The sequence below is a fragment of the Parasteatoda tepidariorum genome, chromosome 8 (genome assembly GCF_982258835.1).
Source record: "Parasteatoda tepidariorum strain Cologne lab strain chromosome 8, Ptep-v5.0, whole genome shotgun sequence".
In the NCBI taxonomy this organism is placed as follows: Eukaryota; Metazoa; Arthropoda; class Arachnida; order Araneae; family Theridiidae; genus Parasteatoda; species Parasteatoda tepidariorum.
Window position 1 is genome coordinate 19806119 of NC_141762.1, and position 228921 is coordinate 20035039.

General features: G+C 29.2%; 1 protein-coding gene across 3 annotated transcripts; it reads left to right on the forward strand.

Annotated features, from left to right (window-relative positions):
• The first annotated feature begins 19621 nt into the window (after positions 1–19621).
• On the forward strand, positions 19622–211342 carry LOC107450310 (cell adhesion molecule 1). Of its 3 annotated transcripts, none has more exons than XM_016066071.4 (8): positions 19622–19880; positions 131936–132147; positions 144410–144545; positions 203571–203704; positions 205158–205389; positions 206875–206946; positions 208459–208515; positions 210034–211342. In XM_016066071.4, exons 1-8 carry the CDS (start codon positions 19838–19840, stop codon positions 210120–210122), a joined length of 975 nt encoding a protein of 324 aa, XP_015921557.2. In that variant the 5' UTR covers positions 19622–19837; the 3' UTR covers positions 210123–211342. The 3 variants fall into 3 exon arrangements, 2 of the variants coding, with proteins under 2 accessions (XP_015921557.2, XP_015921558.2); XR_015428656.1 differs by having other exon boundaries at positions 19725–19880; positions 206875–206992; XM_016066072.4 differs by lacking the exon at positions 206875–206946 and having other exon boundaries at positions 19725–19880.
• The last annotated feature ends 17579 nt before the right edge of the window (positions 211343–228921 follow it).

A 228921-nucleotide genomic window follows, 5' to 3' on the forward strand; every position in this document is an offset into this window, starting at 1 on the left:
CGAGAGGGTTGTGCAGCGTCTGAGACTTTGAACCGATATTCCGTTTCTACCCGGTGACGCCCACCTGCAGTATGCGATGTTTACAATGGAAAGTTTAAGTTTTAATTGTTCTTTTAATAACAACTTTTAAATGTTTTAAACGAATAACCTGTTAATTGGAGTTTGTGAGTTTCTTGATCGTTTGTTATCTTTTACTATGAAAGAGGATGTTTCATTGCCATATTGTTTCATTTGACGTCTTACATTCCCATCACCGAAACTTATACAGTGAACAATTGTTATTATTATTATTTTTAATATTTTTTTACATTGCCAATTTCATTTGAGACTTATTTCATGTGAAAGAAAATACTTCATGTTTTCTGAAACTACTCATGTATGTCTAGAAATATTTATAGAAAATTTAAAAATACGTAAATTAATTTAGATCAAAACAAGCTTAATTGTTGTTGTTTTTTTTTGGTATTAGGGAACACTTAGTGAAATATTTTTAAAAAATTTTCCACCCTTGATTAATTTTATGCACTTTTAATTTCATTCATGTGAAAGAATTGAGTTCAAAAATATACATCTAGAAAAGAAGTGAGTAGCGAAAGTTTTTTTTTTTTTTTTTAAATTATTTTTATCCTAATGAGGAAAACTTGAGTGTATTGATTTAGTGCTGATATTGCCATTTAAGAAGCATAAAAAGTGTACTTCCTGTGAATTTAATGATTTTTTAAATACTTTTTGCACTAGAGGGCTATAATTTAAAACTTGTTTAGTATGAAAATATGAGTCTCATATTCATCATATTCCCTTTCATTATTTCATTAAAAAATGTATTGATTTATATCAATAGTGATTTAAAAAAAAAAAAAAAGTCAATAATTTAAACTAATTAAAGAAAATGTTGATTAAAAAAATATAATTTAAACATCAAATATTTTTCTTCAATAAAATTAATAAATACATTCTTTAGGCGGCGATTTATTAAATCTGATTTTATTGTAATGAGGATTTTTAACTAAGAAATATCGAAAAGGATATGCATGTAAATTATTATGTTTCAAAATAGAGTAAATGTGAATAATAGTAATGAAGCTTTTAAATTGTAATTTTCCATTAAATGCATTTAAAATAATTTTCTGGCTAAGAACATATTTCAATTATACCAATTTAGATTTTTGCTAATTAAAGAGCAGTGGTTTTGTATCTTATTAAACATGAAGTTAGCATGTATCAAGTTGCATGTTAGCATGTATCATAATTGACCAAAAAAATGGAAGAGCACTTCTTATTATATCCACCCACTACACTTGCTACTGGCGATTATTATTGGCGAGACCACGATTTTATCAGGAAATCTTTTACTGCATGATTGATGTAGGAGGAATGGTCACAAGGATTGCAATACACCAACCCTTCTCAAAGGGGGGATAAGATGTTAGCAGCGCAGTCTCCACCAGGTTTTAGAAAACCATTAGTGAAATCAGCTATCTCCGCTGATGAAACTGGCTCCATGACAAGTGATTGAAGAATGGACTTCTCAATGGTAATGATTTATTGAGGAAGATATAAGACTTGTGAAATGGACATTTGAAATTATATTTGTGCATGTTTTTATTTTTTTTCCATCACTATTTAAAATAAATGTATAAAATTGACTAATTTAATTTTTATTTTCTCAAAGAGAGAGACATAAATAGTATGTAAATACTAAATAAATAGAACAAAAGTATGTTGTATGGTAAGACAGAATTTGCCGCACTATGTAAATCTTTGCAAGATCTAAGCGACCTCCCATCACTAAAATCAAAATAGCTTCTTTTTGAAGTTTTTGAATGAGCTTTGTTTTTCGATATCGATATAAAGGTTCACTGAAACTATTAATGTCTTAATGTGGTGAACGTAGTAAGCCAAAATAACGGCCAGTGTCGTGATTCACTCACTTCAAAAAATGTATTACCACTTCTAACTTGATATGTTTTTCTTAACATTTCAGAGGATTAGCAACTTTAACGCTCCAAGACTTCCACACAAGAAGAAAAAGAAGGAAACAAAAAACGTGTCTTTACATGAGGAACATACCCTGAAAATTTCAGCAAAATTAAAAATATTAAGTTACAAACATGTCTGACTCTAAAGGAATTGGTTTTTAAACACTAAGAATAATCATTACGAGACTAAGTCCCGGATTTCGGGATCGGCGTCGTACATTATAGTTGTAATCTTACTGGTGATGCCTTTGTATTCAGTACTCTAAACGATTAACAGGAGCGCCGCGAACTTATTCTTTTGGGAGGGGCGAAATTTCCGTTTTCCCGAATAAATTTTTTTAATTTGACTGAATCATTAATAAGTATGCAATTCATTCAGATCAATGGTTACTAGTTTGTCTGGAAAGTAGAAGCTGCCTTTTCGAAATGCTAAACAGTGTGAGGAAAGCATACCTGCCAACTCTTCCGGATTTTCCGGAAGATTTTATTTTCATATTTAAAGTGGTAGTAAATATATACTATTTTTTCTTTTATAAACTTAATTTTTAGATGATTTTGATCACCACTATTTTTACAAAAATGAAGCACATATATTAATATGCGTTACTATCATGGTTGTCAACTTAAGTTTTTTCAAACACAACGTATTTGTTTGCTTAAAATTGAAGTTTTAATTCGATTTTAATACCACTGGGAAAAATGATAATGGAAGGAATTAAAAGTTGGCAGGTATGGGAAAGGAGTTATCAACAACGTCAACCTTCATCTATGAAAGGGTACCCCAACATAGAATCGCGTTAACATGTCTTATTCATATACTAGTGCCGATTCATATACTAGTGAATCGGAATTGTACTTTTTTAGTGGTAGACACATTACAGTACTCCCCCACCAGTATTATATCTGTGATAGAATTCGATGAACAGATTCCACTAGTTGATTCACTGCTGTTTTGTGAGAAGCTGTATTAAGATCACCATACTTTTTGCTGATAGTGTGAGCTGTATTAAGTTCACGGTCGTAGTTGATACTGTGTTGCCATTAGCAGTCGAATATATATAGGCCGACGTTGTGTGTGATCGAGACTGAGTAGCAACAGTGAGGTGCATATTGTAACAGCCAAAAGTAGCAAGTCAACTGTTCAATGGGAAACATCCATGGAAGTAGGCGTGTTCAAATCAAAGTGGGAGTTTCTATCAAGGTTGGCGTGTTCAATCTATGGTCTCAATAGTTTTGCTAAGGAGAGCTGTCCAAAGTTTGGACTCCTTGATGTTAATTTTACTTTTTGCGTATTTCGTCACATTTCGAGAATTTTTTAAACGAATCAAAAAAAAATTTCACAAAATTATAAATTTTGTTGATCTGAAGACAATTCTATGCGAAAAATATTTCTTTAGAAAGTATTTATAATTTTATTAAACAATCGATGGAAAAATTTTGAATTGTAAAGTATACAATTTTTTCCATTATTTAAAGTATGAAATTTTAAATGACAAAATTCGAGGGAAGTTGTTTGAATAGCTGGTGAGAAATCTAATTTTAAATATACGACTTTTCAAAAATCGATTTCTCAGGAATTGTTCGTCTGATTTTGCTCAAATTTCGTATTTTGACATTTAAAATGGTGTAAAAATTTTTATACCTTGCAATTCAAAATATTTTCGACTATTATTAACCAAAATAATTATAAAAAAATATTTACTAAAAGTAAAATTTTGCATGGAATTATCTTTACATTTGTAATTGTGTGTAAAAAAGTTTAAATTCTCATAAAAAGTTCTCCTGATATTTAGAAGCACGCAAAAAGTGAAATTAACATTAAGGGGTCCAAAATTTGAACAGCTCTTCTGACCAAATTAATGTGACCATATTTCCCAGATCATGGCTATCCTCAATATTTTTGGGGGACAGGAATCCGTTGGGGGAAAAAAGAAGATATGTTTATTCAGAGAAAACACGTTTTTGTATCTGATTTCGTAACTTAAAATACCAACTGCACTAATTGATTAGTATATTTGAAGTCACCCTCTTGAACCATTAAGTGTGAGTCCTAGAACGTGAAGATCTGATCACTAGATCAAAAGTTATATAGGGTGGTCCGATTACTTTTATTTATTTATTTTTTGAGCACTGTGCATTGTATTAAGTATGTATATTGTTTCCAAACTTATGAAATTTGTTTTCCTGTTGGCGAGAGACTACTGAAAATTCACATAACAAGTGAGTCATCAGTCATAAGCTAGAAAAACGAAATCTGATATGCCTTTTAAATTTAAGCAAATATGTTTAGATTAGCCAAAATGATAAATTTAGATTAACCAAATATGTTTAGATTAGCTGATTTTTAGCACGTATTTCTAGTTAATTTTTCTTCAGAATAATTATTTAAGGAATCTATTAATTAAATTTCTGCTGCATTTTCAAACTCCCAAATTTACAATTGCATATGTAAATTTTAAAGATAGTTCACTTTTATGCTATTTATGTTTGAGCAACGTTTCTCAATTATTAAAAATTATAACCAAATTGCAATTGAAATTTTTGCTTTGAAGCTGTTTTATCATTATATTCATATCTTTTTCTTTTACTGTTACATATTTTACGAGAGAAATGTAGATACTATTCCTTTTCGGGGAGGGGAGAGTCACAAAATAGTATCGAACTATTATTGATGCCAGCGGTGTTTAAATAATTGCGGTACTAGACGCTGCTGGTATTGTGGTAATATTTAACAGGTACCTACCATACTAATAGCAGTACTCTATTTTTAGATTTTTTTACAGTCCGCCGAAACTTGTTATTTCCAAAATAAGTGAAATCGCAAGTTTGGCTGGATGCATACGTTTCATCATAACATTTTATTCATATATTTATCGAAGTTTATATTAAATAGAATATCACCATTTATACAAATATAGCCATAGCTGTAGTTTGTCTAAAGTAAGAACTCCCCTAGCCATTTATCTGGACCCGTAGCAGGAGACAATGGTAGCGAGGTATAACTATTTCAAGTAGGGTTGTGGGGTTATTGTTTAGGACAGGTTTTGGCTCTGGTCGGCGAAAAAAAGGGATTCTTTTTCTTCGGTCTACTGTGTTAGTCCTAGAGTAAAGTGAAGCTACCCTCCATGAAATGCGCTATTCTCGTTTCCATAGAAGCAGACCGCCTCAGACTATGTGGAGGGGGGAGTTCTTACCGTAGACAAACTATACATTAGTATTCAATGAATGAGGAAAGCTAACTCGGATTTAAGAAGGTAGTGGCGAGCAGCAGGGGAACTTCCTGGTTACGGAGCAATTTTTCCAATAGTCATATAAAGCAGTGTTCCCCAACCCCCGGTCCTCGGACCGGTACAGGTCCGTGGATCAAATGATACCGGGCCGCCCATTTCACTGAAACTGAATTTAAATCCCTAGGTTTATACCCCTAACTAAAAATATCTGTGTTCCATTAAAATTTTATTTATTAAAAAAAAATAGCCCCCCCCCCCGAAGGTAGTGACATAAATTTTTTAATGTTTGTAATGCATCATTTTTTTTTTTTATATTTCCAATGAGCTGCACAATCGGTCTTGCCGATGAGCAGACCTAGTGCGTTCTCCAGAGGTGGTATCCACTCTTTCAGGACCACCACAATGGGTGAGATACCGTTGGTCATGTTAATTTGGACGTCTAGTTTCTGCCACACTAGATGGCAGCACCGAGACTCTATTTGGATGCTAAAGTGCACTAGGAATTTAATTTTGCCGGAAATGCCAAGAGCCAATAAGGCACTCCATGGATCTTTTACATGCCGCATAATCATACGACATGGCCGCTGAGGATTTTCTGCATCCCGAAAATCCGGTGTCTGGGCCGGGGATCGAACCCGCAGACTTGGGCTCAGAAGGCCGACGACAAACCAACTGAGCCACCCAGCCACTGTAATGTATCATTGTCTCCGATTAACCCCAGATGGAACCGTCTCATTGCAAAGAAACAAGCTCAGGATTCTCATAGTTTTAACGTTCTAGTGAGTTAAAATGTTAAATCACTTTATATTTATTTTTTGGTGTAACTGTATTTTATTTTGAAGACATGTTTAAATACAATTAAATTAAAATTAATAAATCAAAATAATCTAAAATATAAACAATAAATGCCTCCTCCCCCCCAACGGGTCACGGTAAAATTATCAAACGTTGACAGGTCCGCGGTGATAAAATGGTTGCTGAACACTGATATAAAGGACTGTGGTGGCTCAGGGGATAGAGCGTTTGCCTTCCAATTAGGTGAACCGAGTTCGAATCCCAACTACGTCTGGTCGATAGGAATCCCGCAACAGGCTCTTACCGATTAAAGAGATATCCTTAGAAGAGATTAGAGTCCCCTTGCTGTCAGGCAAAATGTGGGAGGTTTTCGTGGTTATCCTCTTCATGTAACGCAAATGCGGGTTAGCTCCATCAAAAAGTCCTCCACGAAGACAAAATTTCTCCCAATACTTGATCCAGGAGTTCTCTTGTCTTCTGGATTGGGTTCAAAATTGCAATGCTACAGAGTTGAACATTAAATTTTTTATTGTAACATAAACTACACCGATTCGAAGCGAAAAATACTTTTACACTTCTGTGCAAAATTATGTTTTTAGCAACCAAGATAATTTTTTAAATTTTTATAAATTTATTTTTAATAACGCTCTAGTATTCGTAAACCAAAAATTGGGTCGACTGTTCAATGACGATTATAAAATAAAGTAAAATAGTCATATAAATAATATTTTATCAATCAAAAGTATAAGCATGCTAAAAATGAGTCAGCACAGTTAAAAAATTCAATGTTCAACAGGAAATATATTAGCTATATACAGCTGATAAAATTTATTAAATCAACCGAATGAAAACTGAAGAAGTTATCGAGTACACATAAAAAAGGCGTTACAGAAAATAAGCGTTCTAAATTTTTAAATGCTTAGTTTTTACTCGTTAACCTATTAAAGCAGGTGTTTAATTTTAAATATTACTAGAGTTGGAAACTACTGCTCTGTAAGTGTATCTCAACGCCAAAAATGGTGGCAACTACTTAACACTAAAGTGATTGCTCAGCGTATGCTTTTGTAAAATATTTTATAGAGCAGTAGACAATTAAAAACTAAAGCTCGCAGAATTTTCGGTAATTTTTCCAACATTTTAATAACCTCACCACGAGCCATGGTTGCTAGGGGGATAGAGCGTAATCTTTCCAATGAGGTGAACCGGTCGATACCGCACCCGGCTCGCACTGACCACAGTGCTGACTTAAAATATCCTCAGTGGTAGACGGATCATGGGTTAGAGTCCCCTTGCCATCAGGCTAACCACGAGATTTTTCACAGTATTCCTCTCTATGTATCGCAAATGCGGCTAGTTTCTCCAAAAAATATTCCGCGAAGGCAAAGTTCTCACAATACTAGATCCAGGAGTTCCCTTGTCTTCTGGATTGTGTTCAAAATTACAAGGCTGCGGAGTTAAACATTGATATTCCAAAAATTGCGTCGGGGGGTGTTCAACGACGGTTATAAAACAAAATAGCCTCACCAGGAAGGTACTGGTACAAAGTTGCATTTTATTCAAACTTTCATATCGTTTAAATATAGTGGTGTGGAAGATAAGTTTAAATTAAATTTATAAAACAAAGAATAATACATTAAAACATAAACTTAGCTATAACTAGAAGAAATTTTCCCATAAAGCGTAGAAAGTTGGCAGCGCTTTTTTTACTGATGAAACTAATTGGTTAATTAATTAATTAAGAAACGTTTTTTTTTCTTTTATCGTCTGATTTTTGATTCGAAGAAATATATAAAATTCCTATTCCCTCTCCTCTCAAAAATAGTTACAAAGTGTGAACTTAAATTTTATTACTACCTCAAACTATGTCAACGGAATCTTTCAACTTAAACGTTTAATGTAAGTTCTTTCCAATCGAATAAGTTCCTCAGAAGTTATTCCCGTAAACTTTATGGCTTCCGTGTCATGGCAGTTTATCAATTCTGGAACTAAGCTGGTGTTCTAAAGCATGATAGCACCAGTTCACTATTAGCAATATATTTCCAGACACTTCACATAAATATAAATCCTTCCTGCATTTCTGTCGGAGAACGAGGAATTGTAAAAATATTTAAAGCAGTATCATATAAAATAACATTTTTGGTAATGAACGTGTAAAAATTTAAGAGAAAATTTGTGCGTCCTTCTTGCCGTGATATTTGTGCGATAGTGAAATTTTAATAAAAGTTTTTTTCTTCAAATGTTTTAGCAATCTACACATTCAATCTTAAAAAGTATAATTTAAAACTTACACATATGTATGTTACATAAAAAGCTTTAAAAAATCTTTTTGTGTTATTTCTTTATCTAAATTCTTTTTCTTAATGTAAAAAGAAACGCGTTCTTATAATTATTATTCACACCTGGCATTTTAGCTCTGAATTAAAATTAAAGAATATTAGAATTATCATTTCCCCTAACCAAGCGTAAAAACCGGAGAAATCCCTCTACAAATTTTTTTTTGAACGAGTTATTAAACCACAAGGGGATGAGTTTGTGTAGGTGAACAATTATGTGAAACCGCGCAACTGCCAGTTTGTGTATGCGGACCAACTGAAAAGTTTCATTTCCATGTTTTAGATAACCGTCGGTGAACAGTCGACCCAATTTTTGAGTTTACGACTACTAATGCTCAGCACCGTAGTGTAGTAATTTTGAACACAATCCTGAAGACAAGGGAACTTCTGGATCAAGTGTTGAGAGAAATTTACCTTCGTGGAAGATTTTTTTTATGGAACTAACCGCATTAGCGTTACATGAAGAGGAAGACCACGGGATCCTCCCTCGGTTAGCCTGACGGCAAAGGGATTCAAACCCATGATCCGTCTACCACTGAGGATATTTCACGTTAGCTCGGTGGTCGTTGTAGGCCAGGTACGGAATCGTATCGACCTGCCATTGCTGGGATTCGAACCCGGTTTACCTCATTGAAAGGCGAACGCTCTATCTCCTGAGCAATCGCAGCTCTCGTTTCCATGTTTGTAGTAGTCCCAATTGACAGTAATATTAAATAGCGCCTTCCTTCCTATTTCTACCAAATCTTTTGCCACAGATAAGTACATTGCGGCTCTTGTGTAATTAAACCGCAAGGAGGTAAGCTCGTGTAAGTGGACTATTATGTGAACCGCTTAGCGACATGATTATCATTATAATCAATTGAGAGATTTCGCTTCGATGTTTGTAAATATTGGAGTAATTATAATATAATTAGCAAAATTGGTATTAATGCTAAATAACAAGTTCATAGCAAGATTGAAGTCTCAAATTAGAATCACATGTTCCTTATGAAATAAATAAAAACATTAAAAAAAAAGTTTCATTTCGATATTTTATTATTATCAAAATGCTTTGTAATAATCTGAATAATTAGGTATAACTAGCCTAATTGACAACAAAACTTAATAACACATTTTTATTAAGATAGAAGACAAAAATTTGAGCCATGTGTTCTTTATGATATAAATAAAGATTTATTTCGATAATTTGTAATTATCCGGATAATTATAGCATAATTGACAGTAATGTTAAATAACATGTTCCCGTGAATTATCATCATGTGTGTGTGCAGGTAAACAATGTGAAACAGCGAAGCTGTGAGCTCGTGTATTCGGATCAGTTGGTCGCCGTAGGCCACTAGTTAGTTATATATATAAAAGATAAAGTCATTGCACATTTTGTCTGAATCAATTAGTTCATAGAACACATTTTTAGGGAAGTTTTAAAAAATGCATCGTAAGTACAAAAATTTTTTTCGTACATAAATTATTTTGAAATGTTTATTTTTTAAAAAAAGTTATTTTATTAGTCGCCGTGAAATGAGGAGAATAAAACTTATTGACTAAAAATTATTGCTTTGTTAATAAGAATTAATAAAAATGATATCAAAAAATCATAACAATTATTCGTCTTTCTGTTCGCATTTAATGAAACTGATGAAAGAATAATATTGTTTCTTGCAGACGATTTTCTTCTACTGTGAAACAAAAGTTAAGAAAAAATTCTTTATCTCGCATTTGATTTGTTAAGAGCATGCAAACATAAGAAGCTCCATTTTTAGCGGTCCAATTAAACCCAATACTCTTGTAACGTCATATGGTTGTTTCTTGTTCAAGACCGAATGTTCTTATTTATAAACAAAAGTCACCAAATATAGGATTCCAGTAACACTACGAAACCATAACCCTTTATTAATAATTCTATGATTTATATCGTAAAAGATATCATGAATTAAATTTCTGCGAAACGAGTTTAACTTCTAAAAGCTTTTAGATTATTTTGAAAGCATGTTTAAATAATTTGATAACTAAATAAAACGAATATATACCGTCGCAGATGATTACTTAAACTATATACTGCGATGGTCTTTTCTTAACTTGCAACGGAGTAAAAGAGTAATTTTCTTTGAATCGAATTAAATTTTAAATTTATTTGCTATTTTGTGAGGTGGATTAAAAATAAAGCAAAAATATTATGGCCAGATTTTTAGTACTTTCTTAATTGATTTCAAAACAATAATAAAATTATTGACTGTTAAAATAAGTTATAACCATTTGGGTTATAACTTAAGCATAAGTTACCATTATATGTAACCGTTCTATTGTAACGATTATAAGTTACCATTAAGCTACAAGTTATTATCAGTTTAATGTGAAAATAAGTTATAACCATTAAGGCTGTTATAAAATTAGATATAACAACAGTTATAAATATAGAATAAATGCAAAAATAACATATTTTGCAGTTTATCTGAACTGAATCTTTGTAAAAAAAATTATTAAAATAAATAAATAAATATATATATATATATATATATATATATATATATATATATATATATATATATATATATATATATATATATATATATATATATATATATATATATATATAGTGTAAATATATAAATAAAAAAAATTAAAAATTTTGAATTATACTTGTTGTCTATGTACTCATTATATTAAGCACGAAAATAACGGGTTTTGATCTAAAACTGAAAAACGATGTTTTATGCACATTGCTCAAAAAATAAGTAAATTAAAAATTAAACGGACTACCCTGAATAACTTTTGATCACGTTTTGGGACTCAATCTTAATGATTTGAAGGGGTAATTTGAAATACGCTAATTAATTAGTGCAGACGATATTTCAAGTTAAAAAATCAGACACAAAAAGGACTTTTTCTGAATGAAAATACCTTTTTCAGACGGATTTGAATTTCCGACCCTCAAAATGTAGGGTAGTAGCCGCAATCAGGAAAATATTTTTCCTATTAGTTTGGTCAGGAGAGTAATCAGAAGTTTGGACCCCTTAATGTAAATTTTTTTAAATTTCGCATTTTCCCATATCTCGAGATATTTTTAAACGAATTGAAATTTTTTTACAGCGTCAGCAATGGTCTTTTAATAATAAAACATTTATTGCAATCCAGTTTGCTTTAAATTTTATTCTTATGTTTTTCTTCATTTTATTATTATTATTATTATTATTATTATTTTTTTTTTTTTTTTACTCTTCAATATAATATTTTTTAATATTACTGCCATGGATTTTGGGTAAATGCAAGGTATAAGCAACAATATTTTGATAAAACATCAAATTAGTATAATAATAATTATTCAGCATAAATTGTGAGCATATAATTTACAAGTATTTTTAGCTAGCTTTTATATAATAAATATAAAAATTGCTTAATATTCAAATTGGATAGTATTATGCTCTTAGAAAAAAAATTAAGTTAGAAATTAAAATTTCGAACTTAAATTTATCAAGTAGGATTGCAGAACCAAACAAATAAAAATTATGCAGGTTCAGTTTAAATGTATTATAATGTGATTTTAAAATGCATATAAATAGTATTGTAAAATTATTTTTGATTATTTGGACAAAATTTATCATATCTTAGAGGAAAATATTCTAAACCGTTATAATTCAGCCAAAAAAAGTATGGAACATTAATAATTTATAAAATTTATTTTAAAGCGATTAGCATATAACCAGTTTACAAGTTACAATAAGTATAACTCTTTGCAAGAAAATAAAAATAACGTATTGAAGTAGGAGAGTATTATTATCATTAATATTTTATAGATTTTCTATTTCCACTTCTCAACGCATTTCTGTCTTCAGTCAAAAAATCGAAATCAGATGTTTGAATGTTATGGAAGTTTAGCATTTAAAATAATAAATAAATATATGAAATGAAAGGATAGGTATGGATTTTAAGAGATAAAGCTTAGTTTAATTTCTATTGTTTCATAAAAATAGTTTTTGAAATAAATGAATATTTAACTGACACGAGGAAACATTTGAAATAAATTTTAAACTCTAAGATACGTTATTTATGCAGACTTTTTCGTTATTTATGTAGAATTCTACGATATAAGAAGGCACCACGTGCTGAATAAATCTGCTGAAAATTAACAAAACCGATTAAAAAAAAGTTATACAGACTCATTCTTTACATAAAGAAATGAATTTTTTTTATTTATTAATATTTAAATATAGAATTAACAGCTAATAACAATTTCATAACAAACGAAACAAAAACTTAAGAATTAAGCAAAGAGTTTATAAGGAATGGTAATATTAAATTATAACAAAGATTTATCAATTTTTGGAGCACATCATGCCTTTGAATTTCAAAATTAAATTTATTATACGTGACAGCTGGGGGGGGAGGGGGGACTAAGGCCTAGGCAACCTAGGCACGTGCCAAGGGCCTGTAATTTTTGGGGCCCGAAAATTAGGATCTTAATTTTTATTTTTATTTAACAGAAAAACGTGATATTCATAATTATAGCTGAAACGTATTCAAATTATGCCGAATCTTTGATAGATAAAGACGACAAGGGTCGACGAAAGATTTACAACTCACTATAGTGAATGAAATAAAGGAAGCCAAATTTTACTCTCTAATTATTGATTCAACACCTGATATATCTCACGTAGATCAGCTGAGCGTTATTATTCGCTATGTTCTTCCAAGTGATAAAAAAGAAAGATTTTTGGGATTTCTACCCATATTTTCTCATACTGGTAAAAACTTGGGAGAAAGTCATTTAAGAATTTTTAAATAATGTAGATTTAGACATCACTAGCTGTCTGGGACAGAGCGTTTAATATGTCAGGTAAATATAAGGGACTCCAATCTAGAATAAAAAGAACATATTTTTTCTGCCTATTTTATACCATGCGCAAATCATTCATTAAATTTAATTGGAAACGCTGCTGCCGAAAGTTGGAAGTATGGAAAATTGCATTCGCATCGTTGCATTACTTTTTTCAATATCGTGCAAGAATTGTACGTATTTTTTTCAAGTTCTACACATAGGGGGAATGCATTCCAAAAATTTTGTAGGAGCAAACACTTGAGTATTAAACCTATTTGTGACACCAGGTGGTCTGCTCGTTCCATGTTGTGAAATCCTTAAATGAAAATTATGAAGAAATTAAACATTGTTTACGTCATTTTTCCTCAAACAAAGATGAAAAACCATTTACAGGGTTCGAAGCTGCCGATTTACATAAAAAACTTGATACATTTGAGTATGTACTGTTACTTTCTATATGGGAAAAGATTTTAGAGAGAATAGATGCTTCAAACAAGATTCTTCAACAAAAAGACGAATCCTTAAATACAGCAGTTTTAATATATGATTCATTGATAGATTTCATTCAAAACTGTTAGAAATGATTTTGACAATTTAGAAAAAGAAGCAAAAAAAGTTAAAGATATTGCATATACTAATGATAAAAAATGGCAGAAATCATAATGAAATCATGATGAACTATTTCATGCTGAAATTGATTGAAATATGAAATATGATTCATGAACATGAAATATGATTCAGTGGCAAAGAACATTTTAAAGTTAATATTTTTTTGTTCTATGCGATTCTTTAATTAGCAACATTAAAAAAATCTGAGGGATATAGAACTATTAACAATAAATTCAAAACAAATTTTCATGATAGTGATATTTGTGACTCTTCAATAAAGGAATTAAAATTTTATGAACAAGATTTAAACCTAGCAAAACTGAAAAGTGAAGATTTACAATTTAAGACTTTTATAAGTAAATAAAATATTATTTCGCCTGTATCCATGTGGTCATTTATTCAGGAAAATAATATTATTGCAACATTCCCTAATTTAAACATAATTCTGGGAATTTATTTAACCCTTCCAATAAGCAATGCAAGCGATGAAAGATCATTCTCAGTAATGGTCAGAATAAAAAAAATTTTAAGATCCATATTAAGTCAACAAAAATTAAATAGTTTATAATTACTTTATCTGAAAAAAGAGTTATTAAATAACTGTATTAATTATGACAAATTAATTGACGAGTTTGCAGAATTAAAAGTGAGAAAAAAGGCAATATAACTAATCAATCTGGGTATATTTGTTTAAGTATTATTATTTGTTTTAATAAATCATGTTTATTTAATTTTTGTACATGTATATTATTTTTAACCTTTTTTTTCTTGGAATCCGATAATTAAGTAGAACTACACACTATATGCTTTAAAACCAAACTACCAAATGCAAAGTATGTGTCATGACTGAAAAATAGGCCCGGAATTATAATGTTGCCTAGGGCCCGCTTTAGCCTTAGTCCGCCACTGTGGGGTGGGGCAAAAGTTTCTAATTAAAAACCATGCAATATAGATCTTTGGATCTTTGTCCATAGGTTTCGAAGTTTTGGAATACCATTTCGTATTTGGCAGTTCCTCAAAATCCTTTACCCACTTGTTGCAATCTTCTAAATTTAAAACATTGCTTTTAGGGATAATAATGATAGATGAAATAATTTCTATTTCATTTTTAAATGAAGATGGCAGTTTCTCAGGTTAGAAAACTGACATTTCAAGCTTCAAAAAGAAAAGCTGTTGTACAGAAATATCTCTATGTTTAAAATAACAAGCATAGCAGAATGAAATAGCCATACGTCACGGAAGGCTTTACGGCGAAATCCAATCAGAGAGCTCAAAATCTCTCGTTACAAACTGAAAATGTAAAGGTAGTGTACATGCTCCCGGTATACATTTGTCCAGTGTACCCAACACTGATATTTTTTACGGTTGGGTGCCATTGTCTCGGGTATTCCCTGTACCGACCGGTAAGATGAAGGGTTGCTTTTGTGGTCCCAAATTCGAGCATTGCGATTAGACGATTTGTATATTAATTTCTTCAGTTTTATCAATTATTATTATAATAAATTTTTAATATGTTTTTTAAGTTATACTTTTAATTTCTAGGTAAAAGGTTTATAAGCATAAACTTTCTTTTCTTTCCGTTTTTTTAAATAAAATATTTGTCTATGCAGAACAAACATATTTCACACGGTTTCAAAGAGGCAGAAAACTTTCCAAGCCAACTGAACCATATTTAAATTTACGTAGAAATTGAGGAAAATTATTAAAATTATTTGGAGAACACCGCACTTGAAGTTATTTTACTAAATTGCAAGATCTTCTCAGTTTTGTAAAATCAGCAGCATTTTTAATTTGTCTGGAATTTTCTAAACATTTTTTATCAGGGATTCTAGGTTTCTCAAAAAAAAGCAGGAAATACAAAATGTTTGAATTTTTATTCAAATAAGTAGTATAACTCTAATACCTAATTATGAGTTACAGACATTTCATAAGCAACTTAAAAATTTCATGTATTTTTATCATACGTACTTTTAATTTCTAGTTTAAACTCTTTGTCTTTGTAGCGTAATGAATTAATAACATTTCTAGGGAAATTAATATGTAAGTGATTGATGGCATCAATAGTTTTGCAAAAGTAATTACCATGTCACGATTTTTTTTCTTTCAAATTGCTACGTCATAATTACTCTAGGGAGTCCAATAAATCACTCTAATGTCTCTGAGAGGCGAGGCAAGAAGTTGATTTTAACGAGAGAAAAAAATATTTACATTTTTTTCTTCTTATTTTCAATTAAGAAACATTAATCGTGGAATTTTGTAAAAAAAATTGTTCTCAAGCGAATGCAACTAGATAAATTCAAATTAAAATTCTGATTATATGATGATTCTGTTTGCTGCATATCATAATAAAGTATCAAACGTTTTTAAATACACTGAAATTTATAAATAATTTTCACTCTAATGTTAGACTACATTTTAAACAGAGAGATGTGCTTTTCCCCCTTTTTTGTGGAAAATGGCAACACTTTTTGTTCTAACGTATACAGCGCCCCTCCTGTGATAACGGCCTCAGGTGGAAGATAAATTTATCGTTTTCTTTATAATTTTAAATTTTTTTTAAATAATCTTCGTAATCGTTTTGTTATTTTAATTCTCTAAAATGCTTAGAGGTTTTCCGTGAGGAATGACGAGTGTTGATGAAGACAAATCAAATTTTTTTAGCTCTTAAATTAAACTACAATTTGATTTAAATATTTTAACTTCTCTCTATTTATCTTGTTCTGAATTTATTCTCACGTCGAATTATCTACATTCTATATAAAAATAGAATGTTTATATCTATGTATATATGTGCTATGCATGAGTGTATATGAATGTTCAGCATACAAATTCTTAAGCGATCGACATGGAATGTGAACGAAAAAGCGAGAGAACTGTCAACTTTAAAGCTCCTTCCAAAAACCAGTTCACCCACACTTTATTCTAAAGATAGAGTTTTTCATTAGATTTGATAAAAATTTTATAATGCGTGTACGTAGTGGCAGATATCGTCATATGAATGGCCGTTTTAACCACAGAATTCAATCGTGTGCTAGTCGCTCTTCGATTTCGCTTTGCTTTAGCAATATATTGATCTTTTGCGGAGGTCGTGACGTTTGGACGACGGGCTACAGGTGTTTGGAGAACTGTTTGACTGGTTTGGAATTGTTTTCATTATCGTAAAATGACGGAATGATGGAAACCGAAGAAAAGAGCAATTATGATAGACTGGCCTGCTTCAATGCGTGCGTTCAGAATCTTCCATTCGTCACCTGGGCGCCAGCGAAACAAGCTTAGCTTGAAAACAAAACTAAAAGAACATCTTTTATACTTTTGTTTCTGTTCTAAACACTTTTTGTTTCTGTTATAAACACCGTTAACCATTCGAAAACCGTCATAAACCCAGCTTCTTACATCACTGCTTGATTTACATAGATTTTTGACAGGATTTTGACGCGATTGTCTGCTATCTATTATTTGCATATCTTATTTTACCTCTGCAGCAAGTAACAGTTTCTTCATTACAGATTAGCTTCTAGAAATTAAAATTTTTCCCCCGGGTTTAACTTTTAGAAGTGAGTGTAGTATTCAAGATATTACCGTTAAATTTATTAGTAAAAGTTTTCTTGTGTTCATCATTACGTTTTGCTCTACACATTGTACAGTTTTTATTTATTTGCATATTCGTATTTTTTATTTCTCTTTATAACATCTGAATAAGATTTTTACATTTCTAGATATTAGTTGGTTCTACTTTATTTAAAAACGCGAATCAAATTAAAATAATTGTTTATGGAAAATGAATACATTTTTTAATTTTTCTTTAAGAGGGAATACTTGGATGTCAAAAAATAAAATCGAAGCTTTACAGATTTTATACAAAATGATTGATAAATTATTTAAAAAAATGGATTTTGTGTAACTTAAAATATTCAGAATGATCCACTTTCTGTAACTAATAAAGCATTTTAGTTGCGTTTCTAAAGCATTAAAGTTTCTAAAATATTTCAAAAAAATTTCACTTAAAAATATTGTATTGAAATATATTTGTCTGTGAACATTATTATGCGATACATAGATTAAACGTCAATGTAATACACAAATTAAAAATTACTCTTAAAAAGGGAATTATTAGTAAAAAGAAGATACAATTTTGTGAATTTTTTTCGCCAAGTTAGTCATTTCAAATTTTATTTTGAAATTTTTATATTTAATTTTAGACTTTAAAAATGGACAGTTGCCTCTTTGTTTATGCAACTAATATTCAACATAAACATTTCTTTTCGAATTGTCTTTACTATTTCTATTTTCAGACATTTCATAAAAAAACTATAATATTTGGTTCCAGAAAAATTTCAGGCTTTATCGAATACAGGCTTAAATCATAGAAACAGTTTTGAAACCATGCACAAATATCAGAAATTTTGTTACGTAAATGGACAATTGGACAATTCATGAATCATAACCTTTGCTTCATGTGAGTGAGGGTTAGTAATAATAAAATGATTTCAAATTGAAAAGAATTAAATTTATTTAACCAGTTATGCTATAAATACACCTTCTTGCTAATTCTGACCCTATTAACAATTAAACGCACAACGTTCGAATTCAACCACTTAAACTAAAGGGACACTGCTATGAAACGTTTGATATTTAATAAAAACCATTCTCTTTTCCTATTACTTTTTCATCATTTTCTACTAAGCGACTGAAACTAACGTAAAGTATTTTATTTCAGTAGCATTTCATTTATTAACACTCCAAGATTCACAGAGAGCTTTTTTAAAGCATGTGCAAATTACTTTATGTTTATGGCCAGTTGAACTATTTCTTTATCATAAATGTGACATTGTGTTAAGCAAAAGTGAAAGTTTATGAAATATTTACGAATCGATAATGGTTACTTTTGTTAAACGAATAATCTAATGCGTTAAATATACCTAAATGTTACTGTAACCACTATTTAATTACTAATGCGCAACATGCCGTTTTAACTACTTAATAAAATGAAACACAGAAGTGAATTGTTAATATTTTAACTAAATATTTTTTTCGAACATGTCATCGATGCGTCATCTACTAGTAAACGTCTGCCACTGAAACGAATTATTTGGTTCCAGAAACGTTTAGTTTTTTACCAATTTAAGATAACATTGCAGAAACAGTTTTCAAAGCATGCATTTATGTTCCGTTAATGGGTAATCGAAATATTTCAGAATCATAAATCTGACATTTTGTGTGTGAGTGAGTAAAGGATAATAAAATGCAGTCAATTTGATAAGGACTACTTTTGTTAAACGAGTAATGCGTAAAAGATGACTAACTGCTATTGTAACTACTATTTAATTACTAATGAGTAACATGCCGTTTTGACAACTTAACATAAAGAGACGCAGAAATGAGCTGTCAATATTTAACCTAAATAGTTTTTTTTTGGATCATCGTTGCGTCATCTACTACTAAAGCAAAATATTTGGTTCCAGAAACGTTTCATATATTACAAATTCAAGATTACATTACAGAAACAGTTTTCTAAGCATGCATATGGACAATCGAAATATTTCTGAATCATGAACATGACCTTTTGTGTTATGTGAGGAAAGAGTTAAGGATAATAAAAAGTGTTCCAATTGATAAGGATTACTTTTTTTAAACAAGTAATGCGTTAAATATGCCCTATAAAACAAAAGATAAATAGGAAGAAATAAAGTCACTTTGTTTTCGAACTGATTTAAACGCGGTGTGTTAAATTAGGTGATTCTGATATTAACACTTCTATTCGACAACAGCTATAATTTCAAAAGACCGCCACTTAAAAACATGGTTACAGCTGACGGGAAATCATTATTTAGTGTTCTATGAGGGCAGGATCATAAGACAATTACTTCTAAACATATTAAGAGAGCAGTCTCGTTGTAGATGATATTCAACCTACTGATAATAATGCGCATTTCCTGATTCGAGACGTGAAATTTCAAGGGCGGTCGAAAGATGGCGCTGTCGTCAGAAACAGGCGGAGCGAAATTTGTCGTGTGATGGAGGGAAGCGCAAACGATTATCCGTAGACGCATGCATGGGGAGTTATAAGATTGTACAGGGATGGCCCAGAATCTCTTAATTATCTTTTCTTTACTCATTGTCGGTAAGTTTTAACGTTCATTGTAATTATTTTTGAGTGACAATAGTTTTGGAAGATTCGTAATTCCGCGAAATATTTTAGGAAAGTTACTTCATGGGAAATGAACATTTTATTGCAGGAGTGGAAAACTTTTATAGTTGCAAAAGTTTGAATATATAGGAAATTGAATTAAATTCCATGTTCTTATTTTTGAAAATTTAGATTATAGATGGGTAATTACTAAAAACATTCAATTATACTTCTTCGTTGGTTCGATTACGTTATTAAAAACATATGCAGAGACAAAAACACGAAGTTCTTTCTCTGATTTCTGACAACTAAACAAAAAAGTTTTAAAATATTCGCATGTGTTTTTTAAAGTACAGTTTTTAAAGATTGTATAATTTATTCTGTCTGTATTAAAACAAAATATTTTTGTTTTTTGCCAAGTTTTTTTAACTTATTTATTAACAAACTGTTAACATTTGTCCTGAAGAGTATAAACTCTTTCACACTGAATTTTTATTAAACATATTTTTCTTACTTTTAATTTTATTATTTTGCATTAATTTGGGTAAAATAAGTGAAAAATAGCATTTTAATATTCTATGGCTATAAAATACACCATGAGACACCGGTGTCTTTTTGCGCGTTAAAGGTAAAATCTTCCAAACAAGGTTCACTTCAAAACAATAATTTTTCGAATTTGTACTTATTTACAGTTATTCAGAACTAAAAAAAAATAGTAATCCATCATTGAAATTTCTTCAATTTACAAAATCAATTATTGATAAATTTTTGAGTATGAATGGGAAAAAAATTCCTTATTCAAACTATTTTTTTTGGATTTTATATTTTACTTCAAATATAATTTCGGTAACTTAGCAGATTTTTTTTGTAACTATTAGACTGTTTTTCATAATTAAAAAATACCAAAATATATTTTTACTGATAGTTAGAGAGTCAGAGGGAAAAAAAAGAGACACCGGTGCCCACTTGCGTCAAAGGGTTAAAAAGTTATAGAAAATAAAAATAAGTTTATAAAAATAATATCACGCTCCCTTTTGTAAAATTATTATAATACGAAAAAAGTATTATGATCCGAAATAATGAATTATAAAATTATTATACTATGAAATAATGATATCCTATTATTCGTTGCGCAGTGAACTTTTAGAAAAAAGTTACAGAAGAAATGTACGCATGAAACAAATTTAGAAACAATATTAATTAAAATTTGTAAATTATATTTGAATGTCATAAAATAAATTGGTATATAATGTATGTCGTAAAAATTTATAAAATGCAGATCATGTAACAAAAGACATTTGCAGTATGAAAAGAATTATAAGAAAATTATTGAATAAATAATTTATTTATTTTCAACCGGAAAAAAGATTTAGTCATTTTATACTTCTATTAATAATTGCAAAAATAAATAAAAAGCGGAAGGAAGGAACATCAAAAATTAATAAAAAGCGGAAGGAAGTTATAAGATCGTTCTGAGCAGTGGGGTTTGAAAAACATTATACAAACCGATGCCAACTTTCAAAAAAAAAAAAAAAAAAAAATAATTTTTTTTTTTTTTTTTTTTTTTTTTTTTGCAAATTGCAAATTATTCTATCTTACTGACAGTTTCTAAATTACTGTTATTTGAATGAAAGCAATTTCGAAATGAATAGAGTAAATTTTTCAGTATTCTGGTGGCAGAAATATGTTTAATTTCTAATTCAATTCTTTTTTCATTTTAATCTCGCTACCAGGAGTCAAGGAAAATTTCGCGTGAGTTGTAGTTGTTGGTGAAAAAATTCGCTTGATTTCGATTCAATTCGTTAAAAGTTGGGTTCAGAAGTTTTAAAGGGGAAAAAAAGTTTCTGATTTTATGAGAATTATTATTACAATTACTTGTAATTATGAAAACAAAAGTATTACTAGAATGAATATATTATTTTAATGATTAATGAATAATAAATATATAAAAATATTATTAGAACGGACAGTTATTTAAATTGCTACTTACCGCAAAATTAATCTAATTCCAGCTTTTTTGAGCTTATGTTTAACTTAACTGTTGAAAAAGAACACAGAAAATTATTGAAAAGTTGACGTTATTAATAAGTTATTTTTTTATTGAGCTAAATTTATTTAGCTGAGTTACAATGTTAATTTAAAAAATGTGAATGATTTCAATATATTATATGTAATGGATTTTTAGTTCATGAATATTACCTAAACATTTTTTTTCTTTGTCATAAGACGTTTTTGAATGTGCCAGCATGTATATGAGATCATGATTTTCAGTTCTTTACTTTTAATAGTTTTGCCCAATGTCAATATTTTTAGCAACTATGTTTTTGTAAAACTCTTATGTTTTCTTTATTTCCCTCTTCATAGTTATACTTTTATTTATTTTCTAATCAATAACTTATAATAAAAATGCTATTATAAATTAAATGCCATTTTCTTTAACCGTACATAAAACAAAAAGAAATATGCAACTTGAAATTAAGATTTAGTTAATACTATAAATACTTTGTTGGATTTGTTAGAAATTTTAATCACGAAGGGAAAAAATTTGGTAAAATTATCATGCTATATGATTATGACATTTCTGGTCATAATTCTGGTATTAAAAACCAAAATACGCGGTATTTAAGGCATTCATTTGGTAATTTCTTCGTTTGTATGATAACAGCTTACCAGAAATTATGATTTTCAAAATTTTAGTTTTTATTACTGCACATTTGATTTAAAAAGAAAAAAAAAAAAAAAAAAAAAGCAAGTTTAATCGAATGAATGGTTTTTATTCCTTGTTGTAAGGCAGTGTTTCCCAAACTTCTGACTTTTGTGTACCCTTTCTGAATTTTTCGTAACGCTGTGTACCACTAATAAAAAAATGAATATATTTTTTACTGTAAAAAAATTGCACAAAAGTTAAAAATCACAACTGGCTGTTGACATCACTAATTATTAACTGTTAACTCTGCAAAAAATAGCCAATAGAAAAGTACGTAATCGTAAATTTTCATGGCCAGCTGTTTTTAAATAAATTGTTTTGAAATTTTCGTTTGTTGCAAGATATTTCGCTTAAAAACGTGTACCCCCAATAAACTGTTTCCGTACCCCTGGGGGTACGCGTACCACACTTTGGGAAACACTGTTGTAAGGTATCATGATGAAATTACCACATTTTCCAAAACTAAACCTATACTATAAAATGTCATTTTGCTGTTAGTTTTATCAAAATCATTACTGAGATTATTAGTGTTCCCATAGAACCATAGAAACACGGTAAATTTTGCCATATTCTGGTAGTTTTGATTATACTTCTTTTTACAGTGATTGAATTTAAGTCGGTGTTGATCATTTCGCACATTCGATTCATCGGTCGAACCGATTCAACAACCGATTCCACAACTCCGCTTTTTATGAAAATCAGCTTAATTTTGTTTTTATTAAAAATATGGTGTTTGATATTGCTTCTCCGATCTTCAAACCTTTCATCATTAATTTTCTATACAGACAATTGTATTATGCTTTGAAATATTTTTGTATTACTGTACTTTTTTCTAAATACATCTTCTCCGCGCTGTAAGTAACACTAGGCAACAGAATTTTTGTTGCATTTTTGCAAATACGTGATACTGTCTAATTTGGGTATCGGCATTTCAAATCTAGAATAAGTTTTGCTTCTAAAGTTATAGATTATTTTAAAATTACCACTTTGCTTTGACGAAAAGTCAATTTTTTTGTAATGTTTTGTCAGTTTTAAAATATCATTCTTTTTGTCAGAAGTACAAGTTTAGAAACGTCATATATAGCAGGGGATTGCATAAATGTTGAGCCTAACTTCTAAAGAGTTAGGGCACATCATCAGGATTAAAATTGCATGGAAAACCATGCCCGGAAATGTCGTTATGCGTGGCTAGGGGCGTTTCCCTTATTATGACCAGTTCAGAAGCACACGAAGAAACAGCTCATAATTGGGAAGCGCTGCTAGCGGCGTATGACGGCATTTGCGGGCATGGGTTTCAGCGCGATTTTAATCCGGATGATGTGCCCTAACTCCTCAGAAGTTAGGCTCAACATTTATGCAACCACCTGCTATATATAACGTTTTTAAATTGTCACATTTCGACAAAAATAGATTAAAATGCCTTTAACAAAAATAAAAATGGCGCTTGAAGAGAGAAACCGATTACAAATAAATCAACGATGGGAAAGTATATAAGATCGTACAACATGAAAAAAAAATTGTTCCCCAATATAATCTACTATTAACCTCATACATAGTAGACATTTTTGAAACAGTTTCTGGTCTATAATTTGGTCGAGAGGTAAAAATGGTATGAATGAATAATAGTTTTATGAGTCTTTACTGTTTTTATTCTTATTAGTAGAACAAATAAATGTGGTATAATGAATTGAAAAAACAATTAATAACAATAACAATCCCATATTTTATTCCTTTTAATCAATTTTTTCAGTAATTGTTATTAACAAAAACACAGAATGCTTTTTCTTACAAATAAATATAACTAAAATTGTTTAAGGTGAATTGTAAACAAAATCTTGCACTGTTTCATTTGGATACATGGAAATTTCTACGGGTGCGAAAGTATTTAAATTTTATTATAACGGAACTATTTTCATACGATTTCTTATGCTGTTTTTAATAATCATTCTTCTTTTTATTTATTCTAAACATTTACGCTTTGTGAAGTGTTTGAAAATTATTTTGTACTTCAATAATTTTGATTACTGTCAGAGGAGTTAACTTCACCAATTTAGGATTTGTTGTTTCCAATCACTATTCTTACAAATTCCTTATACCCTAACAGTCAAATCCAGTGAATTAAGGTAATACATACTGTGTTAATTATCAAATAAAATATTTATAAAGAAATAAATTTTAAAAAATCTTTCAAATGATATGAAATGAAGAAAAAGCTTCTTTTTGATGCTTATAGTTTTTAAAAAAGACTTCTATTCTTTTGTTCAATTTTAATATTTAATTTAAAGATACATGGAAAAATTTACTTAAAAGATGATTTAAGTTTTTGAAAATAGGTTAACACTTTTTTTTAGCCTAAGATAACCAACTTTAGATAAGGAATTAATCATTGTTTCCTTACTCTACTAGGAGAAAAAATTCTGGTAAAATTACCGATCCGTTTGGTACAAACATTTCTGGTTTAAAAACATTCTGGTTAATAAAATCAAAATATTCGGTATTTAAGTCATTAATTTAGTAAATTTTGTACTTGATATGGTAACGGTTTTCCGGAAATTCTGGTTTTCAAAATTGTAGTTTGTATTACCACACCTTTAGTTAATAAATTGTAGAGCCGCGATGGCTCAGGGGATAGAGCGTTCGTCTTCCAATCAGGTGAACGGGGTTCGAAACCCCAGCGATGGTTGGTCGAAACTAATCCGCATCAGGCTTGCACCAACCACAGTGCTGATGTGAAATATCTTTAGTAGTAGACGGATCATGGGTTAGAGTCCCTTTGCCGTCAGGCTAACCGTGGGAGGTTCTCGTGGTCTTCCTCTCCGTGTAACGCAAATGCAGGTTAGCCCCATCAAAAAGTCCTCCACGAAGGCAAATTTCTCCCAATACTTGATCCGGGAGTTCCCTTGTCTTCTGAATTGTGTTCAAAATTACAAGGCTACGGAGTTGAACATTAGTAGTCGTAAACCCAAAAAAATTGGATCGGCTGTTTAACGACGGTTATAATATAAAATAAAATTTAGTTAATACAGCGTAAATTAAACGAAATAAATGGCTCTTATGTTAATGTTCTATTCTCTAATGTATCATAATAAGATTATCAAATTTTAAATTTTACCACAGATTATAAAACGATATTTTATTAGTAATTTTAACAAAAGTTCGGTAAAAATTCAGGATTCTAACCCCGGATCTATCTACTTCTGATGATAACTTACGTCAGCACTGTGGTCGGTGCGAGCCGGGTGAGGAATTGGTATTGTCCAGCCATTGCTGGGATTCGAACCCGGTTCACCTCATTGGAAGGCGAACGATCTTTAAGCTACCACGGCTCTTAAAACAAATCATTAGAGAATTTCTAACCTGAAATTGCATACGTTTTTGTTATAAATATTTTTTGGTAACTAGTGTGGTTCTAAGTATATTTAACAAGCTAATCCTTGCTAGATTCTTTGCAAGCTTTCGTAGTTTCACTAGACAACTTCACAGATATGTGCAGAAATGTCTACTTGCTAAAATAAAAAATAAAAAAACGTTTAGTTCCTTTTTTCGTTATCAAAATTTCTCCCTTGCACAATTTGAAAGTGTAGTTACACTATTCAATTACTTTGATCCCTTAATTTACTGACCTCAGAAAGAAATAATTTATTTTTACTTCAGAGAGCTTTAGAATGTATTTGATTGTTCCAAATTAGATGGAATTCGAAACATGGTGGTTTGAAATTTGTCAAACAAACAAATTAATAAAATGTGAAACATCATTTGCATTATAGAGAATGCGTACCGGCAATATTATATGCATAAAATGACAACGGATTCTGCACGAATTCTACGGATTCTACGTTGCCAGAAAGTGCAACTGATAAAATTCAGAATTTCGTAGCTACTATAAAAAATATGGTTCGGTGATTCGATCACACTAATGAACACATTGAAAGGTTTAATCACTTTTTTCTTATTTATAATACTATCACGTTTATAAAGCTCATTAAATGTGTTTAAGTCTACTGTAACGCCATCTATCTGTGATTTTTATACTAAAGATTATTATTTAGCAAATGCCAAATCAATTTCCCGATCGAATTTGACCAATTCTGAACCAAAATTACCCAATTTTAGAGCCCTTTTTTAAAGTGGGAAAATTTTTTCTTGCTAACTCTGCATAATTGTATAATTACCATAAGTTAATCAATCACAATTTGAAAAACATTTATTAGACGAAATATATATGAGATATATATTAGATAAAAAAAGATATAGATTAGATAAAAAATATATATATTAGATACATATTAGATAAATATTAGATAATATACATTAGGCATATATATTAGATAAAAAATATAGTTTTATTTACAATTCTTAAATTACTGTTCCTCTTTATTCTACTCGATGTATTAAAGTCGACAAAATTTTAAAGAGAAGTGCAATTCCATCTTAACAAAAATTAAACTTGAAACGCGCCTCTTTAAAATTGTCATAACTCTGCATAATGACTTAACTTGAAGGTTAAGCTGTCATGAACACTTCATAAAGAATGATGTATCATTTAAAAGTCTTTAGTTGTAAAGGACGATTCCAGAAAGAGCTAAACGTCTAATTTCACAAAAGAGTTGTTAAGCCTCTTGGCTAGTTCGGTTTCTCGCCCTTCAGACCGCCTGACTCAAGCTTTCATTCACCGAATTTGTATTCATTGCAATTTAGTGACAAAAGTAGTAATACTTCGACAACTAAAAACAAACAAGAGTTATTTACATTTCATGTTTAGCAAGGCGTGTTTTGTTTTCACAGTGACAACCTACTTTTGCTGTGAACAAATAATGTTTCTAATAGCAAACTAAAATGATTTTTTTTTTTTTGTGAATTATTTTCTAACTTAATGAATAGTTACCGTGAATGGGGATAAGTTTTTTTTTCTGGTGGATGAAATTTAAAACTCTTTGCCAGGTTCTTAAAATATGAATTTCGGTATTCTTAAAAGATCTTGAATCAAATATCTTATTCTAACTATTGAGAACTTGTGAAAGCATTCAAAATAATTCATGAAGTTTTAAAAACCTAAAGAAGAAGTCATGGTTTACATAAAAATGATATAATATAATATAATATAATATAATATAATATAATATAATATAATATAATATAATATAATATAATGTAATGTAATGTAGTGTAGTGTAGTGTAGTGTAGTGTAGTGTAGTGTAGTGTAGTGTAGTGTAGTGTAGTGTAGTATAGTATAGTATAGTATAGTATAATATAATATAATATAATATAATATAATATTATATTATATAATATAATATATTATAATATAATATAATATAATATAATATAATATAATATAATATAATATAATATAATATAATATAATATAATATAATGCTTTGTCAGTTTAATTTAATGAATTTGACAAACAAATTGGAAAAAAAATTCATTTGCTATAATTAAAAATATTTTTTTACAGAGGCATTTTTATTCAGAATATATTTTGAACTACTATTTACTGAATGTATCTTTTAAAGTTAGTTAATTTTAAATGGTAGACCGTTTGAGGGTAATTGATAAATTAAAAAAAGCGAAATTAGTCAATAATAATAATAATGAAATACTTACAGAATGAAAAATTTTTTTATTATTATTCAGTATTTAGTAATATTCTTATTTTCATTCACTATTGCTATTTTAAACATAAAAAAAATAATCTACGAAAAAAAAAATATTTCTTTTTCGACATTTAAAAATATCTTTATAAATTTGAACAATCATGTTTGCATATGCATGTAATTAATCATTCTGTAAAATGTCTTAAATTCTATAAAAGCACAACTAATTTCGATCGCTTATGGATATCTTTAGTTTTGATCAAAACGATACGATTGAATTTAAAATCATTGTAAGTAGAAATTTCAGGAAAATTTCTGTCAACTTAACTTGATGGATTTGACAACCATTGTAATGAATGAGATTATTATCTTGAGTTATGTTCGGAAACATTCAGACTGCAAAGCTAAACTTATCTCTCTTCATTCTCTTCATTAATTTTGTTTTTAACAAATAGTTTTTTAAGTTATTTTTTAAATTATATAGTACATATATTATTTTATAAGAACTAGACACAACTGAAAGCCTTTTTTGTGATTAAAAACTAATAGAATGTTATGATTCATGATACTTTAAATTACATACTTATAAGATTCGAAACATTTAATGTCTGTTCAAGAAAATTTTGTAAATCAGGTCAAAATTTTTTTTTTTGTTTCATAAAATAATTTTTCAGATTTTTTTTATTACATTAGATACAATTGTAATTTCTTTTTTAAAATTTTATTCTTACACAGTCCCTGGCCAAATTATTAGACACACTATAAGATTCTATGTGAAATTTTAACTATCAGGTGATACTTTGAACCTTATTTTTTACGTGATTGCAACCAGTTTGCACTTGTTTACGTTCGTTTATCAACTGGTTAAATTAGACGATATATAATGTAAATTAGACGATTGGATAAATTAGACGATATATAATGTAAATTAGACGATTGGATAAATTAGACGATATATAATGTAAATTAGACGATTGGATAAATTAGACGATATATAATGTAAATTAGACGATTGGATAAATTAGACGATATATAATGTAAATTAGACGATTGGATAAATTAGACGATATATTATATAAATATAAAATATTTATTACATCAGGTATTATATTAGTATATTATAATAGTTATACCAAATTATTATAGGCACTGTAGCTTTTTAATAGTTACATGTTTTGCATGAGTTTATACGCAATACTTGTATATTTAAACAAGCATGTAATAAGTTTTTATTCAGGAGATTTTTATATATTTCGTATTAATTATTGCATTACAATGTTAATCAATTGATACACGAAGGTAAACAAGTGCAAACTGGGGTTCAACCGCGCAAAAACAATAAAGCTGTATAGTATAACCTGATAATTAAGATTTTACATAGAATCTTATAGAGCGTCTAATAATTTATGCATGGACTGTAGTATCAGATTTATTTGCATTTAATTTTAATAAATTTATGCTTTGAATAAAACTGATTTTTAATTTGAGTACCTTAAAAAATGCCATTCAATAAATAAAAATGTTAGTAAACTGTTAGAAATTTTGGAGCGTCCTAAACCGTAATGTGGTTCAAATTTGCTGTAACCTTAAAATGCTACATGGTGGTAAATTGAACCATAATATCCTATTTTCTAATCATGATTATGCGATACCATCTATCAATATGAACAGGAGCGTGGTTCATTTACCACTTTATTAAGACTGCTACAAATGTGCACCATATTATGTACAAAGTGCCAATATTATGGTTTAACGTTGAACCAATTTTTCTGCCAGTGTACGGTGATTTAAATGTGTAAAAAGTAAAGCATTTCCACTACAGCCTAATGTGAGCCACGGGTATCGTTTTGGTTAAGGCAGCACAATTTTGTGAACAATGGATTGATTGGAGCAATCCACTCAGAATTGCGCACAGATCCCCAATACATCCCAGACAAGTAGGTAGCCATCGATCTGATGTTTCAATAAGTTTCATGTCACCACCGGGGGTCGAACCCCAGGCCGTAGCAACGACAATTCCGTGTCTCAACAACTGTGCCCTCTCAGCACTTAAAAAAATGTAGTTATGCGTAAATAAGTTATTACAATTAAATGATATGGTGCCGTTGTGGCTCAGGGTATACGCCTCCCAATAAAGTGTACCGGGTTCGTATCCCATGAATGACTTAGTCTGATCGATACGAATTACGCACCTGGCTTGCACAGACCACAGTGCTGACGAGAAATATCCTCAGTGGTAGACGGATCATGGGTTAGAGTCCCCATGCCGTCAGACTAACCGTGGAAGATTTTCGTGGCTTTCCTCTCCATGTAACGCAAATACTGGTTAGTTCCATTAAGAAGTCCTCAGCGAAGGCAAATTTCTCCCAATACTTGAACCAGGAGTTCCCTTGTCTTCTAAACTAGGTTCAAAAATACAAGGTCAAGACGTTGAACAAAACTCAAAATTGGGTAGTCTGTTCAATGACGGTTATAAAATAAAATAAAATTAGGTAATATGACCAACATCTTCAAAAATGCCTTTTATACAATAATTATTATTGTATAAAAGACACTGAATGTTAGTAAAGAGAACTGAATTCTACAGAAATAAAAGAATTACATCTAATAAATAAGTTTTTTAAACGCTTGGTTAAAATACATCTTGACCACTAAAAATGATCGAGTTGAGTTGTTTCGTCAGTCCTGTGAAATTGTTTTATTTTAAAATCTGTATTTCGTATATCAATTGAAAGTTAAAAATACGGAACACGATGTTTTAACGCATGAATATCAAACTATAGGTTTTTGAATGAAATTTTGAGAAAATTAAATAATTTATTGTCAATGCCATTGGAAAATTTAGAGGTATTAAAATAAAATTCAATGCGCAGTATTTCTGAGCTTTCATCTAGTTGTCAGGGGAAAAAATATTATTATTATTTTGTTTAACTCATTGTGATTTTGTCATTTGTTTCCTGCTTTATACAGATCGTAAAATAAAGAATGCATTTTATTTCTTCGAACAAAAAAAAAAGATTTTCCTGTGATTTTCGATCTTTTTATTAAACATTCTACACTGAAAAAAAATATATGATCAAAATTACTAGAACACTGTAAAATTTACGGTCTTTCTGGCTGTATAGGATCAGCAAGAAGCTCTGTAATTTTTACCAAAGCGCTTTGGCAAATATTTCGGTAAAATTCACAATAAAATATTGTTTTACAATCTGTGATTAAATTCGGTAATTGTGGTAAAATTTGATAATTTTATCATGACGTTTTTGTACATGGCATAAAAACCATCTATTTGGTTAAATTTAAGTTTCAGTGTATTTTTTACTAATTATGTTAGAATAAGAACTATAATTTTGAAAGCTTTCCGGAGAACCGTTACCATATGAACGGAAAAATTACCAATTAAATAGGTTAAATACCGTATATTTTGCTTTTATTAACCAGAATTATGGGCTGTTTTTGCCAGAAATGTCAATGCCAAACATTAATTTTACCAGACTTTTTCCTCCGTGTATGTTAAACTATTAATGTTAAAATATACCTTAAAAAAGCGTTTTCATTTCTTCTTAAATTTTTTTTTTATCTAAAACTGTTTAATATATGTTTTATTTAATATTAGAATATTAGACTGTTTAATATATGTTTTATTTAATATTAGAATATTAGACTGTTTAATATATGTTTTATTTTAATATCGAAATATACATCCTCTAAGATTTAAAATGAATTAAAATTTTATAGTATAATACTTAAAATACATACGTAACGAATTGTCATAATCGAATGCAGCGCTAATGTTTCAGAAATGTTATTTTGGATACATGAAATTTTGTAACTAAAATTTTTTTTAAAAGGAATGTTCCATTTTTTATGTTAGTACAACCATTTTGAGGTCTGTTAATTAATGAAGCAAGATATCTTTTTTATAATAACTATTAAATAATTCTTTTACTGAGACTCACGTTGAGTACTTATTTAAAAAGTCCTGCCGAATCCCTGAAAAAGGGTAAAATATCTGCGCTAGAATCATTCGCAAAAATATACAGTTTAGGAAATTATGAGTTGGAATTTGAGTGGAATTAGGTTTTAATGGCGCATTTTATGTTTGTTTAGTTTTTCGTCTCTACACCGGAAAAAATACTAGTTGTTTTTTAGGAATTTCGCAGTATATTTAAAAGTTGCTCTGTTTTTCACCACAAATCGCAAAAAGAATAAAACCATTAATTGGAATTCTAATTTTTACCTCGCAGTTTTGCATTCCATAATATAACCTTATCCAATATAATCTATCTCCAAAAGAGAAACGCAATTTTCCGACTTTATAGCATTAAAAAAAATTAAAAAGGAATTTTCAATGTTTATGAGATTAACGTGAATAAAAGTCCTAAAAGAAGTTTTGGTATTTAACCGTAATATCTGCGTTCCACTGGAAAAATAAATTGTTTTTTGGACTTTTGTCAATTATTTGGAACGCAACTAAATGTTATAAATACTATAAGTATTTTCCTATTTTTGATCTGACCTGTTTTGTATTGAAAACGATAAGATTAGTTTCAATTCAATTAATTAATTCAACTAATAAATTAAATTCTATTAATTAGTAAAAAACCGCTGAGACTAGGACGTAAATATTACGGTTTTGCACAACCAACAGAAGCTGCCGGTTTATAACTCGAAGATTTACGGGATTTTTTTAATAGCGTAATAGGTACGTTTTCTATTAGTAATATATATAGTCTATCTCTAAAAGAGATACTCAATTTTTCGACATTATGGCATTTAAAAAATTTAAAAATGTATTTTCAATGTTTATGAGATTAGCGTGAATTTAAGTCCTAAATTTTTTTTAGTTTTGGTATTTAGCGGTAATATCTGCGTTTCACTGGAAATATAAATTGTTTTTTCGACTTTTGTCAAATGCTTGGATCACAACTAAATGTTATAAATACAATAATTTTTTTCTTCTTATTTTTGATCTGCACTGTTTTGTGTTAAAAATGATAAGATCAGTTTCAATTCAATTAGAGTTTATTTATAAACCCTAAATCTTTGAGCATCAATGTCAGAAGTTAAAAGATCAAACTTCCCACGCATAAAATATAATTCTAAAATCATTCTAATCTGTAATAGTGTTTTGAAAACATCTATTATATATAATTCTCTTACGTGGCTCCCAAATTTTGGCTGTATTTCTTTTCCGCCGGTGGCAACGTTTGCTTTGTTTTGAAAACACCAAAGCATTCTGCCTTTTAATGATGTGTTTCTGATCTAATATATATAATTCTCTTACGTGGCTCCCAAATTTTGGCTGAAGTACTTTGTACAACTAAATAAGATTCTTCTCACAACAGTTAAATATTTACTTTATTTTCTTCATTCATAGAGAAAACAGTCGGCAAAGAATTCTGTTAGGTTAAAAAACATTTCGCTAAAAAAATAACGAAATCTAAAAGAAATAAAAATGAACAACTTAAAAAATAAAAATGCTGTTGCCAGCCATAGAATTTTTTGAAAGTTAACTTAGCAACATAAATCAAAATGACATAGAAGCGCAACTAGATCAAAATTATGATACCTGAGCGCTTGACGTAACAAATCCTTCAATTCTATAAGTGTTGTATCACCAAATGCCCAAATTAACGATTGTGTTCTTAAAGAAATTCCATAAAAAGTTTTAAATAAACAACCTACTTCTACAACTGCTTTTTGAAGAACTTGGCTCATTGATTAAAAATATTGTTTTAATTTTATAGTACTAACTTTACTTCTACTTTCATTATTGCTATGACCCTCTTTCATTACATTTTACATCTTCATGCTAAATTTGAGGACTTTAAGTTGTTTTGTGGTTGAATACTGACATTTAGTAATGTGTACATAAAAAAAATAATATTTAGAGGTTAAGAGTTGCCTCAGAAAAATTTGAATTGCTAGCAATGACTTAAACAAAAAATTTTATTTTAACTGACAAATACTATATTATAATTTGAACTTTTTCTATGACTATACTCATTTTCTTACTCTTTTCTTTGTTTTTAATACATTTTATATTTTTGTGATAAAATAAAAAACTTACAGTTGTTCTGCTTCTGAACACTGATGAAAACACAAAATGATGGGCTTCATTAACCATCAAAAATATATACATTTATTTTACAGATTCCATATTATTAAGGTGCCGCCCTTCAGAGAATTAAAAATAAAAAATTATCTTCATCAAAGCCGATGCTTTACATCCAGCGGCAGACTACTATTTCATATTGTTTTACAACACATGTCTTTAGCCCTCTGGTGGGAAAGACTTTAAAACAAAACTTACAAAAGTTACTTTTCTCAACAACTGAAATTTAGAACAGTGTGATTAAGAAAAATATGTGAACTGTTTGCAATTTCAAATTAATATTGAAATGTACAGGTTTAGAATTTTCTACAGTGAAAAGTTTTTGGAACTTCAGTATTCAAAAAAGTATACAAAAACTAGAGACGTTAAGAACGTATCCAATGAGCGAGCAAAGCGAGCATTGGATTGCGAAGCAATCCGAAATGAACTGCGAAAGCAGTTCCGGGGGTTGGTGAGCGCCAGCGAGCAGGGGGCGAAGCCTCCTAGTTTATTATAATCCTTTATAGTTTTAATGTTTGTAAGTAAGGAGTTATCGGCAGCGATGTCTGCAAATAATTTATTTAGAAACTATACAAATATGTAAAGCGTATTCTATTTGCACAAACTTTTCAAAAATATGAAAATGAAAATTCAAAGCAAACAATGTCAAGTAGAGGAGTAAAGATTAAAATAAATGTCGAGTATTCTTGTTTAAGGGGCTTTAAATTATTTTAAAGTTTATACTCTCTTACTTATCATTATTATTCCAATTGAAATTTTGAAGTAGTTTACAGTTCTTAATAAGCACACTATAACAAAACAGCAAAAAGGCTGCCACCCTCAGTACAGCATAAATTTACTTTTACCGTAAAATTGCATACCGTAATTTTTGCTGTAGTATTTATTTGATTGCAGTAATTCAGTGATTTTATAGTAAATATTACTGTAAAAATTACAGAATATCATTTCTTTTTGTTCTGTTAAATTTTGCGGTAAAAATATCAATACCTTAAGTGCCGGTACTTTTTACCGTAATTTGACCCTGTATCTTTTACGGTGTATAATGAACTCAATTTTCTTTACCTCAAAATAATAGTGCGCTGGTAATGAGCACTAAAATCTTTAAATATTTATTGATAAAATTTCAAATCAATGTAAAACGATTTAATATTTTATGAATGCACAATCATTATTATCATTATTAAATATTTTAAAAAATAAACTCACTGTCAAGTTAAATGAAATTAAATAATTGGTGATGGGTACAGTCTAATGATATATTGTACATATACAAACACTACCCTACAATAATCGAAGAGACACTTTCAGTTTTTGACACTTTTTCAAATTTCTCAAAAACTTAAAGAATTATTTTGCTACTTTAAGGGTGTTACGTTCATACGATATTTCATACTTAGCAATAAGATTTACAGCATTCAGAGGTTTGGAAGATCTACAGTAACAAGTATTTTTGAACACCCTATGCTAGAAAATTAAGCAAAAAGCTTGTAACTTGTATCGATTACTTAAGTTCTTATTTTTAATAACTGCATAAAATTCCGTAAAGCTAAAATAAAAATTCATGGAAATGCGGATATTTTTACAAAAATTAAATTTTTTCACCTTACGTTTTTTTTGTTGCTATAACTTCATAAATGTTCAGAATTAAACAAAAATTTTGGAGAAATTTAAGATTAATTATAAAAGTTTTGATTTAAAATTTAAAAAAAAGTCGTTAAAAGCTGTGCTAGATAGGAGTATTTAAACTAATTCTTCATACTGTGTATGAGCAGAAAAAAAAAGTTTTTTCGTAATCTTCCAGGGAATCGTATTTGGCAACTAATGATAATAGTTTTATTTGAACATCTTAAAATTTTCAAGAAATTTTCGAAGCAGTTTTGTACTTTTTGAAAGAAAGCTCAAAACGACTTCATCTTGTACTATTAAACAGGATTTATTAAAAATGAGACTGAAAAGTAAAAAAACTATTTAGAGAATTGCATGAAATTTTTAAGATTTTTAAGATATTCAAATCAAATTTGTTTTATGAGTTGTCAACTACGATTTACTACAAAATTATGAAAGAACTTTTTAAAATTTTTTCATTGCATGCGCAGTATAAAAGAACTAGCTTAAACACTCATAACCTATGCAGTTTTTAACAATATTTTTTTTTTAAATTTTAAATTGACAATTTTAAAATAAATCTTAAATTACACCAAAAATCTTGCTTAATTCCATTTAATATCTATAAAATTATATTGAAAATACGTAAGGCGAAAAAACTAATGTTTTGTTTAAAAATATTCATTTCTCCATAAATATTTACTCAAACAAAATTGTATGCAGTTAAAAATAACAACTAAAGAAATCAATACAAGTTACAAGCTTATTGCTTGATTTTCTAGCGTAGGATTTTCGAAAATATTTATTTTCCTTTGTAATTTATTGTAGTTGTCTCAAACCTTTGAAATCTTTAAATTTTATTGCTAAGCATTAAAAATCACATTAACTAAACATCTCTAAAGTTGCAAAATAATTCCATTATTGTAGGATTGACATTTTTCATACATGAATTTACTTAGAGAACGTTTAATTATCGCTGCGAGTTTTGTGAACAGGCTTAGGATTAAAAGCAAAAGCATAAATGGTCTAATCTGTTTCTCAAATTACAAATATTTATGAGGAGTTGACAAATAAATTAGGAAAAACGCGCAAAAATAAACACGCAATATTATCTTTTTATGCTCTTCATTTAACTTTATTTTTCGCTCTAAGTATAGCTAGTACGTTTCTTTTAACCATTTCCACTGTAAAATTAAAGCATTACAATACAAATTGAAGATTTTTTTTTCATATGTAACTCAATATGCATTAAAAAATGTTTTCTTACCTTAAATATATATATATATATATATATATATATATATATATATATATATATATATATATATATATATATATATATATATATATCACAAAATTTCATAAACCTAGCTAATATATTCATGGGGATAAGGACATTATTATAAAATACTATTTTTTTCACGTCCTCTTACTATAACTGCAGAAATTTTAATAAAAGAAAAGAATATTTAACTTTTTAGAATTTAAAAAAATTAGCTATAATGGCGCTATAGATTAGTATTTAAAGTAATCCTTTCATATTGCGCATGTGCAGAACGCATTAAAAAAAAACTTTTTTTATCAACATTTTGTTTAAAATCGTATTTGGTAACTTATGAAGAAAGTCCGATTGGAACATGTTGATATGTAAAAAGTTTCTTGCAAATTTCAAGGTAGATTTTGTACTTTTTTATTGAACAAGTGACAGGGGGTTTTCTACAATTTTCATTTTGTATCTTTAAACAAAATTTCATAACAAATGATAATATTCTAAATTGATGATCCAGCCAACAAAATGTGATGGTATTAGGAAATAAAACATGTGTAATAAAATGTAATTTAATTGGGTGTGGCATTAAAAAATGCCGATGTAATTTTTAATCTTGTTTAATAGTTCAAATTTAAATATGTGGAAAACCCCTCATCAAAGAATTATATTGTAGAGCCCTATTTAGCCCTTTGTAGAGTTTCCAAAAACTTTTATATTTGGTTAAAAACAGACTAAAAATCAATCACTTTTATGAAGCTGTAAAATAATTTGTAGAAGTTGAAAAAAATTATTTAAAATTGCTTTAATATAAAAAAAGTGCTAATTCATTATAACTCATTTCTAAATCTTTGTTTAAAAATATTTTTAATAACAGGACTTATAACACTTAATGTTGAAATTAAAACATAAATCAAAAAGAAATATTGTTTTTCTCTGGAAACTAATCTACATTATACCGTAAGCATTTGTTAATCTTTATAAGAAGAGAAGTTTTGATAATGCCACATAATATTCCTTAAGTGACATTATTCTCAGCTTTGTTACTTTAGTGTGACAGCGAACTAATTAACTTGTCTCACCAAATGTTTTGCGAGCTCACGTTGATCACAAAATACGTTGTCGCGAATAATTTAATAAAGAAGTTAAAAAGTAAGTAAAAAGCTACAGCTCGTTTCTTTTTAAAGCAAAAAATGGTAAGTTTAAGAACATGCATGACCATACTTTTTTTTTTCCTAACGAAACAGTAAAACTTATACTTGTGTTTTGTTATATTTGAACTGTAGTACTTTTCGCATATTTTCGTTACTTTTTAGGTGAAAAGGTACAAATATTTATAACGAAAATATCGAAGAAAATTATTACATTTTTGAAAAAATTTTATGAAGATTTTTTCAAGAAATAATTTTTTTGAATAAAATAATTTTTTCGAAATACGAATGTTTTCTAATGCGTATTAGAAAAACTGCTAATTATGCTGAAAAATTATTGCATAAAAATGAATACAGATGTAACTAATTTTATGCATTTCATTAGTAAATCTTCAAATTTTTGTTCTCATTTTTTAATATACGTAAGTTTATGTTATTTTGAATTTTCAAATTTTTCTAGGAGTAATAAATCATTTTTTTTCTTGCTTTACTCAAATGCAATTTATTACTTTAGCTACTTTTCTTCCATTTTCTTTCTTTTTTTTGTTATTTGTCATTTTTGTTAAAATTACTCTTTTATTCATTGCAATTTTAGAAATAACTTTCCCATTTATATTTGAAATATTTTTTTTTCTAAAAAATAGAATTTTTCCGTATCGTGACTGAAGCTGTTTCTACACATGCATCGACATATCCCGATAACAACTTTTATTTCTAAAAACTCAATCAATGACTTCAATAAGAAATTAAAAAAATTTATGTGATATTAGAGCTATCGTATTTTATTTGTATATAAATAATTTTTATGACAATATTCTAATTTGCAACATTTCAATAAGACAATGTTCCAATATTCCAATTTGCAACATTCCAATAAGACAATATTCCAATATCCCAATTTGCAATATTCCAATTTCGTTCAAAGAGTCGTGGTGGCTCAGGGAATAAAACTCTCGCCTCACAATGTGGTGACCCGAGTTCGAATCCTAGCATTGATTGGTGGATACGAATTACGCACCCGGCTTGCACCAATGACAGTGCTGAAGTAAAATATCCTCGGTGGTCGACGGATCAAGGGTAAGAGTCCCCTTGCCGTCAGGCTAACAGTGGAAGGTTTTCATGGTTTTCCACTCCCTGTAACAATGTGGGTCAATTTCATCAAAAAAGTTCTCCACGAAGGCAAATTTCTTCCAATACTTGATCCTGGAGTTCTCTTGTCTTCTGGATTGTGTTCTGTTAGTTCTTTTAAAGTTGTTTTGTTCTGTCTGGATAATTTTTTTAAGCAATGAACTTTGAAAACGACGCTATAAAATGATGCAATTATATATTTTAGTCCAATTTATGAAGAAAATTGAGGCACGTATATAAATAACAATCAAAACATAGTAAAATTGCACAGTAATATGGTTCAAAGTACCAATATCGTGGTTCAACATTAAAGCGATCTTTCTGAGAGAATAATTGTGGTGTTGATTCGTTTTTTTGCAATCTTAAAATTTATTTACGTTTTTGCCAATTAATCTTACATTTGTTTTAAACAATGAATTTTGAAAACCATGCTATAAAATGCATCAACTATATATTTTAGTCAAATTTATGAAAATTGAGGCACGTATATAAATAACAATCAAAACAATGGTTGAAAAGTAGTAAAATTGCACAGTAATATGGTTCAAAGTACCAATATCGTGGTTCAACATTAAAGCGATCTTTCTGAGAGAATAATTGTGGTGTTAATTCGTTTTTCGCAATCTTAAAATTTATTGACGTTTTTGCCAATTAATCATACACTTGTTTTAAACAATGAACTTTGAAAATCATGCTATAAAATGCATCAACTATATATTTTAGTCAAATTTATGAAAATTGAGGCACGTATATAAATAACAATCAAAACAATGGTTGAAAAGTATTAAAAATTCACTGTAATATGGTTCAAATTACCAATATCGTCATTCAAAATCAAAGCGATCTTTCTCAGAGAATAATTGTAGTGTTAAATCGTATTTTTTTAGCTCTTAAAATTTATTGAAGTTTTTGCCAATTAATCATATAGTTGTTTTAAACAATGAACTTTGAAAACCACGCTATAAAGTTCAGCAACTATATATTTAAGTCAAATTTATAAAATTGAGGCACGTATATAAATAACAATCAAAACAATGGTAGGAAATTAAAACAATGGTTGGAAAGAAGTAAATTTGCACTGCAATATGGTTCAAAGTGCTAATATCATGGTTCAATATTGAAACGATTGTTCTAAGAGTGTTATTATGATGTTAAAACTTTTTGTTGTAATTTTAAAATTTATTGAAGCTTTTGACAATTAGTCATGCAGACGTTTCAAACAATTAGCTTTAAAATCTCCTCTATAAAATGCTGAAATTACATATTTTAGTCAAATTTATGAAAATTTCGGCACGCCTACAAATGACAATAAAAACAATGGTCGAAATTTTTAGAAGGAAACAGGTTTAAAGGATGTGTCGAAGAAATGTTAAATAATTCATTAAATTCAAAAATATGTCTTACATAGATAAATCTATAATTCTATGCTTAAAAATGACTCGGAAAAATATTGCAATATTTTATAAGTAGAGGGATGAAAAAGAGATTTATTTGTAAGCAAAAATTATTCTGAGTTTAAATGGTTTTAAACATGAATAACACAGGTATGAATAATTCATTACGATATAAATTCCTGAATTGAAAAGTATAGCACCTGCTTCATTCAACCCTTCGTGAAGTATTCTAAAAATGTTGAAAACGTGCCAAATGTAAGATTAAAATTATTTGCATGAATATATTTTATAAGTAAGAAAATTTTTCCGTAATTCTTTAGTTTATTTTTAAGGAAATTGAAATTTTTAAATATACAAGTGTCTATTTTGATTTCCTTATGGAATATAAAACATTAATTAAATTAATTAAAATTTAGTTTTAATTTTAAAAAAAAACAATTATAAGAAGAATTTGTGTGCCTTTGATCAAATATATGTTAATTTTGTAATATAATAATTAAAATGTTAATTTTGATCAAATAAAACTCTTTGTTTTGTCACATGTTTTTTTTAAGGCGAAATCAAAATATTTTTAATTTCTCTATTAACAGATGCACAAAATTATGTTTCATTAAACAATAAAAGGTTTTTTTACGTTTCGAACTTTTTGACATAGTTTTTTCCCACTAATTATCAACTGGACTAATGGATTTCATAGCGGTTTGGTATACAGGTATCTAGATTTGTCAAACGTAATTCCGAAGCTTTGTAGTATCTTAAAACTGCAGTAATAAAAGAGTTCTAATTAAAACTTATAACTTGCATCACATTACGGTACTTTTAATTTTAAGATGTTTTCCTTTCAGTTATTGCATTTTAAAGAGAAAAATTATAATAAATTTATCACGGGAACTAGAATCCATACAGAATGATTATTTTTCGTTCTTTTTTAGTCGATTTAATGCAAGTTTCTAACTATCAAAAATTTCACAAACGAGAAAAATCCCTTATAATCTGCATAATTTTTTTTAAAAGTATTTATCGATTCAATCGAATGAGTAGTATCAGAGTCTGAAGACATATATTAAATCAGACAAATATTTTCCTAATTTAATAAATAATCCTAAGAAACTCTAGTGGTAAGATATTATTTAAATTAAAACCGCCTCAAAAATATTACAAATTGGAAATAGCATTCGACATGTTTAAGGCGTTCAAAAATAGGAGCCCATTTTCAAGACTTACCGGGCGTGGTAAACCACAAAACAGAGCATTGCGATCTTGGTTACATCGGAAAAACTGAAAGCTCGTTAAAATTTAGACTTGAAGAACACGATAGATATATTCGTTATCAAGAATACGAGAAATCATAAATTGCTACTCATTGTTAGAATCTTATGCATAAATTCAATTTCGACAACGCCAAAATTTTTTTACACCTGTCACATCAACTGAACTTGATACCCTGGAATCTTGTTTTACTCATATGAATTCTGATTTTCTTGCTAATGACATTAGTTCCACACCACCTCTCCATTGCGTTTGGATATGCATTCTACACTGATTTTCCTCTCTCATTCTGCTTTTCTTGTTTTTTTTTTTTTTTTTTTTTTTTTTCTTGTCCTGTTTTCGTCTTTTTTCTCTCTCGGCTAATGTGGTTTTTTGAGCTTTGTTTTTCACCTTTATTTCTCTATTTTTCGCTAGAAACGTAACGTTTTCTTTTTTTCGTTTTGTTTTTTTCTTTTCTTAACGTTTTCTTACACTTTTGATTCTTCTCATTCATGTCTGGCAAATCTTGAAAATGGATGTCTATGTTTGAGCGCTTCAAGCATGTCGACTATTATTTCCAATTTTGGAAGCGAATCAATTGCTTGTAATGTTTTTGAAAAAAAATAGAGGCTCTTTTTCTTTTTAATCTTTGGTTTCAAACCAGCCTATAAATAATGTAATAAGTGTCTTCCATCCATTTTAAATTTAAAATTAATTTTTCATCAAACCATTCAAAATTTTAAATCTTAAATGTATTACTCATTTTAAATTTAATATTAAAGTATTAACTATAGCAAGTCTCTAAGTAAAAGAAAAATGCGCATTAACTTGAACATTCCAGGACAACTAACCACTTTTAAAAATAGTACAAAAGCGTTTTAAAATTGTAGTGTATACACTTTGAAACAAACATATACATGTTTATATTTCTTCTTTAGTATTTGGTGCTTTTAATTGAAGAAATACAATCAAATATTTCATTTACAACATTATTAAAATATTTTATTTTCAAAACTATTTACTACTTGACATTTCCAGCCAACAACTGATCTGCCTTTTTAGATTAGCAGAATTTCAAGTAGCATTCAAGTAGAATTTCGAGGTTTAAAATCGTACAGTCAAAAAGCAATTCAATATGTATGCATAAACTCATATTTCTAGAGTCAGAGTGGATTTAATTTCTGCTGTTTATATATTTGTACTTTCAGATGTTGGGTGTTGAGATAATGAGTGGAATGCATGCTAAAATTTTAAACAAGAAATATACAAATTAGTTCATTATCATGGAAACTTAAATAAATTAACAACTTAATAAAATAAAACTGCCATTATTATTTGCCATTATTATTTATATTTATTTTGCCATTATTATTATTATTATTTATATTTATTTTGCCATTATTATTATGCCATTATTATTATTATTATTTATATTTATTATAGCTATTTTGTCAATTTTATAAACATTTTTTGAACGATATAGTTTTGTCAGTTCTGTACTTAAAAATGTATTTAGTTTACCTTAACACCAAAAATGGTGGCAACTTATGGTGGATCCAAATTGCTGCACGCGTTTTCTAAAATATAAACTGATAGACTTTCGTTTATTATATGTTTAGAGATGTACAGTGCGACGAAACTGTAAGCGGACCATCCTGAATAACTTTTAATCTAATGATCGGATCTTCACATGCTAAAACTCAATTTTAATGATTCAAGGGGGTGACCTCAAGTATATAATTAATTATGTAAATTGTACAAAATCAGATACAAAAACGTACTTTCTCTGAATAAAGTTACCTTTTTTTAACAGATTCGGAATTCTAACCCCCAGATGATAGGTGTGACCGCAATCTGAAAAATATGGTCTACATAGTTTTGTCAAGAGAGCTATCCAAATTTTAGTCCTCATAATGTTAAATTTATTCCTCTGCGTATTTCGCCATATCTAGAGAACTTTCTAAGCGAATTAATTAAAAAAAATTTTAATACAATTACAAAATTCGTTTCTCCAAAGACAATAATGGATCTAGATCAGATCTAGAGCGTATAGATCAGATCATTAGATCAAGAGTTATTCAGTGTGTTCTTTTTTTTTTTATCACATTATACTATCTGCTAAATTTTTCGGATAATTTCAAAAATGAAACGATGTGTTTAAAAAGATGCTTCTGATTCTAAATTTCGTGGGTTAATTTTTTTTTCTTACACTTTAGAGTTTTATGTTTAGCTAAAAGCAATACATATTTGAATGATATACTGAACATGACGGACACACATCGATTACAAAAAAATGGCAATGTTCTTATAAAAAGTTTCATCAAAGAGAAAAGCAGACATTCAAATATTATTTAGATAATAACTATTTCCATTATTCTGAAATTATAACTTGAAAATGAAGTATTCTAGTCTTCAAACCTTTACGACTATGCTGACTTAGTTTACACACACTTTTTTCTACTCTGACAAAATTGTTTGTTATAAATAGGCATTACTTAAGCTAAGTTACTAAGTTTTTAAATAGGCATTACTTAATACCTTTGGGGATTTTGTCTTATTTAATTATGCATTTTTTATATTTAACTTCAGATAAACAGCCGGAAGAACTGAAAAAAAAATTGCCCCATGGTGTTCCTAATGAGTCTAGATGGAATTGTCATTAAATGATAATAAATATCATTTTTTACTGCATATGAAAACGATAATTACTTATTGAAGAAATTTTAATCGTTTTGAAAAAATTATTTAAAATAATAATAAATTTTTCAAGAACTATAGAACTATAGTATACATATAACTGATAATTAATTATTCATTTTAAGTAAGACCAAAATTATTTTTTAATTTTTAAAAAGCATAATTGCTTTATAGTATTTAAATAAAATATGTCTGAATAGATCAAATGTAAGCGGTTAATTCATTGAAAATAAAAATAAAATATCATTTAGTTTTAAGTACGTGAGATTATTTTTATAATAATTATTCCAAACTTTTAATATTCAGTAGTAATTGTTTGCTTAAAAAATCATTAATAATGCTTTGTAAAGTAAAATGAGCGAAAAAAGTTAGTTTTTAACAAAAAACTATATTTGAGCATTTATTATAATAAATGAAACATTTTTAAAACAAATTGACATTTTTTTTACACATACACAGTTTTGTTTTATTTCGATAAATTTTTAACTTAATTAGGCATGTTATATTCAACCTTTTTTTTAGTATTGCATAATTAATTTGAGGCAAATATAATAACTTCTAATATAGATTTGTAATTTTTATTTTGCGAATTTGGTGATAGTTGTATTGAATTTTAACATTAAACTTACTCTTCACTTACTTCTCATGGTAATTTGAGCAGCATGAGCGTGGTAGATAATGTTCTTACTTAAACAGAGATTATTTTTGATTACTTAAATATATTAAAAGGGTGTTAGCCTGTTATTATAATTTTAGAAATTAGCACCAAATTTGGCTTAAATAATGAAATCAACTATGTATGAATGCGACTATGTATGAATAATTATTTTGCAGTTCTTATAATAGAAGTTATTTGTATTATTTTAGCAATTTTGTTCATATAAATAATTGAGAATGCTAATGTTAAATAATTAATTAATTAGTAATCGAATAAAGAATTTAAATTGATATTTTTTATAAGCATTTACCACACTTAATGGTATTTTTATTTTTCTCTTAATTTATTATTATGATATTAATCATAGAATAATACTAATTTTTTTTAATTCATAATAATTTTTATATTACTTATTAATTATAAAGATTTACTTTTTTTTCATTCAATCTTTATAAATTATAATTTCAAGTATTTTTTTTATTTAATACATTCAATGTATTTGGCGCAATTTTATTTAATATTTTTTTTAAATTTAAATAATGTAACGAAAAATTTATTGTGGATATAATATTATAACAATTATTCTGAATTTTAAATATTTAATATCCAGGAGTAATTCTTTGCTTTGAAAAAATATTAATCATGATTTTGTCACGTAAAACGACTAAAAAAGTTAGTTTTTTAACTAAATATTATATTTGAACATTTATCATAGTAAATTAAATATTTTTAAAACAAATTAAAATTTTTCTTACATGCATAATTATATTCTATTTCTATAAATTTTTAACTCAAAAAGATATTACACCCAACATTTTTATATAACATTTCTAAACGCTTTTATAGCAAATATACAATAACTTCTCATTTAGATCTGTAATATATATATTTCACACATTTGGCGACATTTGTATTAAATTTTGGCATCAAAATTACTCTTGACTACTTCTCATGGTAATGTGAATAGCATGAGCGTGGTAGATAATGTGCTTATTTAAATGGAGATACACCTTATGTTGCAATTTGCCGTTGATTTCCAGTGCAAATTATATATGCTGCAGTGATCATGCTGGTTCCCCATACATATGTTTGATCCTTATGGTCATTAGTTTCAGAGTTAATCCTTTAATATTAAAAGCTTCAATTAATTCTGAAACTCTGATACACATTACTATGAGATTAAAAGTAACACGTGTTAAAGTTATTGAATTTCACTTAATGAAAATGTTGTGATTTTTTTAATGGAAAAAGGGGTAAAAATTTGAAATTTCTAATATTAATTTATTTTTAAAATGTTGCATGATAAATTCTTTCAAATTCTTAAAATTATAATTAGTACAAAATCTTTTAAAGCAATATTTTTTTAATCAATTTAAATTTTGTTGATATCTATGTCAATCAATCATCTATGATTTCAAAAATTTTGTGCGGAATTTCAAGTTGTGATAAATTTTAAACTTTTGAGATAGCAAGCACTGTAAAAATTCCGGTTATAACTACGGTAAAAAGAACTGGAACTCTGGGTGACGGTAATTTTTATCATAAAATTCATATTTACTAGAACATGTTACGGTGCTACATGTTACATGTTATGTTTAGAAATTTGATATACAATAATTTTTACAGTAATAAGTGCAGTAACATCACTGAATAACTTTAATTAAATGAATATTACTGTGAAAATTACAGTATAAAGTTTTGCATTAAAAATGGATTTTACGGTAAAATGAATTTTACTGATGCTGCACTCATAGTGCTGGCTTTTATTTACAGTAATTTTATTCAGAATTTTGTACAGTAAGGTTAGACATCTGAAAAAACAGCTGCTGAGGAAAATGAAAAAAAAAAGTTGAAAGAGACTCAAAATGATACTTGAAAATAAAAACTAAGTTTTCAAACAAGTTGTAGCTCAAGATATTATAACCTAACTTTATCTATTTATAATAATATTTAAAAAACTTGAAGTATTTATACATTACATTCCAAAATTGTGTTAAAATTTTATTTTTAAATTAAGATATCCGACTTGTTTCGACACAATTTCTTTTTTAAAAAGCTAGATTAAAGTTTAAATTTTAAGTTTGATAAGCGGGAGTGCTAAAATTATAAATTTAAAGTAAAGTTTAAAAATTAATGAAGTATTTTTTTTTTTAAATAAGGGAAATATAACATAAAAACTACGCATTTTTCATGTCACACTAACAACTCTACAACAAATTGTTATGCATAAATTCCAGAATAGTTTTTTTTATAAATAAATAATGAGAGTGCCTGTATTTTTAACTAAAATTTTAACTTCTATCTTTTAATCTTCTAATTAAAAATAAGGATAAAATAGAACCAAATATATTGTTTAATATTGATCTTTTTATCTTATGTTTTATTGATCTTATGAAAAATCTTAAACATTCTTATTTAAAACTTGTTAAATATACCAAATTAAGACAGAGACCTTAGCTTTTATTACAAAACATCGCTAACATGTTGTTATAATTTTACATGAAAAAATTCTAAAGAATTCTATAATAAACTTTTTTTGTAATGTGTATTAGCGTAAAGAAATTTTCTCAGAATCTGCGTTCCTCAGAAAATGAATTTTAAAGGCAAGAAAATTCCAAAATGCAAGAAATTTCCAAATTCAAAAATTGTTCGTAAATTGATTTTTGAAAAAGAATTTCATATTTCTTAAAAATATAATTTCATCAGATAAAAAAAAGATTAAAATACTCAAAACATAACAAAAAACATTTTACTTTCGTTACAAAAAACATTTCAGATACCTTCCTGTTTCGGTTTGATATGTCAGCAACCGAAAAAACAATTTGAACTTCATTTCTTAAAATTGGAGATAAAATTTTTAAAGGCTTTTGGGAAGCTAATGAATCAAAGTTCGTGGATAATAGAGCCGTAATGTCTCAAGGGATAGAGCGCTTGCCTCCCAATGAAGTTACTCGGGCTTGATACCCAGCGATGGCTGGTAGATATGAATTCCGCACCCAGCTTACACCGACCACAGTGCTGGCGTAATATATTCTCAGTAGTAAACGGATCATGGATCAGGGTCCTCTTCGTCTCTGGTTAACCATGGGTGGTTTCCGTGGTTTTCCTCTCCATGTAACAAGAATGCGGGTTAGTTTCATCAGAAAGTCCTAAACGAAGGCAAATTTCTATCAATACTTGATCCCTTGTCTTCTGGATTGGGTTCAAAATCGCAAGGCTACGGAGTTGAACATTGGGTTATCCTAATTTCAAAATTGAATCAGCTGTTCAACAATGGTTATGAAATAGAATAAACTATGGATAATTAAAGAAAAATCAAAACTGCCGATTTTGATTCAGTCGATTACCTTAATATGTATGTTAAGGGAAAAGAAAAGATCTGAAGATCTTATTTTAATGAGAATTTTTCTGAATCATACTTTTCATGCTTCATATCAAAAACAAGTGAATCCTACTTTTTCTTGAGAATTGTTTGAAATCATACTTTTCATATTTCATATAAAACAAGTGAATTCTACTTTTTCTTATTAATTTTAATCATAGTGTATTTTCGCACATAAGCAAGCATGAAATAAATGTTTCATTAAACGGAAGTATTATAAGTGTTTTATTAAACGCAATGGTTATATGAGTGTTAAAAATAGTTTATTCCTCATAAAAGATTAAACAAAAAAATATTACGACGATTTTATCATGTCATCTAATTTTGAATCTTAGTGCTGAGATTGAAATAATTTAAGACTCTAGCGCTTTACTTTTACTGATGAGCGTGCTTTAAACATTCTTTATTATATAATTAATAGCTAATTTTTAATTAATATTTATGAAAAAAAAGTATGGAAGGAAAATGACACGTCAGCTATTTTAAGAAATATGTTCTTTATTTTTAATTATCCTTTTTGTCTTTTCATAGATCAGTTATATCAATCTTTTTCAAAGTGCTTTTCAGTATAAATTACTGTTATTTTGTTTCCAATTGTTTTATTAAAATGTCAGAAGTAATTAAATTAATTTTATCAGTAAAATTAATTTAAGACTTGTGACGATAATTAGGAATGAAAAAATTAATTTTTTTTAAATTTTAAGCTAATTTAAATCTCATTTAAAATGTACGCATAAAAAAATCAGTGTATGAATTTGAACTTGAATCCTAATTATGTAGCAAATTATTTTGTTTCATACCTTACGTAATAATTATTATGTAGTAAATTTATAAAATATCCCGATATCAAACAAGAATAATTTTCTATTAATTTGTATCTTTAACTAATAACTTTCGTTGCTTCTGAAACTCTGTTTGGATTTGAAACAAGCTTTTTTTATTAAATTCTCACGAGACCCGAGCATTAAATAATAGCAGAAAAAGTGATTTTTGCCTAGAAATATTTAGCGTAGAATAAAGGAAATGTAAATTCCTCAATGCGATAAAATACTATTTTTTAAAGATTTCCAATTAATTAAACTCAATTAACTATTTCTTTGTCATTTTGAATTATTATATACTGATAAATATTAATAATCATAATTTCTTGTAGATTGTATAATATTTTTATTATATGTATTTTTTCACAGTTTGATCATGAACTCAAGTAACAATTTATTTATACGTCATAAAACTATCCAAAAGTTTATATTTGAATCTAAAATCTCACTTTCTAATAAGTTTTTATTCTATTTAAAAACTGAAAAAAACTGAAAAAATTTTACAACTACTTTACACAAAAATGTGAATGCACCATTTCACTGTGAAATGCCATACATAAATCTGGGATCCAGTGTCTTACTACACCATTGTTCTTTTAAACTAAAGTAGCTGCCATTATTTTTGTTATTCAATATTATTAAAATTTTTAATTACAGTTAGATAAGTAACTCATAAGAGTCAGTAAAGTTTATTTTTTCAGTACAATATACAGAAATAATGATGAATTTAGAATGCATTTGTACACTTATTCTCAAAATGAAATTAGTTGGTAAATTAAACATACACAAAGCAAACATAAGCGTAGCACAGAGACGATTTCGAACTAGGCTTAACATAACTGAGGCGGAGAGAAATTATACATTATAAAATAGATTAATACAGTTCTCAAAGATTTAAAAATCAAAATATAATAGTGCTTATTACCCAACTAAAACATGTATTGAAATTTAATGGCGAATTTTCGTCGCTGTTGATTGACAACAAACTCTCGCCAACTCATTCCAGATTGTCAACAAACTACTCATGATATTCTACTTGGCGTTTCTTAATATACAATGCCCGCCAACTTTGATGTTTTGGAAGTGAAAATAATTCTCGTATGGTGTAAAAGCGTGAGAGTTTGGAGTAATATTATACAATTTTAGGTGTTAAGATTTAAATTGCACCCTTTAAATCAGTAACCTTTTAATTTGGTTTTAACCTGGAATAAAATGTTACTTGACACAATTTTTATGGGTTGTTAAACATCATGTACGGAGAGATAGTACGACACAGTTTTCACAGAGTAGGGTTAATCAAGTTATGCTTTTACATAGACAATCACATTGTAAAGTCATAAAAACAGAAAAAAAATCTTAAAATTTTCTTTTTCAAGTGATAAAATTATGCTAAATGTAGTTCAGTACATTAAACGCTGGGTCTCAGGAGTTATAAACATATACTTATACAACCGAAATGAGTTCAGAGCCTATTTTTTCATAAAAAATAAATTATAAAAGAAAATTTTAAGAAAAATTTAAACATTTATTTCAATGCAGTTTTGTATAAAGTCAATCTAAATGTGTTTCTCTAAGGAAAATAAGTCCTGGAAATTTAAAATAGAAAATATGCTATTAATTTTTCATACTTTAAATATATTTTCAATGAGAATGTAATAAGTTTTATATCATATCGTATTTAAATGTAATATCATGAATATAATTATTATAAATATAATTATTATAAATATAATTATTAGAAATATAATTATTATAAATAATAAAATATTATCCAAAAATCTTTTTTCACTATTACAGTTTAATTCAAAAATGAGATTATATAAAAAAAATTTTAGGTTTAAATATTACTCCAAATGATATCAGTTTTAAGCTTTTTCATTTGAGCTAAAATAAAAATAACGTCCCTTAAAGGAATTTAAAGTTAGTTGTAGTTTTCTGATGTTTCTATTGTTTTAGTCGCAAAAAATGATATTAGACTATAAGAATAATGTTGTATAATGATAATAATAAATTAGTAATAAATGTAGACTAAAAGTATATTAATAATATTAGATTAATGTGTTAAAGAAACGTTTAATTGACCAAAAAAAAAGTCCATTAATTTTGCATTCTCAATCATAGTTATAAGCAGGGCATGCAATTTCAGTTTTATGCAGAATATTAGTTTTTGTAAAAAAAAAAGGGAAAAAAATGCCATCAGTTTTGATGTTGAGATATTTGCCTTCGCTGATAACATTTTGATTGAATTAACCTGCATTTGTGTTACATGGAAAGGAAAACCACTAAAAGCCCCAAGACTAGCGTAGCATCAAAGGGAATCTAACCCATAATCCACTAAGGATATTTTACATCAGCACTGTAGTAGGCGCGAGTCGGGTGTGGAATTCGTATCGACCAGCCGTTTCTGGGATTCGAACCTGGGCACTTCATTGGGGGGCGATCACTTAATCTTCTGAGCCGCAACGGCTCAGAAGCGATTTCTTTTTTTAAAAAAAATGGCGAATATATTACTAAAAATATGCCTGGTTAAGCGAAATGTTCTTGGCAATGAAGGCATAAATTATTTCTAAATCTCGTGAAAACATGTGATATCACTAAACAAAGAAACAATAAATAAATAAATAAGCAAAACTATAACATTGAAAAAGTAAAAAAAAAAGTGACTACATGCACTTTATAAAACTGTTATTCACCTCAAAAACGGGGGCAACTATGAATTAAAATTTTTTACAGTATGCTAACCAAACTAAAGTTTTTGATTGTCACTATTTTTATGAAATAACTAACAATTTTTAAGACGCTAACATAGTATAAAGAATCGAAAGTCGTATCGAAAGCAATAAAAGAATGTAAAAACAAAAATATTTAAACATATTTATTGCAAAGTAATAATAATATTAGCTTGAAGCAAGTCATCATGTCATTAAAAGTATTTGAAATAAGAGAAAATATGAGAAAATGTAAGTATCAGATATACCACGTGTCAATTACAGCCCTAATATCGAACTCTGTAAATCTCAGACTCATTTATTTTTGAGTCAGATTCTGCTACACTGGAGTCAAATTCTTTTACACTAGAGTCAGACTATGTTACTTACTTGCTAGTTTTAAATACGCGGTCACCAAAGGCGAAAAGGAAATTATACATCTTGTTTATGTGTATATAAACATAATACACATATTTTTTTTACTTTATTATTTTTAAGGAATGGCTCTTGGGATAGAGAGCTCGCCTCCCAGTGAGGTGCTCCCAGCGATGGCAGGTCGAAACGTATTTCGACCACAGTGCTGACGTAAAATATCCTTAGTGATAGAAGGATCATGGGTTAGTGTGTGCTTACCGTCAGGCTAACCATAGGAAGCTTTCGAGGTTTTCCTCGTCATGTAAAGAAAATGTGGGTTCAATTCTTCCAAAAAGTCCTCCAATAGGGCACATTTCTCCCAGTAGTTGAGCCGGGAGTTCTCTTGTCTTCTGGATTGCGTTCAAAATGGCAAGGCTACGGAGTTGAACATTAGTACTCGCAAGCTCAAAATCAAATAGGGTCGGCTGTTTAACAATGTGTATAAAAAATAATAATGTAATAAAAACATAAACATTTTAAAAATGGAAGAAAGCGCAATAAACTTAAAATATAACCAATTTCAGTAAGATATTAATAATGATCTATAATCCCCAGTGTACAAAACATACAACGCTCAATTTAAGAAAGAAAACATTTTTCTGCTCGGTTCATTTAATTCCAACTTTGTTTTATTCAATTGCCTTGAGTTACAATTAAAAACTTTCTTAATTTTCGTCTTCATTTAGATCATTAAAAGCAAACTAAATCTTTCATATTATATTATAAGAGCTATAAATTTGCTTCAGAGGCTCAAAGCTTTTTCTTATTTTTTAAACAGTATTTTTAGATTAAATTACATCAAAAATATCATGTGTGCAAATAAATAAATTTGAAAAATAAATTAAAGCTGCTCCTTTTAAATTTGCAGTTAACTTAATTCGTAGTGAGTAATTTACATCATTTTTTAATGTTTTTAAATAGAAGATTTTCTGATTTTTAACGCTTTGGTACTTTTAGAAATCTGATCTTTTCCTAATACTAATTTCCTTCGTTATTTTCCTTATTTTTTCCTGATTATGAAATGTTTTTTTGCGATTTGGTGACATTATATATACATTTATTCTTATAATAATTGCAAAAATTTAAAAGATGAAATTACTTAATTTGTTTAATAAAAAGTTGTTTTTAAAATACGTAATGTTAATAAATCATTAATAAAATTAAAATAAATAAAATTTTAAATGAAAAGGATTTTATTATAGAATTTAAATTTATCTATATGATTAAATTTCAAATTGTTCAGTTTTATTTAAAAATGAATGTTTGTTTCGAAAATTATTGTTCTTAAATGGCTGTTAATATATGTGTTATATGTTAATATATGTGTTATATGTAAATATATGTTATATGTTTTTGCTTAAAATCATTTAAAAAAACGGATTGGAACTTAAGTGCTACAGAATGGAGAAAAGTACATTTGTTTCCTAATTGAAAAAGTTTTTATTAAAGTAAAACTTCGAATAGAATATAATGTAGTTTGAAAAGAGATCATTTCCTTTTCCAATTACGTTATAGCGTCTGCTTCAAATTCGTGGATCAATGCAGCAACAAAAACAAAAGTATTGTTACAGATGGGACGAATTTCTTGGAGACAACTATACGCTTCTTAAAATGTCTTTCTTAGTAACGTTAAAGCAAAGATGATTAAGGTTTGCAAAAATACGTATACTTGCGAATAAGAAAACGAATCATTCGATATAGATGCTTAACTTGACGCAAAATAATGCCGTTTACTCTTATAACCATTTATAAATACTGTTGTACAAGATACATCATTTTATGTATAAAATATTTATACATAAAATATTTACATAACAATATCTGTTTCAGAAAGATTTAGGTACGCAATATTTGGCGAAAAACACTATACGCTTATTGCCAATTAGACGAGTTAGTCGTTTTATCATGTTTCATGTTCCATGGATACTACTATATTGGGTATGCGTTTTCTGTAACAAAAAGTGCAATAAATATTGTCTGAGATTATTTCATGTCTACAGTCACTTATTTAAAATTAATGTGTTTCCTCCAAAACCAAAAAGAAAAACAAATTATAGCTGAACTAAACAGTCTAGTTAATATTGTACTTATTTGTTCTTATACATTTTTTTTATTCAATTCACAAGGATAGTGTTATCTTTGCTTTTTATCTATGATCCTGATTCAATGATGTAATCAAGTTATTCGAGTTAGTTGAAGTGTCGTCTTAGCTTATTGGGGAATTAATTTGTGTTTATTTAAAATAATTTTCCAAAGTTCCTATTTCTCTCAGTACATTATTTATGTAATAATTTGAGATGGCTTTCCTATTAGAATTTTCATTCTAATATTACGGAAAAATAAACGATAGTAGTCTGTCCATCCAATTAATCGTTAAGTTAACGGTCAGAAAACTTTTTTACTTTAACAGTTTTCAAACCGTTTACAACTGGTATGGTCAAAAAGTCGTTAATACAAAAATATACGGTTCTATAACCATTTATGATTAGCATTGTTTCAAAACCGTAAAAAGAATATTTAACTGAACATTGGAGTAACGTTATGTCAGGCACTTCATTATTTAATGGACAATAGAGTCAAACTATGTTTGAGAAGTGTTTTGTCAAATGAAATGTAAAATATGACTTAATTAGCTTAGCTGGTGGCACCTTCTATCTGGTTATATGTAAAACACTAGAATTTTTCTGTTAAGCAGCTCTGTGGTGCTGCCATCTATATATGAAAGAAAGTTTCATATTCCAATAATTCAGGGTCACCAATCGAGAAGTGCTGGACACCGGAGGCTCCTTATTTGTTGAAGGAATCGAAGAGATATTGTTGTGTCACCGCTGGGATTCGAACTCCAGTACCGCCGCATATGAAATCGACAGATAAACTCCCCCGTAGAGTTTGCACACAGCTGCAATTGACTAAGTGACTTCATAAGGTGAGTCTAGTTGCCACTTATAAAATTCTGGTTGTTTAGCCGTATTAGGTGGAAACAGTCAATATACGATTTTCTCACAGTTAACAGTTTGAATACCGTCTTTTTTACGATAATTAGACTTGTTTTAGTTGAATGTGGTGAAATAAAAATGAAATAAATTGCGATTTAACCATATTTTTTGACAAATTTCTAACAGTATAGCAATAAATATTTTTTTTCTAGTTTAATCTAAAGATATATTTCTCTTGTGTGACACCAAAAACTCAATTATTTCTCGGTGCATAGTTATTATACATTGTGCTAGGTTGTCTTAAGTAATAATTTTAGTAATGTTAAAAATTAGTTGTTCGTTAAGTAATTATTCAGAATAATTTTGTTAGAATTTTGTTACATTATATTAAGTATTAATTTAAGTAGGGTTGAATAGTTAGTTTTACGTTAAGTACTTTCTTAGAATAATATTGCATTTTATAGAAATAAAAACATAGTTACGAAGTAATTAATTTTTGATATTTTTTTCTAAAGTGACTGTAAAAATTTTAAATACAAACGGTATTACATACTGTTGCACGAAATATTGGTGACGGAGCTTGCCTTTTTCGTGCAATAGCAAATAATTTATATACGATACTCGAGTTATGGTTCGAGCGGTGCGTGAGAAAGTAGTGCATCATGTTTTGTGTAATTTAATGGGTGCCGGACAGATTTCGAATTATTACTAGAATAAATATCTAAAGAACATTTACAATTTCACGGATATCTCTAGAAAATACTTTAATTTGATCTCAAAGTGCTTCCGCGCTTGCAAAGCTTTAGGCAACAATTAGATTGTGAAAAAAAGAAACAGTTGAAATATTGTTAAAAATAATTAGGGTGTTATTTTATTTTATAACCGTCTTTGAACAGCCGACCCAATTTTTGGGTTTATGACTACTAAGGTTCAGCTTCGCACCCTTGTAATTTTGAACCCAATCCAGAAGGCAAGGGAACTCCTGGATCAAGTATTGGGAGAAATTTGCCTTCGTGGTCGACTTTTTGATGGAAATAACCAGCATTTGCGTTACATGGAGAGGAAGATCAAGAGAACCTCCCACGGTTAGCCTGAAGGCAAGGGGACTCTTTCCCATGGTACGTCTATCACTGAGGATATTCACGTCAGCACTGTGGTCGGTGCAAGCCGGATGCAAAATTCGTATCGACCAGCCATCGCCGGGATCGAACCCCGGTTCACCTCATTGGAAGGCGAACGCTCTATCCCCTGAGCCATCGAGGCTCAAATTAGGGTGTTAGGATTTGAGGAAGGTTTGAAAAATTAATGCTTTCGGCTTGGTTACCATTTAAGTCTGACTGAGCTGGTCGGCAAAGACGGCTAGTATTAATATAAAACTCTGAAACAGTGAAGGAAAATCAAAAAGAATTATTTCTGCACCATCATTTAATCATATGTTTTTCCCAACACCCGCATCTTTTACTGAATGTAATTTCGTTGAATAACAACGGGCATTTACGCCCATTTCGCCTCTATTTCGCTACTCAATTAAAAATTTACCCGAAAACTATCGGTATCAACTGAAGTATGTAAACTCAACGTCTCTTCTTCGTTATGCCATCCTAAACGACGACGGTAAAGGAATTCAAATTACGGAATGTTTATCGAAATTTTCAAAAGGAAGTTCGCTGAGCTATGTAACCCTTTTGAAATCTAATACAAACTGAAGAGTTTAGAAAAGATATCTTATAGAAATAAAATTAGTATTAAAATAGGGAATGATTGTTTAAGAGTTCTGTTGGAAACTATGTAAATTACTAGAGTTCTATTTATCCATTTTCTTATTTTAAATTAAAATTAGATAGATAAGTGGAGAAATTTCTTATGTATATTATGTAAATAGTTAATTTTCCATATTTTGCTTGTGAAACAATGGAAGATAATTACTAAATGCAGTTTTTTTAATTGAAGTTATGATGGTCTGTATTAGAAATTTAAAACATGGAAGGCCGTGTGAGGTAATTTTGCCACCTCATTGTTAGAAAGCAAACATTTATTTACCATATTAAGTAAGACACAAAACTTAGCCTTTAATGCATTAAAACATTGCATTAAATGTGCAGGTAATGCATTAAAACATTGCAATAACTATGCAGGCAATGCATTGAAACGTTACAAAAGACGAAATAGAAAGGGCGATGGATTTTCAGCTATATGAAAAATTAGAAAATAGAAATAGCAATAAAAATAGAAATGGAAAATAGAAATAGGAAATAGAAAATAGATATAGAAAATAGAGAAAGAAATCGTATCGTTGACGTCAAATCTGCAACCGGTTTCTCTCTCTCTCTAAGTTATAGTGATTTCAAATTGACATTTCTAACCTTCTTTTTGTCGAAATGTCAAGTTTAAAAACATTATATATAACAGGGCGTTGCGTAAATGTAAAGATAACCTTCTAGGGAAGTTAGGACACATCATCAGGATTAAAATTACATAGGAACCCGTGCCTGGAAATATTATACGTCGCTAGGGGCGCTTCCCTATTATGAACTGCTCATGACAGAGAAGCGCCCCTAGTGATTACATGGGTTCCTATGTAATTTTAATCCTGATGATGTGCCCTAACTCCCCGAAGTTTGTCGCAGCCTTTACGCGACTCTATGTTATCTATAGAGATTTTGATTTCTACAAATTTGACTAGAAATGTCATTTTAAAAAAATCTGCAGTTTTAGAAGCAGAACTAAATTAAGAAATTCCCGCAGCCGAACTAGGCAAGATCAAGTATTTTCCTAAATGCGACAAAAATTATTTGTATTTAAAATTTAACACATTTTTTGAGATCTAAGCAATTTTAAAGCCTTTAAAATTATTAATACTGGAACTGTTTATAATTTTATTTATAATAATATATAACAATAATTTATGTTTTTAAAAATTTTTTAAACGTACCACACAGTGAGATTTTGCTTATTTTCCTATTCTTATCTTTATAAAATCAAGCATTTAACATCGTACATTATATTATTCTAAGAATTTTCTTGTTTGTTCCAGCTTTAAAGTTTATTTATAAATCACATATTTTATTAAAATTGATTTAAAAACAAGTGAAATTTTTTATCCTTCAAACAGTAATACGAAAAGTAAAATCATTCAAAACCACATCAATCGTGGCTGCTTTTATTTCATCAAATGTTTCCAAATCTTTTATTTTCTGATGTATCGTTACAATGGAATCTATCGTCCTTTCGTCTATCTCCCAAAGGAAGACAATCTTTCTAGTTGAATTCACAAGATACTCCACATTCAAGACAGCTAAAAAAGATGGTAAAAACCTCTTTTCATTTTTCAAAATGCCAAAGACAAGCTAAAAGCACCAAATCTCCAGCTTCGATACAAATTCACGCGTCATCAATTACATAAAGTCCCTATCTATCGATTTATGTCAAAAACTAAAATGTTCCAATTGCTATTCTACGTTTGTCACGAACTGTTTGTAAAAAATAAATCAAAACATGACTGTTTTAACAAAAACAAAAGCGCAATTTTTTTTTTTTTTTTTTTTTTTTTTTTTTTTGCATAAGAATTGTTGAGCATTTAAAATTTTGTAGTGGAATATCTCTTCGAATATGATGTTGAACAACCTAAAAATTGAGAGAAGAAACACTTCATTCTAGGTTAGCAGTGATATTCAAGTTTAAAGGTGTTGCCACTCAATGTCAAATTTTAGGATAAATTTGTCTTTGTATTTCTAATTTTATGAAGAAAAAAACAAAAGCGCCGCCTGCGATTAGGTTTTTATTTTGGCGTTACATTTTGTTTTACTTCGTAAAAACTACACAGTAAAACTGTAGTGGAATATCTCTCCGAATATGATGTTGGACAACCTAAACGTTGAGTGAAGGAACTCTTTATTCTAGGTTGGCAGCGATATTTAAGTTTAAAAGTGTTGCCACTCAATGTCAAATTTTAGGATAAATTTGTTTTTGTATTTTTATTTTAATGAGAAAAAAACATAAGCGCCGCCTCCGTTTTAGGTTTTTATTTTAGCGTTACATTTTGCTTTACTTCGTCTACTTTTATTTTACTTTTTAAATCTCTGGGAACTGTATTAAATGATTTTATAATGTATAATTTCTATCGGCTTCTGTTCCGTTAAGCCTATTACGAATCCGTCTTAATATCCTTTCTGTGCTACGCCTATGTTTGAATTACAAACTAAATTTAAGAACTAGTGTAGATAAGTATTCTAAATTAATGATTCTTATTTTATATCGCATTGTAAAAGTTGCTTAACTAACTCTAATGTGTATCTTATCTTACCGTAATTATAATTTTAGTGTTATTAAATAAGAAAAATGGTGAAAGAACGCTAAATTTTTTTACGGTGTTCATGACTTAGAAACTTGAAAGAACAATGTGAAGAAAAGTGTTCAAGGAGTACGATGGAGAACTGTCATATTCCGTAGTTATTTCGAGTAATATTAACTGTTAAATTTGTAGGAAAATACCATGGGGTTACTCTACAGACCACAGCAATGCAACTTCAGAGTTGATATTTGACTTACTGAACGGGCCATTTTTACGTATAAACTAAACACGAGTTTTTTTTTTTTCCCGAAATTTCGATTTGTTCGAAAATTTTGCAATTGTAAGTACTTTTTTGTGAATTTTTACTCATTTTTAAAATTTTTTTTAGTTGCTTTACTCTACATTTCATTTTGTTGCGTAAAGTTACCAGGATTAATAACTTTAAATTACGATAGGTTAAAAAAATGCACAATGGATTTAAAAAAATTTAAAATTTGAGAATTATGAACTGTTAAACTTATAACAAAAAAAAACATGTCCTCTGATTTATTCCCTACTAAAATGCAACGACAAAGTTAAAATTGAAAGATCCATTTTCAATCATACTCTGAAAGCGAGTTCATATCGAAATTCCAATTTGTTTGAAAGAAATCGCAGTTGTAGGATCTTTATTATTTTTTACTCTTTTTTTGCTTTAAATAATGATTATTTATCTATTGTAGAAAATTTTGTCTCCCTTGAGATATTATTTAATAAGCTCGCGCTTGACTTAATGTCGAAACAACGAAAATGAATAAATAAAATAAAAAATAAGAGAAAGAGATTAGATATTGCCAGACATAAAATATAATATTTATAATATCCAATTTTGTTTTAAAATATATATATATAAATGACTCAAGAGAGATTTAAACCATTTTCAATTTGAAATATTATACAGGAATATTGTTATAGCTTGCAACAAATAAAATTACTTCTCATTTACTACTTCTTATATTCTGTTAAACATATTATATTCCTAAGTTTAAGTTTTTTTTTTGAGATTTTTCAATAATCGTTCATTTTATTATATTAACATGTTTACAAAATGTTCTTACATGAAATTAAAGTGCTTATACATTTTAAAAGCAAAATACTATATATTTTTTAATAATTATTTCGACTTTTAAGTAAAAAACAAAGTTCAATGAGACTGAAGAGTCAGGTGCTGGGGTTGGTGAACGAAGAGAGCAAGGGGAGGAACTTCCTAATTCTACACTGAGAGAAAAAAAAGTATGGTCGAAATTACCCGAATATGGGAAAATGTACCGAATTTCTGGCTCAATTGGAATTATTTCATTGCTATCAAAACGATAACGCTCACATATATGGTTAATTTTATTTTATTTATAATAGAAAAAGCGAAGATAGAATTAAAAATTTTACTTTACTTTAAAAATGGTCTTTAATTTTTTTTAGCTTTTTCATATCTTTTCTTTTTAAGAAAATACTATCTTAACTGACTAAATACATTTCGTTAAGCTTTCCTTTTTTCTTTATGTCGCTTTGTTAGGACAATTTGTGTTGATTTTCGGTAGTTGGAGTAAGGGCGGTTCTGAATATATCAGAATAATAGAAAGTAAATGGAATACGCACGTATTCCAAAAAACAGAATTTAGGAAAGTATTACTTCCAGCAAGTCGATTTAAAAATAACAATTTCACAGCTCATTTTTATGCAGAAAATTTACTTTTTCATTAAATCGAGTGATATCTTAATTTTTACACCAAGGAAACTCAATGATAATGGACTTCTTCTTAAAATAAAAATCCCCACTAGTGGTCAGTTCTAATTTTCAGTTTCTTAATTTAAGTTAAGTAGATAGTGGTAAATAATTTCGAACAAAACATTAAATATCTAAACGTCTTTGCCTTGACCAATACAAAACAATTTTCATTATTTTAAAATGCATTACAGTGATATCAACAATCGTGTAAAGCATAGAATAAACATAGAAACATGGACGAAGAATAATATGAGTAAAAATAAGGCTGGTTTTTTGGCCTTGATTTGATCACACACACTAAAATTTGTAAATTTTGTATTAGTTATTAGCCTGGCGTTTCGACACATAGTACTCATACTTCACATAGTAAGTTTGAAGAGGAAGTGAAGAGTTTTTTTGTTTCTAATAATTTAAATTTAGTCGAGTGTTAAACACATTCATAACAATTTACGATTATAAAGCAATATATAATCATTAAAATAAGTTAAAAAGAGAATGTTAATTTTTTTTTCGTTACTGTACACTGTGAAAAATTCTGGATGATATTACGGTATAAAATACCGGCACTTTAAATGCATTATCCGCAAAATCCATTTTTACTTTAAGAATTATACCGTAATTTTTAGAGCAATATTTATTTATTTAGAGTAATTAAGTGACTTTTCTGTAATTATTACTGTAAAAATTACGGTGTATCATATTTTTTGTTTTGCAACATGTTCCGGTAATAATAGATCTTACGGCGAAAAGTACCGGCGCCTACAGTGCCGGTACTTTTTACTGCAATTTGATCCGGATTTTTGCTAGTGAGCTCAAGGGAATTCGTAGATTTTTTCATTGGCAATTCTCCTGACTTTTCTCCATGGATGGTTCTTAGTGTTGAACTTTTTTTACTGTTTCAAATGAAATTGATTTAAATTTAGTCAAGTGTCAAATTTATTGAAAACATTTACCATTATAAAACAATAAAAAAAAATTTTTTTTTCTTCTTTACTGTACACTGTAATAAATTCCGGATCAAATCACGGTATAAGTGCCGGCACTTTGGGTACATCGGCCGTAAACTAAATTTTTACCGTAATATATTGAACCTTAACTTTTGCAGTCATAGTTATTTTAATTAGAGTGATGTGATATTATTGTCATTATCACTAAGAAAATTACGGTGTATCTGATTTTTTGTTTCGCAGCATGTTCCGATAAAAATGGATTTTAGGGTAAAAAGTACCGGCACACAGAGGACCGGTACTTTTACGGAATACGGAATTTTCAGTTTTTGATATTGAACTTTTTACAGTGTAACTTTAACATCCAATGCCCATAAATCTAAACATAAAATTTCGCTCATTAATTCAGCAAAGCCTTTAGGCATAAGTGAATCCATTAAAGCTTTAATAATCGTTTATCCTCTACGAAAGCAGTGCATAAAAGTGAAGAGAAGAATCAATAGACTACTTTTAGCCTGAGATGTTTTAATTATTCTGAATGGAATTCTGAGGACGAGCTGCTTGATAGAGAGCAGCTGACCGTATCAAGCTGTCGTAATTGCCTCAGAGTCGATGGCTAATCAATATCAAGTAGTCTCAATATTTCTCTGAGGTCGCTTCATATTGGACACTTTCAGCACCGGTGGAAAGTGTTTCATGGCATCCATGAATCTTCAACCCTGTCGAAAACTGTTTTCTGACGAGAAACAGTTTTCGACACTTCGGGGGACCTTCTTTTTCAAATAGGTTTTAAATTTCAAGCTTCTTTATTTCGAAACCTTTATTTTTGAATTATTTGATTTACACTTTGACGCAGAAGAATTTTCATTAAATATTTTTTTCTCAATACTTTGTATTAATTTAGATCAACATAAATGTAATATATCATAACATTTTAATAATATTTATATTAAATATTCAGCATTTCAATACTTATATGTTTAGAATTTAATATTTATATAGTTGGCTTTTGGCGGGCGGGATAGCCTCGTTTTTAGGGCATTGGGACCATGTCCAAAAAGTTGTGAGTTCAATCCCTGCTGGCCAAAGACTCCCCCTGTAGTAGGTGACTGGTGAATCTTCAATCAGTCAGGTCACAAAATCCTCCATGTTCCCATAACAAATCAATACCTTTGGGGGTACTGAATTGGAGATTAATAGTTCTCTGATTGAGGTCAAAATTACGATCTGTGAATGAATGAATGGGTCCGTCCTTAGAAATAACTGTGACGTGTGTGTGTGTGACTGAAGTCGTATTCTTGAAAATAGATAATGCCACTGAAAAACGATAAACACACCCTCTGCCTTAAATTAGCATGGTTTCACCAAGCACGCTTGTTGATATTGGCAAGTGGCATTAGAAGCAACGACGTATTCAGCCTTTTATTAATTTATGGGCAAGAAATTTAGCAAGAAAAATTAGTTTCTTTTACTGCGTTAAAAATAAAATCTTCCAAACATGGCTTACTGCCAAACAAAAATTTTTTGAATTTGTATTTATTTGCAGTTATTTAGATCTAAGATACACAGTAATTCATCATTGAAATTTCTCTAACTTACAAAATAAATTATAAATAAATTTTTAAATATGAATGAGAAAAATTTCAAACTATCATTTTTAAATTTCATATTTGAACAAATAACTATATGAAGTAACTATTACACTAGTTTCTTATAAAAATTCCAAAGTATATTTTTACGTGTAATTAGAGCGCCGGAAAGAATTCTTCCAAAATATTTCTTTGGTGCAAATGAATACAATGACAAACCCCATTTTCAAATCATATAGGATACAATTTGATAAAATAGAAGTAAGCAAAAGAGAGGAGTATTTTTAAGAATTTTGGAAGATTTTTTGGAGAGTTTTTTAGAATATCAATAATATATTTCTGTGTGTAGATCTGTTATGAAGAAGAAATTTCGGAAACTTAAGTACCTCTTTCAAAACAATAACAAGAAAGAGTTTGAAATAAAAATGTCATGTAAGGGAGATTATATATCCTTTTCCATTATATTTCACTTATATTTCCTTTTCTTGTGCTTTATCACTATATAATATCTAAATTATTTATATCTAGATATTGGAGAATATTGTGATATAAACTTGAAAATAAGGATGTCTAGATTATTACTGAAAACTTGAAAAAGTTTAAACTAAACTTGATAAATTTATTTTTAAAAAAATTCATATTGAATAATTTATGCTAATTTTATAACAAGAAAAGAAATAATGTCTGTGGGCTTATGATGCAATTTTAAAGCTGCCGGCTAAAAAGGAATTGAATTGAAATGTGGTCGCCAGAAATATCGCAAAGTTAAAATAAAGATTATATTGAAATTAAAAGTCAGAAACGAAAATTTAATTAGCATATTTGCGCAAAATTCGTGTTTGAACTATAATGATGGTAATTTGTGGAGTAAATAAAAACTTAGTAACAATAGTAATTAAAATTACGAATACAGTAAAAATTGTAATCGAAATTTATTGTAGTTTAGGATTCAAGGAAATAATTTGCTAAAATTATAAATTTTTAATTCCAAAAAGTTCGAAACATACAGATACTAATCAGAAATTTAATTCGAAAATTTACTTAACGAAGAATAATTTTAAATATGGTGTACAAATTTGTTACACATAATGAAAATTCACAATATGCATTAAACTACCTAAAATAAATAAAACATACAATTTTCTAAATTTTATTATTCTTCCTATTAAAACGAAACGAATTTAAAATTGTATTGTTTGTATCGGTCATTTTATAATCCGATTAGCTAAGAGTCTCAATCAATTCAATAAATAAAAATAAATTTTATACACATAGGGCTTTAATCAATCCCAAAAAGAAAAAGAAAATAGATCCAGAAGGAATTTCAATTAATGCAATAAATAAATGAGAACAAAATCAAATCACAGAGGAATTTAATAAATCCAAAAAGTAGAAACAAAAAAGATCCAAACAAAGGGTTTGCATTCAACAACAAGAATTAAATCGATCAACGGAAAATTTGTATTAACTAAAATAATGATAATAAAATAAATCTATACATAATAATAAACGCGGCTGTGTGTGCGTCTGTAATCACAATATATCGCCCCAGAAGCCTCGCCCAAGCACGAAACTCGGCACATAATTGTGTTTTGACATAATGAAGAAGTATTTTTTTTCTTTCTCAAAAACTTGGATTAGTTTTTTAGTTATCAGTCATTTTGTAAGAAAATCTATGCTTTTTCGTCTTCAAAGAGCCATATTCAAAAAACTATTAAAAAATGCATTTACTTTTCTCCACTCCTATAAATGTATGCTAATGCGAACCTTACAATTGAAATATTAATTTTCGACAACTTAAACCAATAATATACGAAGGAATTAATAATTTAATTGTAAGGTTCGCATTAGTTTACATTTATCAAAGTGGATAAAAGTTTAACTTTTGTATTAAAAATGTGGCAACATATTCGATACGTAAATAGAACGCTTCGCTTTGATATATTTGTCGCTGTTCATCTGGATATGAAGACAAAATTGCAGGACAGGAACACTTTAATTGTCCACTAATCTTCAGATTTCCTGCTATGTTTTAAAAAACTTTATTTGTGAAAACCTTCAGCGTGGCGGACAGCTGGCCGCCTTAGGCGGCTAGTAGTAAATAAAAACAAAATGAATTAACCGAGGATTTTAAAAATATAAGGAATGCAATTTAAGAAGGGAGAGTAATCAATCAATTAAAAAAAAATTAAAATCGCTACATCGGAGATTTTATTCAATCCAAGTAATAATAACAAAATCGATCCATATAGGGTTTATATGCAGTTTGAAAAATTTTAAACATAATCGATCTATAAAGAGTTTTACTTGATTCGAAAAAAAAAGAAAGGAAGAAAATCGTTTCACAGAAGATTTTTGTCAACTTGAAATAAATAAGATAGATAAATAAAAACAAAATCGATCCACAACAAAAAACAAAATAATAAATATAATTTGATTCACAGAGGAATTAATCAATCTGAAAAATAAACGAAACTCTAACCAAAAAAGATTTTAATAAATCTAATAAACGAAAATCATTAACACAGGATTTTAATCAATCCAAAAGTTAGAGATTAAATTGATTGAAGAAGCATCATTATAATCAATAAAAAAGAAATGAAAATGAAATACATTCATTGAGGGTATTGATCCATCCGAAAAGCGAAATCCATCCATAGAGGGTTTTAATCAATCCGAAAAATAAAAACAAAATCCACCCTTAGAGGCTTTTAATCAATCCGAAAAATAAAAACAAAATCCACTCTTAGAGGCTTTTAATCAATCTGAAAAATAAAAACAAAATCCATCCTTAGAGGCTTCTAATCAATCCGAAAAATAAAAACAAAATCCATCCATAGAGGCTTCTAATCAATCCGAAAAGTAAAAACGAAATCCATCCATAGAGAGTTTCAATCAATCCGAAAAATAAAAACGAAATCCACCCTTAGAGGGTTTTAATCAATCCGAAAAATAAAAACAAAATCCATCCATAGAGGGTTTTAATCAATCCGAAAAATAAAAACAAAGTCCATCCTTAGAGGCTTCTAATCAATCCGAAAAGTAAAAACGAAATCCATCCATAGAGGGTTTCAATCAATCCGGAAAATAAAAACAAAATCCACCCTTAGAGGGTTTTAATCAATCCGAAAAATAAAAACAAAATCCACCCTTAGAGGCTTTTAATCAATCCGAAAAATAAAAACAAAATCCACCCTTAGAGGCTTTTAATCAATCTGAAAAATAAAAACAAAATCCATCCTTAGAGCCTTCTAATCAATCCGAAAAATAAAAACAAAATCCATCCATAGAGGCTTCTAATCAATCCGAAAAGTAAAAACGAAATCCATCCATAGAGAGTTTCAATCAATCCGAAAAATAAAAACGAAATCCACCCTTAGAGGCTTCTAATCAATCCGAAAAGTAAAAACGAAATCCATCCATAGAGGGTTTCAATCAATCCGAAAAATAAAAACGAAATCCACCCTTAGAGGGTTTCAATCAATCCGAAAAAATAAAGAAAAAAAATCATTCAAAGGGGGTTTAACCGATTTAAAAACAATCGATTTGCCAAAAGTTATATTTATAATGCTCTCTTTCTAAAATGAAGTTAAAATATTCCATTTACTTTCTATTGTTAAAAATATATGCTATCTCTAATAACGGTAAAAAATAGCTGCGACTTCAAGAAGTTACTAGTCTCTAAGGATCTTATATTTTATACTCCTTGTAACAGGCAAAGAGAAATGTTTTATGACGTGATAAAAATCTCAGGATAAACTTTTCAGATGCATATTTTTTTTAATAATTTGGGATAATGAACTAAAATTGCATTGATTTATTCTTTGTGTTTTCTTATAAAAATTAAAATAGAAATTGATATATTTAAATCTTTGAAATTAGATGCATATTTACCAAAACGTAAACATAGTATTAAGTATAAGTTAGGAACTTCACAAAGATATCTTCAAACATAAAAAGGAAAATCATTCTAAAATTCGTTTCCCCCCTGTTATACTAGCTCATCGTGATGCTCTGGAATTATTTTTTTTTACGACATGAGCTCTTTACCAATCCTCAATACCGCTTAGAAATGTAACATGCTCTCATTTGCCTCTCGATTATCGTGATTTTTCAAGTTTTGTTTATCGTTTTTATTTTATTTTCCGTACTTTCGTTGGCAAATTTTGCGTTTTTATTTTCATATATGTTTTATTTTCTCTACTCACGTCAGGTGAAACTTGAGAATGGGCTCTTATTTTTGAGCGCTTAAATATTCTCTACTTTACTTGCCTTTATAATTTGGAAAAAGCAAATTAAATTTAATTAAATTAAGCTAATAATCAAATTAAGCTTTAAGTTAAATTCATATTTCAAATACATGAAGAGCAAGAGTCAATACAATGCATCTAATTTAACTTTTTTGAAAATTGTTTATCAAATTTCCAACGCTTGCTTTTCTGGAATTATGACATGCTTTAACTATGTAAATATGCTACAATTAAAAGAGCATAACAGCAATTAAATTCAATCACAATGATATTACAAATCATCTAAATTTTGAAATTTGATCGACTTTAACAAACCCACTAATTGATTTGAACTGTCAAATGAACTCTTTGAAAAAAAATTAAGTGAATATTAATACTATAAGCCTTTAGAAGTTTCTCGGAAAAAATGCTTAAATAATAATTCATTTTACTTTTATTTTACTATATTCAAACAAAACAGTCAAATAACCATAAATAAAATGGTAATCAATCTGTTTACTGTGAGAAAAACCGTTTAGTAACTGCTTTCATCTAATACGGTTCACAACCAGAATTTTAACGAACTAACTTAACCCACCTAATGAAGCCGCTTAATTTCCTGCAACTGCGTACGCATTATAACGGAGAGGGCTAATTTGTCAGTCACAAGATCGGCAGAACTAGGGTTCGAGTTCCAGGATTGACAACACGTTATATCCTCCATTCCCTTCAACATATTGAAGAGTTACCTGAGTCCTGCACTCTCCAATGCCCGTTGTCTAACGAAAAGACTGATTTCCATGTCCAAACGTCTTTTTTACAGACTTGAAATCATGCTAATTCTAAATGGTTAAAGAAATCGTATAGTTTTGTATTCATGATTTTATAACCATACTAGTTGTAAATGGTTTGAAATTCACTGTAAAAAATGAACGAAAATTCACTGTAAAAATGTTTGATGTACAGTTTCCACGATTTTTGGTTTTGAGGTAAACTAAATACATTTTAAGTACTGAACTGCAGTCATTGTGCAATTGTATTGCATTTTTGAATTGTATTTGCGATATAAAGTTTGGGGAGCACCGATGTAGATGAAAGAGTATTTGCGGCGATAAAAAAAAAATTGGGGAGCACCGAGATGTTGATGGAGGAGTATTTGCGGCGTTAAAAAAATTGGGGAGCACCGAGATGTTGATGAAGGAGTATTTGCCACGATAAAAAAAAATTGGGGAGTACCGAGATGTTGATGAAGGAGTATTTTCGGAGATAAAAAAGTTGGGGAGCACCGATGTAGATGAAAGAGTATTCATTCCCCGTGAAGAGTTTCTCACACGGTATAGAAGAGAACCCTTAAGAAAGTTTTCAAAGTTTTTTTTATTATTTTCTATTGCTATATAAATATTCAAAATTGTGATTCGAAGCCAATTTGAAGCTATAAGCAATTTGATTGTTTCATTTCGTGCAAAGAATTTTACGTAGTCGCGAAATTCCTATTGTACTGTTTGATTTCAGAATTTATGTTATAATTGGGTACTTGCACTTCAAAAAGAAGAAGACCAAAACTACATGTGACCTGTGACGTTAGCTCCAGCTGATCGTTTATAAGCAAAACGGCGTGTTTAATTTGAGCAAAGTTTCTCCACATAAGTTAAAATACTAATTAACGTGAAGTTAATTAAAGATATCTCCGTATCACACATCGAATTTGTTTAGATATAATTCTTTCTCGTCTGCATCTTTTACTTAACTTAGATTTATTATTTTTTATGCATTTTATAGTAACCGTGATATAGTCTTATATTGTATACCTGGAAACTTCGATGCATAATTAGTTTATGTTCTACATGGCTTCGTGCCTGTCTTTGTGTTAAGAAATATATAGTAAAAGAATTGAAATCTAGAATGTTTCATTCAAGAGAATTGAATAGAATGTTTCATTTAAGAGAATTGATGCTTGATAGGCTTGGCTTACTCGAAATATAATGGAAAGAGCAATTGCTAACTTAAACAAATGCCACGTTTCAACAACCAATCAGGTTCGAGATATCCACACTATATCACTTGTAGGTATCCCATTGTAATCACCTATATAATTTGTAGCAAATTAAATATAAATATCTGAATATAATCTCTTGATTGAGTGTATTAATTAAACTCTGCTCTAGCGATTCTCAGATCGGAACAATTAAGAAAATATTCTCTCAGATACGCAATTTCTCTGTCTGAAAAAAGTATTTGTTTCCAAGGTGATGAAGAATGCAAATAAAAAGATTTTCTACACGCTGAACTTTCAAAATGTATTGCAGCGATTAAGTTCTAATCAATAATTTAGTAAAAAATTGAACCGATTGAAACGTGATCAGTATCTGAAATTAAATTTAATAAGTAGAAAAATCATTGAAATTTCAGTGAGAATTCTAAATAGAATTGAAAAACACTTGTTAAGCAATGAATATTTAAAACTTGATTCACTGCCTTTTTTTAGAAGAAGTTTTCATTTTTATTTATTTATTTAAATAACTCAACATCGCACTCATTGAAAATATTTTTTAAAAATGTAAAAAATTTAGCGTATTTATTCTTGTCAGATTTTCCCTAATTTAACTCTTAAAGTAACTGAATCTTAAAATGCTTTTGAAGAAAAGAATTAATTAATAAAGCGCAACACATCTATTCGTAATTCAGTTATCCGAAAGACTTTTAGAGTTTAAGGAAAGTCACGGTATTCGGAAGTTAGAATTTATATGATGAAAATAAATCGAATTACAAGGTGCCCACCTTGTAATTCGATTTATTTTCATCATATAAATTCATCATATAAATCAGTTTGAATTCATTCCAGTGTATTTTCAGCAAAACGAGCTGAAAATACACTGGAATGAATTCAAACTGTTTCTTCTGTAATGAATATACCAGTAAAAAGACGTTTTTTTCTTCATACTCTATTAGAAATATCTCGGGAAAATGGTTGAATAAGAATTTATTTATTTACTTTGCCTTATTCAAACAAGACAGTCAAATAACCAGATGGTAATCAAACTGTTAACCTAATACGAGTTAACAACCAGAATTTTATCGTGTGAACTAGGCCTACCTAATGAACCCAGTTACTTCCATGCAGCTAGGTACAAATTTTAGCCTAGAGAGGCTAATCCGTCAGTTTCATGACCGACAGAATGCTGCTTCGAATCCCAGCGTTTACACCACAATATTTCTTCCATTCTCTTTAACACATGAAGAGTTTCCAGTGTCTTGCGCTCCCTAATTTGTGACCTTGAACTATCGGAAGATGATACCCTCGTTCACGCATGGATGACAGCACCATATAGTTGCTTAATATAGAAAAAGTCTAAACTTCCCATCTCTTACAATAGACGAAATAACCAGTTAAACTAATTAAACCACGTTCCACGGTTAATTTTGGTGAAACACAACTCAACCGCAACCTAATTCCAATGCCCATCACTTATCGAGAAAACTAGCTTCCATGTCCAGTTACATTTCTTTTTTACGGCTTTGAAACCAAATAATTGTAAATTCTTCTCGGAACCAAATAATTGTAAATTCTTGTAAATTCTTCTCGGAACCAAATAATTGTAAATTCTTTTAAGACCGTATAGTTTAGTATTCATTACTTTTTAACCATACTAGTTGTAAACGGTTTCAAAACCGTAAAGGTAAAAAAAAATGTTCTTTACCTTAAACTTTACGGTTAATTGAATGGACAGATTGCTGCCTATTATTTTACCGTCATTTTAGGATGAAAACTCTAACAGTGTTAGAATTAATTCTTTTTCATAAGCGAATATTCATATATCCGGATATGCAACTATGTAGACAAATCTAATTTAGTTCAAATAATGGGAGTTCGATTGAAACGGCTAAAATGATTTGGTTCTTATTACGAAGCATATAATTAAAAAGAGAGAAATTACAGATTATGCAGATTACATATTATACATATAGATTGTATATTGACATAGGAACTAATTCTTTTTATAAAACGGATATTCATTTATCCGGATATGCTTGATAAATCTAGTTTAGTTAGTTCGAATAATGGGAGTTCTATTGTAATGACAAAAATTATTTGATCCTTATTACGAAACATACAATTGAGAAGCAAAATTAATATTGGTTCAAACGAAAGTATATTGTAAAAGATTTCGTAACGTAGAGTACTAAGAACATATATAAATTCAATTTCAACTAAACAAAAAGTAGATAGATTGTTAAGATTCAGATAAAATACAATCTGATAGTAAGAATTTTTACCCGTTAGCAGTCGCTGAAATTGAGCAAATAAAATTCTCAAGTTTTAGTTAATAAGATTATTTCTGTTACACCTAGGAGGATCAAATAACGTCAAAAGTATGTGAAAATTGCTCTAACATCAAGTTTAACACTTAAACTCTTATTCAGTTCCCAGAATTCATCTTCTTTCGTTAAAGTTATACGTGTGCTGGGGACAGAGGACGAAATTGAATTCTTTCTCCTCCCAAATCGGAGTTGCCAATATCTGAAAGTTGAAACGACAGGGGTGGCGGAGGGGTAGGGGTTTAAAAGACGAAGCAATTCAGGTGAAAAACATTTCCAATATAGCGCCGTAAAAACACTTCTAAATCTATTTGAAATTGATTCCGCCTTGCGAAAATGGCGCTATCGTGCGGAAGTAACGAAGTAGTCGAAAACGAGTGCTGGCGAAGACGGTTGAATAAATAAAAAGAAAAGTCCGCACACAATTCTGTAACTGTAACTGAATAAGCTCCATTCCATCTGCAATGCCAACAAGAACAAATAAATATATATACTAAATCCAAATGCATTCCTCCGGAACACCTGGCACCGAAGAGAGATGGAATTTTTCCATTCCACTGTAACCGCGAGTGAATGGCGGGAAATCGAGATTGCTTCCATTTTGACTGATACTTCGACAACCGGGTGTAAATAAGTTCTCCACAAATTTATATTCTATGCAATAATATGTATTCGGATAAGTATAAGAGCATAACGGCAACGTTGGAACCCTTCTTTGTAACTTATGCAGTAATTTCTATGCCACGAATGGCAACGGAATGATTTTTTCCACATGGGCTTTTGTAATCCTTGCAGCGAAAATAAAATAAACACAGAATATCCTATGCTTATTGAGTGTATCTTTTTCATTTAATTTCCTTTCATCAAAATACTTATCGGAGAAACTATTTTAATTAGAATATTTTTTTTCTTAGTGTCAAACGATATTGCTTACTGAAAATTGCTTCCATTGTATCACGATATTTAAGAATATCTTAAAGTCAACAAAATGCTTAGTTATTCAAAATGTAATTAACTTAGAGAGCAACATTTAATTTCTCACACGACGCAAATCAATTAGGTCATAGAATTCCTTTTCGCAAAAGCTTTTTTTTTTTTTTTTTTTTTTTTTTTTGCTATTGTAAGTAAATGCTTTCAGACGATACTTTTTTTTGCTTTCAACGCCATACACCAAATTTAAGTGAATGGCAATATTTAATAATTAGTACATAACTTGTTGAATTCTTCCTTCCATAAAGTTTATGTATAAACAGATATCAATAACGCAAATGGAAGACAAAAACATAATAAAGAATAAATGGAGACTACTCGGAACGTTTAGTAACGAGACGAGCATTAGTAGCAGAAAAATGAAATATGTAAATTAGTTTGCTATGTAGAAAAATGTACCTGCATTAATTATTTAATGGTATTCAATATAGTTACCAGGCAGTAGAATTTTTCAAATAAAAGATTAATGTATTTAGGACATTTTGCATTAGAATTCTGAGATCATAAGTCTATAAGAAATTTTAAAACTATTCTGTTATTTCCAAAAGTTAAATAAATATGTGAATTCATTAACAGGTCATTTATTTCATTTATTCATTCATTTATTCAAAGCGTGTGATCACATGATGCATTTAGAAAAAGAATAAAAGCGATGCTGATTCAAGATTTCACTTTTTTGAAATTGCAAAGCCTTTAACTTACTACATATAAGACTGATTACTACCAGGTAATTTAAAATTTTGGCCTACCATAGTTAAAAAATTAAATTTTCAAAAAAAAAATTTTATTGATTGTTTTCTAGATTTAAAGCATCTTAAAAGCACTTTTTTTTTAAAAGTAAAACCCAATTTTAAAAAATTTGTTTTAACCTGAGCTAACATAATGCTTTATAAAATCTTTAAAATTTATCAATTAATAAAAAGTCAATAGAGTATAAAAACCATTAAAAGAAAAAGTGCGTTTATAGAGATATAAAATGGCTTATAAATCCTCTGTATAGGAACTTTTATAGGAAATTAAGACTGATTTTTCTGCTTTTACATAAAAACTTAAGATAATGTGTTTCGTCGTAAAACCGAGTGTGAGTGACAGAAATTCTGTAAACATGTCCATTTTGAAATTAACTGTAAGTAATTAAATGATATTTAGATGTGTCAGGTGATATCTTACATGAACATAATTGATCGTCATAATCGCAATTAATCATCAGGATCACTTGATCATCATGATCATAATTCATCGTCATGATCATAATCGTTTGTTATCATGATCGTAATGTTTTGAAATCTTCCTAGTGCAACAAACATAGTTTCAAGAAATAATTAGTTAATTCAAGTTTCAAGAAATAATTAGTTTTAAACTTATTATATCTTTTCCTGTGATCGTGAAGTTTTATCCGCTTATCGAGTGAATAATGAATCAAGCAAGATAAATGCAGATTGTAATGATGAGGTAGTGAACGCAAATGGTCTGAGCTATCCCCTGTTTCGAGATCCTGTAGCTCATTAATAAGCAAACCGGTTAATTATCGGCTGCACATGGTCCGGCAGTGCGGTCAACCCCTTGAGCTTGATCCCTCATTTGGGAGAGAATAATTTTTTAAAAATTCGTTTTAGGTAATTGAATATGTTATCATTTATTATGTAATCAATTATTATATAAAAAATTATTATGAGTTTTTATATGGTCAACATAAAAGGATTTAACGATGTTGTGTTGGTCATATAATTATTTATTATGGTCTCATTTATTAGAAGATTATTCGTTATGATTTTTATTACGCCATTATACGTTGAAATTTTCTTAATGCAGCATACATACATTTAGAAATTACTAAAATAAAGAAAATTATTTAAACTCTTTGAATGAATCCATTCTAGATAATTAAGGAATTTTGTTATCTAATATAATATCTTATCGTGAATTTTTGTATAGACTTGTAGGCTCATTCATCATTGTTTATTTTTTCCATAACTGAATATTTGATCATTTATCTTTATTTTTTATTTAGGCATAATAAGTTGGAGCCTTCCTCAAGCAATAACAATAAATTCAGGAATCAATCAAATTAATTAAGAGTTTTAAATGAATTCTTTTTGCTAATTAAATGACTTTCTCATAATATTTAATCATTTCTCATTGACTTTTTATATCGACATAATTAGTTGAAATCTTTTTTCAAGAGCAAAAACAATAAATTTAGGAATCAATCAAATAAATAACAAATTTTAATCGTTTTAAAAGAATTCATTTTAGATAATTAAATGTCCTTCTCATGATTTGAAATTTGATCATTTATCTTGATTTTTTATGTAGACATAATTTCATTATGCAACAAACATAAATTCAGGAATCAATCAAATAAAGATAGAATTTTAAACGTTTTGAATAATTAAACTTTACATAATTAAATGATCTTCTTAGATTTTAATTTTTGATCCTTTATCTTTGTTTTTAATACAGACGTAATATGTTGAAACTTTCCTTAAGTATAAAACATAAATTCGGGAATCATTCAAATAACAAAAAAGTTTTAAACGTTTATGATTAATTCACTCTACATAATTAAATGACCTTCTTATAACTTAATATCTGATCATTTATCTTGATATATTATCATTTGATATCTGATCATTTATCTTGATATATATCTTAATATCTGATCATTTATCTGATTTTTATATTGACCTAAGGAATTGAAACCTTCCTAATGCAACAAGCAGAAATTGAATCGATTTCTGCCAGAATTGAATGATGAATTAAGGAATTTTTTCCAGATAATTAGATAATCTCTTGGTCATTAATTGATTTGTATAAGATCATGATTAATTGAAATTTCCTAACTGCAACAAACCTAAATTGAGAAATAAAGAATTAAAAAGGTATTGTTTATTTTTTAAATAAACTCATTTTAGATAAGTAATTGATATTTTGTTGGTCATATGACTCTTTAGCAAGTAATGTAATCATTTAACAAGACTTTTTATATGCTCATACTAGTTTGAAGTTTTGCTAAAGCAACAAACATAAATTCGGAGAGCAATAATTTAAAGTAAGGGGTTCAATTTTGTTGAATTGAACTTATTTTAGAATAATTTAATGATCTTTTGCTGCTAGTTCAGTGAATCTCTCTGTCAACTAATTGAATAGAAAGGGAATTTTAGAAGCTTTTAAATTGTATCGATTAGTTTGCTTTCTTAGCTCTTTTTTTTCAAACTTTGAAATCGTTTTTTATTCTCCGAAATAAAAGTCAAATGGCGGAAAAAATTTAGTTTGCAATTGCTTTGCTATTAATAAAAAGTGAAACAAATTCTTTTTTCTGGTATTAAATATTTTACGAAGAACTAGTTAGGATATTTAACTTAGCTTTGAAAACTCTTAAGTTGATAAAATTTAATTTCCCAACAATAATTCTTATGTTATTTTAAAATTAAATACGTTTTTTACAATATAATTTAAATTTAGATTTTATTTGATGAACTCATAATTATATTTTTCAAACATATTCAATTTTTGGAAAATTCAGTGTATTAATAAACAAAGAAATTTTTGCTTTCTGTAATTTCTTTTCTTTAAGCTTTTAATGATATTAATAATTTATTTCTTTTCTCTAAATTAAATAATAACAATGCTTTTAATATTTACTTATATAAGGATGCTATTTATATAAATAAACATGATTACTTTCTATTTAAATTTTATTCTTCAGAAAACTCTAAAAAATGTATTAATCATTTTTATTCAAATTAATTTATTTAATAATTTATGAAATATTTGAAGAAGTTACCCATACGTCAATATTTTCTTTATATTTTTTTCTTTATGTTCGTAAAGAGAATGTTTGACTTAGATAATATTTTTCGACAAGAAAAATATATCTAAGCATTAAATATGTTATCTAAACCATTTTAAGTGAATGGAAATCCAGAATTAAAAGAAAGTAGCTCAAAATATCTTTCGTATGTCAAATTTCGATCATTCAACATCCAAAAATATAGTATAAAAAATGAGTTCAACTTTAGCTATTTCCGAAAAGTATATTACATTATTTATTGCCTCTCGGTTGAAACGTCAAAACGTCATCCAAAAAATTGTTCTATTAAATTCAAACAGATCAAACCAGCAGGTAAAGCTTAGATCTTCCAAACGATTCTCAACAAACTAACCAAGCATCGCAAAATTTATTGATCTTCAAATATTTAGAATAAATTATGGTACTTTTTTTCTGTTATGGCTTAATTTGCCTCGGACCCCGAGAATTAATTTAATAAGAAAACGTAACTTGTCTCTGGACGCGAATGTCAACAAATGGAAGATAGATGGAAAGACACTAATGAAAAGAATAAGAACTCAACTTGGCGTCATATTTATTTCGCCAAAAAATGAAAAATTATGTCGCAAATTATTTTTTTATCTCCCGTTTCAATCATACTCATTGCTTGGCGTTTTCAGTTTGATTTATAATTGTAATTATATTAGTGATATAAATTAATTTTATCCCCTCTTGTATTGTCAGAAAATTGATTTGTTTTCGCTTTTTTGGACGGGTCTTAGAGGAAATAAAACTGAGAGCTAAATTTAAAATAAGTACATAACAGCCTACAAATTTAATTTAAACTAATATAATATATTACAGTTACGATGTTTTTATAGAGATATTAAAAAAAATCATTTTGTTGCAAGAAAATAATAAAAACAAATATATAACAGTACGAAAAAAATTATACCGCAAGGAACAAAAAGTCACTTCATTAATTATCTATCACTAATGTTAAACAAACGGATATACTGATATTAAGCAAACGGATTACTTTCAGTGTCATTTTATTTATATAAGCTACCAGAAAAGTAATTTAATTCTAGTAGTGTCTAAAAAATTCACATAGTTGATATAGTTGAAACATAGTTGACACGAGGCATTCTGACTATGTTATATCGTGAATATGAAAACAGTTTTCATACTCGTTATCTATTTTAAAATGTTAAGCATATAACTATGTGCAATGTGTTGGTTTTACAAAAGGTTATATAATCAAAGCTGAACTTCGGCAGATTTATTTTCTACTTATATTTAATATGCCACAACATCTCATACGTAATCCAGGAGGTCCTACTAGCCTGTAAAAACAATCTAATATGTTATACAGCATATTTTAATGTCGAAATTTAATATGTTTTATAAAAAAAAACATTCATGTTATATTTTTTTATTTCCAATGCCCACCTGTGTTAACATATCTCCAGTCAATTCAGGCATTTACAGAGCAGATTTGCAGGCCATTCTTTAAGGGGCCCCATATTAGGTGGGCCAGCGTTGCTCCCACAGTAACGACAAGTAGTACAGAGAATCTAACAACATCCATGACTTGGCCGGGATTCGAACCAGAGCCTTTCTGGTGTAAGGACCAGTTCCCTGACCCCTACACTGTCCGGTCGGCACATTTATGTTATATAACATATTAAATTTCGTCATAAAGAAAAGCTTTCTAGTTGCTTGGTAACAAACGAATAAGAGAGGATTATATTTAGGAATTTCACGTATTTGAAGGGCAGTGATAGCTCAGGGATTAGAACACCGGACTTAATCCGAAAGGGCCATGGTTCGATCCTCGAAACCTGCCAAGGCCAACCAAGTAGTACATGCAATATCAGTGTTCCAAAACTCTGTAATCAGTCGCTGACCCGTACCACGGGTACAGAGATTAGGTGAAAATGTTTGTTCTCTTCAAATCTAAGTCTAAATTGTGGAAGTGGTCTCTCGAAAGCGAGGTGCTGTCAGCTATCTGGAGGACGGGATTTGAGCTAAGTCGCATTTTCACCCTTAAGGTGCTTTCATGTCAAATAAAAAACGCCTATCCTTTTTGACTTACTTCGCAAGGTGAGCTTGGCTTGCCTAAGTGTCATTAGAAATAACACAGCACTTAATTGAAATTTTAATGTTATGAAGAGCGTTATTTTTACTAACCGTATGCTCAAGATGTTCAAGATCGTATGCGTTTTTGTGGTAGTAAGATCTGTAATTTGTTTTATACGTACTGGTATAGGTTAGACTACATTAACCCTTAATAAACCATTGCCACCATATAATCGCCATGGTACTTTTATTTCTTGGTTTAAATGTTGCGTATGTCGCGACAAAAATCAATCGGGACTCATTGACTATTTATTTGACTATAATTGTTTCCATGATTATAATAATTAATTGTTATAATTTCATTTGGTAAGTGAACTTATCTTACGGGCCTTTAAAGATTAAGAATATATATTAAGCATCATTAGCATCATTAATAGGACAAACTGGATTTTGATGTTGTAAAGAATCGTATTGTGCCTTTGAAATTAAGTTAGTTACTGGTAGTTTTTGACCACAGTTTTTTTTTCCTTATAGCAGAATCCCTGCTCTAAATAATTAGCAATTTTCACAAAAAAAAACTTCTTTTATGTAAAAATATTTGGTAAAATATTTTGTCTGCTAGCTACTCTGAAAAGACAAGATATTCGAATGAAAAAAAAATTCAAATTAAAAAATATTCGAATGAAATGTTTTGGCATTTAAAGCTAGCACAAATCTTAATAAAGCTGATAACTAAAAATCAATTTTATTTCGTATGTTTGTGCTTATTTATGAAAGCATACAAACTAAAAGCTGACAATGTTTTTAAAAATTACACTCAGGAACAGAGTTAGAGTTCTATTGACGTAAAAATAATCACGGGAAAATTTCATGATTTTGTTCTAAATTTAAATGTAACGTAAAGCGTAGAATTTCCCTTTAAAATTCTCGAAGATCTCTAGTTTTTCTCAACATTTAAATCAAGAGGTTATCTTCTGAGTTGATTTTTAAACGATTTCGATCACTGTAACCTGTAACCGAGTGTTTATCTATAGTTCTACAAAAAAAAATTATCTTCTTCATAAAAATAATTAATTTCCTTTTAAAATTGTAGTACAACTCCACCACTGCACTGCGAAATTAAATATCAAGAAACTTACTTCGCTTTTGACGAAACAATTATCCGGTATGCGCTCCGAGTGAATTTTTTGTCAAAGTAACGGAATACCTATCAGGACTTCTTCCAGGAAACAAATTTCGTCAAAATTTAAGGAATATTTCGTCCTCCTACTTCTTATAAAAAATATAAAAAAAAACTCGTAGTGTCAATAGCATCTAACTATCCTTAATCCTTTTATAGTCAACCTTCATATAGATTAATCAATGTGGCACTAGCAACACAAGAATGGCAGATAGAACAGAGAAATAAATTACCCCATGCCCGAAGCGAGATTCGGTCCATCCCGGTATCTTCCTGGCAAGAGGTCAACTCCTTGACCGCCATACACCAGTCGTCATTCGTTTTCGATCCTCTAGTCTTCATTATAGTTAACAATCTTCCGTAATGCACTACGATGCAATGAAATTTAGAGTTAAGGAAACATTTTCGTCATATATTTGAGAGATCGCATTGTCGTTACATGATTTAGTAACGACATTAATCCCAAAATTGACGAAATATAACTGAAATAGTGCTTAGTCGAAATAGTCTGGTTGGTAGGACGCTGAGCCCATGCCCAAGTGGTCGTGAATTTGATCCCCGCCTTCTGAAGACTCCTTGTGTTGCAAATGGTAACTGGTGCGTGTTAAATCTGTCGGATCACAAAGTCCTCCGTGTTCCCATCGCAAATCAATACCTCTAGTGGTATCGAATTTTAGATAGATCGTTCTCTGGTTCAGGTCAAAATTGCGATCTTTGGATGAATGATTCCGCCCTACAAACGGGTTGTGACGTGTGAAGCTGAAGGCGTATTTTTAGACATAGATGACGCCACTGAAAAACAAGAAATGCGCCATTTACCTAACTTTTGCTTGATTTCCCGAAGTAGGTTTACTGATTGGCAAGTGACATTAAAAACAACAACAACAGGATTGCTTAATTGTCAAACGTGAGACCTTTGAATCTGAGAGAGTGAAAACTAAACAAAACCTGTTTCAATAAACAGGACAAATTAACCTCTAGCTTTTGCAATAAATACTCTATCTTCAATAAAGTAATCTTTGTCACATCTTTTCCTTTCTGTAACTAATAGCTCGCAATATTGATTCTTCAGACCTTAGACAAACAGACGATCTATACTCAGATCTTTAATTCAACACTCAAGTATCGGACTGTTTTTAAACGAATTACTTGATGTAAGATAAATGAGAGACACTAAAAGTGATATTTTTACGTTAAATAACACTTTTCTATGAGCTAGTAAGTTTTCATAATCGGTTACCGATTCATAATCTATTTTTTTCCTTCCTCCTAGCTTATCTTTAGTGGAACAGGGATGGTTATCTAAAAGTTTTTGCCAAATTTTCTTTTCTTGTCTCCGACGTAACTTGATTATTCCTCCAACAAAGAATAATTAGTCTTGAAAATGTACTTTTGTTCCTGAAAAATAACAAATATCTGTAGAATTTTTGTTAAAACAATCACACAATGTTTAGTTCTCCATCAAAAATCTAATAAAAACTTTTTGTACCTGATTTTACGTATGCTTCGTGACTCTGAACTAATAATTCTTTTCATATGCTCAGCAAATTCTTTTCGGGTTGTACATTTTTATCTTATGGTTCAGAGGATATTTTATATGTTTGACTAGCTTTTAAGATGGGTGATGTTGCTAAAATTATTTGCAATTGTACTACCATTAAATCGGCATGGTTTATAAATTCCTTTTTGTCTGATAATTTGTTAATGAATCCAAAACAATGGCTCCTATAATTAACTTTTAAAAGAAAAATCTAATAATTCCTTCTACTAAAATATGTCTCTTAATTAATATAATAATATAATTTATTTAAATAACTTTTCTCTCAATTGTAAATTACTTAAGGTAACATTTTATTTATGGCACAATAACAGTGCCACGCTCATACGTATAATCGTAATCGTGAAATCGTATAATAGTAATAAACGTAACTGAAATGCTGCTGTAACATATTTAATAAAAATAAAGCAAATGAAGAATAAAAAGCTAACTTTCCTATTATACAATTATTCTAGAGAAAATATTTTGCTTCAATATAATTCTCAAAAGCAGTGTATTAAAAAAGTTATTTGCATAATTGATATTTTGAAGGGGAAAAAAATGCACTTTATCGGCATACATTAATAAATGCTACACTAAAGTATCCCGAGGGAAAAAACAGAAAATAGATAATCTTATTGTTTTTTCTAGTTAAGTATGTTCATTTGCAATTCAGATCGTTCATAACTGAAGCAAATTAATTTAATGAGTTGAACGAGGTAAACGTAAAAATTTCCTTATTCATTACCATATTACTAGAATCATGTCAAACTTGAAAATCCATAATTAACTTTAATTAATGGAAAAAATTTTCGTATTTTGTTTATGATCAAATAAAACTATTATTTTAAACTTTGTACAGAAAGAAAAAAGGTACAATTACCGTATTGTATGGTATTAAAAATAACTATCGTATATCTGTATTAAAAAGACACTTATCGTCTTACCATTTCGAGCAGTCTTATTGGACAGAAAAATCACATGCTATAAATCGTAAACAAATAACGATAATTCAGATTTACTTGGTTGTGTCAGCATAATATTTTAATGCCAGATACGAGGGTTGCTATTTATATTTCTGGCCTAATAATGAAAAAACAAATATGTAGGATCGAAATTGGTTTTATTGTTTTTCAAAATATTCTCCATGATGATCAATACACTTTTGCATGCGTTTGAACCAATTTTCAAAGCACTTTTTCCAGTCCGATTGAGGTAACTCCAAAACATGCGTTTTGAATGCATCAACCGCTTCTTCGGGGGTCGAAAATCGTTGTCCACGTAATTTATTTTTGATGTGTGGGAATAAGAAGAAGTCATTGGGTGCCAAATCAGGGCTGTACGGCGGATGACCCATCAGTTCGATCTTTCGCTCCGTCAGAAATGCCTTTGTTTGAGTCGATGTGTGAGAGCTTGCATTGTCATGATGAAGAATGATTCGCCTGTTCTTCTGCTTTTTTCGAATTTCTCCGATGACTTCTGGCAAACAAATGGTCAGAATTGACCGCCCTGCGTTGCTCTAACGCCACTGTTGCCACATGACCGTTAATGCCGAAGAAACAGGCAATCATTTGCTTCGATGTGCTTCTTCCTCGAACAACCTTTGTTGGTTTTGCCTCGTCTAGGAAGACCCATGCAGTTGATTGCTGTTTTGTTTCCGGTTCATATGCATTGATCCATGATTCGTCACCTGTGTAGATGTTATACACAGCCTTTGATGTACCTTGAAAGTATTTTTCCAACATTTCCTTGCACCAATCGACACGAGCCTTTTTTTGAGCGTTTGTCAGATTATGCGGGATCCAACGCGAACAAAATTTTTTTACGCTCAAATGCTCATGCAATATTTTATTGATGCTGGACATACTAATGTCCAAAGACGCCTCTATCTCACGGTATGTCACAGGACGATCTTGCTTTATCAGTTCACGCACAGCATCGATCTTTTCTGGCACAACAACGGATTTTGGACGACCTGCACGGGATTCGTCCTGGATCGAGCATCAACCACGATTAAATTCGTTATACCAATTTTTTACAGTGCTGTAGGATGGCGCTTTATCGCTGAATAAAGAATTAAGTTCATCGAAGCACTCTTGTCTTGACAATCCACATCGAAAGTTATGAAAAATAATGGCACGAAAATGTTCACGATTCAATTCCATTTTTTGAAAGAGAAGAGCTTTTCAATTTGCGGTCAACAACACAAATGAAGCTATAATGGTAAATCGTCTGCTGAATTTATGTTTAAAAATATCAAACTTTCGATTATAATCATCTGCGGTCGCCTAGCAACACTTACTGTTGCCAAGGCCAGAAGTATAAATAGCAACCCTCGTAGTTGTAAAGTTTTACCATTGGAAGCAGAAAAAAAAACAGGTTTCAAATATTTTTTCGCGTGCAAACAGGAAAAAAATTTTTAAAATGTCATTTAAGTGAGAAAAAAAATATATCGAATGTTGTCCAACATATTGAACGCTGGGATAAATGGTGAGAGATCTGACACACTTCAATAGACTTTCATGTACTAATACTGTTATTATAAAAATCTCTTAGATCCTCAATACTGAAGAACTATCTCGTCCCCTTGATTTTGGTAATAATTGTGAAAAAACGGCAAACAATAGGAATTTAACATATCTTAACCATATTCCATAAAACTTTGGATATTATACATTTCTTAGTGTCTCAGAAAAAGGAATATTTTCACTAACTTGTAAGAATTAATCTAATGTTAATTTAAGAACTGATGCTAGAGACAAAATTAAACTATTTTAAAATCCACCAGTAGATCAAATCTTTATGAACAATAATTACATTCAACTGCAAAACTACATCGCCCCAACTTAAAGTTTATTTGAATCAACTCCTTGATTAAATCGGTAATTAAAGAGCAATGAGTTTGGATATATTCTTCAAACATTAAACGGCAAGAGACCTAATCCACGTCAATAGCCTAATCAAAACTTTTATCATGTTAATATAGATAACTCTTTAGACGAGAGCGAGTCTGGGGAAATTTTCGCTCGCCAACAACGCCTCGGAGGGTCTTCCTAGAATTCTGAATAGAATGTCAATTTCTGAAGCCACTTATCGGTCCCGGTGAACGCTTTATACTTCATTCTAAAACGAATTGATTAGTTATTCGAAGTTAACCTAAGCAACGTAATATCCCTTTTCTCAGCCCTTGTGGGTCTTTTGGAGGATTACAAAAGAGCGGGTGGGGGGTTATGGATAACTTTAAACTGCGTGAATATCGAAGGAATACTTATTCGCGCTGGAGTGTTCTATTAGCCGGAATAGATTATTTTGACGACAATTATTTTGCCTTAAAGTACAATTTAATATGCATCAAACGTGAAATAATAGCGCGAATGCTTATGCTTCTGTGCGTCATGGCTCCGGCATATATTTAGTTGAGTTTAAGATAATATTATCTTTCTGGCTTAAAGTGTTTTTTACTCTTGAATGGAGCAGACGATTTAAGTGGAATTCATATCTTTATTGATTCAAACCGAATGTATTAAACTTCGGAGCTTTGTGTTTATTTGGCTTGCTATTATATTTCAAATAAACATTTGAAAGAGAAACAGAGGAGTTATTGGCAAGTTGAGTATTTAAAATGCGACTTTTAATTAATGCAATTTAACAGTTTTATCCATGATTGCTAGGAATCAAACGTTAAAATACATCAAATGAGAATCGTTAGTTATAATTGTTTAACTAGTTATTTAATTTTTAAGAATGGCGTTTGCAAACGAAATATTATAAAGTGAACAAATATTTCAGATAATATCTGTCGGCTAGTTTTAGTTTATTTAAACATAGCAGATGATAACTCAGTACTTTTCGGTTACCCAGGCTCAACAAAATTCAACTATTTTTATTTTTCATTTACTTCTTTTATTACATTTTTATGCGTTTGGAATACAAATAAAATAAATAAAACAAATCAAAAAAGGTTGCGGAGTTCTACGTTTTTGGTGACTTTTTGCTCGCGTCCAACTAACCTAAAAGTACTGTAAAGTTTCTAAGTTTTCGTGTATGCATATTGAGTTTTTTTCCTTTCTTTTTGTATTCATTGACTTAAGAAAGAACAATCAGAAAATGTGCCAAGGGACTTCAACAATTTATGAGCTCCAAAACGACAGTTCAACCAAAATTTAAAATTTTTTTTACTGAACTTTATTTCTATTCTGTTGTATTTATTCAAGTTTTATTACTATAATAATTTTTTTCTCAATCATGATTGGTTAAAATGCATGCTTTTTTTAGTAATATTACTACACTATAACTTTTTTTCCATGTACATTCACAGACCATAAGCGCATCATACTTTGAAACGCATTATAAAAATTAGAAGTTAACATTTTAGATAATAGTTGTCCGAAATGCGTTGTCTTTTTTTCCCCTGGCAATAACGATTTCCGTTTTAAGTTTTGGTGTTGGGTTTTCTAAAAAATAAAGTTAAGATTTATCTAACATTAATCAGAATTTTTTTTTCTTTGAATGCCACGAATTTTGATACATGAACTTAAAAAAAAAAACGTAGTAGAAACTTCACTATATAAACAGTCTGACAATTTCGTAATTATAATTAAGTTCTGAAATAGTTTCTAGCTCGATGCACTATTTCTCGTAAATGGTCAGTCTTGGCATGTGGTTTTAAAATGAATTTTGAATTAATGAGTATACAGTGCCTGGCCAAATTATTAGACGCACTATAAAATTCTGTGTAAAATCTTAATTATCAGGTGACTGAAACCGGTTTGCACTTATATACGTTCGTGTATCAATAGTATATTTAAACAAACATGCAGTGGATTTTAATTCAAGATATTTTTTATACGAGTATACTTCCTATTTGTATATATTTTTAACGTATAGTACCATCTTTTTCATACGACCTTATGGATTAGATTATGGTATCACCAGTTTCCATTCATAATTATGGATTAAAATATAATTTTGAACACAGTAACACTTTTTTTTCCTGTATCATCAGTTAAGACTCAGGACTTTAAATATGGTTTTGAACAAGATAACAAGGTTTATTTTTTTCCTCTCGTTTTTTTTTTTTTTTTTTTTTTTTTTTTTTTTTTTTTTTTGCGCATTATCAGTTTTGACTAAATGATATGAATGATAAACACTACTTATTATATGAATGATATATGAATTATTATATGATATATGAATGATAAACACTATGACACTCTTTTCAATATAGTGTCTCATATTAAAAGGGCAGGGAGAAAACAAATTCTGGTAAAATAACCGCATTGAAGGTGATGACATTTCTGGTAAAATAAACATAATTCTGGTTAATTAAACCGAACTATGTGGTATTTAATTCCTATTTGTTAACTTTTTCTTTCCTATAGTAACGGTTTATCGGAAATTTTAGTTTTAGAATTATCGTTTTTATTACCACGCATTCAGTAAAAAGAAAAACAAAACAGAACTGAAAAGTAAATTTAATCAAATAAATGCCATGCTCTAAGGTATAATGAAAAAAATCACCAAATTTTACCACATTTACAGCATTTTACCACAGATTATAAGGCAATATTTTATTTTTAATTTTACTAAAATCATTACCAAAGCACTTCGGTAAAAATTACCGAATGAATTTTTTGGTGTTCCCATGGAGCCACAAACACGGTAAATTTTACCATATTCCAGAAGTTTTTACCATACTTTTTCTCAGTGTGGACTTCACAATAGTTTAAACCACCCTAAAAGATAATTTATTTTGTATAAAGCTCACTGTACTGGCACTGAATGTTAATATTTACGAAAGTTTGTGTATAATTCATTTCGGAGTAAAGATTTAATTAATATATTTTTAATTAAACTTGAATCAGACAACGACATAGATCCAGTGAAAAGAATCTAAAAGGAATGCATTCAATCTCTCATATCTCAATTTTCCACTTAATATAAAAGCAATTTTGTAAATAAATAAAACAAATAAAAAGCGAAAATAGTTTATATGATTAAAACAGTTGATGGTTGAAGTTTAAACTTTAAAAATTTAATAAAACGATAAAATTCTTAAATCGAAAATAGATACTGAATATTTTTATTTTTAAATTGACTTAGTACATATCAAATTTTTACAGAACTACCAAAAGACATTGCTGTTTACATGTACATATCGTATTAAGAAAATACAATTACAGTGTCTTGTCAATCATTGTATACGGCATTAAAGAAAATAATGCTTTTAAGACAGACTTTACAAACATCTATTATTGAATTGCATTAAAAATACATAAGTACTATAAATGAAGAATATTACATATGACAATTACTGTTTTTATTTAGTCAAAAGGAAAATCGTTTCCTTTGAAAATTCGAATTATAAGCCATTGTAATGGAAACATACAAATTCTTTCATCCAATATATTGCCATCGATCTTATTGTTGCAGAACTTTTATTTAGAAGAAAGATATGATTATTGAAGTAAGATTAAGTGCGCATGAAAGTATTGAAGTAGATACATAACCCCTTCATCAAAACTTTTTGTTCGACGCACTTGAATCAACAGAAGGAAATTAATGTAAATCATTTCGATTAAATGAATTGTCACTGTTTCATTCATATCTTGAAGGGCAGAAAATTTAGTTAGTTTTATTTACTTTGAATTATTTCTGCGTATAATCCCAAACACTCATGGTAAAGTTTTATGTTTAGAAAATGATTAAATATTTGTTTCGAAGGAAAATAGAAAAGGAACTTTACACGCTGTTGTTATTATATTCGAAAATTACTGTAAAAATAGCTGCAGCAGTCTGTTCATTCATTAAAACGAAAATTAACGAAAATTTACGGTAAAGAAGCTACGAGTTAGAAACTGTTTACAACAAATATGGTTAAATAATTGTGAATATAAAGCTATACTGTTTTGGAATCATTGGCTACTATCATGGTTTTAGAACCGCAAGCACGCAATTTAACTGGACACTGGAGTCAGATAACGTTATGTTAGGCCATTTCGTTCGGTAATGGACATTGGAGATTGGTTGTGGTTAAGTTGAGTTCGGTCAAGCAAATCGTGAAAAAGGGTTTACTTAGTTTATCTAGTGGTGCCATCTATCGTGAGAGATAGAAAATATTAGACTTTTTGTGTTAAGCAGCGAATGAAAGTTTTGTATTCCAATAGCCCAAGATCATCAAGAGAAGTGTAGGAGATTGGAAACTCTTCATGTGATGAAGTAAATATTGTAGTGTCATCGCTGGGATTCGAACCCCCGTTCAGCCGGTCATTATGCTGATAGGTTAGTCCTCTCTACTAAATTATGAATTAAGCTGCCAGGAACTAAGTAGCTACATAACCGTATCGTTAATGCTTCATAAAGTGTTCACCACACACTTATTATTATTAGACATCCACTGTTGTATTAGGCATCTGTTCATGGAAAATGAGAATATGAATTCGTAATCCCTATCTTATGGCTTAGCTTCCAGTTTTCGCAGAACATATACTCGATTCTCATTGACTGTAAGACTAGTTGGTAGAATTTTAGAACTAAAATTTTAGTTAGTACTAAAATTACGTTAGTACTAAAATTCTAGATTGTCTAACAATATTAGAGGAAAGCAGCCAATAAATGATTTTTTTCACAGTTAACCACGTGTATTTCGTTTAATACATTATGTATTTTGTGAATTCACGTGCAAGGGTAGTCCTTATTAAGGGTTACCCTATTTTGTAGTAAACTAACAAAACTAAAATTTTGCATATTTTATTAAGAAATAAATGATTTGGGAAATAATGTATGCAATTATTAAAAATTCAATGTTTTTAAAAGAATGCGTTGCAATTTTGGAATTTCTTTCATAGTAAATGAAACATTATAATACCTAATTAAACTAACTCTTCATAAAAAAAAAAGAATTTTATTTTAATTATACATGTACCTCTTTTAGATAAGTTTTGTTTTATAAAAAACATTATAGGAAAACATAAAGTTTTATGATATTACAAAACAATAAAATACATCGCTGTTGAAAATACAAAAGCTATTCAGATTTTGTTTCTGTTGTTACTAGAGTTCATTTCGTTTTGAAGAATTTACCCTTTTCTGTTATGAGCATGAAGAACTAAAAACTGAAGTAAATCGCTATGATTGTTTTACTTATTTAAATGATGTTAATATCAATTGATAGAATAGCTTATAGCTTTGTCACTGATATATCTTGTTAATGAATTTTCAAAATTAATAATATATATCAAGTACTCAATCAAAGGCAAATTTTACTAGGTTTTAATACAATTTGATACATATGATGAAAGCTGTAGTCATTCAAATCATCAAGCTGTTTGATATAATAGGATAATAATTTGAATATGATCACGAATTCATGATGTAAATAAGGGAAGTCTATTCAATTCATTCTCTAATTATTTGCATTGTTATCAAAGCTATTAAAAAGACTCGTTAAAATTAATGGAATAAATAAACATTGTTTGGATTTTTTAAACTTGAAATTTGAATTTAATACATAAATTAAATAGCAAAATTTCTATCATGCATTTCGAATAACAAAATAATATAAATCAGCTTACATTGCAACTTTTTAAAATGTAGAATGTTTTTAATAAGCCTATATTTTAAGTAAACAACAACAAAAGTCTGAATAATATTTTAAGTAAAAATCCATTATTTACTTTGAAATTTACAGTAGTTTAGAGTTCAAATAAACTTAAATAACTTATGGGCAAAACATATTCCTTTTTCAAAAGCATGCAAAAAGGATTTTTTTTTCGTATTTTAGCACTTTTTATGTATTTTTATTTTGATATCATTTATTGTTATTTTATTTTTTTTAAAAAAATTGCATACAAGAACATGCTAAAAATGATCTTTTTCGATTTTAATTTGTTATGCTTTTTAGCTATCATATTTATTATTAATTACAACTTCGAATATGCTAAAAATAATTTTTCCTTGTATTTTGCATTTTTTTACTTATTTTAGGTTTGACATTATTTGTTATCATATCCTTTTTTTATAAATTACATACAAGAACATGCTGAAAAAGATATTTTAGTTATTATGTCATTTAATATTAATTACGATTTCGAATATGCTAAAAAGAATTTTTAGCGTATTTCACATTTTTTATGTATTTTAGTTTTGATATCATTTATTATTATATCATGTTTTATAAATTACATATAAAAACATGCTAAGAACGATATTTTTAGGTTTTACCTTTTCGCATTTATTATTAATTAAATATACGAATATGCTAAAAGGAATTTTTTTTGTATTTACATTTTTTATGTATTTTAGCTACATTATTTCTCGAAATTGGATAAAAAATGCGTCAAAATGGCTCCGGAACAATCATAGCCGTTTTTGAAAACCCCTTGTACTCATTATTGAGTGTAGTGACATGCTCGGAACAACATATACTCATTTTTGAGCTTTCGCATTGTCTCAAAAATGACGCATCATGTACTCATTTTGAATAATTTGTTGTTTAAATGAAAGTTGCCATAGTCTCAAAAATGAGTATATGATGTTTTGAGCTTGTCACTGTATTCAATAATGAGTACATGGGAGTTTCAAATTCACCTATATTTGTTTCGAAGCTATTTTGACATATTTTTGCTCAATTTTGAGAAATCCTTTTATTCAGTGTAGCAATATTTTAACATTTATTTATAAAACAAAATATTCAAAAAATTACTAATGCTTGATTTAGTAAAAATTTTGCAATACTTTTAACATTTATTTATGAAACAAAATATTGAAAAATTTACTAATACTTGATTTAGGATATTTTGTAATACTTTTCACATTTATTTATGAAACAAAATACTCAAAAATTTACTAATGTTTGATTTAGTAAATTTTGCGATACTTTTAACATTTATTTATAAAGCAAAATATTTTGCAATACTTTAAGCATTTATTTATAAAACAAAATATTCAAAAATTTACTAATGTTTGATTTAGTAAATTTTGACTGCATTAGAGCAAATTTACTAATGGAGTAATGTTAAATTTTTTCATGTAGTTGGTTAGCGCATACTTTAAAAATGAAACAATTCTTAAAAAATAAACTTTCTTAGAAAAATTTTATTAATAGTCATACTTACGCTAAAAAGTTCCCCATATAGTTTTATATGGTTCTTAAAAAATTCTTAAAAAGAGCCTAAAAAATTCTGCAAAAACTACCGTACCGTTTCTGGCAGAAAACAAAAAAAAAAGAAGAAAAAACATGATTTTGATCAATAAAACCCAATAAATGCTGTAATTAAACCATTCATTTTGGTAACTTTTCTTTTCTGAAGTCAAAGGTTTACTGGATATTCCGGTTTTCAAAACTATATTTCTTATTACCTCACATTTAGTAAACTATATACAAAAATGAAAAGTGAATTGACCGAATTTTTTATCCTATTTTCTTAGGTATCACGATAACATTACCAAATTTTACTACATTTACCGAATTTTGTCACAGATTATGAAAATATACTTTATTGTTAATTTTACTAAAATCATTAACAAAATACATGGATTAAAATTACCGACATTTTTGATGTTCCCGTGTTCCCAAAACACGATAAATTTTAACTTATTCTACTTGTTAAAGCTATATTTTTCTTTCTCGGTGAAGACAAAGTAATCATTTCTAATAATAAATGTGTATGCATGGAAGTTCCTCAAAGATTGATTCGATTTTAATAAATACCTTTTCATTAATCCTAATATTTAATCGATGCTTTAAAAGACAGGAGACAAATTATTAAACTTAAACTTTTTTTAGGCAAAATTTTTAGATCAATAAAACAATACTACGATAAAGCTTTACATAAAATTACTACGAAAAAGCTTATCATAATATTACTATAATAAGTTTAGACTAGTATACGATGAACTTTCATTTTAAAGATGAAACTTTGACACGCATATTGCATTTACAGTCTCTCGTCAAAATATTAGACGCACTATAATATTCTATGTTAAATCTAAATTATCAGGTTATACTATACAGCTTTATTATTCTTACGCGGCTCAAACCGGTTTGCACTAGTTTACGTCAGTGTATCAATTGATTAACATTGTAATGCAATGCATTAAAAATAAATACAAATAGAAAGTGTGTAAAAAAAATCTCCTGAATCAAAAGCCATTACATATATGTTTAAATATAAAAGTTTTGCATATTCGTACAAAACATGCAATTATTAAAACACTACAGTGCGTATAATAATTTGGTCTAATTGTTTTAATATACCAATGTAATACCTAGTATTATAAATATTCTGTATTTATTTAATATTACGTTTAATTTATTGAATTGTTGAATTTATATTATATATTGTCTAATTTAGCCAATTTATACACGAACGTAAGCAACTGAAACCGGTTTCAGTCGCATAAAAACAAAAAAGCTATATAATATCTCCTGATAATTAAAATTTTGCATAGAATCTTATAATGCGTCTAATAATTTGGCCAGGAACTGTAAATACATATAGCAATGACAATTAGTAGAACAACCGACCGATGATTAAACCTCTTTTTCCCAAACTTCAAAGATATTACAGCTAAATTTTACTATTAGGATTATATCCTATATGCTTATTAGTAGAAGGATTACAACTCACATTTTAGGCAACAAAAATTTACAACTAATATAAAAGCCAATTTTTTGACTTAATTTCCCATTTATATCATCTTAAAAGTTAAGCTCTAAATAATAATTAATAAAAAAAAACTTATTTGCAGTATTTTATCAATATCTTGATAGTTTACTAGCTAAAATACAGACAGTAAAATAAAACTAATTCCAAGGTAACTATCAGCTATAAAATATATCCGAAACTTATTTTCCTTCTTTAATTCTACGAGGGTTTTGGTCTAACGATGCTTGCAGGAGGAAATATTTTTATTATGATCTCAACTTATAATGAACGACTAAAAATATTGCGATAGGTGAACTATAAGTGCTATAGATAAAGCTTATAAGTACAATTCAATAAAAGAAGGCGGATCTTTATAGTGGAAATAATCCATTGGTATATTTGGGATAGTATAAAATATTACTTTTTGCTAGAAGTATTATGGAAAGAAATGGAGAGGCTTATTTAAGATATATTATTATATATTGATGAATCATAAGTTATTACTACTTATTACTTTGTTTCTTTTCTTATAATATAGTAACGCTATTATTTAAATGTCTAATAAAGATGATATAAAATTGATAAGTAATAATTTCGTTCTTAACCGCACCAACAACAAAAACTTGCGAATTAATATTAAGTTGAATTATAAATAATTTTCTAATATTTCTCCTAGTTCACTATTGATTTTTAAGAGAACTATTTAAGCTAAGTAGACATGTTTAAAATAATTTGAACTATTGAAGCTAATTGATACTTATTATTTTGTTTCTTATCTTATATAATGACATTTTTATTTAAATGTCTAATAAAAATAGATTTAAATTTATTGGTAATAGTTTCGGGTCTTTCCACACCAACAACAAAAACTTACGATTAAATATTAATTTGAATTATAAATAATTTCCGATATTTCTCTTAGGTCACTATTGATTTTAAAGAGAACTATTTAAACTAAATAGACTTGTTTAAAATAATTTGAACTATTTAAACTAATTAAATAAAAAGTATAATTATTATTTTTTTTTACTTTATCTCATTTCTTTACACTGTTAGAATTTTTATTTCGAAATTAGGGTAAAATAACCAGTAGCAGTTTGTTCGTCCTATTAACCATAAAGTTCATGGTTAGGAACATTTCTTTACCTTTACCGTTTTAAAACCATTTACAACTGGTACAGTTAAAAAACCGTGCATACAAAACTATACGGTTCCGTAACCATTTACAACTAGCATAGTTTCTGAACCATGGAATAAGGCTTAAAGAGGCATTGGATCTCTCTGGGTGCTGCACTATTTACGCGTGAATGATAGTTAAGTATTAAAATAGTCCAGGATCATTGATTCTGACTAAGACATTGAGACTAAGACATTTGACATTGAGACTAAGAATGCAAGTCACTAAAAATTCATGATGTGTTGAAGGAAATGAAAGAAATATCCGGTATCAATGTTGAGATTCGAACCCCTGTTCAATTGATCAAGTGATTGACACATTAGCCGACTCAGTCACAGTATGTACCCGACTGCACAGATCAAAATGGCGTCGTAAATTTCGCGTAATTAGCACCCATAGAATTATGGTTGCTAAACCGTATTAGATAAAAACAATCAACAAACGGTTTTTCTTACACTTTACAGTTTGAATATCATCTTTATTATGGTAACTCAACTGTTTTGGTTGAATGTGATAAAATAACAATTAAATAAATTGCTATTAAGTCATTTTTACCGAGAAATTTCTAACAGTGTAACCTTATATCATTTTAATTTAAAATTATTTTCTCAGATACCAATAAAATATTGAAGAAGTGAATATGATATATAGGAACGTCTTTTTATCAATCCATTATGTTCTTAGCGTAGTTTGAAAAGTATTAAAAACTTATATTCTACTATGTTTTTAAATATTAATGAAAACATAGAAAAATGGTATGAAAGCATAGAATCAAGTTTTGCGTGCATCGATTGATTTAGTTTTTTTCCTTGAAAATACTTTGGCGAAATATAATTCAAGTAGAAAGAAATACTTGGACTCAGTCCAATTTAAAATTAATGGGATCTGTATAAGCGACATAGATAACACATCACAAAATAACACAGCCATAGATAGGAATAAAATTCCTTTTTGCAACTTTTATTTCTTAAACTTTGTTATTTAAATGCATTTAAAGGTGGCAAAAAGTATCAAATTTGGAAATTTATAGATTAAAATAATTGGTGAAAGGATAATCTTTAAATTCAGCTATAATTTATTTTTTGAAGAAGACAAAAACTTAAAAATGATTTGTTATTTAAAAGAATTTGTTCTATGACTAGCGGACGCAGGCCCCTGCTCGTTTCGCTTATTTATCCCAAGCTTGCTTTGTTATCATTTTTATTTATAGAACAAAAACGGATTGTTTAACCGAAATTAAAAATTATTCAATAAAAAGATTCACACAAATTCACAAAGATTCTGTTTTAGAAATTCAGTTTTGGATATTTTATGATAAAATTTAAACTTTATACTTTTGCTCGGTTAGCCATGCACTGTCATCCACAAATCCGTTATTTACGTTAGTTTATAACGTTAAAAGTAGTTGCCAGGAACTACTACAACTGCTACAAACTACTGTCTCTTTTGTATCGCACTACTCACTACAATGCTTTTTTTAAAAATGTAGCACACTACAATACACATTACGACAAAAGCCATTATATTATTAACACTTTTAAACAGTTTCACTTTTACCCGACTTTAGAATTTGTGTCTAATACACATCTAAGTTTTTTTAAGAAAAAGGCAAACGCTTTTTCACGCTTTGACTCAATTTAAAGTCGTCATTAAAAATAAATATTGGAAACACAACCAAGAAATGTGAAAACAGAAAGTTCGATAAATATTCATCTTAAACATCATATGAATAGGTACGTTAAATACAACCTTACTAAACAGGATTAATCGTAATCCGATCATTGATCGATTCTAATTTACCACTAATGGTTGGTGAATGAGGCCATTCCTAAATTCGACGACGATAAAAATCCACCCAATGATTATTACTCTCGTCTGAAATAACATGAGTTCTTTTGGAATAACAATTGCCTCAGAGAAAAAATTTGGAAATCGTTTGAAAAAAAACGGATGATGGCAATAGAAATAAATACAGAGTACTCTACATGAGATAAATGACCGATGGATCGTTTGACTCAGCGTGCGTGTGAGCTGAAAGCTGGAAACTAAAAAAAAAGAAATGTCTGTCACGTTTTGTAACACGCTACTTTTAAAAAAAGAATAGTTTGCTATCTTTTACGGTGTTTATTTTTTATTTTATTATTTAAAAAAAAAACATGTTAAGGAATATAATAAAAAGAACGGTCTTTCTCTGCTTTCAATGACGGTGGTTCAAGGACATTGGCTATCCGTCAACATGTAATTAGTTATGATGACAAATGACAATCAAGGAAGGATGTGTGATGTCAAAAGTTTTATTCGAACAGGAATTCTTTTACAACTGTACATAAACTGATTAATTTTGATGAAGAAGATGATAAAGTTGATAATACCGTGCTGTTATTATTCCCTTGCTTTGATTTTGAAATCAAAAGATTAAATATTAAAAGGAAAACAAGTTATTTTAATATGATATTAAAATCTCTTTTATTAGTTTTGAAGGTCCCGCAGTGGACTGATCGTAAAGACACGGTCCCCAGTAAAACACCGAACTCAATTATCACTGACTGCGGTCAATAAGCGGGTGGGTGACCACTTTGATCACCCTGCGTAGGGATCGCATCGGTCCTTGATAAACTGTTCTACCGTAAAATGCTCGACTTTGAGCGCAGGTTGCCTGGCTACCAAAGCATATGAGCCATCCCCTCTGCAAAGAATCGAAACTGAGTTGGCATATCTTCGGATCATCCTCAGGGATGTTTCCCAGACCGTTGCCAATAGCCCAATCTGCAGCTCTAGTACGACGTAAATAAAGTACCTACTTACCATAATTTTTGAGAAAAGGATTTTTTTAAAAAGTAAAAGGAAATCGAGGAACTAAGTTTAATAAACAAGATAAACTTTTTAAAACTCTAAATCAATCAATTCCTATGCAGTTAAAAGCGGAAATTTTTTGGAAAAAGCTGAAACAATTTTAAAAGTTGGGATTCCCAATATGCCCAATACCCGAAAATTGCCTCCTTGCTTGCAATAAGCTTTAGAGCCCTTTCAGTATTATCAGTCATCTTGAATTTACTGAAAGGGTCAAAAGGGGGGAAGTATCTTAAACTTTACTACAGAGGCAAGTAGACAGATACAAGTACAGGACTGTTCCCTAAGTATTATTTCTCCACTGAATTTTTAAAAAAAAGAGAGATCAAACCAAATCAATGGGAATATGCGTTAAAGATAAATGAGCTATGTAGTAGATAGAGTGTTTAAATTATTTAAAAAAGGCATTTTTTAATGGTAACTATTAAAACCAAATCCATATTGTGCAGTTTTAATACAGATGCTAGAGAAGTTGGTTTTTAAGGCCACTCTAAAAGGATGTGAGTCGGTGAGAACTGCAAGATAGTAGTAAATTTTGACTCTCATGAATTGGCCGCGAGCAACAGCCTTATTGCGAAATGGCATCTAAATATAGTTTTTCTTTATTTTAAATAGCAAGAACTTTAGAAAAAAGATTTGCTTATTCTAATAATACGAAGCCATCTTATTGTCAAAAAAGAGTAATAATTAAAAGAAGGCATTATTTTTGTTTTATTAATTGTGTCGGTATTTAACTTACAATTCTGTGGAAGATTTCGTTCAGTATCAATTTATTATTTTCTTTTTACTCCAGTACGAAGAACAGCTATTCAGCTAGTTCGTAATATTTAATTAGGAAAGTAGCCCTTATTAACAGGTAATTAATGATATGGCTCTTTTCTTTCTTTGACATAATTTATATCAATTTTCTCTCAATTTAATCTTACAAAACAAACGATCAAGATGAACGATAGTTTCAGTCACTCTTGCCTTCTCGTAATGCTTATGACAGCTTAGTTGCTATTGGTTAATTTATAAATTCTTCGGCAGTACTAAATCTTTAGCTTACAGCAATATTTGTTTATTATGCATAAGGCCGTTTTTTCCTTGTCAGATTTAATACCAGTTTTGTCTAAAGAGTTAGAGTACGTACAAAACCAACAATAAATAATAAATAAATAAAGGATAGTGTGCATCAGTAAAGCTTTCGGTAATGCTAAGTATGCTATGTCATTGGTAAAATATGAATGCTAGGTTGATATCGCTAAGTTTTTTTTTTTAAAATCTAAATTTACTTACGGTAATGTATATCTTATTTAAATATTCAAGGATGGAGTTCTACATAGATTACTAAATAACTATCGAATAAATATCATAGATTACTTTTTCGTTTACCCTTATTTGTAACGACTTAAAAATCAGTTAGAATTGGAAATTAAATGAAGTTAAATCAATCTAACCGGTTTTAAAGGACTTTTAAAAAATTCGAAATAATGAAGCACTTAAAAAGAGAATTCCTATTATTTTTTATTAGGAGCTTAAATATCCTTAGAAAGAATCGAATACTTCATTATTTGGTTTTCTATGCAATTATTTCTGATTTGAAAGTTTTTCTGGAGATTTTTATTTCATAAGAACAATATGATGGATTAAGAATTCCATATAATCCATATATATACTGAAATTTGTCTTTTCGAAATGTTGAAAATTCTTTTCTTTGTTTTTGGACTCATAATAACTAGTAACAAAAGCTATCATGATTTTATGTAACTATATTTTTTAAATAAAAAATTCCCCAGTTTTGACAGCAAACTTTTTATTAAAAGTCGAATAACTAACATTTCATGTGAAACATTTTTTGAAAAAGTATTAAGATTTCAAATAATATTTTTGATTTATGTAGTGTTTTTGAAAAACTTTTTTTAAATGCACATAAAAAAATTAAAAATTATCAACACTTGAATAGCTTTTTTATACACTGTAAAAAAATTTCGTGTATTTAAACACAAAAAATTGTGGCAACTTCTTTTCACCAAAGTTGTGTTTCACTAAGCGTTACACTACATCAAAAATAAGAATAGTTCATTGTGTAGTGAAACACCTAGCTTGTTCTTTTATACTACTTGGTGTAAAGTAGCCACCACTATTTTTGTTATTAAGTAACACTAAAATTTATAGTTATAGTACGGTATGATACACATAATAATCAATAAAAAATCAAGAATCATAAATTTAGGATGCCCATGTAAAATATTTCTTAAAATAAATGTGGTTTGCTAATCAAACATACACACAGCGCAAACAGAATATTAATGAAAATTCGAATTAGGCTTAACAAAATAGAAGTGAATAGAGGTTAAATACAAAATTATTTAATACAGATTTATGAAAATCTTATGCGATTGCAATCATCTTTATTATGCATCAAAAAACATGAATACCTTTTATAACTGCTTAGATGAGTAGTTTACCAAATCAATTCAGCAAAAAAAGTTTAAATTACTTGGCAAATAAATGAATATGTCTTTATGATCTTACTCTCACGTAGGATAGTGAACTAAGCCTAGTTAGGTATTAGTTAAAGTTAAAAGAGTTCATATCTTCAGAAATAATATTACTAGTTAAGTAAACTCACTCATTATGTGTAGCTAGGGTCTTCTTTCATCAATTATATCACTTCAAACACAAATAAAATCTCAATTTACCTTTATTTTCCAAAATTTACGAAGCATTCGAAAACACAACAACACATCCTCTGGCCTGTCACCAACCATTAATGGCGTAAAAGCAGCTGAGTTTTGAGTAAGCTTTATCAATTATTGATGTTAAAATTTAGCTACACCTTTTAAAATATATCTGAACACACTATTCAGCATTAATTTGAAATAAAATAATCATTCACGCAGTTTTTAGAGTTTTTCAACACCAAATTCGGATAGGTATTGCACCACATTTTTACAGTGTGGAAACTTTGGAATGTGTTTATTACCATAATATTGTTCGAACTTGCAGTAACCACTATACGGATTCAATCATATTTCCATGCAAATTAAGCCTTCTTAAATTTGATTACAAGATGGTATAGTGGAACTTGAACCGGATCATGGTTCAATTTGACCATTTATAAGGCCTTGGGAAATATACTTCTTACCAACTTTATTATCTTTTAAGTGCCAATGTATCCTACCTACAGCCATCTGCCATCAACTTCAGAAAATAAAAAAAGAAAATTTAAAAATTAAGGGCTTTGTTTACATACTCGATGATGAAACATGCTTGATACTTTGTTTGCATACTCGATGATGAAGCATTTGTAGTATTAACAACACTTCACATTCTTGATACTTTGTTTACATACTCCATAAAAAAAGAAGTAAGAGCTTTGCTAATCTCGATGATGATCAAATAAATGAACGCACAAGAGAAAATAGTACCTAGTGTCTGCCTCTCTTCGTGACCCAACGCTAATCATAACTGTTACTTACGTAACACCATATGCTGTGCTACTTACGTAATCTTCTTTACTGTTACGTTCGTAACAGTAAAAATTAGCGTGGGGTCAAGAAGAGTAGAAGACTCTAGTGTGCTCTTTTCTCTTGTGCGTTCATTTATTTGATCATTATCGGGTTAATTTGTAAACACCGAATTTATACTTCGATTGCATATTAGTACAGAAGCTTACGTTTAATTCCAATTCTTTACAGTTGGAAACATTTTGAAAATCCCACCACCTACCTACCAAAAGAATTTTCTTAAATTATAGATAAAAGAATAAACGATTTTCTTTTTGTTGATCAATCTTAATCCCAAAATTATTTCATCATAAAATTTTTAGGGGAAAAAATGGCCTTATAAAGAGTTATCCTATCAAGTTTGTAACAGATTCGGAAGGTATATTATTTTGGTACGGATATTTTAGTTCAACATTTAACAAATTTTCTTGAGAGAGAATGCAAGGTTGTTCTCTACCATTGCTTGCACATGTGTTACATTGTTTTAAACCGAGATTGTACAGTGGTTAGATATATTGAACTCTCATTTTAAAGAAGTAGGGTTCTGTCATCTGTGGTGGCTTGAAGATCAACTATTTTTAAGTTTATAGGTGCGAAATAGTTTGGATAGTTGGTGTGCAATGCTGACTACCACCATCATGTAGTTCGTCTCGAAATTTTGGGGCGTCTACTTCCACAACCGCCTTCTCTGACAACAAGATCAGAAGCTGTTTACTTTAGTTTTTGTTACTTAGTTTTACTTTAAAATCATTAAAGGAAAGTTTCTTACTCTGCACGGCAAAAAATTATGATAAAATTACCGTACTTGTTGGTAATAACATTTCTGATTTTTAAAAAAAACAACAACATAATTCTGATAATAAACCAAATTAAAAAACAAATAATGTCTGTGTTTTTTGTTCCTATGGTAACGGTTTACAGTAAATTTAAAGTAAATTTATACGAATAAATAGTTTTTATGCCTTGCTCTAAAATAGCGTTCCCAAATAGTGTCCAGGGAATCGTGGAGTTACGTGGCAGATTTAAAGAAGTTCCATGAGTTAGTACTTTTCATAGGCTGGAATAGCCTGGTTGGTAGGACATTGGGCTCGCGTTTGTGAGAACGGGAGTTCGAATCCCTCCGGCCGAAAACTCCCCGTGTATTAAATGGTGACTGGGCATTCTAAATCAGTCAGGGTCGCTAAGTCCTCTAAGTTCCCAGAACAAATTGATACCTCTGGGAGTACTGAATTGGATATTGATCGTTCTTTGGTTCTGGTCAAAATTACGATGTGTGGATGAATGACTAAAGTATGATTGGGTCCTCCCTATAAAATGAGAGGCGATTTGCTTGTAGTTGTAGCATTTTTGGATAGATGGCGCCCCTGACGAAACAAGAAACTCACCCTCTGACTTAAAAATTCGCTTGATTCCAAGAAGGCTAGCTGAAATTGGCCTTTGGCGTAAGCAACAGCAACAACAGTACTTTTTATAACCAGTGAACTTTTTAAACCTCGGATTAATTTTAAATCCCACCTATAATTCATAATTTATTTAAGCTTTTGGTATCCTTTCTGAAATTGCTTCATATAAAATGCCAATGAAATAGAAATGGCATTATTAAAAAGAAAATATAATAATTCTAATAACAATATATTGAATAAATAATGAAAAGAACAAATCATTTATAAAATATTGCATTAGTATTTTCTTTCGCACTTTTCAAATTAAAATAAAATAACGAAATTATTTAACGAAGGAAAATATTCTCTAATAACTATTTTCAACGTTAATAGCAGTTCGTTTATGTTTTCATTTTGAAGTAAACCATAATTCATCTTATTTTATTCATTTTTAATTAATGCATATACATAAACAAATTCATAACTAGACTAGATATAGCGCAAGGACTGCAAATTTAACTGTCAAGCATAAAACCTAATTTAAAATTTATTAATGATGAAAAATATTTATTCCTCTAATTAAATATTTCAAAAGCAAAATTTTTTAAGTTATAACGCTTACAACTCCCTTAATAAAATTCATTTATAAAGTCGGGGTTCCGCCAAAAGAATGTTGATTATTTACGGTTCTGTGGCAGAACAAAATTGAGAACCGCTGTTCTTAGAAATTGTGATAAAATTACAAAATTTTGCAACTTTTACTAAATTTTATCACATATTATAACATGGTCGTACAGAATTTGGATGTTCTTTGAAAATCCATGGACATGAAAACGACAACAACATATTATAAAACTGCATTTCATAATTAATTTGATCTATCTTGTGGTGCGCAAGGTCAGTAAAATCACACGCATCATTAAGTTTCATTTTATATAAATGTAAACAGCGCATTGCTAGGACAACGTAACTTTAATTACAATCCGAAGTTCTATATACTTGAACATTAAAGAAATAATGGATGTAAATATTTTTTCTCATTATTAATGTATTTAATAAATGAAACCAATCATGCTTATAACTGCATATTAACTTGTAAATTACTGTAGATATTAAATATTATAGTGTCGCCAATTTAACTTAGGGTGGGTTCAAAGAGTAGCCCACCCCGTGGCGATTTCTATAAATCTCCCCAAACTAGGTTTCTGGAAGATATTTCTGGGAGATAATTTTAAACATCCGATCACACCACCAAAATTCTTAAACCTGATTAGTTATTTGATATGTATCGTTAACGAAGAGGTAAAAGGATTTATTTTTTCGCCATTTATGCTTCTGATCTCTTATCTCTTCTTATTTTTTATTCTAGTAAAAATATTTTAATAAATTTGTGATACTTTTTTTTCTTTTTTAATAATTAAAAAGCGACATTGACCCCAGTAATAATCGCCAAATTGGCGAGATTTCAAAAAGTCGCCAAGTGGTGGACTATTCTAGGATTTTACCATTTACTTCGCATTTATTCGTCCAAAATCGCAAACTGTAGGCAAATTAGGCACCTTCGGTAAAAATTACTGAGCCTTTTGATGTTCCCATCGAGTTGTCCCATGAAGATTTCTCATAAATACTATAAATTGAACCATATTCTGGCAGTTTTAACCATACCATTAACCATACTTTTTTTCTCAGTTTGAAAAGAAATTTTTTAATTCAAATAATCAATACTTTTCATAACTTATTTAAAAAAATTTTAATTACATGGAATCCACTTTTATTTATTAAAACTGTTGAAATGAAATAATAGAGATTTTATTGCAGAAACTAATAACTCGATTACTTCTTTTTTTGATTACCCCGGGCAAACAAAGCGGAAACTATCTGTTTGTTTAAGAGGCAGGGCATTTTGTTCAAACATTGATTAATTCTGGTATCGTATATAGATAACAACTTTTGAAGGTTCCTACTTCGACAAATGAACAATTCTTATAGACATGTCCATAAACATAGTACTCTCTTTTTTTTTTTTTTTTTCATCCTTAGAGAATTCAATCTACTTGATTATTACATTCACGACAATTTTTCTTCTAAAGCAGGGTGTGTCACGTCAAAAACCTCTACCCTTCTCTACAAAATTTATTTTTGACCTTTCAGCATTTTGATACTTCGTTTTTAGATTCTTTGAAATTTCGGCAGAGGAGTGATTGACGCATAGTAAGAAATGATAGTTTAAAAATAATCTCATTCTCAGGAAATCCTTTCGGGCACAGGACTACATTTACTTGAGAATCTTATTTTTAACCTCTTTTAACGAAATTGGTGAATACTAGATTATCAGCTGATTTAATTATTTTTGACTTTAATATTCAAATATATCGTAAGATATAGAAAATAAATGTAATAAAATAGTATTTTTGTACTATTTTAATACACACAAAAATATTATAAACATAAATATGAATATTTTTTACACGAATATAATTCCCTAAAATCATTGATAAATCATTTTATCCAACAAGCACAAAAAATTGCAAAGATGGGTCTCAAATTATAGAGTCGGTGGTAGTGATGATTTTTGACTTGACTCCAACTCTGACCCCGAACTTTTTTGAGAACTCCAACTCAAGCTGGTTCTCAATTAAAAATTCCCCCAAATACCGTTAAAGAATTCATATTATTATGAAGAAAATCTTAATTTCAAACCAATTTTATTTCTTTATGTACGATTAAAGTAAAAGGCATTAGATTTAAAACTAAATTTTGTATAACCTGGGTTACCTTTTTGGGAACCTCGCTCTCTGTTCCCTTAAGCCACTGCTGCTGAATTGTTGATGGTGAAAATTTCGGTTAAATATTATATCACTTTTACAATAAAATTGAACAGCAGCCTTACGATGTTCAAAACACTAAAAAGTAAGAACAATTATTGAAAATTATCATAAAATGATTGGAAAAAAAGTTAAGTTATATCACTGGGAGCAAAGCTGTATGGCAAAAACTGGAATTTCAACTGACGGTTTTAATCCGTTTGTGATAAAATGAAAGATTGAGAAAAATCATTTCGTCAACAAAACGGCTTTTAAACCGTTAAATATACGGTGAAATTTCGAAAAAACAACGGGTATTTTTTGCAGTGTAATTCATTTATTCATCTCATTTTTTTTTTACAGTTTGAATTATATTTTGTGTTCCTTTTCAAAAGTTCGGTTAAACACAAGCTCAAAAACGTGCAAATGTGATAAATTAAGTAAGTCATGTAAATATTTGTCATTTTTATTCGGTTAATATCCGCGATTGGTCATATTTTAGTCAGCAAGCATTTCTTGAGAAATATGAAAAAATGATTTATAATAGAAGTGTTTCCATTATTTTGTCCAACTCCTGTAACTAATCAATCTTAAATAGATCTGTTGTCACACTAGCACAATATAAAAACATTTTCCCCAAAATGGTAAATTATAGTAGTTTTATACCATTTTCAAATGTTTAACCATTCATTAAAATTTTTATCACTTTACAACTTTACAATTTAAGTATGTTGAATGTATATATTAATCCATTTAAATTCAAGCAAAACTTTTGCTTCACTATTTACTCATTTATAAAAGTGATCTGAGATATTTTGCTGAGGCAGTATTCCAACTTAATGAATAGAGCCTATTTGTAAATGATCTGAAACTAAACACATTTTACTGACTTTTAATTAATTTATACCCTTGCATGACTCTCGTACAGATCCTTAATATCATTCAAATGTATGGCAACTTTGCTGTGGTACCAAGTTGAACCGTTTAATGGTGTGAATTAAACCATCATATGCTTGATAAGACCATATTATTGTTCAAGGTACCGGTATCGTGGTTCAACATTAAAAGTGGAGAGTAATATTGAAGCTTCAATTTCATTAAGACTAATTTAGTATGATACAATAATAAATTCAATAAATTTAAAATTTACTTTCTAATGCAGTGAATCTCATATACATGATACAGTGCGCAAGAAGCGGACAACCCTGAATAACGTTTGATCTAATGTTCGGATTTTCACGTTCTAGGACCCATTCTTAATGGCTCGAGAGAGTGACGTCAAATATGCTAATTAATACGTGCATACGGTATCTTAAATTACTCAATCAGACATAATAGTTCGACGAATCTGTATTTTTGACCCCCAAATATAGGGGTAGACACAATCTGAGAAATATGGTCCCAATAGTTTGGTCAGGAGAACGCTCCAAATTTTGGATCCCTGAATATTAATTTTGCTTTTTGCATATTTTGATACATCCTGAGAGCTTTTTAAGCTAATTGAAAATTTTTTACACCCAATTATGAAAATCTTTTATCCAAAGATAATTCCATGTCAAAAATTACGTTTAGTAAATATTTATTATTTTTTATTATTTTATTTAACAATGATCGAAAAATGTTTGAATTGTAAGGTATATAAGTTTTTGGATCATTTTAAGGAATGTAATTTTACATGGCAAAATGCAAAATTTGTGCAAATTTGGTCGAATAGTTCCTATAATATTGAATAATTGAATTTTAACTATCTGACATTTTATCTTGGCATTTTATCCTGGTTTTTTTTTGGAGCCCCTTATATCATTAGCATTTTTCAAGTTAATTTAATGCAAACTAGCCTGTCTATTATAAATTACATAGATTTATGGATTCATAAAAGATTTATTATGGAAACAAATATAATACAATATCCTGTACAAGTATTCTGGGGAAAATATTTCTATAACAAACTTGAATTTTTACGTCGAGGGAAAATATCATTATCAAACAATAAACTAAAGAATAGCGGCTTTAGATTATTTTTACTTTGATGCTTTTCCAATATAAGTTTCTATACTTAGTCACTCATATATATTGGAAAAAAATACACCATCTTTTGATGTTTCGGTATTAAGTTTTATTACAATCCGATGCTGTGCTGTTTTGCTTGAAATATTGAGTAACAAATTCTACTGCAGAATATATTTTCAATGGATTTTATTATCTTTTAATATTTAAATCACTTTTCTGTTGTAAATAAATTTCTGGAGGAGGACATCAAATTGTTTTTTTTATTAAAAATCCAATCCCCTTACAGTGATTTCATTAAGTGAGTAAACTAATTCATCTAGAGGCTTTTCTCTATAAAGTCGAAAGAAAAATATCGATATAATAATGCCTAATAATCAAAAGTTATTATATTGTCATGAATTTGAACGATAAAATTCAGCATTGTAATATATTTTATTAATTAAAAAGGATTGTTTTGAAGCTTTTGTATCTGGAATAGATAATCGAATCTAATTTAAAAATAAGTGTATAATTACTCAAAGGAAATACATGCTACAATAATAATCAAATTGAGAATGCATCTTAGAAAGTATGGCGCAATATTTGTATGTTTGTTATAGCAACTAATGTTTTTAAAGAATATTTCAATTTGTAATTGCATTATTGCAAAATATTATCAAAATAAAAAGCTTTTCGTATCAAAATAAGAGATATGAAGCCTAGCCAAACTCTGTTAAAAAATTCTGACTCAAATTGCAATAGAAAGTACTGACGCCAGGAGGTCAACACCCGTAAAATCTTTTTTTTTGCCGTAAATTTGTATACTTTAATTTTTGCAGTAATATTTATTTACAGAGATTCAGCAATTTTACAGTAAATATTACTGTAACAATTACTGCATATCAGATATTTTCGCAAAATGTTACGGAAAAAATTGATTTTATGGTAAAAATTACTGACACCCAGAGTGCCTGTACTGTTTACCCTAATTTAATCCGAATTTTATACAATGCATATGTGACATCGGGAGTGCAATGTGACAGAGAGTCACCAAGTTGCAACTTGCAATTGGTACACTTTCCATAATTGCAAGCTGCATTTCCATAAATGCGAGTCACATTTATATTTTTTTATAAATCTGAAAAATGTTTCAAATATTTATAAAAATATGAATTGGTATTACGTTTATGATTCATTTAAGCTATTACGTTTTTGATTTATTTAAGCTAATGTAGGCTACTGGAAAAAATTTTTAAAAATGAATTTTACTTCATGAATATCCAACTTCAATTAATTTCCTAGTCCAAGACAAAGAAGAACACAAAACGACTGTTATCGTAGATGCAACATCTAATGCGTTCCAAGGTTCGACATCTAATGGTCCAAAGCGCAACACTATGCTATAACTTAGGGCTTAGACCAATTTTTCTTTCTTTGTTTGTTTATTCAATGCTGAAATATATGGCATTCACAAAGAGAATCATAATAATAGACAAACATACAATGTGTTTTTTTATGAAACTAAAATACTTGAACTAGTATTACATTCTCCAATAAATAAATAATTAATTCATCTATACTATGAAAAATTTCGGATGAAATTACTTTATTAAAGTACCAGCACTTTGAACGCGCCATGTGTAAAATTAATTTTACCTTAATATCCATTTTTACCGTAAAATATTATACCATAATTTTTACAATAATATTTATTAAATTAGAGGGATTCAGTGATTTTAAGGTAATTATTACTGTAAAAATTACGGTATATCAGATTTTTTGCCCTGTAATATGTTCTGGTAAAAATGGATTTTATGATCAAAAGTACCACCACTTTGAATGGTACTCTTTACCGTAATTTGATCCAGAATTTTTCACATCACTTTTCCCTAACTATTTCTATAATTGAAAATTGTTTTTGATACCTTATAACAGTGTTTAATCATGTATTCATTAAAGCAACATTAAAACCGCCACATAATTTAAAACTTTTAAAACAATTTGATCACCTATAATTTACTTCATGGATCCTAACTTTAATTGTTTTCGATCTCTTCCATGCGGGTGTATCCATTAGCATTATTGTCTGATAATTTTAAAGTGTCTGGAAGAGTGAAAACTTATCAATTTTGACAAAACTCCTTTACTTAAATTGTGTCAGCAAGTATACGGGCTAAGATGGATAGTTAAAGTTGGTACTTCAGTTACTTTAGAGTTAAAGTTGTTTAGTTTCTTGGGAAATAATGTAAAATAAAGTGAGAAAAAAAGTTTAGTTGAATGGCTTTTCCAGATATTTTTAATGGTAAAATAAATAAAACAATTATGTTTTATAGTATTTTCTAAAACTAATTACGTGTATTCCGCCGTTCTAAATACGAAGGTTGTAAACTTTTTCTTACCTAGGACAGCAATATTAGTCTATCATATAAGTTGCATTAAATAAATCATGTAACTAAACTCCATACTGTTTTTTTAAGACGGTAACTTTTATTTTATAATTTCGTCTTAAAGCTCATTTCAAATTTCAAGGATGAAAGTATTTTTATAATTTGATATTTAAAGCTCTAAAAAATACTTACAATCTTGAAAACTCTTGAAATTTGAAAAATTATTTCAATCGGGATCATTTCAATGAAAAAAAAATCGAGGCAAAAAATTTACAAAAACATTAATTACTTATTTATTATTTAATAAAGGAATCGCATTTACATAATTCACTATAGCTTAACTACGAGTAAGTAGAATCCCTTATCTACATGGAGGGGAATTTAAATATAGTACATTTTACAAGCAATAATAAAAGATAAATAACTATGTTAATGCTTATTCAGTATGTGTGCAAATAAACACAGAACATCTAAAAAGAAATATATATGCTATTAAATAGAGCATGTAAGACTCCTAACAATAAATGCATAAAAAACTTACTGAAACATTAATTATCAATAAAATTAAAATCGCCGAGAAGAAACGGTGCAAAATAATTATTAGGTTTAAAATTTTAACAAAACTAGACAGCTTATAAATGAAAAAGAAAGATCTTTTATTTAGGTTTCTTAGTAAAAGTTATTTTTTAGGGGTATACTGAATTTTAAAACAAGATAAACAACTATTTTAATGTTTATTCAGCATGTGTGTAAATAAACACAGATTATCTAATAAAAAATATATATTCTATTTAATAGCACATGTAAGGCTTTAAGCAATAAATGCATAAAAACTATAAAAATTTACTGAAACATTAATTATCAATAAAATTAAAATCACTGGAAAAATGGTGGAAAATAATTATTAGGTTTAAAATTTTAACAAAACTAGACAGCTTATAAATGAAAAAGAAAGACCTTTTAATCAGGTTTCTTTAGTAAAAGTTATTTTTTTAAGAGAATGTTTAAATTTTAACAAAACTTTGCATCAAAAAATGTAACAGTTATTTTTTTCAAATAACAATGAAACTTTTACGAAAAAAAAGCTTGAAAAAATTCTTGAACAAGTTAAAATTGCAGTTAATCAATGAAAACCAGCTGTTGCCATTCATAACAGCTGACAGAGTGTAAATTATTATATTCGAACTCGTTAAAATAAACTTTTTTTCTCACTATCTTCTTTTAATAGCTTGATATGAGAGAAAAAAAAATTTTTTTATAGTTATTGAATATGAAATATGTAAAAATGAGCAATTAGTATTTTATTAACTTTAAAGAAAAATGTTTCTTTGAATAGGGAGTTTTGAAGTTAACAAAAGTGATCAATCATTAGCTTTTCGAATTCTGATATACTTTTTTAATCTTTTGTAACAGAAAACGAAAAAATATTACGTATTGTATTTAATTTTTTTCTTATCATGAAGCATAAGGTGAAATTGAGATAGATATTTGAAAATTGTCAAATTGTTTTTAATAACGAGATTATAATATTTATTACAACTTGCACTACTAGCAAAACTTAAAAATGTATTAATTTCAAAATTATAACTATTCTAAATTATGCATAATATTATGTTGCATCAATAATATTTACAGATTGAAAACAAAAACTTTTTAATATATTAATAATTTATAATCGTTACATAATGTATAATTTTATATAGTAATTTATAAATGTTATTAAATGTTACACTATTACGCAAAAATAAAAAAAAACGGTTGCGGATAACTTAAAGTAACTTTTTATCTAATATTCAATTTTTACGAACTTGAACTCAAGCATATTAGTTCACAGTGGTGACCTCATAAATGTTAATGTGCTCCATCTTGGCTAGAAAAGTGGAACTCAGCGGTTTGTCCGCTGGTAAAGAGATTTTAGTTATCTATTTGAGGAGCTAGACTTCTCCTTTGTATATTCTTTGATCGTGGTATTCGGTCGCTAATTTACAATCCAGCGGCATTTAACAACTCGCTTTCTTTTTTAGAAGTTTTCTTTTGGTTGTAGTTTGTCATAGTTATAATGCAAGCTTTTATTTCTTTTAAAATTTGTTACCTAAATAAAAAAAGTCCTTTTTTGTGATAAGCAAGAGAGTGGGTCATTAAACGCAGATGAATTCGAAAATTCATACTGGTCCTGTCTACTACCCAGTCTTTTCTTTTTGAAGTTTTAATTCATATCATGTGTCAAATTTTTGAAAATATATACTTAGCGCGGTAGTTTGCCTTTTTTTTTCCTTTCAAAAACGTATTTTTTGCACAAATTAAGAAAATGCGCTATAAATTGTAGCATGCATTCAATGAAGGTGTGTTTAGAAACTCTAAGACCACTATATTATTTTTTCTTAAATATTAATATTTTAAAAACTGTTTATTTTTAGTATTACTGTAGTTAACATACGTTATGTTTTATGTCAGCCAACCGAAGTAGTCTATCGAAAAGAGTAGCAGCAGTAGAAGATATGAAAGTCTACCTGGGAATACTTTAAGCATGCATGTGAAAGGTAATTTTTGCATAAAGAGACTGACGCTCTGTACAAAGAAAGTTCCAGATGCAGGAACATGAATCTATCTCACTTCTTTTTTTGATGAGAGTAGTATGTGACAATAAATTTATGAGATGCGATAGTTTCCCTGAAAGTGTAAAAAAAGGAACTCACTTTTAATGCAAATTCTGACAATGGAAAGAGAAACAGGGTGAGAAAATACGAAAGGTAGCATTTCTACAGAAGAAACTTTCGAGCAATTTTTTCAAACATGACCGTCTGAGTTTTTTAATCAAAACTTATAAGCCAAAGAGGACATAAAACATTTTCAATTTTGGAGATTAATCATTACCTTATTTAAAAATAATTATACTCTATTAAGTCAATAAGATTTCTTAAATGAAAAATATTTTTTACCAATAAATTGAGTGCCGACTTTATTAAATACTGGCTTAATAATTTATTATCAATGCATTTGTCAGTTCATTTTAATTATTTAATCCTTTTATTTATCAATTGTTTATTATGTTCATTTGTTAATCATTTTATTTTATTAATTTTAATTATTAACGGGTAATCGTAGCTTTTAGATTGAAGAATTATAAATTTAAAAGCCTGAATTTTCAGTAAAGCTTTCCATATGAACGGAAAAATTACTAAATGAATGATTTAAATACCGTATTGGTTTTATTGCCAGAATCATGTTTATTTTTTCTTTTGTTTTTAATCATAAAAGTCACTGCCATGCAGTTCGGTGATTTTACTAGCATTCTTTTCTCTGTGCAGATTACGATTGAGTTTTTGTTTTTTGCTTGAATTTACCGCCCTAAACGAGCAAACATTTTTACTTCATTTTAACAAGAATTCTAAAATAACAAATTAAGAATGGTTCTACAGAACACTCTTTAGAGTGTTCTGTCGAACCATGTAGAAAATATTCATAACATATTCTGTAGAAACATATAACATATTACATATAACATAAACATATAACATAAGCATATAACATAAACATATAACATAAACATATAACATAAACATATAACATAAACATATAACATAAACATATAACATAAACATATAACATAAACATATAACATAAACATATAACATAAACATATAACATAAACATATAACATATAACATATAACATAAACATATAACATAAACATATAACATAAACATATAACATAAACATATAACATAAACATATAACATAAACATATAACATAAATTTATAACATAAACACATAACAGAAACATATAACATAAACATATAACATAAACATATAACATAAACATATAACATAAACATATAACATAAACATATAACATAAACATATAACATAAACATATAACATAAACATATAACATAAACATATAACATAAACATATAACATAAACATATAACATATAGCATGAAACATATAACATAACATATAATAATAACATATTCTGTAGAAATTATGTAGAATGAATAGAATTTAAAGATTCTATTCAATCTACACATTTTTTCGTAAAATAAAATTCTTTTAAATAACTATTTTAACACAATTTTATATTATTTTATTAATTGCAGAGAGTATCAAATTTATTTTCTTCTGTATGAAATTTAGCTGCACTTAATTATATTGTAATATATTTCGATTCCCGTTATTACATATCTGAGGAATCGATTCGAAATATTTTTTCTAATTTATCTATATTTCCCGTAACCTACTTACCGAATCCCCATAATACTTTTCCCCAGGAAAACTGAAAGAATTCAGAATCATATTTCATCATTAATAGATAAATCTATAGATTCGCTATTTTATTTGTTCTGATGTTTCATTTCTTATTTCTTCTTATCCAAAGGTTGTGTTATAAATACAATTACTGATTGATTTGACGAAACGTATAGGGATTCGGCAAATTACATACGCAAAGAAAGTATATTACATTTTTTGTTTCGTCGTAATCGTCGTTTCTGATGTCTCTTTCTTGCTATTGGTCGATTAATCCAATAAAAACATATTTTAGAGGCTTTTTCGACTCTTATTTGAAGTAAAAAATAATCTTCCTTTTGTCATATGTTGATACGAGTAGAATTGACTTGATTTTATTCTAAATTAGTTTGCATTTAAATAGATTTAACTTCATTGAAAAACAAGATACTTTTTTCTCTTAACATTCAGTTAAATTAAATTACGAATGAATGAAATTGACTTAGCATTGCAACTAATAAAGCACAAAGTGGATGAATCCTCTGACTTGTAGTTTTTGGTGCTCGCTCCAAATTGTTCTGACACAGTCGTTTGAAAACAGACAAAAGAAATTTAATCGATTTCAATCTTTAAAGAGTTGAGGCGATCCTTCCTTCTTTTTTTGTAATAAGCAAACGATATCTCATTGAATAAAAATGTTTTGAAAGCGAACTTTAAATTTAAATGCAAAATATTATCCAAAACTGCACCAACTTTATTTTTTTTATTGTAAATTTTTCATCAAAATAAAAATTCATAGGAAATATACATCTAAAAATTGAGAATTTGATAAGGGCATTTTAAAAGAACAATCAAACAAGATTCTGTTAGAATGTTTCCTAGACTTCTAAGATCCTAGGTTTATGTATTTTATTATTCTCATAAGATTTTTTCTTTGTAGTTTATTTCTCTAGTATAATTATTTAAAATGTTTATAAAATAATTATTATTAAATTTTAAAAAAAATAAGCACTTCACGTAAAAACAATGAGCTAGATCATCCAAAAAGTAAATCGTTAAAGGATAACTTTTCAAAAGTTGAAGGAATTTAGAGGATACGCCGAAAGCTCCGTGTAACGGAATTCACACAATATTTACATTTGAGTAAACTTTTCTATTATTTTTAAAATATATGATATACCTGTAAAATGTCTATGGTAACGTAATATAACGTACATTTAAATAATAAGTTGTTTTTTTTTAGATATTTAAGCTTCAAAAGCATTAATGCAAAAAAAAAGTGCGTTTGTCTTCATTTTGCACGTGTGTTACCGGTAAAGTAAGAACTCTTGCATTATTTACAATGGAATCCTAATCTAATATTATTAGTAATTCCCAAATAAGTAATAAATTCAAACTTACCGTTCCAAAAAATTTCAATTTCTGAATAAAGAAAATTTTATCGTTCTTTGGTCATAAACTCCGTAATAATTTTGTTTTATTTAAAGAAAGATAATAAAAAAATAATTAGCTGTTTTGCTACCCAATTACGTCTACCAAACTATACTTTGCCAACGGAGCAGTTGTCATTGTATACAATACTTACATGAATTGTATAACTTTTCCTCTACTTCATACTTCGCATAAAAACAAACGAATTGGTGCTATGTTTATGGAGAAGATATATTGACAGGACGGCTATGCCAAAACTAGTTTTCAAAATTTCAATTCTGCAATTTAATTGTTGAAGATGCACCACGTTCTGAAAGTCCAGTTAAGCTATTAACATGAGAATTATAATTCTCATGTTATTATATGCTCATAAAGATACAATATATGACACAAACTGGTGAATAACAACTTTCGATACCGCTGAGAGATTACATTTATCGAATTCAAAAAGGCAGAAAATAGTTAGATTATTCAGAATATTCAGCATAAAGAAATCAATTATCATCATGCATAGAGACTAATTTAATTTCGTGAAGAAAAAAAATAGTCAGAAAATGACTACGAGAAGAAAAATATATGGTAATATTATTATGTATGGTAATAGTGTATTTCTGGTAAAAAATATAGTTCTGGTTAAAAAAAAGCAAAAGATATGATATTTATAAACCATTCATTTGGTAATTTTTCCGTTCCCTTGGCAACGGTTAACCGGAATTTCTGATTTTCATAATTATGATGATTATTACTATACTTTCAGTTAAAAACACAACACTGAAAAATAAGTTTAAACGAATACCCCATGCTCTAAAAAATAATTACAAAATTACCAAATTTTACCACATTTACTAAGTTTTATCGCAGATTATAACACTGTATTTTACGGTTAATTTAAGCAAAACCATTACCAAAGCTCTTCAGTAAAAATTACTCAGCTTTTTGGAGTTCCCATAGAGTCAGAAACTTGTTAAATTTAACCATGTTGAGCTAATTTTCACCATACATTTTTTTCTGTGTGCATTCTGTTCAAGAAACAAAGCAGAAAGCAAAAAATAAATTAACGATTCTGAATTTATGAATTAAATCAATTATAATTTCATCAAATTTACTTAGTTTCTTAGGGATGTTTACTGCTGAATAATAATAACATATTATAACGAAATAATATGAAAAAATTATTCCATATGTGTATTGTCGAAATAATATGTTCGTAAGATTGCATGCTTGCACATACAGGAGGTAACTAAAATGTAACAAACGAGTAGTATTTTGTTGATAAAGCAAATACACTGTAAAAAAATTTCGTTTTAAAGTACCAGCTGTTAGGATACATCATCCATAAACTTCATTTTTACCATTAAGTAATATACCGTAGTTTTTAATGTAATGTTTATTTAATTAAAATGATTCAGTAATTTTACGGTAATTGTTACTGTAAAAATTATGGTATGTCAGATTTTTGCTTCATTTTATGTTCCAGCAAAAATAAATTTTACGGTTTTTACCGTAATTTGATTAAAAAAAATTTACTGCTAACTATCATTTAAAATACAGAATTCTGAATTTATAAAATAAATCTTTCTTTTCACATATAAAAATTCTGAAAGCGTCGCTACAAAATAGTTTTACGAGTAAACTACATCCATTTAAGTCCACTTCTCTCATTGCTATACTTACAGTGATTATTATAAGAAAAATATATATTTCTAAAAAAAAACAACCCAAATTACTTGTCATAATTTTATGGCAAGAATTTAAAGGAATAAATCAATGTGAAATTATAACGTCAAGGATTTGAAAATTCCTAGTCGTTATCGCCATTGTACCCGATGGATATTCTTTTTAAAAGGGAAATTCGTAATGTGAAAAAGCGAATTTCCTCTTTCCTATGCTGGATTCGGGATGATGATTTAATCGTCACAACTTATCTTGATTGTTATATCCTTGGGCACGCAGTCGCTTTTTTTAGACCCATTAATGTTATATGCTCTTTTAAATGCTAAAGCATTTTATTCAAGAATCAATATTACAGACTTGATAAAAGGTAGTAATGTATTGGATTAATTGATTGCTTAGTTTATTGTTCACATTCTAAAACATCGTCATCTCTGTACAGAAATAACTAATTAATTTTTTTTTAATTTTTTCATAAAATCACACAATTAGAAAAAGTTTTATTAAATCAATTAATTTTTTAAACGCAAAATAATGAATAAATGAAATTATTGATGCATAATAATCAACAAATTATGATTAATAGTTTTAATTATTAATCTAGCTCCTTATTCATTGAAAAAAAGCATTGAGTACACTGTAAAAAATTCCGCATCAAATTACGGTAAAAAGTACCAGAACTTTGGGTACATCATCAATAAAGTCCATTTAAACGTAAAATCCATTTTTTACTATAAAATGTATTTTGCCGTAATTTCTTACAGTGATATTTATTTAATTAGAGTGATTTAGTAATTTTATTGTAATTATTATTATAAAAATTATGGTAGGTATATCAGATTTTTTTGTTCCTTAACCTGTTCAGGTTAAAATGGATTTTACGGTAAAAAGTACCGGCACCCTGAATGCTGGTATTTTTTACCGTAATTTAAGCTAGAATATTTTACAGTGCGATCACTTTTTTAATTGTTCTTGCAAAACTCTTTCTCTTTTATTTGAATTTTTTGATTTTACTCATCTTTACAGTTGCAATGCTTAGATTTGAGTATTCATATGCCTTACGAATGACAACTTTGGCGCAATTTTTGACATCATATGAAAATAGTTATTTTTTTAATGATTGCTTTCTGGAACGGGCAGTATGTACAGTATGCAAAATAAAGAGTAGAACACCTTAATAGTTTTTGATTTAATAATCGAATTTTCATGCTCTAAAAATGGAATTTTAAAGATTTGCGGTAATCGCCTTACTTACATTAAAGCATTTATTTCAACAATATTTTAACAATCAGAAATTCACTTTCTCTGAATAAACATGCCTTTTTTTCAAAAATGAATTTTTATAATTACTTATTATTTTCATATTTTTTATTAAATGTCCAAAATATTTTTTAATAATTACGATTACTAATTTAGAGCATTAACTACAAACTTTTAAATGATTAAATTCAAAATTTGAACAGAATCGGTTGAATAGTTTTTGGAAAAAAAAGTGAAAATTTTGTGCGGCTACCTTATTTGAGTGTCAAGAATTCCAACCTATTGAAAAAAGTTATGTTTATTCAGGCAAAATGAAACAAAAATTTGTTTTTCATTTCATAACTCAAAAATATTGTTTGCACACATTAATTAGCATATTTAACTTTAGTCTTTTCCATCAATATTGGATATTAATGGTTCAACATGGCTGTAAGTGGAAATTCAGACACTTGATTAAAAATTATTCAAGCGTTTTATCTTCCTTTATTCATGTTTCATATTTCATGCGAGTCTGGAATTTGAAATATTTCATGCGAGTCTTTTTATATAAATTCATAGCTTAAAATAGATTTCGCTTATTAATTTGAAGACGTTTTTTCCTTATTTCTAATGGCAAGGCAGTACAGAGAAATATTTAAAACAACAAATTCAGAGTAGAACAGATGACATAAAAGAAATTGACCGAAGTCATTGCCTCATTAAAAGTTCTCTTGCACGCCAATACAGTGCCGTCTCAGAGTCACCATGAAGTGATGAGCAACGGTGGAGATGTTCTCCTAAACAGTCATGTCCGGTCAAAAGACGGAATTCTGCAACAGCTTCTCGAACGTGGAGAATCGGTAATGGCTATAAGATCACCAACTCACCACCGCTTTGACTGCAAACGGTCAAGTAGTTGAACTTTAAATTCTTTTTGTCACAATCTGTTTAATATACAGCTTTATAGAATGATATGATATTTTGAATATCTTGACTGAAGCAATCTCGAGCCCTTCTTCGCTAGGAAATCAGCCTGGTCGTTTCCATAAACTCCACAGTGGCCAGGAATCCACTGGAGTGCAACACGCTTTTTCTTTAAGACCAACCTTTGCAAGTAATCCCGACATTGAGAAATTTCGTTCGATGCAGGAGCGCTATTTGAACTTATGGCCAGAATTGCTGCTTGAGAATCAGAGAGTGGAACTACTCTTGAAATTTTATCTTCAAAGATCAGTAACTGCTTTAGTGCAATACGAATGGCCTCCACCTCTCCGTCAAAGACTGTTCTGTATTTCCCAACAGAAACGTAAAAGGAAAATAGACTCGAAAAAACTCCTGCCCCTGCAATGATATAATCATCAAAGAAGGAGCCATCTGTATATACATGTAGCCACTCAAGATCTGGGTATTTCATATGAATTGTCTCAAGGGCATAACATTTCAGTACATCTGTTGAAGTATTTTTCTTTCGCAAAAAGTCTCCAAGATATAGACTTGATTCGACTCTTATCATCTCCATAGGGTTTAATGGTTTTGTCTTATCCTGAAAATCATGAGACAACCCATATTTTTCCCGAATATTTTGAATAAATTGAATAGAATCCGTTTCGGGTTTTCAAGTTTCTGTGTGTGACACCATTTGGGTAATTCGTCCAATAAGGGTCACCCATTCTAATCAGTTTCTCATATAAGAGTAAGGCCTTTTCTTCGATGAGCTGTAATAGATTTATTGTTGGTCAAGAGTAACATAGAATCAATCGGTGTAGGTTTAACAGCCCCGATTACAAGCCTTAGTGACTGATTATGTAGGGTTCCCAACCTCTTCAAGACCTGACTGCCTGCCGCTATAAGTGGTTCGCAACAGTAAGTGATTATCAGTAGTATGAAGATTTTGTAAGTAATATTTAGTACCAATCGATTACCTCCCCACAAGGATCCTGCAAGACGCTTTAAAACAGTTATCCTATTTAAAAAACGGCTCGTAACTGCACCAACATGCATCTTCCAATTTAGTTTGTTGTCAAGAGTCACTTCCAGGTAATTGAACGTGTTGGTGGGGTTAAGCGTCTCCCCTCTATATTTAAGATCTGTTGTAAGTCCTTGATGAGTGAGTGAAAAAGATTCTACAGCAGTTTTTTCCAAATTTACAATTCCAATAATTAGAAGACGTAGAAATCGTTTTTTCACCAAGATCTTAAAAATTCAAGATTCCAATTAAAAGATTACTTTTTGAAGTTGTGCGTATTAATTCTTGGAAATCTCAAAAATTTCTTAAGAGTTTTTATGGCGTCATCTGTTGAAACGAATGGAAATGTTTAAATTTGCCCATTTGGATGGCGTTTGATGAAGTTAAAAAACCTTGCAGCCAATTTCCTTACAAAATTCCTAAATAAAATGCGGGATAACCCGATTTTGCGTGGCCTTTTCGTGTCTTCATGGCTATGATACCTACTCTGTGCTAGATCCTAACATTCCTGCTGTGAAAAGTGTGAAATGAACGTTGGGTCTTAGAAATTGATATTCGAGATGGAATATTTTATAGGTTTAAAACAAAATGGACAATGATTTAAGTACAAAATAATTGATGCTACTCTTCGCGTTGTTAACGATCTTTAAAATTATTTATAAAATACATTCTGTGAAGTTGAAATCGTTGACGAAAATCTTTTCTCAAGACCGTATTAAGAAATTTTCAAACTGGGTTATCTCCCAAGATGGCTAAAATTTAAGACGATATAAGCAAAAATTTTATAATGGAAGATTTTAAAACGCTTTGGATTTTTTATGCTATTGTTAGTATTCAGATTTTTATATTATTATAATTACAAGAATTATTATTATAATTACATCATATTAAATGAATTATTTCCTTTAATTATCACAGTATAAATTCATTTTAGTCGAAATTATACTTTCTAATATTACATATTTATGAGTTCAGTAAAATTTGCTTTTGCAACTGTATCCGCTTTTCAATCAAAATCTGAATTTGTTTCGCGGGATGAAATTTGAAAAAGCATCTTAAGCGATCTCCAAGTCGACAAAGCTTCAAGCATGCCATTGACATTTCTTAAGGATATTTTTCGTAACTTCTAAAAAAAATTTTATCCTAAATATTTTAAGAGCAGGTGCTCTATTGAAGTATTTCCTACCTGAAAAAGAATTACTTCTAAATATTTTTCGTTTAAAACAATATCACTTTATGGAAATATCTTATTTAAGGGAAAAAAATATCTATTAGGGTAATGAAAAAAATTTCGTATGCGTAAAGAGAATCGGTTAAGGAAAATTAAAACGAAGAACGTTGGCAGATTAGCAAAAACATTGTTCACGGCTGTTATTCCGTAGATCAGACTATTATTTTATACATTAGGCTACTGTTCTATACATCAGGCTGATGTCCTGAAAATTAGGTTGCTATTCAATAGATCAGGCTTTTTTTTCTATGTATCAAGCTGTTGTTCTATATATCAGGATGTTATTCTATAGATTAGGTTGTTATTCTAAATATGAAACTGTTGTTCAATGCATCAGTATGTTATTCTATAGATTAGGTTGTTATACTAATATGAAACTGTTGTACAATACATCAGGATGTCATTCTATAGATCAGACTGTTTTTCTATACATCAGACTGTTGATCTATACATCAGGATGTTATTCTATAGATTAGGTCGTTATTCTACGTATTAAGCTGTTGTTCTATACATCAGGATGTTATTCTATAGATCAGGCTGTTGTTCTATACATGAGGAGGTTATTCTATGGATCAGGCTGTTATTCTAAATATCAAGGCTAATGTTCTATAATATTATAATATTATTCTATAGAGCAGACTGATATTCTTTAGATCAAGCTGCTGTTCTATAAATCAGGTTGCTATTCTATAGATCAGTCTGTTATTCTATATATCAGGCTTCTTCCATACATCTGAGGATCTATGTAATTTGCATTGTGTATTTTCCACTAATATGAGTTTCAGCTTCTACTCTTAGGAACATATTGTCAAATGCTATATTATTTTCAAAATAAATACAAATAAAATCTAACATATTAGATATAATAATGTTTATTTTTCTTCTTAAAAAAATAAAAAAGTCTTCTTAAAAAAGTAGCATTTCTTTTTTTAAAATAAACAAATAATATTTTGGAGCAAAATTTATAGTTTTTGGATTAAAAAAAATCCGGAAACTTCTTTAATACGACACGGAAGTATTAAAATTTTAAACATATTATTGATTTTAGAAGGGTTTTCTATTTAGAAATAATTTTCCACGGATAAGATAAGTGAAAGAAATGTTAAAATTTAATTGCATATAGCCGTTAAACCTTTATGATCAGTCTTTGTTGCATTCAATAACATTTATATTTATTGATATTCGAAGACCGCAAAAAGTTAGTTATACTTTTAGTTTCACAAGAATTATATTATACAGATACATTTTTTTTAAAAACTAACGATATGTCCAGATAATATGAACAACTTATGAATGTTTACTTATATTTTTTAAAATGAATTTACTTTAAAAATTCAAATTTCTGATATGAAATCTCAAATGCTTCTTCTGAATATGGGATTATTTGAATTAAAAAAAATTGAATAAGAATGTGATATACAAGATGATAAAAATAAAACAATTAATGAAATAGAGTAACGGGAAAATAATAAGGTAAAAATATGATTATGAGGTAAAATAAAATTAATGAAATATATTTAAGGTAATATGGCAAAGTAAATAATAAGGCAAAGCAAAATTAAATACAAAAAAAATGTCTACTAAAATTCTAAAATATCTGCAATTTTCACTTAATTTATGAGTCAAATTTAAGATTTATTTAAAAAAAATTATCAATTAGACGAGACTACACTGAGAAAAAAGTATATTCAAAACTACCAGAATAAAAGTAAAATTTACCATGTTTCTGACTCTATGAGAATATTAAAAAGCTCGATAATGTTTTCCGACGATTCTTGGAAATAATATTAATTTGGTAATAATTTTGGAAAAATTTGCAATAAAATGTGGTCTTATAATGTGTGATAGTTTAAGTTAGTTTTGTAAATATGTTTTGATAATTTTGTCATAATACCTTAGAGAATGGCATAAAATCCATTTATTCGGTTAAATGCATTTTTTAGTCTTTTTTTCTTTTCTAAATGTGTAATAATAAGAACTGTAATTTTAAAAACCAGAATTTCCAGCAAACCGTTATTATATCAATGTAAAAATTACCAAATGACTGCTTTAAATACCTTATATTTCTTTTTATTAATCATTAATATGTTTTTTTTTTACCATGAATGTTACTATCATGGAGTAGGTTAGTTTTTCCGGAATATTTTTTTTGTGCAATGTCAAATTTTGTGGGGATTAAACTCAAATTAAGCGTAAAGGAATGCTACTTGTTTAAATACTTTCTTTTAAATTAAAATATTGTCACATTACGAATGATATTTTATGCTTAAAAGTCACATTCTAATTTATTATTCTCAACTTTGAGATTTCTCTATTTTCAACTCATTTGGTCTTTGAAAAACTTTGCACCATACGAAAAATCGAAATATCTTTTAAGTGATTCATATTTTTATTTGCTAGCAACTGGAACTCATTTTTGAACACAAAGAGAAAATCGATAATGTTCTAAATTTTTAATTTTCAATTATGCCTGCACTTACTTTTTCCTAAAGCGAACGTTGGAGAAAATAATTTCCTCTTCGAAATTCTTAGAAGTTTAGTTGTTGAAAAAATATATTGCTTCAAAATGAAATACTTTCTAAGTTGTTTTTTTTTTAAATTTTTTAGAGTTTTAAAAGGGAAAAATTTTTCTATTTGTAAAAATTTAAGAATCACACTTTTTAAAAGCAAGCAAAGTATTGAAGCATAATATTATTTCACCACTTGCTGCTTAAAAGCTATTTTAACTAATTGGAAACAATTCATTTGTCATTATTTTAACTTCGGTTCATGATACATAAATTCAAAAAATGCGTAGATGATATTTACTGTAAACTGAAACTGATAAATATTTCAAAATCAGCAAATAAAATTTTTACTGTGGCAACCGACATCATTTTATTTTGATGAAAATTTAAAACGGAAGAAAAACAAAATTTACTATTCCTTTATTAAAATTTGCAAAGAAACATCCAGGTTGCGACCGTCACAATTTACGAATCTTTTTGTTAAAACTTTCCTAAGTATCTTTTAAATAGAATTAATTTTAATTAGCAAAGAGAAACTAAGCAGCATTTAAAATTCAATTTACATTTTCAATCTTTTTTTCTTTTGAAAATACTGCGTCGAATGAGATTTATAAGATCTTGTTATTACTCTGCATTATTTTTTTAATTTCTTATTTTCCTTTCTAAAATAAACAAAGACATATATTTATGTATTTTAAAACACAGAAAGAAAAATAAGAAACATTTAAGCTCCTCCGGGCAGACATTGGATACACTTCTAGTAAATATTTGACATAGAGAACAGTTAATGTAAACACATTAAATGCGCAATGAGTTAATATATTGAAACTAAATATTTCGTTTTGTCAACACATCAAGTCACAGTGTAAATAGGACTTGTAAACATATAAACCAGAGTTAAGATTAAACGAAAAGCTCTTAAAGTTTAATTTCATAACGTTTATTTATCGTAGTACTACTACAAAAATAGCTGCAATTATTGCAATTTTGTTTAGACATTTTTGAAGGGAATTTTTAAAACTTAACCTGTCTCATGTTAGATACAGAATTATTAATTTATTAAAATTTGGTAATGATTCCATATTTAATTACATTTCACGAAAGGTTAAAATAGTCAATATTTGGAAAACTGCAGCTTCAAACCAAAAGGAATGGAAGTTATTGGCGTTATTTAGTAAATCTTATATTTGAATTTAAAAACCTGAACTTTTATATGTTAGACAGCGAAACTTGAGAATATTAAAGCTAAAATGTAAGAATTGATAACAAATTTTCATAAAAATGTAATTAAAAAAGAAACATATTAAATTTTATTTGAATATGAAATTTTAAGATTGAATATTAAGTCAAGTTTCTTCGACATTGAAAGTAATATTTTAGCATGTACAGTGCTCAAAAAAGATGGACTACCCTGATAGTCCGTTCCCTGAGTAACTTTTGATCTAATGATCCGATCTTCACGTTTTAGGACTCAATCCGAATGATTCGATGAGCGTGACCTCAAATACGCTAATTAATTAGTGCAGCAGTTATTTTAAGCTACGAAATCAGTCATAAAACCTACTTTCTTTGAATAAACATACTGTTTTTATGGATTCGGATTTCTGACCCCCAAAATATTGGGGGGTAGCCTCAATTCAAGAAATATGATCAGGAGAGTGATCCGAAGTTTGGACGCCCTCAATGTTAATGTTACTTTTTGCGTATTTCGCCATATCTCGAGATGTTTTTAAGTGAATTAAAAAGTTTTTGCTCACAGTTATAAATTTTGTTTTTCTAGAGATAATTTCATGCAAAAATACCTTTCAGTAAATATTTATGATTTTTTATTATTTTATTTAATAATGGTCAAAAAAATTGAATACTTTAGGCATATTAAGTAATTGAACTAAGGTATGCAATTTTTTACATAATTTTAAAGAATGTAATTTTACATGGCAAAATACAAAATTTGAGTGAAATTGGTTTCAATTCGCTTAAAAAGTTCTTGAGATATGGTAAAATACGCTAAAAGTAAAATTAGTATTAAAGGATCCAAACTTTGGGTCGCATTCATGATTAAACTATTGGGACCATATTTCCCAGATTGCAGCTATCCCCTCTATTTTGTGGGTCAAAAAATCGAATTCGTTGAAAACGAGGTATGCTTATTTAGAGAAAAATGTTTTTATGCCTTATTTTGTAACGTAAAATATTGTTTGGACCAACTAATTAGCATATTTGAAGACTCCCCCTCGGATCATTAAGATTGAGTCCTAAAATGCAAAGATCCAATTATTAGATCAAAATTTATCAAGGGAGGTCAGTTTATTTTCTGCGCACTATGCCGGGATATGAAAATTACATTGAAGTAATAACCTACAGTCAGAACAAAGAAAACCTTGCAGCATGACTAAAGTTACAACAACCTGCTTACAACATTTTTTTTCCTTTTCTTTTCACTAAATAACGCTTTTTTCGTTAAACTTAGCTACTTTTTAAAATGATTTATATTAAATATACGTAATTAGAATATATAATAACCTTAAATAATAATGATTTGTTTAATAAGTTAATAATAATATACAATAGTACGTTTTAGATACGCATTTACAGCAAAGCAAGACACAACGTAAATAAATCACAAATGAATGTGCATAAATTGACATACTTTAGTTTCAGTTTTATGGACAGGAACCTTCCTCTGGGTCTAAACGTCAAATGAAAGTAGAGAAGTAAGTTGACAAACCCGTGTAGAGTGGTTTAACCAATAGGGACAGAGGAACAAGTTTGGGTCAGGCAATAATAAGGAGGAGATAAGAAGCAGGTGTAAGTGGATTTGGCGGGAATGCTATGGTTCAACAGATTTGATTAAAATGGACTTCTAAATATTGGGAAATGGTGGGATTCTCCAAAGACCTTACCATTTCCCAATATTTGGAAATCTATTAACTAAATTGTTAGAATTTTTCACAATATTGAGTGACTACCAAAAATCAAGTTCCGAAGGTAAAGAGCAGTGTTGAATGATTTTAATAGAATAAAACTCAAGCCTGTCATTTGTATTCTAACTGTGTTTATAGAAGAATTCTATAGAAGAATTTTAATTTCCTGGTTTTGAACGTAAGTCGAAATTTAAGAGTAAGTCTAATTTTTCCGATCTACGTAAGACCACATTAACACGAATAGCTCAGCTGTTAATATCGCAATAGGGTCTTTATAAGTGGTGAAATTTAGTTTATAGTTATGCTACATATCACAAAGTATACCCTATTTCTAGTTGTTTTCAGACTAACACTGAATTCAATTATCATGAACTGTTGAATTCGATAATTTTTTCCTCGGCGATCTCATGAGTTGTTATTCTCCAGTTTGTATTAATTTTGCGTCTTTATCGGCTTAAATTGGTGTGGAACATCTTCGTACGTGTTAAGCAAAGTTTTGCAGTTAAGAAATTTTGGAAACTAATTTTGGTAGTAGCGTGTTGCCAATACATCTTCTAAAAACACATCAGATAATTATCGACTATTGTATAATTATCGCTTTATTGTGACCTAGTGAAAATGTAAAACATGCCGAACTTTGTTTGATGCTTTGAACTTTCCATATTTGGAATTACATTGAACAATCACTGCTTTGAATCAAACTACTTTTTTAGAAGCAAGCCTTGCTATATCTGCTGTCAAAATATATAATGATTATGTGGCTTAAGTGTGAAATTGGCTGTGATAAAATATAAGTCCTATAATTGGAAAAAGCGAAATTACTTTCCAGCCACCCCATTAATTGCTGATAATCATCAAATGATATATTTCGAAAAAAAAATTTAAAAATCTAATGTGTTGCTTATTTTTACTACTGCATGCTGTGAAACAAATCTGCTATATTTACAGAAAAAAAAACTCAGTTGTTGTGCCAGTATGAAACCGTTTATTTCACAGAAAAATACCGTTATTTAAAAATGGTCTCCTGTTTTTTAAGCAGATAATAACTGTTATTTTAACAAACAAACGCTGTTATTTTAAGAAAGAAAATAATTATGTCAGCATTGTGGTCAGTGCGAACCAAGAACAGAATTCTCATGATCAGTCAACACCGGGATTCGAACACGAGTCACCTAAACGGAAGATGAGCGCTCTCCTCCCTGAGTCATAACCCCCCTGAACCAAGGCAGCTCTAGTGCTCCTCTAGAAAGAAAAATCTTAATTTGTATTTTTTCCAAAGATGGCGTTCCAAAGAGGCGAACCGGGTTCAAATCCCAGTCGATACGAATTCCGCATCCACAGTGCTGACGTGAAATATGCTCAGTGATAGACGGATCATGGATTAGAGTCTTCTTGGCGTCAGGCTAACCTTGGGAGGTTCTCGTGGTCTTCCTCTCCATGTAACGCAAATGCGGGTTAGCTCCATAAAAAAGTACTCCACGGAGTCAAAATTTCTCCCAACACTCGATCCAGGAGTTCTCTTGTCTTCTGGATTGGGTTCAACATTACAAGGCTACGGAGTTGAACATTAGTAGTCGTAAACCCATAAAATTGAGTCGGCTGTTCAACGACGGTTATAAAAAAAAATCTTACTTATTGAAATTATGTTTTAGTGTAAAAACATTTAAAACTATATTGCCCCACCCTTATAAAAATGCCTGGCATTTTAATTTAATATTATCTAAAATTATATCTAAATTCAGATAATAATCAGGTAGAGTATTTATTCAACAATGAAGTTGAATCTTAATATTATTTATGCGATGTTCAAAATCATAAAATAATTGCTGAAAGGTAAGATCAAGTATAAAATATATTCTTAAAATAATTTAAAGAAGAGTAAAGCTGTCTTACGGTAAGCAAAACTGCTTGGACAACACTAGATTTTGAATTAACAGTTTTAATCCGTTTATGATTATAAAGTAAAACAGAGAAAGACTGTTTTGTGTGAAACATCTTTAAATTGACAAATATGGGAAAAAACCTGTTAGAAAAACGGGAAGTTTTCGCAATGCACAGGTATATCTGTACTTATCTGTAAAATCTGTATTTATCTTTAAATAGTTTCTTCTGTACAAAAAATTCTGTAGAATTTACTGTTATATTTTACAGGTTATAAAAAAAATTACGTCAATACTTGACAACAATCAAAATTTTGTAGTTCATTTAGGAACGAAACATTTTCTAAACACATAATCGAGCATGTGCTTCTTCTCTTTTTCATCACCTTTGATTAGTATCATCAATACAAAATTTCAGATTTAAATCATTCAAATATTAAGAGGACCGGAAACTAATGTCGTTTCGGCACAAAAATATTCGTTAGTCTTTAAAACCAATTCATTTTTCTTTTCATCCATTTCGATTTATTTTCGATCTTGCATTGACAGGTTGTTGCTAACGAGGATGAATGTATTATTGATTAAAAATAAAATCTTGATAGCAAATATCAAATGCACCGAAACGACGCTACTTTCCGGTCCCCCTAATGGAAAGAAAATTGAGAAATATCATTAAAACTTCAGCTTCCTAGACGAGGTTAAATTGATTGGTAGTAAAAATTTGCAACTTGAGTAAAACAGACAATTTTATTATCAATAAAATTAATCCAGCAATTTCAAATGGCTCAACTTATCACTCAAAGTAATTTTAAAAACTTGTCAAAACGTTAAGGAACGAGGTGAATACCTGTAAAGTTTCAACAGATTTCTCTTTTGTAAAACTAACAAATTTAAAGTTCTTAGAGGAATTACGCTTTGCATGAAGAAGCATCAAGTGTTGTAAAAGCGCTATTCAATCAAAATTTCTTAAAGAAGTGTCCTTCCAAAGTGGAGATTTAATAACTTTATAAAATGAACGCTTGTAATCGTTGTTTTGATACCACAGTGTTGAAAAGTTTCTCGAAGTAATTACAAGTTTTAATAAGATCTTTAGGATTGCAAGATTTTTAAAGGAGTAATATCTTCCCTTTTCTTGTCTTAAAACATGTCATTCACGGTATTAGTCGTCTGCAACTGCATAGATTTTTTTTGGGGGGGAGGGGAGGGGCATTCAATTTTTATTTTTAACGTGATTACGCTCTTGTCCAATTATTTTATTTTATTTCAATTTTAAATAATTTATAAGGTATTTAAAAAGACTTTTGTTGTAAGTCTCGTGAACTGATGTTCACAAGATTCTTGTTTTTTTTTTTTTTTTTTGCTTTTTTCTTAGATCAACCAATAAAAACAGAAAACGGAAAACTTTTTTGTATCTAGCATTGAACAAATTTTTCTATGTGGTGAACTATTTGACTCAAACGCGCTTAAATGGAAATTTAATTTGTATCAATTAATGATTCGTCAAGCTTTCATAGTATTTTTGTTTTTACCTCATCTTTCTACCTCAATGAGTAAAACTTTATCTTTTTTTAACAGAAATTCTAAACATATACGTTTAGGGTTCTTATTAAGGAGCATTTTATATAAGTCGGCAAGCTTTGGAGATTTATTGAAAGGAAAATAATGTTTTACAAATTGTGATTAAATGTAATTAGGTATTTGTGCTTCTAAAAAATTATTGAATTCTATTTTTTTCAATATGGAGAAAAAAATTCGGATAAAATTACTTTATTAAAGAATAATGACATTTCTGGTTTTAAAAAAAAGAAAAAAAACATAATTCTGGTAAATAAAGCAAAACGTATGGTATTTAAACCATTTATTTGATGGTAATTTTACCGTTCATAAGGTCAGCTTACTAGAAATTCCGGTTTTTCAAAATTATAGTCCTTATTATAGGTCCTTATAATAAATGCGAACTTGAAAGTATCTTCATCGAATAACGAGTGTACAAATTGCAAATTGTAACTCGGTGACCCGATGTCACAGTTATACTGGATGATGAATAGCTACACTATAGGAAAACAGTTTGTTGATGCTTCACGTAGAAAAAAATCTAGTTAAATTACCGTACTGTATAATAAAGACAATTAAAAAAATTTAAATAAAAATAATAGTTCTTCTGATATTAAAACTAAAATGTACGGTATTAAAACCATTCATGTGGTAATTTTTCCGTAGATCTGGCAACCTTTTATCTGAAATTATAATTTATATTACCAGACATTTAGTAAAAAATGCAAAACCTGAAAGTAAATTTAACTGAATAAATGGTTCTAATGCTATGCTAAGGTATTATGATAAAGTAACCACATTTTACCCACGTTACCATAATTTTGTAAAACCGTATTTCATTGTTAATCTTACCAAAAGTGCTTCATAAAAATTACCGAGCTTTTTCATAGAGCCAGAAACACGGTAAATTTTACCATGTTCTGGTAGTTTTGACCATCCTTTTCTTCTCAGTGCAAATACATGTGTATTACATTACATACCTTACACATGATGCGAGTTTGTTCAACCTACATAATCCCCGCTCCCCTAGCATGACGTAACTGTAAGAATTTTCTTAGAGCCAAAATAGTTTAAGCTGCTCAAATGTAAGTTAACTTTTGTTGTGGTATTCTACTTAAATTCCAGTCAAAAATTGTTCTTTTTTCCTTTTTCCTTGCAGTCGAAGTTTGCCGTTGCCTGCGTATGGTAATGCTGGACGTTCCCACTGCTGCCAACCAAGGAGAATCAATAGAGCTATCATGTATATATGAATTAGAAAATGACAGGCTGTATTCCATAAAGTGGTACAAGAACGACGTTGAGTTTTACAGATATGTGCCAAATGATTGGCCACCCGGTCAATTCCTGCCACTTCCTGGAGTCAAAGTTGACGTATGTTGAAATATTGCATCAATTATTTTCCTTCATTATTAGAATTCAATATTTAAAATTGAGATAAAAAGTATCAGGAATGTATTATGTACGACGTTGAGTTTTACAGATATGTGTCAAATGATTGGTCACCCGGTCAATTCCTGCCACTTCCTGGAGTCCCGCAGTGGACTGATCGTTAAGACACGGTTTCCAGCAGATCACCGAAGTCAAGCATCACTGGCTGCGGTCAGTGTGCGGGTGGGTGACCACTTGGATCAGTCTGCGTAGGGACCGAGGGTGTGCGGTATTGGTCCTCGTTAAACTGTGCTACCGTAGAATGCTCGACTTCGCGCGCAGGTCGTCGGGCTACCGAAGCGGACGTGCCATCCCCTCCGCAGAGGATCAAAATTGTGATGGCATGTCTTCGGATCATCCTCCGGGATGTTTCCCAGACCGTCGCCAATAGCCCATTGTGCAGCTCTAAGTGCGGCGTAAATTAACAACAACAACAACGACATTGAATTTTACAAATAGGTGCCAAATGATTGGCCATCCGCTCAATTCCTTCCACTTCCTGGAGTCAAAATTGACGTATGTTGAAATATTATATCAATTATTTTCCTTCATTACTAGAATTCAATATTTAAAATTGAAATAAAAAGTATGAAGAATGTATTATGTGTAAATATAATAGACCAGATATCAATTCCATCAATAAACCAGATTCTATAATTAATTTTAATTGGATAACAAAATAACTATCGATAGTAAATTGTTCATCTCAATGTTTGCAAATTTATTTCTCCCTGAGTTTTACAATACTTTGTTTTTATATGAAAGCTATTTTTAAATACGGTGATATGATCTTTCAGATCTCGGGGTTTCATTCATTACAAAACGCCTTTAACATAAAATATATTTAATAACAAGAAGGATGATGATGATGTTACAGTGTTATGGAGGAAAACTGTGTAGAAACTAACTGATTTTACATTGCTGCGCAGAGCGCCATCTATTGAGTATTAGAAATAATTAATATGGAGAAATAAATAATATTAACACTTCCCCCCGATGAACTCTTAGTTCATAACAATTTAGTCATTTCATATATTAATCAAAGTTATTTTTCTCAAATGTAAGGTACCAATATTTAAAATATAATATAATCTTACCTTTTACAATATGAGCCCTTCTTAATTATATAAAGATTATAATGCAATAATATTAATTGAATTCTTAAAATAATATGTTTCATGAGCATTAGTTCAAACCTTTAACAAATTATTACCAAAAAATGAAATTATTGAAATTTAAGTAAATATCAATTGATGAAATTAAATTATCATATCATGAATAATAAATCAAGCAATTTTCACAACACAAATTCTTTCACATGCAAAATATTTCAATTTTAAACAAACATGCATTTAAACAAGAAAATATATATGTATGCATGTTTTCTTTAAATCAAAAAGTTCAAATAATATCTTAAGATAAACTTAATTTGTAAGTTAAATGAATATCTTAAGTAATATTGTAAAATAAAATGTTCAAATAATAATAAATGTGAATTTAAAGTTCAAATAGAATGTTCATATTAATTTAATTGTCCACTTCTAAATTATATAATAAATTTATAGGACGTTTTATTATTGACGTATCTGTTTTCAAAGCACATGCTCTTATTTTGTTATCACGTCCTTGAAATGTTTCCACAATTTTTCCAAGTTTCCACATGCTCCTTGGAAGTTTGTCATCATGAATCAAAACAATATCATTTACCTTAAAATTTTGATTACCTTTATCCAAATTTACATAATTGACAGCTCTTAAATTTAAAAGATAATCCCTTTTCCATTTCTTCCAAAATAGATTTATAAGTCTTTCTCGATATTTAAATTTTTTAATTATCATTTTTTTGTCAATCATGCAGTCAATACCGGATAACTTGACTGACGGTAAACTTATTAATCGTCTTCCAAGTAGCATGTGGGATGGCGTTAGAGGAAAAGTTTCTGGAGAATCTGTAGTCACGTAAGTAATAGGCCTCGAGTTAATCACAGCTTCTATTTCACATAGTACTGTTTCGAGTTCTTCACTAGATAAAGATGTTTTCCTCAGTAATTTCCGAAGAATGATTTTCATTGAACGAACCATTCGCTCGTAGAATCCACCCCACCAGGGTGCTCTTTCAACGATGAATTTCCACATTATTCCTTTTGAGGAATAAAACTCACTCACTTCAGAACTGCTCAAAATAGTCCACATTTTTTTCAATTCAAACTCTGCTCGTTTGAACGTCTGAGCATTGTCTGAATAAATTACAGAACACAGTCCTCTTCTGGAAATGAAGCGACGAAAAGCAAGTAAAAATGCTTCAGTTGTTAAACTGGAAACAATTTCCAGGTGTATCGCTCGTGTAACTGCACAGGTGCATAGCATGATGTAAAACTTACTGTCAGAATCTTTCACAAATAAGGGTCCAGCAAAATCCAGGCCAGTAACTGAAAATGGAGGTGACTGTTCTATTCTGTCTTTAGGAAGAGGAGCCATAATTTCTCTTCCTGATCGAACATTGAATCTCTTACATAAGACGCATCTTCCAATTATTGACTTAATAAATTGCCGACCTTTCGGAATCCAAAACTTCTCTCGTACCTGCGTTAGTGTGTCTGAAATACCAGAGTGTAGGGTCTTTTCGTGTGCTTCCTTCACTATCAGTTCTGTAAATTTAGTTTTTGATGGTAATAGTATAGGATGTTTTTCATAATAGTTCAAATTGGAGTGCTGTAGTCTTCCACCCACAAGTAGAATCCCTTTGTCAGAAATGAACGGATTTAAGTCTCTGATTTTTGAGCACTTCTGTAAATGTTGTCCTTCCTTTAAGCAATCTATATCCTTACTGTAGTTCTTTGCTTGTACGTGTCTCAACCAAAGGTTTTCAGCTTCTTCTAATTCTTCTGCAGTTAAATCATTTTTGATTCTATCTTCTTTCTTCACTCTCAAATTTGTTATAAATCTTCTAATCCAGGCTGTTATTCGGTAAACCTTCTTAATAGAACTAAATTTGTGGATATCGAAAATTGAATCGTGAACATTATTTTCACTTCCATAATTAACTGCAATAAATTTTGATCTCTTTTCTCCATCTACATCTGATCTTCTAAAATTTTCTTCGTTTTTCGGCCATTTTTCTTCGCTTAATGTCAACCATGTTGGTCCATTAAAAATAGTTGCACTTGAGAGCAAATCATTAGCACTGCATCCTCTTGATATGATGTCAGCTGGATTATCGTTTCCCTTTATGTACTTCCAATTAGAAGGATCTGTTAAAGTTTGGATCTCACTTACTCTGTTTGAAATAAATGTCTTCCACTGATTTGCATTTCCTCGAATCCAACTAAGGGCTATGGTTGAGTCAGAATATAGTATATAGTTGTTATTTATTTGAAACACTTTCCTTAAAGTATCCAATAATCTGGAACCTATAAGAGTGGCCATCAGTTCTAATCTTGGTAGACTCAACTTCTTCAATGGTGCAACGCGTGCCTTTGAAGTAACGAAGCTTACGTAAAATTTTTGATTTCTTTCATATCGAATATATGCAATCGCTCCATACGCCTTCTCACTTGCGTCACAAAATATAATTATCTTATAATTCCCTACTTCGGAACAGCTATCTTCTTCATGAAAATAATATCTTGGTAGTGAAAGTTCCTTTAATACATTTACTTCCTTATACCATTTTTCCCATTTCAGTCTTAAAATGTCTCCGAATTCCTCATCCCATTCTAAGCCTTGTTCCCATATTTCTTGAAGAAGAATTTTAATTCTAATCGTGAATGCTGTTATATATCCCATTGGATCAAATAATTTCGATGATATGCGTAATACGCTTCTCTTAGTATTTTTCACATTTTCCAAAGAGTCAATTAAAGAACTTAAATCTAAATTAAATTCATCCCTTAAAGTATTCCAAATTAATCCTAAAACCTTTAAAGGTACTGTTTCTTCACTAGGATATTTTTCAAATTTCGTGTCTTGCCATTTTTGGCATAACTCCTTAGAATTACTCTTCCACTTCCTAAGATTTATTGATGCATCCTTTAATATTAATTTAGTGTCCCTGGATAATAGTAGTCCATCTTCAATCGTATTTGTACCAGTAATAAGATCGTCGACATACAAATTTTCATTTAAAACCTTACACGCCAAAGGATGAGATTCTTTATAATTTTTGATATGATACTTTATTGTTCCAGCCAGTAAAAATGTTGATGATTTTACTCCGAAAGTTACGGTTCTATTGCGAAAAACCTCAATTTTCTTGGGAGGGAATTGCTCTGACCAAAGAAATCTAAGATAGTCCCTATCATGTTCATCAATTAGCAATTGTAGGAAAGCCTTTTCACAATCAGAAATTATTCCTATCTTAAACTCGCGAAATTTTAATAGTAAAATTAAAAGATTGGGGTTTAGATTGGGACCCGATAATAAGTTATCATTTAGAGAGTAGCAATTTTTTTCTTTAGCCGAAGCATCAAAAACTATCCGTAACCTTGTAGTTTGTTTATCATTTCTAATTACTGGATGATGAGGTAAGTAATAAACCATATTTGGAACTATTGATTTATCATTAACAGGTTCTATTATTCCTTCCGATAATTGTTCTTTAAAAATACTAGCATAATTATCATGCAAAGAAGGATTCTTATTAAAACGCGATGTTAAACTACTTAACCTTCTTTTAGACAAATTAAAATTGTCAGAAATGTTTACCTCATCTTTAAATGGTAATTTAACTACGTATCTGCCATCCTGAAATTTTATATTTTGTTCAAACTGTTTTAAAGTTTCTTGCTCTAAAGGTGTATTCTGAATTTTATCATTTATGCCTAAGCTTTCAATATCCCAAAATTTCCGTAACTGTAAATTTATATCATCACAAGAATTATTTTCACTAGTTAATTCCTCACAATTAAATTTTTCCTTACAATAACATAAATTTTCAATGATAGAGTCATTTTTTAAATCTGAATGAGTAATCCCAGTTACGCTTCCGCCGAGTAATGTTTCGACATAAAACAAATCTTTAGTCAACTCCTTTATGTACCCAGTGTGGAGTTTCCAATAATAATCTGCTCCAATTAATATATCAATGGAATTTATTCCTTTCGAAAGGCATACATCAGTAAGCGCAAAATCCTCAAGCAGCAACTTTATTTTACTATTATGCGGTGGGAAAGAAGCACGTGTTATGGTACTTGAAACCAATAATTCGAACTCTGACCTTCGAGTAGGATATTTTTTATTGCTTATACTCGCCTTTACTATATCAAATGTTTTTTCTTGCGGTTCACGGCTTCCAAAAGTATAAACTAATAAATTTTCCTTTCTTATTATCGGGAGATTAAGCTTTTGAGCTAATTCTCTAGTAATGAATGACCTCATCGATGCGGAATCAAATAAAATATTTATCTCCTGCGTTTTGTCTGCCAAATGTAAATTCGCAACACATGTTTGTAAAATCACTGACTGAAATTCCCCTTTTTGTCCCTCTTCGACATGAGAAACGCTGGCTACGACTGTATTTTTCTCTGCGGTTTCTTGCGAACTTTCGTTTTGAGTTTTCGGAATTCCAAAACAAATTATTTCGTGATGAGATTTACTATTACATTTTTTACAAGGACTAATTTTACTCCTACATTGTGAACTTAAATGTGATTTACGGAAACATTTAAAGCAACGACCTTCGCGCATTAATCTATCTCTTTTTTCAGAAACCGACATTTTTTCACAAATAAATGAATCATGTTCTGATTTACAAAATACACAATTAAATTTTACATTAGTAGCCAATGCTGAAGCTGTGGGAATATTCGATCTGAACTGTTTTTTGTTATTTATTACTTCCCTGGGATTATAATAGTTATAGTGTTTATTTTTCTTAACATTATCATGGAATATGGTAGATGATTCGCGTACTTGAATTTCTTCCTTAATAAATTGAATTAATTCCGAAACATTAAATTCTGATTTTGATTTTCGTTTGCGGTTGTATTCTAAAGTTAAATCTTCTGGTATTAGTTTTAATAATATAGGGCATAATAAGTGTCCATATGTTCCAGAGACTACATTTAAGCTTTCTAAAGATCTAATGTTTACTTCTAAATTATCATATAAATTCCGTAATGCTCTAATATCAGTAGAATTTTTTACGGGATCAAGATTTAATAGACGATTCATATGACTATTAATCACTAAATCTTCGCGCCCAAATCTATCTTTTAACAATTCTATACTTTTCATATAATTTTCTTTAGTCAAAGCAAACCCTTTAATGGCATTTAATGCAATTCCACCCAATAAACTCTTTAAATAAGTAAATTTTTGTATCTCAGTTAAACTTTCGTTTTCATGGATCGCGATTTCAAATTGATTCCAAAATTCAAGCCATAATGTTGTTTCTCCGTAAAATTTGTTTATGCTTAGTTTTGGGAGTTTAACTGCATTACTTATTTCTGGAACAAATTTAGATTGTGCGCTGTTAAATGATTCTTCTCCTCCTCTACTTTCTTTATTGTTTTCTTTCAAAAATCTTGCGATTCGAGATTGCCACTTTATTATTTTTTCCGAATATTCTTCAATTCCAGTAATTTCATTTTCTATTTCCTCACTTTCAATTAGTGGTTCAATTCGATTATTTATTGCTTTCAAACTTTTATTTTTATCAATTAACTGTTCCTTATAATCTATTAATTCTTCGATCTTTTCTTTAGTTTCAACATTATCATCATTCATCAAATTTTCAATCTTTGTTATTAATCGAGTTGTTAAAGAGCGAATTGTTTTTCTTTTATTTTTCAAATCATCGTATGAATCCATTATTTAAATCAAGTGCACTCACCTTTAATCAAATTCTTAGCTCCAGGTTGGTGCGCCAATATTAAATACGGTGATATGATCTTTCAGATCTCGGGGTTTCATTCATTACAAAACGCCTTTAACATAAAATATATTTAATAACAAGAAGGATGATGATGATGATGTTACAGTGTTATGGAGGAAAACTGTGTAGAAACTAACTGATTTTACATTGCTGCGCAGAGCGCCATCTATTGAGTATTAGAAATAATTAATATGGAGAAATAAATAATATTAACAGCTATCTTGGCACTGTCAAAAACTATTGGCAGTTTAACTTAAAAAAATGATTCAACCTGTTACGGGTTAAAACCCATCCAATAGAAGACTGAAGGTTATTGAAAAAAAAAATGGTTTCCATACTAGCCAGCACAAGTTTGCCATATGACACACATTTCCATGTGCTTTTTTATCATGGCATTTGTCAGAAAGCCTAATAACCGCCTGCCGTATACCTAGTACCATGAAAGAATTATGATAAAATTACCGTACTCTACCGCAAAGATATTTCGGATAAAATAAAACAACAGAATTTCTAGTAATAAAAACAAAATATCTATCGATATTTAAACCATTTATGTGGTAACGGTTTCCGTTCATATGGTAACGGTTTACCGGAAATTCCAGTTTTCAAAATTGTAGTTCTTACAACCGTACTTTTAGTAAAAAGTATAAAACTGAAAAGTAAATTTAATGGTGGTTTGGTTGAATGGTTTAAATATCGATATGGTTTTGAATGGTTTTTATACCATGCTCTAAGGCATCATGATAAAATTATCAAATTTTAAAAACAATATTTTATGGCTAATTTTATTAAAATCCTTTCCAAAGTACTTCGGTAAAAATTATCAAGCTTTTTAGTGTTCCCATAAAGTCAGAAACCATATTCCATATTCTGATAGTACCACATTTTTGTCTGGTAAGTATATTCTTTCTTAGTGAACACATTAAAAAAAAACGCATATCTTAGGATCAATAATTTTTTGCCAAGGTTAAATAATGAAAAAGTGAATTTATTATCGAAAATACTGTAGAAAGTCGTAGTGATGTAATTTTTACATAGCCGATTTTAAAACTTCTACATAATTAATTTTAAAAAAATATATATTTTTTGTGATTTCATTATTCATTGTTAAAAATTTTATTTTTAAGTAATCTGAATCGATAAATGTAACATGATATTTACAGATTAAGCATAATTGATATTTTGAAATATACCAAGTTCTGCAAAAGTTTAGCATTAGATGTAAAAGAAGAATGTAAACAAAATGCTATAATGTTTTTTTTTTCTTTTTTGAGATAATTGAATAGCTAACTACAAAATTACAATTTATAATAGTATAAACATTAAGAGTCTTTAAAAAATTTTGAATGATAATATCGTTTTTCTAATCATTTATCCAGTTTATCCCCCTTTTGGAAATTTTTATCCATACGAAATGAAAAATATTGTTCACACTTAACTCAATAAAAATAAAGTTTTATAAGACAAATTTTAAATAAATTCAAACTTCTATACATAAGTTTCCACAACCCATTATACACGATGCCTGAAATCTATTGTTTAGTACACGAAGCCTTGTCTTGTTTTGAATTTGATGGCGTACGCGCTTTATTTGGACATCATCATGCTTTTCAACTGTGTTCAAGAGTAATAGTAAACAGTACGCATGCGTCGTCATTGCTTGCGTTGCTCTGGCGACCGCTGCTATTTGATAATTTTTTTAGAATACTTTTTTTTCACTTTTAAATTTTGTTATGCATTAAGTAGGTGAGTTTACTTTTGAGATATGTGACCAGACATATCCCATAAATACTTCTTGAGTTGTGAATAAAAGAGAATTTCATCATTTGAACGATATTTTTTTGTTTTCATTGTTTTAATTAAGAATCTGAAACTCTAACCAACAGTTCATACTGGATCGTTTTCAATACTAATTCAGGTGAATATCACAAATAAAGAGGGTCCCAAATTGATTGACGCGGTCCCAAAGGTTAGAGTTCAAGCAAGAAAAAAAAAACGATGCCAATGGTAACCTGTGATCGCCTTGCGGCAATCACAATTTTTTAATTTATTTATCTATCTTTTGTCAAGAAATGTTTAAATAAAAGACTTTTCTTTCTCATTAGAATTAGATCAATGCCATATTCCAAATGTCATACTTTACAATGCGCATTCTTTTACAATGCTTTCTCTAAATCAAAAGAATCGTCACTACAGATACAAATTGTTCACCTCACCAAAAAGCTTGATAATAATCACTATTGCGTGACTTGAGTCTTGCAAATTGGCTTTAATGAATCATTATTCCGCTTCGTTCTGAAATTTAGCTTAAGCGTTTTCTTTCGTTGAAAATAGTAACTAATTTCATTAAATGTATCATTTGTTTGTTTCTAGTTTTGGTTCTTTTCTCCAGGTTGTGTTACAGAGCACGTATGATATTGCATTGTTGTGAGAAATTAAATATAGTTTTAACCCTTTAATGGGCCGTGGGAAGTATATTTCCAACGGACTTCATTAACTTTTAGCTGTCACGAGGAAGTTATTTTTATACTTATGATTTGTGCCACCATCTGCTAACAACTTCAAGAAATATTTAAAAAAATGAAGGGCTTTACTTACATAAAAGTGGGTAACAGTAAAGGTTAGTGAGGGGTTAAAAAAAAGGCCATGGAGAGCTATTTTGTCTTATACACTATGTGTTAGTTCTTTGATCATTTCTCATCGAGTTCATTGCAATTATATACACAGAGCTCATAAATTTGGCTATGGAACATCCAAGTTGTAAATATGTAACGGTAATGGCTATGGCAAATTAGGCCCATAGGGCCCATACTCCAACTTGAAAACAAGTGGAAAATTTAGAAGTTAAAACAGGTACAAAAAATCTTAAAGCACAGCAAGCTAAAAGTAACGACGTAAATGGCCAATAGAAAATCACAGTAGAAAGTCAATGGCCTACAGAAAATAAATTGGTAAATTTAGTTGTTGAATACCCATGACGGCAGCGAGTCTAGAAATTTCTTAATTTACAAAGATAAATTTTAAGGTCATGAAATATCACGTTAAAAGATTTTGTCTACTTTAAGGTTGATATAAAGGTATAAATTACTTAAATTTAAATTTAAGTAAAGTTAAAATGTAATAATTATTGCGAAGAACACATTTGATTCTAAAAGAATTTCTTTAATTTAAATATGTCTTTCTTTCTGGATTAGAGATATGTTTGAATTAGCAATCGAATTTGGCACAAATGACATATTATATTACCATTAAAAATTATAAGTTATATTTTATTAAAAATACGGCAGATTGTTGTGTTAAAATAGATAACACTTCTGTATTGATTGCGTACTTATAAATAACATAAAAAGTTTTCCTCCAAATGAATTTTTATCACTGAAAACATTTCATGGTTTTCGCTACAAAATTTTTTTTGTTTTCGTGTGTATTGTTTTAAAATATTTATTTAAACATATTCATTGATAAATAAATTGCTTTTTTTTCTTATTGTTTCTAATTACACTTGGGAAGATGCGGACACCTGTATTACACCTGTGCTTAATATAATTAATGTGTAAAAAAATAAGAATTTAGACCATTATTAATTTCAATGCATGATACTGAAACATAATTCAGTTTAAATAAATACTTTAAAGAATTGATGATTTCACAAGTAGACAATTGGAAGAAAAAATTATAAGTGTTCAATGACTAAATTTTTTTTATTCATAGAAAATTTTACGTTTATAGATAATTTTAAAAATTATGAATTTTATCAATTTAATGAAAATCATGGATCTTTATCAAAAATTTAAATATCGAATCGTAAAATGTAAGAATACTAACGAAAAATTCACTTTAGAATATCAAAACGCACTCTTCCATTCTGTGAAAACAGTTTTATTAATAATAATGTATGTATTGGTCACTGTACATTCAGCTTTCTGAACTTATTTTTTAAGAAAATGCAAATGGATCACACATATACACACGCACTTTTAACACTAAAAATATCATGTCAAAATTTGACAATATCGTCATACGGTAATTAACATACAGCTATTAAATTTCAAAATGGCCGATTCACGCTATTCGTCGAAAATGACGTCACTACGTGTGCGAAGGGCGATATGTATCGGCTAGTGAAAACTTGACTTTGAATACAGATTTCGTTTTCTCATGTGGACTTACTTCATTCTTGTAAAGATTTACATAATATCAGTATTAGGTCTTATTTCCATGACTTTGACTTGAATAGAAATTATCACAAAATTGTGCGAATTGTAAATAGTATTTTCATTTTCAACTATTAAAAGAGATATTTATTTAGTCGTATGCATTATAATATTTGAACAGTAGTGTTTTGACTATTTTTCTTGTCATCAGTGCCTTTTGAAATTCAGTAAATAACATTATTGTTTTCTATTGAACAAACATTTCTTTTAGTTAAATAAAAAGATGTGAAATATTAAGTTAAAAAACAAATTTGGAAATTAATATAGTTATATATCTTGAGACAATAATAAAAGTAGAAGTATATTATTAAATAAAAATAAAGAAAATCAAAAAGTAACTCGTTTTAGGTCAACATTTTCGAAAATTTTAAAATATCGCTTCAACGCAAATCGATATTTACCATCACGTTTCCCACAAGTAGTAATGTCATTTTCGACCAATAGCGGCCACTTCGAAATTTAATCGCTTATCGGTTGAAGCTTTGGTACGCTTGCCCACCTTTCCAAATGGACTACTTTTTACCTATTTTAAGAATGGCATTACATTGAAACAATATAACAGAAATTATCTGAAAGAGAGTCTACAGAGAAATCAAAACAGGTATTTTCTGATATCTCTTAACGAGAATTCAGTTATTGGCTATCGAAGTGGTCTACAGGTGGCGTAGAGCAGAACTCTTTACCTATGGCAACATTTCACATGCTTTTACCATTAGCGTGTGGAGAGTCATATGAGAAGGAAGTACGTTAGTTTCTGTCTTGATTTTAAAATAGATTGAAATCTTTTAGGTTAGGTAACATCATGGAACAGAAAACTACATTGAACATAGTTCTAAGAGAAAGCGTCGGAAAAATTTAAAAAAATATTTTTGACAATTAAATATGAAAAATATTAAAAGGGAAAATATCGTAGTACATTTCTGCACAATTGAGAAGAGGAAGAGAGGGGAGAGTCAAAACATGTAACCAATCTTCTCACCAGATGGCGTATTTGAGCGTTGCGATCGCAAATATGCGTTTGAACAAGAATTTACGTAATTTAACATAGATTCTTATTTTTCTCGCGGTATTTTAACAGACATTTTGTACAGTGTAGTACTCCGTTTTTATTTTGTAGCTGTCAAAGTCCGGGAGGAGGTCAGTTTTTCTTCGAAATGTGGATCTCAACAGTACAGGAACATACCGCTGCGAAGTATCCGCCGAAGCGCCTTCTTTCCAATCAGTAGAAGCAGAAAGAGAACTAAACGTCATGGGTGAGTCACATAATTGAATGGCTTACTTTATTGTATTTTAATGTATTTTTTCTTCTATATCTATATTTATATTTCTTCCAGGCAAAGCATGTAAATCATAATTTTTGCATCAGGTTGAACTATACTAGCGTCCAAGTTAATCCATCTTAAATTGCACGATACTATGATTCAACTTATACAAAAAAAAAATATTAGTACCTAACAAACGTATTATGAGTATCGATCATGAGTACTGAAGCATATTATGGATACTTAAACGAAAAACGTATTATGAGTACCGATTTTATATTTATCATTTGCATTAAACGATGTGTAACATTTAGCCTGACGTTCTTGACGAAATTCGTATCTTTTAACAAGGGAAAATAGTGCGATAGTGGTGCAAGTTTTAACGGTGTTATGAATACAGATTTATCACTTATTTGTGTTAATCGATTTGTAATATTAGGCCTAATGCTTTTGACGAACTTCGCATACTCGAACAAATTATAATAGTGATAGCAGGTTTTAACGGTGTTATGAAAACCAATTTTTTACTTATTATTTGCATTCATAGAAGTGTAACATTAGGCCTAATTCTTCTAACGAAATTCTTACCCCTATCCCTAAACACGTAACAATAGTGAAACAAGTTTTAATGGTATTATGAGTACTGATTTCATATTTATCGTTTGTATTAATCGATGTGTAAGTTCAGACTTAATGCTTTTGTGGAAATTCATATCCTCAAACAAATGGTGATGCAAATTTGATGGTATTATGAAGGCCTATTTTATACTTATCATTTGCATTGATGGATGTTATAACATTAAATTTAATTCTTTTGACAAAATTCTTATTCCCGAACAAATGACGATAGTAATAGAAGTTTGAACTCTATTATGAGTACCGATTTCATACTTATCATTTGTATCAATCGATGCGTAAAATTAGGCTTAATGTTTTTCACTAACTTTTTTTATTAAACGAAGAAAATTTGGTTAATTTTTTACTATATTCACAAATATTTTTGTATAAGGAGTTTTCATCTACCATTTTATAATACTTATCTCTTTTGATTGCAATATTTTTATAAATTTATTCCTCCAAGCATAAGCATGCTACATGCTAGGCATAAGCATTATACATAAGATAATAATAACCAGAATTATAGCTGTGATAGAATTCGATGCATAGATACCACTAGTTGATTCGTTGCTGTTTTGTGAGAAGCCGGGAGAACTGTATTAATATCACTGTACTTTTGAGTGTTGATCATGAGAGCTGTATTAAGTTCACGGTCGTGGTTGCTCCTGTGTTACCATTAGTAGTCGAATGTATGCAGGCTGACGCTGTGTGTGATCGAGAGTGAGTAGGTACAGTGCCTGGAGGGGGATAATGTCGCAGTCACAAGTAGCAAGTCAACTGTTCAATATGGACCATCCATCGAAGTAGGCGTGTTTAGATCGAAGTGGGCATTTTGCCAAGGTAGACGTTTTCACATCACGTCCGGGTCACCAATGTGGGGCGTATGTCATCTACAATGTCAACCTTAATCTATGAAAAGTTACCCCAACATAGAATCGAGTTAACATGTCTTATATACCAGGGAATTTGAATTATATTTTTGTAGTGATAGATACATTGCACACATATTAATATTTGCATAGAAATAATATTGATAGTTTCCGAGAATTCGGTGAACATTTTAATAGAGTTTAAATCTTAAGTCGAAGTTCAATTCTCAGAAAAGTCCTTAGTCTGAATTAGAGTTCGAGTGGAATATCTCAACTACCGATTTCACAACTGATTAAGAATTCAAAAAATGTATGTTTATTCAGAGAAAGTAGATTTTTGGGTCTGATTTATGCAATTTGAAATATCGTCTCCAAAAATTAATCTTTATTTGTGAAGTGTGACCCTTACGTCAATTAATCCTAGTACGTGAAAATCCGATCATTAAATCAAAAATTATTTAAGTTGTTCGCTTTTCTATTTTGCGCACTGTATACTCAATCATTTAAACGTTTATTATAGTTGGACATCGGTTATAGTTCAGTACTTTTTATTCTAATTGTTGCTTGTTGTTAAATATTATATCAAATTATATTTCAGTGTTATTAACAATTTAAAAACACTTTGCACTGTTAGAATTTTGACTCTAAAACTACGGTAACCGGTGGTTGTTTGTATATGCGATAAACCGTAAAGTTTACAGTAAAGAACTTTTTTTTTACTTTTACGGTTTTGACACCATTTACATTTAGTCTGTTTAAAAAACCATGAATACTAAACTACACGATTTTTTTTAAACTATTTACAACTAGAATGGCTTCAAACCCGTAAAAATAAAATTTAATTGGACATTGCAGCTAAGTTTTTCGTTCGAAAATGGGCATGAAAGTTAGGTTGTGCTGTGTTTCTTCAAATGAACCGTGGAAGGAAGTTTAATTAGTTTATTTAGTTGTTTCACATATCGTAAGAGATGGGAATTACTAGACATATTTGAATTAAGCATCTTATAATGCTGCCATCTATGGGTAAATGAAAGCATCATATTATAATAGTCCAGGGTTATAAATTTGGGAGTACAAGACACTGGGAACACTTCACGAGTTAAAGGGAATGAATAAAATATTGTGGTGTCAAAGCTGAAACTCGAACTCCAGTTTTGTCGGTCATGTGACTTGTAGATTAGCCCTCTCGGCTATAATATGCACGCAGTTGTAAGGAACTAATGGGCTATATTAGGTGGGTTTAGTTAGTGCTATAAAATTCTTGTTGCTATAAAATTGCTATAAAATTGGTGTTTAACCCTATTAAGTGAAAGCAGTTAATAACCGATTTTTTTGACCGTTTACAGTTTGATTACCATCTTATTTATGATTATTTGACCATTTTGTTTAAACATAATAAAATTAAAATAAATAAATAAATCGTTATTTAATCATATTATCCAAGAAATTTCTAATATTGTGCACTTTGATTATGATTTATTGTTTTCAAAATCAATTAGTATCGCAACAAACTGGAGAGAGAAAAAACATAACAAAACAAAACACAACAGGTTTTTTTCTGAGTAACAATACCTAATTATTTAATATTTCTTGCAAAAACTTTAATTAAATGCAACAATATAAATGGCTTTGTACAACTAACAAGTAAATATGCAACTGATATACAGTGTTTGAACAGAAAATTATGAAACGTAAAATTCAAATATTCCGGATTAATCAAATAAGAAAATGAACAGATAATAATTATTTGAGACCCGGCAAACAAAGCTATTCCGGGAAAATGCAGGAGATTTGAAACATGATAAATTCTGTTAATAAGAGAGACTATCAGATGTGAATGGAGACTGGAGATCAAATTAGAAAAATAAGGAAGGGTCGCAAATCAAATTATAGATTCAACTAATTGAACCAATCTAGGATCTTTCGCAATAAAAAAAAAGAATGTTAGGTTAAATAAATAAGAAACTTCTATCTTATTCCTGGAGGGGAAAAAATTAAGCATATTGATTTTTTTCCAACTCATTTAAGAGTATTCGAATACTCTATTCTCATTTCTTTGTCTAGTTGTTTATTTGCATTAATTAATCATGATGCTGCATAAAAATTAATATATTGTAATTTTATTATTTGTAATGAATTAATTACTGATGAGTTTAGGATCTTTCAGAATTTTTTTCAAGGCAAGATGTTCCCTTTTATTGTATAATTTGAAAGTGGGATATCACTGAGAATAAAGTATGATTAAAACTACCAGATTGTAGTAAAATTTATCCTATGGGACCACCAAAAAGTTCTGTAATTCTTACTGAAGCACCTTGGTAATGATTTTGATAAAGTGAACAATAAAATAGAGTTTCACAATATGCGATAAAATTTGGTAAATAGGGTCAAATTTGATAATTTGGTCATGATATCTTAAAAACCATTAATACGGTTAAATTTATTTTTTCAGTTTTTTTAATTTTTACCAAATGTCTGGTGATATAAATTTTAATTTTGAGAACCTGTACTTTCGATAAACCGTTACCTTAAGAACAGAATAACTTACCAGAATGAAGGGTTTAAATACCTTATATTTTGGTATTATTAACCAGAATAATTACCGCATAGTTATTTTTTCTTTTTTCTTTATAGAATTAAAAGGGTATTACAGTCTGAAAGGTTATTACAGTTTAGTACGGAAATTTTACCAGAATTTTTTCTCCGTGATTGAAAGATATTGTTTTTAAGTTTCGAAATAACACTCAATTGCTAGGCATGTATCAGTCAGTTTCAAGTATTTTGTAGATGCCTACTCCGATACACTTTGAAAATTTTGCATTAAATTCAGAAATTTGAACGTTAATTTATGATTTCAGACCATTATGAGAAAAAAGTTTTTACCCCGTTATCGTAATGAGCTTCATCAAAATTAGTAGAGCTGACCGTTAATTTATACTTTTATTATATAAAGCTTCCTAATACAATCCAGGGTATACAGACACCCTTTTCTATTGTCTACTCAACAGCATCAGGCAATGAACATAAAGGTCAAGATTCGATCCCTGCCGGTACGAAAGAACACCACTCTGGTACCACTTCTACATTGGTTCCCATAAACAACGAGCATGCAACTCTTTTAGTCCTTGACAGATGGCAGCACTTTACTTATTCCCCACGTTCAACGGTTCGCCTTGTTTAGACAACAAAGCGAATGAATCTCAAACACAACTTCAAGGCCCGAGCTGGAGACACTTTTTACGAGTATCGAGTTAATGTTAGGTCAGTGGGCATATATTTTAGTTAAGCATTTACGAGAAGATCTGTATTTTTAGGGTCAGGATAGTTTGACGGGAATAAATTTATTTTTATGGTTAGTGACTGGAACAATTTTTGACTGACCATAATCAAAACTTTGAACTTTTTTAAGAGTGTATGCTTTCACTTGTAAACTTGAAACACGTCTTACTCAAGAACGCATATGTAATCGGAAGTTCATAGAATCACAAACATTTAAGAACCGATTAGTTTGTTTGCTTGTTTATTTCATTAAAAATAAAAGGATTTAATAGTTTGACGTAACATCCTGCTCTTATAGGGGCAAGTGTTTAAGTCAGCGCAGTTATTATCAGAATGATGTTTAATTTTAATTTAAACTTGATTTAAACCACGAAGTTAAACCAGGCTGCATTGCAACAACAAAGTTAAAGGAAAACCCGGTTCTAAAGATCTAGTTCAGCCTAGTCAAAATTAAATCTACTTTGGGATAGGTTTTGCCCGAAAAGAAGAGTTTCAAACGTTAATTGTTCTATTTACAATCGAAGCACATCTTAATCTCACATTAATGAATGTTTTGTTGATTGATTTTCTGTATTTTTTGCAAGCTTTACATAAATTATAAATACATCCGAGTTAATGAGAAAACATAAGTGCTTTGAGTAGTAAACATCTTATATTTCTTTTTGTATCTACTATATTGTTAACGAAATCTCATGAAAGAATGCATCTTTTGGATCTCCGAGATTTGCTCTGAATTAACAGTAAATTGTTCTGAATTCAATAATTTTTGTCTTCTTTAAAATAAACATGGAGATAATTATATATCTCATTTGCTGAATGGGGATTTCCACTTGAGTGATTGTACTTATTGTGTTCAACCACTATAGACCAATCGAAAGTTAGACTTGTCGAGAGTGGCCTATTTGGAATGATCACGAAAATGTAAGGAATACGGAATTACAAATTTATGAACTAAAGTAAGATTATTTTTATTAAGAATTATGAATATTTGGATAGATCAATTTCTAACCTTAATAAAATACTATTATTAATAAAAAGGATAGGATTCCTTATAAGATGACAGTAAATATTACTATTTACTTTATCTGATTGTTTCAAACAATTATATAATTTATTAATAAAGGGGAATTTCCTTTATTTATGAAATTTCTTTTTCCTTACCATATGTTTTTTGGTATTAATCAACAGATTTTCAAAGCCTGTAAATTTAATTATCTTTCAAATGAACTTTTGATGGTTACATTTCTCTAAAATATTAAAAAACACATCAAATGTTTTAAATTAGAGATCAGTACCTTCGAGCTATGAGTAAAAGTTACTGTGCAGCTTAGGTATATAGTTCACATTTCTGTAATTTTTAAACTTATAAATACTAGTCACAGGATCAAAACATATTTTGTTAAAATCCATTTTGTAAATAAAATTTTCGCAGCCATTTTTCACTTTATTTTATTAATAGTGATGAAGTTTTATTTAGTTATCTTCCAAAGGCCAACTGGTCGGAAAAAAATTTATTTCTACCTGAATATAGAAAAGAAAATGTATGTAAAAATTTAGTTGTTATTGTATAAATTTGTATTTTCTCAAACTAAAATTCAAATGAAATTCATACTTTTTTCTCTCAGTGTAGTATTCACTATGTCCTGCAGAATTTTTTTTTAAATCTAAGAGATGAAGAAAGATTGAATCCTTTCGATTAATCTAATTCGATTAATTAAAATCTGCACTATAACTTTTTTTCTAAGCAAAGATCAAGTTCAATATTAAGTGCATTTTTACAATTCCTTATACCTTTTCTTATTTAAATTCGTCCACAGTTACTACAAATATGATTAAAATTGGAAGCCAAATACTTAATTCATCCCATAGCATTCTCATATTCCCAAAGCAATCTTAGAATTAAATGAGCAATCCAATTCCAGTTATCAAGATTTGATATGCAAATACGAGGAAATATCCAGAGCCTCGTGTGGGACTCGAATTACTCTGTTAGACTAATGTACTTAAATACTTCACTCCCATTCATTTTAAACTTAATTCATACGGTTATTACACACATGGTACAAAACATACTAATTATGCCTGCTTCAAAAATATTTCTGAAAGTTTATATACTTTTTATGTTACAAATGATATTAAAATGACTTGTGATCACATTATTTATTTTCCGAAACACCAAAACGAAGATTTTCCTGAAATATTTAGAGCAATCATTGTATAAAATTTTGCGTTTATAGTTTCGAAATATATTGATGGAATGAAGGAAACAATAAAACATTACAATAGCGTTTCAAATGTTCACGGCATAAAGCTTTACTTGGTATTGAAGTCATTGCACATTCCAACAAGGTAAAAATGTTTACATAAACGCAATATTCAATGTTCTTTTGCACTCTGAAAGAATCGAGTTTTGCAACTCGAAAAGAAGCGAAGTGATTATGCCTAACCACGTGACTTAAATCAGATTTAATTGGATTCCTGTAAGCAACGTCACGAATGTTTCGAATTTGATTGGCTTCTGAATTGACAAATGACAAGATTGACCTACGATGATGTCACTTACAAGTACCCAATTTAGAGATTTAAAAAAAATATTTCGATTTATTTATTAATTTAATTTATTTACTTATTTAATTAATTTATTCATTTAATTTTATTTATTCAATTAAATGATTAATTAATTAATTTTTTTATTTAATTAATGTATTTATTTATTTAATTAATTTATTTATCTATTTAATTTATTAATTAAGTAAATTTTTATTTGTTTTTATTGCAATTACTAGTTATTAAAATCAAATTATTATTTTATAATTATCAGAAGAGATTCCTTTTAACGCTAAGCTATTTGTAATACAAAAAGTTTATTACATAATGTTCCTTATAATAAACAGAATATAACTTATATCAAATTAATATAAAGGATGTGAATTAATGCTTTATCTATTCAGTTAGTAAATACAGAATTTTTGGAAATTTATTATTCTATTTATAGTATTTATTTTATTTATAGTAGCTATTGTAGCTTGCTGAAAAGTGAATTAATGAATGAAATAAATGAAAAATTGCTAAATGTTGAAATGAGAAATAAGAAAAAGAAACTTAGATAAATTATTCCAACGTTTGTTAGTTTATCTGACATTTAACAAAGTCAACCGTTTTGAGAAATGATTCGGCATAAAATTGCAATATCACAATTTCAAATAAGATTTACGGTGTCTACTTCAGTAAGAATAATGGTTTTATTCTAATAGTTATAAAGGCAAGAATTATTGCTTTGAATTGTAAAAATTCCTTTATTCCAATGGAAGTTAGAGATGGCTAATATTTTATGTAACAGATATTTTGGATCTGTTCCAGAACTAGATTTATTTTAAAAATTATCTTGTTATTTTCAAAGGTATTTTACAGATTAGCAATTGTAAGGTTTGAAACTCGGTTGTGTCAGCAAAAATGCAGTTTTCTTTGATCAAAATATCTCGCCTTCATGAATGTCTAAACAGACTTGAACAACTAAAACAAAAAAGGAGATATTTAAAAATTTTATATTTTTCAATGTTGTGTAATTGTAACTGACTATATTAGTTCTGAAAGGAGCTCCGTTACTTTGGAACTGTTATTTGATCTGATATTTCTGGTATCGTAAAAACTATAATTTTACTTACCTAGCCGTAGTTATAGTGAGAGTCATATCGTCATACTGTCATCTCGAAATGTCACAATTATGTCACAAATTAGTTTAAAAACTACTCACAAAAATGTTTTAGAATTATAATTTTGAGAAAAAAATTCTTCGTGTGGAGTATTTCTAAGGTTTTATTTTTGAAGCATTCCTACATGAGAAGTTATTTCAAAGTATTTCAGAAATCATTCAAACATATAAGAAAAACTTCAGAAATATTTCGAACTTATCAGAAACATTAGTTACTGAGAAAACATGAATAGACGTTTAAAAAAAAAATATTTCTGCTGGAAGGTTTTTGGATTTTTTTCTACTTAACTTTAACAACGTTTAATAACGTAATAACTTTATTAGCTTTAAAAATTGTTAAGGTGTATAAAATCGAGATGGTTTGAGCACACAAAAAGAGGCACCAATTCTCATGACTTTCACCGTGCGGAAATGAGAAAAACAAAATAGATTTGAAAAAGAAAAAGCCGAAAAAGCATTTTCCCGAAGGAAAAATAGAAAAAACAATACATCTGGCTAAGATGCATTTCCAAGTGCTATGCAGAATTGGGAATTCATATTACTAAGGAATTGGCATTTACATGAATCAAATAACATTCCAGATAATCAAGGTGAGTTCCTGCTACAGGGGTGAAAGAAGTTTAGACGTTATCAAAGTTAAATTTGTACCCGATGTTCCAATAATTTTCCTTAATCATGTGTGGTGAGTCTTGTGAATGAGACCCTGTTATCGAGCGTCTGATATTTTTTATACCCTAATGTTTTTTTAAAAGCTTAAGAGGTTTTCAGAACTTCTGAAAGCGAAAAAAACTTCAACAGTTTCTGCGTATTACTCATTTAGCAGCGTTTATTTCTTATCTTAAAAATAACTTCCAAATTTTGAACGAAAGGAAAACAAAATCAAAAAATATAAGGAATCAAAGATATTGAAAATTTTTGAAAGAGCTGAACCATAATATCGTTCACTTATGCTGTAAGTTTGAACCATATTATTATGCAAATTAATTCATTTTTAAACTTGTTTACGCTATGCGGTGTGTCAACTTGAACGAGAACAATATTTAATCACATTAATCATTTAATTAATTTAGGTTCCAAAAAATTTACACTATTATACTGTTCAAAATACCGATATTATAGTTCAAGAATTAACTTGTGTATAGTTCAACGATAACTTAATAATTAATTGTTACTTATCGCATTTTAAAATAATTAATATATCTTATAAAGAGCGATTCACTCAACCAATATTTTTCTATATTTTGGTGAGAAAAAAAGTAAAACCTTAGTTTGACCTTTGTAAATTATTTTCATTTGAATCAAGTAAATTTAGCTTTTTTAAATGATATTTTCTTTTACTTTAATTAAATATTACAAATAGTATAGAGTTATAGAGTAATTATTTGTATTGGCGGTAACTTTAATATGAGTCAATTTTAATGAAATTCTCACTTTCTTCATTTCATTAGTTTTATTCTTACATACTTTTAAAATGTAGCTTTTCAGAAGAACATATTAATGAATAAAAACATTTTTCTTTGGTAAATAATAGCAAATAAAAGCGCAGCTTTTCTTTATTATGCACCAATGGAACAACTCCAAAAGAAAGGGAAAAGCGTTTGATAAAAGAGAGATAAATGTATGGTTCTACACTGTAAAAAATTTCGATTCAAATTACTGTATAAAGTGCCGGCACTTTGAGAGCACCATCCGTGAATTCCATTTTACCATGAAATCCAATCTAGCCGTAAAATATTATACCGTAGCTTATACAGTAATATTTTTTAATTAGTTTAATTAATGATTCAGTGATTTTATGGTAATTATTACTGTAAAAATTACAGTGTATCAGATTTTTCCCCTTAATATGTCCTGGCAAAAATGGATTTTACGGTGAAAAGTACCTGCCCCCTGAGGGGCTGACAAGCCCTTGCTTCTTTTTTGTGATTTTGATTTAAAAATTTAAACATATGCTAACTGCTGCATTTAAAAAAAAACTTATTGGTTCGTAAAGAGTTGAAATTTTTATAAGCATCTTATCAAATTATAACTCATATTCTTCACTTTAAGGCATATTTTTTAACTTTTATCTTAGATAAGAATTTCTTTGTTATATTTACACATTAGTATATATATAAGTATAGTTATATATATAAGTATAGTTATATATACACATAAGTTGTGGTAATTTTAAACACGTACTTAAAAAAAAAAAAAAAAACTGTGATTCAAACATTTCTTTATATTTTACTGAATGTATGCCGCAAAAAATTCCGGATCAATTTACGGTATGAAGTACCGGCACATTGGATACACCATTCGTAAAATCTATTTCATCGTAAAATCTATTTTTACGGTAAAATATTATACATTAATTTTTGCAGCAATATATATGTAATTAGAGTGAGTCATTGACTGTAATTATTACTGTAAAAATTACGGTTTATCAGATTTTTGTTCAGTAACCTGTTACGGTAAAAATGGTTTTTGTGGTAAAAAGTAACGGCATCCTGAGAGCCGGTATTTTTTAACGTAATTTGTTACGGAATTTTTAACTTGTGGAATAATAAACTTCTTAGTTCTGGAAGTTCTTCAAAATAAAATATCTATACGTACACATAAAAAATTCAGATAAAAAACAATCTCTTACTTTTTATATTCTTATATTCATTTTCTTCAATTACATAAAATTTTAAGCTTATTTTAAAAAGTATAAATACAAGTTTTTATTATCCGTAACTTATGTTTAAGTATTAAATGTGAAATGTTTTTTAGCATTTCATAATGAACTGTTTTCTGCGACTTTTAAGCAAAAGTCTATAAATAGCAAGAGAGAAAAAGAAATACTTGAAAAAGTATAGTATTACCAATTACTTTATTTTGTCTGCTGTAATCTTATAACACAACCTATACAAATTCTAACTAATAGATCACCAAAAAAAATCTGATATATGGCGTTTCATTTTTTGCGCTATCAGATAACTTTTAAACAGAACATTGAACAAATAATGCTATTATCGAAACTTAAATCTCTTAGGTGAAGTAATTAAAATAAAAGAGTAAAAGAGAGGAAAGTTCAAGAAATAAGAAAGTAAGAAAAAAGAAATAAAACTTGTAAAGAAAAAAAAATTTCGGGTAATTGAACTGTTATAGTTACTTTAAACATAAACAAAGGATAAAATTCTTTTATTATAAAATTTATTTAAAATTTATGAATATGGGATAAAAAAAATTAAAAAATTTCGTCTTTAAATAACAACAAACATTAATCTTTGGGTGATGATGATGACCGTTTCATGAATTTTCATTGGGTAGATAAATTATTTAATATAATGATTAATATACGAATATAAAGAAGATACAGATATTTTTTACTGCCGGCACAAATTTAATAAGAGTTATTTTGGCATTTATTTATCAGCCTTTCTTAATATCATTCTCTGTCATAATTACGTTGTAAGTTTCGAATATTGTTCCAAATTAATGACTTAAAAATATAATTGTTGTTCACTTATCTATATATTAATAGGCTAGCAATATTTTGTCTCGCTAAAAACTCCCAAACTACGCAACAGAATTAAGCAAATAAGGTGTCGTTTTAAAGGTATTGTTATGTAGATGTGCAATCTATATATATAAAAATCTCTTGTCACAGTTTTAGTGGTTAAACTCCTCCTAAACGGCTGGATCGATTTTGATGAAATTTTATATGTATATTCAGTAGGTATGAGAATAGGTTTATAACTAATTTTTTTTCATTTTTTGGACAGATTTAACGTATATTTTAAATATATCTTTATTTCATCGTATTCCAATCCAAGCTAGACATAGAAACATAACAATTAAAAAACAATATTCACGCACGTTGCAACAAGTCATATTAAACTCTAATACTTATGCTCGCCCTTAAAAGAAGAGCATCAAATATATTTGCAAGCATGGCAGTATTTCGAGTTGAAAATACCAATGTGACTGCTCTTCCAGTGAATAACAACGACGAAATAACGCTGTACCAAATTGGCCGGTGCATCAGCTCCAATGAAGCTGTTTGGCGCATCTTTGTATTCCCAATTCATGAACGGGATCCAACCGTTATTCATTTAGCCGTCCATCTTGAAAACGGTCAGAGCGTATATTTCACGAGCGAGACAGCGATTGACAGAGCTATAAATCCACCAAAAACTACACTCACAGAATTTTTTTTTTAATTGTGTAATCGTGTGGATGCTTTTGGTGCCTTTGCACGGACATTACTCTACTCAGAAGTACCACACTATTTCACATGGTCTCAAACAAAAAAAATGGATACCCCGCGAGCAAGGCACGCCGGTTGATGCCTGTCCCGGTTTATTCGAATCAAACGCCTTGGGGAGAGTATTTAAAGTCAATACAAGGCAGACTGAGTGCTTTTATTTTCGACTGTTGTTGGTTAATGTCACCGGCTCATTGTCATTTCAAGATATACGTGAAGTCAATGGACATCAGCATCCAACGTATAAAAATGCATGCCTTGCATTCGGCTTGCTGGAAGACGACAACCAGTAGGAATGTATGATTGCTGAAGCAGCATTGAACTGTACTGCAAAGCAAATTCGTCTACTATTCTGCATCCATCGAAAGCATCTGATTCGAAATCGAAGTGCATCTGATTTATTAAACACTGACATGAATCGTGACCTTCAATACAATACGATAGAAATGGCAGCGATTGTTACTCGCAATATTCCACTAATGAATGAGGAACAAAGGAACATTTATGACCACATTATGCTCGCAGTTTCGACAGGACAAGGTGGATTTTTTATTGGATGCACCAGGTGAAACTGGTAAAACATTTATTATTTCGCAAATTCTAGCTGAAATATGATCAAATAATGGCATCGCGTTGGCCGTTGCATCATCTGGCATTGCGGCAACTTTATTGGATGGAGGCAGAACAGCTCATTCAGTATTTAAGCTGCAACTAAATATTCAAAACAACCCAGATGCAGTGTGCAACATTAAAAAGCAATCGTCTATGGCCACAGTGTTGAAACACTGTAAAATTATCATCTGGGAAGAATGCACTATGACACACAAACATTCGCTTGAGGCGTTGAACAGGACATTAAAAGATATAAAAAAACAATGACAAATTATTTGGCAGCACTCTATTACTCCTTTCAGGTGATTTCAGATAAGCACTTCCCGTCATTCCGCGTTCAACGTACGATCATGAGATCAATTCCTGCTTGAAATCATCTCCACTGTAGCGTAATGTTGAAAAAGTTCAACTAAAAGTAAATATGCGAGTCCAAATGCTTTATGATCCATCTGCTGAAACATTCTCAAAACAATTGTTAGATATCGGTGATGGAAAAACTACTAAAGATCAGACTGGATGCATAAAATTATCGGACGATTTCTACACAATCATTGATTTACAAGATGCTCTCATTAACCTAATATTTCCCGATATACACACGAAATACATTCATCATGAGTGGTTGGCTGAAAGGGCGATCTTAGCAGTAAAAAATGTGGGCGTCAAAGAATTGAATCTGAAGATACAACAGTTATTGCTAGGTAACGTGGTGACATACAAATCCGTTGATGCAGCTTGCGATCCCATTGAAGCTGCAAATTTTCCAACAGAGTTTTTAAACTCATTGGATTTACCAGGCATACCACCGCATAATTTAGTACTCAAATTTGGATCTCCAGTTATTTTGCTTCGTAATTTGAACCCACCACGGCTGTGCAACGCAAGCGATTAGTCGTTAAAAAATTAATGAACAACGTTATCGAAGTCATTATTTTAAATGACAAATTCCGGGGTGAAAGTATGTTACTTCCACGAATCTCTATTATACCCACATATGTGCCAATTCAATTTAAACGCATTCAGTTCCCCTAGATTGGCATTTGCAATGAAAAGGCCAAACAATGCCTGTTTGTGTCTTAGATTCGAGCACACCATGCTTTTCACACGGACAATTATACGTGGCATGCTCTCGAGTGGGCAAATCATCCAGTTTATTTGTGTTAGCTGGAGATGGAATGACAAAAAATATAGTACACTCCATTGCACTAAGAGATTAATATTGTTGACTAATATTTTCAGAATTCGTTGTATATATAATTTATTAAAAAAAGTTGACATAAATTTAAAAAATTATTATTTGGTGTGTTGTTATTTTCACATTCCGTCATCGTTCACCGCGCTCCATGGCTCTTCCACTCATATACCACATACGCAAGCACTTATAATAAATAAAATATATTTTCATACTCTAGAAATAATTCATATAGCAAAACAACGTTTGCCGGGTCAGCTAGTATCTATATATTAATAGGCTAGCAATATTTTGTCTCGCTAAAAACTCCCAAACTACGCAACAGAATTAAACAAATAAGGTGTCGTTTTAAAGGTATTGTTATGTAGATGTGCAATAAGGTCTTAAATTATGAAAATTTCCTTTAATTAATTAATAAAATTAATAATTTAGTTTCAACCAATGAGAATTCAGCAAATCATTTTTCGGGTGGTTCGCATAAGCATTGTTTCCGTAAGCATCGTTTGATTTAAAACATTTCTGAATTAATAGATTGATAAACAAAAATAAGAGTGGATAAAAAAAAACGGAACTGAATTTCTTAAAAAAAGAATTCAATATCTTTAGTTCCTTTGATAAATTTTTAGTTTCATGATAAATTTTTTGTTTCGTTACAATAGAATGGCAATGGCATCGTGCGAATATTCAAACCAAAACAAACGTGCGAATATTCAAACCAAAACAAACTTTCTACAAACAATTATTTTGATTTGAGATTTAAAACGATATCTTAGTTATTTAGTTCTATTTTTATTTATTTAGTGCCTGCTGCCTAAATAAAATGCCTGCTATCAGGCGTCGAAATATCTCTGGCAGACGTCAGAGAAATGAATGCCGGAATTCTAAACGGGAAAGCATTTCTTATTGAGATATATTCTCTGCTACAGCTCCAAATTTCTCAGCTACATGAAGAAAAGATAATCAAATTGTGAAGGGGGCAGAGAAGTGTATAAATTTCATTAAGTAATTGATTTCAATATCTGGCATTTTTATTTTAAAATTTAAATTTGTTAAAATGTTTTTATAAGATTGCGAAGCAATATGCAATGGAACTGCGAAGCCCCCTAGTAATATCATAAAGCAATCGCATAATATTATGCAGCAATATATGATAAAAACATTTCCTAATTTCAAACCTTAATTAAAATTAGATTTCCTTTGCTAATTGTTGTTCACTTATAATATCATAAAGCAATCACATAATATTATGCAGCAATATATGATAAAAATATTTCCTAATTTCAAACCTTAATTAAAATTAGATTTCCTTTGCTTTTTTATAAAGTAAAATTTATGATATACGTATTTACTTTTGTCATAGATTTCATGAAAATTTAAGTGCAAATAACGGATACAATTTAAATAATACATACAAAATAATTATTTAAAATCTTAAAGCAAAATTTAGAATTTAGTTTTTCACGCCATTCGCAAAAACTTGAAAAAAGCATTTATAGTAACCGAAACTTAAATAAGAATTTCAAAACAAGTTTTTGGATGAAATTGCAATAGTAATCGAGAAAAATAATTAGGTTTAAATTTCAACTTAATAGAATGAGGAACTAAATCCATGGACCTAAATCTGCTCATTCAATAAAGAATTTTAGGTATATTTTAATTAAATGGACTTTAATTTTAATTAAAATACAAAAAACTAATTCCAACATATTTCCTAACAGAACAGGTGAATACAACATCGCCATCAACCTTAATTTAAAATAGGCTTGATTATTTATTTTGTCGGAGTTTGTGTTTTTATTTAAAATTATTTCTGTCAATTTCACGTTCTTTTAACGGTAATAATAATAGTTCTTTTTCATTAAAACCTAACCTTCTCGTGAAATATTCCCTATTTTTCAACAGTAACTTCCGTCAAGATAAAGAATTCTTAAAATTTCCTCTGTCGCTCATTTATTCCGTAAAAATAGGAAAATGCTTTTAATAAAAGTAGCCAAAATATCCGCATATAGAAGTTCACTGATTATGAATGTCACCCTAAACAAATAATAAATAACTGAAGAGAAGTAGTTACGTTGCAAGGCAGAAATGTAACAGCATTCTTCCCTTTTAAATTAGGGTGCAATTCTTCCATATTTTTGGAAAAGTCTTCCCCTGTCGAGCAAAGAAAAATGATATTTCGCTTTTAAAGAACTTCTCTCCGCAGGGGGTTCTGCCATAAGATTGTGACAGCAGCGACAGCGCTACGTGTCCGGAATTTTCTGGGGGGTTGGAATACTTTTCTTATTCCTGGCAGAGAACCCGTGGCAACAAAATCTTCCTTCGACAAAGCGTTCGAAAATTGGAACTTTTGTGACTGTGTGAGTTAAACGTAATTTCATCTCTACCACTTTTTTCTCAGTAATTTTCGAAGAAAGTGCGAGAAGGAAAATGGCGTTTTTTTTTTATGATTTATTTAATGCGCAGAAATAAGCACGTCTCTTATAACTTGTGTTTTAAAAAGCTGACAGTTCGAAAAATCAAAAAAAGGGTTGTTTTTCAAAAATTAAATTATTTTAATAAAAAAATGGATGATGAAGTAAAAAGGTTTGGAAAAAGAAGTTCCTGTGATTAAGATCGGTTTAAAAACTATAAAGGGGACAATGAACATTCAGAATGAGAAAAACTCCTAAAAATTCCATTATTTGGTTTTTGAGATATTAAAGAAATTTACATTTTACTAAGTAATATGAAACCAATCTTGTTCAAATCGGAGTTTTCCTTATCGAATTAAAAAAAGGTTTGAATTTTTGAAGATCTATATATTAATATGCAGTTCTCGTTGAAAAAGTTTTTATTTTTCACGTTTTGGAATTTTTTTAACATTCTGATACTTTTAAAAAATTCCTTGCGCGTCAGTTTTTGTTTTGCTACTATGAAAAAATTTTCAGATACTCTTTGGTGTGCCTTGTTTACTTTTAAGTTAATCTGATTAACTGAATACTTAAAGTTTGTGCCGTGGTGGCTCAAAAAATAGACCGTTCGTTTTCCAATGAGATGAACCAGATATTGCTTGTCAATACGAATACCGCACCCGGCTTGCACCGACTACAGTGCTGACGTAAAACATCCTCAGTGGAAGACGGATCATGGATTAGAGTCCTCTTGCCTCCAAGGTAACGGTGGGAGGTTTTCGTGGTTCTCCGCTCCACGTAACGCAAATGTAGGTTAATTCCATAAAAAAAAAATCCTCTGAGAAGGCAGATTTCTCTCAATACTTGATTCAGAGCCGTGATAGCTCAGGGGATAGAGCCTTCGCTTTCCAATGAGAAGAACCGGGTTCAAATTCCAGCGATAGCTGTTCGATACGAATACCGCATCCGGTTCGCACCGACCACAGTGAAGACGTAAAATATCCTCATTGGTAGATCGATCATGGGTTAGAATTCCCATGCCATCAAGCTAACGAGGGAACATTTTCGTGATTTTCCTCTCCATATAACGCAAATATGGGTTGATTCCATCAAAAAGTCCTCCAAGGAGGCAAATGTTTCTCAATACTTGAACCAGGAGTTCCATTGTCTTCTGGATTGGGTTCAAAATTACAAGGCTTAGGAGTTTAACATTAATAGTTGTAAACCCGAAACATTTGGTCGACTGTTCAACGACGGTTATGAAATACTTGATCCTGGAGTTCCCTTCTCTTCTGGATTTGGTTTAATATTACAAGTCTACGGGATTGAACATTAGTAGTCTTAAACCCAAAATTGGCTCGGCTGTTCAACGACAGTGAGAAAATAAAATACCTAAGTTTAGTTTTTTAATGATTGAATAAATATAATTGAAATATGTTTTTCGAAAAAATTTTTGATGAAAAGAAAATAAGAAATTTCTCTAGGTATGTAATAACTTTATGCGGCTACCATATCCACCTAAATTTACTTAAATACCTATAAACAATGTACCACGGTAAAATTTTATTCAAAATATTGAAATTCATTTGCAGGGTCCTCTTAATTATTAACAATTAGAAACCATACTTTCAGTTATAACTTCAAAACTAATTATTTTTTTTTCTATAACTTTGAACACAGACTTTAATTATTAATTCTACCAATGTTTTGTCAAAATCTGAATAGTATTTAATAAAAATTTCACTTTTTTGTTTTGAATGTTCACTGTTTCCTTAATTAATAATGTCCCTCATGATTAATGTCTTAAAAAGACCAATGTCAATATTTCGTTAAATATTATTTTACGTCAAAATATATTATTAAAAAAAATTTACCATTTTATTGGGGGAAACAAAGACTATTTTAATTCAGATCAGTTTGAAAAATAATAATTAATTATCGACATACTTCATAAATAGTACTTTAAATAGATAACAATGCAAATATTTCTTCAAATCTGTTTTAATTAAAAAAAATTATAAAAAATTTTTAATAACGCTCTATCCCCCTTTTTTTTCAGTTCTTCCACTATTCGCTTTTCCACGATATTTTTCCTGTTCGCCCAATACAGTTATTTAAAATCTCTATTTTCCGCATAATAATTTTAGCAACTCACATCTAATTTTAAAAAAAATAAGATTATTTTTTGCTCACTTAATATAGATATTTTAAATCGAACTCTATTTTTCACGCTATAATTTAAATAATAATTTTAGCAGCACACATCTGATAAAAAAAAGAAAGAAAAAAAAGACTTTTTTTCGTGTTCACCCATAAGAAAGGTTTTAAACAGCAGGTGAATGTTGCTAAAATAATATGTTCCATATAATAATTTTAGAAACACGCATCTGGCTGGATCTCAATCCATCTGATAAATGGTAACAATTAAATTCTTTTTTCTTACGTTTAGGCTTAGCTTTCTCTTATAACTTTTATATCCATTTTCTGCTTACAACATTTCATTTTTTTTAAACTAAGGGATTATATACTTTTTCCAACTTAATCTTCTTCATGTTTTCCTCCAATTGATTTTGACTTTTTGTTTTTATTGTCCATCTCGAATCACTTTTGTTGTTAGAAAAACTCGAAAGACGGTTAGAATTGCATTGGTCGATTTGACACTTGCTGTAAAGCCTTTTTGTCGCTTTTTATTTTAGCGCCATTTTGCTTTCATTTTGAAACTCCATTTGTTCTAACTTTTTTTTTCCTTGTTGATGTACTCTCCATGAAACCGTTTGTAATGAGGGTATTCTGTGTTTAGTGAAGTATGTTGAATTGGGATCATGCTCCATTACACTCGGGAGGTATGTTCACAAGATTTCTCTTTCTTGTCAGTGTTCTTTTATTTATTCTTTTTCTTCAAAAACTTCTTGATGAGTAAGTTCTTTTTGAAATGTATTTTGTTTGTTTATTTTTTGTAAACGATTCACTAATATTTCTATTGATAATTAAACATCTGTAAATACGTATTATTTTTCAAATATTACTCTGTCAATTCAATTCAATCTTGAGTTTATTTACTAAAATTGGAATGATTCATGATACTTTCGCATATTGCAATATACAGGGTGATTCTAAAAAGATGGGGAAAATTTTAGGAAGTGATAGGAAAAAACCCAGACAAACAATTTTTATCAAAGAATGCATGGTCGAAAACAAAACCCAAAACCGCTAGAGGGCGTCAAAGTTTATGTTCTTATATGAGGCAAAAACACACAAAGAACGATTAAGTTAAGTTATAAAAGCGAATTTAATGGCATGTGATTACAATAAGTGTTCAAAACAGTGGCCGGCAGCGGCTATGCTGGTACAACGGCGAAGAAAAGATAGGCGAACTTTCCTTGCAGCGGCCGAAAGCTTGGCGACAAATAACGTAGCGCAGTAACTCGCAATAGGAATGGAGCTTTCTCGTTTGCATGAAAAAACTTTCCAAATGCGCCAGCACCTTTGCGACCATGCATTTTTTGATAAAAATTAAAAATTGTTTGTCTGGGTGTGCACTATCACTTCCTAAAATTTTTCCCATCTTTTTAGAATCACCCTGTATATACACGGAGAAAAAAATTCTGAAAAAAATTATCGTCTGGTATGATAATGGCATTACTGGTGGGGAAAAAATTTACACTGTCAGAAATGCAATGCTGAAATTAAGGTAAAGTACCCGGTAACAGTCTGTTCATCCGATTAATCATAATGTTTATGGCTGTGGACATTTATTTACCTTTACGGTTTCAAAACCGTTTTCAACTGGCACGGTCAAAAAACCGTGAATGCAAAACTACATGGTTTTGTAATAATTTACAATTATCATAGTTTCTAAACCATAAAAATAAAGCTTAATGGACATAAGAGCTCTGTGGATGCTGCGCCATTTATGTGTGAATGATAGTTTCGTTTTCTAATAGTCTAGGGTCACCGAATGAACTAGAATACTAGAAACTCTTCATTATTTAAAGGAAATTGAATAAATATTGTGGTATCTGAGATGGGTTTTGATCCCTGTTCAGCCAGTCATGAGATTGACCGATTAACCTTCTCAGCTACAGTATGTACCCAACTACACTGAACAAAATTTCCTCCTCAGATAGGCCTAGTTAGAGCAAATAGAATTCTGGCTGTTAAGCCGTATTTAATAAAAACAATCCATAAAAGTTTTTTCTCACTCTTAACAGTTTGAATATCATCTTTTTTTATGTAAGCAATATCATAACAATTAAGTAAATTCATAATAACAATCAAATAAAATTATTTTTAACTAGAAATTCTAAAACTGTAGGGCAATCACACGAAAACAAATATTTTATGTGTATCTAACTTTTGTAGACTTTTTCCGTAATTTTTGATGAAACTTCTTTCTAAGAAAATCAGATAACCAAGAAAAGTCTGGCACTGTGAAATCACTTCTTCCTTCTCTTCAATACTTATCTTCGTAAATAAATCTAAATTAAATATCTTGAAATATTGAACTACATTTTTTTTACTTTAATTGTAAAACGTACACTGTAAAAACTCTGGATCAAACTATAGAATTGAGTACTGGCATTTTGAGTGCATCATCCTTAAAATGCATTTTTACTGTAAAATAGTATATCGTAATTTTCACAGTAATATTAATTAGAGTAACACACTGATTTTTGAGTAATTATTACTGAAAAAAAATTATATCAGATATTTTGTTCCGTAAGATGTTCCGGTAAAAATGGATTTCATTGTACCCTGCGGGCCGATACTTTTTCCGGTAATTTGATCCGGAATTTTTTACATTGTAACTTTAACATCCAATGAAGACAAGTCTTAACACAAAGTTTCACTCGTTATTTCAGCAAAACATTTAAGCATAAGTCAATCCATTAAAGATTTAATAATCGTTTATCTTCTACGAAAGCAGTGCACAAAAGTTAGGAGAAGGATATCGTAATTTTTACAGAAATGTTTATTTAATTAATGTTATTCAGTAATTTTACGGTGATTTTAATTTTAATTACTCTAAAATCACTGAATAACTTTAATTGAATAAATATTTCTGTAAAAATTACGATGTATGAATTTTTTGTCTAATAACATTCTGTTTAATAATTTTACGGTAAAAAAACCCGGCACTTTGAGTGCTGGTACTTTTTACCGTAATTTGATAAAGAATTTTTTCAGAGTAACTTTAACATCCAATGCACACAAGTTTAAACACTAAGTTTCACTTAATACTTCAGCAAAGTAACATGTTCCGATAAATGGATTTAACGGTACCCTTACCCCGGTACTTTTTAGAGTAATTTAATTCGGAACTTTTTACAGTGGACATTTACAGACTGAAATATATATTGAGATTAACAATCACTCAATTTCACTTTTCTGACATTTTTCAGCACTTTTTGAGTTCCTGGAAATAAGTTAAATGTATAAAACCAACAATTTTTTAAACTTTCTGTGACGAAAAGTTTTCCTTATTTTTAGCATTAATTTCATTTTTTTTCTTCAAAAATTTTCCTTTTTAACAGCTATTTATAGGCGATAATAAATCGACTCTCGGACACCTAGTTAGAAAAACTTTCGTACGTAAAAGAAGTAAAGACTCCAAAAGGGAACATTTTTCTTTCAGCCAACATCTTTTACGACACCCTTATTGCAAGGTGATGAAAAAGTATAAGAGAAAGAGAAGGGAAAAAAATTGTAAAGGCAAAAAAAGAAAAATTGACTTCTAACAAGACTAAGGAAGGGAAAAAATTCGGATAATAGCACTGCGGTTAAGTGATAAATCAATCTAAAGGGAAGAAAAACTTAGTAACTAAGTGGTTAGGCAGTTTTTCCAAATTCCCTTTTGTAATCTAATTGAATTAAATTATTTTTTAAAAGATGCGAGAATTCTTTAAAAAGAAGATTTATGATTCGTACTTCTGTTGAAATTTCGTTGGACATTAGGTTTGGCTGATGTATTTATCAGGTTATGTCTAATAAATTATGTTGCTATGATACTTAATCATTTATTAAAAGGTGTCTTCATTTTCAGGAGTTTTTGAAAACTGAAAAGCATTAAAATGTGTTGGACTGTAAAGTTTAGGTTGAAAAAAAAAAGAATGTAAAAGAGAACGTCATAATTTATTTTTCTGTTATTTTACTTATCAACGACTTTGAACAGGTTATGTTTTATATTAAAATAAATTAAGTTTTATTTGATATTTTACATTTTTTTATGTTTAATATCCCTTAATAAGTATGGATATGCAAAAATATTGAAAGAATGTAAAGTAATTTATTCGATGCTGATTCATTTTGCCCGTAATTGATATGCAAAAATAGTGAATGAATGTTAAGCAAGTTATTCGATGTTGATTCCTTTCACTTATAATTGATATGCAGAAATAATAAATGAATGTAAAGTAATTTATTCGATGTTGGTTCCCTTTCCCGTAATTGATATGCAAAGATATTGAAAGAGTGTAAATTCCTTTCGCTTATAATTGATATGCAAAAATAATAAATGAATGTAAAGTAATTTATTCGATGTTGATTTACTTTGCCTGTAATTGATATGCAAAAAAAATTGAAGGAATGTAAAGTAATTTATTCGATGTTGATTCACTTTGCTCGTAATTGATATGCAAAAATATTGAAAGAATGTAAAGTAATTTATTCGATGCTGATTCCTTTTGCTTATAATTAATTTGCAAAAACAATAAATGAATGTAAAGTAATTTATTCGATGTTGATTTACTTCGCCTGTAATTGATATGCAAAAAACATTGAAGGGATGTAAAGTAATTTATTCGATGTTGATTCACTTTGCTCGTAATTGATATGCAAAAATAGTGAAAGAATGCAAAGTAATTTATTCGATGCTGATTCCTTTCGCTTATAATTGATTTGCAAAAACAATAAATGAATGTAAAGTAACTTATTAAGTGTAGATTTCCGTTGCCCGTAATGGATATGCAAAACTAATAAATGAATGTAAAGTAATCTATTTGATGTTGTCTCTTTATCTTTGCATGATTAATAGGCAAAAATAATAAATGTAAAATAATATATTCGATGTTATTCCCTTTCCCCATATTAGTGACACGAAAAGAAAAAGGATTAAGTAAAATTTTAAAAAAAAATAATGTTGAGAATTGAAAAAGAAAAATAATGTAAAGAAACTGCCTATATTATTTAATAAAATTCTCTATAACATTAAATTAAAATTTCAAATGAATGTTACATTTGAAATATTTGCATTCTATATTTCAAAACGCTAAATAAGCTCTATTTTATTTGTGTTTCTAACGAAGCTAAATCGCATACATAAAACTACATTTGCTTTAGAGTGAAAGATTTATTTATGAAACAGATTTCAAAAACCATTAGGGACGTTGTTTGTAGTTGTATGCTGAATAATTGGCTGAAAGTACATTTAGATTTTTATAATAATGTAGTTGTAGTTCATGATTAAAAAAATATTAAGTTATTTATAATATTGTTGATAATAACATTTTGATTATAAATATATTTAGTAGTTAATCAGAATGCAGTAAACAGGCGAAAATCAAAATAGTCATTGGCACGTGTCTATGAAAGTTGAATAAATTAATCTAATTGGAGATTTAAAAAAAGGGGATTTAAAATAGTCAGGTATCAAATTTCAAATATCTAGTTAGAATTTTAGGAATTAGGCCATAAATCTAATGATGTATTTTGAATTTGGTGAGGACAAGTATCAGCGAGAACGATAAATATCGAGAATAATATTAGTCTTTTGTTCTCTTTAATATTATCTAATATGATCAAATATAACAAATTTATTTTAAAAATTTTCAAATAGCAAACATATTTCGTTAAAAATTTTCGTTTTTAATATCAAATATTTATATAAAATATTTGTAGCTTTCTTTCCAGCTTTTCATCACATCAAGGGAGATAGATTGTTAACTATTTAATTCTATTTCAATAAATAAGTTGTTTTTTTTTATAACTGTCGATGAACAGCCGACCCAATTTTTGGGTTTACGACTACTAATGTTCAACTCCGTAGCCTTGTAACTTTGAACCCAATCTAGAAGACAAGGGAACTCCTGGAGCAAGTATTGGGAGAATTTTGCCTTCCTGGATAAATTTTTGATGAAGCTAACCCCCATTTGCGCTACATGGAGAGGAAGATCACGAGAACCTCCCATGGTTAGCCTGACGGCAAGGGGACTCTAACCGATAATCCGTCTACCACTGAGGCTATTTCATGTCAGCACTGTGGTCCGGGCAAGCCGGATGTGGAATTCGTATCGACCAGCCATCGTCGGGATCGAACCCCAGTTCACCTCATTGGAAGGCGAGCGCTCTATCCCCTGAGCCATCGCGGCTCCAGAAAATAAGTTGTTTTTTTTTTTAATAAAACTGTTGAACAATTTTATTCTTCTGTTGCATGAGATTTTTTCAACAGAGCTTAGATACTTTTCTAACGCTGATTTCAAATCTGAAATTCTCTCCAAGCTACGGTTTTTTACCGTTATTTTAGTTAACCAGGGAATGTATACTAGCATTCCTTTAATATTTAACAAATCCTATATGACTAAGTGTTTTCCTTTTTTTTAAAGAATTTATCATAATATTATTTAAAGTGGAACATTCTCGAACCAGCCATTTGTCGCAGAATAAGGATACGAAGGTTAAGGGGCTCTACAATTAAGAGAACTACTGCATTATGGGGAAATTGTGGTTAGCATAATGCACCAACCGCCTTTACTTTCCAGGATTTAGTTGGTACCCATCGTTCTGAAGCTGAGTGGGTTTCAAACTTCAGAACAGGAACAGAACCCTGGTTCTTTGTCCCTTTACTTACTCTGAAATTTACTCCTGTTCTCTGAGTCTCATATTATTATTTTTTTAAACCTATTTTCAGCGTTCGAAATTTAATTTGAAATCTATATTTGTCAGATTTTCACCAATAATTGTCAGGTTTTCATTTTTAATTATGCAATCTTAAATATCTTCTAATTATCGAAACACTGCAACTTATTACTCGTGTGTTGAAATATTTGGCTAATGAAGATCATATAGCATATAAATATTAAAAATAAAACTAATAGAGTCATGGAGAAAAATTTACGTAAAATTATATTTTATACTCGAATAAAGTTTAAATTGCGAATATATTTCCTTTGCACTTCTAAATAGGCGTTCTATAATTTCTCGTAACATAATTTATTTATTTTTGCTCCAAAATTAATGGATTAATTTAAATTAATCCTTTAATTAAAATTAATTGCAGCTTTAGAAATCGATGGGAAAGATTAAAAGTGCCAATATTATTAATCCAGTTTCTTCAATTGCTAACTAAAAAGTCCTTTTCCTTTTTAAATCAAAATTTTTACAATGTCAGAAAATTCGATAAATAAGGATTTAGAGTATATTATCCTAATAGATGATGTACAAGTTAATTTTATACATTCGGAAATAATGATTATAAAAATATGAAAGCTTCGTTGTTCATCCAAAGAATATTGTTTTAAATCAAATTCTGATATTTGTTTTACATCACGTACTGACGCATGAAATAACACCAGTTTGTTTTGATCTTTTTCTGTAAACTTATAAAGATTAATATTGGAACCTAAAGAATTTCGTTCCAAAGAGTTTTTGAAGTAAACTTAAGAAGAAGAAAAAAGGTGAAATCACAGAAACTAGTATCGAGATTTCGATAGATAAGATTTTTAAAATAAGTTTTCAGGTGTCGTTACTTTATTTTTATTTATTTTTTTTTTTACTTTTTTTTTTTTATTCTTTATTAAATTTTTTTTCAAAAAGGCTGTTTTGATGGGAAGGTTTTAAGAGAAAAATATTTCTTGATTCTATATCGTAAAAATTATCGAATACGCATGTGAATCGAAAAATTATTTTTATCTAATCGGTTGAGTTGATATATATATATATATATATATATATATATATATATATATATATATATATATATATATATATATATATATATATATATATATATATATATATATATATATATATATATATATATATATATATATATATATATATATATATATATATAGTTCTGCTGGTTTTAGATGGCTGGATTTAGTTGAGACTGATTTCCTTACTCTAAAGGAGAAAAACTGGCGAACAAGTGTCAAAAGTAGAGAGAAGTGGATTCGAAGGAAGGCACTGGCCCACCCTGGGCTGTCTAGCCAGATATGATGATATATATATATATATATATATATATATATATATATATATATATATATATATATATATATATATATATATATATATATATATATATATATATATATATATATATATATATATATATATGTAATACAAAAATTAAATACTTTTGTATTAATAAAAGCATTAAAACTTCATTCCTTTTCATAAAATATCTTTAGTAAAGGATAAGGGTAGAAATTCTATTTTGGGACTTCAAGGCTAAAAACATGCCAATGAATAATAATTAGATTTATACTTCAAAAGAGAAGTTATTTTAAGATCTTTCACTTCCATATATGGAAAGATTAAACGATTTGCTATGAGTAATAAATAAATTTGATGAGGCGTAAGAATACAGAAAAAGCATATGACTGGACTTTTTTACACTGTTTAATCATCCTATAAAACGCAGAGCACTAGTTTTTGCGTGGCTTTTTTGTTGTTTATCATGCTAAAATAAAATCCGTCAGCTTAGACGGGAGATGTGTTCCCCCTCTCCCGCTTTGGAGAGGGGTTAAACTGCTATTACACCATCGCAACTTAATAAAAGAAGCCACGCAAAAACTAGTGCTCTGCGTTTTATAGGATGATTAAACAGTGTAAAAAAGTCCAGTCATATGCTTTTTCTGTATTCTTACGCCTCATCAAATTTATTTATTACTCATAGCAAATCGTTTAATCTTTCCATATATGGAAGTGAAAGATCTTAAAATAACTTCTCTTTTGAAGTATAAATCTAATTATTATTCATTGGCATGTTTTTAGCCTTGAAGTCCCAAAATAGAATTTCTACCCTTATCCTTTACTAAAGATATTTTATGAAAAGGAATGAAGTTTTAATGCTTTTATTAATACAAAAGTATTTAATTTTTGTATTACATATATATATATATATATATATATATATATATATATATATATATATATATATATATATATATATATATATATATATATATATACATATATATATATATATATATATATATATATATATATATATATATATATATATATATATATATATATATATATATATATATAATATATATATATATGTATATATATATATATGTTATAGTAGTAGTAGAGTTAGTTAATTATATATAGATTAACTTTGTTGCTACCATGGTATGAAGCCACCCTATATCATATAGTAACATACTTCCCAGCCTTCATTAAAAGATACTATAGTTCAACATATCCGAAAACATGATTCAATGCAACTAAGTTAATGCAGTGATTTAATGCATGATTCAAAGCAACTGATTAAAGTAAATTTTGCACTGCAAAAATTTTGAGTGTCTCTTAACACCAGAAATGTTGGCAAATACACACTAAGTCCTTCTCTACACTAAGACTCCTCTAGGGGAACCTAATGTGTTCCACTAAGTGCTCCTCTACACTAAACACCAAGAATAGTTCCTAGAGTAGTGAAACACCAAGAATGTTTCTTTTACACTGCGTAGGTCAAAACATTATGGCGTAAAGTAGCTGCCATCATTTTGTGTTCTCAGTTACACTAAAATTTATAATTACAGTAAGATATGATAGGCATAAGAATCATTAAAGTTAGTTTTATGATAAAATATAAAATAAGAAACATTAATTTAGGGAAACCGTTTACTATGAGTGAATGAACCTTTAACTTGAAATGAAGTGCTCCTTAGCGCGATTTTTCAGATTGTTCAACTCCAAGCTCGAAGGTATATTATGTCACTGTTTTTACAATGTAGCGATTGGGTAAGTTCCCCGAAACGGAGCCTTTGGAGCCGCATCAAACTATCCTGACGATGCCGTTCGAAATCAAACTTAAAAATTTCAATAGTTTTCCTTAGAGTGAAGATATTCTTTCCTTCTTCTTTTTGTTATAAGTAAACGAATTTGAGTAGATTTCCATTATATTGAAAACAGATTTTTCATTTAAAAACAAAATATTTTTCAAAGCTCAATATTTTTTGCTACTTCTTCGTCAAAATGAAAATTGATATAAGATATCCGCATAGAAATTCAGAATTTTATTGGTGCATTTATAGTCGTTGTTGTTTCTTATGTCACTTACCAATACCAGCAAGCCTGCTTGGTGAAACCAAGCGAATTTAAGGCTGTTAATGCTTTTCTCATTTTTCAGTGGAGCCATCTATGGCCAAGAATATGACTTCAGCCACACGCACGCCACATCCCGTTTATAGGGAGGACCCATACACCCATTCATTCGTCCATTGATTGTAATTTTGATCTGACCCAGAGAACGATCAATCTCCAATTCATTACCCCTAGAGGTATGATTTGTTGTAGGAACATGGAGGACTTTGTGACTCGACAGATTTAACGTGCACCGGTCACCATTTAACCAGCCGGAGAGGATTGAACTCACGACCTCTAGGACATGGGCCTAACGCCCTATCAACCAGGGTATCCCGGGCCTGCATTTATGGTAGAGTAATCAAACCACTTTCAGTAGGAATGTTCCCTAAGTTTGAAAAATCGTGAATTGTATTTTATCATTCTTTAAGATTTTAATTTTTTTATTGTATTTTAATTTTCTGACCGAAACTTTTGGGGTAAAAACCATCTCATAATAAGAGCTGTATTAAGATCACCGTAGTTTTGAGTGCTGATCGTGAGAGCTGTAATAAGTTCACGGTCGTGGTCGCTCCTGTGTTGCCTTTAGCCGTCGAGTGAATACGTTGTGTGTGATCGAGACGGAATAGCAACAGCGCGAGGAGGTGGATAATGTCTCAGTCACAAGTATCAAGTCAGTTGTACCTTGTGGATAATCCATCGAATTGGGAGTTTCTGTCAAGGTAGGAGTGTTAACATCACGTCCGGGTTACCAATGTAGCGATGGTTGCTATCGACAAAGTCAACTTTCATCTATGAAAAGGTACCCCAACATCGAATCGAGTTAACATGTCTTACATAGTATGGAATTGGAATTGTATTTTTGTAGTGGTATAGCTGTTTTCGAAGACTCCGTCATGATATGAAATGATGCTTTTCTGCGAATAATATGCTATTCTTATAACTGTTTTTGCAACTGTTTGTTATAACTGAATTTGCAACTGAGTTTGCGACTGCTACTCATGACTGTTGGGTCAAGCTCAGACTATCTAAAACCAGCACTGTCTGCGCTTATTTTAAAGAGTGGGGAAAGCATCAATATGGAGAAAACCCACAATTTTGTGCAAATTAAAAGCTTTGGTGGTCTAATTTTTTAATATTTAAAAACTTATTCCAATGCTGCATTATTTGGGCTCATAAAAATTTGCAAAAACTGAGAATAAGGTAGTGATTTTTGATAATTTTCATTTGGCTGGAAAAATGTCACTAAATTGGCAATTTTTATAAAAGTTTAATAACTTTAAAAATATTTAAGTTATTTATCTGTTCTAAAGCCCAAATAATTCTTCACGACAAGATTATATAGATAGTTTAAAATCAACGCATTGCTTCAAGTGTAAGGCATCTAAACTAAGGCTTTTTTATTTCCTTAGCGACAGAGCTTCAAAAAACAGCGTTAGATAAGTAAATTGCTAAACGGTAAAATTTATTTTTATTTATGTCAGACCAAATTTATTTTCTCTAATTTAATTCATGCAAAATGCGATAACTGGATTAGGAAAATAATAGACTAATTAATGAAAGAAAGGACATAATTACCCAATTTATTCATTTTGTTGTTTTGAAACAAACTTAATTTCATTATTAATTATAGCAAGCCTTTCAGCATTAATTGTTTCTGATGCGTCTTATTTCACTGATTAAATAATTAAAAGCAGAGAACCACGATGCAAACTAATTTAATTTGGCTTGCGTTTAAAATGATAAATTATTTACAATTTTTTTGCGTGAAATTATTGAAAGAATTGAATGTTCTTTGAATTATGTTTTTTTCACTGTGTTTTAAATGATAACAATAAAATAAACTTTATTTATTTAGATTAGTACGATGCATTTAATTGCAAATTTTAAGATTTTGAAAGTATTTAAAATCTGGAAAAATTAGCGTGCTTCTTATCATCTGTATTTTTCGAGTAAATCAAACTTTTAAAAAACTAATATTTTCTCGAATTTAAAAAATGTCACGCCGTTAAATCATTTGCGCTAAGAATACACTTATACGGGTGCATTCTCCCTTTTTTTTTTAAATTTTATTTGTTGGCATGAATGCTCCAAATTCACATAGTATTTACAAAAATTTAGGTACTAGTACGTACTATTTAAAACTACTACGTACTTTCACGGACTTGACGATACGTCTGCTTGTACTCTTACAAGATACAATAAAAATACAATATTTTGATTTAAAAAAAAAAATTATAAATTGAGTGAAAAAAGATTTTTATAAAATGTTACTGCTTTTCAATCTCATTTCAAAATAATCGTCATCATTGGCGTCACAGCCCAGGGTTGGCCCCAACCTTCTCGATGATTTCTTCCATCCTGACTTGTTCTCAGCAACGATTCTCCAGGTTTTACAGTTCAGTGCGAGAAAGTCCTTAAACCTTGGAATCGCACCATCTGAGTGTGGGTCCTCGCCTTGGTCGATTCCCAGATGACCTGGTTATAAAAATTCTTTTAGCTGCACATTCATCCTGTAACCACATTAGATGGCCAGCCCGTTTCATCCTTTGAATTTCGAAATGTTTGGTAATGTCATGTTCTTTGTAAAGGCGGTAATGTTCATAGTTGATATCCCTTTTCATAGTCCGTTAATCTGGACACCACCGAAAATACTTTAAAGGATTTTTTTTCTTCTTTCGAATGCACGTAATACAGATACGTCTATTGAGGTCAGAGTCCACGATTCCGATGCGTGTGTAAGTATAGATCTCATAAGCACTTTATATGGTAGTATCTTAGTACTAAATCTAAGGACACTGGATCTCAGGAATCTACGCAGCCCAAAAAATGCAGCGATTGGTCGCAATGATTCCTCCTTGGACCTCCAGTCCTGTCATATTTTTCGCATTAACCTCTGATCCCAGATATAAGAAACTGTCAACTTTATCAAATTTATGCAATCCGATTTCCGAGTAGTAAAATCCCCCGAGAACATGCCATAAATTTAGTTTTCTTTTCGTTGGTAATTAAGTTTGCTTCCTTTGTCACTATCTAAGTTTAAAAAGGTCTGTTTAAGTATAGCGGGTGTAATAGAACTGATATGAAACAATATTATTAAAAAATGCCACAATGTTTTGCAGCAGCTTTAAGTAAGGAGGAACGGGTCATGCGGAGATGTCGGAGGCTACTATATGTGTAAAAAGTGGTAGAAACTCGATTCGCTTTTATTTATTTAATATCTCTTTAATTATTCAATCGTATATACCATTATGACTTACATTCCATATTATCCATATACAAAAATTTTTTGCATTCACTTTCAATAGTAAACTGAAAAACAAAATATGCTTTAAAAAGTTGCTAGTTTTAATTTCTTACAGTAAAATTTTGAATTTTATTAGTTAGCACTTTTTGCATTTTTAGTCACCCGTGGCAACATATTGACATAGGAAGTACGATGACATTTAACCAATAGTTTCTAATGCATTGAACATCAATTACTACTCAAATAAAAATGGGGTACATTTTACGAAACGCTTGAGTTAAAAATAATAGACAAATTTCGACATAATAGACAATTATTAATTAAATATTTAATTAATATAATTATTTATACTTAATAATATTAATTTATTATTAGTTAGCACTTTTTGCATTTTTAGTCACCCGTGGCAACCCTGCTCATGTTGACATAGTTAGTAAGATGACATTTAACTAATAGTTTCTAATGCATTATACATCAATTACTACTCAAATTAAGATGGGGTACATTTTATGAAACATTTGAGCAAGTAATAATAGACAAATTTCGACATAATAAACAATTATTAATTAAATATTTAATTAATATAATTATTTATATTTAATAATATTAATTTATTATTAGTTAGCACTTTTTGCATTTTTAGTCACCCGTGGCAACCCTGCTCATGTTGACATAGTTAGTAAGATGACATTTAACTAATAGTTTCTAATGCATTGAACATCAATTACTACTCAAATTAAGATGGGGTACATTTTATGAAACATTTGAGCAAGTAATAATAGACAAATTTCGACATAATAGACAATTATTAATTAAATATTTAACTAATATAATTATTTATATTTAATAATATTAATTTATTATTAGTTAGCACTTTTTGCATTTTTAGTCACCCGTGGCAACCCTGCTCATGTTGACATAGTTAGTAAGATGACATTTAACTAATAGTTTCTAATGCATTGAGCATCAATTACTAGTCAAATAAAGATGCGGTGCATTTTCCGAAACGCTTGAGTTGAGAATAATAGACAAATTTCGACATAATAGACAATTATTAATTAAATATTTAACTAATATAATTATTTATACATTAGAATAATTATAATTATTAATATTCCATGTATTTAATAATATTAATTTATTATTAGTTAGCACTTTTTGCATTTTTAGTCACCCTTGGCAACCGTGGTCATGTTGACATGGGTAGTAAGATGACATTTAACTCATAGTTTCTAATGCATTGAACATCAATTACTACTCAAATTAAGATGGGGTACATTTTATGAAACATTTGAGCAAGTAATAATAGACAATATTCGACATAATTGACAATTATTAATTAAATATTTAATTAATATAATTATTTATATTTAATAATATTAATTTATTATTAGTTAGCACTTTTTGCATTTTTAGTCACCCTTGGCAACCGTGGTCATGTTGACATAGGTAGTAAAATGACATTTAACTCATAGTTTCTAATGCATTGAACATCAATTACTACTCAAATTAAGACGGGGTACATTTTATGAAACATTTGAGTAAGGAATAATAGACAAATTTCGACATAATAGACAATTAATAATCAAATATTTAATTAGTGTAATTATTTACATTTTAGACTAATTATAATCATTCATATTTCATATATTTAATAAATAACTTATTAAATATTAATTAAAATTAATAGAAATAATGATAATAGAAATAATAGAAAACGTTTGTTATAGAAACACATTATATATGTAGTTACTTTCTTATACACGTTGTTTTGATTTATTCATTCATTAATACTTCTTTATTAATACTCATTCATGCATCTAAATTAAATATCTGTAAAAATTCAATTATAATAAACCACCTATTGTTCTAGCGTCGAGAAAGCTTCCAAACTGGAAAGGCATCACACTTTCTGAGAGTATATTTTCGTTACCTAAAACCATTATTGTTTTGTGATACGTAAAAATGTATGGAGGCGTTTATTCTGTACAACAGTTTCATTTGGTAGAATAGATTATTGTTTTTTTCATTTATAAGCAGAAATCTTTATAAAACTTTTGTAGAAAGAAGTTGTCCTTTCAGCAGAAGGGTGAATTGTGATTTGGCAGTTTTTAATCTTAGTCATTACATTTTAAGTAGCTAATCTGACAATAATTCTGATAAATTTATTATTTACAGATGATTAATTTTGATTTTTGCAGAGATTTCATTGAAATGTTTGCTGAAACTACAGAATTTAATTTAAATTGTTAACATTTCTACTCTACGGCAATATTTAGGTGAAACTACCGAACTTGTAATGTAGAAACATTGCAATAAAAAGAAACGATAGTTCTGGCAATTAAACCCAAATACAAGATATCAAACACCATCCATATGGCAGTTTTTCCGATTGTTATGATAAAGGCTTACTGGAAATTCTGGATTTAAAAATTATTTTTCTTATTACCATGCATTTAGTAAAGAAAACTGAAAAGTAAATTTAATCAAATAAATGTTTTTCAGCCCATGCTCTAAAGTATCACGATAAAATTGCTAACATGTTCTTCAGAACTATCATTCCTGTTAAAAAAATTTAATTTTATTAAAAAGTTCCGCATTACTTATTTAAAATTTACCCTTAATATTTTTAGTCAGTGTTTAACTTATTTAATTAAATTTAGCGAATATTTAATTATTTATTAAATATATAAAAGCAGTAATTATAATTAAATATATAAAATGTTAGTAATTATAATTATTATGAAATGTTAAGAAGTATAATAATTGAATATTAAATTAATTTTTAACTTATTTAAGAGGTGTTAAACATTTTTAACTGAAAATTTTATAATGACTTATAGCTTAATCACTTTAAATAATTTCTTACTAAAACAAATGTGTTAAAGGTACCTTCGACAGTTGACTTTTGTTAAAACATTTCAAGACTAATTGAAGAATTTAATCAAAATAAGTCAAATGTTTTTAGGGAATTTATAAAACTTAATTTTAAAATGTATCGAAACATCAAAAAAACTATTGCAATGTAGAGTAATATTGTATAAAGTACAACATGTTCTTAAATCCATAATAATTTTCCGTAAAGTTTGTCAATTAACATGTTACAAAAATATGTCGTTCGAGTGTGTAAATGCTGGTATATATTTGAATTATTTTATTTTTAATGAAAATGTAAACAATTGATATAAAGACTACTTAAATACTTAAAAGAAGATAAAACTCTTAAAATGTTAAGTAACATTTAAATACTTAAAAAATCCAAATCAAAATTCAAAAACATGATACTTTAAATTTAAGTAAGAATTTTAATAAGCGATGAGCTTATTTTTATGTGATAATACCCTTTCGTCCATTATTGTAAAAAATAAATCATATTCCTATAACTTTAATCTAATTAATTTAAAAATTACTTTGCTATCTTTTTTGTTAAAGTGAGCTTAATAATGCAGCTAATTTAATCCCTAAAGACCAACTTTTTTCTCGCTAGAAATTTTTTTAGCCATATTTAAAAGCGAGAAGGTAAACAAATGCTTTTACAAATTAGTTCTTCTTCAGGCAATGTTATAACTTTTTGAACTTTCCTATGCAATTTGTCTTTTCTTCTGTGCGAAAAAAAAATTCTTTTTAACTAAACTATCCACCATATTGTGAGCCCTTTATTAAGACATTAGCTACCAGAAGATAATAGATTTCTTTTTCTTTCATAATATCCTCTAAAAAAATAATAATGCCAACGATCCTATTCAAGATATTTCATGCTTTGATTTATTAGTTAAAATTATCTTTATTTCTTACATTTTTCTTGGCAATATTGTGCATTTAAACCTATTTATTGGAAGAAAAAAAATCATTGAGACCATTTGACTTGATACAGACAGAGCAGCAGTATAAGTAAACAAAATACTTATAGTTTTATCTAACTAAAGAAATAATATGAAATAAGCTCAAAAAATGTATTTAAAAAATTCCTAATTTTTTCCAATGCTAAATTTCCAATGCTAATTTTTTTTAATTTCAGTAAAGTTTATAACAAATATGACTAAACATTTCAACGTAGTTGAAATTTTTGAAAGAAAAAATAACTTAAGTAATAAAATACGGTAAAATACAACTGACTGATATTAAAGTTGTCATACGAAAATGTAATGTTAACTAATTAAACACAAAAAAACACTGATTTATATTAAAGCTGTAATTTGAGAAAAATAACACCTAAAGCAAAATATCTGACTGAAATTAGCATTGCTGCAATAAGAAACAGTATGATGACATTTGAAAATTAGCCAATTGTTGTTGTTATTTAAGTTATATTAAATGCTTCTTTGGAAAATTCAATTTACTCATAAATTAGCAATCAATAAATTGTTTCTCAGCCACAAATTACGAAAACAAACACACCTTTTGTGTCATGAGCTTAAAAAGGACGATTCTATATTAATACAAAGCTTTTTTTTGTCGTTATTACCATAACAAATGTTTCATTTTGTTTCAAACAAAACGTATTAGCTTTATTTTATTTTTTTGGTACCCATAAATAATGGTATGATTCTAAACAAAGTATTATAAAATTTTCATGAAAATGGCATATTCGAAACGCTGCGTAAAATCTCATCAGTTTTTGAAAATGTAGGAAAATATTTCTATTACTTTATCTCTATTTTTCTATGAAATGTAGTTTATTTGAATTGGCTTATAAAATCGGGGAAAAAATGTCAAAGAGAAAAAGGAAAATAAAAACATTCTTTTCACCTGAATTTGCATTTCTTTTCTTTCATGTTTTCGGAATCTATTCTTTTTTTATGCTCGCAATATTCGCAAACAAATTTAATATAACCTTGTGACAAATTCATACACATTGGACTTATATTTTCGTATTCTAGTTCTCTAATTAAATCTGAATTTATGCGTAGAAGTGGGAATCTTTTTCCATTTATGTGGAACAGTATTACAATTTTTTTTTACCTATTCTAACATATCAATAATTACATGATAGTTTTCGTGCTATTTTTAAAAGCGTTGTATTGCATGATAATTTTGACCACTTTTCAACAAAATAAGTAATAAAGTTGGCAAAAACATTTCTGTTATGTATTTGAAACATATGCTTTACTTTAGCCTTCAATTTTTGAAGAAAAAATTAACATAAACTTCCAAAAAATTCATGTATGCTCATATTTTCGTATTCTAATTCTCTATATAAATTCGTATTCTATAAATATATTCTATATTTATGCAGAATAATACTGCAGTTTTTTTTACCGATTCAAATATAATGTCAAATTGTTTACTACTCAGTTTTTCTGCAAATTCTCTATATAAATTCGTATTCTATAAATTTATTCTATATGTATGCAGAATAAGATTGCAGTTTTTTTTACCTATTCAAATATGATGTCAAATTGTTTACTACTCAGTTTTTCTGAAAATTCTCTATATAAATTCGTATTCTATAAATTTGTTCTATATTTATGCAGAATAATATTGCAGTTTTTTTTACCGATTCAAATATAATGTCAAATTGTTTATTACTCAGTTTTTCTGCGAATTCTCTATATAAATTCGTATTCTATAAATTTATTCTATATTTATGCAGAATAATATTGCAGTTTCTTTTTACCTATTCAAATATAATGTCAAATTGTTTATTACTCAGTTTTTCTGCAAATTCTCTATATAAATTCGAATTCTACAAATTTATTCTATATTTATGCAGAATAATATTGCAGTTTTTTTTTACCGATTCAAATATAATGTTATATTGATTACTACTCAGTTTTTCTGCAATTTTTTTAAAAACTTTGTATTTTATAGTAATTTTGACCACTTTTTCAAAAAATACATCATATAAAATAAATTTTCTTTCATTCATTTGAAATAAATTATTTGCTTATATTTTCAATTAGGTACCTACAAGTGACGTTATCGTAGATAAATCGTGGCATTTTTCTATTCAGAATCCAATCAGGTTCGACACACACACGTGACGTCCCTTACAGGTATCTGATTAAATCAGACTTAAATCCCGTGGTTAGACATAATCACTTCACTTCCTCCCGACTACCCAAGTTTTGTAAATAAATTTAATGTAAGCTTGTGACAAATTTGTAAATACTGATTTCATATTCTCGTGTTTTAGTCTTCCAAATTAATCTAAAAGTTAGGCGTTGAACTGAGGTTTTTTCAGCAAATTAAATTCCTATTCTTCAACGTTCCTATTCCTATTCTTCTGAATAGGAATAGGAAATTCCTATTCCTATTCTTCTGAAATTTTTTCCTATTCTTCAACGTATCCAATTGTAATATAAAGAATTTCGATAGTTATCTGATAGTTTTTATGCTATTTTTAAAACTGTCATTTTTCCTGCTTTTCAAAACGTACATTGTGCAAGGAACATCCTAGATAACTTTTAGATTAATAATCGGGTTTTCAGGTTTCAAATATTAATTAATGGATAATATTTTGCACAAACTTTAAATTCGTTTTCCAGGGTTTAAAATTTATGTATTGGTATTTTATTTTTAGAATTTAGAATTGCATACGTTAACCTATGTTTTTTAGCTATTGGTAAGCATGTAGTCTTAAATTATCCCTGAGCACTGTCTCATAAGAGCACTTGAGCACTGTCTCATCTCGTGCACATCCTTTGAGCACTGTCGATATAATTTAAGACTATCTATATATTGAAATAAATTATTACTTTAATTACTTTTTATAAAAGAAAAAAACTGACCAGTGTTAGTCTGTATAAACGATTTAATTCAAACTGAGTTTAATAAATGTAGTCATTTTTATTTCGTAATCTGATTTTATTCTGTAATGTCTAGAACCAAGGTGTGAAAACTCCTAGCGGTGTTTAATAGGTGAGAACGAAAATTTAATTACAATAGCGGTATTTTAAATAGCTAACGTAAAAAAAGAAAGAATACATTTAAATGCATTATTTACTGCTACTAATTAAAAACAGCTAAAAAGATATTTTTTCTTGTTCTTGTACTTCTTCTCTTATGTATTCTATATTCCTTAGCTGCAAAGGATTGCATCCTTATTGACGACATTTTTTTGAAAATTAAATTTGTCTCTTTACGAGGCAATAGTTTAACAATTTTCAGTGTCTCTGATAAGTTTGGTGCCATGTTTAAAAAGTGCAATAACTTTTAGCTAAATTGCTTGCTGATAATGAATACAAACACATTTGGTTCTCTCAACAGCTATTTATCAAATAAATTTTACTTGTCTTCTATGACTAATTTTCAACAGGAGGAATATATTTCCATCATAACAGATAGAAAAAGTAATTATTTTCATTGAAATATATATTTAAAAAAAAGTTTTAATTTCTGAAGAAAAAAAAATATTCATTGGTTTTGATTACCCTGTGATAGTTCTCAAAAATCTATTTAAATTAGCTTTTGACTGAAAATTACCAATTAATATACTTTTTCATGAAAAAAAATATTACAATTGTATTAATTTTGCACAACTTATCTATTTTTGAATGCAATCTAAACTATCTGAAGGAACTCGATCTATAGCTGGAACTTAAACATATTGAGCTAAACTTTGAATTTCTTTGTTCACGCAGACAGCTAGAAAGGCTAAGAAGGTTTTTTTTCTCAAATTAAATGAGGCATCTTACAAAAACGCGCGTAGCATACAGACAGCTTACATCTAGAACGTGCTTAAGAACCACTTGCTAGTTGCATTGTTTTTCTTTTCTTTTTTCTTCTAGATTTATATACATGCTTGTAAAAAGATATTTAACGAGTAAGTTTTTGTTTCCCGTTTTAAAATTCTGCACAGTATTACCAAACATATTTTCTACCAAAATGTTTTTCTTTTCTTTTTTACCTGTTACTGCCGATTAGTGGTTCACTAATTTATTTCGGATTTTAAAAAGAGAATAGTAACAGGAAAAAGTTAGGAACCACTAGTCTATAAGTAAATTGATAAGTGGTTATTAATTACATTTTTAATTTAAATTCAGAAAATATCTTATTTAATACGATTGTAAAAATTCTTTTTTCATAAAATAACCTATAATTTTAGCTTTTGACATGTTGTATTGTGTCTCAGAATTTTAAGTAATATTTGACTTTTTCAAATTAAACAGCATGTTTTTGAACTTGACTATTTTTCTATCTGTTTTCCAGTTTATTCCACAACATTTATTATAATTATACAAAACATTATTGCTGTAAAAACAATATAGAGATCTTCAATTTAAAATGTTGTTTGAATTACATTAAAACATTATCATAATTTTAAATAACTTTATCGAATGTTAAACTTTCATCTTTCTAAATTCACTCATTCAATTCTATACAAACTAATTACTTTAAGAGAATGCCTTCTTAATTTTATTACTTTAACAATTCAATGTCAAGGAAGAAATTTAATTTTCTCTCAAATGAAAATAAAAACCGTGTTCTTTTACGGATCATTTATTCGAAACTATAAAACTCAAATGCAAGGAAAATAGCAACAATTTAAACGCTTTAATATGCCAGTTAAATATGAAATGGAAGCAATTTAACATTTTGATTTTAGACGTCTGATACTTTGATGCTAAGCTTGTCACTGTAACTTTCACGGGGATAATTTTGTTTGCTTGAATGGCATATTATTTGTGAAGCATTTTTAAAAGCATTTTATGAGGAAACTGTTTTCGCATTTAATGTTTCTCTTGAATGAAAAAGGAGTTCACATTGCTATGGATACCATTGATTTTTATGAACCCAAACAAAAACGGAAAATATTAATGACAGATGCACCACCGTTAATGATTTTTAAAAAAAAAAGAGTTCGGAAATGTGGCGGAATAAATCTCTGTCTGGTTTATTTTAAATGCGTTCGTTTATCAAAAGATTGAGTAAAGTATCACATAAGCTTTGATGTTCATGATAAGCTTGAAGATTTGACCTGGTGGATAGTGGATCTGAGAAATGTCAACTTCATTATTGTTTGATATCAAATTTAATGATTTTAAAGACATATCGAATCGGTAAAAAGTATTTAAGTTCTTGCTTTTTGTGTATATGTAAAATACGGTGGATAAAATAAATAATCCATAAACGCTACCGTGCATTTTGTTGTGTTTATTGATAAAATACAAATAAATGAAAATGGGTCTAATGTAATTAAACATAAAACTTTCTATTATAATAAAGTTGAAAAAAAATAAAAAAAGCTGAAAAATAAGCCTTTAACACTAGAAGAAGTTTGTACAAAACAATGATAAGCCATATTTTTTCCAAAGGTGATATTTTTACAACAAATTGTTCCTTGGTGTTGTTTCAAAATAGGTACTCCGGAGTTTTTGCTAAATAACAGCACAACACTCTAAAACAACTTATTTTCAGCATACATTTTTTTTTTACCGAAAACTGTTTTAGAAAACTATCTTCTAAGCAATTAAAAAATTTGGCTTATCATTGCATCTTACTCAAGGCTTTCAATTATGGTACATTATTTTTTAACGTACCTTATTTTAACCGAATCTCAGTTTTAACACAGAAGAAAAAGTAGGAAATTTTTTTTATAAAAACCTTCAAAACGTTACCTAGATATCCATGATAGGTTTAAATATACAAAGCATTGCCAGGAAGTAGTCGAAATGTTTGTCTATGTATGCTATAAAGAGTCTCGTCGCATGCAACATATCCTCTTTATCTGCTTCTCGCCAATTGTAGATTTATAGCATTATCTAGCTATTTCTAGGGTTTAAAAAGCTTAATTCCACGAGAATTGTTAAACATATTATTCAACGCATAAACTTTCCATTTAAGATGTACATTGTAATCGTATTTTTTAATTTTCATCTAGACAGGAGTTTATTATTATTTACTTCTTAACTTATTTGGATATTGCTCAGCATGCAAATCTCATTTTCTAACAAAACTCAACATAGTTAACAAATAATACAAAAAATCCTTTGTATAAAATGTTACGGTATACTTGATAATGTTAAAACTTTTTCCCTCTTTCACGTCTGGTGAGTTTTGAGAATGAGTGCCTATTTTCGAATGCTCAAAACACGTCAGTTTTTTTCCACTTTTTTTCATTTTTGCAAGTAATGAAGTTTTTACATTATCAATGACAGATAACGTTTCGCTTCAGTTTTCTGGGATTTTTCTCTTGAAATAGCTACGTATTTATTATTTATTAATCAATATTGTAAATTGAATTGTTTCAATAATGATAAGTTTTTAATTTTATTGCTTTCACAAACAAAAAAAATTAAAAACATATTGCGTAAACAATTTTTAATTTTATTGCTAACAATAGACGTCGATCTAATTGAAGAGGTAGTTGCTGCTTGGTCTTAAATTGAATAGAGAACTATTTGGACTCAGCCGCTTTAAATCATGTTTACAAACATTGAACAACAGTAGTGGACTAAAGTTAAGGTTTCCTAAATCAAAAATACGTAAAACATTTAATGCTGTTTAGAATGAGACTGTGGATATGCATCCATCTATCTTTTCTCTTGAACGTCCATGAATTTTCCTGGAATTATTCTGGGAAATTGGGATCATCCATCGAATAGTGTGGCATATACTGATTGAAAGTCTCCTGGTGGTATCCGAGCAACACCGACAGCATTGCTGACGTAAAATATCCTCAGTAGTAGGTGGATCATGAGTTAGAAACTCCTTGCCGTCAGGTTAACCGAGGGAGGTCTTCGTGATTTTCTTTTCCGTGTAACTCAAAAGCGGGTTAGTCCCATCAAAAATCCTCCTCTAAGGCAACATTCTCCCAATATTCCAGGAGTCCAGATGAATCCAGGAGTTCTTTCGTCTTACGGATTGGGTTCAAAACTACAAGGCTACGAAGTTGAACATTGATAGTCCTAAGCCCAAAATTGGTTCGGTTTTTCAATGACTGTTATAAAATAAAATAAAATATTTCATAGTGAGTCGTGGTAGCTCAGGGGATAGAGCGTTCACCTCCTAATGAGGTCACATGGTTCGAATCCCAGCGACGGCTTGTTGATACGAATTCCGCACCCTTTTCGCACCACTCGCAGTGCTGGTGTAAAATGTCTTCAGTGGTAGACTTATCATGGGTTAGAGTCCCTTACGGTCAGGCTAACCACTAAGACTTTCGAAGTTTTCCACTCCATGTAACGTAAATGCACGTTAGTTCCATCAAAAAGTCCACCTAGAAAGCGATTTCTCCCAATGCTTGATCCAGGAGTTCCCTTATGGATTGGATTCAAAAAATTACGAGGCTACGGAGTTAAACATTGGTAGACGTAAACTTAAAACTGGATCAGCTGTTAAACGACGGTTATAAAATGAAATAATTTTAAAAAAATCACACCTTGCCAATAGTATCTTGACATGTGGTAAAAAGTAAAGACTTTGCTAGTGATTATAATGAAGGAAAATTATGTAATTTTGCTTGAGCGTTTATTAAAAATTATTTTTCAAGTATGTTGCCATTATTTTATTTACACACCTCGTAAAACAACACTTCTATGCACTTTTACATGAGGACAATGATTGCAGAATGACTAGTTTCTTACAGTATTGAAGATCATAAAAGTGCTTAGTTTGTGCTTTGTTACTCTCAGTCATTTGTGAAAATTCAGTAGTCAATTATTATAACGTGAGACTTCGAAAATTTTGCGTGTGAACAATGTTTATCCTTTTTCCAACAAATCTGAAAACGAACAATCATAAAGATGTTTTTTTCAACTAAAAGATATTTCCTTTGGGGCAAAAAAAAGAGAAAGACATTAGAACACCTAGTGTGAAGAAAAAAAATTCTAAAAAGAAAGAGAAATGCTAACATAAAGTTCATTTATCATTCCTAGGAGGAAACTAACAAATCAATACTTCACACTAAGATTCTCTATAGTATCCACACAAAAAAAGAAAGAAAATGGCTAAAAAAAAAGTTCGCGGAAGGATACTTTTCGCTGAAAAATGTTTTTGTGCCCTAATGGGAAAGTGAGGAGTTGGACGTGATTGGACGAGGTGATTGAGAGTTAGAGAGTGTCACAAAAACACTTTCAATGCAATTGGCTCCTTTTTTTTTCCTACTTTCCCCTATTTTACAAATTTATGAAAACTGGAAACTGTTTTAGCGATACGATCTTTTTAGCCCCGAAACTTTCCCATCGGTATTTGAAAACAACTTCCCGATCAGAAGTTTAATGTATTTCTTTTTTTCCCCAATTCCCTTTTCTTTGAGATAGACGTCATGAAATCTATTATATATATATATATATATATATATATATATATATATATATATATATATATATATATATATATATATATATATATATATATATATATATATATATATATATATATATATATATATCATATATGGCAACTTTACTTTTAAAAAGTAACGAGTAAAAGTACAAGTATTTTTAAAAAAAGTAACGAGTAAAAAGTACAAGTAAAAGTACAAGTACTAAACAAAAAAAGTAACGATTTAAGAGTACATTTCTAGGAAATCGAAAATTCAAAGTAACCTAAAATTTTATTGAATAATATTCTTATGTTCTTTAATGTTTTTGCAAAATTGTTGTTATTTATTTAATTATTTTTAATTTTAAAAGTTATGGACATTAATTTATTTTTAAATTCGGAAGAATATTATAATATAATTTTATAATATAATCGTATAATATAATTTTAAAATCAAATATAATTTTAATATCAAACTTTTTATGGATTTGCACGAAAAAGAAATTTTATCTATTGATTTTAATTTTTAGTTTATCATTTTTATTTATTTAAACTACCATTGATTTAAAATTGTTTTACTCTATAGAAACGCGTTTTAAAAGCACAAACATAAGCAAAGCAAACACGGGGTTTCAGGTAGCTTTGTGATCTTTGAGCTAGTAAAAAATAATTGAATGTGCAGTACAAGTTGAAACAGAACAGTCTACAGTTTTATTTGTAACAATGGCTAATGCTGAAGTCATGCGAGAAAATCGTTTTCCGAACATTTCTGCCTAACGGAATAATTAAAATATGTAAACGAATTTTAGTATCAGCGGTTAAATTAATACCTTCGAGTTTTTAAGAGTTAAAATAGTAATTATAATAGTTTTCAAAGGCACAAATAGTTCTGAAGCTTTTAGAGATTTGACTGGGCGTTGTTTGACAAGGTCGGGCATAAACATAATTTTAGTTAAAAATGTACTAGGTAAAAATGTATTTAGTAAAAAATGCATTAAGACAAAAATTTATTATTAGTGAGTTCAAAAAGAAAATTGAAAAACGTAATAACAAAATCCAACATTTTTTATTTAAAATGTATTAAATAAATGCATAAAACTCGAAAATGAATGAAAATAACTAGCTAATTAATATTTTTTATTCATTTTGCAAAATAATTGCATTTTCAGCTTTTAGAAATCTTACCGAGTTTTAGAAAAAAGTAACGATTTCCTTCGACATTTCCGTTACAAATACTTGTACTTCTTCCCTAAACAAGTAACGAAAGTACAAGTAAAAGTACTAAATTTGAAAAGTAACGAAGTACAAGTAAAAGTACGTACTTTTTACTTGTACCGGCGGTACAAGTAACGAAAGTAAAAGTACTGCCATCTATGATATATATACATATATATATATATATAGCACAATAAAAACAAAGAGAAAAACGAAAATAATTAATAAGTTTTATTAACTGCGCATAAGCTGCAAGTATATAGAACTAATAAAATAAGCTAAAATATTGAGAAAATATGGAAAATAATAAAAAAATAATGACAAGAGAAGAAAATTATTAACAATAATTTTTTTTAAAGTATTTCTTCTATCTACTATTACCTTACTTCCGTTTTCTTTTTGTTTTCGTTTTTAGTTCTGTTTTGTTTTTTTGTGCTATGCTATAGTGATCATATTTAAAGCAACTTTAGCACTTAATATTATCTACTATTATCCTATTTTCGTTTTCTTTTTGTTTCCGTTTTTAGTTCCTCTTCTAATTTCGTGTGTTTAGGGCATTGCTCTTTGAGCCTAATTTTTGGATTTCAGCAGTAATAATAATTTGGCTCCTGCTAAAATTCAATTCAAAACGAGTAAATTCTGTTTTTTTTTCAAATAATTATTTTAATTATCAAACTTTTTAATTACAAACTTTAAGTTATCCTGTATTATATTATTATCTTGCGCGCATCTATTTTCGGGCCCACCCAAGGTAACTAACAAATTAGACGCGCTTCAGTTTTGCAGTAAGAACATGCCATAAGATATCACTTTATTTATGCCTCTGTTTTCATATATTGTAATCTGGCAATCTTATTACGAAAATATTTTAAATCATTCTTGAAAGATTCCGGTACTCGTAAGTTCATTTAATTCGCTCCTCACTATGTAGATTTCCTTTCGTGTACTGTTCTCTAATCTCTTAACATTTTATTTTCAGTTTTTTGCTTGATATATTTGTTCCGTACATATTTTTTACTTAATGTGTTCCAATTTCGTTTTAATTTTTTTGAGTGCTCCTCACACTGTTGTATTGATATATTTTGCTTCGGCTATATTAATGCAATATTAGAAAGCACTCCTTTTGCGGATATAATCGTGTGAGTTGATGAAGAGATTATATATTTTCTTAGTTTTGTTTCCCAAATTGTAATTCTTTTTTTAAGGTATTAAAAATTATGTTTTTTAAATACTTTTAAAAAAATTATTGTTAATAATTTTCTTCTCTTGTCCTTATTTTTTTATTATTTTCCATATTTTCTCAATATTTTAGCTTATAATATATATATATATATATATATATATATATATATATATATATATATATATATATATATATATATATATATATATATATATATATATATATATATATATATTATAAGGTTATATATATATATTTAGGTTATATTATTATATATATATATTTGGTTATTTCAAAGTCAACATCTTAAGCTCCTCGACGGCAACCTCTACTTGCTGTTGTGAAATATATTTTTTTTTTATCTTTCTTGTTCATCTTGCTAAAAGTAAATAAATTAATCCAATAATAAATGTTGAAAAAAGACTAATGAATAATTTTTAAAAAATAATGGTTTCCCAGATTCCCACAAACTTTCTAAGTAAGATCCTCTTCACGCTACGCAAGTGTCTGTTAACTCAAAGTTAAAGAAAAAAAAATTCTTTTGTAGGCATGCTAAATTTTCTTCCTTCTTCCTCACGTTATTCAAACATCTGTTAATATCAATCGAAGGATTAAATCCTGCTATAAGTAGGCTAACTTTTCGTCTTCGCATTACGCAAATCTCTGTTGGTATCACTCGAAGGATTAAATCCTGTTATAAGTAATCTAGTGTTTTCTTCTTCACACTACGCAAATATATGTCAATATCACTCGAAGGACAGAATCCTGCTCTAGACAAGGTAAGTTTCCTATTTAATGTTAAGCAAATCTCTGTTCGCATCAATCGAAGGATAAAATCCAATTCTAGGCAAACTAAGTTGTCTTCTTCACACAACGCAAATGTCTGGTAGCATCACTTGAATTATGAAATTCTGTTATTTGCAAGCTAAGTTTGTCTCTTTACGTTACGCATATGTTTTCTGGTGTCACTGGAAGGATAAAATCATAAAATCCTGTTGAAACGAATTAATTATTGCTTTTCACGTTTCACAAATTTGTGTTAGTTTCACTCAAGTAGATCGAATTCTCCCAAAAGATTCATCTATCATGCGTTGTTTTCCTCTTCGTATTAGCAAATGTGTGTCAGTATCACTCGAAGAATAAAATTCCGTCATATGCAAGATGAGTTTTCCTCGTTATGTTGCACAAATGTGTTTTATATCACTAGATAGATCAACTCTTTTTGAAGTATTAATATGGCCTGGGAAATTTTTCTTTCCATATTTGCGTAAGTATATGTTAGTATCACTTTAAAGATAAAATCGTGATCTAGGAAAACTGAGTTTTCCTCTTTACGTTACGCACTCTGTAGATCAATTCCTGTAGTAGGATTGATTTACCATGGATGATTTTTATCTTCACATTACGCAAATGCTTCTTATTATCTATTGGAAGCTAAAATCTTTTTCATGAGTCTCTCAAATCATTAATGAATTCCAGTACATAAATTTTCGATAATTAAATCAAAAGATATTCTCTGTGTTCATATTTTTTTAATTTTGCATCCTTTATCTCATTTTTTTCGTTAAAAAGTTACCGTATGAAAGTTTAAAAATATCCTATGACATCTTTAAAAAATTTTAAAAAATATTCATAAATCTTTATTTTACATGGTTCTCCTATTGCGTTGCATTTATAAGTCCCCGTTGGCCACAACTACTAAAATAATGACCAATCACAACGCACACACCGTTCTTAGTGACGAACATTCTATAGTTAAAGAGAAATTGGACACCTGCAAGTGACGTCATTGTAGGTAAATCGTGGCATTTGTCGATTCAGAACCCAATAAGGTTCGATACACACACGTGACGTCCCTTACGAGTATCCAATTACACTGAAGAGCCAAAAAAACTGGTATACCTGCCTAATATCGTGTAGGGCTCCCGCGAGCACGCAGAAGTGCCGCAACACGACGTGGCACAGATTCGATCAATGTGTGAAGTAGTGCTGAAGATAATTGACACCATGAATCCTGCAAGGCTGTCCATAAACCAGTGGGAGTAAGAGGGGGTGGGGATATCTTCTGTGCATCACGTTGCAAGGCATCCCAAATATGTTCAGTAATGCTCATGTCTGGAGATTTTGGTGGCCAGCGGAGGTGTCTAAATTCAGGAGAGTGCTCTTGGATCCACTCCCAGACATGAGCATTACTGAACATATTTGGGATGCCTTGCAACGTGATGCTCAGAAGATATCCCCACCCCCTCTTACTCCCACTGGTTTATGGACAGCCCTGCAGGATTCATGGTGTCAATTATCTCCAGCACTACTTCACACATTGATCGAATCCGTGCCACGTCGTGTTGCGGCACTTCTGCGTGCTCGCGGGAGCCCTACACAATATTAGGCAGGTATACCAGTTTTTTTGGCTCTTCAGTGGAAATCTGGCTTATATCACATGGTTAGGCATAATCACTTCACTTTTAATGGTCCTCGTACCCAATTGATAAAGTGTATTAAACATTTAGTATATTATCGTTTTCAGTAAATCTATAATAAACTTTATTGTTATTTTTAATTAAAATAACTTAATTTGTATTATTTCTTGTTCTTTGGTAAAAAAAAACATACATAAAAATTAATGCAAACCATATAAAAAGAATTTTTACTATACATAAAATCACAATTATTAGACATAAATGTATAATTTCTTTACTTTGTGCATTAAACGTATTTTGTCACTTTTCTACAGCCATACGAAGCGAAACATAAAGAATATTTTCAAGTACTTAAATGAATATGTAATAAGAACAACTCAAAAGAAAGTAAAGTTTCGAGTAGAAATTCTCTTTCTAGTTTCAAACTAAAAGCCAACGGTTTGTATCAAAACTTCTTTTCATATACAAACTATATGAAAAGAATTTTTATTATATATAAAATCACAATTACTATACATAAATATATAATTTCTTTACGTTGTGCATTAAACGTATTTTGTCATTTTTCTGCAACCATACGAAGTGAAGCATAAAGAATATTTTCAAGTACTTAAATGAACAATAAGAACAACTCAAAAGAAAGTAAAGTTCCAAGTAGAAATTCCCTTTCTATTTTCGAAGAGATTAAAGTTGGTAAAAGCAGAAAAACACCAATTTTGCGTGAAGTTTTCTTTCTATTCATTCTTTTTTATAACAATAGCTTTTAACTCTTCGATTTTGATTGAATTCCTCTAGAAACTATGTAAAGAAAAGAGAGGAAAAAAAAGTTTTCAATTCCTTTCACACACAAAAGCGGAATTGAAAATTCGTAGCTAACTCAGACATATTAATTTTTCTTACAATTGCACGTCCATTTGTTGAATTTCAAAAAAGAATAACAAATCATAAATTGTAATTACGAAAATTTCAATTTCAAGTACTTTTTTTTTTCATTAAACTGTCGTTCGTAATATTTCTTGCTTAGAAAACGGCATTAACATTTATTTTCATTTCCCAATGGCAAGTAAGATTTTTATTTGAAATAAATTTCACCGATGCAACATGAAATTGATACTTCATAACTTTCTAACTTCTTCCACTTATTACGAACGATTTTTAGCAGATTTTTAAGATTATTAATTCCGGAAAGTATTGAATAAGTTTAATACCTTCATTTTATGGCTGAGTAAATACACAAAAGAATTCTTGTTAATTCCTATTTTTTTTCTCTTAGTAATATTAAAATACGCAAATTTGAGAACTTAGGACGATTTATATTATCATTTGTAAATGCGAGGAAGAAAAGTTTCGTAATAGCACTTTTTTCGTGACAATAGAACGTAAACGTTGCTAGAAAACATCCTTACTTAGTTTTATTTTTTAACAATTTATTTTTTGTATATTTATTTAAGATCTATCGATAATAGCTGACTATTTCCTGTTACTATGCAATATTTTGAAGAATTTGCTATAAATGGTTAGAAAACTTTCGAAATAAACATATGAATTACAGCTCTCAAACAGTGACATTTGAATTAAAAAATTATCAGAATAATTACAGCTTCATTTTACTCTATAAAACTTCTATTAATTGCAAATTTATGCAAGAACTAGCCACCTTAGGTAACCAGCTTGGTCACTTTTTAAAATTATCTTGCACAATACATAAACTTAAATGAACGAACCAAGCCTAATGCACAGCACAACTGTGTTTAAATATTTCAATTTTTTTAACCCCTTCTTCTATCCTACCACCCTAATCAGTTTTAAAATTAGTTTAATTTAAAATCTTACGTGCTGTACTACTTTCTCATGCAACTCTCGAGCCATAACTTGAGTATCGTATAATACATATTCACCGTCTATCCTAAAAATAAAAATGAGTTGAGGTCCTCTTCTGACGTCATCGCATTTAATTGACTATTTCTTTTTTTGACATTCCGGGTTTGTTTGTATATACTCGGAATACTCAGTTGTTCTGTATTCAATATTTGTGTCGCGTTTTTGGGAAAAATTTTATTCATCATATTTAAAAATATTAGATGAAGATATGAAAAAAAAGTACTTTGGGAAATTATCCTATATTGATATGCAATGACCTAATCGTTGAGATACGGATTTACGCAATTTAGTTTACACCGGCAAAAATTCTTCTACCTGTATCCATCTACCAGAAGTTGAAACAATCTCTACAAATACTGCCCCCTGCCGTGGAGAACCTGAAACAGAGTCGAGAATAAAGTGAATATAAGCTATTGCTCTAAAAAAGGCAAGTTCCATCAACAATGATTGCTATGACGTTATGCGACATAAACGGTGCTATGACGTTATGCGGCATCATAGCACCGTTTATGTTTAAAATTTCTATAGCAGTTTTAGAAAAAATCAAAGATAAATCTAAATAATTACTTCGTAACTAAATTTTTATTTCCATAAAAATACAAAATTATTCTAAATAAATACTTTATCTATAACTAACTATTCAATACTACTTAAATTATTACTTGAGACAATCTAGCAAAAGGAATCAAACCAAATGCATCTAAAGGAATACCTACAATCACGATCCTGATAGGTTGTTGAAACGTGGCATTTGTTTACTTTAGAGGCTGCTCTTTCCATTCTAGTTCGAGTAAGTCAAGCCCACCAGGTATCAATTCTCTTAAATGACGCGTTCTATATTCTGACACAAAGATCCTTTCACAAAGATTTAAATTTTTTAACTATATATTTCTTACTTAACACAAAGACAGGCATGAAGCCATTAAGAACATAAACAAACTAACTACGCATCGCAAAGTTGAAATTACACAAAATAAAAATATACCATAGTTACAAAAAAATGCATAAACAAATAATAAATCTAAGTCAAGAAAAAGACGTAGACGAGAAAAGTAATATTTCAATAAATTAGATGCGCCATACGGTGTTTATTTATTTAACTTCACGTTAATTAACGTTTTAATTTTTGTGAAGAAACTTAACTCAACTTTAACACACCATTTTGTTTATAAGTAAGCAGCTGGCGTCATAGGTCACATGTGTGGGTATCCGAAATCTTCTTTTCTTGAAGTGCAAGTACCCAATTAAATACTTAACGTATAATTAATTTTTCAACACTAGTAAAATTATTATTCAAAGAAACCTATCAAAATTTATTATAACTATAATAGATAAAGATAAAGAAATACCTGAGTTTCTGGTGCCACATAAGATAAATATATACGATACAGGGTGATTCTAAAAAGATGGACAAAATTTTAGGAAGTGATAGTACACACCCAAGCAAACAATTTTTATCAAAGAATGCATGGTCGAAAACAAGACGCAAAACCGCTAGAGGGTGTCAAAGTTTATAATCTTATCTCTTAGGCAAAAACACTCAAAGAATGATGAAGTTAAGTTATAAAAGCAAATTTAATGGCATGTGATTACAATAAGTGTTCGAAACAGTGGCCGGCAGCGGTTATGCACGCAGTACAACGGCGAGGAAAAGATAGGCGAACATTCTGAAACACACCAGGCATATCACGAACTTTCCCTGCAGCGGCCGAAAGCTTGGCGACAAGTAACGCAGCGCAACAGGAATGGAGCTTTAAAGTTTGCATCAAACAACTTTCCAAATGCGCCAGCACCTTTGCGTTTTGTTTTCGACCATGCATTCTTTGATAAAAAAAAAATTTGTTTGGGTGTGTACTATCACTTCTAAAATTTTGCCCATCTTTTTAGAATCACCCTGTATAGATTCTCGATAAATAGCTACATATAAAGAGGAAAATTCGTTTTTCGACAGGAAACACAACAGATGAAAGATCGTCTATCAGCATAACAAAATATGGAAAATAAATTTTTTATAGTTATTTAAAATTTAATACTAGTAATTGAAAAATTAAAAATTTGGCGTTCAAAGAAAATTCAGTATTAATTTTGCAGCCAGGAAAAATACACTACAAAAATGCTTTAATTCTTTAAGCCTAATATAAAATCTAGGATTTACTTCTATTAAGCATGTTTTTTTATTTTTTTTTACTTTTTTTTACTTTTTTAAATTGATTCAAATGCAGAAAAACAACTAAAATACCCATGCGTTAAGCCTGGACACATGCAAAAAGACATATTCTCTTTTTATTTGTTAAATCTTTATTTTTAGTTTATTTGCATTCCTGTTTAATTTCTGTTTTCCTTTTTTTACATGTTTGAAGAAAACTTGCTTTTATATTGTCATCGATATTTCTCTTACTTTAAACATCTTTTAGCTCATGTGCAGAAAATCTCAACTTTATCATTTATATTTACTTGCTAAATTATTGCTGAAACTGCGTGCTCGTTTGAAAGCAAAACAATCATTGCATGTTTTGTAATCTGAATTCAGTAGCTTCTATTTTCCGTAAAACGACACTAGGGAATTAAAATGACTTTCCGAACGCCTAAAGCTTTACACCCTACCTAAAGTTTAAAATTTTATCTTTCATAAAGCATAACTACTCCGGCGAAATGGGTCGTTTCTTGAATGCCAAGTGGGTCTTTGCACTTAAAAAATTTGCACCCACAGCTCGTTCGCCTGGGCGAAAACTTTTCTCATAGAGATAAGCTTGTTTTCTCTAAGCAAGGAACATCCCTTGGGATCTTGCTTCGTAGATGCTACGGGGTTTAACTCACTGAAACAACGGTTTTTAAGGAAAACTCGAAACTAAAGATACTTTTTTTTTTGCAGACACATGCATTCTTTTATTGAGATTATCACCCCAAAAAATGAATAAGTAAACACCAGACTAGCAAGGATTATTTTAAGCTTTTGTGAGCTTTTCGCTGATAAGAGCGGGCGACAAAGACATGCAAAGGCGTGTTTCGCTAAGAAAAGATGCCCTTTTTTGCTGCTTTTATATGCGAAACTTCCCTAAAAGGTTCTAAATTGAAAGATAACTAATTTTAAGCAAAGAAACAATGGATTCATTGTTGGAAACTATGAAGTACCCCAGATCAGGATTTTAAATTCTAATGCAAATTTTTTGAATATTCGGAAGAAAATGAGATAATAGAGCGATTTTGCTTAGTTTCTTTTATGTTAACAGTAACATTAACCTTATTTCTACCTCTACCTCTTAGCGACACTGCAATTCGTGTACATTTTGCTCGTACGTTGTGAAGTCCATATAACGTTAGATTAAGGGGAACCGTAACGTGTTGCAAAATCTCTCTAATCTCGCTTTCTGACTGGAAAACATTCATTTCAGCAATTTATAAAAAAGTTTTACTTTTCAATGATAAACTAGTTCCTACTTTTTCAGATAAAATCATATTCGAATGCCTATGTACCCATTTAATCTGTGTTCTCAGAAAAATTGGTTCAAAATGTAACCGTAATATTAATTACCTTAAACTTAATGGTGCAAATTTCTGGTGTCTTAATAAAGTTTTAAATAGAGCCGTGTATCCTTTAAAGTTTAATCTTAGTATTATGCAATGAAGTTCAAGCAGTTCGATAGTATGGTGCAACTTAGTGCCATAGGCTGATTTGATTGAGGCTAGTTTGAAAGTTGTTAGAGAGCAAGAATCCCGTTAACGCAATTGAACATGCGCAGTGATAGTAATAGTTATCATTGATCATTTACAAAATTTTATCTTCGATTTCAAACAATTTCGAATATGGAAATGATGCTTAAAAATTGTTAATAGCTTAAAATTTTCGAAACAGAATTTCCCTGCAAATCGCAGAATAGCTAAGGGTTATTGAAAATAAAGTTAGCATTACGATTAACGTAAAACAAATGCTACGCAAAATTCCTCTATTATGTTCAACACGCTCCTAAATTTCTCACAAAAATTCCAATTTTTCAGAAATTAAATTTTTCTCTTGTGAATTTTCTGGGAGTTTATAGGTTGTAAAATGACGCTTTAAGTGATTTTTTGCAATTTGAAAAGAGCAAACACAGAATTGTGTCAGATGTGCAGCTTTTAGGAATCTTTACAATCGCGTTTTTGTTGAAATCATGCATTACATAATTGTTCCATCGAAATCTCAGAAACTACTTATTCGATTTCTCTCCATTTTGTTCCCATAAAGAAATAAACAATCAAATTCTCTAAAAGATAGCGTGCAGGAATTTTTTAAATTCTCTCTTAAATTTTTGAACTCCTTTATATTCCCGCACTTTTAAATGACTACAGTTCTAAGTCGAAAATATAAACTTATCTATATATATGTAATACAAAAATAATAAATACTTTTGTATTAATAAAATAATTAAAACTCTTTCGGTTTCATAAAATGTCTTTGTTAAAGAGTAAGCGTAGTGATATTCTATTTTGGGAATTCAAGGCTGAAAACATACCATTGAATAATAATTAGATTTATATTTGAAAGGGGGAGTTATTTTTAGAATCTTGTCCCTCTTTCACTTCCATGTTAGGAAGCATTAAATGATTTTCCATAGTGCGTAGAGTTACAAAGGCATGTACGACTGGAACCTAATTGCACCAATCTCTGTACTATTTAATGCAAGACCGAAAGTTTTCGCATGTCTCTTGCTGAATAACGTCTTCCATAAAACATCTGCCGGAACCATCCGGAGTCTTGTCCTTTCAAATATAAATCTAATTATTATTCAATGGTATGTTTTCAGTCTTGAATTCCCAAAATAGAATATCACTACGCTTACTCTTTAACAAAGACATTTTATGAAACCGAAAGAGTTTTAATTCTTTTATTAATACAAAAGTATTTATTATTTTTGTATTACATATATTTTATATTTACGTATCTAATAGTCAAAACTATAAGGTTTTAAAAATAATAAATATTATATCAACCAAAAAAACATACATATTAAACATTTTGCAAGTTTAAACTTCCTAAAGTGGATGAAAAACTAATTGAGAAACAAAACTAATTGAAACAATGCAATGAAACTTATGATTTAAACAATATATTTCAAATTAAAACCAGTAATACGTTAATTACATTATTATGATTAAAAAAATAACAGTAAGAAAAAAACTTGTAAGTACCATTTATTCGAATTTATTTTATATTTGTGTAATAAAAATAATTTGTTATTCTTTGTTATAATAACAAGTTACATATATGGTTAATGATGTAAACTTAATAGAGGCGTACTTATTTGGCAAAGATTCAATTTATTATTTCTTTCTATAGCCATCATCGAAAAGTTTTGCTATTATTCTAAATATTATTTAATTAAGTATTGTTCAGACACAAAAGCTGCTAAGTCATTTTATAGTTATTGCCCATAAGTTTTAGATGGAATTAATGCCTGGGGAGTTGTTATCTGTTTCAGTGGCATTTGTGTGTGGCGTAAAAACTGTAATAACTTGAACATAATCTTGACATAAAAATTAACAACTTTTCAACAACTGCCTTAAAATAATAAAAAATATATACCATAAAAACTTATGATAGAAAAGGAAAATAGCAATGAAGCTAATTGATTTTTACGAATTTTAATTGGTCAGAAAAGCACAAATTTTTTTAAAGTCTGAGATGTGAAGTATTTAGGGGGGAAATTTATTTTGTTAATATTATGTATCATGGTAATTAGCATTCTTATGTTTAGTTTCTTTTTTTAAAAAAAAAATTATGTACAGTGCTCAAAATGAAAAGTGATCGGATTTTCTTGAACTAAGACTCGATCTTAATGTTCGATAGCCTCATTTCTAATATATTAATTAATTTGGGAACGCGATATTTAAGTGACAAAATTCGACTCAAAAATGTATTTCCTTTGAATAAACAGGCTTTTTTTTCGATTCTTGTCCCTCAAACTAAAATGTAAAAAATTCCGGGTCAAATTCCTGAAAAAAAATGCCAGCACTTTAAAAATGCATCATCCGTAAAATCTATATTATACCGCTATTTTTACAGTTATATTTATTTAATTAAAGTTAGAGATGACTGCAAAAATTATGGTATATAAGATTTCTGATCCAAACATGTTCCATTAAAAATGAGTTTCACGGTAAAAAGTAAAGGCACCCTGCATGCCAGTCCCTTTAACCGTAATTTTATTTTAAATTTTTTACAGTGTATGGGGAGTAGCTACAATCTAGAAAATATAATATAGTTAAGCCATGAGAGCGGTTGAAAATTGGGGGACCGCTTAATGTTAATTTTACTTTCTGCGCATGTTAATTTCGCATTCACTCAAGAATTGTTTAAATCAAATGAAAAATTCTTGTATACAACTATCAAATTCATTTATCAAAAGATAATTAATTGCAAGAAAAAAAACTATTTTATATGACTATTTATCATTTTATATTATTTGATTGCTAACAGTCGGGAAAAAAAACTGTGAACTGCAAAGTATACAAATTTTTACATCATCGTAATTTTAAATGGAAAAATACTAAAATTTTTATGAAATCGGTCAAATAGCTCTTGAGAAATGAAATATTACATCTGTGGCATTTTTAATATTTGATAACTCAAAAACTTTTTGATCGATTTCGTTCAAATTTTGTATTTGGTTATTTAAGATTACACTCTTCGAAATGATGCTCCATTTTTTTATTTTACGCACTATTCGCATATTGAAGATATGTATTTTAGGGGGGGGGTGACAACTTTGAAAATTTTTAATTTATTCGTTTGGAATTAATTTTGTGACATATTTCATGCGCGGAGCCCTAATTATTCAAATAATAATCGAAAATTTAAACTGTTTTATCAGTTAAAAGAGTGTAAAAATATTTTAAATAAACGCAAACATCACTGTTTCAGAGAGCTTTGATCAAGTTTCGAAGCTCTCTAGAATAATGCTATGTTAACTTTTAAACTTTTGACCATAAAAATCGAATTTAATAAAATTTTGTTACTGATCAATACATACAATAAATTTTGAACTTGTTGATCATAACCACACAAAACTTCGAATGAAATATGCGAGTTTTATGTCTTTGTTTTGTAACTGAATGGGTGACAATGGTTATTTGTTCTCACATTCTTGCGGTAAAATAAATTTCCAAAAACAAAAAATTAAAAAAAAACTTTTTTTTATTAAGTAATTTCTTTATAGTATGCTTTAAATTTATTAGCAAGTTTTATCAAACTTTTTTGGAGGGACAAATATACTATTTTTCGATAATATTTGCTTCCAATTAAAAAAAATCACACTAAATTATTGGTCTAATCGGGACGAACATAATGTTGTAATGAGGGAAATGATACAATAAATTACCCAATCAGGAATAACTCATGTAACTCTTTGTTCAATAAAATTTCTCTGAACATTTCTCTATTTATTAAAATAAAAGAAACTGATCTATGTTCCTTGTCGCAACTTGTGTGTCTCGTGTTTTCTTCCGTCATTCTGTGTTTCAACAGTGAGGAAAGTTCTTGCTTACAAAATCGAAGCTATAGTATGGTGCCTTTACTTGTTCTTTGTTTACGTTGCTTAACTTGAGTCATAAATGTATATTATATCTTTATTTAGATTTTAAAACTTAACATTTTCTTCCTCTTTTTCAGTTCTACCAACAGAGGGCCCCAGAATCACCGGTGGTCAGCCAAAATACAATGTCGGTGACCCAGTAGCCATAAACTGCACATCAGCCAAATCAAAACCAGCTGCAACTCTCCGATGGTTCATTAATGATGTTGCTGTAAGTCAGTTTATGAATATTTCTTACATAAGTGCGGGAATAAGTTCGTGAATCTCAGCTAATGATGTAAATATTTGTCTGTTAACACAAGACAGCTTTAGTTTCCTTCGGGTTAGTATGACAGGAAGCATACAAAAATGTAACATTCACGGATTTCCTGAATGAAAAAATGATATATATACATACACACATTCGTATCTACATGAGTAAAATTTCACAAATTGCAGTTAGTATGCATAAATTTTGGGTAACTTTATCTAAATAAAATACTATAATACACTGAGAAAAACAGTGTGCGGAGGGGTGGCGTAAAAATGAAGAGAGCGTTTTGTATTTAAAGGAGTTTATTTGCGTTTACCCTTTCGGGCGTAGAGCGTAGACTGTAATGGCGTACAAACATAGACAGCTTGCCAAGTTGGCGTATATACAGTGTGCCAAGTGGAGATGCTCCGTCGCCAAGAGTGTAGCTTACAAATACGGAACAAACAGTATGGTCAGAACTACCATAATAAGATAAAATTTACCTTGTTTCTGGGTCCACTAGGGCACTAAAATTCATGATAATTTTTATCGAAGTGCTTTGGTAATAATTTTAGTAATATTAAGAATAAAACATGATTTTATAATTTGAGATAAAATTTAGTAATTTCATCATGATATCTTAGAGCAGGGCATAAGAATCATTTATTCGATTAAATCTACTCTTTTAGTTTGCATTTTTTAATAAATATGTGGTAGGAAGTGTAATTTTTTGAAAACCAGAATTTCGGGTAAGACCATTACCATATGTGCGGAAAAATTGTTAAATGAATGGTTTAAATATTGTATATTCTGGATTTCATAACCAGAATTATGCTTTTTGTTTAACCAGGAATGTTACATCATGCTATAAGGTAATTGGGTATAATATAGCCTACGTCACAGGTTGTGTTGTTCCTACTAAATTTAACCAATGAACGGCATTTTCTGCGAGTTTAACTTCAAGCCACAAATAAACAAATGAAGTGTTCGATCGTTTAAATAGCTGCTCGCCAGATTTTATTGCATTATAAAGAAAAGTTATTGAAACTAAATACAACTAAATAAACAACAACAACTAAAACAAATAACAACAACTACTAATAACAATAACTAAATAAACAACAACTAAATTCCATTCGTTTAGCATTGCGTCATATGTTGTTCCTACTAAATCGAAGTAGTTGTGTTTTTTTCATATTATACCCAATTTTACCAGAATGTTTTTTCCGTGTAAATTGAGAAAGTCTCGAACAGTCTTTATTAAACGAAATAATGCACTTATTTTCGGTTAGCATTGGCACAGTACATTTTTTAAAAGCAGGATAAACAATTATCAGAATAGTCTGATTTCTGCCAAAACTATCCAATCTTTTTAGTTTGTTTATTTTTAAACTGTTTTAATAAAAATTTCGTATATTTTTTTATTTTCAAGTTGGGACCAGAGTACGATACCGAGTATTCGACAACCCTTCACGCAGATGGTTTAGAGACATCGAGCTTGAGCTTGAAATTCGTGGCCAAAGATAAACATTTCGTAAATCAGAATATGAGGTTAAAGTGTACTGCACAAATCAAGAAGATGTACACAATGAGCAATGAAGAAATGTTTGTTGGCGGGAGGCAACAATCATCACCGCTTCAAATAGCAGAAAATGAAAGTAGAGGTAAGTTTAAAAAGAATAACTTCAAGAAAAACTAAAGCGAAAGATATAGTTCAAGAAATAAAGTTAGCGCTAAATTTAGAAATTTACTTAACATATTGTAATTGACATTTATATATTTTTCTTTCTGTCGCTGTTTTCCATAAAAGTTAATGTCTAGAAAACTTCTACAATTACATTTTTTTTGTATGAAATATGATATAATTTGCTTTTACGTTTCATGGAACTTTCAAATCTGTGCTGTTTCCAAATGTTCCTTGAAACAGGTAGTCTATTAATAAAAAATTCAAGGTTGGTTGTCAATCGACTAATTTTTGTGAACCTTTCGGGATTATGTGATTTAATTTCATTGAATAAATTCGAAAAATAAATTTTAAAAATGAACTCTAAAACAAATTCGGAAAAAAAAATTAAAGAAAAAGGAGCAAGATCCTTCCTATCTTTGGGGTAGGTGAAAAAAATTACAATTCTGCTGCAATAACTATTCTGAAACAACAACAAAGTCTGAAACAAATTAGAAAAAAAAATTTAAAGAGCAAGTGAGAAAAAAAATCTTCAGACGTTAGAGCATGCAGCTACAATAATTACAATAATACGTAGTTGGATATAATTTTTCCTTTTTACTAGAAAAACAGAAAACCCATAATTAAAGGCGAAACTGAAAAATTTGCTTCATAATTACTTTGCTTTTTTTTTATTAGAACAGTAGTTTTTACTATAAAATAGTAATTACCATAAAATAGTAATTTACGAAAAATTACTATTTCATGGCAATTAATTTTCTGTAGAATTTAAAACCCTAAAAAAATTGCAAATGAAAAAAATCCGAAAAATTTAATAACTGTGAAATTAAATCGAATTTTTTAAAAAGGAGCCAAAATCTAAATTCTACTGCCTTTAGTTTTCTCTGTACTGAATTACGCAGTGCAAAACAAAATATCTTCAACTGTGATATTGACTTAAAAACTAATGTTTGCATTAATAACATTTTAAAACAGAATATATCTTACCCATAACCCAAGAAATATACAATATTTTTGCATTTATAGATTTAGCATTGTGATAGGGAGAAGAACGAAGTTTTTGTGAAATAGCGGTGATATCAATAACTGTTTTTCTTATAATATGGAGAATAATATTTCAAAGAGAGAAGTAAAAAAAAGGTTGAAAAAAAAGAGTATTCAATTTTAAGTCTTTATTTTTTTTAATAAAACACTATACAGTGAGACATTTTCTGGCTTATAAATTGTATATTTTTTACCTGTTGTATATTTAATACATTGATATTTTGTACTTTTGATATTCATTCTTATAGAAAATGTAAATGTATAGTTTTCCTGTTAATTAAACTTAAGAAACAGCCACTTTGAGTGAAGACACCACCCTGAATATTCCTAAAAATGGCATTTTTCATTTCTGCATTTTCTGAAAAGAAATAGAGTGGGAAAAAATATATTAAAATGTTTTTCTAAAATTTGAATTTTTTAGGAGCAGCAGAGACGAGTACGGAGTTTTTGAATACGGTATCTGCCGATACAGAGACACCTGTTGATGGGACAAGTAACTACGCTAGTTTTTTGCATGTGCTCTAAATAAGCTTAAAGTAGTAAGTTGTGAAAAAAACTCAACTGTAAATGTATGTTTCGAATATTGTTATAACATGCAAAAAATTTGAAAGGTTTGTACTAGTATTTCTACACGAAACTAATTTCCAAACTGCCATAATTATCTCATTTTCAGAATATTCAGGGTGGTGTCCAATATAGTAAGATGATCTCATATTTTTAAAAAAATTACGTAATTGAAAATATCTCTCGGGAGATAATCCCTGCTTTATTGAAATTCAAAATCATGACCCTATTTATTACAAAAAATAATATTTGAATTAAATTTAATAAATCATAAAAGTAGTAAATATGATGTATTCAGATAAGTAGGGTTACTTTTGTGCTGATTGTGAAACAAGTAAACAACAACGCAACAAACACAAACCGTGCGTGAACCACTAGAACTAGATAACTCTAACACCCTTTTTAGTTTTTTAATTAATGTTTTAAACTAATGTTTTGCCTTTACGGCGTGTCTCAAAGGACCAACGGATGGTTTTAAAAAAAGTAATTTAAAAAATTCATTTGAAGATATAACAATTTGATGCTCTTGGTCAGAAACTAGGCTTGTACTAGACAAATTTCAAATTTATTGACAAAAATCAACGAATGGCGTTGCTGATTAATAAATCTGAAAAACAATATTTAATCCTGCTTTTTAGGCCATTCAATGAAATAAGTACAAAGGTATTTGTTTGTTTTGTCCTCAGACTGCACCACACTGTTTTTGCCAATTATAAGCGTTTTAAGACCATTGTTTTATGGACTTTTAATTAGAAGCGCCATCTCCAAACAAACTTCGTAACTAATTTTAAAAATTAATACGAATAAATAACATGATTGACCTGCAAGAGCGCAGAATATCGAATTTTTATTCTCTCGTACTTTTCTTCCGCAATTGATTTTTTAAATCATCCGTCTTTTTCTTTTTGGAACACTCAGTATTTTAGGAGTTTCCTAATTTTTACACTCAACACAAGGTTTCAAATATGGTCAGTCGTAGAGTTATCTAGCTACAGCACTTTATTGCTAGATAGCCTATTGTTAATATGTACTATCTAGAAACCTAAAAATGTTTAGTTATCTAGTTTAAATGCAATACCTACGAGCAGAAAAAGTTCCAACAGCAGACAATCGCTTCGATACTTGACAGACATGCCTCTGTCTCTACACCTAGTCATCTTTGTTCTGACTATACTTCAGTAAAATACAGGAACTATCGCCTGCTTTATGATTTTGCTTATTCGTGCTTATTGCGTTGATTTTTTACTTGTTTTAGTAAATATAACTGCTCATATATAAATTAATGCATATTATTACATATTGTGCATAAATTTCGTGTCATAAAACTGAAAACTGTGTATGCAATCATAAATTACAAATGCTATTGAAAATAACTGCAGAAATTTTTCATACTAACGTTTTTTGTTCGCTATAAATAAAATTTCCTCGTTTCCTTTTTCAGAAAAACCTCTCATTACAGCTACAGCTAGTCCAAAACGTAAAGGGACAAAACAGCAACGTAAGTATAGAAAAAATATAAGCGTTATTATACAATTAAAATATAGTTCCTTCTATAGTTTTTTTTCCATACATCTGCTAAAACGGAGTAAGTAAAAATTATAAAAACACTATCAAGCGAACAGAGAAATGAGTTTTGAATCTAATAGTAAAAAGTTTATACATGTTTAATAAATTCGAGTTGATCATTTGGTAACAAAAACTTTTCCTGCATGGCGAGCTCTTGAATTCTAAAATTTTAAATATATCAGTAAATTCTGTGAAGTATTGTATTTAAGAAAAAACAATTTTAAAAAAATTAATGTTTCGTATGATGATTGTTAAAGAAGTTATTTCTAGTTGAATTTTTTAATTTGTAAACTCCATTCACGACTTGCGTAATTATAATACTGCGCAGCGTAAAAATGTAACAAACCAATAATAAATTAAATAGAAAGCTCTTCTTCTCCCCCCCCCCACCAACCCTTCTCAAACCCAGTACTCCGTTAGAAATGTCCCGAGAAAAACTATTAAATAACAATTTATTTAATTGCTATTTTACCATATTTAAATAAAATAGTCAAATTACCATAAATAAGATAGTATTCAAACTGTTAACCGTGAGAAAAACCGTTTATTAACTGATTTCCCCTAATACGGTTGAAATACCTGAATATAGTACCAACTAGACCGACCTAATGAAGACACTTCGTTCTCTGCAGATGGACACGTATTATTGCTAAGAGGGCTAATTTGTAAATCTCATGACTGACAGAACGGGGGCTCGAATCCCAGCGTTGACAACATAATATTTCCTCTTTTTCCTTTGAAACATGAAGAGTTTCCAGAGTTCTGCCCTCCCCAATTTACACCGAAGAGCCATTACATTATGACCACCCTCCATCTACAACAATGGGCTCTCCCAGGTTTTCATGGTTTCTCGCCCAGGAACAATGTTTTCATGGGGCACATTAGGACCCATAATCCTCATCGAACAATCCCTGACGTCTGTAAGCTACTTGAACATAGTTGCAGACCAGGTTCACCCATTCATGGAAACAGTTTTTCCTGCTGGGGATGGTGTTTACCAACAGGATAATGCACCCCATCATAAGGGTCGAATCGTCATGGATTGGTTCGAGGAACATTCCAGTGACTTTCAAGTCATGTCTTGGCCCCCCAAATTCACCTTACCTTCATCCAACAGAGCATTTGTGGTCCTACTTGGAAAACCAAATTCGTGCTTCCACGCTACCCCCTCGCAATATGAGGGAATTGCGGGACCAGTTGGTGAGCGCTTGGTAACAGATACCTCAGACTACCTATCAGCATCTTGTGGAATCAATGCCACGACAGGTGATAGCAGTTTTGAGGGCTAAAGGTGGTCCTACATGTTATTAGCAGGGTGGTTATAATGTAATGGCTCTTCGGTGTATAACCCTGTTAGAATGCGTTGCATGTTACCGGTTATTGTACTGTAATTTTAGAATAAAAATTCTAATAATGTACCCATTATTTATTTATGTTCTTTTCTTTTCAGTCCAGAGTACGAGCGAAGGAGTTACATTTCTGTTTCACCATTGGCTATTGTTTTGCCCAATCATGATTTTACTTCTTAGGGTGACTTAAAAACCAAAGCTAGCCACTAAGAAGACACTACATAAATTCTTTTTTCGCCTTTCAGATTTGTAATAATTGAGAAAGGCGAAGTAGAAGAACTATTTATAGAAACGCCATCTGGTGTCGGGAAAATTCCCGAAGGTGCTCGCTCGTACATCATCAAAAGTCATTGTGATTCCAGAAGCTTATATTAGTGTCATTTACTCCACATTTTTGGGAACTCGAGATTATTTCTGCGTGAACACAGTTACGATTGAAGGTCGTCTATTCAATATTTTAAAAATCAAATTTCAATATGATACATTTTTAAGACTGTCTGTTTGATGTTCTACTACATTTCAAATTTATAGTATCCTGTTATGTCGACTGATTGCTATTTCTTCTGTTTTCAGTAATATTATACTTTTTACTGGTAAAAGTAAGGTGACCAGACTTTCTCAAATCGTGTCGAATTACATTGATTGTACTCAAAAATTTCCAAACTCTTTGAGGACAGAAAATGTCTCCAAATTTTAACATGTGTCCTCAAGTGTCCTCAAAATTCCACAAAAATCAGAAATGAGAAAGTTTTTTTTAACAAGTCTTGCAGAAAATATAAACGAAAAGCATAAAAGCACCATGCTAAAATTAACAGATGAAGACAACAAACTCGTCTTAAAATAATTTTAACGAAAAATAAACTAATTCTAATAATCATGTACTCATTCATTTTACATGTATACATTTAAAAAAAAGTTTTTGTTGCACATAAGAAATTCATATTTTCTATTAATATGAATAAATGTTCTCAGATTGCAAAATTTTTCTTCGCTTATTTGTCCTCAAATCATGCTTCGTAAAACTGGTCATCTTAGGTAAAGGTTAGTTATAGAAATCATGGTCAATAAATCAGAATTTAACGCCGAGACAAAGAGATCAAAATAAACAAATTTAATGACACAGAGTTTAAAAACGTGTTGTTTAAAACAATACATTCTTCTTAAAACCGACCCCAGTATTTTGCAAAACCCTATAACCATTATTAATTGAACTTATTTGGAAGATTTCTTTCTTTTTTCTTTCTTTTTGATTTTTAAGCTAAACCCAGTTTTTTTCTTCAAAAATATACTACATTTAAAGTCAAAAATAATTTTAAAAAATGTGCTTAAAACTTTTCTTACCTATTTATTTATTTTACTATTTGAACAGTTTCCTTTAGATGTTTTTGTTATAACTACAGAAAAACAAAAGAGGTCACAAAATGAAACTAGCTTAAAAGTTAAGAAAAATTAAAACTTTTTTTTTTCATTGAGTGGATTCCCTAACATGGAGTCCTTGCAGTGCACTCCAAAGTTTTCTGGCGCTACCGTTCGAAAAAAGTCAAAAAAGTTTAATCGGTTTTAATCTTAAGAGAAAAGTAGAGATCTTTCCTCCTTCTCTTTTTGCTATAAACGAACGATTTTTTTCTGAATCAAAATGTTTGGAAAAAATCTTTAATTTTGAAACAATATACCTACCCTGCGCGTCTACTGTATTTTTTATTATAACTTTTTCATCATAATAAAATCTCTTATGAAATTTATATTTAGAAATTGAGAATCTGATTGATGGTCAAACTAGATCCAGTAAAAATGATTTCTAAATTTCCAAAAGTTATGTATTGAATTTTATTATTCATGAAAATTTTACTATTTCTGTTGTAGTTTGTTTTTATAGCAGAATTATTTAAAATATTGATAAAATAATTATGATTAAATTAAGAATAATGATGTCCCTTAACTGTGAATCGGATCATTCGGAAAGTCGACAGTCAAATGATTGTTTATCTGTTTCAAAAGTTGAGAGAATTTAAATTGCCCTCCAAAAGCTCCACGTCGCGAAACTCACCCAATCATTGCTCAATCCAGAATACATTTCAATTTAATATTTACAAACTAAATTGTTTGTAGTATAAAAATTATTTTGTAACAGCTATGATACTCGTTTCTATGAATAATGACAAAAACAACTAGCCAAATTTCAATGCCTAGATAAAATTTCTCCTCTTTAAAGTCAAACTAAGTAATCTCACAAATCTCTGTAACTCAAGCAGCAACTATAGCACATGCTTTCAGTGAAAACAGTATTCTGAATTGTAGAAAGACTTTCGTTTTCGAGAATCGTTTATCTTTTTTCTTTTTTTTTCTTTTTACATAACTTTTACATACATTTTACTTCATTTCATGCATATAAAACACTTATAATTCCAAACTAAATAATTTTCTATTTATTAACTATATCATATAAATTGTGTTCGATATGTTCATTTAAACAAACAGATAATAAAATGTTGCTCTTCTCCCTTTATTTTGCAAATAAGAAATAGAAGTGAGTGAATGAAGAATTGTGCAATTTAATATTATTGGTGTTTCGTGTAAATAAATAAGAGTTCTAATGATTGTTGTTAGAAATTTTAATATCAATTGAATATGTACAATACTTTAATACTCACAATGAGTTCAAAGTATTAATAAAAATGTGAGCTTGTAAATTTTAATATATTTAAGTAGAAAATCGAAAGAGTTTTTTCAGTTTTAAGCAGCTCAACACTTGCTGTTATACGTTATTTGAATATTATAATTTCATCTTCTTAAAACTGTAAGTAATTAGAATTTTCAAAGATTTGATTGTATATTTAATCTCAAGATTACATTTTGAATGTTAATTTATAAACGTTAATGTCTTTGTTTTCTAGTAACTTTACACAAATGTTTCAAAATTTTTAACTGTCCATTTGCAAAGCAATCATTCCAATTTAATACAAAATTATTTTAAAAATAAGTAATTATTAGTTTAAATTTTTCTCTGAGGCACGTTATTTTTTAAATAACATAACGGTGCATTAGGGGAAAAAAATTTAATGAAAATAAATTAACTGAATTTACAGAAGTAAATTATTTTCATTTGTAATTCTTTTGTTTGTATAATTGTACTATACATTTATGAATTATTTTACAAGTTACTTTATTCTGTCAAACTATATAATTAGCTCCAAAAGTATTAATTTATATATTTCTTGTTATGTAATATAAATCAATGTATATACAAGTCGTTTTTACTTCTGTTAAATCTTCCTTGTTGTTATGTGTATATTTGCAACAATAAAATATACTAAAAAACCTTTTCGTCCTCATCTGCTCTCATACCTTAGTCAAGCTAACAGCCTGACCAAACAGTAATAAGATTGCTTTATATGTCAAACGTGAGTGTCATATTCATTCGCACATCTGAAAAAAAGAATTCTTTATCGAACATTAAAAACCACTTCCTTTATTAAACCTAAAAAAAACTTCATTCCTTAATAAACCTCAAAAAGCACTCCTTTTCTAAGACATTAAGAAACCGCAATATTTACCTAACTTTAAAAAATACTCCGTCAAATCTTCGAAACTACTCTCAAACCTTAGTAAACCTAACCTTCTAAAAATAAATAACTATTTGTGAAAATTTTACAAAATATTTAATGTAAATACCAAACACCCCATAATCAAGATTTAAAACAAAAAAACATTTAAGGTACAAAATTTTAAAAAAAAAGAAACGCTGAAATATAAGTTAAAAAACGTATAATTGATTATGAAAAGCAATGTTAGTGTAAATACATTTGGTAAAAATTGGTCATTTCTATAATGCAAAGGGGAAAAGAATCTTTGCTGATAAGGGCGCTTAATTTTCTCATGTTTGATTATAAAAACATGTTAAATTTATATTTTCTATAAAAAAAAAAAATATATATATATATATATATAATGCAGAAATATTATCTAAATGCTTTTGAATTTGCAATCTTTCGATGTAGAAAAATTTGTGATCCGATAGCTGAATATAAATACCTTATTTTATACATGAGCAATACTTTAACAACAAAACAGCGCACGTGATTGCTTTAACCATAGAGGAAATATTTTTGAAAATCCATATCAAGTTTTTTTTTTAAGTTCGTGTAATATAAGCAAATAAATTAACATTACACCTACGACGCAAGAAGTCTTTATAATAGCATCATATGGATGACTACAATTACCTTTTTTTACTTCCTTTCCACTTAGTAGACTTCAAAAATACCTCATCATCAGAATCGACTGAAATTAAATATTTGCTACTTTTCAATTTTTAGACCAAATATTCCTTGAATGCGTTTAGAAAATACCTACTGTATGTAGTAAGTATGTAGTACCTACTGTAAGGGATACTCTCAATTTAAAGGAAAATTCTTTTGGTCCCTGTCCCTTGAAACAAGGGCTATTGATGATAAGCTTCTTAATGAGGAATGTACTATTTAAGGGATTCGAAAATATTTCAAAATTCAAGGTAGAAAAAATAACAAAGTAAATATCGAAATATTTTTGGCTATCCAACAATTTTTTTTTCTTTTAATGAAAAAGCTAAGAAAGTGAAAAGAGCTAATTAATGCCACATAACAAAACATACTGTAGTCTCAGTTCCATAATGAAAAAATTCAGAGGAAAATAGGTTTATTACTATAGGGATGCGTTTTAATATTATAAGGAATAAGTTTGAGCAAGATTTTGAGATTAAAGAAGAGATTGGAGATACGTTTATGGTGTATGAATCGCAGTTGTTGCAAATTCAAAGGAGAAAAGATTTCTAAATATTTGAAAAGATTCTCTCTTTGTAGATATATCTATTCCTTTCGTTTGATGAGGGCTGCGTAATTGGTAGGCTGCTTTTTTACACTAATGAGTAAAGGTGCCATGGTGCAATTAAAAAATTCATATTCATAGAATTTTTCTTGGTAGAACGGAAGTAGAAACGAAATGCCTTACCACCAGGAAATGCCTTGGTGGTATTATTAAGAGGGGTGAACATAAATGAATCAATAAAAAAGAAAATGAGATCAGATGTCAGATCCATCCAGTGATAGCGGTAGATAGCTGATTTAAAACGAACATTTCAATGTAAAGTGGAAATTTCTATCACTTTCTAACTCTCCCCTGGGTCTGAAATTGTGTAGAGAGTTTAGTTTCGTGCTTGTGAATACAATTCCTATGCTACCTACAATTTTTAAACTAACTCGTGTAACAGATTTAAGAAGAAAAAAAGCTTACTATATCTCGGAATCATTTAAACGCAAAAAAATCCCACTTTTCCTCTAACACCATTGAAACTGTACATTAACATTTATGAAATTTCTAGTAAATATTACTGAATTGAGAGTTATGAAGTTCAAAGTGATTGTACTGCCATCTATTTATTAGAGATCAAATTATTACTTATTGATAAACTAGAAATAAACAACCATAAATCAGAAAGTTACTATTATTCAACAGCGGCAAATTGGTGCGTGGCAGAAAAGCTAAGAGGAAGGGTTCATTTTTTCATAAGCATATTTCTTTCATGAGCATATTTCTTTTGATGTAAATTTTAAACTGGCTTATCATTTCTATTTTTTGGTTCACTACGAGAGGAAAATCTTTAAATAAGTGAGATCTTTTTGCATATTTTTTTTTCTACCTAACACCAAATAAGGTGTATATATTCGCTTAGCTGATTCACCCTTTCTCTTTCGCTCCGACTTCTTTCCCTAAATCACTGGAATAAATTCTACCAGTTCGCTTAACTCTCACTTTGTGCAAGTCAACTCGTGAGGTGTGATCTATACTAGTTTTTGCGCCTCTGCGAGTTGCAGGTCACAATACGCTAATACATAAATGACATCCTTAATTATTTGTGGATATGCATTCAAACAACTCTCAAAAGTCTAATACTATCGACTATAGAGATGCTTAAACCGACGTCACATCACTTACCTGCTTACTGAAAATCAATCAATGATAAATCCATAACTGGTAGCAACAGATTTAAATACATTTCATTTTAATAGAAAATAATGTAAACAACTAATCGCTTACTGTAATCGATTGAATGTTAATAGTCAAATGATTTTGTTCAGTTTTTTCCTCGAACTATTCTAATCTATTCTCCTTTATTTTAATAAAGCACAGTTACAAAATTACTAACTATAAGGAAATTCGATCATTTTTTTCTGAACTGTTAACAAACTTAGAAAATATTACGAACGAAATACAACGAAAATATTTCAAAATTTATACTTGTGAGTTAAGGTACTGTTTGACAACTAGGTATTTGCAATTCAAGAAGAAGTGAAGTGATTATGCCTAACCATGTGATTTAAATCAGATTTAATTGTGTACTTGCACTTCAAGAAGAAGACCTTCCATACCCACACGTGACCTATGACGTCAGCGCCAGCTAATTTTTATCAGTAAAATGGCGCATGATAGTTTAGCTAAGTTTCTCTACATAAGTTAGAATGTCAATTAATGATAAGTTAAATAAATACAGAGACGTATCACACGCCGAATTTGTTCAAATATAACTCTTTCTCGTTTTCTTATCCTTTTACCTAACTTAGATTTATTATTTGTTTATGTATTTTATTGTAACTGTGAAATATTTTTGCTTTGTGTACCTGGCAACTTAAATGCATAATAAGTTTGTTTATATTCCACATTTCTTCGTTCCTGTCTTTGTGTTCAGTCGCTGAGTAAATATATAATCAAAGAATTGAAATCTTTGAGATAGAATCTTTCTGAAAGAATTTAGAATGTGTTACTTAAAAGAATTGATGCTTGACAGGTTTGGCTTACTGGAAATAGACTGGAAAGAAGAGTTCCCATGCGTAAACAAATGCCACGTTTCATCAACCAATCAGGATCGAGATATCCCCACTACGTCATTTCCAGGTATCCTATTGGATACCTGCAAAGTGACGTCATTTGTGTGTCAAATCTGATTGGCTTCAGACTCAAAAAAATACCATGATCTATCTTCAGTGACATCAATTGCAAGTATCCAATTACGAGATGAGCCCTCGACCTCAAGAAAAACAATCTGACAGAGAGGTTATCTCGTGTTCTCGAGACAATACAACCTTTTTCCTGAGCCTATTTTAAAAATGAAATATAGAAACATGAATGTTTGAGATTATGTGCATTTCACATATTTCTATTGAATGCAATATAGAAATCTAAATTAATTCAAGCAAATCCTGATTCACAATAAAAACCAAGCACATTTAGCTGAAATAAGCCCTTCTTAGAAAAATAAACAATTCAGTTTTCTAAGTTTCAGTACATCACACTTTTATATTCAACCACTATGTAATTATAATTTATAATTGACAAGGAAACATTACAAATATGTATTATAATAAGAAATGCGTCTTTCCCTAACTGGTTGCATCGACTTTTCATGCTACTGATTAATTATCGGACCAATTAATTATTAATTAAGAGAAAACTGAACATGAAGTAACTCTTGTTCCAGCTCGCGTAAATGTACTAATCGCTCGCGTATGCCGAGGTAGTCTCAAACACAATTGACACCTAAAAATGAACATAGAGCTCGAAGAACACATTTCTACACTCATATAAAAAAGCGCCTTTTTCAACAAAAAAAAGAAATGGGGATGTGTCGTGCGGTCATCCTCTACTGACAGATCATTAAGGGCCATTTACATTGCATGCGCCACACGCACCTCCGATCATCGTGCACGGAAAATGAGAATTTGATGGGTGAAATATTTTTTTCGGTGAAAAAGTCACTCAGATTCTACTTGTCTTTGGTCGACAATCGGTGGTGCGTGATCCTTATTGAGCGAGAACGGCCCCTAAACTACCGCGTTTATAATAGTCTATTCTTAGCCAGTGGAGGATAAGTAAAGAAGCATCATGCTCGATGACCACACGACACTCCATTTAAAGTTATAGACACTGTTGAAATTATGAGCATAGAAATATGATCTTGAGGCCTTATGCCCACTTTGTTAGGGATTCAGATTCATTTTGATATAATTTTAATGGGCGAAAGCGTTGCTACATGTTGAGGATTTTCTAGAATGAGCAGATTCACCACGTGTATTGGCCAGCTAGATCTCCAGACCTGAATCCAATATTGATTGTTCAGGACTATCTCGACAGCTGATATAATAGTTGATATAAGAGTTGCTCCGGATCGGGTCTGCGATCATCATCATTTCTGTGTCAGATGAATTCAGTGGCAGCAAGAGAATTAATTGCCGCCAGATAGAGACACATTCCTTAATAGAACACATTTTCTTAGATTTCACACATGTTTCCAAAGCATATTCTCCATTAAACTGTGATGTACCGTTCTCTCTAAGAACGAACTTTTCTATTAAGTTTGCTTTTTATTACTGTGAATCATGTTTATGTTCGAATTTATGAAAATTTCTGTGTTACTTTCAAAAATAAGAATTGAAATGACCCTTTATCAAATCTTCTGTTTTCTAGTTAGTAATCTTGTGAGCGTAATGTGTTCTGACTTGTGTGTAGTTTAACCTCTTTTAATTCGCATGCAATCAAACTATACGTTTATTTTAATCAGTGAAAGTTTTCCGGCAATTATGACTCCTTTAAGGAGACTAAAATCAACAAGAAAATATTAGCTGTGATTTTTGTAAGCGTATGCAATATAACAAATTAGTCAGATCATATTCCATCTACCACAAAAAAAAACAGTTGTAATATAGTTTAAGACTGTATTTTAGTCTCCTCAAATTAAATTTGTAGGCAATTTGCTAAATTTAATATTCTCATAAAAACAAACTAAAAATATGTTTCAACTTTACACAACTATAGTTTCATTTATTTTCCAAAAGTATTTTTTAACAAATTCAAAAAGGGGAACAAAAAACACAATTAAAAGACATTTCTATAGGAACATACGACCATTTTTATGGCACCATTCAATGAAATCTTATCATCTTTAAGCCTTAAAATATAGATCAATATGAACCCCAGAATTTATTACTGATAAAAAGCTCGAATCAAAATAATAATGAGTCCCATTTTTGAAATTGTTCATATGAAAGTTTTAAGGTAATAACATCACGATTCCTATAAAGGTGATAAGATGTTACTAATTAAGTGCTACAGAAATATCGTAAATTCATGAAAAATCTGCCTGAAAACAATACTAAAGAACAGTTTGATGCCACTTTTGGCGAAAGTATGGTTCGTCATCCCATTATCTTAAGCTCTTCAAATCACTTCAAGCATCATTTTTATAAAATATAATACATTTAAACAATTTTTTATAAATGCATTTTTATTTATAAAATTTTTACAAATACTTTTTAAGAATATTAATGCAATGCAATGTGTGTAAAATTTATAAACTTACTTTGACATACCTTTAAAAATTGTGAAAGTAAATTTGCCTGCACTTCAACTTAAAGAGACTCAATCTAAAAATATGTATTAACATGCACGTAGTAAAAACATCAATATTGTGTCAGTGTTTTTGAAAGGAAAAAAAAGAACATTTATTGTAAAGAAAGCTTGTGAAAAAGTAGACTTGTTCAGAACAAATTGGCACAACAGTAACACAACTAAAATTTCAAAACAAACCTGACAAAAAAACACTACTGATCTGAGAAATTATCTTTTTTTTCTATCCCATACACAAGGCGCTTGAAGCAAAAAACTGATAAATAAAAATAAATAAATAAATATTTAGAACAACAGAACATTTTTTACTTAATCCAAAACGCTACAGCTGTATTTGAAGCATCTTCTATGGTGGCGAAGAATAATACCTTAAAAAATAAAGAAATCCGGAAGGAAAAATGTTTTTCCTGGAAGGCTATTGAAAAATACGATCTCTATTGAATAAAAGAAGTGAGATTTTAACATCTAGATTTCTTTGGAGTGAAATATAGCGATATAGACCTTTTTGCTAGAGCTATAGAATAATATTTGAATAGTTTTTAAAAGAGACTGGACAGTAACAGCATCAAAAAGGTGGGGATGAAAAAAAGATGAAAAGTCTAACCTGTCAATTTCTGAAGACAGAATGGACTTTCTATTTTTCTTCTCAAAACCAGTTGCTTCTTTTTCTTTTTTGCCATTTTGTCTAAAAATTTTCTTTCTTTAAACAATTTTTTTTTTTTTACTAAACGAATATTTCATCTTTCCCGCTGGTTTTGTTATTTATATCCTTTAAGGGTGTTCTTTGGAGTTTTTTAATATAGAAAATAGAAAAGCCACTGTTTACATGCCTTAACAAAGATATGATTTTAAACAATCACTATCAAGCTAAGAAAATTTCCTAGGTTTTAAAATTTACAAATAACTTTAATAGCTGGAGAAAAAACAATTTTAATTTCATTAAAAAAAATCGCAAACAAAGCGAGATTTTTTGTCCGACGTGACTATTATTAAAATCAATTAATAACCATTAATTTTTGCATATTTTTATGAACCTAAACAATGCTTCGGAAGTGTTAAAAGAAAATAGTCACAAAAGATTTTCATTTCAGCTTTTTTGTTTTCCTAAAACTTGCTTTTATTGAACTTGATTACAACTGTTTGTATACAGGTTTGCTAATCGCCTTAATTTAATCTGTTGTAACATTTTAACTCCAGTGATCCAAGGAGAGCTAGCAACGTAACAAAACAAAAATATTCGTCCATGTTACATAACATATCAAATTTCGACAGTAAGAAGCGTGTTCTAGTTGCCTAGACAACAAAGGAATAATAACAATCACATTTATTCATTTTACTTAATTGATATTTTAATGTTGTGAACAGACCTTTTTTTTTCTTTTTTAGGTATGTTTGGGACGCCTTTTTGAATGAAAAAAATGTGCGTCACTTGTTTTGTACGTACAACGTGTTAGACCATACTAAGTATAAATATTAATCATCATCAGCATCTTGGGAATGACAAAGTGAATTTTGATGTTGTAAAGAATGGTATTAAGCCTTTGAGGTTATTCAATGGATGGTTAACTGAATGTAAGCAATAACAAGTTTCCTAGAACAGGAAGAAATTTAGAAAACTTCCAGTGTATACCTCCGTTTGCGTTATGCTTGCGAGGAGATGTGTGACCTTGTGAACTCAATCCAGAAGACAAGGGAACTCCTAGATAAGCATTGGGACAAACTAGCCTTCATGAAGGACTTTTATCTGGAGAGGAAGACAATGAAAACCTTCCAGGGTTAAAAAGACGGAAAAGGACTCTAACCCATGATCCGTCTACCAATAAGGATATTTTACATCAGCATTGTTGTCGGTGCGAGCCGGCTGCCGAATTCGTATCGAGCAGCCATCGCTGGGATTCGAACCAGGTTCACCTCATTGGGAGATGAACGCTTTATCCCCTGAGACTATAAAATAGTTTGTAACCGTTGTTAAACAGCTGACTCAACTTTTTGGGTTTACGACTACTAATGTTCAACTTCGTAGCCTTGTAATTTTGAATTCAATCCAGAAGACAAGGAAACTCATGGATCAAGTATTGGGAGAAGTTTGCTGTCGTGGACGACTTTTTGATGGAAGTAACCCGCATTTACGTTACATGGAGAAAAAAACCACGAAAACCTCCCATGGTTAGCCTGACGGAATGTAGCGTGCTAACCGGTGATCGTGTTTTCGAACGTATTTACAGCAAATTTGGAGTATTCGATTCAGAATTTAGGATTTGTACATGGTGCATACACTCATACATACATATAAACATTCTGCTTTATTTACGTAGATTTAACTAAAATGTTTAAGTTAAATTTATTTAACGATTTAAAGTAAATTTACAAATAGCATAGTGTAAATTAAAGTAAATTTATGAATTGCACACATATTATCCTTTTTACTTTATTTCCCATTTACTTTTTTTTTTAAAGTTTTGAATTAAATTTAAAGTAATTATCAACGAAATTTGTCGAAACTAAACTTTTTCATCCATAACACTGAGGAACAAGGTTTTTGTTGCATTAATGCAAACACTTCATCTTGGCTAATACAAATGAGGGAAATTCAATTCTAAAATTTACTTTGGTCCTAAAGCTACAGATTTTTTTAATGACATTTTTAGTCCATCTTTTGCCTCAATGTACAAATTTAAAACGTTAACGTTGTGTATGACAAAGAGTAGCATAAATGTTACGATAAACTTCAAGGGAAGTTAGAGCACACCATCAAAATTAAAATTGCATCCCCGAAAATGTCGCCCTACGCAGCTAGGGATGCTTCCCTATTTTGGCCTGTCCAGAAGCAGACGAAGAAACAATTCATTATAGAGAAGCCCGCCTATCGACGTATGACAATATTTCTGACCCTAGGTTCCTATGCAGTTTTAATCCTAATGTGTGCCCTAACTCCCCTAGAAGTTTGTCACAACATTTACGTGATCATTTGTTATAAATAACGTTTTAAAACTTGTTGTTGACAAAAAATAAACTAAAGTTCTCATTTGTCTAAACTATTATTTCCAGGGATATATAATTGCAAACTTAACATAAAAATAAAAAAATATGTATACTAATGATTTGGTCAATACTTGAATTTTATAATTGTATTATTCAATTTAGCATAGAATGCTCTGCAACTTTATATTGTGTGCTTGTAAAATCAAATCTAACTTATTATGTTTAGTACAACATTACACGTTTATTATTTTTTACTAAAAAAGAAATGAATCTATCAAAATCCCACAGAAACATTCATGAAAAATAAATTTATCCTATAATTAGCTTAAACCATAAGTCATAGCTCCATTCACATAGAAAAGCTAGTAAAATAAATGATTCAATATGCAAAGCAAGGGAGTAAAAAAAAAACTAGCAGCCGCGCATAAACCGAGGTTCAGTTTTCAATTATAAACTTTTAACATGGAATTTTTATTGTTCTCTTTCGCCAAAAACGATTTAGAAAATCGATAGGTATCACGTGTTTTACGGGTATTATTCTCCTCTTATGTAAAACGAGCAACAATAAAATTTCTCGAAGTTAAAGAAGAGGGAAAAGAAGTTTTCTGACTTTAACTAACAGCTGTTGCAACATTTAACAACTAATATGTGGTTTGGTGCCGAAATGGGGTCTAATCGATAGTATACTATCCATATTTTGGATATAGAATAATGGTAAAACTAAAACCATTATTCTTAGTTCACTTTAATTCTCCGAACTTTTTTAAAGAACATTTTTGACTGGGGTATTAAAAATGTTATTGATTAGCAATTCTGATGGCCTATCATTTAATTGTAGTTTTATTTTTATCAATAAAGTTCTTTTCCTTCCTTAATCGGTGGTAAATTTTAGTTCATTGTAATATTCTTTAAAGTTTTCCTTAAGCTGCTTTGTACTTCATCTAAGAATTTTATTTTATTTGAAGGCATTAGGTAGTTAAAAATGAAAAATTCTTTGTTCTCTGATTTCTCATTTGTTAAAAAAAAATTTAGTGGGATTCTTTATTAGGATTTTATTGAAAATTGAGCGTCTTTTTGAAGTATTATACGGACAAAAAAATTTACAGCATTTTGACATTTAATATTTACAATTTTTCAAAAAAATAATTATAATATTTAATTTGCGTTGTTCTGATATTTCAAATCGATCCACTCAATATCAGCCTGAAAATACTGTAAAATTTAATTTACTGAACACTAACGTGAGAAAGATTAAGCTTTTTACCTACCTTTGTCAGAAGTCTCTTAGCTATGATGACGCGCGGGCCAGAACCAGCATTTTAGTACCCTAGAAGCTGGTGCCCTCCTGCCCATTGTAGCAGGCCTGACATATTATGTACTCTTATGGACTGAAACATAGATTTGTTGTTAGTTTCGAAAAAAAAATTCAAAACTACATTCATTATCAAAACCAGAGTATGTTGGCATGATGAGCTAGCCAGTCGGCGAATAGTTTAAAATATTCTATTTAATTAATATTCTATATCCTATTTAAGGTCTACAATGACGCAAAAGAGATTTTTGGAAATATTTTCTGTTGAAAATAAAACCGCAGAAACAATTGAGTTTGAAAAGTCTATAAAACTGTTAGCTTCTGCCAGAATCACGTAAAAATACACTCTAATGTTTATGATTATATATTTCTATGTCATAAAAGATTACACTCATTAAAGAACATCACTTTTAATAGTTATTTATTCTAGAATACTTGAGGCGATATTCTCATTAATTAAAGTGACTGCTTTCTTTTTATAACCTTAAAATCGTTCGTTGTTATTTATTTTCTTCATTATCATCATCATAGTTGGCCAGACTGCCCAATGTGAGCAAATGCCTTCCTCTGAAGATTTCTCCATGACGATTTCCGATTTATTTTTGATCTCCAATTCTTTTCTTCATGTGTTTCTTAAATCAACATTCAGGATTGATATAGATTTTATAATTTTCTGATAAAAATATTGTAATTTGAAACATAAAAATTTAAGAAATTTTATGAAGTGTTATGACTACACCAGCAAGACAACTCAATGAGAAAAATTAGTTTTTTTTTATTTATTTATTTTAGATTACTTTTTTTATTTATCGAAATTATGTTTTTCATGCTGTTACTATTGCCGCTGCCATCAAGCCTACTTGAAATAAATCCTATTTCTAAGACAGAGAGATCGTTATTTGTTTTTTCCAGTGTCGCCATCTATGATCAGGAATGCGACTTCAGTCGTATTCCTTCAGTCATACACACGTCACAGCTCGTTTTATAGGGAGGACCCGTACAAAATTAAGATTAGAACGCCAGTTTCAGTATCGTCCGTGGGTTTAAAATGTCTCCCGCCAGCACGGGTTACAGCTGTTAAAATATGAAACTATATGTGTAATAAAATAACAAATTTCAAACAAAACAGATATATCAGATGGGTTAGGCCGTTCCCTGCTGCAAAAACTAAGGTGGTGGTATTAAAATTTAGCTACCACAAGCAACTAGACAAAATATGTTTTTATTTCTTCGGTATCAGTGGAGATTGATATTTATTCCTTTTGTTTAGATCAGGGGTTTCCAACTGGCAACCCGGGCCGTGAAGCCTTTTTTTGCGGCCCACGAACTAAAATATATTAGTTGTCATTTTTTTTCGGAAAATTTTTGTAAAAAATCTATATGAATTTAAAATACGTTTCTTGTTAATAGAAAGGTAATTTCTTCGTTTCAGTGAAATTTAACATACCAACGGTGCAAAAAAATTTATTTCTTCCGGTTTTGCATCCAAGAAAATACTTATTCGAATACAAAAATAATCGTGAATGTTGCTCTTTTTTATTTCCTTTTTTTATATTTTGTGAGTATAATTCAGCGTGTGTGTATCAGAAATTTTCTCTAAGAAATTCTCCGATTTAACTTTTTGAAACCACTCATTTTGGACGAAAATACTTACACACACATTTGTAAATTTTAAATGTCAATATATATTCTCTGGTGATTTCAGCAGACAAACCTCAATATTCTCATTGAACATTTTGTGTGCTACTATGTAAGTTTTAATACCAACCAAAGTTTTATATATTAACAAATAGATATCTGTTGCACATTAATTGTTTAATACATAGGTGCACATTAAAGTTATTGTAGCCCGAATTTTTTTATTTATTTAATATTTCTGAAAATATTATTAGTAACAATTTAGTATTTTTAAAAATGTACTTCTTTTTTTAATTTGTAATTCAATACTTTTGTTTTGTACAACGTGGTAATAAGACTCTGACAGTAATATTTAATGTTCCTTCAAGCACAAAAGAGTCCTACATAAAATTTTGATGAAGTTGCGGCCCGCCAATTGATTTGTGGTTTTAATTGTGGCCCCCGGCCTCATGTAAGTTGGAAACCCCTGGTTTAGATAATAAACTTATGAACTGAAAATTCTCAAAAAATTGCTACTAGCATTACTTTTTCCATTTGAATTTTGCATTTTAAGCCATTGAATGCTGGTTTTTTTCTCAAATAAAAAAAAAATTTACATTTTTCTAAACACTTTTTAAATATCACTTTAAAAGAACATTGAAAAGAGAAGAGCTCGGAGAAAGTGTCTTAAAAATCTTCAAATTTATTTACTTAAATATTAACATCGAGTCCCCTAATTAAAATAATCCAAAAAAAAAGATAATGTGATTACATTCTGAGCATGTTATCTTCCAAAACACCGGAGGGAAAATGTGTATTTTTTTCTGACCTTTCGGGATTATATAAATGAATTTCTTAGAGAAAAATCGAAAAACAAATTTTGAAATTTAAAACTTAATAAAAAAATTTTAATGAAAAGGAAAAAAACTAAGATCTATTTCATTGTCGGACATTAAACACTATGTAAATGGCAACAAAATTTTTTCCATAATTGTGCTACGAAGTCATTTTTGCTTTCTTAAATTCAAAAATAATAATAATAATAATAACAATACGATTATAATTAATACGATATTAATACTTAAAACAATTACGATTAATTTTCCCCTTATAATAAAAAGCCGGAAAAAGACCAAATTTAGCAATTTAATAACTCTAAAACTAATTCAAAATTTAAACTAAGTTAGACGTATGTTACACCAATTTACCTACATAAGTGCATAATTACAAAAAATAAAAAAAAAACTCGACTGCTAATAGTTTTCCTTGATCTGAATTGCGCGAAACAAAAAAATCAAATAAATAAAAAATGAACAAATTTTAAATAAAAATAACTCAATAACTTATGTTCGCTACAATAACATTTTCAAATGAATGTGTCCGTCACACTTTTCTTTAAATATGCAAATTTTCCTGTATATTCTCATTCTATAGTTTATGCGTTTTGTTTCGAGAGGAAGAAACACAAACAAATTTATATCAATGGCAAAAACTTTTTAAAACAGTGGCGGCTAGAACGACAGTAACCTTTTTTTTTTATGATACACAAAGATTATTAATTTTTGAATATTTTATTTTAATAACAGAAAGTGTTTGTAGAAAAAAAATTTAAATGTTTAAATTTCAAATTTGCATGTTGTGCTGCGTTTCGCATTCATGTACTGACAGTGAAATAGTTCATTAATAAAATTATATTTTTTGCTCTTTTAGAATTGACATTATTAAAGAGTTCATATTTTTTTGATAATTAATCTTTAGTATAATATATTGTTAATTCTTTCTTTCTCTGTTTTCTTCATTTGTTTATTTAATTGGTCTCAGCATTTTAAACTTTATGATGAATCTATTTACTAATATTATTTTAGCTTTTTTACACTTGATTTTAATAACTATCAATTTTCGATCATTATAGGACATACACTAATTTGTTTCAGGATGTTATAGTTGGCAATAAATAATTTTTGATGTGTACCATAACAAGAATTATGTAATTGGGTATAATATAGCCTACGTCACAGGTTGTGTTGTTCCTACTAAATTTAACCCATGAACGGCATTTTCTGCGAGCCTAACTTCAAGCCACAAATAAACAAACGAAGTGTTCGATCGTTTAAATAGCTGCTCGCCAGATTTTATTGCATTATAAAGAAAAGTTATTGAAACTAAATACAACTAAATAAACAACAACAACTAAAACAAATAACAACAACTACTAATAACAATAACTAAATAAACAACAACTAAATTCCATTCGTTTAGCATTGCGTCATATGTTGTTCCTACTAAATCGAAGTAGTTGTGTTTTTTTCATATTATACCCAATTGTAAAGTTCAATTTTTCTCAAGTTTGTCTACCATATTAATTGCTTGGGCGCGATAAATAGGTATCGATCGCGAATAAATGAATACCTATAGTTCTATTGGACCAATACATTTTCATTGCTGGTGTGAACCCTAGAATGCGTTTCTATCTTTTTCAGAGCATAAACTTGAATGTGGCGGCTTTTGCCTCGAAAATCAAGGAAATTTCAACACCTAAGGCTCCTATACTATGTCTATACTCTATTTCAAGGGTCTAGTCTCACCAGTTGTGACAACCAATTAAAGCGTTATCAGATTAACCCAAGCTTTAATGAATTTTTAATTTGTTCACATTGTGGGGAGAATCACATCGACCATGTCAACCTTCATCTATGAAAAGGTAATCGAGTTAACATGTCTTATATACTAGTGAATTGGAATTATATTTTTGTAGTGGTAGATACACTACAGTGCTCCCCCACCAGAATTATATCTGTGATAGAATTCGATGAATGGATACCACTAGTTGATTCATTGCTATTTTTTGTGAAAAGTCGGGAGAGCTGTATTAAGATCACCGTACTTTGAATTGGAGTGCTGATCATGAGAGCTGTATTAAGTTCACGATCGTGGTCGCACCTTTGTTGCCTTTAGCAGTCGAGTGTATACGTTGTGTGTGAGAGAGACTGAGAAGCAACAGTGCGAGGAGGTGGATAATGTCGCAGTTACAAGTAGCAAGTCAACTGTTCAATGTGGACCATCCATCGAAATAGGCGTATTCAAATCGAAGTGAGCGTTGTCAAGATAGGCATGTTCACATCACGTCCGAAGGTCACTAATGTGGAGAGAGTCACATCGACCATGTCAACCTTCATCTATGAAAAGGTACCCCACCATGAAATCGAGTTAACATGTCTTATATACTAGTGAATTGAAATTACATTTTTGTAGTGGTGGATACACTACAATATCATATATTTATGCATGGCATATGTGCTTAGTACAAAAACAGCTTTTTAACCATTGTAAATTATAAGGTAAGTATTGAAACAAAATTTTAATTAGAAGAACCAAGAAATTCGGTCAAGAAAATGCACTTCCATGATAAAGCAATCTGTATTATCTTTATACGAGGTAGGGCCGGGATAGCCTGGCTGGTAGGGCATTGGGTCTATGTTTGAGAGGTCTGAGTTAGATCCCCGCCGGCCGAAGACTCCCCGTGAACAAAATGGTGACTGGTGCACACTAAATCTGTCGGGGTCACAAAACCCATTTTGTATAACAAATACCTCTGGAGGTACTGGCTCGGAGATTTAGTGTGTTCTGGTTTAGGTCAAAATAA

Excerpts from the sequence above, each read along its gene's own strand:
- LOC107450310 (XM_016066071.4), top strand. The coding sequence starts at position 19,838 with ATGGCCCAGAATCTCTTAATTATCTTTTCTTTACTCATTGTCG. Across the intron at positions 132,148-144,409 it reads TTCCTGGAGTCAAAGTTGAC|CTGTCAAAGTCCGGGAGGAG; the intron begins GTATGTTGAAAT and ends TTTATTTTGTAG. Across the intron at positions 144,546-203,570 it reads AAGAGAACTAAACGTCATGG|TTCTACCAACAGAGGGCCCC; the intron begins GTGAGTCACATA and ends CCTCTTTTTCAG.